This window comes from Sylvia atricapilla, chromosome 9 (genome assembly GCF_009819655.1).
Source record: "Sylvia atricapilla isolate bSylAtr1 chromosome 9, bSylAtr1.pri, whole genome shotgun sequence".
NCBI classification, from domain to species: domain Eukaryota; kingdom Metazoa; phylum Chordata; class Aves; order Passeriformes; family Sylviidae; genus Sylvia; species Sylvia atricapilla.
Window position 1 is genome coordinate 9,294,250 of NC_089148.1, and position 278,906 is coordinate 9,573,155.

The 278,906-nt window shown below is 50.8% G+C and overlaps 5 protein-coding genes, 3 long non-coding RNA genes and 1 pseudogene across 14 annotated transcripts in view; 8 read left to right on the top strand and 1 right to left on the bottom strand.

Moving 5' to 3' along the window:
* The first annotated feature begins 480 nt into the window (after positions 1-480).
* On the top strand, positions 481-108,171 carry XPR1 (xenotropic and polytropic retrovirus receptor 1). Its single transcript, XM_066324741.1, is given in 16 exon segments — positions 481-777; positions 7,639-7,690; positions 70,610-70,711; positions 76,594-76,817; positions 80,491-80,640; positions 81,104-81,187; positions 81,671-81,752; positions 84,618-84,805; positions 85,036-85,189; positions 85,192-85,214; positions 89,332-89,497; positions 91,186-91,377; positions 103,265-103,431; positions 103,696-103,835; positions 105,130-105,351; positions 107,832-108,171. Coding segments are annotated over 16 exon segments (2,076 nt in total). The 5' UTR covers positions 481-708; the 3' UTR covers positions 107,893-108,171.
* Positions 108,172-113,245: 5,074 nt separating this feature from the next.
* On the top strand, positions 113,246-115,698 carry LOC136365179 (uncharacterized; annotated as a pseudogene).
* KIAA1614 (KIAA1614 ortholog) lies at positions 115,087-122,740 on the top strand. Its single transcript, XM_066324742.1, has 10 exons — positions 115,087-115,119; positions 115,771-116,388; positions 116,948-117,011; positions 118,160-118,309; positions 118,906-120,134; positions 120,214-120,328; positions 121,087-121,291; positions 121,648-121,760; positions 121,898-122,082; positions 122,352-122,740. The coding sequence occupies exons 2-10, from the start codon at positions 115,776-115,778 to the stop codon at positions 122,543-122,545; spliced, it is 2,868 nt and encodes a 955-aa protein (XP_066180839.1). The 5' UTR covers positions 115,087-115,119; positions 115,771-115,775; the 3' UTR covers positions 122,546-122,740.
* A 720-nt stretch (positions 122,741-123,460) lies between these two features.
* STX6 (syntaxin 6) lies at positions 123,461-137,381 on the bottom strand. Of its 2 annotated transcripts, none has more exons than XM_066324743.1 (8): positions 137,290-137,381; positions 134,639-134,808; positions 133,983-134,077; positions 132,242-132,304; positions 130,069-130,191; positions 128,752-128,858; positions 127,148-127,242; positions 123,461-125,627 (listed from the first exon to the last, which is right to left on the bottom strand). In XM_066324743.1, the coding sequence occupies exons 1-8, from the start codon at positions 137,322-137,324 to the stop codon at positions 125,551-125,553; spliced, it is 765 nt and encodes a 254-aa protein (XP_066180840.1). In that variant the 5' UTR covers positions 137,325-137,381; the 3' UTR covers positions 123,461-125,550. The 2 variants fall into 2 exon arrangements, with proteins under 2 accessions (XP_066180840.1, XP_066180841.1); XM_066324744.1 differs by having other exon boundaries at positions 133,983-134,066; positions 134,628-134,808.
* On the top strand, positions 126,648-128,639 carry LOC136364733 (uncharacterized). Its single transcript, XR_010744205.1, has 3 exons — positions 126,648-126,734; positions 127,121-127,514; positions 127,751-128,639. It is a non-coding gene; the product is annotated as an uncharacterized lncRNA (long non-coding RNA).
* Positions 128,855-133,442, top strand: LOC136364731 (uncharacterized). 2 transcript variants are annotated; one of them, XR_010744204.1, is made up of 4 exons: positions 128,855-129,176; positions 130,722-130,889; positions 131,779-132,033; positions 132,262-133,442. It is a non-coding gene; the product is annotated as an uncharacterized lncRNA (long non-coding RNA). The 2 variants fall into 2 exon arrangements; XR_010744203.1 differs by having other exon boundaries at positions 130,719-130,889; positions 132,262-133,441.
* Positions 137,382-146,068: 8,687 nt separating the features above from the next.
* IER5 (immediate early response 5) lies at positions 146,069-147,498 on the top strand. The gene has a single exon (XM_066324745.1). The coding sequence runs from the start codon at positions 146,180-146,182 to the stop codon at positions 146,888-146,890; it is 711 nt and encodes a 236-aa protein (XP_066180842.1). The 5' UTR covers positions 146,069-146,179; the 3' UTR covers positions 146,891-147,498.
* A 1,670-nt stretch (positions 147,499-149,168) lies between these two features.
* On the top strand, positions 149,169-149,898 carry LOC136365209 (uncharacterized). Its single transcript, XR_010744296.1, has 2 exons — positions 149,169-149,281; positions 149,735-149,898. It is a non-coding gene; the product is annotated as an uncharacterized lncRNA (long non-coding RNA).
* Positions 149,899-199,917: 50,019 nt separating this feature from the next.
* The window catches only part of CACNA1E (calcium voltage-gated channel subunit alpha1 E), a 107,429-nt gene continuing 28,440 nt past the window's right edge, over positions 199,918-278,906 (top strand). For 4 of the 5 annotated variants that reach the window (XM_066324746.1, XM_066324750.1, XM_066324749.1 and 1 more), the window contains exons 1-24: positions 225,181-225,281; positions 225,735-225,874; positions 236,018-236,121; positions 236,886-237,038; positions 237,139-237,320; positions 250,167-250,270; positions 262,202-262,317; positions 263,292-263,345; positions 263,693-263,818; positions 264,084-264,293; positions 265,592-265,704; positions 265,948-266,060; positions 266,202-266,333; positions 266,654-266,726; positions 268,094-268,211; positions 268,492-268,559; positions 270,156-270,253; positions 273,769-273,825; positions 274,731-275,309; positions 275,419-275,693; positions 276,288-276,447; positions 276,965-277,094; positions 277,616-277,675; positions 277,925-278,031. In XM_066324746.1, the coding sequence (XP_066180843.1) occupies positions 225,189-225,281; positions 225,735-225,874; positions 236,018-236,121; positions 236,886-237,038; positions 237,139-237,320; positions 250,167-250,270; positions 262,202-262,317; positions 263,292-263,345; positions 263,693-263,818; positions 264,084-264,293; positions 265,592-265,704; positions 265,948-266,060; positions 266,202-266,333; positions 266,654-266,726; positions 268,094-268,211; positions 268,492-268,559; positions 270,156-270,253; positions 273,769-273,825; positions 274,731-275,309; positions 275,419-275,693; positions 276,288-276,447; positions 276,965-277,094; positions 277,616-277,675; positions 277,925-278,031 (3,365 nt within the window). In that variant the 5' untranslated portion in view covers positions 225,181-225,188. Of the gene's footprint in view, positions 200,328-216,551; positions 216,819-225,175; positions 225,282-225,734; positions 225,875-236,017; positions 236,122-236,885; positions 237,039-237,138; positions 237,321-250,166; positions 250,271-262,201; positions 262,318-263,291; positions 263,346-263,692; positions 263,819-264,083; positions 264,294-265,591; positions 265,705-265,947; positions 266,061-266,201; positions 266,334-266,653; positions 266,727-268,093; positions 268,212-268,491; positions 268,560-270,155; positions 270,254-273,768; positions 273,826-274,730; positions 275,310-275,418; positions 275,694-276,287; positions 276,448-276,964; positions 277,095-277,615; positions 277,676-277,924; positions 278,032-278,906 lie in introns of those variants that run through there. The other variant, XM_066324751.1, reaches the window with a different exon arrangement.

Consider the following 278,906-nt stretch of genomic DNA (forward strand, 5'->3'; position numbering starts at 1 on the left):
TCCCATCCCCATCCCCATCCCCATCCCCATCCCCATCCCCATCCCCATCCCCATCCCCATCCCCATCCCCATTCCCATCCCCTGTCCCGGCCATCCCGGGGGTCTCGGGTGACGCTCTCGGGCCCCAAACCTGACCCCAAACCCGCGCGAGCCGCGGCGCCCCCCGGCGGCCAGCGCGGGAACGGCGCCTCCCCGCGGGGCGGTACTGGGCGGTACCGGGGCGGTGTCGGGGCGGTGTCGGGGCGGTACTGGGCGGTACCAGGGCGGTACCGGGGCGGTACCAGGGCGGTCCCGGGGCGGTTCCGGGCAGAGGCCCCGCCCCGTGTCGGCGGCGCGGCGGTGCCGAGGGCGGGCGGGCCCGGGGCGGTGCCGGGCGTAGGCCCCGCCCCGCGGCGGTGGGCGGGCGGCGGTGCCGGGGACGCGCGGTGCCGGTGCCGGTTGGCTGCGGGCGGTGACGGCGGGAGGCGGTGGCGAACATGGCGGCGGCGGCGGCCGGGGAGGCGGCGGCAGCGGCGGGGCGGCGCTGAGGAGGCCCGAGGCGGGCCGAGGAGTGGCGGGGCGGGCGGGCGGGCGGGGGCCCATGTGCGGTGGCGGCGGACCCCCCCCGCCCCCCACTACCGACGCCCGTTCGCAGCCAGGCGCCGCCGAGGCGGCTCTGCGGGCGCGGAGCGAGCGCGGCCCCGGCCCGCCGGCGGCGGCGGCGGCAGGATGAAGTTCGCCGAGCACCTCGCGGCGCACATCACCCCCGAGTGGAGGAAGCAGTACATCCAGTATGAGGTACGGCCCCGGGCAGGGCTGCGGGCGCCGGCCCCCGCGCCTCCCGCCGCCCGCCGTGCCGCGGGGCGGTGCTGATGGAGAGGCGGCGTGTGCGTGTGTGTGTGTCCGCCGCGGCGGGGAGGATGCGGCGCTGGGCACCGCTCGGCTGTCCGGTTCGTTAATTAATGAGTTAATTACCGCCCGTAACCTCTTGCCGGGGGGACAGAGGTCGGGGCACACGCGCGGTGCGGCGCTCGGCACCGGGAACCTCCGGCCCGGCTTCGGCACCGGCGCCGGTTCGCCGTGACTTTGAGAGGCTGCCGGCCTGCCAAGGGCGATCCCGCCGGGCTGGGCAGCTCCCGGCGCCCTCCCTGCCCTGCCGGGGACCACCGGAACCGCTGTGGGCTCCCCCGAGCCCCCGAAACAAGGCACCGAACCCCCATCAACTCCCCCGAGCCCCCGAAACAAGGCACCGAACCCCCATCAACTCCCGCTTCATGATGATTTTTGACTAAGGCTCTGCGTCTCGCTTTCACACTCGAGTCGGGGCTATTACGAGCACTGTTTGCACCAAGTTCTGCGGCATTAATCGTGAATTATCTGCAGAATACAGCGTTTTTCGGGCTTTATCGCACCAGCCTGCTAAAGGTCACGCTGATTGCTTCGTTTCAGATTTATCACACCGGTTCTGGGCTTGGGTTGAACAGGACGGAGCTGGAGGTGGTTGTTTGTAGTAAAACCATTTCCTATTTCAGCATCAGCAGTAAAAGTGGCAGGTGCCAGTGGTGACTTTTCCCACAAGTAATAATTAAATCTAGACAACGGGAAGCTGATTACAGGGCAGCAGTGATCAGCAAAACTTCTTGACTGATTGACTCAGTTAAAACCACGCAACGTTTGTAATTGTTTGAGGGCCTGTATTTTCTCCCTAGGACTATAATAGCAATTTATTTATACTATCCCTATTAATCTGTCTGCATTTGCGAGGAAAACCACATTCATCTTGGCTTGCTTTGTTGTAATGTCGGGCTTGAAAAGTTTATATCTGCCCTTTTCACTCTTCCTTTGTTTTCCTTTACCTGACTGCAGAGGAACGGATGTTTAAATAAAAGCTGCAGTTGGATTTGGCTTTACAACAATATTGTGATCTCCTTGAATTATGTGGAGAGCTAGATGGCCAAATAATGCCATCAGTCTTTGAGGAGGAGGAAAACCATTGTCTTGATAAAATAAAGGGCCAGCTTCGTTCTGCATCATGTCTCTGATGGGTTTTCCCCGTGAGAGTTGTCCTCTGTTCCTGGAAACAGAAAACTTGGATGTCTTCCTTAAGAGCAGCTTTGGAGGTGGGTCGGAGGGGAGGGCAAGGGGGAAATAAAAGGGTGAAAGATGTGGCTGCATGCTGAGCAAACAGCTGTGCAGAGAGGGGAAGGAGACCCAGTGAACTAAGGCACCTTGATTAATGTGTGAAGAGCTCTGCTGCTCCTCGGCCACTGTTTTCATTACGGGAGGTTAATTTTCAGCTGTTTTAACTAGGGCACTATTATTATGTCATTCTCCCTTTCTCCATCGCCGTTTAAAACGTAGATTTCAGTAAAAACTTCCTTCAAGTTGTTACCCTTTCTAATCACAAGTAATCACCTCCTTGGATAGACGGCTTAATGTGGAGCGAAGGAAAACACAAACCTCACCCTCCCTTTCAGTAATAACTTTCAAACTCTTTGTTTGCCTTGTTGCAGCTGGCTGGATGTGAGTCAGCCTCCTGCTCATGCATATTACAGTGATGGAATAGGCTGGCATTTATTATTCAGTAACTGGTGGTCGTGTGGGTGCGGTGCACAAAAGCCCAGCACTGCCTCCGTTTACTTGTTGATTATACCTGAGGCAAAAAGCACCCAAGCACTCCTTTGTCCAGAAAAATTCCCGGGTGTTGATTATCCAATGTGAGGTTAAACTTTGCCTGTGTTACTTGTGTGCCCTGCTGCTTACAGGAGATGTCACAGTAACATTTTAAAACATTGTGTGTGTGTATTTAATAGTGTTACAATGTTTCTTCACTTCACAGTTTATGTCTTTTCCTTCTTAATTAAAGCAGTGACCACCCTTTCAAAGTGAGAAATCTTGGTGGGTAGGTTTTTTAACTCTGAAAATATTCTTCCTGTTTCCAGAGTGTCACGTTCAAGATCACGGAATTCTGGAATGGTTTGGGTTGGAAGGGACCTTAAAGATCATCTTGTCCCACCCCCTGCCATGGGCAGGGACACCTTCCACTAGACCAGGGTGCTCCAAGCCCTGTCCAACCTTGGCCTGGGACACTCCCAGGGATGGGGCAGCCACAGCTTCTCTGGGCACCCTGTGCCAGGGCCTCTCCACCCTCAGGGAAGATTTTTTTACCTAATATCTGTTCTAACCCTGCTCTCTTTCAGTTTGAAGCCATTCCCCATGAAAGGACTAAAAGATGATGGAGAAATTGCTTTCTCTAGGTCGTTCTGTGTCTCAACTTTCTGCTTTGGTATTCGTAGTTATTGCCATTGGAGGGCAGGTGATTCCTGGAGTGTGGCAGCACCCAGGTAAAAGCACCCTGAGAGATCCTTGGATGGGATTTGGAGTGAGTGTGCCTGGGAGAGCTTTGCCAGTCAGACCAGGTATAGTTTGTTGGTGATAAGGTCAGAAAGAGAAATGGGCTTTCAGTTGGTGTTTAACAATTGGCAGTCCTCAAAGCTTCTTACCGTTAATGTGCTCTTTCCCTCCAAAAATAATCAATTTGAATATTCTAAGTGTGCTTGAAGGAAGTGTGGAAGTTGCTTGGGCTTAGGGTTGGTAGTCAGGGTGAGAGTTTTAGGGAGAGAAAAATCTATTAGTTTTCTGTAAACAGGCAAAAGTAAGATATATTTTGATAGGTATGACTTAGATTCTTACTTTCTTTCAGCAAAAGCTCTGTGGTGACCATTGCTGTACGTCTGCTTTTTGAGAAGGAGCCTTTGGTTTACAGAAAAGAGGGAAAATGGCAGTGAAGGCTGTTCTGTTTCCTTCAGCTTTTCCCAAGGACATCTACCATGACTGAGCCAGCAATAATGTGAAGCTTTACACAAACCTTGACTGACTTGGTTTGGCTTTGCATTCCAAATTTCCCCTTCTAAAGTATCCATGAAATGATGTGGATGTGCCTCACCCTGGCAGCAGCAGTGAAAAGGTTTGCTCACCTTGTTTTCGGGGATTGGGCAGTGTATTTTCCTCTGTAAAGTGAGTCACATTATCGTAGCCTGTTAAACTATAGCTGTGATATACACTGCTTCAGTGCATGTTTTGCCTGAAAAAGTTTTGGGCCATGAATTTACCCTTTAGTTCCTTTGGAAAAAAATACGAAAACAGGAAAAGCACGAAAGTAAACACAATGCCAACTTTTTTGTGTCAGACAACTGAATTCTCCTTTCCACATAGTGCTGAACAAATTCAGGTGACTCTTGCATGAATTTCAGTTGATGCTTTTTTTTTTTTTTTTTTTTTTTTTTTTGGCTGAGAGTGTGCTCTGCTGCATATAATGCTCATTTTTGATGCAGCGAAATATTGGGGTTGTTAGTCCTCTGTTTATCCACAAACTCTCCTGGGTTCTTTTGCTCTCGTGTCCCTCTCTGGATTGCTTTCAGGAGGAGAGCATTGCTGTGCCTGCTCAGAGTTCTAAGTGTAATGTGTGTCTGCACGTCCAGCTGATGGAACTGTACAACTCACTTGTACAGTTGCCAGATGGCTGTTTGGTTGCAGTTAATCTGGCCTGAATTTATTTGTCTGCAGAAGTCTGATGGTATTTTTATAGAAAAAGTACACAATACCTTTGATATCACAGTAACTGGGGAGGGAGGAGGAGCAGAACAGTTATTACAGGTGCAGAGTTCATGGGAGAGATGGGTAAAGGTGTGAGCAGGTGACCTCCCTTCTCTTTGAGAGAGAACCTAGGTTTTAAGTCCTTTTGCTGTGGCAGAAGGGGGCCAGGTTGCTGAGTTTTTAGGCATCATTTCTCCCAGGCACCACCTGCAGCAGGAAGTAGCTTGGGGCGAGAGGAAACTGGTAGCTGAGGTTGCCTGCTTGCCTTCAGAGTCTCTCTTGCAGAAACAGGCTTTCAGTTTTTGGGAGGTGGCCAATTCTGCTCGTCAAACCCAGCTTCATGATAGGCAGTTCACACCCAGGCTTGCCACCTCCTGACACAAATCTGTTGTGCTATTTCACTATTTGTCCTTCGGGCTGTTAGCGGACGAGCTTAGAGGAGCTTAAGTGGTTTGAAATACTCCTTTAAAACAGTGAGGGGTTTTTTTTGAGAGTTTCAGGGTTTTTGTTCTTGATTTTGTTGGCTGTTAAGGTCTGGTGGTTGCATTTTCAAATGTTTTCTTTTTTGCCTTTTTTTTTTCTCTCATATGTATTTAAGTTTGCTGATGATGCTGGCAGAGTCTAAAGCAAGGAAATAACCAGTTTTGTTTAGTTTGAGGGCAAAAAGAGTAATTCTTAAGTGTTTCACATTGACAGTGATGGATCACTTTTGTAAACGATAGTTCTAAAATTCTGTAATCTAGAGGACTAAATAGTTTAGGTGTAAAGGAGCCCTGAGTCTTTCACTTTCAGGTTATTGGTTTACTTATATAGGTCAGGAAAGGAATAACAAAATCTGCTGCCCTGCAGCTGCTACATTGTACTATGTCAGTCTGCATGGAGAGAGGTCTGTGGGACGACTGACACCTTCAGCTTTCAAGATTGTTTAGTGCAGGACTGTCAATGTTGTCCTTTTTAATTTGTTTCTTAAAAAATGACTGATAAAGCCAGAGAGAGGAATTACACTGAGTTTACCCCTGGGTGGGTTAAGAGATAAGTTTTTACTACAGTGACTTTCAATGTGCTGTCTCTTCTGGTTTATCCTGTGTCAGGCGATCGTAAATCATGGAAAAAGTTACAGGTAGGTGAGGATGACAACAGGGATGGAAAAGGAGAAAGACTTTTTGACTGCTTGGTGTGCAGAGGCAGATCATGTGCTGCTGACCAGTGAGTCATGGGGGTAAGGGGCTGAAGTGGCCAGTGCTCCTGAGGAATTTCAGAAAAGCACCAAGAGTAGAGGAGAACTGGGCTGCTGGAACGGGGATCATCCAGCAGTGGCTCAGTTGGGAAAACAATTATGCAAGTGACCTTTGTTGGGACCTCTGTGGACTCGGGAGCCAGACCTTTGAGAGATGCCAGAGCTGCCGGTGTAAGCAGCCACCTTGGCTATCTTGTGATAAACAGACTTGTCCTTTAGACCTTGTGTTTACCCAACAGGATCGTAACCACCGCGTTACAACAGCGCTTTCAGCTGCTGAGCTGCAGGGTTTCACCTCGAGGGTGTTGGGGGATTTGTCATTTAGGCTGGGAGGTTTTGTCCTGGGGCATTAGGACACACGCCTCTGCTATCTTTCAGGTTTATAGAAGTATGGGATATGTTGAGAATCAGACAGAATAGATAGGACCTGAGAAGACCTGAATTACTTTTTTGTCTTAGATTTCTGTGGGCTTTAAAGTGAGGGAATAAGATCAGTTTTTTTGTGGTGGTGGTGGTGGAGGAGGGTACTTCCCGTTCAGCATGGGCATTGAGATGTGAGGTGTGTATAAGCAAATCACTTTGTAGTAGGAATAAGTCCTTCCCTTTGGCTTCTAGTTCTAAAATTATGGCTCAGGTTACTCATAAAATCCTGGAATATTTTGAGTTGGAAGAGATATTTAAGATCATCTCGTTCCAACTCCCTGCCATGGGCAGGGACACTTTCCACAAAACCAGGTTGTTCCAAGCTCTGTCCAGCCTGGGCTTGGACACTTCCAGGGATGGGGCAACCACAGCTTCTCTGGGCAACCTATGCCACGACCTTTCCACCCTCACAGTAAAAATTTTTTTCCCTAATATTTTATTCAAACCTGCCCTCTGTCAGTTTGCATCCATCCTCTTTTGTCCTGTCATTCCTGGCCCTTGTCCCAAGTCCTTCCCCAGCTCTCTTGGAGCCCCTTTAGGCCCAGGAAGGGGCTCTAAGGTCTTTCCAGAGCCTTCTCTTCTCCAGGTGAACAGCCCCAGCTCTCTCAGCCTGTCTCCATAGCAAAGGTGCTCCAACCCTCTGATCATCATTGTGACCCTGCCCTGAACTCAGTTCCTTCAGTCATTGATCTGAATTCAGGTTATGTGGATGTGAGTAAGCACATCTTTAATCTGTGCCTGGAGTAATACCAGCCCCGTAACAACTCCCTGGAAAAGAGACCTTCCTGAAAGGAGCTGTAAGGCAGACAATGGTGCCTACAGGCTCTGAAACCTGATTCATTAATTAATTCTGGCTGGTGTTAATGTTGCCCTTCAGTTCCCACCTCTAGAGAAGGCTGTCACCCTTGGTTTCCTAATCTCCTGCATCGTGTTGTCTTCAGCTTTTAGCATGTATGTGTGGTTTTGTGCTCCTAATGTAACAGTGATGGGAAGTCCCCGAGGCTGCTTTTCCTCCATTTGCCTTGACAAACTCCTCTGTGTCACGCAACACTTCAGGTTTTGTTGTTATTTCTTCATTTTTTTAATGTAAAACCTTTAGCGTCCTACCAACTGGGAAACATTTTTCCGAAGGAAGATGTTGAAGTGTACAGTTGGAATAAATTTTATAGATTAGTAAGAGAACAGGCTTTAGACAAAGCAGTCAGTAAACATGAACCTGTTTCACTTGTGAACAGAAATACGTGTGATAGCCTTGACATCACGTACCATAGATTTCTGTGCCAGTCTGCAGGATAAAAGGGCTTTAATTGCTTTTGTTTTCAAACAGGCATATCAAAACAGTGTAATTTTTTTTTCTCTTTTAATACTAACTGTGTTCCTTGTTCTCTGCCTCTCCCTTGCAGGCTTTGAAAGAGATGCTATATGCAGCTGTGGACCAGGCCCCTTCTATAGAAGGTAAGCAAATTGTAACCCACAGTTGTGTTTTTCTTGGCACTGGGTTCTGGACACGTAGTCCTGCTACTTTTCCATCCTCAGACCTCCTAAATTGGTGAACTTAATATCCTGATGGGCAAATGCCTGGCCTTTCACAGCCTGCATGCTATTTTTGATTGTTAGAACTCTTTGTCCTCTTTCATTGGGACAATAAATGTCTTTGTATAATTTGAGACAGCAACAGCTGGATTCCTCTGGCTTATAAGGTCATTCAGTGGTGGAAGTATTTTCTTCATTGCTTGAGAATAGAGCTTTGTTTTCCTGTGAGAGCCAGCCACTCTGGGAGATAGCTGTGCTGGAGAGACACTGGGTCCTGGTTTGTTACTGGTGATTTGAGCTGGAAGAGTCTCATCCTTTTGTTCTGTGTCCTCCCTGAACGCTGTGCTGCCTCTCCCATGTGGACATGAGTATATCTTCTTGTTTGCATGTGTTTATTGCCTCTGACTGCTCTAAATTATTCTAGCAAGGTGTTTGGTATTAAGCTCACTGCATTTTAAATAGTTTGTTTAATTAAGTGATGATCTGTGCAAAATTTCTTAATGGAGCGTTTTACTTTCTGTATCTTTCTTGCTTTTGTTGTCTTTAAAGTAGAGTGAAGAGTGTTTTAAACACTGAAGAGTGTTTGCCTCCTGACTTTCTTGCCCTTCATGTGGATTTCCAACTGCTTTTTCCTTACCTGTATTATTTTCACTTTGATTGCAGAGTTAATTTTACTAATTTCTGAACACGGCTCTGGGCTTCTTGTATATTTTTAGAGCAGGTGAACAAGTGCTGGTGTAATCGTCTAACATCAGTAATGCTGGTCACTCTTCATGTTAGCTCATTAATTACTTCCCTTTTGTTGATTAGAACTGGGAAATGAGGTGTGGCGTAGTTAATATAATGTGATTTTTAAAAAAAAAATTAACTCAACTCCACCTGCTCTTCGCTTAGAATTTTAAAACCAGAGCTGCAATAATTAATAGTTTAGGAGAGTCTGTATGGGATGGGGCAGTCTGTCCTTAAAATCTTCAGAACTGCATTCCAAGCTGAAAACTTTGTGGAAGCAGTGCTCAGGCAGGTGTAATTTTTAGATTTAACCTGACACTTAGTAGCTCACTCAACTCATCCAGCTTATTTTGTTGAGAGAATCGCACGTTTCTCTAAAGTACAGGTCCTAGAACTAGGTATCTAAAGGTTATGGTCCTAGAATCCAAAATCTGTGGGTTATGTTTGGAAAACTCAACATACACCGGCAAAGAGGAAGGTCTTGCTTTATTATTTTAAGGTAGCAAAATTGCATAAAACCCACCCACAAACCTTTTTCCCCAACAGCATAAGAGTAAGAGGAACTGAAGTTTTCTGTGTAGACCAGGCTGACTATAGTGACTTTTAAAGACAACTTACTGATGTTTTTGAAAACCCAGCAATATTTTTATGGAAGACTGAAGCAATTACAAGACTTTTTTTTTTCTTTTCTTTTTTCTTTTTTCCCTCTCTCTTCTGTCCATTGGTTTATTATTGACAGTGTGAGCGAATGGTATGTGTGTGTGCTAATGGAACTTTGTAGTCTGATGTTGGAATGTGACTTCCTGGGCTTGGCTAGGGTTGTGTAGGATTTCAAGGTGGGCCTGAGTTGCTTGTTGTCAAGTGCTATAATTCACCATTTTGATTTCTTTATTTTCAGCGCTTGTGTTACAGTGGTGTTCTGTAGTGTGCTGAGATGCTTGTGTGTAAACACATTTGGCAAAGCAAGAGGAGGTAAAGAATAAAATTATACTGTGTTTATGCTCTTTTAAACACTGGTAGAATTTTAACTTGTGCTTTTGCCTCCTTTGATGCTTTAAAAACCCCAACAAAAGGAAAGCAATGACTTAAGACAGTTTCCACCAGTAGAACAATGTTCTGTTCACTTTTGAAGGGGTTGAGTCTTTTTCCTCTGTACTGTAGAGAATATAATCCCAGCTGTTTTGAACCACTCCTATTTAAATCTGTCTGCCTGACTCGCCCTTAAGTCGAGAGCAGTTACACTAATTCCTTCACCTTTTGTGCTGGAAATGAATCTCAAGCCTTTTTTCCATCCCTGTTGCTTTACATCCATCTGTTTTTCAAGCCCTTCTGCCTTTGTTCACAGAAACTTTAGGCCAGGTTTAGTGTAGGTTTAGACTGCACACAAGCCATGCCCAGAACACTGCTCTAATCTTTACCAGAGGAGATATGGAGCAAGTTCCTTGCATTTTGGGAGGAAATGCAGTAGCTGTTGTCAGGGGCTGGCTGTTGGCCTGCATGTTTCCAGTTTAATATGGATTTTGCAATGGATACTTCTGCGTTATTTTAAGCTTAGCACAGAGACTGTAGGGCTGTGCTGCTGAAACCCAGCCTCCCAGTATGAGCCTGATGTAATCTCACTTTAGACTGGTCTAACTAAAATCCATTTGCTAATTCATCTCGGTGATCACAGACACGCTGCAGAGCTCCAGGGTTGGCTTTGATTTACCTTGTATGAATTGTAAGCTAATCTTTGGATAATATATTGGATTGTGAAGACAAGGGAGTTTTGTACAGCAGAGCTGAGGCTGTTCCTGGTTCTTATTCTGCTCGGCTGGATGTGTGATCTGGCATTTGTGAATGAATTTCTTAGATTTCTGCTGCAGGCTGCTTACTATGTCAGTCAGTAAAATTTGTGTAGAGACAGAAATCCTTCCTATTGCTTAGTAGAATGCTGGAAGCACTTTGGAAATTCTTTAGAACAAAGAAAAAAATGTGCTATCCAAGCAAGGCATGTTGTAAATAATAGGCAAGGCAGGTAATAGGTGAGACATCCATCACAAACAGCTTTCTTTGGGTTTGTATTTAGGCATTTTCTGTTTGTGGGTGGGTAAAAAAGCCTAACTTCAGAATGACTCTTTAAGTTCTGCAAGGGATAGTTGCTTGTGCTACTTGTGGACAAAGTGCTGCTGGGAAGAGGATCTTGGCTCTAAATTGTGCAGTTTATTCTGTGTGAATATGAATGTATGGTGATACTTCTCGCTGTGCTACATTGAATCACATCTTTGTCTATCTGCTTTTTCTTATTTTTGGGTAAAAAAACAGACTGTGATTTTTAACAAAAAACCTTATAGAGGTGGATAAACAAAACCTCTCAAGGCTGTGTGGTAGGAGGACGTTGTTGACAGCTGTCCCCTCACACAATTGCAAGGTGCTGTGGCTCCCTGTGTTTCATGAGACTTATTCCAGACCGTAGCATGTCTTTTTTGGCGGTTCCTAGCTGTACACATAGAATTTCTTTAATTTCTTCAAAGATACATTTTTTTTTTTCATCCATCTGTCTCCTTTGTAATGACAGTTTTTATATGCCCGTGTTATTCCTCCAGATGCTCCTCATCTTTTTACAAGGCAATCCCCAGATGGAAGGTGCACCATCCTTCCACCTGAGCAACATCTGTACTAAATTAGTGTTCAGTCTGTTAATTCAATCCTGTGCACATCACTGGAAGAGGCGTCAAGTGATGCTGGATTCCCAGCTGTAGGGTGAGACTTGCTTGGCTTTCTGAAGAGTTCTTTGGAGCGTGTTTGCTTCCTTAGCTGTTTGTTGTGTTCTGCTTGCTGTTACCCCAGCAAGGGGGATGAGTGGATGGTGCTCCCAGGATATCATTCACAGCTCCTGAGTCCCTGTGGCACAGCAGGAAGGCTTGAAAGCCAGACCAGGCACCCTTTTTTGACCTTAAGATACCCTTAGCAAGAATCTGTGATGATTTAGAGGCGAAACCCGAGCATGGCTCTGTTTTCCTCTGAGGCAGAATGTGCAGTGCTGCAAAAGCATGAAATTCTGACCTCACTGGGAGTGTGCTTTTTTTTTTTTTCTTTTTTTTTTTTTTCTCTTGTCCTCCCTCTGCTTCCTGTTCCATTTGTCACCTAAGTAAAACAGGTTACTGGACCACTCTTGCTCGGAGTGCTCCTGATTATTCCACTTGGTGAGCAGATGTGTCGGCATCTCCCCAAGCTCCTCCTCAGCTGCAACGGACATGAAAAGTGAGGCTGTAAATTATTCATCCTCGTTATCTGCTCGAATGGGCAGAGGCCACTCTAAATATTACTTCCTAGAATATTTGCCTTTCAGGTATTTAAATTTATCCTCCCTTTAATGCTTGCGTAAACAAATATTGTTGTTGTAATATCAGATGGTACAGGAGCGTCCTGTTGTATCCTCTTACTGTGGAAATGACTTAATCCCAATCCTGAATTCCAGAGGCATCTTTCAAACAAGGATCACAATGGTTCTGTGGGGGTGGAATGGTGTATTGGGGTAGAGCTGGGGAGTACAGGTGCTCCAGGGTAGAATTCAAACCCCAAAGTAAGAGGTGGTGTTAAGGCAAGGTGAACTGGTAGGGGAAAAGCTTTAGTGGTGATAGACATCCTCTGCTGGTGCCTGTAATCTTTATGGTCACCTGCTTACTCGTGGTGGATTAGGAAAGCAAGAGGTGCAAGTTTAGGACATTCTGAGAGTGCCAGCACTGGCAGTGTGTCCCATGTTATCCCACCCTTGTTTCTGCTTTCATTTGTAAAGCCCTTGCCCTGTTAACTGACAGCTACAGATCTTTAGTTTGGATTTATTTGTGTTATTGAATAAACAATACAGTATTCTTTAGGAGGATAAATAATCTTTGTGAATAAGTAGGGTATGGGACATGACATTCTTTTTCTTTCCAGAGGAAGTTATGAGCCTGACAGTTTTTGTTATATGCAGACATGCTTTGTAGGGTTGATCAAAGGCTTATGATTTGTCTGTATATATGCAGATATCTTCTTTTTATTTCAAAATAAACATTTATTTCCAATTGCACAAGCTTACTTTGTAGCGGCTTGAGGTTTTGTTTACATGGGAATGCTTAAGGCTTAAAAGAGTCTTCAACAGAAGTGCTACACATCAGAAGCAGCCACAAAGAGATTAATGCTTTGTCTTTATTTCAGCATGTTGTCACACACCCATGGGGACAGGGGGTTTGGTGTCCTACACCCCAGATGCAGGGCCTTGATTCTGTCTAGGCTGTAATACAGTCTGGAGGCTTCTGTATTTATAATTAGTATGTAAACTAACCAAAAAAAAAAAAAAAAATCCCATGACAATCCTCTTCTCAGTTGGAGACCTGATGCCAGGTATTGGATTAGCTGTAGAAAAATAGGTTATTGGGCTTGTGGAAAACGTTAGCTCCCAGAGTGTGCACACGATGGACAGGAGGAGAACTTGGCAGCATACCAGCATTTAGAGAAGGAGGTGATGTCTGGTTTCTCTTCCCCTGGAGCAATAAAATTTGAAAGGTAAACAGTGCATATGGTTGGAGTAGGGTCCAGAGAGAACAGCTGGATGCTCGCTAAAATATTTGGAGCACAGATGCCTGTGTGAAAACGTGGAGTGCTGTGTGTTCGTGTAGAAGTCATTCTGCTGTCAGCAGCAGTGCAGTGCTCACAGAGACTGCTTTGTACCAAGCCCTGCCACTTTCTGTGCCTTCAGAGCAGCGCACGGCCGCCCACGCTGCTGGTGCAGTGACTTCCTCTGAGGTGATGAGCACCAAGAGGCTGGGCTGTGCTTCACCAGTAACCAGTGTGACGTGGATGTGGAGTAAAGGTCAGGTTGGGCACTGAGCTGGAGCCACAGAACGGAATCAGAGAGTGGTTTGGGTTGGAAGGAACCTTTGTAGGTCATCTAGTCCAAGTCCTTCTGCCATGGGCAGGGACACCTTCCACTGTCCCAGGCTGCTCCAAGCTGTGTCCAACCTGGCCTTGAACACTTCCAGGGGTAGGGCAGCCACAGCTTCTCTGGGCAACCTGTGCCAGGGCCTCTCTGTGAAAAAACCATCTTCCTTTTGTGAAATCTGAACTGTCTTTGAGATTAAAACCATTACCCCCTGTCCTAAGACAAGAGGCTCTGCTAGAAAATCTGTCCCCAGGCTAATGACCTGATTGAGTGATAAAAAGTGACTTGTTGGTTGTGGAGGCCATCAGGCAAAACAAGGTTTGATGTCACTACTGTCCCATAGACCACAGGTTCTCAGGCTGTGGTCTGAGAGTGCTTTCAGGGCCTGTGTGCTCAGGGGCCTGTGCTGCCTGCAGACACTGTGAACTCTTTTACTTCTTATAAACCACTAGTTTCAGAAAGTCTCCTGGAGCCTCCCTGGGGCTCTTGGGCGGCTGTGGGACCATGCAGGGTAACCAGGAAGGTCATGGGGGGTAGGTGGTTTAGCAGGTTGATCACCATTTCTTTATGAAGGAAGCTTGTGGTTGCAGTCAGTGGAAATGCTGGACTTGCTCACCCTTTCCATTTGTCCCATGGCCAGCTCATGGCTGTTTCTCTGCTTCATCTGTGTGGACAAGCCTGGAAACTTGTGTTGCTGCTGAGCAAGCCTTCTGCCTTTTCCTCTGCTTTGTGGTTCTATGTTCTGTGCAACTCCAGCAGCAGCTCAGACTGCTCTGACACATTCATGTTACGCGAGGAACTCGAGTCCTAAATGTATCAAAGAACAGGCTCAAGGCTTAGGAACAGGCAGTTAATTGAATCATAGAAGATTCTAAGTCAGAAAGGATCCACAAGGATCGTGGAGTCCCAGCTCTTATCCCTGCACAGGACCATCCCCAAGAGTCACACCGCGTGCTTAAGAGCACTGTCCAAATGCTGCTTCAGCTCTGGCAGCTTTAGTGCTGTGACCACTGCCCTGGGCAGCCTGTTCCAGTGCCCAACCGCCCTTGGGATGAACAACTTTTTTCCTAATGTCCAACCTAAACCTCCCTGACCCAGCTGCAGGACATTCCCCCCCTGCCCCATCACTGGGCACCAGAGGGCAGAGATCAGTGCCTGCCCTTCTCCTTCCCCTCCTGAGGAACTTGTGGACTGTGCTGAGTCTCCTTTTCTCCAGGCTGAACAAACCCTCAGCCTCTCATATGGTTTTACCTCTAGACCCTTCATTAGACCTTCATTCATCTAGACCCCCCCAGGCCATTTTGCTCTGTAATTTTATCCTGTACCCTTCCTTTCTTTCCTTCAGCATCTTTTGGTATTGAGTGCTAAGAGGTGTTAAACCCAGGGTGATCCCGGAGCTGGGTGTAGTGCAGGAGGTAATGGTGGAAGCTGGGCCTGGCAGTCCAGACTGACCCACAGGAAAGGGCTGGACTGATGCCTTGGGAGGGCTGACCTGGAACTGAGACTGGACAGAGCTAGAGAATAAAGTAGGTATTTATTGAAAGGCCTCCAGGATCCACCTTGGGCAGGGCTACACCCAAGGTGGACTAAGAATGGTCACAAGGTGGATGGCCAGTCACAAGGTCTCACATTTTTATAAGTTTTGTTCCATTTGCATATTGGGGTTTAGTTGTCCACTTACAGCTTCAGGTTGTGAGGTCCCATCCTTCTTGTTCCTCCCTTCAGCCCACTGTTGTTTGTTCTGTTGGGCCTGAAAGTTGTTATTGGTCTTCAACAGGCAAAGGATTTGTTTTCTCTCCCTGCTCTGTGAAGAGAGCTGACTAACAGTATGAGGCTCAGAACTGCAGCCCTGGGCAGCACAGAATCAGAAAGATATGGAAACTAAAACTTTAAGCATCAGGACCTAGAGGCAGGTTTCTCTGGCAGGACTGCAAACCTTCTGCTGCAGAACGGGTGTAGGTGATTCCTGAATAATGTGTGTAGGGTAACAGCAACATCACAAATGCTCAGCTGTGCCTTTTTCTTTTTTTTTTTTTTTTCCTTTTTCCTTCCTGCATTTGCTTTCCCATACATTAAGATGCATGCCAGTCTGTGGTTAGAGGAATTAACAGTGCTTGCAATTTAGCTGGAAATTGCCTGGTTTCGTGTTAATGGTCAGAACTCAAGGGTTGGAAAGTAGATTTGCAAAGCTGGATGATAGACAGCAGTGAGATATCAGGCAGCACAGTGGCTGTACACATGAAGAGCACTACACATGTTTATGCAGGAGGCCAGTATTTATTGCTTTGTTTCAAAAAAGGCCTTCACTAGACATCTTAACAGCAAGATTTAGTGCATGTGTGAGGCAGCCTCTGGCTTTCTAGTCATTCCTTTGGTGCTGTGTTTGATATAGGTGACTTGAGTTATTAGACAATTAAGATTTTTGGATGAGACTGCAGCTACTCAGTGAATAATGCAACATGAATTAAGTTTGATTGGTTTCTCCCTCTTTAAAAATGCATGCTGTGGGCAAGGGAATGGGCAGAGTATCCCTGGAAGGAGATTTCATTCTTCTTCATCATAGCTGCTTGTAAGATGCCTCAGAAAAAATGGCCAGCATGCCAGTGGCTGTGGAGTGGTGACATCTCTGTGTGGTGTGGTGGAGGACCAAAGGCTGTCCCTCTTCCTGGAGTGGTCCTTTGTGTTCTCTTAATCTGCTGTAAGGCCACACCACGCAGAGACTATTGCACAGTTGGTCTCTCAACATGAGAAGGTCTCTTTGCTTAACGGATTTTACAATTAGCATCCATGTGGCAAAAAGTCAGCCCAGTCCTGGTGACGTGTCTTTCCTGATTTCTGAAGAAAATGAAAGCTAGTTGCGTATTTCACCTGTGGCGGGTTTTTTAAACACTGTATCTGTAGCCTTACAGTTTGAGGTCCAGCAGATAATGAGTTCATTTTAAAATGTAACTGTGCTTTTTGTAAACACATAATCTTTAACTTTAGGTACAGCTTAAAACTGCAAAACTACAGCATCTTGGTTTTACAAAGCCACTGTTAAAAAAATACTTCAAAAATTTCTATATTATTCTATTTATTACACAGCCATGTAGTTAAGATATTTTAGATTGTTTTATGCTGCCTTTGTTGAGTGAGAACCTTTTTTCTCTGAATTAGTACAGCCTAAGTGTGAAAGCCTGATCCTATAATTCAGTTCTTTTGGGAACTGAGAAGGGGAAACCATGGAGAGGTATAAAGCATATTTTACTAACCTCTGGTATGACAAGAGTACATAGAATTCCTTAGTTGTAAGGCAGCAGCACCATGAGTCAGAGTTTTCTTATGTTTAACTAAAAATCATAAAGAAAACTGCATGAAAATACATAAATTTACTTTCTAAAGTGGTTTTCCTCTGTCCAGGGTGGTGACTGGGATCACAGAGGGCACAGGCATCACTGGGATGGTGCAAAGCCTTTTTGGGCACTGACTCTTCTGGGATTGTGCAGTCAGCAGCTTGACTTCCCCTCTGCGAGGGGGAAGCCTTGTTTATCTCCTAGGAGATGGAAAACCAATTTCTGCTTCTTGATGAGAAGCTGGCAGACTATTTGACTAAACAAGAGAGGCAAGGAAGCATGGTCGAGAAAAGGGGAATATAAATACCAATATAAATGCAATTTATTTTGCATGTGCTATATAGCCCCAGGCACACGTTTTAGAGGGGGAGTGAGAATTTTTTGCATGCTGAAATGCCAGCTCTAAATAGAAAAAGAGGCAAATTTGACATCCAGACTGTGTTTATAACCTTGGTTTTATTTTTTACTGTAATTGCTTTTGCATGCTTTTATAAATGCTCCTAATGTCTTTGTGGGGCAAAGTGCAGAGGAGCTGCAAAGATCAGCGTGGGTGAGCTGATAACTTGGGATCTGTCTTGTCCCACAGCTGCAGACTTGTTCTGACATGTGGCCAAGGCTGCTATTCTGGAGCCTCCTTGCTGGGATCCCATCCCTGCACAGCTCTGCCGAGGCAGGGAGTTCAGTGCCAGCCTCTCTGCTTGTCAGTCCTGTCATGGGCCAGCTACAGGGGAAAAATGGGCAGTGCAAAAAAAAAAACCCAACCAAACTCTCTTTTTAATTTTCATTCTCTCCTGTTCCAGCTTGATTGATCACTTGATTGGGTTTGTTATGAATTTCTTTGCTTTGAATGCCGTGTGTCAGGGCATCAGCAGCATGTATGGTGTGGTTGCTGAGTGAACCCAGGTCCTTTTTGGGCTCAGCTGTAGGAGTGAGTCACAGCAAGGCAGTAAAATGGGGTAATAGTGAGCAGAATTGGCTGATGGACCTGTAAAGTGAATTCTGTAAATAGCTTAATGGAATGGGGCTTGTACTTCAGTGTTTTGGTGTGACTTTGTCTTCCTTAATCAGCAATCAGAAAGCAAGGAGAGAAATAATCTGAGAGCCTGATATGGCATTCCATGTTATTCCATGGTCCTTGAACTCTGCAGCAGTCCAAGGCAAAGGTTTGCTTTCTCCCCTGCCCAGCCACAGGTGAACACATTTCATTAGAAGCCTTGGCTGGGGCTGCAGCTTGGCTTGCTTCTGTCTGCCCCTTGGTGAGCAAAGGTGCAGGAAAACAACTTTTGGAACAAAACAACTTCCATGTGCTTCTGAAGCCTTCAGGAGATTGCATCTCACTCTCATTTAGAGACAAGAAGGCTTCCCAGGGAGGACAAAGGAAAGGAAAAATCAAAATACCTTTCATTTGTCTGTGATCAAACTGGATTAAATCGTGCTCACAGGTGATATTTTTGTACACAGAGATTGCATTTTGGATGCTGGAAGTGATGATTTTGACAGCCATTTATGGTGTGGATTCAATTAATATGACATCAGTAAGACTTGTTTATTAAATCTTCGTGTTTCAAAGGTTAAGCCAGTAAAATACAGATTGTGAATGAAATTTTGAGCAGTTGGAGGCAGAGAGGATAGAGACAGGATGCTGAGCTTGAAGGGCTTGCCACACCTGATCAGCCCCCATCTGCTGTCCTGATCATGCTGAAAAGTGACTGCTGGTTCTGGTCAGCACTTCAGATCCTGCAAAAATACTCCATGCATCAGGTGTGAGTTTTAGCAATGTATCAGCAACAGGGAGCCTGCCACAGCTTTATTGCTGTTCTCTTCAGCAGATGTCCTTTTTGTGGTGAGGCCTCGGAAAAGGAGGGAGCGAGGAGTGTGGTGAGGGGAGAAGTGGAGGGTTGGTCTGTGTGCAGGAGCTGATCAGGGCTGGAATCCTGCTGCCTGGCTCACATTTCCCTGGGTGTGAGGGCACTGTTCTCCCCCAGCTGGTGCCTTTGGCTCTGGTGTTATCTGCACCCATGTCTTCTTGGAGGGGAAGATCAGTTTGCTACCAGTGGTGTTAAATAGGACTTTGAACTCAAGCCTCAAAGGCTTCAAAATTTCTGACAAAAGAGCTTTCAACTTTTCCCCTCCCGTTTTAGAGATCCAAATACGGCTCAGCTGGAATTGGTCTGTACCAGTTTCCCTTTCAGTTTGTTCTGCTTTCAGGCAGCTCCTCCGGGTTCAGTTCCAGGTGTTGTTCTCAGCAGGCTGAGCAGGGTAGATGTGGTGGCAGCACTCGAGGTGGAGCACATGTTCTTCCAGCTCAGGAGGAACCCAGCCCTGGAAGGGGCCTGATCTGGGCTTGGACTTGCCTAAGCACAAATCTGTAATGAATTAATCATCAGGCAGAGAATTCACTTCCCTGGGGACATGGGGAGGGAGGCTGGTACAGCCCAGCTGTCAGTCAGGGATTGCTGATGCAGGAACTCTTCACCAGCTGAGAAGGTTCCCCCTACTGTTGGTAATATAATATGATATAAAATATAACATATTAAGGCTCAGTTGCCAAATCCTTTAGTGTGGTATTTCAGTAGTACCATGAGTCCTTCATGTCGAGCCTATGGTCTTTTTTACCCAACCTACAGGGATATGTTAACTGGCTGCTTTAAAACCAAAGGCAGCAAACCTTAATTGTAGCAACTCTGCTGTCTTCTACATGTGAGGCAATTTTATTGAATCCTTTCTGTGTGGTCAGCAGGGCGTGCCAGAGGGTTTTGCCATCTCCATCCATTTTGGGAGTGATTTCATGGTTACTGAGGTATATGGGTCATAATGGGGTGAGTTTGTGAAGAGATGTTTCTGCTCTGTCACCCTCTTACCACCTTGGCCATGGTTCTCATTTTGTTCTGGTTTATTTTTCCCCTCTTGTTTCGCATTCAGTGGTAGCATGTGGCTCATGGTGGCTGGTCTCATGTGTGATAATTATTTTCCAGGATGTTGGGAAGCTTTATCAAGTAAGGAAGGGGAATTACAGCATTGTGTGCTGTTCTGTACATAATTAGCCCAACATCTCTCTGAGCTTTTCACTTACATGCGCTGTTTCTGTCTTTAGAGTGGTTTAAAAAGGCTTGTGTCATTATTCTTTTCCTGCCTTCTGCATTTCCCCAGCATAACTCCCAGCTATGCTGATCCTTTGGGGAGCTGCCGTTATGGCTCTTGGCCAAACTCTCCATTTTTCTGATACCTTTGCTGGACAAGCACCATGTGCAGTAGCAGATAAATGAGTGATTCCCTCCTGTAGCAAGAGGAAGTGGTACAAGGACTTCAAGATAATGGTTGTTACTGTGGGCTTTCAATTTATTATTTTTCTTAATAGTGAGTAGTGCATTGCAAATTTTAGCTTCAAGTTTGCCTTAACTTTTTGGCACCCAAAGGGCTTCATTTTTGTTAAGTCTTACACTGAACTGTGTTGGAAGTGCAAAATTAACATATTGCAGGGGGATTTATTCTGCGCACTGCAGGAAGATGAGATTTCTGTGGAAGTTTTTATTTGCACTCTTGTCTCTGAATATTTTGCAGTTACTTCAGCCATGGTCATTTTGGAGCTTGAAAACGGTGTTCTTGTGAGAGCATAGTCTAGAGAATGAAGTATTCACTTTCTGTTGCTGTGATGTTGCTGTTTCATCACTTTATACTAATTGCAGGAGATCCACTTGAAATAATCTAATTGAAAAAAAAAAAGGGGGGGGAAAAGATGTTTAGACATAGTGCTGAATGCACAACTTCCTTAAGTTCTTTTGCAAATGTCTATCAGACCTTGCAGTCCTCATGTGACTCTCTTGTTGTGGGATTTTTAAATAGAGGAAGTGAAACCAAACCTCTCAGAATAATGTCTGAGGTCAGTACAGGTTTTTGTCTTCTGTCTTTTAGGAGTTCCTTGTGGCATTATTTTAATTAATTATTTTTTGTCAGATGAAAATAGTCAGCTGTAACAGAATGGAGAAAACTGCCACTTGTGAGTTCTCTTCCCATTCTTCTCTTTACTTTTTCCAGTCCATAGGCTAGGCTAAGGCAATACATCTTGGACTGCTTGGTAACTGGTGTTTTGTCATTCCCCTTTTTTCAGTTTTAAGTTTATTTACAGAAAGTAGCAAAAATAAGGAAGTACTTCACGTGCAATACTTAATTGTGTGAGTGTTATGTATGGTCAGAATTGACAACTTCTCTTTTTAAGGTTTGGGTTGGGTCATGCCATCATTCAAGCTTTAATCTTTCAAGACTGACATTGTTGATATTTTTTAATACTGAGTCCTACTTCTGGATTTTTAGTTTGAACTCCAGTTCTGCTGTGTTGGAAGCGAGCGCAGCTGCTTCCCACTTGGATTGCACAGCCCTAATTCTTTCTGCTTTGCATGATGTTGCCATGAGCTTCCTTGGAAAGTTGGTTTATCTAGCTCTTCAGTTTCCCCTGTTGAAGGGTGGCAAGAGGTTATTTGAACTGAAAACAAAGGCTCAGATAGCTATTTGAAATCTAAACAGAGCGAGGAGTGTGCCATCTGAGAGCCGCTTCTCTCTGTTTTAGCCGGTGCTAGTCTTGCACACCAGACTTGGGGGAATTTTTTGTTGGTGGGGATGAAGGTTCCCAGTTGGGTTGCAAAGCCTGTGGCTGTTTCTGAAGAGAGGAAAAGAGGAGGCAGAGCCCACCCACCTCCGCCCAACGACCTTAAATTCATCTCCTGGGCTTTCCTTCAGTGCGTGGGAGGAAAAACTGTCTGCTGGGATCCTAACAGAGAAATGGCCCGTTTAATAACCGTTCTGTACATCTATTTATTTATTTACAAATAATCTTGGTGTGTAATTAAGGAAGGCAGCTCTGTTCCGTGCTGCCTGGTGCTCACTTCCAGGCTGGGAGCTGCACGGGATGAGTGACTGCAGGCGCTGACGGCTCCGCGCATCCGTCTGTTCCAAACAAGCAGCTCTGCAGCTGATCAAAGCAGGAGGATTGGGCTGCTCCCGTGGAATTAAACTGCTGAGGATGGGATAAACAGCAGCTCTGAAGCAGGCCTACCTGGACTGACAGGCTTTGTTGTCAACATGATAATGGGAATAATTTGGTTTGGGGTTTTTTTTTTTTTTTGGTCTTGTTTTGTTTTTAGTAGAGGCGGTGTTCTTTCTAGTGGAATATTTGCTCTTCGAAGCCCAAACAACTGGGTTGCTCCTGATGGAAAGTTGCATTGCACACAGTTCCATATGCAGTGCGAAGTTTATCTTCATCAGGCTGCAAGAAGTGCAGGGCATCCTTTGTGGGTGTGGGTTTTCCAAACACTTTTCTTATAAAGAGGGTTTTTGGTTTGCACACATGTGTTAATAGTCAGGATTAAAACCTGCATGGATACTCTTGTGTCTGTCTTATAAAGCAGCATAATTATCTCAGACATGGAGAAGAATAGGAAAGTAGCAATATGTCACGGATTACACTTGCCTTTTGGGCTCTAGATGAGAAGTCAGGTTGTCTTTTCCACTCACACATTTCTGCTTTTTTAATTCACCAGATATTCTCAGCTAAATGGCATTTATTTAGGTAGCCCTATTCAAAGGCAGTCCTTTTGTTTTCTCTTTAATACTGCTTTTTATTCATCTAGAGTGCACCTCTATGCATAGTAAGTACTTGATATGAGCCCATATAATCATCTTAATGTAAAAAGAAATAGCTTTCAGAACAAATGAATTCCTTCACGTTCCGCATTTAAGCATTTAAAATTATTTCCAAAATCCTAGTTCTAGTGGGTTGAGTTGAAATTTATGCAAGTCTTACAGTTTCGGGGACCCATTAAGTAATAAGATAAATAAATGAACAGCACAAACTTTTATCTAGTGTTTTTGGAATTCTGTGGAAATGCAATTGTCTCTGTCTAGAAAGAACCAGTGGAAGAACTAAACCAGCTGCTATGAGCTGTGGCCTCCTCTTTTGTGCACAGTGAGGTTCTTGTCTCTTCTCTTTCATTGTTGTTTTATTTCAGGTTAGAAACCAGTAAGAAGTCAGAGTTCCCTGTTAAATCAAGAGTAGAAATACGTCAACGTGTCTACTACAATCTGTTTCCACTTACTGCTCCTGTCAAATTGGTTACATTCACAAAGTACAAGTAGCATTTGTGATACAGGATCATTTTTAAAGGCAGATTTTGTGTAATAGCTTTTCCTTGTCATTTTATTTTTATTACAGCTTTCTTCTTACTGCATAGTGAGGAATTTTACGTCTGGAATAGGATTTGGTGTCTGATTCTTTGACAAGCTCATTTTGAGTCTGGCTGTGTCTTATTTTTATCGATTATGGTGTTTCTTTTATGTTTTTCGGGAACCTAATTTAGTAGCTGAAGACAATTGTGTATTCTGTAAAATATCAGTGCAAGAGTTTGAACTTGGTTTATGTGCTACAGCTGGGGAGTGGAGGAGGAAGAGGAGGCAGCAGAAAACTCTGGTTTGCTTTCTGGGCAAGGAGTGAATTCCTGCAGAAGGCATGGTGCTGAGCAAGGGGGAAAACCAAGATGATGGTCCTGAGCTCTTTCACTCCTTGTGCTCATTAAATCTTGTAAAACTTGTTGGGACTGTGACTCACTTTCTTACATAGGAGAGAGTAAGGTAACATGAGTAAGCTCAGAGGCTTTACTGCTCTCCACTACATTGTTGATATAGGACATTTTTTCCTTGTTATTGTTAAAACAGGCTTGCCAGACTACCTTAAATGTATCTCCACTTGCTTATCTCCTCTGGAGAACTCTCAGTTCTGGGGGCAAGGTCTGTCCTGCCTTGCCTCTGAAGTTAAATCAGCTGGTTTGGTGTATGGGCTGGCTGTTTCTTGTAATATTTTCTGTGAAATTTCGTGGAAGTGTTGTTGGAAGTGTGGGTATGACTCTGTAGGATTATTGAGGCAGGCTTTGATGTGAGCCTTGTTTGACGTCATCATCCTTATCCCATTGCCTATAAATGAAGGCCACTGGAAGAGTACACAAACATTCTGCTAGGGACCATGAACAGCGCAGACCAAGGCTGCAGAAAATGGCTTGTGATGTTTGTCATGGTTGAGAAGCACGAAGAGTTTTGGTGGTGGGTCCTAAGCAACTTGGAGCTTGTTCCTAAATTATTTTTGCTTCAAAGTCACCTTCTGTGGTATTTGTTCAGTTAAGCCACTGGGTGTTTTCTGGGAACTGGGAACACTCTCCTGAGCTTTCCCCTTTGTGTCTCTTTCCTTAAAATTATCCTTTCAGTGTAGTGACTGGACTAATTTGGTTTTGTGGGCATCTTCTGCCAGTCATTCCTGTTCCAGCTGTGAACAGCACCTCTTCAATAACAGCCAGGTTGCACCTCATCCCATGATCCACTGCTGTGGCTGGTTCTGGTGTCAAAATTTACTTACAATGAACTTCATTTTAATTTTCCCTAGCAGCTGGTGCTGGCAGAGAGCAAGGATCTGATGCTCTGGTTAGAGAGAGCAGGAGGGAGTTTGCCCTCTGCTGCTTTATGCCCCTCACCAGAGGTGTGAGACCCCTGTGGGTTTTGCTTCTCCTGCTCTGCCATGGGCCTGATGGAATTTCAGACCTCATACTGTGCATTAGTATTTTAATTTTTTATATTTAACTTGTGTAACATTCCACTTTATGTCTTTCAAGCATTTCCTGTTGGGAGAATGGTGGTGCTCGTTTGGTTTGGAATCAGTGTTTAGCTTAATCAGCAGTGTGGCATTAAGAACTTTATCAGAGTAGAAGCCTGAGGATTTAAAAAAAACATCTGTGACTTCTCTGTGTTCTTGCTGTTTGTGTATGGAAGTGTGTTGGAACGTTCCCTGGTGATGCTGGTACTTCATTTGAATAACTTGGAAGTGTGGTTTCTTATAATGAGTAAATTTATCCTGTGGAAGGAACTTTAATTATCTGGATCTTTTTTTTTGCACTACTTCCTCACACCTAGTTGGAAATTCATGAAACCTGGTTGAGTTTCCAGGACCCTTAAGGACTTGCAGTGTTAAAATCATTCATTAACTGTTCCAATTATGTGACTTGTATGGCATGCCTGTGGGCTTCAGGGCAAGTAGATATAATGACAAATACATGATACCTGCCCTAAATTGCAGCAACACGGAGTCATTAAAGTTGGAAAAGACCTCTGAGATTCCTGAGTCCAACTGTGAATCATGTTCACAACTAAACCATGTCCCCAGGTGCCACATCCACAAATTTTTGAACACTTCCAATGATGATGATTCCAGCACTGCCTTGGGCAGTTCCAAAGCCTGACCAACCTTTTTCGTAATATCCAATCTAAACCTCCTCTGGCTGAACCTTTTTCTCCTGTCCCCTCACTTCTTACATGGGAGAAGAGATTGACTGAGAACAGCAATGAAGGCTTCTCCTTAAATGCATCTGGACATGTGATGTGATTTGTTAAAAACGTTAAGAAAAAAATAAAGAAGAACAAAATATATAGTGATAGGTCAGATGGTGATACATGGGCAGTGTACATGGACAGGATATTTTTATTTGTCAGATACTTACTTGAAGGGCTAAAAGACTTGGCACAGGATTTCTCCCAAGAGTCAGTGGGGCATTTGGTTTGTTGGTGTTCTGTTGTTAAAATCAATAGTGACAGTTTTTAAGAAATTCTTTTTTTACACCTACAAAGGCAAAAATCTTTTCCCAGTCAAGCAAACAGATCTATATTTTCCTGTGATTGATGTAGGCTGATATGGGTGGCATTTGAAATTCAAACTGCTGCTGGCAGCTTCTGACATCTCTGTTGCAGGTGGCTTCTCTGAGGTGGCCATGTAGATAAGGCTGCCATGTAGGCCTCTTCCAACATTTAATGTCAGAAAGGTGAGCTAAAACGAGTGAATTTTATTAACAGAGGTAAATTAGAGCAGTGATAGAAGGAGGTGGCAATTTGTTCGAGTGTTTTTTAAAGAGCAGTCAACCTGAGTCTTTGCATTCAGGAGGGATAACACAACAGTAGCTGGAAACAAGAACAAAAGTTGAAGTTTTCCGAGGTAGAAGAGAAGCAGTTCATCTGACAAAAGCCATGATGTCAGGAGCAGAGAAAAACCAGCTTGTTGAGAGAAGTTCTGTCTGCTGGTTTGTCTTGCTAATCCTGCAGGAGTTTGGCTGCTTGTGGATTTTCACTGAGCAGTGGAATAAATTCTCTTAGACTTGGCTGGTAATTGGCTTCACCTGGGCTTTGTCACTGACTGCTGAAAAAAGACACGCTGGCTGGCACCACAGGGTTTGTTTAGATTTGCCCAAATGGAGTGCTAGTGTCTGTTATGAATTAATTGTAGTATCAAGCGTGTCTCTTGAAAGTGCTTGTTGGAAGGTTGCCTTTTGTGTCTGAGGAGGGAGAAGGTATCTTGTTGATGCAGCTGTAAAGTGAAAATAAACCTAAAATTGAACCTAAAAGTGATTTTTCTGTTGCTGTGTCTGGAAGTGACCATTTGGAGCCTGGAATGCTCTGCAGGGAGTAATTCAATGGGCCCGTTGGGATTAGTAGGAAATTAGAACTGTACAAGCAGATCCGATCTGAGAACGAAACACTGAACCACCACCACCTCGTGGCTTATATTCCTGTTGCTTCCTTTCCTCCTGCCGCCCTGGGATGAGGAAGTCCCCAGTGCCATTTCTCACAAAGGCAGAGTGTTCCTTTGGAAAAACGCCGCTGTTGGGGGCTGTAGGGTTCTGGAGCCATGTGTTGTGGTGGCTCAGTGACCACGGGATACTTGAACAATACAGAGAGCTGTGTGGAGAACAGCACACATCCTCCAGCTGTAAGCAAGAACTGGTTTCCTTGCATTTCCTTTAGAGCAACAATCAGGCTTGTTAGGATGATTAATTAATGCAGTTTTCAGCCATTAATCTTTCCAAAGACCAATATATGTAGCCCGCAGTAAAATCCATTAACATGCCGTGACCCTGTGCTAATTGTTAAACTCCTGCTCTGTGAACAGCTCAGTGCTGAGGTAGATGCATGTGGATGGCAGTGGGGTAAGAAGGGCTCCCCTATCCATGAAAATATTTAATTATTGACAAAACTTGTAATAATGCTGGCTCTCTTGCTCTTTGGTTGTTGACTGACTTAAGTAGAGTATGTCATTAATGCTATTAAAGTTATTAAGTAGGAGGGAGGAAGAGATGATATGGAAAGGGGAAAAATCGGTGTATCATCATCCAGTCTAACCTTGGCCTCATGTCAGATTGGTCCATATGAAAACTCATTTAAAACTTGTTTATTTTAACTATTTGACATACAGTTCACTGGGTTTGGAAAATAAAGATGAGGGGAAAATAGCACAGTCAATGTTTCAGATGAACCATGGGTTTCATGTGACTGTGATATGAGTGACTCCAGTACAGTGGAAATTAGTGCCCAGCTGGAGTTGCTGACTGAAGGCAGTGTTTGAAAACCTAGGCAAAATGTCACTGAGAGCTACAGACAAACTTTGCAGAACCTCTTTTCCACCACTCTTTTCCAGGAGTAACATGAATACCTACTTAAAGTAAAAATATAATGTGCCTAAAAGGATAGACAGTGCTTGAACTTAATGGAGAATAATACTGAAGGTTAAGATGACTGCAGTGACCAAAATACTGATGTAAGGCAATGTTAGTCTCCAAAATGATGGATAAGATTGCATGCATTTTGGTTAGAGAAGTGTGTGATTATCTTCATGTTCCTAATCGTATCAAAAGTGGTTGTTTACATCTTGTAAATTGATGTTTTTAGTTTAAATCTGCAGGGTATTCTTGATGCTGTTCAGTTGATTGTAGAAACTAATCAGGGGAGAAAGACTTCTGGCAACATTTGCTCTCAGTCTCAGCATGTTTTCTTGTGAGTCAATTGAGAGCATGACACTGACCTTCTCTTATAAAAAAATCCATGTGAACTCAAGATTCAGTTAAAAAAAGACCAAAACAACCAACATCCAAGCAAAAAACCCCCACCAAACACAAACCCTCACTGTTATAAAATATCAGGTTTAGACAAAAGGGTTTGTAGATTAACTTTTTAAAATCCTTTACTGTGGGAAGGCTTTGTTTTATAGGAGATGCTATTTAGGGTGTGGATTCTCTTTGGGGTAATGGCAAAGCTCTGAGTTAACTTCAAGACTCAATAACTCTCTCCTCCAAGTGCTGCTGGTGCTGTCAGTACTGTAAATGCTCGGAGATCCATGAAGACAGAAATCTGCTCTTGCCATGGCAGCAAGCCTGATGCTGCTTTACAATCCTCTGTTTGAAACTCTCTTGATGTTCCTGGGATGCTTTTGGTGTCTCAACTTCCAGGAAACTTCTTGAAACTTCCTTATAGAGCTCCAGCTTCAATGGATATTAAATACCAGTTGTCCAATGCAAGCCATCTGTTATCTGTTTCAGCAGCCTTCAGATAGCAGCATTCAAAGAAAGAAAAATGCTTCCCTCAGTCCTGTGGTTTTTTGCTTTACTCTCTTCAAACAAGTTAATTTTGTGATGTTCATCCATTTGCCCAAGTTTCTTATCTCTGCAATCCAGGCTTGACGATTCACTTGCAGACCTGGTGTTTTGGGATGTGGAGGGGATAGGTTTGAGGGTTAGAAGTACTGTTATCTCAATATCGGTTACTTTTGCATTTCTTCTGTTACTCTTCGTTGCTACTATAAAACTGCTTAAAATTATGCATTTTAACAGACTGAATTGTGAGAAATTGAGTTCTGTGCTGTCACAAATGCTGGCATTCTTATGCTACTTGAATCTAGCTGAAGAGTAGGGCTGTGGATTTTTGACATAAACTATAATAAGCAAGTGAAATGGTTCAGTTCTTTGGACCTCTGCAACTGCAGCTGAGCTCATTTGGTCCCAGTTTCACCCTGTGCTGGTGTTTCTCCACCCCTAGAATGTGTGCACACAGAAGAGAGTACTCCTAGCAGAACAAATTCCTATTTATACCCCCAGAAGATGCTACTCAGTTGTAGGAGGGAACTTGCATGTTCATGACATATATTTAATAATATAAATATCATTAATTCCAGGGTTCCCTTTCCACAGATCACTGGTTTCCCACGGCTTTTAGGCAATATGATTATAAACTGGGTCTGGTGGAAAGGAAGGACCTGATCTTTCCAGGGTTCCACCAGCTTCATATGGGTGAGTGTGGGCCCAGCAAATGGTGAGGTTTTTCTCTTATGGCCATTCTTGCAGCCAAAGTGAACTCACATTACCATTGAGAAGAGGATGTCAGGTCTTCTAAGATGCTTCCAGATTGACATGAAACAATTGAGGTTTCTGTTAGTGTTTTGGGCAGGTTTTTTTTTGGCAAAAGCCCTCCCAGGTACTTCTGCTGTACATTTGTTAACATTTGAACTCCTTGCTTGTCATGTAACATGAGAGGAAGGAGGAAAGTGGAGTGAATGGCAGCCTGAAAGGTCTTGTGTGGCATTAAAAAAAAAATGTTTGGCTTCCATAAAAATGTTATTTGATGAATGCGTAGACTCCTTCCCAGCCCAGAAAAATGTGGGATTTTTTTTGTCTACTCTGCACAATTACAACTGAAGGGACTTTATCATGCTTCAAAAACATGACTTGTATTGGCAACAGAGCCCAGGAGTCTCTAACTTTGTGAAAGTTTGGACCATGTGAGAATTCTCTGTGATAAAACAGTAAAACTGTTAATTTTCTACTAGTAATTGGGTCATCTTTCACTGAAAGATGAGTTTAAAATAACCAAAAACCTTGGTCAAAGAGAAATGTTTGGTAATAGGTCTGGTGCAGGCAGATCCACAGACTTTTCATCACATGAGAGTTTGGGATTTATTATTTAGTGCAGTTTCAAACACAAGGAACTTTAAATCTAAATTTGATTCCCACATAGAAATTAGACATCTTTAGAAGCTGGAATGTATTCTCACAACAACTTTCATCTTATTTTAGATGAACATCTCCTGAGGTCACTCCTCTTTCTGTTTTGAGGCTCACACTGCCACAACATCATAATTAAATGGGATGCTTTTTCTAACTTTAACATGTATTGTTTGATGGGTTTTTCTGAGACATCAGAAACTGGAATAGCTTAAATTAGAATGGTGAGAGAAAAACAGATTGCTATTCATTGCAAAACAGAAGGAATCGAGCCAGTATTTATTTTGCATTTATAGCTGGTGATTTATTTCAGGTCAATGGCAGTGAGCAATCAGCTGTTTTATCTATCTGTAGTGAAGTTAAGGAAAGCTGCTGACATGATCTCCAGTTAATCTCTGTGCTCATCTGAGATTTAAGAGCTGCTGAAATAATGAAAACATATCCTCTCTGTTATAACATTTGAAGTGACGGGGTTTTAGCATCCATACAATATTGCACAAGGTAGTGGAGTCTCATAACTCTTTTTAAACAAAACCTCTCTGCTTGGTTGATCATTTGGATTGGGTGGGTAATGCAAGATAACTTGAAATGCATTTCTGTCAGAAAGGATTATCTGAAAATTGGTCTTTCCTAGCCTACAGTGTCTGAGTAATTCTGGTGTTTGAGGTGTCTTCTCTAGTGATCAGCAAAGCACATTGTTCAGTGCCTTCTAGAAAATGAAACAATTGTGCCAAATCCTGTTAAAATACAAGAAGTGTCTTTGCCTTAGCTATCCTCCTTGAAGAGAAAATTGCTATTCTAGGTAGGAAATACTGATGTTAACTGGAGCAAAAGAAAAGGAAGAGGGGAAAACCTGTGCTGTGGTATGAAGATCTACCCTAAATTTCACCTCCTTTGCCGTTTTTGAGATTATTTGATAGCACTAAATACCACATGTAGCTGAAAAGAAATAGACAAGGATTTCTCTCAACTCTTTGCGTTCCTGTGTTCAGACATCATGAAAAGCTTTGGATTGTTTTGCTGGAGGTTCAGCACTTCACATTTCTCAGGTGCTAAGAGGTAAGGAGCCAAAATCTGTTTCGGAGCCTTGGTGTCTTATTTTAGTATACTGGCTTGGTCACCACCCCTGCTATCTGATAGCCTTAATCCATCATGGAAACCTCCCTGACTCGTGGCTTTCAGCTATGCTGTCTTGTCATGCATGATTATTTGCACTTGCCTGTGCCTTTGGATGTGGTGCCTTATGCTGCCTTTACTGAACTCGAGATACTCTGGGTGTCTTATTTGCCAAACCTGGCTAGGCTGATGATTCTGAATTGTTGATGTACTTGAGCTTCAGCTGTTGCTGTCTCTGTAGGGTTTGGGTGGCCTTCATGTCACACAATGGAATGTATGTGTTTGAATCTGGACCATATACTCATTGTTCTCCAGCTTCTAAATATTGATAGATTACTGCATAAGTCTTAAAAAAAAAAAAAAAAATCTATATATCTATATCTATATTCTTGTTTTGGGAGTGAGCTGTTTCCAGAGCTCTGGAACTGAGGTGGTTTGTTTTTTTTTTTTTTTTCTTTTCCCCCTCCCATTTTTCTCAAGTGGTGATTTTGGTGTCTGAGACCAGAACAAGCTCACACCCAAGTTTTTTCTTTACAAGTGCCTTTAAGGCAGAAACATGTCTGAACAGGGTTCCAGGGAGTTTCCTTTTGTCCTGTCTAGCTACTTCCTTGTCTTAATTGAGGAAGGTGCTGATAAAACTTTGGGTTAAGGGGTGAGAGAGGGATCAGTGGAAGGCAGATGTGCTGAAACTGGGCTGAGATGGTCACACATTGTGGGCCTAAACCCTGTCTCATTGAGACCATTGACCAGCTGATTTTTTCAGTATCCACACACCGCCTTTTCTTCAGATGTGTCTGCTTTCCTGTTACCTATCCCTGACTTGCTAATTGCTGCACTGATTGATTTCTAACAGCACAGAGCTGCTGAAGCAGCTTCATTAGCAAGGAAATGGGTTGTGGAAATTGAGACTTGCTGAAGGGTTAAGCACTGGTGCATGGTCACCACCTGTAGATTCCTACATTTCCCTAAGGAGATGTCACTGGTGTGTTGTAACTTAGTGACAATCCCTGGGTTAGGTTTGGCTTTGTCAAAAAGAGACCTCGTTTGGAAAAATCTGCCCAGTGGGGCCTTTTTTCCAGGAAGATCCCGTTTTAATGTTTTACATACTAGATGATTCTGTAACATATTTTTGCAAGCATTTCTTTCTCAGGTCTAACACAAGTAACATAATAAACGACTTTAATCTTAATGAAGTGGAGCTTGGATTATTCTATGAAGCTGACTTTCCTGTAGTAGTTAGGAGGTCTCTGAAATAGAGAATCAAGACATTTTGTGGGAGGTCTGTTAAGGGTCATCTGAAGTTTTCCATCTCCCTCATTTATTCCCTCTTCAGGATTTTCTTCATTCTTTATTTTTCTTGTCTCCACCTTGCAAACGCGGTCACAGATTAAAAGTAACCTGTGTTTTACAAGGGGAGTTCTTTCTTTAGAGAGCTGACACAGATGAGTGAGCCTCACCCGGATTTGTCTCCTACTTTTATGTGCTTTCCTGATGGGTCACTGGAGCCTGACCTCACTTGTGCTGGCCACTCGTGCTTTTAAAAACACTAAACAGAGGAACCCGAGGCAGCAGTGCATTCTTCTCCAGGGAACTGGTGTGACTTGGAGGATGAAATAGGATTTGGGTACAAGGTTGTGGCTTTCTTTTAAAACCACATCTCGGCATAAAATAGTGCTAGCAATCAGGATTTAAAAACAATTCACTCAGGAGAAGAGTAAAGAACAAATAACTTGTGGATACTTTGCTTAAGCAGATTAGTCATTTTGTAGACATTTCCTGTCTTTTCAAGCACTGTAGTCATTCCCCCCTTTTGGACTCTTTAATTCTGCCATGACTCCTTTATGCAGTAACTCCCCAAGCCAGACCTGTATCTGATGCCAGTTGTGAATCTGCCTCAGATGATGGTGAGAAAACATTCCCACTTACTTAGGTGTGGATTTTCAAGGTAATGGCCCTGACCTGTACAGTGAAAGGTCAGTGAATGCAACATGCACTAAAGCAACAAAGTGAGGTTCAGATGATGGGCATCCATGATGAAAACTCAGATTTATTTTATTAAATTGTGGGGTTTTGTATATTACAACACAATGTAGAACACTATTAGTGTGACAGTGCAGCATATTAAGAAAACTTAAAGCTTTTTCCCCCAATTTTGCTGATGTTTCTGACACAGCATCTCTGAACTGATGCCATGAGACCAGATGCTGTCAGAAAGTTGCTGATGTGTTGCTCTTGGCTTAGTGAAGTTTTTATTCTTACTGCCTGAAGACATCTGGTTGGTGCTGCAAAACTCTATATGGTATTTTGTAATTGTTGTCCCTTAGAAGGTGGTGAGCTTCTAGACTTGTGTCAAGATACACACACTTCTGTTTTTTTCTTAAGATGCTCTAGGAACCAGGTTACCATAAATAATAATAAATGCAGTATTCCAACCAAGAACTGTTTGTTAGTTAGTGTTTAACTGTCTTGTCTTGATATTATTATTATGTTAGAGGATTTTTCTTAGATACCTGTGAAACAAAGGTGAAAAAGGAAGTAATTCTCCTTTTGCTTACGATGATGTAATGTGAGGTGAGCTACCTTAGGGAATCTGTGTGCATCTTTCTGAGAAGCAGCTGGTAAAATTCCAGGCTGAGTGAATAAGAGAGCAGAGATCACTGCTGGTGTATTTATTGCAAAGTTGTTTCCCTGGGCTGGTGTGGTCTTTAACTTCTGAACATCTCCGGCCCTGTAATGTTGTCTTGTCTCTGGTGCCAGCTTCAAAACTGTAACTGCCCAGTTTGTCCACCTAAGCCTCCCACCTAGTAATTTGGCTTCTCCTAATTGATGGAACAGAGTAAAAGTTCTCTATATTTGACTCCTATTTACTTTAATTATAGTAAATTTTGTCAGAAATAAAACATCACTGTGTTTTATATGTTACCAGGAGCTTCATGCTCTCCCGTGGATGGAAGTTGTTCTCCCTATCAACTGTGAAGCTAAATAGAAACTGCACCTGTGTTAATGCTGGAACCAGGAATCAAGGTGTTGCCTTGAGACTTGGCAGCACAATGTGTTTTTCAGCCACAAAAACCTGCATGCAGCAAGTGTGAAAGCTGTTGGTGAGGTTTGGTTATGAACCACAATCACCTGGAGCCTGGATCTGTGTACTTTAACCAAGCAGCTCTTCGAGTTTACCTGCTCTGTGTTTATCTTCTTTGTGTCTTGAGCCCTTGGTGTTTACGACACAGGAATTTCTTTAGGGCATCCTTAACCATCAGGTGTTGCAGAGGCACTGTGGACATGAGTAAAAATGTCAGTGGAAATGTAAAAAATACATTGGTAGAGGATGGGAGTTGCTGCCTTAATTTCTGTTGTTTAAAGTTTCTTTACTCATAGCTACAGTGAGTTAGTTGCTCTAATTGTACTTCCTGTGGTAGATTCAGTAATGAATGCCATTTGCAGCCTTGTTTTGGGGTGTTTTTTATCATCTTGGTGCCTCTGCTCTCCAGAAGTGCTGGCACAGCCAGCCAGGGAGGCACTGCTGCTCCAGAATACCATTACCCTGAGTTACTCTCTCATGTAGTAACTGGAGGGATGATATTCCCAAATTCCGCATGCAAAAACAGGAGCGTGTAGCAGGTATAAGCATGCCTTTTATGATCCACTAAATGTGAAGAGCTCCAGGCAGGTTGTTTGTCTTGCAGCCCTCAGCTTCGACACAGCTATTACTTAGACTGGCTTTGGCTAGTTGTGTAATTTTGTAATGCTGTTGTGGCTGCCTGGCTCACCTCCATAACCAAAATGAAGGTAAATTACAGCATTCAGCACAGAAATGGATCAGAAGTTAACAATGCTTGTGTTTATAATGCAGTTAGAAATTGATATTTGAGATGTCCTGGTAATGGTGTGTCTTATTGTTCTAGCTTGTTGGTGCCTATCCTCACACCTGAGTCAGTCGTGGTACTGCACTTCACTTTTCTTCTAGCACTTCATTTGCTAGAAGAAAAGTGAGGCAGGAGGCTTTGAAAATTGAAGATATTTAGTCATTGGGCCTTAGGAAGAAATTCTTGCCTGTAAGGGTGGTGAGGACCTGGCACAGATTTCCTAGAGAAGCTGTGGCTGCCCCATCCCTGGAAATGTCCAAGGCCAAGTTGGAGAGGGCTTGCAAGAGCACCCTGGTCTAGTGGAAAGTGTCCTTGCCTATGGAAAAATATGATCTTTAAGGTCCCTTCCAATCCAAACCATTCTTGGGTTGTGGCTGTAGTGGGAATGCTGTTAGTTGTTTTGCACATCATTACAGTGGTCATGGGTACAGCTCCTTGGGGACACAGCAGTTTTTAAACATTTTTATCGTTTTTGTCCTCCAGGGTGAGTTAGGAATAGTTATGTCCTTAAGCACATCTTGACTCTCCATGGCTGTGGGAATGGTATCCCTAAAAGCTTTTAGATCTTTATTTCAGAAACAAGAGAATATAGTTGCTAAAAGGAGTTCCCTAAGTTTGAGTTTAGTAAATCTGTGAGACTGGAGGGATGGGGATGGAACATCCAAGAAGTTTGTCTGTAATGAATTTTGATTTTGCTGCAGATTTTGCTGCCCATCAGCGCTGTCCTTAGTGGACAGATGAAGGGCATAGCTTTTAGGCATGGATGGAAAAGCCACCTCTCACTTCTTGTTCTGTTTCCCCATGACTGTTGAATCGAGTGCTACTCAGCCTTGAGTCACTGGGCCTTATTCATGGTGGAATTTACCGAGGCCAAGAGAGCTGTTTCTGGTATTTACATCATCTCAGAGTCTGGGGGCTGCATGAAGCCATGTGGTGGTGTGAGGGCTGGAGGGATGTAGGTGTAGGGAGATCCTTCAGAGCGTGCAGTGTTTCAAAACTCTGTTTTCATTGTTCCAGTATAACAGCAGGCTCAGTTCCATTTGCAGATTGTGCCTGACACCCAGCTTTGGTGTGTGGGCAGTGAGGAGGTGACTTGGAGGATCTTTAAGTGATTTTGTCATGGCTGAGATACCAGTATCATGACATGGAAAGACTTTTTACTCTTAAAACTGGGGAGGAAAGGTTATAGGGATATTCAGGAATGACGTTAGACTGTGACTTTTGGAGGCAGACCTTCACCAGGCATTTCTTCATAAATACCTTTTAGTAAAGTGTAAGGTGGAGTGACTCAGATGTAGCTCACATTGCCAAGCTCCTGAGGGCTTTCCACAGGGCATGGAAGAGGGTCCTCAAAATTTCCTAGACTTTTTTCGTTTGAAATCACCTTTGGGAATATCATGATGGACTTCCATCATTTAATTATGTTGCCAGAAACCCAGGATGGAGTGATGTTGCAGGTGGGATCTAACACAGATACTATGTGATTTATCCTGAGAAAAAGTGTCTGTTTTCCCACTCGCTTTAGGACTTCCTTAATTTAGATAAGAGCTTCTTCCAGTTTCTCTTACCTCTGCTCTGGCTGATGTAATTCAAGGCAGAAATGAGTATCCACACTCATGTCCAGAACTTCAGGCTTTGCTTGCATAAGATGGATCAGATCTTCTGTGTATCATCAGTGCACGTGGGCAGTAAAACAAATGGTGAGTTCAGCATTTGTGGGAAGCATCCTACACATTTGGCTGCAACTCCTGGACAAATGAATCTTCACTCTGCTTGGATGGGTTTTCTGGGGTGGAGGGGAGCATGGTCTGGGAAACATGACCATGTTTCTATGTCTGTTGTGGGGAGTTCCTGAAACATCCTGCTGGTGATTGATGGCCTTTGGAACAACTTCTTTTCAGGCAGCCTGAACTCGACACAAGGAATCTTTAGTTAAAACTCTCCTCTTGACCTGGAAAAAATGAAGTTCTCAGAAAAATGTGTTACACGTAATTGTAAATATATCCATGGCCAGGATATCCCATCACTGTTGATATGGCTGTTACCCAAAGCTCATGTAGAAGCAGATGTGAAGTCAATACCTACATGATGGTATGTGCAAACAAAGCTTATTTCTGGATCACATTCTTTTAGCTCCAGAGTACCGGAAGGGGCTGGGAATGGGGAATTCCCAACGGAGTGAGTAACTTTCACCAGGAAAAGAAACAGAGGAAATACCTAAAGAAATAGTCTTCCCAACGCTAGCAAAGCATCACCATTAGACATCATTTCAGGGTGATTGTATTTTCCAAATATTATCAAAAAACAAACAAACAAACAAAAAACACCAGTCAAAATGGGAGAGATTTTGTGGAAGCCACCTTCAGGAACAGGGAAACGCCTTTCTAAGAACTATTGGAAGACAGTGAAAGAACATATCCTTCTGTTTGGCTGTGTTCCTAGAAAATGCAGGCTTTGTTGTTGAAGGCATAGCAGGAATGACCTTAGCAGTAGGTTTAAATATGTTTAAAGATTTAACCCATTGCATACTTTGGAAGAAAGGGTGTGCTCATGTCTGTATGGATATGGTCTATGTCCTTGGTGTATAAACGCTTTGATACTGTCAGAGGGCAGAAGGGTAGCCAAGGATAAACCCAAATAACAGGAAAACTTGGATTTGTCAGAAAACAGTCCCTTTCTTTCAGTAAAACTGTAAGATACCTGGCATGGGAATTTGAGACCCTTAGACTTGCATTTTTCTGTGTTTTGTGCTCGCTGGGAGCTGGCTGAAAGGCTCAGAATAGCAGGAGCAGGAGGGATTTAAAAGAAATAAAATTGATTTAATATCGTTGTTGCTTTCTTGTCACTTCATAGTTTTAATGTTTATTCAGTTCAGAAGATAGGATCTCTGACTGCCTTTTTTTGAATCTTTTTCCCAGCTGGCAGGTAAGAAGCCACATCATGTTTGATGACTGCTCAGGGCCACAGAGATTCCTATTTGTTTTATTACTGGTTGTAGAAGAGAGTTACTGCATCTAACTGCTCCAGCAACCAAAAGCAATTAATGCTGTAAAGCGAAGAGACTTCAACTCTGACTTGTGATGTTGTAAAATTTTGCAGCTGATAACCCAAGAGAGGGAATGAGGGAAGTAAGTTCTGTTGTGTTACAGACTGGCATGTGAATTCTGTGTCATTGAGAGGGGAAGGACATCTGGGGACAAGCTAGGAGAAGAGATGGCTCTGGGAAGACCTCAGAGCCCCTTCCAGTGCCTAAAGGCGTCCAGGAGAGCTGGAGAGGGACTTTGGAAAATGGCCTGGAATGTCAGGACAAGGAGAATGGCTTCAAACTGCACATGTCAGGGTTAGATTGGATATTGGGAAGAAATTCTTCCCTGTGATGGTGCTGAGGCCCTGGCACAGATGCCCTGGTAGGAAGTTGAAACCCTTTAGGGTCCCTTCCAACCCAAACCATTCTAGGATTCTTTGGTTCTGTGATTCTCGTAATTCCAAGAACTGGTGATTGGAATCTCATGAAACTAATGGTACTGGCCGTAATTTTATTAAAGGAATTAGGTGTGAGTAGTTTTGTCCTTTGCAGCCACAAATGCCTTTCAGAGAGTCTTTCCACGTGAATACTTGTAGGAAAATGATCTGCCAGGACAGCAGTCTTGTAAGGATTGACATAGGAGCAAAAATCTCCTTACCATTGAGAAGTGTGCTAAGTGTTTGGATTTCCTGTTTTGCAGCAAAGAATTGACTTGGTATCTTGGCTTTCTCCCTTCAGTTTTGTTTTTGCAGGCAAAATGTGAAAGCATTCACTGCACTTTTCTTGTTATCAATCCTTAAGAAAGAGGGAGGTAGGGAATCTTTTCATGACAGCTGGATTCCAGGCACAGGTAGATAGTGAGGATGACGTTTGTGTGGGCTGAAATTGGAGTTTATTTTTCTTTTTGATGTGTCTTTTGTTATAGATCTCCTCTCATCTCCCTGGAAACTGTGGAATTGGAACAGCAGTCACAGAAGTAACAGAGGAGCAGGTTTTAGGAAAGGGGGAAGCTTATTAGGGCCTGGGAGAGTTACCTGGCTGTATAGCTAGTAAGCACCTGAAAAGGAATAAACTTTCCTTACACTAACCATGCATTAAATGTAGCAGTTGCTGCTGCATTATTTTTCATCTTTGAGCTTATTGTGGGGTTTTAAATTTTTTTTTTTCTATTCATTGAGCTTTACAGTGAGCTGATTGCAGACTTCTGCATTGCCTCCCACCCCTGAGTCTACCTCTGTCCTTGAATTCTCCTTGCTTTCTGAATGCACCAGCAACACTTTATGGAAAGATCCAGGCTTTTTGCACTTGAGACAGGGAGATGTGTTCCGTGGAGTCACTTAATGTTTGCTGTGCCAGTTACTTGAATACACGTTTTCTTTAATGCTTCTGAATGTTGTTCATTTTATATGCCAGACTAAAGAAAAGACAGGAATTCCACTTGGAAGTGTAATGGTAGACTTGGGAGGATGCTAGGGTTTTGTAATGCCTAAGTGCTTTGTATTGATGCCTAAGTGCTTTGTGCTGAATGTTCAAGGTGTACGTATGGGGAGTCTGTGAATAATTAACAAAATCTGTGTGTTTCATTTTCTTTTGATTGACTGAACAGGAGGACTCAAAGTGGGTTCAGCATTCTGTCTTCTTGCTCTGTGTTGATTTATCTCTTTGATTATTAATCTTACTGAGCTGAATTTTATGCAAGTCGTCTCTCGCATCCCCGTGAAGGAACAAAATGTTGCTATAATAGTTACCCAACTGTGGAAATTAGGATCAAGAAACTATGGCAACTTTCTTGCATATTATTTTCACAGTTTTGGCTGATGTTTTATCGAGGACAGCACACTCAAATGATTGATTGAGACCCCCAGAGACTCCTAACATGACAAGAATGGCTACCAAATAAGTCCTTCTTGGTTTTATCTACAGCTGGTCTGATTTCTTTCTTTGTCAGCATTTTGTGTTGAATGTCTGTGTGTAAATGCCCCGTGGTGGGTGGATGTGTGTGTAAATGCACCTGAACCCTGTGTAGGAGCTGGCCTTGATGCACAACCCTTTACTTTGTACCTGAGAGAGGCACAGCTGGTTGAGGGGTTGGAAAGTGAAAATGTGAAAGCAAAGCTGCTGGAAAAAGATGTGGGGTTTTTTTTAAATCAGTTGTGTGTAGTTCTGGTGTTGCTCTTCTTCCCCACCGCAAGAGGTTTGGACAAAGCTGGGAAAGGTGCAAAGGAGGGAGGTAAAGATGATTGAAGAACGGCTCCGGTGTGATTGTGTTCATTAGCACTATTCAGCCTTGAATAAGAGAACTGAGAGAGGCCTGTGTGATTAAAAAGATGAGAGGTTTGCTCTTTTTTCTGAAACAAGAGCCGAGGGGACATCAAATAGAAGGAGCAGCTGTGGATGCAGAGCAAAGGGAGTAACTAATTCTGTTGCAGGTGTAGAGGATGTTAGGAGGAGTCTGTGAGATCAAAAAAGGATTCAACAAATTCTGTTGGACACAAATATATTTAAGCTCTAAAAGCAAACTCTGGAAGGCCCTTGACCATAAATAGCTACTTTTGGAGAGGTTATTTAGAGGAAGCTTCATTTACATTTTCTTTGTCATCACATCTTTCTCGAGTCAAAGCAAAATAGTTGTAAGAAGTCTTTATTAATTATTCTGAGATTACTTGCAACAGTCTTTAAGCCTTTAGTCTGATGTTTTGGTTACTTCATTAGTGCTCCTGTTGCGGTCTTAGAGCATGTAGGAACTGTAAAATTTGCTTACTAGACTGTCCTGGCAATGCAAACCTCCAAAGGTGTCCCCTTTTGGGCATTTTAATTTATGTGCCGTCTTCCTTTCACATCTCAAAAGGGGGTTTAACTACATCTGTTTGTATAAAACAGGAAAAAAAATTGTGTAGGCAGATGTCTGTTAGAGGTACTGGAAGTTATTAATGAAAAGGGTGGGACTGTTACACCCTCTGTGCTTGCTTTAAATTAAAGAGGGACATGGTGGGGCAGATGTCAGTCCCCGTGTCTGGGAATGCTACATTAATTTTCCTCTGTCTTTTGGCAAAGCAGCCAAATGCTATAAAGGCATGGGCTCTATCTGCAAGCATGGTGAGGTGTACTCTGGGATGGTTTCTGGCTTGCACTTAGTGTGTTTTCTGCATTCAGAAAAAAGAAATGGCATCTTTAAAAAAGTGTGTTAAATACTGTAAAAACTCTCTGTCATTTGACATGGCAAGGTTTCCTGCCTATGGACATGGAAAATTTGGCAGTCATTGTGAGCCATTTCCTCAAATAAATCCCAGTATTTTAGGAGTTGTTTAATAAGTCCTGTTGGAAGTTCGTTCTTTCTGGAGAATGGTGAATGATCACATCACTATACAACATCTGGTCATGAGACATTGTCCATCATTTGATGTAGCACTGTTATTCCCATGGGCTTTCCAGCTCCTTCCCATCCCCAAAGCAGGTCTCAGCAGCCACTTTTTCCTGTTGGTGAGATGCTGAACATCCAGGGGCTGCTGATAGTCTTTGTCTGCTCTGATTACGGACATCTGATGATACAAAAGCTCTCCCTTAATGCGTTAGGCATGATGTAGGTGAGATGGGATGCCTGGCTTTACATATTCAAGTTTATCTTGATGATTGCTTTAATGCTCTAAGCCTGGGTGCTGCTGGCTTGTCTGATCAGCCCCTTGTTCAGAGGCTGGCTGCAATCAGGGGAGTGATGCTGGCTTTGGGGAGAGCCTGTTTCGATGCTGACCGATAGAAATGAGGTAGTTCTAATTCAGCAGGGCTGGCCCAGGGAGATTAATGCATGCTCACATCCCCTGGCCAGCCCTTGGCAGCTGTTGGGAGCTGTGTTCCATGAGGATGGTCCCCAGGGCTGCGCTGCACCTGCGTGTCCATGGGGACTGCGATGTTGTCTTACTGTTTAAAAGCTCATTAAAGTTGCATCTCCCCATTCCTAGCTCCCTCCTTGCCCCCCTCTGGCTAGCTGTCCAGGCTTTTGTGAGCAAACTAGAATTGATCAGAGCAATTAGCTAAGCCCAGGGGACATTTTGAAGCGTTAATGTCTATGTTTTTTTTCCTCGCTGTTAGATAGCTCTTTGCTACTGTCGATGATTTGTGCTTTCTGCCTTTCATGCATTTGCTCTTCCTCCCTTCTAGAGTTCTCGGTGGACTGGTATTTAGGTAACATGGTACCCTCAAGATGTGTGTTTAGCCTTAAATTTCCAACTCAGTATTAAACTGGTGATATTTGCAGCAGCTGTTAAAATTCTGCTTGTGTTTTTTTTTCCCCCTGAATTGTATGCTCTTACACAAAAGATGCAGAGCAAGTGACATTTAATTCATCTAAAAGATGAATGGCGCAAATAAAGACTTTGTATACTCAGAAATAAGCCAAGATCCAAGCTGCTGTAGGCTTTTAGAGGAGCTGGGTTGTTGGAGCTGTTTCTTGGTTGTAACTTCCTTACCTTGAAACAAATCCAGTAAAAAAGAAAAATGTGTAAATATTTGGTTAAGGGGTGATGGGGAACTACTGTCTGAACCTTAAAGCTGTGACTCTTCTGTGTGTCCTAACAAGCACATAGCTTGCTGCTTCTTGGAAAACATTTTTTTCATAGACAAACAGCATATAGTGTCCTTTTCTGACTGATTTCCTCCCTTTTTTTGGCCCAAGTTCAGCATTAGCTTCAGTTCTGAAGAAGTGGAAACTCAACAGAAAGTTGTGGCTTGCCAATTGAGAATCTCAACTGATGTGGTGGTTTTGTAGTATTGACTCTGTGTGGCAGTCCTAATCAAAATAAACACAGCCCACCCTGGGAACTGGATGCTTGCCCTGGAAAATAGGATTGAAGAAATCAAAGCTTTAGTATTTTAGTCTTTAGGATGTAATTGCAAACACTTAAACAGCAATGTTGTTATGTATTCAAACAGTTTCCTCTCCGTAGTATCACAAGTAAGCCCATCTTTTTAGACTAATCTGAATTTTTACTTTAAGATTATTAGTTATTAAAGCTCTTATCCATTTCTGAGGCTGGTAGAAGTCCCCATGTGCTGGATATTTAAGAATGTGGGAACATCTTGTACGAATACCCCTTTAAAACTATTTTTGTTTGTTTTAGAATAATGCCAGGCTAGGTTGGTGTATTTCCCAGTTCACACCATTATGGCGCTCTGTTAGTTTGCTGAATTATTATTGTAGTGTGAGTTTATGGACACTGAGAGTTTAATAGTTTCTACCTTGAAGACTAAACCCAGTTTTACATTTTATTTTTTTATAACAGAATGTGAAATAAGGTGTTTCTGCTCACTCTCAGTATAGAATTATTTCTGGAACGACTTCTGTACGCAGTCATTTGATACTCTTTTTTTTTTTTTTTTTTTGAGTTGCATCTTTTTGATGTGAGAGCAGGTATTTTAACTGGTGAACTTGTCTCATCACTTAGCTGATGCCTTAGGTAGGTGGCTTGTATAACTTAAACTTTCAAGGCTCTCCCAGTCTTGTACTGTCTTCTCAGCAATTAGGGAGAATTCTTGGGTGCCAGCACTCATTTGGAGATTGGCAGGTTGGCCAGAGGAGCTGTGACTGCCCCTGGATCCCTGGAAGTGTCCATGGCCAGACTGGATGGGGCTTGGAGCAGCCTGGGATAGTGGAAGGTGTCCCTGCCCATGGCGGGGGTTGGAACAAAAGGTCTTCAGGGTCTTGTTGGAAAAATCCTTTTTCTGACCCAGAGCCGGGGCTCCTCAGAGGCGTTTTAAAGACTTTTATTCCATTTTCAGTCTCATGAGAAGGGTGAGGTAGTGCAGATGTTACAGTTCACGCCATCACGATCAGAAGCCAAACTGTTTCCTAATAACAACACATTACAAGTGGTTTTTGGCCTATCAGCTTTTGCCACACAATGCTGCTAATGCTTCTAAACCAATAATCTATTGAAATACTGCAAGTGGGTCTTGCTACAATACATCTTTCATAGTTCTATTTCTCCAAAACACCTAGTCTATTTGCAAGGTCATAATTGGAAACTTGTTTCTAGTTCCATTTCTCTCTCAGTAATATCTGTCCTATCCCGTGGCCTTTCTACACCAGCATATTTTATCTCAGACTTTGCATACAGATGCACAAGACTATGTGAGCTCTCTGTCAGGCTTTGAGAATTCTCTACAAATCCATTTCCCACAACTTCCCCTCTTTCTTAAAATGCAAAAAACTTCTTTGATGGCCTTATTCATAATTTGCTGCACACAGTGAAGTACACAAGGCACCATCACTAATATTGCCACTATAACAATCAATACATATAAAGAAATCCATTTCCCACATCGTCCCTCCCAACCCAAACCACTCTGTGATTCTATGATTAAAAGAGGAGCAATGCCTACTAAAACCATTGCAGGTTGGGGCCAAAGGCCAAACCAATGGCAGGTGAGGAGGTGGTGGAGACCTTTACATTCCTAGGAGAACCCTAACCCTTATCTCACTTCTTGTATCTAAGTGGGGATTTTTTTTCCCTCTTTTTGCCCTTCCTCCTCCCTCCATATGAATTTTGATTCTTTCTTCTATTTTGACTCCTAACTAGGGTTGTCCTGAGGTTCAAACACACGCACTGAATTTGGTGTGTGTTTAGGGTGCAGTCTTTGATATGAACATAATTTCCTGTCTTGTCAACAGCATTAGGACTATAAAAAGTACTCTGGAAACCTCAGAAGCATCCTCCATAAATATATTTAATTAAACCCATAGTTTCCAGTATGCCTCAAACACATATATTGTTTCAACTCATGACATAGTGATAATAAGATGACAGCTTTAAAATGTGCTGCTTTGGCTAAGCCCTCTCCTTCCCATCTTCTTTGTGGTTTTTAGAGGCTATTGATGTTACAGCCTTCATATGGCACATGAATTCTTTGGCAGAGTTTCCTCTGCTTACTGTCCAGACCTTTACTGCTGCTCTTCTCACACATTAAAATGTTGGGGGGTTTATATTCCGTTTTTGTAGCCTTGTTGTGCCTTGTTAACCACGAGGGATAAATAGTTCTTGCTTTAGGAATCTCAAGAAACGCATTTCTGCTGCCTGGTCATGTTTCTTTTTTCCTCCTTCAGCAATTTCTGGAGATGTCTTCACCATGAGAGAGGCCCTCAACTCAACTCTGCTTCTTTCCTTCTCCCTCACCTTTCTGTAAAGGGGATGCATTTTTTTTTCCTTAAAAAGTAAACACCTGAGGGGTTGAAGATGTGAAAATTAACTCCAGAAATGCCCTGGTTTTCTGAGTAGAAATGTGGAGCATTTTTTCTGTGGCAGGGTGCAGATGAAGGTCACACAGTGGCCAGGAGATGAACGTGCCCGTCTTGTGTTACATATTTAATTGTCAGTTTACTCTTTGATTGTGATTTTGTAGATGCTGGATGATTTGGGTGCACTTCCTTCTGCCCCCAAATGCCTCCAGCCCTCAGGATTTGGTGCCCTGTTGCTGTCTGCAGTGTGGAAATGCCACCAGCAGAGCAGTTCATCATGAGGGGGGAACAAATGCATTGAAATGCCCAACATATGGATGGCTTTGGGAATGGGAAATGCTAAGGAACTTGCAGAAGACTAATGAGATTTTCACCAATAAATGTGAAAGTTGATTTATAGGTTTTTTATCAGGCATGTTGCTACTCAGACTTAATTTTTCCAAAAGTAAAAGCGAGGCCAGAGACTAGGTTTCCTGCTTTTCCTGGCTTTCACCAATGACTCTGTAGCTTGGAAAAAAGAGTCTTCATTGCCTTCAGTGGTAGTGTGGAGGTGGCAGCAAGTCCAGGGCCATTGCTCGTGCCACCCATCCTGCTGGAACAGTGCTGACACTCAGCTTCAAAGCACAGCCTTGGAATCCTGCCAGGTAGGTGGCTTTGCCTACTTTCAAAATGTGGATTCACCTGCTGCTCTCAGTTGTAGATGGAAGTGGAAGGGTTTTTTTGAGACACCCCTCACCTTTGGGTAGCCTCAAGCTAAAGGGACAGAGAGGGATACTCCTCATAATCTCCTCTGACCGTGGGACTTGATCCAGCATTTCAATCCATAAATCAGATTATTCCTAGTCACCCTCATTTTCTAATGGAAAAAGAACTTGGAGAAGAAGTTTCAGATGGAGATGGGCATGATGTGCTGAGCTGGATCAGAGCTCTCTCTGCAGCCGTGGGTTTATATTTATCCAAACATTCACTCTGAACTGTGTGTTGTAGCCCTGGGCAGAGACAGGGCTCTAATTTTGGGGTTTGAGAGATGGACTTAGCCAGGACTGCCACACGTACTGTCTTAAGAAGCACTATTAATGCTGGCCTAAGGATAACAATGTATTTCATTATCATTTCTCTAGGTAATTATTTTAAAATATGTAGGGGGAATTTATTTCCACGAATGAAAGCAATTAGATTGTGACTCTGCACTGCCTTGCAGGGAGGCTGGTGAAGCCTGTCCAGTTCCATGCACACTCATCTCAACACTGTGTGTGTTATTTCAGTGTCCTGGCAAAGCTTTTCTGTTCTGGAGATCCGTGGGCAGTGAGAATTCAGCCTTGCCAGGAGCAGGGAAAAGTTCTTTGCTCTGGCTAACACTGGTTTTTTTCTTTACAGTGTAGATAAACATTCTTCATCATTAGACTGATTATCACTTAAAACCTTCATCAGAAAGATGAAGAAATCAGCTTAGATTTCTGAGCTACAAGTTTTGATCCTAAATGAACGGATTTTTCCATCCCCTGCAGTATTCCTGTATTTGGGTAAAGCACTTTTCAAGTCAAGGAAAGGCAATTTAACTTTGAAAAGAACAACTGTTCATGACTACAGCAGTACTCTAGATCCTTTTCTGGATAAGCAGAATGGCATTTGGAAGGTGGTTTCCTGCTTTTCTTCCTGCGGGTTCTGCAGGATATAGAGAATCTGCCGTGGCGGTGAGATTGGGGAAAAAGAGAAGTGTATGGTTTTCCTTTTTGCTTTAAGTATCTTTGAGACTTAAAGAGCCTCTGAGAGCCTCTCCAGTGATACCTTTTCTTCTTACTCTGGAGGTCTTTGATCCAAGATCATGCTCAAAGCAAGTCAAGCTCGATGAGGTAGGTGAGGGCCTCATCTAACAGAGCCTTGATTATCTCAGATGGTGGAGATGCCACCACCTCTCTGGACTCTCGCTCAGTTCTTGACCATCATCATGGTGAAAACATCTTCTCTAGATGTGTTTCCTAAGTTGCACTGTCCATTGCCCTCATGTCCTTGTGCTGTGCACCTCCAGGAGGAGTCTGGCTCCAACTTCTCTGTATCCTCTGATTACCGCGCTGCAGTGAGGCTTTGTCAGTGATGCATCTCCGTGTTGAATCAATCTGGTTTTCTTAGGTTGTCTGTATTGGATGTTTTTGTAAGAGATGCATATGATCTAGAGGTCTTTGGGCCTTTCAGCTGCTTTCTTGCTTTTTGAGATGAAAGGAAACTTTCACTGGAAAAGTACCAATTTGTGAGAGACTGCTGGGACTTCCCTCTAGTGTTCCATATTACAAATCTCAACAGCTTTCCTTTGCAGACATAAGTTACCTTGTCTTGTTTCATTTCTAAATTAGTCCACCTCAGGAGGAACTCACTGACCTCCCAAACAGGTGGTTTGTATCCAAAAGTTGAGTGTTGCCACTGCATTCAATCTGTGCAGTTAGAAATAAAGCTGTGCTCTAAGAGCACATTCTTTGTGTTTTCAGGCAGATTTTAAACAGACTTACAATTTTTCTTTTAGACTTGTATGGTTTTGAATGTATATTAATGAGTTTTTCAGAAGCAGAGTCACAGTAAGTGGAAGTGTTGAATGCCCGAAATATCTTCTCTATTTTCTCCTGGCAGATGCAGCATGCTTATTTATTTATTAGTTTATATATTTGGGAACAGGGCAGCACTTCTGCCATTCAGAGCTCAGCCTTGCAAAAACTTGGGCTGAAATAACACAGGCAGATGCTGGACTGGAAGGAGTAGGACTGGGGCAAAGACCTGGGGCACAGAGGCAGGAAGGTCGAAAAGGTGGTTTTAACAGTTTCTTTATAATGGTTCTATTCCCAGAATTAACCAGAGCTCCTTGTCAGTTCTGTTGTTAATTATATTTGCCTAGATTTTTTATAAAGCAAGTTTATTTGCAAACAAGGTGTGGGAATTCTAGTATTTGCTCGTGGCATGTTTAAGAGCTGGGAGCACTTAATCTTTTTTATTATTTTTTTTCTTTTTAATTGTTAAGCTAGATCTTCATTTCTTCAAGCACCTCACCTTAAATAATATTGTTTTAAGAAAACAAAAACAACCCCCCAGGGGCAAATCTTGTTAAATTTCATAACTGAATCAATTGGATGCCATTTCTTCATAATTTTTTCCATTTGTAGCACTGCTATGGAAAAGACCTGCTCTAGCATAAATTCCTTCCTAAACAAGCTTTTCTGTCCCTGTGTCTATTTTTCTCAATTGCTTAATATTCAAGAAACTGCTGTTGCTTCCTAGGGGGTCCTGGTTTTGCTTCAGACTGCCTTGCAGCATGCTTTGTTCTTGTTGCAAAAGCATCATAATTGGTTAATCCTGCCCTTACACTCCTGTAGTCTAATGTGTTGTTTTTTTTACTGTTTAATGTGCTAAGTAATGTCAACTCAGCCTTGAACCTATTAAAAGATTGTGCTGCTTTGTTTTTAACCTTTTCTCCCCTCACTGTAATGTCAGTGTATGCTCAGTATCCACGGTGCTGTTTCACAGCCCTGTTACCTCTCATCTCTGCTCTTCCTCTGAGGATTGGTCTAAAGCATTTTTAGAGTTTTTAATTAAAAAAAAAAAAAAAGTTTTATGTCTGTGTGTGTATCTGTCTGTCTTTAGGGATTTATCTTAAGTTTTCTTGATTGGGATACCAAGAGGATATTGAAGGGTATTGAGAAGATTATTTGGCTTATTTTGAAATAAAACCATTTAACTGAAGAAATGCCTGTTTCCTCTGGGGCCCTTGCTCTTGCATCTGTAATTTAGAAGTACAAGTGTCAAAGATAGAGACAACTGGCTTAAGTACTTATCTAGGAACATGGATAACAAGACTGTTGTAGAGTTTTTCTGACGTTTTCTGGCAGGAAAAATTCTGCACATACTTGCTGCAGATACACCAGGCTTTTTAGTCATAGCTGTAGACTTAGATTAGTTCAGCCATCCAAATTGACAAACTGCAGTACCATCAGTCTGCTTTCTTCCCAGGTTTGAGAATGCATGGGATAAACACTCCTTAGAGCAGAGGAGGCTGTCACTTCCATTTTCGAGGTGTTCAGGTATCCTGTGATAGGCAGCAAAACCTGATCAGGATGTCACAGGGGATTTTCACCTTTCCAGCCCTTTTTCAATCCCCATTTTTTTTTTCTCCTGTTGCTGCTTTGTTTCCGGCTCGTGGTGGAAACGAACAGCTTCTCTTCCAGCTTTCTGCAGGCAGCTTGAAATCTGAAATTCAAAGTGAAAAGGGGTCTCTGGAGTTAGTACAGAATGTTGCTTCTTTTCTCATGCCTGTAGGTTTAAATTTCTGCCATGAAGTGTTTTGCAGAATAAACAAGTAGTACTGGCCTCATCTGTTGTCGTTGGTTTTGTAAAGCTTTGTTGGAACGACTCTTTGAAGAATGAACAATTCTGCAATTAGTAGGATTTTGCTTGGTGTTAAAGGTTGAAAATCTTGCTGGCAAGGAAACTGGGCCTGTGCCAGAACATGCTTTTAAATATCTGCATTCTGATCCCGTTTCCAAAGGCAATAGTAAGAAAGCCCAACCCCTTTACTTGGCTGCTGAGGAGAAAACGCCGTGCTGGAAGGAATCCATCTTATCAGCTTGTGCCCTTTTCCTTTGAAGAGGAGCTCTTTGTCTTTTGCCTTTCTGAGAGCCTCCCACGAGCAGAGCAAGGTTGCTTGGCTATTGTGTGTCCCTCCCCGAGCTGCCTTATTAGTGCTGGGCTGAGGTGGCCTTTCCACAGGGGGTGACATGTCACCTGTAGCTCCCTCCTGGCACAGGAGAGCGTTCCCTGCTCCCATCCCCTGCTGTTCAGTGTCCAGAGCTTCCTCATCCGCTGCGATGGGGCATCTTTGCCATCGTCACCAGCATAGGAACCATCTCCCTGAATTTCTTTTGTCAGCCCTGACTCTCACTGCTGGAACCCTGGGCACTGAGAATTTTAGGCTTTCTGTACTGACTGACCCCCAAGAGAACACTGCATTTGACATGACGCCTTGGCAAAGGCTTCCAAAATTGAATGACAGCACTGGGATTATGGGTGTGGAGTTTAAATAGAAGTGAGTGGTATCACATGGTGGAAAACTTAGAGTTTAAGGTTTAAGAATATAGTTATAAGACAAGATGGAGGTTTTAGGGCAGAGACTACTCCTTCTTTTTCACCTTGTTCTTCAAGGGTCTAGGTGGCATTTTGTAGTTGGGATAGAAAAGTCCACATTGCAGACCACGGGTGGTTGGTTATTGGGTTAAAAGTGTAAATAATTCAGATGTTATTTCATAATTGGTCAGTTTATCCTTAAAAGGCCTGGTTAAGAAAGAGATAGAGGCCATTTTTTATTTTGTTAGCTAGAACTTTCAGCTTGTGAGACTGTAACATAGATAAGAATTAATAAACATCTGAGTCAGAACAAGAAACACCGTCTTGAGCATTTAATCCCAACTCTGATGGAAAAGATGAAAAACATCTCAGCAGTGATCTTATGTGTGATCACCAGGTTGGGACCGTTGTGACAAGAAGGACCTTGAGGGGCTGGAATGTATCAAGAGAAGGGAACGGAGCTAGTGAAGGGTCTGGAGCACAAGACTGATGAGAAGGGGCTCAGCCTGGAGAAAATGAGGCTAGGAGGAGATCCTTTTGCTCTCTACAACCACCTGAAGGTTGTAGACAGATGGGAGAAGGCCTCTTCTCCCAGGTTATAAGTGACAGGATGAGAGCAAACTACTTCAAGTTGATGTTGTGTTTGGATGTTAGAGGAAAAACCACTGGAAGGGTTGTCAAGTATTGGAAGAGACTGCCCAGAGAAGTGAAGAATCACCAAGCCCAGAGGGATTTAAAAGGTACATAGATGTGGCATTTGGGGACATGGTTTAGTAGTGGCCTTGGCGTTGCTGGGTTGGTGACTGGGCTCAATGATTTTGCAGGGCTTTTCCAACCTAAACAATTCTGTGTTTCCATGATAAAGAGCCCTGTGAGTTCTCAGCTTCCCCCAGTAGATGTTGATGGTGCACGTGAGCGTGTCCAGCCATCTCTAGTTCCTCAGAAACAGATGGGCATAAAATGGCATCATGGGACTGGGATTTTATTAGCTATCATTGTTCGTGTGCTTTGGAAAATTAATTTAATTTGAGATAACTAATGAAAAAGTCGTAGGGGAGCCTTTCCTGCGGCGGCTTTGCTGCGACTGTGTCTCTGCCATTTGCTGGGCAGGTTGCTCTTAATATATCCATTAATGTGACTCCTCTTGGATGGAGTGAGCTGCTGGCTGCTGTCTGCTGTGTCTGCTGCTGTCACTTCCCGACGTGGAGCACGAACCTGTGAGCCATTATGCAACTAATAACCAAAAAGGCCTCTTTGAGTGCTTTTTCCTGGTGTGCAGCTACTGTTTCTGCAGGCTTTGGAGGGTGGAAGGGAGGGATGAGCCAGGTGGATCGTGCTTGCAGGAGGTATTTTTCCCCGCTCTGTGGACAATGTTGGAATATGTAGTCTGCGCATGTTTATTTTCAGGCACACAGAAGCAGTCCTTGCCTTGTTTTTAAAACTGACTCTTGAGTTGCTATGTATTACAATATTGATGTCTTTCAAAGAAAGCTGCCAGAGAAAACTGATCAAAGCAGAGCAAAGACAAAACACAAGCTCAGAGCATTCCAGTTTACTGACCTCATTACCTTGTCTCCAGCACTTTAAATTAAGCTGTTTAGATGACAAAATTACATCTTCCTGAAATTGAGAATCGGCTTTGACAGCGCACTGAAATTGTAGTGTCTGCTACCTCTGGTCCTTACTGCATAATTCATAACATCTTCTTTACCTAAGCCTTAATTAAACCTCCAGATAAGTTGGGCTTTAGTGCTATTTACACATTCTGACCAGAAGAGCCTTACTTTCGTGCCAATGTCACCACTTCCCACGGATTTTTGAGCAGGGAGCAAACGGATCAGCCTGTGTCCTTTCATGTCTCTATTTGCCATATGATTTTTTTTCGTTGTTACCAAGGCAACCCTTCTACCCACCCCCCCAACAGGCGAGCACTCAATACAATGTAAGTTATTGTCTGGAGCAATTATTAGGCTATTATTAAAGCCCTATTGAGATATGTCAGTATCCCGTAGGAATTTTAAACAAGTGGGAGCAGAGACAATAGCGAGCACTGGAGGATTGCGAACGCGTCGTGCTGCCGGCAGCGTGGGGAGCGTGCCTTGTAGCCCTCCTAACAACGTCTCCTAAAAACTATGAGCAGTCTCCCCAAACTGACAGAAGTCAGGATGTGCCAATGTGGATTAAGATGGAAAGGGGAAAGAGGGGAAAGTGTTCTAGCAGGGCTCTGGGGCTGCGTGCCGCTCCTCGTGCGGCTGCCGTGCGCGCCGAGCGTCTTCGCGTGAGTTCAGTACAGCCCACGGGGACGTGGCACTGAGTGCATTGCTGTGATGGAGATGATAGTAAAATATCCCCATCCCACACGGGTGGGAGAGTGTTCTTTGTTGGAAAGTCTTCTGCATTCATGATCCCTGCTTGTGTGCCCTGATTTTAAAAGGGAATTATTCATCATCAGTGACAGGATGTGTGAGAGCTGGGCAGCGAGTGGGTAAAATAAGCGAAGAAAGTGGCTCTTGACATGATATGTTTACTAATTTATAGACTACAGCATGGTGTTTCTTTTCCAAAGTAAGGCTTTTCCAGTTTCCCAGCAGTGGGAATTCAGGAGATCCAGGAGCAGACCTTGCCTTGCAGTCTCCTCTTGCCATACATTCCCTGCCGCTGCCACTGGGGTTGTATTCATGCAGCCATAACAGCCCAGCCTTTTCCATCCTACCCCAATATCCTGGGACTGCATTTTCTGTCCCCTTTGTCTTGCTGATGCAGTCCTTCTGTTGAGCAACAGCAGAACTGACAGGGTTTTATAGCACTGTATCGATTTCTTCCAGGAATTTCCTTCCAAGAAGCCGCAGTGTTGTCATGGGTCAAAGATGTCACCAGACTGATTTGGCATTTCATTTGTGACAGTTGTCAGAAGAGGCTGTGGCTTGCCCAGAACATCTTTGTCTTGGGCTGTGCAAATGTTAAGAGCAATTGTGAGTGCAGATGGAGAACCCATTAATGAGCTGCATATGCAAAGCAAGAAAAAAAAAAAAAAAAAAAGCCAGGAGAGTTTGCAAGAACCTTTTTTCCCTGGCTGTTGGAAAGTGAGACTCTTTCTGGTTATTTAAAAGCTCATTTCTCTGGGAGGCTTACTTTTAACTCTTGTAAATAAAAGATCCACCTCCACATCTCCTCCTTCCCACTGCTTGGAAAAGGTCTCCCAAGGTCTCTCCATTCTCCACTTAGCACAGAACTGGAGAGGGTTTGCCTCATCCCTCTGCACAGCAGTGTGTCACAATAAATACTTGGGGATGTGTTTGTCTCTTGTTTGGTGTTCCTCTCAGACACAGCACTGTAAGGCTGTTATGCTCCGTCTGATGTAGAACACGTTTCTTTGTTCTCATTTATGGTTTTTCTGCATTTAGTTCTCACATAGGTTTTGTGTCCATGGATAGCAGCAGTGAGGGGTTCCCAGCGAGCAGAGAGATCCGAGTGCATCAGAATCCATCTGCTGCTGGCATCTGGCAGCTGCCTGTCAGGTGAAGCCAGCAGTGGGTTCCGTTTTCCAGTTCCTCCATTGTTTCAGTGCCTGCTCTGCTCTGCTGGCTGTTTCTCTGACCTCTGGTGAAATGAGGGATGGGAGTTGTGTGAGCTCTGTGGTGTCCCAGAGGTTTGTGGGCAGCAGCACAAACGGATGCAAACACTCCCACCACAGCTGCTCAGAGCTTTTGGTGTTTCAGTGGCGTTGGAGGCAGCTCACCCCAGCTCATTAATGCCTCACTGAGGCACGAGTTGCTTCACTGAGACTTTGTTAAAGCCTTGTTAAAAGAAGTCAGGTTTCATTGCTAATGGCACTGGAATATCTATCAGCATATGTCTTTTGACAGCATTACCATTTCAGGCTCTGAAAATGATGTAACTATTTTACTATAATAAAATAATTACAATTTTCAGAGAGGAATCTAGGGCAGTAGGCTATGGTTCATAAAAACACTTGCTTCAGCAAACATTTTACCACTCAAAATAAAAAGCAATTATTTAAAATTATAAAATCTTTTTTGCACAATGTTGCAAACCTTATTTTAAGTACTGGCAGCGTTCCTGAATGTGTCTGAGTACACCATCACCCCTGTGGAACAGAGTTTAATTCTTGTCAGATTTGCCTACTCGAAACTTTGTTGTGAATATTTTAAACATAGACTGTTGCTGTTGAGTCTTTGCTGCTAGTTGTAGAGGTGGCATGTATTTATACTACATTTCCAGGGAAAGAGTTTATTTTTTATCTTTCAGTGCTAATGAAGCTGCTCATGGGGAGAGATACATAGGTTGTGGGTATCCAAAGAACAACTTACAGGTAATTTCTTAAGTAGTATTAACATGCTAATAAAGCATGCTAGGTGGATGTGCTGGTGGGTCTTCAGGTGCAAACAGCAGAAGCAAATGCAAAATGATAAAATTCTTTGCCGTTAGCTGCAAAAATACTCTTGCATAAAGTGTCACTTGCTATAAATTCCCTAAATTTGCTCTTTTAAAATAAGCACAAATGATACCCATTAGTTCAGCAGCAGCAACTCGCTCAGCTTGGTCTTTTCAAGCTCGCTTTTAAGAAGCAAGACTGATTTAATGTTCAGTGACTCTTGTGTGTGGAGGCTGTCCTGTGTGCTCATTGTGCCCTGTGCCTTGTGGGTGCCCTTGTGTCCCTCCAAGCAATCCCCTGTAACTGATAGCTGTGTTGTTCTGGGGCTGCTCCAGGTATCCATACATCCCTGAGAAAGGGAAACCTGCTCTTTTCCCCGATAAATGATTGCAGTTCCCTTCAAACGTGTTTGCATTTTATTCTGTACCAGGTTTTCCTCGCCGCCTTTGGTGCCTTGTGTTCATGTGTTCTCTTGTTCCTTGTGCTGTACAAACCTTGTAGGTTGGGTATATTGACAGCAAATGGACCTTTCAGATGTCAGGGTGATTACAGCAAATGCTCAGCTCAGTCCTGATTACAGATTTCAAATGTGATTTAGACTCTCTCTCTCTGCATGAAGAATGTGTTTCATCCCAGAGAGAGTTTTTTTCAGACTTGCTTCTGCTGTGTCCAGTGTTACGTGTGTGTGACAGCCTCCCAGTGCTGGTCAGGTGAACGCTGAAGTTGAAAACTCTTTCCCCAGAATGAACTGTGTGTTCACTCTGCCCGAGTCTGTCCCTTACAGAAAATACTCTGTCTTGGCCTCTGGTGCAGGCTATTTCCTTTTTGCCAGCAGTTCCCCTTGGAATAGTCTCTAAATTCAGGATGACTTCTTTCCCTCACGCTTTTGTCTCAGAGTTTAATGCAGACACACCATCGGATACTTGGTTAAGTTTACATCCTAGTCCCAGGACACTCCTTCGGTGTTAAATGCAGTTATCCTTCATCCAGCTGAATTTGAGATGACAACAACAGTGTCATTTCTCACCTCTGGAGAGCAAAGATACGACAAAACTTTTGGTGGAGCATCTATCAGTATGGTTTGGGGCTTTTTTTTTTTTTTTTTTTTTTTTTTTTTTTTTTTTTTTTTGGACAAAGAGTTGTTGGAATCCTTCTGGCAACCCCATCTTGTATTTCTGCTGAATTCTGACTGTTTTGTCATCTGCATGCTACCTGCCATGTGGCACATTTCATGTACTTGTTTGGCAAAGGAGAGGAAAATACATCCATGTTCTGCTTTAAAAATAGTGCCGCCGTCTGTAAGACCACTTGTGTTGTGTGGGGGGATTGCCATGCTAACACTGTCTCTGGAGGCAGATTGATAGCTACAGAATTGCAGTTTTGGGCTGTTTGTGTGTGAATCAAGTGATAAAACAGCCAGGAAACCTGAAAATTAATTCATATGTTCTGTGTAAGTTTGCTGGGCGGGAGGGGACTACTTTTTGGTTAAAAATTGTCATTATTTCAGAGGAAAGGCAAAAAGCTTTATGAGAAGCTAAGTTGACTACAGTGGGTTGAAAGAGGTGGCTGAGACCTTTTTTGGCAGGGATAGAGGTTGTGTTTCTAATCTAGGGTAATGGAGACCAAACCAGAAGCAAATAACTCTTGTTGGCAGGAGGACCAAGAGCAGCATCAGCAGCTTCCCTCCAGAGAGCCACAGAGGGCAGGCACACAAGTAGCATTACTATCATGTGTACATTTGTCTGTCTGTGGGAAACTAGGGTGGTTTAGTGTTGGCAAACACGAGGGTTTTTCACTTTGGGACATTTCTTTGAGGTTAGCTGTGAGCTTTGTCCTTCAGGAAGATCTATGTGCATGGATGTGGGCATTTTGCTTGTGTCTCTGGCCTGTATTTCCACTTCATTCATTCCATCCTGCCCCTCCTAACCCATCCCTGTGTTCTTTCATGACTGTAATGAATTAATGATTTTATGTAAATGTGGTGTTTGATGGACTGAGGAGGTGTGCCTTGGGACTTGTTTAAGCTATCACATAGGAAATGCATCATCTGCTTCATGCTTTCTGCAATTGCACTCTGTTTGATTTTTTCCTTTATTGCTTTTTCTCATCCTCTAGTTCTTTTCCCTTCAAAACACTTCTTTAAGCATGTTTAGACCTTTTGCCTGGATTTAAGGATTTAAGTCTATTTTTCCATCCCGGTGCCCCACCCCCTTATTTTCCCCCCTAACTGTGAAGGGAGAAAAAGCAACCATCCCTGCATTACATACCTGATTGCTATTCAGTTCCCAGGGGAGAGGCACTGAGAGCTAAATGCAAGGGCTGGAGGTCTGGGCTCCCTGGTTAGATTCACTGAATGTCACTAATTAGGGCAGAGTAACCACTTACATATTTATTCATGTTTCAGAGCAGTTGGTGAATCAATTGAGTGAATGAACTGGGGCAGCTTCAGTTCTTCTTATATAGAATTTGCTGAAGGACCAACCCTGAAATCTATTGAGGTTGGTTCTTTGTGCCTTGCTGGTATAGACCGATATGGGTCTAACAAAACTTCATTTCTGTGTGACTTTCAGATGGTGCTTTTTCTGCTCTCCTGTTCTCTGCTGTTGAAAAGGACCTGATTACAGCCTCTGAAATACTTGCCAAAAATAAATAAAAAAAATATTCTGGTGAGATGAAAATAACATTACCTTTGTTAAGGCCATCCTCACCATTCTTGATGGACTAATTTGCCTAAAGCCTAAATTAAAATTCTTGCAGGACTTGAAATCAGGACAGCAACCACTTGTGCTGGTGCACGAACAAACCAGCACAGAATAAACCTCGCAGCTCATGGTGGATTTTTTTTAGACGGTGCAGATGGATTTCCCCCGTAAACACCTTGAAGTGTTGCCTTTCACCAAAATCCTGTCTGAATTTAGCTCCTAATTGATAATAGCTCATTTACGTGGTGGGAGCAGGCTGGTGACAGCCTCCTGGTCCCCCCCTCGCTGGGAGATTTGCATTCCATCTGCTCTTGCTGTTGATTAGCAGCATGCCGGCTACATGAGCAGTGCTTCTGGTCATCTGTTGTGATAAAATTCTTCTGTGAGGACACAACCACGGAGGCCAGAGCATGGTTAGGGCAGCAAGGATAACCATTCTGGGGGTTGCTGCTCTTGGGGAGCAGGCATTGCTGGCTCCAGGTCTCGCTTTCCAAGCTTTGGTGGACTGTTATGGATGCTTTAATGAAGGGATGGGACCATTGTCAGGCTAATAATGATTTATTACTCAGATCAAGCTGACCTGTTACTCAGGTCGGCCTTGGAGGCTGTGAGATTTTAGGAGGGTCAGAAGTCAGCCATAGCTCAAAAGTAGTCACAAGATTCTTCATTGCAAGGCAATATATAGCGTTCTGATCTAATGGAAAGTTGCCAGAGTTTATTTTGTTTTTCTAGCCTATCACCTCTACTTAATTCTGCTGCACTGTGTATACTTTCATCTAGTGGCTTTCTATCTCATGCACACACATATACTCCTATGATGACATCTAAACTCTTACCTTACTCTATGAGATTACATTACTACACTATAAAACCCTTCACCATCTTACCTAATACAGTTTCTTACTTATTTAAGGCATATTCTTACTTATTACTATAGGAACACAAGTTTATAATTTTTCTCTTTAATGTCTGTGTACTTTCATCATTACATCAACCCAAGCGTCTCCCAAGGCTGCAAATCAAACCCTTCAGCATCTGTGGAAGTTTCTATCTTTCCATTTCCTGCAGAGGACAAAACTCCAAGCTCCTCCCTGCCTCCTGCAGCTGCAGTTTGGAGTGCTTGTCTCTCCCATTCTAGTTGTATCACCCATGCTTCAAATCAGCATTCAATTTTACAGGCTTTGCCAAGAAGAAGGTTTCAAGTCAACCACAGCTTCAAACTGGCCCCTGTCTTGTTAACTGCTGTCTGGCAAAGTTGCTGTGTACAGCACACAGGCTGAAGATATCTCTAGATGATTTATTCAAGTTTGTTTTAAGGTCCTGTTGTTCTGTCTGTTTGCACAGCTGATACTGCAACTGGGACTTCAATTTAGGCTTTTTGCCACTGTCACGAAGAGGGGTAAAATAGAATTAAATGTGGTGGCACTGTAGCACGTCCTTTGAAATGTAAATAAGAAGTGACTTAGGAAGTTGGGCCATTGAGTTTTTTACCCTCATCATACTTTGGGTTTGTGTTTGGATGCAAAACCTTTCTGTTGGCAGTTACTTCGGCAGTTTGTGTATTCCCTTCCCACCAGGTTTTGTTCGGGAAGTAATAGAAATTACTGAATAGTTCTTCTTGCCTTTTTATTTAGCAAGTGCCAGCAGCACTGTGCAATGTGCCTGGGGGAAATGTGAGGGGGGAGATATCACATGCCTCTCAATCTTTCTTCTCATTTGGGATGTAAAAATCCTTTTCAGAAGGATTCATTCCAGTTCCAGTCTGGCAGGGATGCTCCAAGAGGAGAGAGATAGCCAGCCCTTGTGGTTTCTGGCTAGGGACTTGTGCTGTCTAAAATGAAAGAGATTAACTTGGAAAACAGACAAACAAACAAGTGCAGCCCCGGTCTCGGCTGCATTTTAATCTTCAACTAAAATTACCCCTGGAACACAGTGGCTCTGTTGAGGAGTTGAAGTGGGCATAGACTTTCAAATCAATCCCTTTAGAAGACTGTCTTCTCTCCCCTTGAAGGAAGGACATGGGAGCTGGAGCTTATTCCTTCCATGTTAAATCAAAGCAAAGTGGCATCTGAGGAATGCTGCTTTTGCTTGAATTGGTTTTAAACAAACCCTTTAAGTGCAGGGCTGAGAAGAAGGGAAGGCAAGGGATCCTACCTGAGCGTGCGTTTGGAAGAAAACAACTCCAAACTTGTGGGGACCTGCACTGGAGAGCTTCTGCTTATCTTGAATTTACCACAGTGTCTCCGGGCATGCTTCAAACCATGTGTTTTAATTAATACAGCAGGGTAGGGCTCAGCTGGGTGGCTGTGCACTGCGTGAGCAAGGAGGAATATAACCTTGGGTAGGCTTTGTAGTGTTGTGGAGAGGATCCTACAACATCTGTTGCTGTAATAATGGAAGAATTAAAGCAGAAGAATTACTGCCCTGAGTGGAGAAGCAGCTACCTTAATGATAATTTGCTGGTGTTTTAGCTAGAATTATATGATTTAAAAAGAAAAGAGATGGGTTTGAATTGTGCAAAATGTTTAGGAGGATGCTGTTGTAAACATTTACGAGAACTAACAATCTGTTCTGTTCCTGAACGTGGTCTGACTGCAAGGCCCTCTGGTAAAATCTTGCACAGAGCCACTCTCGAGCTCTGTGTCATTGCTCTGAGATGCCTCCAAAATGTATTTTCTTCATCTGATAACTGCTTGCTTATTATCTTCTTGCCAACTGTTTGCCTTTACTAGCTACTAAAATAAAAAAAAGGAAAAAGGAATTGGAGTAGTGTTGCCTCCCTGGGGGAAATTAAACCATTGAGAGAGCAGGTTTGAAGTAGGTTTGTCTTTGTACCATGTGCTCGCTGTACTCCATATAGGGAGCCTGTTGTTGTTACTGCATCATTTGTTTTGTCTTTCTGGTTGTTCTTAATATTAATTGAAGTCTTTCCCAAGACATTTCTGTTAATCTTCCTTTTGTCATTTCCCTCCTCCTCCTGCCCTCAATATCTCCAATGAACATGCTCTCCTGTGTCTGAAAAGAGCTCTAAAAGTAGCATTGTTGTTGCTTTTGTAATGGTGATGGTCCATTTATTCACCTGTTTGGTCTGGTTTTTTTCCCATCAGTGCTAGTGTTTCTAATTGTTTGCTTAGCATCTGAATTTTATATGTGCTGTAATTGTTATAAGGATGCAAACAGTTTCCTGGTGTGATGGGTTTATGTCTCTTATCAGCGCCAATTATGCAAAATGTTTTCAATTAGCTGTAATTCTCTTCCCTGCCTCCCCTGGAACACACGGAGCTGAGCAGGGTCTCTCCAGGGACACCCGTGTGCTTTCCTGGAGCAGCCTTTCCCCTTCCATCACATCCTGTCCCGGCAGCTTTAGCATCAGGGAGCACACTCTGCTACTCCTTTTGTTTTTCAAAAGTTAAGATACTCTTAACTACACCATTTCCCTGAAAGTTTTCGGTGTCTTAAAGGAGGAGATATTCATTCCATCTTTAGAATCCCACAATTTTGCCGTCAGCAATAGAAACACCCTGAACTGTGAAAGCTTTTCCTCGAGCTTATCCCTTGCCATAGCAGGTAGTAAAGTGCTTTTTACAGTTCTGATACCCCTACCAGAGCGGGATGCTTTGGTAGATGGACTGATGGCTAAATGTGAAAGGGCAGTTTCTGAGGTGTCTTTGCGCAGGACAGTTGCAGAGAACTGATCAAAATGTTTCTGTAAGCCTTGAGGTGGTTCTGGCTCCAAGGTCACCACCTCTGTGTCTGGTGTAAGGTGTCCCTGCCCATGGCAAAGGGGTTGGAAGGAGATGGTCTTTAAGGTTCTTCCCAGCCCAAACCATGCCATGATGATAATGTACAGTGACAGAGGATAGCAAGGAGAAAGCAGAGGAGTTTCCTGACAGAAAGAGTTGTTGTATGGAGGCTTTATTGTAAAAGAATTGTGGATGTGGATGGTGTTTGCTTGGGTGAGGCAGAGAAGTGGTCCATGCCTTCTGCCTAGTATGGAAAAGATTCCTGTGTTCAAAACAGAACTAACTCTGCCTTGCCAATGAATCACTGAATTGTCTGTAGCAGGATGAAGTAACTGTGTTTAAATAGCTTCATCTCTCAAAAGAAATATTTTGAAGCCCTCTAAACACTTCCTCTCTAACTGGAGTAGACTTTTCTTCCTATTCTGCCTCTAAGTGACCTTGCTGCTTGTTTTAGGCCTTATCTTGGCCCCATGTTCATTACACCCTGCCTGACAGAATCCAGCAGGGAACTGAGGTGGCTGAGACTCACCTTTTTCAGCACATTGTGGCGTGTTTGCTGGGTGCAAGGGACTCAAAGAAGTGCTTGAGTCCAGAGGAGACTCAAGCAATTTGTAAAACCGAATTTGATGCCTCTGCTTCTGTGTTACTCGTCAATCAGGAAGGGCGGGTCCAGTTTCTGCAGCTCTCCCCAAGAAAAGCGAGCTGGGCTTGGTCCTGCAGCATGCACACAGGGCTTGGACAGGGCATAGCTGTAATGCTGAAATGACTTTAATGCTGAAATATGGCATTTCTTAAAGCTCTCAGAGTGTGTCTCCTGTAGTGGCCACCTGCAAGTCTTGATGAAGAGCAAAGCTGCTTAGAATTCCTAGTCTCAGTTTGTTTGAGTGTGGCAAGGGTGCAGTGGCTGGTGGTGCAGCACAGGTGATCTGCTTGTCAGGCTGCATTTGCAGGGATGGCTTTATCACTGGGAAAATGCTGATGGGATCTTGGCCTCTTGTTTCGGCATAAATTAGCACTTTTCGCGTTGCATTGCTCGTGCACAACCTGATTTTTGGCAGCAATTTAAAAAGAAGGATCAAATGTGCATATACTGTGCAGAGTGTATTTGGTGGAAGGAGAGATGGAAAAAGAAAGTAGGGGAGAAATCACTGAAAGAACAAGACTAAAACTGTGATTTCAAGATTATTCTGCCCTGCATTTGTCTTGTTCATCAGATGTGTGGGTGACAGTTCAAGTCTGTCATCAGATCCAGCAGAAGACATTCCTGAAGGATATCTGTGGAGGGGACAGTGGCCATCCTGTCCAGGGGTACTTTGATCAAGGCATTGCCCATTTCAAAGGTCCAGCTTGCATAACAAAATGTTGCTGCAATCACTTGTGTAACGCCACGTCACAGCAAATTCTCAGTTTACTTCATTTTCCAACCTATTTCTTCTTTTGAGCCTTTTACATTTTTACACCATGACAAGTATTTGATGGAGGTCTGGTCTCTGCTCATTGCTGGGGGGGTTGGCCTGGGTGGCCTTTAAAGGTGGCCCCCAACTCAAATCATTCTGTGCTTCTGTCATTTTTATTTCTATGCAAAAAAGCTTAAAGCAGACTGAAATCTCTCAAAAATGTTTGGACATCAGTTGTGCTGGTGTACTCAGAACCAGGCAGTTTGCATCCAAGATTGGGATGGCTTCTCCCCATGTCGTGAGAGAGTTGGAGAAGGCAGGGCTGGAGGCACAAGTGGTGCTGGAATATTGGCAGGAGGGGCGGTGCTGCTGAGAGAGGGAGACCAAAGCTTGGATGAGTTCAATCTGTTTGAATTCAATAATCCAGACATTTCCTCTGTTCCTATCGAGGATATGGGCATGCGAATCCAACTCCAGTGAGTTGTGTTGGCTTCTCCAAGGTCTCCTTGTCAGCTGAGCTGTGGGATAGTGCCTTGAGTCATCTCCCGTCACAGGAGTCCAAGCAGGTGATGTGATATTCCAGCTAAATCAGTCTAGCAGGTTGCTGCTGCCAGAGGAGGAATCTCCCTCTCCCCACCTCCTCTCTGCGTGCAAGGAGTTCTTTCAAAGGGCTAAACCACATTTTATTGATCAGTTTGGTTTTTAATGCCTTTCAATTTTAATGCTGGCTAGTTCTTTGAATACCAGATTAGCTTCCTGAACTGGTTCGCTGTGGTCTTGGATAAGCAGCAGCACCAGAGCAAGGAAAAGGGCATTGTGTGTGTGTATGGAAGACAGGGCATAAAGGACAGCCAGAACTACTGCTAAAATTCCCTGTAACTCCTTCTCCATGTGGTTTTCATAGGAAAAACTTCATAGGTACAAGACTTAAAAGTGCACTGTATCAACGTTCCTTTAACTGACTGTAATCTCAGTTTTGTTTTAATTCTTCTCTTCTTTTTGGTTATGTCAGATGCTCTGACAGGTTTTGTGCAGTTTTAATGAGAACATAATTGTTGCTGCTCGGTAAAATTCTGGGAGTTAAACTATGAAAGCAGGAGGCTCAATAAAAGCAACATAAACAGTCATTTTATTATGAAGCTTTATTTCCTGACAGAACATTTTTGGCTTGATTAAAATATTCACAACATCAAACAAATCTTTCTTCGTAAATAAGAATGCACATTAAAGAAGATTGGAAAGCTTCCTTCTATTTTTCTTTCCATGCCACCTTCATTCAGGAAATGGGCAGAGAAAGAATATTTGTGGGTCTTAGGGTGATGGATCTCTGTTGTATACAGCACTATTTGAGTTCACTTTGATTTCCTCCGGCTCTGCTGCATTTCCAGTCCCCATTGTCTCCATGGGGTTCCAAGGTCTCCTCCCCAGTGTTCCATCCCTGCTTTGGGGGCTGGCCCAGGCCTCTGCAACCTGGGGTGATTTTGCCTTTCCTGGAGCCTTCATTTTCATTTGTTTAATTGTTGCTTGGCTGAAAGGTTGGGAGACTTGTCCTGGTCATCAGCAGAGGGTTTGCTGAATGCACTGAGTTTTGCCAGGCTGAAGGGAGAGAGAGGTGGGGAAGGTGGCTATATAGAAAAACTTAAAATTGAACCCTCAGCACCTGATTTTATATCAACAATTCTGGTCTTCCATGCTGCTGTGTGCTTTTCTTTTATACTTATCTTCTTGATTTAAGGAACAAACTGGGCAACTTAGGGAAGTATCCTTATTTCCATCCATGTGTTTTAGCAGAAGGGAGGTTTTTCAGACAGGTTTGTAGCTGCATAAAACACAGCTGTGCTTATTGAGGTCCATTCAGTGGATCTTAAAAGCATCAACAAGTACTGCTAAGTATTTCATTTGGTGGCCCCTGTCATTCATGAAAAGGGATAAATACCACCCTGGATGCAACACTGCTCAGATTAAAGGCTGATTAAGAGGAATGAATGGCAGTGCTGAAATATTGTCTCATGCAGCATCAGCCAGAGGTGCAGGGGCCAGCTCAGATCTTACCTTTAAGAGGCTGGAATATCTCTGCTTTCCCTTAACCTCTGGTGTGTAAACTGTGGTTTGGGGTTTTTGTGCAGCCATAATTGCTGCTGTCTTGTCTTGTTTAAGGAAAACCAGGACTGGTGGCAGCAGGTGAGCAGCTGAAGGAAGGTACAGGTGTGTTACGTAAGCCGGGAATATCCCGCTGTGATCCTGGTAATCCCACAAAGCTGCAGGATCTCTGTTTGCATCGCTGGCTACTTGTCACAACCCAGCAGACGTGGCCTGGACAGGTTCTAGTGTGTACCAGCTGAGTAACTCAACCCTGGTGCTCTCCATTCTTTGTCTTGGAGTAAAGGTCAATGTGAAATTTGACTCTCAGTTCCTGTTGACTGTCTTTCCTTCACCCTGGGGTGTGTGGCAGTATTTCTGGTCTAGCTTATTGGGAGACTCCTGCAAAAACACACATAGATCTTCACTTTCTTTCTTGAAAAGAGAGGAATTTTAGGATGCTTGTTAGCCAGGGAAAGCAGGTATTGAGTGCTGTCCCTGTATGATGTCTCCTGGCATCCAGGTCTGTCATCCTATATTATCGATTTTTTATGGTAGGTTTTGAAATACTGCTGGGCATTTGTGCTGCTTTTCTTTAATTATTTTTTTCCTGTCACAAGTTTCTGCCTAGCTGCCCTACAAATCCGAGCTACCACAGTTTTATAATTCTGCTGGGAGTAGTGAATCTCTTAATGGTACAGAAGTGAAGCCTTGGTGACTCTCCTGGAATAGGTGACAAAGACTAGCACCGCCTTCCTTGCTTTGCAGAAGGGCTGATTATGAGTGCTGGGTGTTTGTTTCAAGAAGAGCACCTGTAGAACAGCTGTGCCCTGTTAACTGCAGCACCTGACACTTGGGAGCTGTCTTCTCACATGTGGCTGCTTGGTCATCTGATTTTTCTGCCCCTGAAGTTCATGCTAGGACGCTGTCATTGCTTTAGAATCTGTGTTTACAGAGTCACAAATATAAATCATTTATAGCAGACACTTGGTTGGATGTCTAGCTTGTAGGCATGTTGTGGAGGTTGCTTTTTCTTTCCAGCTAAACAAATCATCTGTAAGAATCAGGCTGGTCTCCTTGTAAGATTTCGGTGATACAGTCTAAAAACTAAGGAATCAGGATTTTTTATCAATCCAAAAATTGTCCTTTCTAAAGGTATTTTAAAATAGATTTTGTTCGCTCTGGGTCAATTGGTAAAAACAACAAAATGGTGAAACAGAACCTGGGAGAGCTTGTGTTGGTGGTGACCAGGAGCTGTTCTTGTCCCCTCCTTCCCCTGCCCACACATAAACCCTGCATGTGCAAACAATGCCAGCCTCATTTGCTACCTGAGTGGTCATTTTTTACTGCTAAGTTTGAGGCAATAATTTAATAACCAGATCTGATTTGGGCTAAAGGATTTGTAAAGTGGAGATAGGGCCAGCTCATCTGTGATGGCTCAGAAAAGCAGGTATAGTCTGCTTTGAATTTTCTTGACACTGTTTTTAATATCAACAGCTCATGAAGCTTCTTCCCTGATGATTTTACAGTATTTTAATTCGAGGTCCACTTTTGGTGGATGGAATAAATCCCAGAAGAGATGCACACCATCACATGTGCAATTTGCAGCTCAGATGTTAGGGTGGAACAACATGAGTGCAAATGTTCCTTTATTTGCAAGCAGAGTTGGCTTCCTTCTTCCTGCAGCAAGAATAAGTCCTAGGAAGAAATTTCTGTGGCTGTACTTAAAGCATGTAAAAGTCTGTACAAGCAAACTTTTATTTGCCCCCAGATGGGACATAAAAGTTCACGGTGAGTAATTAATTTACTGAAAGTTTCACTGAATGATCCAGTTTGAAGCTGACCCAAGTGTGGCTGTCTGTTGTGAGAAAGGGAGTTGCCCTGTGGAAAAACCTTTCCTTTGGAAAAATACCCCAATAAACACCAGGATGACGCATCAGGAGTGTAGAGATAATAATCTCTGTCCTTGCATTAAGGGACTTTACAGTCTGCTTTTTTTACTTGCAGAAATTCACTGTGCTGTGTAAAAAGGCTGGAGAAATGAGAATCTTGGTGCTGCAGATCTGTCAAGGGTATGGGAGAGTTGTGATGGTTGAGTAGACAGACAAAGCTGATGGGATTTTGGAGACAGATACATGTTTTCATTACAGTGACCCAGTTTTTAATGTTTTGAGTAGCAATAAAAGTAGCTTTTTCTTCTTTTTATTCCCCAGTGTGCCACTGGGCCCAGAAGTATAAGCAGTTACTCTCTTTATAGAAAAAAGAAAGCTATCCTTTAAATCTTGTTAATTTTTCATAACACAGTTCTGTTGTTGTAGTCCTAATTGAGCGCTGGGTAGAGGGTGTGGAAAACTTCAAAAAAATCAATGTATTCAAAGTGGTGCTGATGTTAAACTTGGGATCACGTGTTCAGCATTGTTTGACATGTTTAATGCCAATGCTGAGCTTGATTTTTATTTTTATTTCGCTGACTAGATTTTAGATTCCCCCCTCATAAATCAAATTGCCTCCTCTGTAGCTAAAGTGTTGAAATAACATTACTCAGATAAAGCTGTTTTGTGGCAAACAGAAGGTGATTCAGAGAACTACACCTGTGCTGATCTCATAGCAAAGCTAATTAATCTTTTTTAATTGAACACCCTTTAAAATTCAGCATGATAAAGAGTAGAGGACTTTTTAAAAATAATTACTTTTAAAGGGCACTGCTCTAACAAAGAAAACTTTTACTGAAGTGTTCTTGCAAAGGAGTGAGTGAGCAGAGCTGCCTGGGATGCTGATCATTTGTTTAGATATTACAGCTGCAAAAAAAAAAAAGGAGAAATTAAATGGACAGTTGAGAGGAGCACTGAGAAATGAATGCTTGGGACAGTTTAGGAATGTCATTTGGATGTTAATTTTTCAGCTTCAGGTTCTATTTGAGGTGTGCCAACCTCTGAGCTCTCTGCAAATCTGAAAACCTGGCAGGGGGGAGTACATCTGGATTGCTGCTGGTTTGGGCTTTGCAAGTAAAAGCAGAAGATCTGCAGGCTTCCTGTGTTAGTTTTTTTTTTTTTTTTTTTTTAATTCAGGACAGAGAATACATAGGAGGATGAGGTCTGGAAGGTGCAGTATTGATCAGACCGTCTGCTTGGCAGCCTCGTTCATGGGTAAATGGAGCTGGGGCTAAATGGAGTGCTAAGGCTATAGAAAGAAGGAACAAAAGGAAGGTTAGGCCAGCCCTCCTTGGCAGCAATAGCTGGATGCCTTTTAGAAACAGCCCCTGTTGTCATGGAGCTCCCGAACCCAAGGCCGGGGTCTGGCACTGTGATTTTCTCATGGCGAAACAGCCTTGTCTTGTCCCAGCCTTGGGGGGGAAATAAATAAATATAGGCAGTAGCCTTGGCAGCACTTGTCCATTATTGCAGCTCAATGACTGAACCACAGTGGGACCAGGAGCAGAGGGAAACCTTTTCTTCACGGAGATTTTTTTTTTTTTTTTTTTTTAAAGTCTGGCATCTACCCTGGTCTGCAAAATATCTTTTATACAGCAGCATTTGACATTTGGAGAAGGATTTTGAATAGTTTATGTAGAACTTGCTTTCCTCTGAGTCAGCAATGTTTTGAGGTTGAGACAGAGACCTGAATTCCTAATCTCAAGGGTTTTGGAAGGGCTTCCAGTAGGAGATGATGTGTGTTCAAACCTGTTTTTCTCTTCTAAACTTTAGATTATGCTCCAACTGTTCAATACACTTATTTGTCATTTCTTGAACTGGTCAATAATTTACAAAACAAGATATTAATTTTGTCATTTGGCATTGATTATGTTAGTTTAACTCTATGTTGCCTTACTGAGATTTTTGGTATCTTAGAAGGTGCTATTTTGCTTACACAGAAATATTCATGCTTGACTTTAAGGACAAAAAGTATATTCCATGCTGAAAGAAAATTCAAATTTTTTTTTTTAATCCTTTGGTAATTCCAGTGCCTGAAGTTAAAAAACTTGCTTAGTCTTGCTGTTATTTTGTGAATGTACTGAAACATAAAAACAAGAGATGGTAGAAGAGGTTTGGTGCTTCCACAGGAGGAAAGCTGTGAGTCTGTGTGCTTTTATATTTCTTTATGACTTATTTTTAAGTGCAAGAAATGATGGTTTCCCCATGTCAGAAAGCACCTTTAGATAAACTTTTCTGCTAGACATGGGTAGACTCTTTGTTCCGGAGAATTTGCCTTTCGGGTTCATCCTTAAGAGTCAGCTCTGGTTTGGTACCTCCTCATTACCATTATTTGCAAAGCTTCAGGCATCTAGTGAATAAAATCTCTGCATTTTGAATAAGTTCTGCTGTTTCATCCCCCTCCCTTGTTGGTGCTTTGCTGTTGGGTCAAGGATTTGGAAGTCTTGGAGGCAAGTTCAGATCAGCCTGACTGGGAGGGCCCCAGGCTGGGATGTTGCAACTGCTGTGACTCTGCTGTCAGGAGTCACCAGCCCTGAAGCAGAGTTATTTTCTGTCCCTGGGGTGCTCAGGCTGCCCACGAGGAGGGAGCTCTGTGTGAGAGCTCTCTGTGGAGTGGCATTGCTCATCCTTGGTCCAGAGCCCTGGAGCAGAGCTGGAGTGGCACCTTGGGGCTGCTGCGGGTTCTCCTTCAGCAAAGAGGAGCCCTAGCCCCATCATTCCAGGGTTTGTTTGCTCCAGGGAGAGAGTCTCATCCTCGGGAGTAGCCACAGAGCTGCAAGTATAATGATTGGATAAGAAAGGAACCCCGGGAGCCAAAGCTTGGAGTTTGGAACAGGCTTTGGAGCCCTTGGGAATTCTTCTCTTCCAGCCCTTGGGCGGTGCAGTTGTAAACACCAGGCATCTGTGCAGAACTGGTCATTTTCTCTCTGTTTACTCTTTAAAGCACCATCAAACTCCAAAAGAAGCCAGACTTCTCCCAAAACTCCTCTGCAGTTTTTGTGTTGTGTTCTTTACTCTTTCACTACCATCCCTTAAAAATGATACTGATGATTGTGTAGGTGTGTGCTGCTTAATATCAGAGCCAAAACAAAACAAAAAACCAGAAAAATCCAAATGTTGAAATTTTGTGTTTAAATATTGTCTTGAGGTTGGTTTTCCCTAGAAATTAGTGCTAAAAGAAAGAGATTTCTTGGTTATGACAGTCCAATATGTGCGTCTGATAGCAAACAAAACTTCCATATAGTCACTCTCTTTTCAATTTAATAACGTCTATTTCAACATCTGTTTGAATCTGGCAGAATCAGCATCCCTGGAAGTGTTCAAATACCATGTGGATGTGTCACTTGGAGACATGGTTTAGTGGTGGGCTTGACAATGATTGGATTCACTCATCTTAATTCTACCTGAAGCAATTTTGTGGTTCTATGCTCCATTTCTCAATGTTGTTGAGACCATAATAAAGTCTTAATTTTCCTGTTTGTGTTACCAATAACCCTTGCAATCTGTGAGAGTGCATGAAGATTCAGGGGCTGTAACTATGGGAGGGTATGGGAGTCTACTTTGCTTCAGCATTAGGAACATTTGGTTTTTGACAGTACTGAAATTGGTAATTATAGCCTGTCTTGAATTCTTTTTTTTTTTTTTTTTACTCATTAAACTAATTTCTTAATTACTAGAAAACGCATTCTGTCTTTGAGATTCTGCACTGTATTTTTTATAACAACAGGGTGACCAAATCGCTGCTTTAATTTCAAGTTTTGATTTTAATTATGGAATTGTATGTAGTTCTTGCAAAAGAATTAAAACTGTTCCAGAGCCGTGGGGTGAAGGAGAGTCGTGGATCTGATCACAATCACCATAATTTAGGCCTTCTCCTTTCAACCTTGCTTATGAGAAAAGTGTTTATTTTCCAGGAGGGAAGCTTCCACACAGCTTTCTGTATGGATTTTAGTTTGCTGTGATGCTGTGTTTGTATTTGAAGGATTAACCTGATGAGAAGGTGGGAATGGTGGCTGAAGCCACTGCATCCTCCCATAAGTTCAGCTGAAGGCTTACATTTAAAAACTTGGTGCTTTCCTTCTGAATACAAACATTTGCTAAGCTGGAGTGAACATTCCTGGTCAGCTTTGGTCTTGGAAGTGAAAATGGAGTTGTGAGATCTGAAATAGCACTTGAAGCAAGTGAAAAAAATGATGGGAGCTTTGGTCAGGGTGGTGTTCCTGCTGGTAATTGTGCTTTGTGTCCCTCCTGTCTCTTTGTGGTGCAATTCCTTTTACAAGAAAATATGTGTTCCCTTGAGCCATTTGGACTTGGTTGTTCTTTTTCATCTACATCACGAAGATTTACTCTGAAGAACTATTTCCATGGCAGTCACTTGTAAAATTGTTCCTATGTTCTTCTGTTACAACCTCTTTGTTTTTCTGTTTTGTTTTGCAGACACAGATGAGGACACGGTGAAAAGATGTTTTGCCACGTTCGAAGAGAAATTCTTCCAAACCTGTGAGAAAGAACTTGCCAAAATCAACATTTTCTATTCAGGTAAGGTGCTTATTTTGTGTGCATTTGTGGAAAATTCAACAACAGAATAAGGGCCTGAAGGTCCCAAACTTTCAGGATAACCACAGCGGTGATGCAGGTCTACCATCACGTAATTAGAGGGCGGGTTTGTTTGGAAAACTGCTCTGGTTTAATCACAGACCTGGAGCTAAACCCTGGCATTTGGCTGGAGGGAGAATAAATGGCAGGTGATTTTCATTTCTTTGAACTTTCAAGGTATCCTGCTGAACTTTATGGGGATGATCTTAAAAGTAAAGGGCAGAGTCTTTCAGCTTATCCATGTTGACAGTCTCCTGGCCATGTTTTAGGTGTGCTGAGCCTCCTAGCTGGTGTTTCCAGAGCTGCAGCAGGAATAGCTCTTGTGGGCTTGCCTGTGTGTGGTATCTTGATCCTCTTGATGGGTCCAACAAGATTTTAAGCACTGAACTCTTACTGAAACCCCTGCAGCTTTCTGGACTGCAAGAGCCAGCAGCAATTGCCATGGGCTGTGTATTTTGAGTAAAAATGTTGTCGTGGTAAGAGTGGGGATTTCTGGGTGTCATATGTCAAGTGCTGGTCTTTGTTGTTTCCTCTGAGAAAGTTGCCTTCTCATCCTGTGTTTTGAAAACAACTCTAGAACTGGTTAACTGGAAGTTCACTCTGCAAAATTGCTACAAAAGGCTTGGTGTGCTCTGGCTCCTCCTGTCATTGCACTTCAGATTATTTCCAGCCTCTTTTGGTGAGGTTTAAAATGGGGTTTCAACTAGAAAAGCATTTAAATGTAGATACAGCAATGCATTGGCTTCTGTACTTCTCTTAACATGTTGATTTATTAATTTAGTGCTACAAACAGGATTTGCAGCACAATATGGTAGCCTTTTCTAGTTCTGATTTTAATCTGGTAACAAAGGCACAGTCGAACTGTACAAAATATTTTCATAACCATTGGGTGATGACTTTATTGCTGGCTCTTTTACTGCCAGCCAGAATCTGGGCTGTGGACTTGAGAATAGCTGAAAGCATGATGGATGCAGTGGCTGAGCACTGCAGCCTCCCTCTGTTCAGCTTCCATCTAGGGAAGTAAATCTCCTTTGGGCTGGCTGTGCCTGCTCTCCCAGCTCCCTGGAGCAGAGTGAGTGTCAGGACAACTGGCAGTTTTTCAGGTAAAATTGATATTTTCTATTAGGTCAGCTGGGTTTTACACTTTATAGGCATTGTTCTGCATGCAGTTCATATGTACCTAACTCAGAGCACTGCTCTGTGTTGCTTTTCTGGGAGATCCTATGTTTCTGTCCCAGATCTGAGATTTTTATGCTCAGAAACCTCCTTTGTGAGGCATATCAGATCCTGTGCACTGTGAGCTAGACTCTGTGCAGGAAGTTCTGTCAATTTAGATGCACAATGCAGATTATAATTTTCCCTAATGAGGACCCACTGCCACACGTGCACCTACAAGTACACACCCATTCCAGCATTGTTTAAAATGGCATTAATAACATAGGGTAAGGTTGTTTTTTTCCCCACGTAGCTGTCATTTCAGAAAGTTCAGAGAGAGAATACATATAATTTGAAAATCTCCTGTGATAAGATTAAAATTAGTCTTTTATTTGCAGAAAAGTGACGTGACTTTCATAGAATGGAAACCTGTTATTAGGGTTATTAGCACTGAGCTACAGCAAGAAATGTTCCATCAGTGGTTCCTGCCCTTGATGGTGTCAGAAATTTGTCATGTTGGACCCTATTGTAACTCCAGGCATGTGTTGGCTTGGATTATGGCCTGGCACATCTTATTTATTACAGGTTTATTACACAGCCTATTACACTCTTGTCTTGACTACAGTAAATATTGTTCATTTTCAAGAACATCAAGTTTTCTGTTGGTCTCTGCTTCATTTCCTCATCATCTTTCCCTAGACTGAGTGAGCATCACCCAGGATTGACAGAGCACAACCAACCTCATCCTCTAGGGATGGCCTGAACCCCAATTCCTCCATGGAGCTCTCAGAGCTGGAGTGACTGCTGCAAAAGACTTTCTTTGCCCTCCCCTGTGTGCTCCCTTCAAACATTGCCTTAATATTAAAATTAATAAAACCAAATCCCAGAGTACTACTGTTGTTAATTCCCATTATACCAGCTCAGTGGAAAGGAAAACTGCCCTTAACTAAATCAGACTTGATAAACAATTTGCAATTTTTTTTACTGTGCTCAAGAAGATCTATCCCCAGTCAAAAGAAAAAAGAACTGCAGTGAAATTTTCAGATGGTTCCAGCAGAGGAATGCCTATTCAAGTTAAAGTTTTATCTGTGGCCAGTTTTGGTTTTTGTTTGGGATTTTCTAGATGACAGGTTTGTTATGTTTTAAATCACCATCATCAGGATTTGGCTAAACAGTAGCCAGCAACATTTCCGTGGTTAATTTAGGACTGGTTTTGTTATTTGTACGAAACCCCGGCTTTAAATTGGGAAGCAAAATATTGAACATAATATGCACAAGTAGGGAAGGGAAGGAAGGCTAAAAGGAGCTGCCTAAAATGTGTAGCTGGCAGGAGGTTCAGGCTGTTGGTCACCTTCTGTCTGGTGAAACAGGCTTTGATCATATCCATGCAAACTGGAATTTGGGGGAAAATTTTCCTGTTTTTTTGGTGCAATAGTCTTTTTTCCATCATCCTTATGCGTGAACCTTCGTTTCAACTTGGAAAATGAAGCCAAAAACCAACTTGGAACTGTGTAGTTGAGTTGATAACTCTTTAGGTTCTTTTAGTCAGGATCTAATAGCATTTTTGGGCAAAGCTGCTGCTTTATGACAAGCATTTTTGTTGAAGTCTACTGCTGTTGGTTTTGGATTCCTCATTAGTCTTTGCCATGAAATTGCACTTGAGCTGAGGGCTCTGTGGGCAGCAGGTCATGCAAAATGCTGCAACACAAGAGTGGGTCCAGTTTGTAAGCTTTTTTTTTTTTAAACTCTCTTGAGTGACATATTTTTTAAAGTCACTTTTCAGAATGTTAAATTAGCGGTGGATAATGCTAAAGTAGTGATAGTGGTATATGACTTTCCAATGGCTTTGGAGTATGCTGCAAACTGAAAAATTAATTTCTATTCTGCTTTGCTGTTGCCCAGGGCAATTCCCTAGGAGGTTTTCAGAACAGCAGCACACATTTGATTTTGTTTTGCTTCTGCATTGAGTCTCGATGGTAAAAAAAAAAAAAAATCATACTTTAATAAGATGAAATGATTTGTGCATGGGATAACTGGAGAGTGCAGGAGAGAGAAGGTGGTGACAGGATGGCTGTTTCTCAGGAATGGCATTTTTTATGGATAGCTGCAGTCATAAATTTCAAGGCATTGTGTTTTCTTTGAATATCGTGTTATTAGGCTGATGGATTTTAGGATTTTTCTGGACATAGGGACAATAGAACAGCGCTTTCAGCTGAAAATATAACTTTAAACTCTTTCATATCTACCGATTTGATTTAAAAGAAATCTCAGTGTATTACAGATGGTTTAATAGATGTTTCCAATATAGAGAGTGGACTTGTGAGCTTTATTTATATGAAGGCTTTTGATTTGAACAGGTATCTGTTTCTTCTTCCCGAGGGAGTTCCCAGAGTGGGGAGGGGTAATTGTTTTTGCAGTCTGATCTTGTTGTGGTAAATATTATGTGGTTGTAGGCTGTGGGCAGGCAATTCTCACTGTGGGCTGCATTGCCTCTGTTTGGTGGAGTCTTTGCAGCTGTGGAAGTTGTCAGAGAGGAGCTGCCTTTTCCTGCACTTTAAATCTTTACTGTGTTTTAAATATTTCCTGCATTTTAAATCTTCTTCCTTTATTCAAGTTTACAAGCGAGAAATGTTGAGTTTCAGGCTCCTCTGAACTTGATTTTCTATACTGATCCCCATTTTCTGTTTGGAAAGGCATTCTCCTTCTGGCAAATACCTTATGCACTGTGAAATTATTTATAGAGTAGCTTTGCTCTTAAAATTAAGCAGAACTGAGTAAAAAGGAAAATGAGGAGTAAATCTTACACCTGAATGGAGAGCAGTTGAGAATTATCATTGAGTTGTTATGTAAGGTACTAATGAAGAGAATTGTATTGCCATTCAGGAGGCTGTTGGGGCAGAGGTTTGCAGAGTCGAGGGACGTTGTGGCTCTGTGGTTTGTGGTGCAGAGCTGGGTGTCCTGCTGGGTGGAGGTGGCTCCAGCACTGTGGACCTGGTCAGCATCTTCCTGGCCAACACCAACACCCATGGTCTGTGACCCTGCTTATCAACAGAGATGCCAAAGCTGTGACTGAAGCTTAGCAGGGGGAAAAAAAAGCCTGGAAGGTGCCAGTTGTACAGGACAAAGTGAAAAATAACAGTCTTAACTATGCTGGTTTTAGCTTTAAAAGATTGTTATTTAGCCAAAAATATTATTTTCTGAGAGTACATAAAGCAGCATGTTTAAAGGAACACCTTCATGATTGAGGTGTGAGCAAGAGAGACAGACTTGTTCTGAAAGCACATCAGAATGACGTTTAAGTGCAGGCTGGTGGCCTCTTTAACCAGTAAATAACGAGGCAGTGCTTCTAAAGTGAGGAAAAGAGGGATAAATTATTACAGGGGATCGTGTACAGCAGCCAGCAGTGTTGTAACTCCTGATCAAAGCAGAGCTGTGTTTGTCTGTCGCTGGGAGCTTGGCAGAGGGGCCGTGCTGCTCTCTGAGCAGCAAAATTCAGTGTCACATTTGAAGTGTGGGGTTTGTCTTCTTTGATTTCTCTACTGTCACATGAAAAGATAGTAAACACGGAGTCAGTAGTGGGTTCACAGATCTGAAAAACGCTTTGCTTACTCACTGTCATGTTTCATAATATTGTCTAACAGGATTTTTCCTCTAATGCTTCTGGTGCTCTTGATTTATTTGGGGAAGAGGAGCAGCTTTTCTGTTGTGCTCAGAGTAGCTGTTTGGTCAGTGCTTTGGTACTTGGATAAGACCCTATCCGCCTGCTGGCTTCATCCACTGTGGGGACACCTGCCACACTGTCCTGGTGCTGCTTTGCAGTCCCCAGGTACAGGCTGGGCCTCTTCCATCCCTAACAGGTGTTTGTGTGGTGCTGGACTGAGCATCCTCTAGCAATCAAAGCTGAGATGGAAGTTGAGAGGTCTCAGTTCCTGGCTAATGCTGCTTTAGTCTGTGCTGAAGGGACAGCCCCTTGATTTTGACCATATTAATGTATTTTTTTTTCTTCTTGAGAACTTGCGTGTTTTACATAGGTTTAATGAGGAAAGCTTCCTCCTCTACTCTGCCCTTGTGAGATCACATCTGGAGTTCTGCATCCGGGGCTCCCAGCACAAGGACATGGACCCATTAGAGTGGGTCCAGAGGAGTGGAGCACCTCTGCTAGAGCCAGGCTGAGAGAACTGGAGCCCAGAAGGCTCCAGGGAGACCTTACAGCCCCTTCCTGTGCCCAAAGGGTCCGAGAGAGCTGGAGAGTGACTTCGGGCAAGGGCTTGGAGTGACAGGACAAGGGGGAATGGCTTCACAGTGCCAGAGGACAGGTTTGGATTAGACATTAAGAAGAAATCCTCCCCTGTGAGGGTACTGAGACCCTGGCAACAGGTTTGCCCAGAGAAGCTGTGGCTGCCCAGTCCCTAGAAGTGTTCAAAGCCAGGCTGGACAAGGAACGAGTGGGAGGTGTCCCTGGGTTGAAACGAGATGGTCTTTAACCCAAACCAGCCTGTGATTCCATCCTGTGAAAAGAGAAATCAGCAGAGCTGTTGAGTTTATTGCGCTGCGGGGAAAAGGCCGTGCAGTACGGCACATTTTACTGAGAAACAGCTGCAGCACTTTGAGGGCTGGATGGGCCACGTGTGACCCTCCAGGTGACTGTTTTCCCCTCTCCCTGCCCACAGAGAAGCTGGCGGAGGCGCAGCGCCGGTTCACCACGCTCCGCACCGAGCTGCAATCCACCTTGGACGCGCAGAAGGAGGCCAGCGGGGCGTCCACGCTGCCGCGGCGCCGAAAGCCCGTCTTCCACCTGTCCCACGAGGAGCGTGTCCAGCACAGGAACATCAGAGACCTGAAACTGGCCTTCAGCGAGCTCTACCTCAGCCTCATCTTACTGCAGAACTACCAGGTACGGCCTGCGGGGAGCGGAGCTCCGGCACTGCCCCCGTCTCCGTGCCTCGCGCGTCCTCGAGTCGCCTCACGCGGGTTTTCCTCTATTGCTTCCTTCTCGCTTTAAAAGATGGGTTATCTAGCCAAAAATGCTGTTTGCTGAGAGTACAGAAAGCAGCCTGTTTAAAGGAGCACCTTCATAGTTGAGGTGTGAGGAAGAGACACGTCGAAACGACGCTTTAACAAAGAAAAGGCAGGTAGCAGTGTACAGCTGGTTGCTCTTCATTGAGCTGGAATTGCTAAGCTGACCTGCGGAAGGACTTTCCCTTCTTATTTTTCTGGGCTGCCTGACCCCAGCACCTTTGTCCAGGCAGGACCTCTTCCTTCTGTAGCGTGTTGTTCTATGCAGGGCAGGTTGGAGAAGAGGCTCTTTTATCTAATATTTGTCCTGAAATTTGAAATCCCAATGTATTGTTTCCTCTTGGTGTTACCATGGTAGTGGCTGTGACCTTGCTGTATCAAAATTTCTTGTGAAAACATCAATTTTAAAACAATATATATATATTTTGATTTCTGCAGGATACAGGCTCATTTGCCTTGAGGTATGAAAACAAATGAATCTTTGGCTGTACTTGGATTTTTGGCCTGGTAAATATTGCAGACGCTGATCTCGTTCCAAAAATCTTGAAATTAAAATCTGAAACTGTTAATACATTTTTGGCTGGGCTATCTCTTCTGGAGTTAAATGCTCTGAAATGTTTATAAGTGTTTTACTGTGAGGGATTTTAGCTTGTTAAATAAGAATTCTGGAATTTAAATTTACTATATCTGTACTTAGATCTTTGACAGATCTTTACTGCAGAATTTTACTAAGCAAAATTCACAGTCAGAATAAATTGGATACCACTGTGCTGTATGGGCAGAATTTATTCTCCCAGAAGTTTGGGTATTTGTACCTCTCCTACAGTGATGGTATCTTTGAGCATGTGTCTGGAAACTCTGAGTTTCTTAATAAATCTCTTTAACTATTAGTTGTAGTTCCTACTTCAAATTCCTGGGAAAGGTGGAGTATCTGTATCCTTTTAGGAAAGGGGTGAAGCAGTATCACCTGCTGTGATTTCTTCACTTACATTTATTTTCCTTTTTAACAGAAGACAGCTATACTTTTAATTACAAAAAATCAATTCTGAGGCTTGATGAAGTATTTAAATAGGGGCTGGCTTCTCATTCCTTTGGGAAATCTTTTCCTCAGTGAAGAAAGGCAGGTTGCACACTGATCTTTTTGCTACCGTGAGTCCAGACCCACTTTAAGTCTACTAAGTATTGATCTAAACCCCATCTGGTTTTGATAGCTTTCACACTTTGCAGAGCTGCTTTCTACAGCATAACTCCAGAGAGAGAATGAGAAAAAAAATCCTTCAAATTGATATTGAAGTTGAGGACAAGAAATACAAACAGAAAAACAGACATAAAACTAAATCCCAGAGTACTACAGTTGTTAATCACTCTTGAGCTTAGAAGATAACAATGAGGATTATTCAAGCTCTCACAGTTTTGGAGAGAAGAAAAAACAATAGCCTGGTGGGAGGATGATGTACCTGAGCCCTTCATGTAGGACATAAAGTGAAATCAACAGCAGCATTGTAAATATCAAACTGGCTTTGATGAAATGCTGATGCCTCGAGTTGGGTTACTAAGGAAGGAAAATCCACCTGAAGCAAATTCCTGAGTCTCTTAGGACTGAACAAATGCATTCATTCCTGAGGTACACAAACCAAATGTCAAATGAAACTATAAGCAGTCTCCAGGGCAGCTCTTACATGTTTAACTTATCAATGATTAAACTTCTGATAAAGCTAATTTATTGTTACCAGCAGTGTGTTATTCTGGAGCTTGTATGTATGTAAAAAAAAAATCTATTTATTAGAAATGCTGTGTTTTAGGACAAACAAATGCTGAGAAATAAGCCTATGATATTTACTTATTTATTCTGTATAAAGTTTCGTGCATTTATTAGGGTGAATAATAGAGGCTGAACCAGTTTTATTAAATTACCTTACTGGTGCATTTCCTAATAGATGCAAGCAAAGATTTTTGAGTCCACTGTTTGTTTCTACTTGGTGTTGCATTATATTGTTGCCTAAGTTGCACTGTTTGTTGTTTGTGGAGGTTTTATGTTTTCGGTGGGGGTTTTGTTGTGGTGTTTATTTGTTTGCTTTTTTCACAAAACGCAGCAGAAATGAAGGTCAGGCTTGGAGAAGGCCCCTTGCCAAAGACAAGCAGCCAGAATAGCAAAATACCAGACTGCATAAATGATGTTTGTTCTGTTCCACAGTCCCATCCCTGTGTATTCCTTGTCAGAAACATCACTGTGACCAGCAGTGCTTTTATCATGCACTTTGAGGCTGCAGAATTTTTGCAGCCAGAGGATGAAATGCCACTGGAGAGTTTTAGGGTGTCTGGTATAAACATATCCCAACCAGCCAGGGCACCCCAGATTTAGGCTGGGTTTGTACCCGTGGCAGATGAAGGGATGTTATTTCAGGCCACAGAAAGATCCCTGACCAAAATCATCTTTTTTTTGTAGTTTTTCATGTGAAATTTCTGCTCTCCTTGGGTTGGAAAGCTGGCTTTTCCAATAGAAAGTAATTAAAGTCTCTTGTCTGCAATAAGGCAGGTCATTAATTCTTTGGCTTCCTGCTCCTGTCTCTCCAGCCTCATTTCCCACCTAGATGGGAGGGCCTGGCATTAAATCACTCTAAGCATAATTACATTGGAAATAGTTCCAGTGAGTAGTTGGTGCCTCTCCCCAGGGCATTGGATTTTGCTGTTTTCTCTGGGTTTTTTTCCAAGCTGCTCTCTGAGCATTTTTCAGAAGTGGGTCTTGCCATGGTCTCTCTGTATTTCTGCTGTTGCTTGAATGAAACGTTGAGTTTTTCAAGCTGCACTTCCTGCGCAGTGCAATGCAGGATTGCAAATACATCATGCCAATGCAGGATTGCAAATACATCATGCCACTGCAACTGCTGCTGTGTGAGGAGCTTTGCCTGTCTTAGGTACCATGCAAGGCTGTTGAATCAGGGGTCAGCTATAACCTGGAAATCAGCACCTGATTCTTGTTTTAAGCATTGTGTGCTTGTCTCCACAGACTAGAGAGTTACATCTCCACGTCTGCAAGCCTAAGCTGGTTTTGCAGTCATTGTGCAACATACTCTGTGAAAAAACATGCTGCTGTGGGGATGCACTTGTCTGGATTTAATCTGCAGCACTGACAACTTTCATACGAAGATTTCCCTTCTGCAATGAATTTAACTGGAGAACTTGCTTTGAAACCAGTGTAAAGTTTGAAGTCAGTAGCTCACATTTTTTAGGAGGGAAAACTCCTTAAGGATTATTTGTCTTCGAGGTAGCATCAGGTCACTTCTTGCATAAATGGGGAAGGTGGAAGTGATCTGGCTTTTCAGGAAATACAAAGGCTTATGCCCTTGAGTCCCACATTTTTTATTTTACTTGCTAGGTTTACATATTCCTTATAAGAAAGTAAGAACTCAGAAACTTCCTGCCAAAAAACCGCAATAATTTTGATTCTTATTCGCCATTCCTTTCTCGCTAGCACTGGAGAGAGAACCATTTCTATTTTTTGACAGGTGGCTGGGGTTTAAAAGCCAGTATGTTTTTTCCCTTGTCTGCAGAACCTGAACTTCACTGGCTTCCGCAAGATCCTGAAGAAGCATGACAAGAACCTGGAGACAACGCGAGGGGCAGAGTGGAGGGTGGCCGAGGTGGAGGTGGCTCCCTTCTACACCTGCAAGAAGATCAACCAGCTAATCTCTGAAACAGAGGTGAGGAGGCTGGCCTGGGCACTGCTTCTCTTCTAGCTAGCAAAAAAAATGGGATTTTGGTCGCTGCTGGTTTCTGGAAGTGTTCAAGCACAGATTGGGTGGAGCTCTGAGCAAACCTGTTCTAGGGGAAAGTGCCTCTGCTCATGGCAAGGGTTTTGAACGAGATCTTTAGGCCCCTTCCAACCCCAGACTATTCTGTGACATTGTAATCTCCATAGTGTTTTCCCTCTCTATAGCTTGTATTTACCACCAAGATGGCAAATAATTGATTTTGAAAACTTGAGGCAGCCTTAACTTCTGCCATGCAGGAACTTGGTGCAGCACGGGGAGCTTTCCATGTCTTTGTATTAAAAGAGTACTGGGCCAGGGCTCACCTGTAAGATGGAAACCAACCTTTAGTTTGGTTTTACCACGTACTCACCACTCAGATGACCTTCAGTGGTGTGTGTATCTGTCTCCTCAGGAAGTGGTGACCAACGAGTTGGAAGATGGAGACAGACAGAAGGCAATGAAACGTTTGCGTGTTCCACCCTTAGGAGCAGCTCAGGTGAGACTTGAGGGTTGTGGAGCAAAGCTGCTGCTCCTCCAACTTGTCAAGGTGCCAAATCAGATTCAACATCTGAAGGAAACAGTGGAAATAATTGATGGGAGCATGCATGGGCCAGCGCCAGATAATCTGCTTTAGTTCCGGATGGTTTGAAAATGGGTTACTACTCCTAATGCTTGCAGACAAGGTAATGAAGGGAGGAGATAAATGGTAAAAGGAAATTTGTGCCAATAAAAGCATATGCTTAGTGTTTGCGTGGTCTGGAGTATTTTTCAGGGGGCACTGAGATGCTGAACCTCTGTTTCAGCATGGCAAGAATATTACACAGCATTTTCAGTTTCCAAAAACCCTCAGTTCAAGAGCAAGAGTGCAACCAGGGATCAGGAGCTTGTGTTTCTGATTTTAAGTTTGCTCTGCAAACTAATCTGACCGTACTGATAACCTGTTTGCCTCACCTTGATTCTGCCATGGCTTTGTTCACAGCCTGTACCAGCCTGGACTACATTCAGGGTTGGATTGTTCTGCGGGTTGTTCATTGCACTCAACGTCACTGTCATACTTTCAGGTAGGTGTCCTGCCATGCCTTGGTTTGCCTCCTCACTTAGGGAGGGCCTGGACCTGGATATTCTGGGTTAAATCAGAGCCACATCACATTGATGTGAACTACTAGTTCTGCTCAGCAGTAGGTTGTGATTTTTCTTATGTTGTAGATGTGAATTTTGAACACACACACACAAAAAAATCTTTTTCTTCTGGTTTCCTCCTTATTTTTAGAGGGATGTTTTGAGGGTGCAACATCTACGTGTAAAAACAGATTTTTGTTATCATTCTGGGAACACACAACCCGTGCCCACCTTGAGACAGGTGCTTGTAGAACTTGAGCTTTGCATCGTATTGGCTCCCTAAAGAAATGTCCACCAGACACAGAGCCTTGTGACCAGATGCCACTTGGGATGAAAGTCAGGAATTCGTGTGGAAATTCCTAGTATTTCAATGGCTGGAATCTGCTAATAGAATTAATTGACTTTTTCTTATTGGGAGATGTTGGCAAGATCGTTTAAAAGCTACAATTAATGGTGCATCTCTCAGGCCCTGGCTTTATTCTGCTTTGTGCCTTCTGACTTTGCCCCCTGATTAGAGTAAGAGCCACGTTAGTGCTGCAGATCCAGACACAGAGCTTAATCACAAGCAGCTTTACTAATTGTGTGTGTGATTTCTGGAGTGTTGTAACTTGCTTAAGCAGTACAAAGGAAAAGGCTTAACAAATCAACTTACGAGCTCTTGCATTAGGGAAAGCCCATGTCTGTGTTTTTATGACTTAAAAGAACTTTTAATCGGATGTTTCTGTAATTGGATCCAGCCATCTCTTGGGATAAAATGCCTCTGTTTGAGGAGCTGTTTGCAGTTCTTGCCGTGGTAGAGGCACGAAGTTGACCCATCTGCATGAAGGGGCTGTTTAATGTGGAGAAACTGTTCTTTATTCATCATTTCTGTTACTTAAACGTTTGATCTCTGTGTGAGATGCAAATATGATTGAAGCCAGTCGTGTTTGCTTTCCCTCTCGGTGCTAAGAATGAAAAAGTGAGAAGGAATTCATAAAAATGATTATATCTCTAAAGCAGGTGTTACTAACCCGGAGTGGGTAATAGGTGTATTGTATCAGCAGGCATGATCTGATAGCTGAACACTGCTGCAGATACTGGGCAAAACCCTGGATTCCAAGTGCAAAGTGGGTGTTTATAATTGGCTCGTACTTTGCTAACCTCTCATCTGCTGTTGCCAAATTGTTTCTGTGATTTGATCAGCTAAGATAGGATTTTAGTGTTCTGTGTGGAGAATTTGTGAAACAGCATCAGAACACAGCTTCTGTCAGTAACCCAGTGCTGTACTGCCTGATCTGGAAACCACAGCAGCAGCATTTTACCCAGGTGGGTTCATCATCACCTGGGCTCTGTTAAAGGCTGCAAAGCTACAAGTGGATCCCAGCAGGGTGTCACCCTAAAGAGGACAAATTCTGAGGCTTCACTAGTTCTCTCTGGGCTTCCTTAGGTGCCAAGCTAGTGTGTAAGTGAGGTTGGAATTTCACAGAAGTGTGCATTTGCTTTATTAACCAGAAACCTGCAAGGTTTCATGCAGCATCTCAAGCCCTTACTGTGGTCCTGCTCTTGTTTGAGAGTTAATCTAGCATTAGACTTGTCACCAGGGATAATTTCACTTCTCAGTCAGTACTTTTGGAGCAACTCTTCCTTGTTTGGAGTTTTGACCAGGTGACCCATTGTTGTTCCTTCCAACCTTACCCATTTTGTAATTTCCCTTGGTTTTCAGGTAAAAATTTGAAAATCTTTTTATACAGTTCCACATTTGAGACTCATTTCTTTCAGCCTTTTTAGGGGATGTGTCATTTCTGTCCAAAAGTTGACTCTGTTTTGCCTGAAGCCAAGAGCCCTAAGTTTTAAATTTAAAGCAGCAGTTCTGGAGTTATTTTTTGCACAGCTTTTTCTCCATAAGTTATGTAGTATAAAGTGTAGATGCTGAACACATGAAATCCCCTATGGATTTGCTTTCTCTGAGTAAAAGTTTTAAAAGCTCGGGGCTGTAATTTAGGCAGGTCTGTGGGAATAAATTCTCAGCCTCAGTTCTGTAAAGTGCATGTTCTTTCTTTTACCCCTCTTAGAAAGCATGCAGGTGAGAAACATTCAATGAAACCAAAACTGAGGATTGAATAACTGTATTTTATTCATGCTTTTTTGTCAAACCTGTGCCTAGTGACCAGGGGAGACAGTCCTTTGCAAAGAGGTTTATGCTGGAGAAAGCTGCTGCTGTATAAGGCTGTTAGTTGTTTGAAATGAGGCACATTTGTTTCCAAACCCCTGAAAACTGAACAAAGGAAGCAACAGGCTTTTCACCCTGCTGCCCTGTGCTGGGATTTCTGTTTGGGTGGGGCTGGGTGTTGTAATGCTGCCCATGAATATGTATTGCATTACCATTGTACTGAGTTGGGTGATTAGGCGGGTTTAGCATTGTTTTAAATGCTGTAAATGGTTCCTCTTGGTTTTGTGGGGAGCTGAAGTGTTTGTGTATCTGTCTGTTGGGATTTCATCTCTATTAAACCGGAATATTTAAGTGCCTCTGGTCAGATTTATGCTGGTGCTGTTCCCTTGTGCCTGTAGTGTGAGGCAGGGACGCTGCTAATGATTCGATTACAGCAGCTGGAAAGGGAATTTTCCCCAGAATGCTCCTAAATCCTCTGGCAGGACAGACAAAACGTCCTCCACTTGCTGGAATATGCAGTTGTGTACACGTGTATCCTGTTTTCTTAGGGTACAGCCAAACATCTGAGAACCAGGATAAAGCCTTGCTTTGTGACACGACCTCTGTTACCCCTAAAAGCCTTCCTTTTTTTATATATATATTTTTTCGTCTTTGCCAGGTGTGGCTTTTATAGATGGACCAAATGTGTGGCCACTGGTGAGAATCTATCGAGGTGGCTTTCTCCTGATAGAATTCCTCTTTCTCCTGGGTATCAACACGTATGGCTGGAGACAGGCTGGAGTCAACCACGTCCTCATCTTCGAACTCAATCCTCGCAGCAACTTGTCCCATCAACATCTCTTTGAGGTGAACAGGAGGGATTTTAGAGTGGCTGAGCCATGCTGAGGATCAGCAGGATAAATCCTGCGCTGTTTCCTGGCAAGGGCTCCTAATACAATTAGAAGAGGAAGTTGCTGAAGTCTGATTAGATTACAGGATTGAGCACTGCTCTCCCTTTTCTTTAATGAGAACACATTGCAGGTTTCGGGGCTGTGTTTTCATTAGGTGTCTGTGTGTTTTGGTTTGTTTTCCTGCAGATTGCTGGTTTCCTGGGCGTTTTGTGGTGCCTGAGCCTGCTGGCATGTATATATGGTAAATTCACCTACATCCCCATGCAGGTGAACCCACTCATCTTGTATGGCTTCATGTTGCTTTTTCTCATCAACCCTACCAAAACCTTATACTACAAGTCCCGTTTTGGCTGCTCAAACTATTGGTAAGTGTCAAAGCTGGTTGAAATATTTTTATTTTTTTTTAAATGCTGTGGCTGAGCAGTAGCTGTGAAGTGTATACAGGTGTCAGTAACCCTCAGGAAAGAGGGATGCTGGGGGATGCTTGGACCACTGTCATTTATAGAGCAGACCTGATCAGGTGTTGGCAGCAGATAGTTTTTGAGGAAGCATATTCTGCTTCCTGTACCAATTGACTTGTTAACCTTCCTAAAGCCAGCTTCTTACAAACTTTTGCATGGATGTCTTTGCTTGTTTATTCCTTAACCTACTGAAACAGAATTGATTGAAGGTCCAGTGCTTTAAGGCAAGGCTGCATGGATGCTCCTTAGCCCAAACTGGGATAGTGCCAACGTTGAGAGGGTTCATGTATGGAGATAGAACCTTTGGAAAAGTTTCTGTCTATGAAATTATGTTCATGGGTGGGGTTTTTTCTGTTTGTGCTCTTAAACAAACGCTTTGTTTGAGACCGAGCTCTTTATTTTCCTGTTAAGATAAGTCTGGTAAATTCAATATAAATATGTGTGCTGCTTCAGTGTCCCAGTTACAGGTAGGAGCTCTGAAAGAACAGTTTTTAGACTTGCTGGGTGACTCATGAGTTTCTTCCCAGCTGGCTGTTTCATACGCTCTTCCCCACCCTGTGCACCCTTTTAAATTGGCTTTAATCAAGCTGGTTCCCCTGATACCTTATTCTTGCTGGCACTGCTCTGAGAGCTTTGGGCAGAAGAGGGTTTGGCTGGCTGGTTTTCTTCACAGAATCATTTTAATGCCAGCTAAAACAATTAACTTTATCTGGAACACGGCAAAGATGAGACACAGCATCCTGCTTTGAGGATGTGCGTGCAGGTGTACACGCAGTGAATTAACCTCTGTGTGCTCACCTCTGTTATTTGATTTGCTGCCTTGCTGCTATCCCAGCTTCTTCCTCTGTGCCTTCCAGCACTCAGCCATCCCTCACAGAGGTACCTTTAGTCCCAAACCTCATTAGTCTGCCTGCTGTCCCCTGGTGCGAGGGGAAGCACTGGATGTGCTTTAACCACGTGAGCAACATCTCTGCTAATTTACCTTAATATCTTGCCAGGGTGAGATTCTCAGTCTCCACAGAGCTGTTAGGCTCTCAGCAGCTCCTGCCCTGTCCCAGTGATCTCCAGACTATGCTGCAGTCTGAGATAGAGTTGTAGAATCATGGAATGGCCCTTAAAGATCATTGAGTTCCAACCCCTCTGCCATACAGCCAGGGACATTTTCCACCATCCCAGGTTGCTCCGAGCCCCATCCAACCTGGCCTTACACACTTCTAGGGATTGGGCAGCCACAGCTTCTCTGGGCAACCTGTGCCAGGGCCTCACCATCCTCACAGGGAAGAATTTCTTCCCAATATCTAATCTAAACCTATGCTGTATCAGTTTTAAGCTGTTCCCCCTTGCACTATCACTAAATGCCCTTGTAAACAGTCTCTCTCCATCAAACCTGAACCATGGAATATCTCAAACTGGAAAAGATCCATAAGGTTCATTGAGTACCTTGAGTGTGTAGAGACCATCCCAAGGTCTCCTAGGGGAAAAAAGCTTCATCAAAATGCAAGATCACCTTAATGGTGGGAAATGACATGGTACTTGTGTGCCTTATGTGGAAGGAGGAAGGGGAAAGAAGAGGCCAGACCTCATAAAGAGCAGCTTTTATTGTGTGTACTTGATCAGTTGAGTGTTTTATTTCTCCATGCAGCTGCCAGCAGCTCTCTGGGTGAAAGGAGGTTTAAGTACTGCAAGTCTTAGAACTGTGCTGCTCACACAAAATTTTGTTTGGTGAGCATTTTTCTTCACATGTTCATATGTTTCATTCCCAGCCAAAACAAAATCTGACATATCGGGTGTAAGAGAGCATTACTGGCACTTTCAATTCTTCTGGAACCAAATCAGGGACATGCTTGAGTGTGTTGCAGCATTTCCTCCTGGATCTAGGAGGCTTCTTGCCTCCACCTGTGATCAGCATCAACTGCTTGGTGAGGGTGGGCTCTTTTGTGCTAATCCCTGAGGGATGGTGACTGACATCAGAATTGATCTTCCTCCGAGTGAAAAAAGCTATTTAGCCTGTAGTAAAATCTAATTCCCCTGCCAGGTTCCTCTTTCTTGCCTGTGTGCTTAGGTGAGCATTCTTTGTGCCTTTGCTGCCAGATGAGAAGCCCCTGAGTGTCCTTGTGTGGGCTGGGGAGAGGAGGAATTGGATCTGAGCGTAGGGAATGGCCCTGTGCCCACACTCTCTGCAGGAGCTGAATGGCCACACCAGTGCAGGGAGCCTGTCTGTGAGAGGTGAAAAGCTAGGAAGTGTTCAGCTCAGCTCAGATATCTGGCATCTCAGCATGAATTAAATGTGCAGGCATCAGCACCAGGAAGTCTGTGCTCAGGCTGTGCAATTGTTGATAGAGAATTGCTACTGGTTATTGAACCTGAGGTGCAGCTTCAAGGCTTCTGGTGTTTTATGGCTTTGTCCTTATCTGGAGGATGTTACAGACACTTCTCAGCTGGGAACAGGGGCTGCAGCTCCAGCTGTGCCTGGGCAGCAGGCAGGAGCCACAGTGCCTGGCACACGGCATTGGGACGGTTCAGATGGCAGCTCAGGTTCTGCAGGAGGGTTGACTCAGATGCCAGTGCCAGACATGTCATGGATCTATCTGTTGACTCCTCCTCAGCTGTAACCTGTAGGTGGAAAACTTCTACTCTCTTTAAAATTTTATGCTGTCACCTGGCAGTGCTGAAGTACCTCTCCCTAAACGAAATAGCAAGAATGTTATTGTTTCTTCTTCTTTTTTTTTTTTTTTTTTTTTTTTTAAAGGGAAAACAGTCTGTAAAGCTATTTTCACATTTCATTTGCTTAGCTAGTCTTTTTTCATGGGCAAAACAATGGTTTACGATGAAACAGATAAAGATAGGATCAGGGAGTGTTGGGAAAAGGGAGGAAAGAGCTTTTGCAAAGGAAGGCTTAGTGTGGTCTTTGACCTCTGCAGAAGCTGTTCTGTAGCTGGGCACCTTTGAAGACAGTCCTCCCTAAAGGTTGGCCTTCTTTAACCCTTGGGAATAGGTGACATCCAACATGAGCACAGAGCTTTCTGGGTCAAGTTCCCTATCTGCTTCATGCCACTAACTCTTAATCCCCTATTTAGCTTTGAAATTTTAGGAGCAGAGCCTTAAATCTGCATTACAGGCTGATGGGAATGTGTCAGTCCTTTCCTGGCTTTCTGGAGTTGTGCACCCTTCAGGTTAATAAGGAGAGCAGTATAAAAGATCAATGTTAGCCTGTGCTTTCATTAATTTAAAGGTTCATAAATCCTGGAATGACCGGATGGCGCTGGTGCCATCCCTGTGAGGAATTTGCCATTAGTAACTATAACTAACCGGGTAGGGAGAGGGGTAATCAAAGGTAATGGAGCAGAAAACTGTCTGCTTTGGAAGGAGCAAAACTGCTGCTCAGGCTTAGAGGGAGGGTGGACTGGGATTGAGGGGGAGTCCAACTGACAGTCAATAGGATTTCCTCTGCCCTTTCTTTAACCATTTCCCTGCTGGAGGCATTGGCAAACCCAGTAACGATCCTCACTGTCACAACTTCTAACACCCAAGAAACAACTCATGAGTTAAGTAAAGCAAGGCATGACCAGACTAATGGCTGTGCTGAGGGTCTAAATCCAGCTGACATTTAAGTGTGAGGGGGAAGGTAAGTGAGGAAGATGTCAATAGGCACGATGTAAGTGCCTGAAAGAAAGTGCTGATCAAAGTGAGAGAAATGGAGCTATGTAGAGCTCTTAAATGGAGACTGGGAGTTTCTGGAAAGGAGCTTGGTTGGAGGAGGCTTGGCTGCTCTGCCAGTAAAAAACAAAAGGCTGGGGGGGGCATGGGAATAGGTGCATACAGGAGGAGGAAAGCAGGAATGTCTGTACTGAAAGTGAGGAAACAGTTATCCTTTTTTGTCAGCAGGAGCAAAAGGCCAGCAATAAATCTTCAAGCGTTTCTGTTATTTCCATATTTGTTCAGTTCTGTGATGCGCTGCCACTGCCTATGGATGCCTTTGACACAGCCATGAATTATTCCTGCTTTGTTTTTTTCCTGACAGTTTCGAGTATTCACTGCTCCCTTCCACAAGGTGGGCTTCGCTGATTTCTGGCTGGCTGATCAGCTCAACAGCCTGGTCGTGATACTTATGGATTTGGAGTACATGATCTGCTTCTACAGCTTTGAGGTTCAGTGGGAGGACAATGCTGGACTTCTGGCAGATACAGGTAGAGTAATGAGCCCTGGGAATGTGGTCAGAATGACCTGAGAAACACTGAGCCAGGCAACTTCCTAATTGTCTGTTTTAAAGACAGTTATTAATAGTATAGGAAACTAAAATAATTGGCATTTCTTGTAAGCATGGCATTAGAGAGATTCTGCCCTTTCTTACTTCCATCCAGAGAAATGGAATTTCACATCAGTGCTCATTTCCTAATCCAGTCATTTGGCCTGATGTGTATATCCATCAAAGAATTTAGACACCGTGCTCCTGATTGGAAAGGGAAAACAATTTTCCTGGCATTGTTTTATTTCATAGTAATTTAACCGTGTATTTGCCTTTAGCCTCTTCCTGTTGCTCATCATGAGAATCCTGAGCTTGTTAAGCACAGCTGTCTGTGCTGTAGCCTGGTTCTTACGGGCTCCATCGCAGTACCCTGAAGCAACAGAGGATGGAGAAGCTCCTTAGTGCCACCTCTTCTTCCATTTGAGTTGATGCTGCTCTGCCAGGGTTGTCCATGCTCTGTCTTCTCTTCTTTTCTAGCCAGAAGGAGCACAGAGCTGGAATGTGAATTTTGTCTCTGGCCTTCCCTGTGGCAAAACAGTACCTGTCTCCTCATGGATGGGGCTGCTAACTTTCCATTTTAAGCAGTGACTGCTGGCAAATCGTATTGTCTGATGGTTTTGACACTTGCTGAGAGAATTTGCTGTATGCTTCAATAAGCATCAGTGTTCACTTTGTTCTTCCAATCTGTCTGATCTTTCCCTTCATTTTAAAAGACGGCATTGCGAGCAGCTAAATATTTACTTATTAAAAATAAAATTAAAATACATAAAGCGACTGTGTGCATAACAATTTGTCCTCTTCCAATCTGAGCAGTGGAATGATAGCACGGTGTTTTGGGATAAATATCAGCTAATAATGTGTCTCCCTTAGTGTGAATAAGAAAAAAATGAACGTTAGGCAGCAGGGTGTTTGGTTTAGATGTGCTGAGTGAGACAGCAGAAGAATATGGAGTTCCTGGGGAGTTCCAGGAGAACCTGAGGGTTTCCTGGTCATTGCCTTAATAAAAAGAAGGCTTTCAGACATGGAAGAGGGGACACAAGGGCATTGTGGTGTGGTTGCTTCTCATCCCAGTTTTTGAAGCCAGACTATGCCTTGGCTTTGCTTCTTAAAAATCAAAGTGAAAAACGCCAAACCCAGTCTCATACTGAAATATGTTTTCTCCTGTTACAATGCACAAGGAAAACAGGTCAAGGACATTTTGGGCAAAGTAGCCTTTTAGAGCTGTCCTGCAGAGTTTCTAAGTGCTCTCCCATTTATGCACAAAAATCCAGTGTCGAAGGCTTTTTGTAATTCCATCCTTAATTTGATTATTCACTGCACCACCAACAGCACTGAGCGGATTTAAAAATAGATGATTTCTAATCATGCCTGTTAGTTATACTGGCAGGGGTGAGGGAGTTAGGTGGTGATGTGTCTGGACGTGTAACTGTGTTGTGCCACCCAAACACCTCCAAGATGGAATATTGAGCTTCAGGATACTTTGGCCTCCTTGCTGTTGGTGTGCCTCAGTACCGGCTGTCGATGGGGAATTGCTGCCATAAAGCAATACTGCAGGCAAGAAGACAACAGCAGTTCTTAAACTTACTAACTCTTTGCCTTAACAGCTTCAACTCTCGTTTTTTCTTGCAGATAATCAGATTTGTAACAGCTACTCCTACGGAGTGAGAGCGGTTGTCCAGTGCATCCCTGCTTGGTTGCGATTCATCCAGTGCCTGCGCCGTTACCGCGATAACAAACGGGCCTTTCATCTGGTTAACGCTGGAAAATATTCCACCACCTTCTTCGTGGTGACATTTGCAGCCCTCTACAGCACTCACAAAGGTACTGGTGATTTTGGGGGAATCCTTTGCAGCTCCTGGGTTTGCTTTTTTTGCATGAGAGAAGCTCAGAATGTGGCATCCCGTTGAAGTGTGAGCTTCTTGTGTTTTGGTACCTGTGAAGCATCTCTGGGGAAAGGCAGGGACCTGCCCAGCTTGTAAAGAGTGTTTTAAGATCTTACTTTAGGTGTTTTTCACATCCCTGGTCTGCTTAGAATTGCACTTAGGGAGCGGGGGAGGGAAATTTTAGGTTTCTCTTTTGAAAGCTGAAATACCTGTCAGGTTTTGCTGTGAAGGGAGGTGAATGGGAGGGAGATATATGGGGAAAGAGATAGCACAGCAAATACTTCTCCCTTAACATTCATGAATATTTAACCTGGATCATCTAAATAATCGATTCATCATTCCTAAATGTGAAGGCATGTGCACAGTGCCAGGAAAAAATGCTCTCTCTGATTTTCCTCTGTGATTCTATCCATATTTTCTCTACAGCTGGTAAGGAGTTGTTTCCAATCCATTTAACTGCAGATTGAGCTCTGATCCCTGAAGTTCCTCATCTCCCTGGAAACGACAATTACTCGATTCTACTCTTTTTCTGAAGGAAAAAGCTTTTAGTTTCTGCACTTCAGGCAGTCGCCCTGCCTTTCATTGTTCTGAAGCCCTAAAAGCTGTATTCTCTCATTTGAGAATATCTCCCTCCTATATATCCAGAAATTAGCAACCACACACAGTCGTGAGCAATTACTTAACATGGAATATTCCTGTGGTGAGGCAGGGAGAAGTGTTGAAGGCATGATTCTAGTTAACATGCTGGGTTTTTGGGAGGGGTGGCAGGGCTGTTAGAAACCTTCCCTTGGCCAAGAAATGTCTGTTCTGACGTAGCTGGGCCCGGAGTCACACTGATGATGTTTGTCAGGCCTTGCATTTTAATGGCAGGGAGGGGCAGTAAGTGGCCCAGGCTGGCTGAAGGCTGGGAGTTGGGCTCTGTATCCACAGAGGGCTGGTGTGGGAGCATCCCCTGTGCATCTCCTCCCCGCTGCCATGTCCCTGGAGCTCGTTCCTGTGTGAGCTTGTTTGCTCAGTGACATTCTGCAGCCCTGCAGTCCAGTTAGTCACCACTGCCAGAGCCTGGGACGAGGCACGGATGGATTGCCTGGCTCCAGAGTCACTGCTTGCATCTTCTGTAGCCAGAGCTGCTCCGGGGAGGCTGAGTAATGCTGCCTTCCTCGGGGGGACACATTGCCAGAGCCTTCAGCTGGGCTAGGGTTGGAAGCAAGAGGAAAACCAGCCTCTGTCAAAATGTCCTGTTGAAGAGTTTGACCTCTTTCCACTGCCCTTGAAGTTTTTCACCCACACCAGCATCGCTACCCCGGTTCTGGTCACTGCCACACATAACTGGTGTCCCCTTTCCCAGTCTGGCAGGGAGTGGGCTGTAATGAGGTGTTTATGAGCCTTGTTCCAGTTGCTGTGAGGCTTCCTGACTCCCAGCTTTCCTCTGCCCAGTTTTGTCAATGGCACGTAGTTGTTGGTGTACAGAAAAAAATTAATTTGGAAGCTTTGTGACCTTTGAAATTACACATTATCACAGATTTGTAAATGTCACCATGCTGGGCTTTTCAGAGGGCTGCCTCAAGCCCTGGACATATCCCCTCAGGCCTGGAGGCCTGTTCCTATCCTGCCATAAAGGCACTTTCTAGTGTGCTGTACCTGTTAAGAAGCCAATTTTATCAAAATGCTTTACATAGATTACTAGTTTGTTTGGAACTTGGAATCAGATGGTCTGTCATCAAGTTGTTATGATGCTGCTGGTGAAAACAGACGTGCTGCTCGCCCACACCTTCTCTGTGTCTGCCCAAGCACAGCAAACACCCCTCTCTTACCTCCTAAACATCTGTTGGGGGGAGGAGCTATGTGATCTAAAAGAAAGGGCTGCCCAAAACAGGTGTCAAATTGGTGAAGATCCTTGCTCCTCAGACCTGCTCTAAATTTCAGTAACAAACCTATTAATTGCTGTGGTATCAAGAGTTTTATTTAAACAGTCTTCCGTGCCTGCGCTTGCAAGCCTATGGCTTACACCTCTGGAATGACAGCTTTTGGCTGCCAGGAGAACAGGGTAATCCCTGGCTTTTCCTTGGGAGGTCAGGTAATGGACACCAGTGCCTGTTCTCCACTTGTGAGGCCTGGGGACATCAGAGCCCTCTGAGAAGTCTCATCTTCCTCCCTTCATTTGAACACTGGGTAATTTGTAGCTGCTCTGTGGGTTTTAGCTTCTGCCTGCCAGCAGTGTGGACCGTGGTTGGGAGGGTTTGCTGGTGTGGAAAGCAGCTAATTCATACACAGTGCACTGACAGCACTCTGTGTTTTCCCCTGCTTGCTGCTGGAAAACAACTCAAATGAAACAAATGTACAAATGCCACCTTATTATGTTTAAGTGATGTTTCTGTTCTAGTCTTGCATGGTATTCCCTACTCCAAACCTCCTCTAGTGAAGGATCCCCCGCCTTGTAGCACCATGTACTGTGGGCTTTTGACAAGTATCTGTTTCCCCAAAATATCCCTGTTTAATAATTCATATTGTTCAGGCAGTGCAGAATTCTGATTCTTTTTTTCCCTTGGAGAAGCCATTTCTTTGCTTTCGTTGCCTTGGTTTTTCATGCAGGGTGCAATTTTCTCTGCCAGTTGCAGTTTGGATGTCAGACTGCTAAGATAGCGAAGTGAATTCTGTTTGGTTTTTGCTCCGAAACTTGCAATGCTGTTGGTCTGGGACCAGACCAGCTTTACAGGGGTAACTCCAGGCTGTCATTTTGATATTCAGGTATCACTGGTATTAGTAAGGCAAACAAGAGAGGAGCTACCCTAGAACATAATACTGGAGCAAGCAGTGGCGGCATAGACAAGTGCAGACTCCAGCACAGCTCACAAGCACAGCCACGTTTCAGGGACGACAGCAACAACACGAGGACAACTGTTGCTGACTTCCCAGAGGAGGAATTCTCAGTATTTCTGTCTGTCCCAAAGGAATGGGAAGCAAAGGCCATGTTCTGTAAATAAAGTGCTGTGGGGTGTGTTTGCTCAGGCAAATGAGGCATGGCTGTAACTCGAAGCTACCTGGCAACCGGGGTGCCACTGGTGCCTGCCCCCTCTGTCCCTTCTTTCCCATCCTTGCTTTGCACTAAGGAGCTCAGTGCTGGCATTGAGTTCCCTGCCAGTGCTGAGTAGCTTTCTCCAGAGCCAGCCAACAGAGTATTACATTGCCTTATTTAATCCCTAGGGAAACCTACGTGCTGCTGGGGAAGCAGATGATTAAGGCTCAGCCTGCGGCGGAATATTCACCCTGAGCGCGGCGTTGTTTTGACCTGCAACTGCTTTCTGCTGTGTTTTCACTCTGCCAAAAGCAGATGTGCTTCGTTTGACAAGTGCACCAGCAAAGCAGCTCCCACTTCAGCCCAGCTTATCACAGCATTTGTAGAATCAGTGGTTTGGCTTGGAAGGGATCTTAAAGATCATGGGGTTCCAGCTCCCTGCTGTGGGTAGGGATATTTTACACTGTCCCACGTTGCTCCAAGCCCCAGTGTCCAACCTGGCCTTGAACATTTCCAAGGATGTGTTTCACAGCTTCTCTGGACAGCCTGTTCCAGGGCCTCACTACCCTCAGAGGGAAAAATTTCTTCATAAGATCTAATCTAACCCTGCCCTCTGTTAGTTTATAGCTGTTCCCATTTGTCCTGTCACTCCAGACCCTTGTCCAAAGTCCCTCTGCAGCTCTCTTTGAGCCCTTTTAGGCACTGGAAGGGGCTCTAAGGTTTCCCCAGAACCACCAGGTCACCTCTCGAGGCTGAACACACCCAAAGCTCTCTCAGTCTGTCCCCATAGCAGAGGTGCTTCATCCCTATGAGCATCTTTATGGCCTCCTCTGGACTCAGTCCAGCAGGTTCATGTCCTCCTTACACTGAGGGGATCCCAGAGAGGGAAATCCACGGGCATCCCTTCTTGTATAAATGGCGCTTGCATTAAGGAAGGCACACTGACATATCTGGGATAGCCAGCTTTGGTTTCACTCTTCACTCAGACCTGACTCAGGCTGTGTAGGATAGAGTTGTTATATTTAGGTGTTTAGCTCTTCTAAGAAACAGTTGTGTTGTACTACTCAAGGAGTACTGGTTTCTTATGTAGCTTTAGTTGTGATTTATGCTCCAACTTTACTCCTTTTAAAATGAGACATCGTGGTTTTGCTGCTGACAGTTTTCTCTCACCTTGATGCAGCTTGCTCACATGGTGTCATTGGAAATACCAAAATATAGATTTGGCTTCTGTGCTTGAAGAAGCAGAGCTTCTGAGCTTGAGTGCCTCTCTGTCATAATTTTCTTGTTTTGTGGGATTTGTGGGTTCAGTGTGACCATTTTTTGTTTACCGTGCTTTTGGCTGTGTGGAATTTTATCCTTTAAGTGAAAGGCAGGATGGTTTATGGACACTGTCAGTTTGATTCACACACTTTATTCAATGAAATCTTTGTGGTCTGAGAAGTATCCTGCTAATTTATTAACCTCTGAATTATTCCAAAGATAATCCACGTGGCCTGGAAACTTAAGTAAGCATCTTCTCTTCCATCCTGCTCCCAGGGTTTTTCCAGGTACTCCAAATGAGCCTGCTGACCAGGTACCACTGGCTTGGGGTGCCCTGGAGAGCCCCAGGTCGATCTAAGAAAATGGAATTGCCCTGCACTCTCTCATTAAACAGCCCAGGAAATTGGCAGTAATTAAAAATACGGAAGTTAACTAAATAGGGCTGTCTCTGAAGAGCAGTGCTTGTGTCTGTGCTCTCCCCAGCACTCCAGAAACAGGTTTCTCTGCAGTAATGTCCAAGTTATGTTTTTCAAAGGCAGCCCTAAGAGAAAAGGGCCAAGGAGAAGAGATGTGGAGTGTCAAGGCGAGAGCCATCCTGCAGTTAATAGCTTTTGCAGGAAGGTGTTGGACCATCCCTTATTAATAGAGAGGTTCAACCAGGTCTGACCACAGGAAGATGAATGGGAAATGAGCTGCTTTTGGGAAATGCAGTGGAAGATTCCCAGGTCTCCTACCTGCTGCCCACTCCTCATTAATCACAGCCATTCCCAGTGGTGATGAGGATGGAACAGATCACTGCTTCTCCCACGCTCTGAACCCAGGCAGGGCCCTGAGGAGGGCTCTGACTTCCAGGGGAGGGATGGAGATGCACAGCAGGATGGGCCACAGGCTGGGGGGACAACCAGCTGTGTTGCAGGGGGCTGCAGGAGGTACCTGGCTGCACCTGAGCTCTGTGAGTGCTGCGCTGTGTCACTCAGCCCTTGTCATTCCCGTGTTGGAAGCTGCAGGTTGCAGCCCCCGTGGTGTGAGGCTGCTGGTAGGTGGGACAATAAAGCACTGTGATCCTACATGCTTACAGCAGGAAACAGGTGATGGGAGAGCTGGGACTAAAATGACATCAGTGCAACAGTGTACAGCCCCCCAGCTGAGATAGATAATTTCATTTTTAGAGGGTAGAGCAGGGCAAATAAGTGAACATGTAGAGTTTTTGTAAGCACAAAACCTTAAAAAAACACAAAAGAATGAAGCAAGTAGCATTTGTGAGATCCTGTTCCCTCAGTTCCCTGTTGGTACAAGACCTCCCATCTCTCCGCCTCTTCCTCAGCGCTGAAAGAGCTGTCAGCATTTGATTTAGGTGTCACAAGAGCCTTATAGAGGGCTTGGATTGACCTCTTGAAGTAAAACAAACTTTGTAATGGGATTAACTGGCTTCTTTCTTAATACTTGCCGTTTTCACACGCCTTCCCTTAGCACAGCACACTGGCAACTCCACCAGGATGATTATTCGGAGCCAAAACATGCACCGTCTGTCACATTGCTGTGAGCTAGGATGAATTTTTGTCTGCAACCCTGTCATCCCGTGCCCAGGAGGCCTCCAGTAATGAGTTGTGTTCATTAGGCAGTCTTTCTGATCCTTTCCATCAGAGCGGCGGCAGTGTCATTAGTGAGGAATCGGGAGGCATCGCCCAGGGCAAACATTTCTTATGCTGGCCCCTGACCTCCTCACGGCTTTGACGTGGGGCTCTGTGGCACCCTGCTTCCCCCTGGCTGGCTCAGCCGCTTGCTGACACCCATCCCAGTGATGGTGCTTCAGGGTGGAGCCGGGAGGAGCCGGGAATATCCCGGGAATGCTGCGGCAGGAGCAGCCTGGCCAAGGCGGAGGTGCCGGTAAGTGAGCGGGGAAGGGAGAGCAGGGGAATGGGAATTCAGAGGGATTTCAGCGGCTCCCTCATTTCACACGAACGAGGCATCAAATCCCACTGGGTAGGTCTGCAGATGTCAAATGGGACATGGGTGGTGACCTCAGCACCCCACGGCTCCGTGGTTTGCTTTCTCAGCTGAGAGGAGATGGGGATTAATAGCTGCGATTTGGGAAGTGGACCAAGAGGGCCGTGGTGTCGCTCGTTATGCCTTTGTGTTAAAGGTGGCTGGGGAAATGGGAATGCTAATGAATGAGGTGTAAGTAAAAAGGGTGACCTACTGATTCTTAATTTCACAGGCACTTAAGGGGGGAAGCCTGACCTTTTTTTTTAATGGAACATTTTAAGAAAAGCAAGTGGCTGCATTAAAAGCAATCTTCCTGTCAGATACACACAGGTCTGGAGTCTCTGGTGGTGCAGAGAAATGTAGGAGAGGAGATGCAATCACCTAACGATTTTTCTCCTTTGCTTTGAAAAGAAGTAAATTTTGAAAGAATCTGCTGTTGGATGTCAAAGCACTATAGAGGTAGCAGATGGCATTGTGTCCCTTTCCCCAAACGGTCCATCAAAGGCCCTGATTACCATGTTATTAATGTCTGATCATGAATCCAGATATTCTTACTAGTGAGACTTCTGGCAAATGCTTGGATTGGAAACCCCATCCTTCTCAAGGTAGCAATTAAACTTTCCCTAAGAACACCTCTCAAAAGCTACAGAAGGCACCAGAAAAGAATGAGCTCAAATCTCAACCACGACTGATTTCTGCTTCCTCCCGCTTGCACTTAAATCACACTTGTCAGTTTGTGAGGTACAAGCCAGGAGCTTGCTGCTGTGTCTTGAAATTAGACACAAACCAACAGAAACCTGCAGAGGGTTTTTAATCCAAACATGATTTTGGGATTCCCTGCTCTACAAATGTAGACTCTTGGCTAGAAGAAGATATGAGATGTTGCCTCTTGACAGTTCTTTGCTGCTGCTTTGCTTAAATTGTGCCCGGAGGCGATTGCAGAGGTTTGCACAATCCAAGGGAAGGTTCTTAGGGAAGAGTTGGTGTTTGGCAGCGCATGATGGCGAGTCCTGTGTGTGCTCCTGTGGGTTATTTTTGCCTTTTAACTGCATTAAATCCCCTGTCATGTCCTGGCTCTGCCATTGATCAGGGCTAAACAGCAGGACATGCTGGCTGGGCAGAAAGGCAGCGCTACCCACTCATTAAGATATCTAATTACTGAGGGGAGAGGTAATGCTGTGCTTCGAGCACTGAGGTGTTAGACAAATGCTTGGGGATGTCACTCTGATGGCAGTTCTTACGTAGGTAACTCACTTCTGGCTGTCACCCTGCTCTGTGGTGTGCTGGGATGGAGTTAATGAGCACACACCATCCCTAGGCCTGCTCAGAGCTGCGCTTGCCTTGCACGCTAAATGCATTTGTGCTTTGCTCCTGCTTAAATCTGTGACTGAGAGTTGGTTGGCAGAGTAGTCAGTGTTGTGTAGCAGGGCTTACCTGGCTGTGTTCCCTGATAACCTCCTGCTTCCTCCAGCTTTTATCAGAGCGCTGCCCATCAGCACAACACACGGTGGGTGACACACTAGGAATGCTTATCGAGGGCCATTGTGCTCTTATCCAGCCCTTCAATAATACATGGCATTGATTTTTGCTGTGTTGAATACTATATGGTGTTTACATTCCCCAGAATAATTCAGCAGGGTAAACAGATAGTATTCTTTGGAGGTAAAGTCAATATTAACTGCGTTCAGGAGAGCATTCGCTCTCTCTCTTTGATGGAAAACAACCTTTTCTCTTGCCTGGGCTTCGAAGGGGCTGTAATTTCTGCAGAGCAGTGTTCCCTCAGAATGCCAGTCAGATACTGTGGCCCCTGGGGCTGGTTTGGGGATCCAGGATATTGCCTATCAGCAGTTTTTGCAGGCAGTAAATTCTGCTGCTGCAAGTGCCTTTGGCTGTTTTCTGGGACTATGGCTATTCACAGCTTCAGTTCAAAGGTGGAAGCCATCCATTATTTATCTAGTTGACCTTCTGGAGCAATTTGAGGTGTATTTGTGCAGAGGATCTGCTGGAATCGCGTGTTTGGGTAAGCTGAGGATGCTAATGGAAATTCTGTGGTGAAGGCTGCAAACAGCTCCCTGTTTCCCACAGGCTTTGTGGCAAGTGGAGGCAGCCAGGCACTGTGGACTCAATGTGCAGGACATAACTGCACACCTTCAAGCTGCAGACATGGCAATGAGAGCACTGAAATCAGCCCATCCTCAGGGTCAGAGCTGCACCTGCAGCTTCAGAGGTGCTGTTTTGTCCTGCACATGCTACTTTGAAAAACAGCAGCTCAGGAAGTTGCTCTGTGGTGGTGCCCTTTGGAGTATGGAGTAGGAAGGTGCTCTGTGCCTCTTTTGGGGGGATGTCACTGGTGCCATGGGGGATATTGAAAACTTCCTCTTTTTTCCTTCTTGGAGAGGTTGAGATCTGCAGGGTGTCCAAAGTGCTTTTCTCATCCAGAGACTCTCTCCCTCTCTCGTGGTTTTTTGGTGTTTTCTAGCACCTCATTAAACAAAGAAAAAAAACACAGGATGAAACAGTTCCTGCTTAAATAGACCCTGACATCATCATAAATATGCAGAGCTCTGTATTGCTCCTGGAAAACCGGCAGGCCAGGAGTTGATGGAGCCTCTGGGCAGAATATGAATGCCTTGATTTTTCTCTCCCCCTGAGCAGCAGTGAAGAGGGCTGTGAGGACCAGCCAGCAGAGACCCAGCTATAATTGCTTGCCTGGAGCAGTAACATATTTCTGCACACCAGCTGAATACCAATGAGGACAAAAGGAAGGAAGGTATCAAACAGAACTGCAGGCAGGAGGAAAAGGAGGATAAGTGATTAAAGGAAGGACTCGGAGGCCAAGACTGAAGACAATAGGCTAGTTCTGATTAGGGCATTTTACCACGGAGGGATTTGGGTTTTTAATGAATTTTTTCAGGAGCTGAATGCATTGCAGAGCTGGTTGGTGAGAAAGGGAGCAGGAGCAAGGGGCCAGCAGTGAGACCTCAGGTACCACTGAAAAGGCTGCTGCAAAGACAGGCAGGGAGAGGGGAACTGAGCCCAGGATAACTTAGGTGAAAGCAAGCACATCCTTTTGAGATTGGTGAGATTAGATTTCTCACTTGGGCCTTTTCCTCCCCAGTTCTCCTTTCTGTAATTGCTCTCAAGAAGCTGTGCCACGTGCTCTGGGATGACCCTGCTTGAGCAGAGAGGTTGGACCAGGTGACCCACTGTCCCTTCCAACCTCAGTCATTCTGGGATTTAGGTTTAAGCAGCAAGAACCTTTGAAATCCCCTTCCTCTGTAATTACCAATTTATCATAGAGTTTTATTTGCCCCTTGTGAGTTTGGAGATGATAATCAGGGGGCAGACCAGCCCCTCCATGACCACAGAACTCCAAAAGAGCTGCCCAGCAATGCTTTCCCTGCTCTTCTGCCTGGTCCATGAAGGTGTGGAATAAGACTCAGTTTATTTGAATTCTGTCCTTAAGGGAAAAAAAAAAAAAAAAAAAAAAGCCAGATCCAAAGCACCATGATGCAACTTTGAAGCCTAAGGTGAGAGGAAGCACTGCAGCCTCACAGGGTGTTTTGGAACATTTTAGGTGCTTTGAAAGCACATACAACCCATGAAATGCCTCTGAATTATCCTTTAGGGTCTGGTAATGGGAACTAAACATGGAGATCTACTGAGCTAAAAATAATGCTGGAAAGAACAGGCTTAGTGTCTCATGAGTCACCGAATGTCAGCATCTGCCTTTTCTTCCTGGAAAAATGTTGTGGAGATTTTGGGGGAGGTGGGGTGGGTGGAATGAAACCTGGCAGCACAGCCCTCATTGCTAAGCTCCAAAATCCTCACCTGTGTCCCTTTTTGTGGGCAGCTGCACGTTAAAAATAGCCCGGGAGAGGCTGTTTCCAGGCAGCAGCAGCAGCGTTTGAGGTACCTGGGCACCTCAAAGCGAGCCTGCAGAACCTGAGCGCTGCTCCTGGCTGACGTCACAGCTCTGCAGGGACCAGGATTGGGATGCTACACCCGTGTCTTGGCCAAGCAGAGGATGTGCGATGTGCTCAAAGCCTTCCAGCCTTGCCCCAAAGCAAAGAAGCTGCTCAGAGCTGGGAGCTGCAGCAATTCTGTGCCCTTTTCCTGCAACGGTGTAAAAACAGGCTTTGCTGCATAAGTGGCGTTTGGAGGTTTGCCTTAGAGGGCTGTTTTCAGAGGGGAAGGAGCGTGTGGGTTTGACCTATATCCTGCACATCATGTCCAGGAAGGCTGAAAGGCGCAAATGAGAGGAATGTACTCTCATTTTCACCTCCATTAATTTTATCGGATTGCTGCGTTTCATTTAGATCGTAATTGCTGGAAAGACAGAGGGAAGGAGAGGGGCAAATTGCCCTGGCTGATCAGCTGCAGGGATTCTGGTTTTTTTAAAGCCACATATATAGGAAAAGGTGCTGTCATGTAGTGTGGCGTTGGGCTTGGGCTAAAAACATCTTTTTTGTACTGGAAATGTTACTTGCTTTGTTAGAAAGAATCGGCGAATGAGCAATTGCTGAGGCTGCACAGAAAGGAGAGATTCCTGCTAGCAGCCAGGTGCAAAGTGTCTCAGCCTTCCAAAGCATCATAATGAGTTTTATTTGCATGAACTTTTGGAGCCAGCTTTTCAAAAGCAAACAGAATTAACCAGCTCTGTTTGGTTTTCCCCAGCCAGCTAATGTAGGCAATTGTAGCCGAATTGAGAGCAATGTAACCTTTCCAGGGGGCAGTGGGAAACAACTTAGTCGGAAAAACCTACCCCTAGCTGAGCAGGTGGTGGGCCCACAGTCTCCTGTTTGCAAAGAGGAGCTTTATATGGGTATTTAAAACTCCATACAGAGCCTGCTTTAGGATTTGTACATTTTAATGTACTGCTGCCTTTTCACTTGCTGCCACGAGCTCTGAAATGGCTGGTGGTAATTCCTGTACTGCCCATGCTCTTCAGGATTTTAGTGCACTAATTCACAGTCGCTGATGTTAATACAAACTCAAATATTTCCTTGCCAAACCCTCCCAACTGAGCTGTGCCTCAGCGCTGTATCCTTTGTGCAAGTCCGTGTCCTTTGCGAAACGTGGCCCGCAGCTTCCACCTGCTGTTCAGAGCCAGAACGGCAGCTCTGCCCTAAATCCAAGAAAAGGAAAACCATGGAATAATATCCCGAGCTGGAACCCACAAGAATCCACGAGTCCAGCTGCTGGCCCTGCACAGGACCATCCCCAAGAACCCCACCACGGGCCTCAGGGTGTTCCCCAAACGCTCTCTGAACTCTGGCAGGTTTGGGGCTGTGACCACTTCCCTGGGAGCCTGTTCCAAATATTGATGTAAAGTTCAATCCCAAGTGCTGAAAGTTGAACGAGGTGGAAGTGGAATTCGAATAACAATATAAAGTAGGTCCTGCTAAGGCTTTTGGTTTGGCTCAGATTAGTATTTGATGTATTTTCCCAGAATTTGGATAGAAGAGGTGATTTCCACTGCTCGGATGAGGCAGTTTGTAGCTGTTTTAAGAAGGGATGTGCTCTCAGTTCTACAGAAGTGTGTTGTTCTTCTCTTTTCCAGCTAAAAACCACAGTGACACCCAAGTGTTCTTCTACCTGTGGATTATCTTCTGTTTCATCAGCTCTTGCTATACCCTCATTTGGGACCTGAAGATGGACTGGGGTCTCTTTGACAAAAATGCTGGTGAAAATACCTTTCTCCGAGAAGGAATTGTCTACCCACAGAAAGTGCGTATGCAGCCTGCTCTTACCTTAGGGACAGGCTTGTAACATTTTAACCAAACTTGCTGAGTTTAGAGCATGTTGCAGTTGGCCATTCCAATGCTACTGGTTGGGATTTTCCAACAGTAGAGCTGATTTGTTTCCAAGAGATCATTCCTGTTCGTTTCTCTTGAGTTTGAGCCGCAGATTCTGTAGCTTCTTGAAGACCTGATGAGGTCTTTTGGGTGCAGGAGTTGTTTGTTGAGCTGTTTTGTTCTTGTTGCTCCTCAGGCATACTACTATTGTGCCATTGTAGAAGACGTCATCCTGCGTTTTGCGTGGACCATCCAGATCTCCCTCACTTCCATGCAAATCTCCCGCTACACTGCGGACATCATTTCTACTGTATTTGCCCCACTTGAGGTGTTCCGGTAAGGCTGCTGGGCTGAGCAGCTCATTTCTCTGGGATTTATGTTCACTTTTTTGTTCTGGAACATCAGCATGTCGGGGGGGAAGTGCCTGGATGCTTGGACGTGGCGTATACTGGATTTTATTTCAAGGAGACCAGGATTAACAGGAATATTTAATCCAAACAGGGTGAAGAAAGGGGTAGGGGGTTCTGCCACAGTGTGGAGCTGAGTCCTTCACACTGAGTTTGCAGTTCCTTCTGAACCGTGACATAATCTTGAGGGGTTAGTTTTTACCAAATTTCTCCTTGAAATTTCCAGTTGAAACTTCACTTGGTCCTTGAGTTTCCAATTTTCAAACCTCTGCTTCTTTTCCAAACACTAATTTGTATTCTCCGTCTTTGATTAGGATCCTGCAAGGTTCCAGGAGCTTTAAACACCTTTACTGTAGCTAGAAACCCACTCCCACAGCCTCCTGGGAAGAACTTGAAGCTGACCCTCATTGTGTAGATGCTGCTGGAGGTGGCCTTTGGCTTGTAATGCTTGGTGCCTCTGTGCTGTCCCTATTGTCAGCATTAGGATAGGGAATAAGCCTGACAGGGGAAAGATGTTGCAGCAGGTGTTGCTGTCAGTAGCTGGATGTGGGGGTTTTATCTTCTTTTTTTCTGTTAGAGCTGGGATTAAATGCTCAGGAGATGCAGTTTGCATTTGGACTCAGTTTATTAATTCTCATCTATAGCACAGCCTCATGGGTTGTGAGTTCCAGCTAACAAGGCAGAAAACGGCTCCATCTCTAACTCTTTCCAAGGTCTTTAAAGCACAAACTGTCCAATAATGAGATGACACCTAGCTTATTTTTACTTTTAACCCAATAACCAAACAGCCATGGTCCACAATGCGGATTTTCCTGCCCAATTACAAAACACCACCCAGACCCATCAAGAAGAAGGTGAAAAAGAAAGGACTTAGCCAACACCCTAAATATCCTCCATCTTGCTTTATGTGTATTACTATATTCTTAAACCTTAAAATCTGAGTTTTCCACCATGTGATATTACGCAGCTCTATTCAAACTGCACACCATGATCCCAGTGCTATCACTCAATTTTGGAAGCCTTTCCCATGGCCTCAGGTCAAATGCAGTGTTTTCTTGGGGGCCAGTGCCTGTCAGCACAGAAAGTCTGAAATTCTCAGTGCCCAGGGTTCCAACACCTGGATGTCTCTCCAGGTGCACATCCCATTGCTTCACCAAACGCAGGGAATACCTGGAAAAGGGACAGCTGGGTTGATAACTCCCTGCTTTTCCTCCCCATCGCAGGCGGTTTGTGTGGAACTTCTTCCGTCTGGAGAACGAGCACCTGAACAACTGCGGCGAGTTCCGCGCCGTCAGGGACATCTCGGTGGCGCCGCTCAACGCCGACGACCTGACGCTGCTGGACCAGATGATGGACCAGGAGGACGGCGTCCGCAACCGCCGCAAGAACAAGCAGTGGAAGCGCAGCCTGAGCGTGTCCCTGCGCAGGCCTCGCCTGGCCTCACAGTACGTGTGCCCCGGAGATGTCCCTCGTGCCTCCTGTGGGTGCTCATGGTCTGGGAGTCCTGCACTGGGAATCCCAGACGTCCTCCACTTCCCGGAGTGGGAATTGTGCAAGGGTTTCAGCCCAGGAAAGGGAGGGCAGGGCCAGTTAGAAAACGAGAGTGCCTCTCTCTGCCAGGGGGTTGAGCCATCCTCGATGCCTGTTGGGGTTCTGGTGAACCCTCAGGAAAGGGAGTTCCTGATACAGGTTTGCACGTGGCCAGAGTCTCATAAACCAGGTGTAAAGGGATCAGTCTCTGAGGGTCCAGCCTTTGCAGAGAAGTGCAGGGGGAAATGGGCCACTGAACAACAGAACCAATATGATACCAACAGAAGCTGTTTATTATTTATATTACATGCCAGATACAGATTCTAGGTCTACTGTCCACATGGGCACACATCTCTGGGTTGGCTGAGCTGCTTCTTCATGAGGCAGGCACACGTCCTTCAGGACATCCAATTGGTCAAGTCTTCACGCTGTGCTTCCCCTGTCTAGGGTTTGCATTTTTTGCAGACATTTTCTCAGGCTCTCTTCTTGATCCTGTAGTTTTTTCAATAACCTTGATGAATTCCTGAGAGCTCTAACAACAAAACTGCAGGTGGCTTGATAACATTACTCACAACCACTTTTGCTGGTGCATAAAAATGGCCTGTTATACAGATACATTGTTACAGAGAAGTGGCTAAAATTAATTAGTGCAGTGGCTAAAATTAATTAGCGAGACTGCTCTTCAGAGGTGTTTTGTAAAGCAAAAGGTTTAATAAAGAAAAATATCAAAATAACAAACGTTACAGAAAACAAATGAAAAGCCACTCACGGGTGTCTGAGAAAGCCTCTGACACCCTGCTAAAAACACTCCAAAAAGCCTCTTACTTCCTTTGTGCTTCTTCCTAAATACTGAATGTTTTAGGAGGGGCAACCTGGCCTGCTGCCAATGAAATTAATGACAGGCTTTGAGTTCCACTCTCGGAACCCAGTCCATGCTCTTGTGCTGGCACCGAGCTAATTACTGTGAGGAAAACACAGAACTTTGTAGTTGAACTTCCTAAAATGTCTAAAGGTAAACTGAAACTCCTTCCCTATTTGGGAACAGCTGCTGGGGGTGTGGAGTGCATTATCACAAGTTCCCTTCTTACAAGGCTCCCCTCCTGCAGAATTAGCCTGCCAGAGATTATAAATCCAAACTGGAGGAGAGGTTCTCCTCAACCAGATTTATGCAAAAGAGGGAGAAGGACTCCTTATACCTCTTAGTGGCAGAAGGGGCAATGGTTTTAAACTGACAGAGGGCAGGGTTAGATGAGATATTAAGAAGAAATTCTTCCCTGTGAGGGTGGTGAGGCCCTGGCACAGGGTGCCCAGAGAAGCTGTGGATGCCCCATCCCTGGAAGTGTTTAAGGCCAGGCTGGATTTGGCCCTAAGCAATGTGGTCTAGTGAGTGGCATCCCTGCCTCTGGCAGGAGGGTTGGAACCAGATGATCTTTAAGGTCCCTTTCAACCCAAACCATTCTATGATCTTGTATGATTCCAGTTATTCTTTGGTTCATGTTCATCGGTAAGATCTCAGACTCCTTCCTCTCTCAAATCCAAACCCATACATTTCTTTCTTCCCAGCCATCATTCTTGCACCCCAAACGTTTCCCTAGCCTGTACCCCAGCCCCTGAACCTGTCCACTGTGTTTGCCCTGCAGTGTCCTGTGTCCCTGCTGCACAGCTGTGGAGCCCTGCCCTTTGGCCAGGGAACAAGGCCAGGCTCCTCAGGGATGCTGAGGCACAGCGGGTCAGGAGTGTTGTGCAATCCCTGCAGCACTGCATGGGAGGGGTGGGAGGAGGAGGAGGGTGTGCTCTGGCCTCAGGGCTGTGCTTGGCTCTTATCCCTGCACCGATGGGACCAAGACCAACAACCTTGGGGTGGCTGCTAGGGAATGAAAACTGTTATGCAAAGGGAATGTGGGCCAAAGGCTGCTGGAATTCCCTCCAGCCCTGCCCATTTACCCCTCAGACGTGCAGTGAGTGGAGATGTGCCAGGCATATCCCTGAAGAACTTCCTGCTCCTTGCTGCAGCCCAGCAAAGGGAGATGGAGCAGGAAACACTCCTCTGGATCCTGCAAGGGTTTGGTGGAGGGCTGGGAGGGTGCTCCACAGCCTGGCAGGTGACACTGACCATAGGCAGAGTGTGCCCAGCATGGTGTGGAGTGGGCAGTGCCACAGGAGGAGGATGCTGAGGGACATCTGGGGCATCTTTACAAGGCTCTGCTATTCCCAGGGAGAGTGGGAGGGTGTGAAACAATTCCAGTAGATTGTTTATTCCTCCTCTGCATTAGAAAGGCTTTTTTTCCCCCCCCCTTTTTCCATTCCCCCGAGTTCACTGTGTGTTTGCTGTTGGCATGTCATTCCAGGAATTCCTTCTCCCCAGTGAGCATTTTGTGTTTTGTTTTTTTTCCAGGTCCAAGGCTTCTGACACAAAAGTATTGATAGAGGACCTAGCAAACGAAGTGAACACATGAGATGGCCACGTTCTCTTATTCCACATCCTTTGTTTTCTCGTTCTGTTTCCCTCTTCCCCAAGTAACCCGAGCTCTGGTTCCAGCTGAAAACAGGAGAAAACACTGAACACGTTTTCTGAGCTCTTCCAGACCAGATCCTATGGACTCCAACAAGCTCACTGTGTTTCGTTTCTTTTCTTCTGGGTTAATTTTAATGTTCTATTTTAAACAAACAAACAAACAAACAAATAAAAATATTTTACTTTGTTTTGCCAATAAAGAGGACAGTTCAGGAAAGAAGGATTGTTTACAGTCTCAACAAGGACATACAAACCTTATCTGGATAACAAAGCATCATAGGGACTCCCTCATGGGACAGTGCTGAGAGCACACTCAGTTTCTGCTTGGCCCGGTTTTGACTGGTTGAAACCGGACTTTTTAAATCAAAATATTTTTTTTTGGTTGGGTATTTTTTTTTGTCAGTTGTTTGGTTTTTTTCCTTCATATCCAGCGCTGAGGCACTGGCTGCACTTGCAGGGAAAGTGCACTTAGAGCAGTATCTTCATTCATGAAGCTACTTTTTAATTTGATGTAACTTTTCTCATAATTTTTTGGAAATATGATGTATCTGTTGCATATAGTTTTCACATTATTTATGAAACTTAACAACCATATGAGAGTGATTTTGAGTCCTGTGCAATGAAGGTTGTAACGGTAAAACAAAGTGGGGAATGTAGATCTCCATCTCCAGGGTTGTGGGGTGATGCCCCTGCAAATACCCCTCTCGTGAGACAACTTGCACCTGTGTGTACCTTCTCTCTCTTTTATTTCTTTCCAATTTTATTTTAAACCAAAGTTTCTCTTTCTGATATTTTTTTTTAGCTGCTGCTACTGCTTCTGGGCATGTCTCTCGTGCCAGTTCAAAGCCAACTTCTCCACGTGTGAAAGTAGTGCAGATGATCCTAAGGTGATCCTGAGGAAAGGAGAGTTGGTTCCCACCAACAGCACAAAACACTGGGTGAACAAAGGCTTTGGAACTTTGTTCTCCAGATCCAGAAGTACTTTTCCAAGCCTTAGGTGTGTCATGAGGGCATCTCAGTCTGAGCAGGGAGCTTGTCAGGAGTTCTCCTGCAGCTCAGCAAAGTGAGACGAGGTGAGGATGGTGACAGCTCTCCTGGCACAGCCATCATCAGGCTGGGGCTTATGAGTGGTGCTGTGTTTCAGGGAGCATGGGAAGAACTGTGGTGTGCCCACCTGATGGGGAAGGTGAGATGGAAAAGAGCTCTTCTGTGGCTTCTGGTTTGGCAAAAAGCTTTTGTTTGGGCACTGTCCAGGTGATCTGTCCCTTGACTCATCTCATTCTGCCAGTTTAGGAAGTGGGATACTTGAGCAGGCTTGGGTAATGGACAGCTGAGCAAATGATGTTGGAAGAGAGATGCGAATTTTCTTGGTCTCCTTGGTCTCCCCTTCCCCTGGGAAGGAGCCATGGAGGCCTCAGAGTCCTGTCATCCTTCCCTTGGCACACCATGGGTTTGCAAGGGAAGGGTGAAACTCCTGAAGGAGGATCCTCACCTGGCTGGTGGCAGTCTGGGCGATGGAATTGCAGGAATCTCTCCTCAGTTGCTGTTTGGTGGTGGTTTCCCTTAATCCTGACAGTGTCTCCCACGGCTGGTATGTTGCATTTCCTCAGTTTGCCTGCTGTGCCTCTTGCCCAGAGGAACTGAAGAGGGAGACTTGGTGCTCTCCATTTAATTGGGAATAGATTAAAACCCCATTGTGGTGCTGCTCCTCTCATCTCCCTCCGTGTGGAATGAGCCAGGGCTGTGCTGTCCATCTTCCCTGGATTCCTGTCTGTACCTCCCTGAGGTCAGTTCATGCATAAAACAGAGCATTCCTGTTCACGTGGAAGTGGAGTCTGGGATATAATGCCCCTTGAAATATTTCAGGTTCCCAATTTGCATTGGTGCCATGTCCAAACCGTGTGTAGGTATTTCCAGCAGTGGGGAATGCAGCCATCCCTGCCTGGGGAGGTTAGGGGAGGGCAGCTGCACTGGGAGGGAGGCAATCCAAAATTATTTGGATTCATTCAAGTCAAGTAAACACCACTGGGTGTTACTTAAGCAAGTGGGATTTTTATACAAAGAATCTGAGCTTTACTAGTAATTATCTTCCTTTCAGAGGGAAATTAAAAATACAGAGAGAGATTGTGAGCAATTTGGTCTAGTGGAGGGTGGTCTAGGAGGGACCTATATGGTTCTTAAGGTCGCTTCCGACCCAAACCATTCCATGGTTCCGTGATTTGGAAGTGATGCCGGTCCCCCCTGGGTGCACTCTGCCTTCCTCAGCTGGGCTGGGGAGGGCAGGGCGTGGCTGGGTGACCTGTGTCCATCTGTCCATCCCTCTGCTTCCCAATCTGGCGGGGGGGGGGGGGGGGGGGGGGGGGGGGGGGGGTCAGGTTGCAAGTGATGAAATTCTTATAGTTTACCCAAATCCTTGTGGGAAGTAAGAATTCGGTGTGTCCATCTGCTCTGCTCTTTTTCTGTCTTTGCTGGCAGGAGAAGTAAGGAAAGAAAAAAGGGAGGTGGCATGCTACAATGAGCAAACATTATCTCCTAAAATAAAACATTGTCCCTCTTGGCAGTGGAGATGCTGTCTCGGGGGAAAGCAGCCTGAATTCCCAGAAGTGTGGCTTTTAAAGGCTCCTAGCTCCCAGCCTTGCATCTGCCTGTTCCCTCCCTCCCAGAGATTTCTGAGAAATCAGGCGTGCAGATTCCTCCTGAGAGCGAGCACTAAAGCCGGGATGGCTCCACGTCTACGAGAACATCTGGCCAATAAAGGGAGACCTAATGAAGCAGAACAGATGGTGAGAGAAAATAGCCCTGTCGCTCCTTGGGAGCAGCAGCAGCGAGGGGAGTGGGGACATTCCCAGGGTGACTTCATTCCCTGGGCTGGGCTTCGCTCATGGGTGCTGGAAAACACTCCCGTAGGGAGAGTGGCAGGGTGGCAGTCCAGGACAGAGCAGCATTAAAAGGAGTTGAGGGGTTTATCCACTGCTTTAAGTTGTTGGGATGCAGCTGGATGGGCAGTGGAAGCTGAGGAAGGTCTTCTAGCTCTGGCTTTCAGGTGTTGGGCTGTGCCTCGTGAGTCAGTGCAGGATGGGTTGTACAGCTCTGAGGATGGTGTGGAGCTGCTTTGGTCTGGTGGAACCCATTAGGATGGTGCAGTCTGAGGAGAGGAGGTGCCACCCTGTGGCATTTGTGACTTTTGGAGATTCCCTTTGAACTTGCTTCTCCATGCTGATTCCCTTCTGCTTTCCATCCTGCCGTTCCCCTGGGGATTTTGGGGTTGCAGGGAGTGAGGTGTTGCAGCATCCAGAGTTTATTTGCTGGCTGAGGTTCCCTGTGTGGCTTTGGGATGGTGTCACCAGAAACACCAGGTCCCTGTGCTTGGGCAGAGCAATGCCTTGTGCCATGGGTGTGTTCCTGACAGGACAACAGGGCAGGATTGGGATCTTTGGGCTGGGCAAGCAGGAGTGGGAGCTTCTCCTATGAGAACCAATGCTGTCCCAGCACATTTTAAAAGAAATGCATTTGCCCACTCCTGGCTGCAGCCTGTGTGTATCCAGTAAGCTCCTACCTCTCTCATCCAGGTGCATTCCCAAAGTCAGCTGCTGTTCATCCTGCTCCTGGCCCTCCTCAGTCTCTCATGTCTTTGCGGTTTGTCTGATTCCAATGAAAGGGGTCAGCTGGCAGCAGCCTTCAGCGTGAACATCTTGGAATGGGAGAGATCTCTGATGGAAATCTCAGCAGAGTTGGATCCTGCTGCTCCTACTTCCCTGAAAAACCCTTGTGCTGCTTGTTCTGCCTCTGTGCTGGGCACTCAACTGCAATGCCAGTGTGGCACACAGGGAGGGGGGAAGCATGTTCCTGGTTTCAGGAGATAACAGTCCCTGGGGATTTTACTTCCAGCCAGCAGTGGAGACAGCGGGAAGCCTTTGCTGTGTTTTGAAGGGTCGAGTGGATTTGGCCTTGTCCTGCAGGGATGCTGCCGTGCTCTGCTCGCTGGGCTGTGTCCCCAGCATCAGGCCACCAGCTGGGAAGTGTCCTGGGGCTGGGACATGGCTTGGCAAGCTGGAGACACAAAGCCACTTTGCTCACATGCTGCATCCCAGCTCCGTGTCCTCCCTCCTCTCCTCCGCCCTTCTGCTTTGCACTCGCAGGGGGAAGGTGATCTTCTGCCTTAAAACAGTGTTATTATTATTTTTTTTTTAATTAACATTTTTATTCCAGAAGGCAATTGGATTGTTTTGTCTCCTTGGAAAAGAGGGGCTGGGGCTCCTGGGGGAAGAGTGGGAAATCCCTACGGTACCTCTGCAGCAGTCACGGCTGGGCTCAGTGGCTGTCACCTCATCAAACCTTGCCTCCTTTACGTGACCCCGATCCCAAACTCTGCACCTTGGAGCCAGCGTCCCCTGCTGCCACTGTGGGGTGTGTCACCATCCCTGGGGGCTCGGTCCCTGCTGCAACACCCCGGGAAAAGGGGCACAGCGGGATGTCCCCGATGCTCCCGGTGGGAGCCAGAGGCTGCCCTGGCCCTGGCACAGCCGTGGCAGGACGGGCAAGAGACACTGCCCCTGCCTGGCACGGTGCCCTGCGGCCTGACAGTCCCTCAAGCTCTGTAAACCAAATTGCAAACTCTTCACTCCAGAGGAGAAATCGGGCATCCTGGTACAACTTGCCGTGACCTCTCCACCCCGCAGGTCCCTCGTGGCGAAGGATCGGCGCTTGGAAGGGGCCCGGGGTGGAAATGCCAAAGCTCCCCCCGGGTCCCGCCGCCGCCTTCCTCTCCCCCTCCCCGCTGTGTTGGTCTAAATGATCTTTCTATGAAGCCCTGTAGATGTCAAAAGTAATTATGGAGTGTGATTAGTCCTCTGTGGGTGCTTTCTTTCTTCCCCCCCCTCCTTTCTCTTTTGCTATCCCCTTCTCCACTCTTCTGTTTTGGCTCAGTGGAAAAGGTGAGGACAAAGAATTGCCGCTTGCTTGGACTCATGATGTATCTGTGACTGCGCTATTAGCTGTCTCCTCCTCCCTCCCCAAATGGATATAATTTTTGAAGTGTGGAATTCCCTTCTTGATAAGTAGGTTAAAAAAAAAATACTGCACAATGTGATACTGTTTCATAGTTTCTAGGTGGTTGTATAAAGCAAAGTTACTGTGATTGTGTTTTTTCAAAGGAAAAAGTGATTGGTTACGAAATCTGTCCTTTTTTCATTATTACAAGCTCTTTGTTTTCCAATGATCTGATGGCTGTTTTGTCCCTGGTCTGTGTGTGTGTCTTCCCAAGTGCTGCATCCACCCGTGGAGCATTGGCTCCCGCTGCTTTTGCTCTCTTGGGAGCTGTGGGATGTCGCTGCTGGCTGGAGGTGGAGGACATCCATGTCCTGGGAGGAGGGAGATGTCTGAGGAAGGGTTGGAGTGGGCAGGAGGGGCTCACACCCAACTTGCCAGGGGCTGGTGCTGGAGGAAGGCTCCTGCCCAGACTGTGCTGTGCTGGCCAAAGGCTGGTGGGTCCTTTTGGGAGCCTCTGGTTGCCTCTCTCCAGTCCAAGGTGGTGTCCTGCCAGCACAGTGGGTGACCAGAGGCTGAGCAGCCCAGCCCCGGGGTTGTCTGGGGTCTCTGCTTTTATTTTGCTCTTTAAATCTCTTCATTGCCTCTTGCAATCAATCTCCCTCCAGATGAGAGCTCGGTGCCTTGAAATCACTCTAAGCCTGTTGCTGCTCACAGCAGCCGCTTCCCGGAGGTTTAATCCCAGCCACGGCTCCCTGCTGGCATTCCCTGGCTGGTGGCAGGAGCCCTCCTGCTGCCCTTGCTTTGGCACCTCACCCCAGCTCGATGGGGACATCTCCCAGGCATGTGTCACCTCCACAGCCCAGGCAAAGGAGCCAGGATCCCTTTCAGGAATGGTGTGCAGGTAAGTGTATGGGTCACGGGGCAGGTTGGACCCCAGGGCTGGGGGGACAAGGCCAGGATGGCTCCTCTGCCCGGGGCTCTTCCACACAAAGCTCTCAGCTGGCCCTTCCTGCCTGGAAGCAGCCTGGGGAAGATGCTCCATCAGTCCTGCATGGAGTCAGCCCCGGTGTCAGCCCCGGTGGGGAAGGAAGCCCTTGGGCCCAGGTTTGGCTGTGATGGGGGCCCCAGGGCCACCGGGGTGGCCAGGGATATTTTAAGAAGATAAAAGTGATTTCTTGCTGCTCGTGCTGGCAGGGGCCGGTGCGGCCAGAGCCAGGAGGATTAAAACAATTTCATAATCCTGGTGATTTCCTTTTGATCGGGATTATGAAACCAATCACGAATATCAAAAGCCACAGCTTAAAGCAGCAGCCGGAGCGGGGCCGGGACGGCCCGGGCCCCCTCAGACCCCCGGTGGCCCTGGGGACAGCAGCCCTGGCACCTCCAGGTAAGCACTGCCCACCCGAGACCCTCGTCCTGCGTGGGGGGGGCCTCGGGTGGGTGTTTTGGTGCCTGGAGAGCAGGCACGTGGGGCATGCCGGGTTTAGGGGTACGGATTGTGGATGGATGCACCGAGCTCGGCTCCCACCGCCCTCCTGCCTGGAAACGCCACGGCCCTGCCTCGCCGTGGGTCCGAGCAGGATTTGGCCTCCGGGAAGCAGGAGAATTCAGCACAGCTGCAAAGATGCTCACAGGAAGGCGCCGAGAGCCGGCGGGTTTTGCTGCAGGAGAAACCGCCGCCCGTCCCGGCACAGCCCCCTCGGCACCGGGGGAGCGGGCCCGGCTTCGCTCCACCGCCTTCCCAACCCGCCGCCCAGACAAAGGACATTCCTGAGGGATCCTGAGGCAGATCCCTCCGGCCCGGGCTGCTGGGTTCCCCTGCTGTGGAGTTCCCTGGGTGGCGGCGCGGGGTCACCCCCCTGTCCCCAGCGTGGCCCTGCGGGGACCGGGCGGTGCGGGGCCGGCTTTGGCCGGGTGCCCCGGCGTGGGGTGCGCGGAGAGGAGGAGGAGGAGGAGGAGGAGGAGGAGGCCGGGGCGGGAGGCAGGGCCAGCCACGGCCCCACAGCCCAGCCAAGCGGCTGAGCTCGGGCTCGGCTGGAGGGGCCGGGATTTGCTGGTTTGGCCGCTTGGGTTTTTTTTTTTTTTTTTTTTTTAATTTCTTTTTTTCCCTCCCCTGCTTCCTTCCCTTCTTCCGCTTTCTTCTCCTTCTTCCCAGCCCTCTCCCGATGGTGCTTCGGGGGTAAGGACAGCCCTCGCATCCCGCCCGTGGCCCCGTCCCACTCAGCCCGGGGCAGTGAGGGGCTGCGGGCGGCGATGGGGCCCGGGGGTGTAACGGGGATGCCGCCGCAGCCCCGGGCACGGGGGAGGCTCCTCCGGGGGTACAGCGGGGACAGGATGCTCCCGGCGGGGTGCGGGAGGGCAGCGGCACCGCGGTGCCACCGGGACGGCGAGGCGGGCGCAGGGCGAGTGCCACGTGTGGCCCCGGGGGCCGGGGCGGAGCAGGGGCTGGCGTCCGTCCGGCGGCACCTTGGGCGACTTGTAGCCGGGAGGGGTTTTTGTTCCGGGGAGGTTCGGGGCCCTGGTTTAGCTCAGGAAGCGTCAGTTCCCTTCGGGTCTTCTTGCCGAGTGCCCCGGGGCACCCGCTGTGGGGAACCACCGCTCCCTCATCGCTGCCCCATTCCTCCCGCTCCCCAGCGACGCTGGCAGAGCGTCATTGCTCTGGGTGGGTGGGTGGCCTCGTGCTGTGTCACCTCCCTGTCCCCTTCCCCTCCAGGCACACGCACTGCTCGCGTTTACCCCCCAGGGCAAGGAGGGGTGATGCCCTTTGTGCAGGCGCCGCGGTGGGTGCCAGGACAGCGCCGGGGTCATGCGCTGGGGTTTCTCCCCGCAGGACTGATGGAGGGGAACCCTCCCGCTGAGGCGCGGCGCCTGCCGCGGCCCCTCAAGCAGCACAGCCAGAGCGGCGGCCGCAGCCCTGCCCCGCCGGAGCGCCCCGAGGCCGCCCGCGGCCCCCACGCCGTCCTGGAGGGCAAGGTCAAGGCGCTGAAGGAGAAGCGGGGCGGGCGGCCCGGGACCCCCGCGGCTGCCCCCGAGCGCCCCTCGCCCAAGAAGCCGCGGTGCCGGCGGGGGAAGGCGGGGGCAGAGGCGGAGCCGCGGGCTCAGCTCCGCACCTACCTGACCGACGGGCTGCTGGATGGAGGGGAGCCTGCCCTTGGCGGCTCCTCGGCACCCCGGCCCGGCACCCCGGGGCTCTGGAGGGTGCCGGCACCCAGGGGAGATGTGCCGGGAGGCCCCGAGCTCCCCCCGGACGAGGGCAGCGTGTCGTGGCGCTCTGCCTCCCTTCATGAGAGACCCTCCCGGGGTGAAGAGGCCCGAACCCCGCTGCGGGACCGGAGGCGTCCCTCCGTGTCCCCGCCCAGGGCGGAGAGCTGGGAGAGGCTCTCGCTGGCTGAGCGGGTGGAGAGGAACCGGCGGCTGCTGCAGGAGGTGCTGGGCCTTGCCCCACCCGGTGTGTATTTTGGGAAGGTGGTGGCGCTTTCGGGACAGCTGAGGGAAGTGGGAGGGAAAGCCTTTGGGATGACGGGAGTCCTCGGGGCCATCCTGCAGCCTCCCATGCTCCGGGTGCAGCCCCGTGCTGCCTCACACCCCAGGGCTGTCCCATCCCCTTCACCGGGATGTGGGAGATGCTCATGAGATGCTCTGGGTGATGCCAGTCAGTCCCTTCTGGTGTCCTGGTGAGGAATTTCACTGCTAAAAGCAAGAGCAAGAAGCTCAATCTCTGGGACACGCCAGGTTTGTGGGCATCACTGTCCCTTTGCAAGCTGCCACCAGAAAGGAGAAGTAATTCCTCCTTTGACAGCATCTGCCCTAGTGACCCCGTGGCCCCATCCCCTCAGTCCCACACCTACAGTTGTTGCCTCACGTTCAAGTCCTTCAGGATCTCCCAGAACCAAACATCTGGGAGAGCCCTGTGGAAGGTGTTGGGATGGGATATATGGAGGGTGCTATCAAGAGGATGGCGGCTGCCATCCAACCAGGCTAATGCCTTGCCCTGTCCTGCATTTCAGAGATGCCAGCGAGTGATGGGGACTGGGACTCAGGGGTTTCGCTGCAGGACGCTGAGGGCTGCAGGTAGGTCCGTTTCAGCGTGGCAGAAATGGACATTTCTCTCTTTCCCACTCCCCAGTCTTGTATTTTAAATGCACCCTTTGAAGCAGCCCCAGGGAAGGGCTGTGGGGCAGCTGGTGTGGAAGTTTGGCTGGGCTCCAGCGATGCTTCGGTGTGACAAGGGACAGGAGCTGGGTGTCCCCCTGGTGTCTGAGCACAGGATGTCCCTGCCAGGACGTCAGGGCAGGAAGGGAACTGGGGAAGAGGATGGGACAGAAATTTGCTCCAGGTGCTTAAGAGGATCGAGGCGGCAGGGGTGGGTAATCTTGTTGGACTAATGAAAAACCTCAGAGGTACGGACTAAAAATAAGGAGGTGGCATAGACAGGCGATAGGCTGGGGGCTGCACGGGGTAGGACAGTGAGTGGGGAAAGACCCCCTCCAGTATCGTGGTCACTGGCTCTGCTCTGCTCTGGCAGCTGGATCAGTGATGGAGGCTGCAAGGCAGAGCCGGGGATGCAGCACCTCCTGTGAGCAGGGCAGCCAAAGCCCGGGGGAAGCCTGGCACCCCCGGTGCTGCTGTGGGGGGCCAGCATGTGCCCACCGTGCTGCACTGAAGAGGTTAAGGCCGGGCTTCCCGAAGAGACTGCCTGAGCTGATTATTTTAATCAGGAGGATTAGGGCCATAGCCAACCGGGAAGGCAGTGCTGCAGCAGGGAGGGCTGACAGGTCCCTCACCCTGCAGTCAGAGGGGGCTGGGGGTGCGGAGAAAGACCCCCCCCTGCAGGAACGGAGGGCAGCAAGACGATCAGGCCAGGGGGGCACCCCAAACCCACCTGCCTCCCCACCGCCGCGGGATTTGGACCGGTGGGGATGGGCAGCAGCGCCTGCCCCATTTCCCTGTCCCCCTCTGGGATGCCCGTGGCACAAAGCGCTGCCTCGGCTGAGCCCGTGCCCGAGCTGTGTGGGCGCTGAGCCTGCCCCCAAAGACTCACCTGGCACCAGGGGCTGAGGGGTGCCCGCCCGGCCGTCCCCCGGCGCGGCCGCCAGCCCGCCCACGAATGGCGAGCCGAGCCCCGCTTTCCCTGGGCGCAGCAGCCTCGTCGTCACTGTTAAAGCACGTCTAATCCCTGTTATTTTTTCCTAATCCCCCTGCCCGCTGCGGGGCCGCAGGGCCTTTGTGGCGGGGCAGGAGCTGCAGCTGAGCCCGCGGCACGAGCAGGCCAAGCAGCTGCTGCAGCGCGCCCGCATGAAGGCTCGCACGAACCCGCTGCGCGCCAGCCACGACATCCTCCTCCTCCCCGCCGCCGCCCCGCGCCCCAGGTCAGTGCCTTCCTGCCCCACGGCGTCCCCAGGGTTTGGGGCACATCCGCAGCGTGTGTTGGGATGTGTTTGGAGCCGGCACATGGGTGCGGGCACGCGTGTGGAGCCGGGATCCGAGCGGCTGCGCGCACGGTGCGGCCCCGTACCGGGGATGTGCCGGCCTCTTCGCGGCACGGTGTTTGGTTAATTGTGTTTTGTGATCACACCGAAGTGTCAGTGGTGGGAGGGTGGCGTTTCCCAGCCCATGGGGAATGTTTTCCCGGGCTCGCTGCTGGAGGCTGCACCACGGCGGCGTCTCGCCCTGTGTGCACGGTCATGTGCGATGTGGCGTTCCTGGAATGATTAACCACACAACTCGGGGCGGAGAAGGGGCGATGGAGGTCGAGCCGTGGCAGCAGGGAGGTGCCGCAGCCTCTCCGGATTTCAGCTTCAGGCTGGAGGGAAGCAGGGCTGGACACAGCCAGGCGGCACCGGGCGGACTTTCCTCCTCGCCCCATTTTTTTGCACTGGGTTTTCCCCCTCCCGCCCTGCTTTTCCCAGGGTTGCCGAGCAGCCCCTGCAGCTCGCCTGCGTCCGTCTGTCTGTCCCCATGGCAGGGAGGCCAGCGGGAGGCCGAGCGTCGGCCCGCGGGACGGCGGGAGCCTGAGCGACTCGTCCAGCGGGGAGTCGAGCTGCGGGCGGCCGCGGCGGCCGCGGGGACCGTCCCCATCCCGCGTCCGCTTCGAGGACGAGTCGGCCCGGGACGCCGAGGTGCGGTACCTGGAGCGGCTGCAGCTCCGGCACCGGCGGGCGCTGGGCTCGGCGCTGCCCTCGCCGGAGCCGGCCGGCAGCAGGCAGCCGGGGGACGGCGCCGGCCAGCCCAAAGCCGGCGGCGGCGACCTCGTGGCCGGGGGCAAGTGCAGCGCCTGCGGCTCATTCCTCGGTGCTGCCGCCGGCCGGGGCGCGGACACGCAAGCTGCTCCCGACGTGGGCAAAAGCAGCCCCGCGACACAAAGAAGCGTCCCAGGGGATAGCAGAGGGCCGAGCGCTGCCCAGACGGAGCCTAAAATCAGGCCTCTGGGCCCCGGAGGGTCCCCGCTGTGGATCCTGCCCTCCCGGCAGCGCATCCACACCGAGAAGATCAAGGAGACCTACATCGGGGATGTCACCTACATTGACGAGGTGGACTCGGCCCTGGAGAGCACCGACACCTCCGACGGCTGCCGGACGGACAGCGAGGAGGCGGGACCCCGCAGCCCCCACCTGCGGGGGCACCGGGACCCCCGCACTCGCGGGCACAGAAGTCCCCGGGCGGCCCCGCAGGCGGAGGCGAGGGCCAGGAAGGGGATGTGTGTGGCCAGCGGTGGCCTCGAGGACGGGGACTCGCGCCCGGGGCCTGTTTGCCCCCCACCACCGGGAAGAACCAGCAGCCGGGAAGATGGAGAAGCCCATCGACATCTGGGGGGCAGCAAGGGAGTGGGAAACACAGCTCGCCCCCCGCAGCAGCCCAGTGAGCCCCTGGAGCCTTCTTCGCAGCTGAGGACCAGCACCCCCATTCCAGGCACCCACGCCCCTGCTCCCCCTCCTACCAAGAAGGCCTGCGCCCAGGTGCCTTGCAGGAAAGCCCTGTTCTCCAGCAGCAGCCGCCAAGCGCCCAGCCAAGGAGTCCGGGGCCCGGAGCCGGATGCTGGCGGCGCCGCCCCACCGCAGCCCGGGGGCACGGCGGGGCCGGCGGAGCGGCGGGGTCCCTGCAGCCCCAGGTGGCTCCCGGGGAGCCCCCTCCGTGCCTTGTCCACCAACAATTGCAACAACACCCACGGGCAGGACGCCCCGGGGACGGGCAGAGGTAAGAGAACCACGAGCGGGGTGCTGGGTGGGTCCCCAATGAAACAGGCCTGTGTGTGACTGTGTCACTGTGGTTCCAGGGACAGTGTCACACCCCGCTGCCAGCCCTGTCACCCCCGTGCCCCCGGAGGCTGCTCATCTTGCCGGGGAAGGAGCGCAGCCGCAGCGGCAGCCGGCCGGGAGCGCGGCACACGGGTGAGTGAGCACGGGCGGCCCACAGCATCCCAAACAAACAAAAAAAAAAGCAGTCCTGAGCGTCCCGCCCTCGGGCACTGCAGGATGCTGCTGGGTGGAGCTCCCTGGCTCCAAAAACCTCTCAGAGATCACAATACGGGCGGTTACAATGTGTCCGGGTGTTGCTGTGGGTTTGGGGGAGCTGCATGTACATCTGGTTCTGCCAAGGGTGTTAGAACAGATGTGACAGATGACCCCAGCACTCCACTCGTGGGGTTTTGCTCGTGTCGGGTTCTTCCCTTTTGGGGAAAATCAGCTGCCTTGGGGCTTTCCAAGCACGATCCTGCCAGCCCTGTGCCTGGCACTGCATGTCTCAGCCTGGCCGGAGAGTTCCGAGGTAGTGCTGGGTCCTCTGAGCCTATTTGACAGGATGTGATCCCTTGGGGCAGAGCAGGGGCCTTCTGGGAGGTGTTAAACCCCAGAAATAACAGAGAAAACAGGGAGGGAGCCCTTCGGGTCACTTAGGGTACTGACAAACTTGTGTGTGCTGGGTCACTGCTGCGGGGAGGTGGCTGCCCCCAATCTCACTGTGCACCCCGGTCTCACCGTGCACCCCGATCTCACTGTGCACCCCGGTCTCACCGTGCACCCCGATCTCACCGTGCTGCAGCTCTCCCGGCTGCCGAGGTGGGTGCAGGATGCACCCGCAGCCCAGAGGCAGCTGCACGTCCTGCTGCCGCCCCAGACACGCAGTGTGACCACCACACCTCTCCACCCAGGGAGCTGGGGCGGCCAGTGAGCCGCAAGGGCAGCAGCGCTTCGGCGTCGGGGCTGAAGAAGCTCCTGTGCAGCCTGAGCCAGAGCACCAAGCAGCGCCTGGGCCGCTTCCGCTGCTACAGCATGGAGCAGCTGCCGGCCCCTGGCGGCTCCCCGCCGGGCGGCCCCCGCGTCAAGAAGTCACCGTCCCTGCAGTCCCTGCAGCTGGTGAGCTCGGACATCGCCCCGTTTGGGAGAGGGCACAAGGGAAAGGATGCTGGGCTCAGATGAAGCAGTCCTGAGTATGGATTTGTGGCTCAGGCAGTCCTGGAGGGACGTGGGGGGATACGCCACCCCAAACCTGCTGGGTTTGAAAAGCCCGGAGCCAACTGTAAGGGGAAAGGAGGGAAAGAAGGGTGGTAGTGGAAGAGCAGATGTGCTTGTCCCTCCTCAGCAGTGAGCTGGGGATTGCTCCAGGGGGTTGGGATGTCCCGGTTTCCTCCACTCCCTCGGCACATCAGGGGGTGAAGCGCTGCGGTGCTACACAATGTTTGTCCCCATCTCAGCCAGGTGTTTCTCCCCAGGTGTCACCCTTCTGCCAGCCCCAAAAAGCTGCCTCTATTCAGAGTCTGCACCCCCAGCTGGGCAAGGCACCCCGTGCCAGTGCCTACCTCTTGCCCCAGACCACGGCTGACAGGTAGGATGGCACATACCCGCGGTGCCCAGGAAGGCTGTTCTGGGCTGCTGTGGTGGCTCCGTGCAGCCAGAGGCTGCATCACCTGGTCTCCAACAGCTTTCCCTGTCCCCACCCAGCCATCTCCCTTCTCCCCACAGGAAGGGGGGCTCAGGGCCGCAGCGCTCGCTGAGTGTGGAGGACATCGGGGCGCCGGGCCAGCTGCGCGCGGTGGGGCGTGTGGTCGAGGTCTTCCCCGATGGCACCAGCCAGCTGGAGCTGCAGCGACCCCCCCACGGCGCCTTCGGGTTCTCCGTCACCTCCGGACACGGCCGGCCCGACACAGGTATTGTGCGATCACGCCAAAGCCTCGTCCCACCCCAGGGGCAAGCTTGGGCACGGGTGGAGGGGGTTGCTCCATTGCTGCTGAGCCTGAGGTGTGATGCGAGTAGGGGGACGTTTGCCTTTGGCTGCGCACAATCCTACGTGTCCATCGGCACTTGGCTTGGGACACACAGCCCACAGCAGAGGCTGTTTATCACAGGTTTGTTTCTGTGCAGCCCCTGGGCACCCCGGGGGCAGGAAAGGCTCTCACCGGTCCCCGTCCCTCCGCAGGTGTCTACGTGCAGGAGATGGCGGATGCGGGCACAGCCAAGCTCTACGCGGGGCTCCTGGGCGTGGGGGACGAGATCCTGCAGGTCAATGGCGCGGCCGTCTCGGGGCTGGGGCTGGCCCGTATCCGTGAGCTGCTGCTCCAGGCCGACACCCTGACCCTGCGTGTGCTCCGGCACCGCCCCGCCCCACGGTAGCCCTGGCACGGCTCCTGCAAAGCCCGGCGGGAGGAGGAGGACCATGTCCCACTGATGTCCCAGGATGCTGCAGAATGGCACGGCATGGACCAAGCTGCCTCGTAGTGCCAGGACCTGCCCGGCTTCTCTGCAGTGGAGACAGGGGGCTTTCCTTGTCCCCCTGGGAGACAGTGTGGGACCAAGGGGCTCACAGAGTCTCCAGGAGCTGCCCAAGTGTGGGGGACGGGGGACAGCCTGGCCCCAACAGAGCTGGGTGGGTCTGTCCCGCTGGGCACTGGAGTGACCAGCATGGGCACACCCCATCTCCCTGACCCCAGGAGACAGAGGGCTTCCTGCCAGCACTGCCACCTTCTGCTGGAGGGCTGGTGAGGTTTTAAATTATTTCAAACTGAAACCCAAAAATACATCTCTGCACTAACAAAACTGTGCCCTTGGATCGTGGCATGGAGGGGCAGGGGTGGTGTTTGTGGCCGTGGGGCCTTTGCTAATTGTTTTCCCATGGCCCTGCTGCTCCACCTCCTGACCATGCTGTGGTGCTGGGGGGCCCTGGGCAGGTAGACAGGGGGCTCAGCCACCTGCAGAGCTCCTTGGGGATTTTGAGGGGGTTTTTTTTCCCAGCCATGGAAGGCAAGACACATTCTTGAAGGGAGTGTCTCCAGCAGTGGTGGCATGGCAGCAATGGCTGCCCTCTGCACGGTGGTGCCCCACATCTGGGCACAGCTGCCTGCAGCAACCCCATGTCTGGGCACAGCTGCCCACAATGCTGAGTTGACCCCAGAAACTGCAGATGCTGCTTACGCCTCAAATATGAGGACGGTGATGCCTGGCAAATGCTGGTGGGAGAGCTTTTCCCACTCCCTGGTGCCAGGAGACTGCGAGCTTGTCCCGGGAGCAGGAGTCAGGCAAGAAGGAGCAGAGACCTATGCTGCTGCACCTTTATTTAGTGTTAAAAGGGAGGGGCACCACCAGCGACAGAGAAGCAAATGTACACAGGGAAAGGGACAAGAGACACTCGGGTTGCTTATGATGATGTCAGCAGCTGGGCCACCCCCTGGACTACCAAAGGAGCGGTCCTGCATGGGAGTCATTCCCGAAGGATGTGCAGCCACACTGGAAACAAGGGGGATCAGAGGTGTGCAAACAGCAGGCGGCAGTGAGCCCTGCTCCCTGCCCAGACCCGCGCTCCTGGGAACCTGCTCTTGGACAGGTACAGACCCACGGAGTGGCGCTGACACTGCTACAGCCAAGCCTTGGAAAGCAGACACCGCCTATTCCCTGCAGGGATGCTCTGCAAGGATAAGGAGCCACTGGAATCTGAGTGCGGGTGGGCGCTGAGGCACCACGTGTGCGTTACTGATGAGCACCCGGGCGGGCGGGGAGGCTCCGTCCGGCCCCGCCCGGCTGCGGAAGGCACGGAGCCGCCGGCTGCATCCAGCGCCTGCGGGTGGGACAGGGGAGCCAAGCAGACCTGCGAGCGAGCCACGAAGCTCCAGCGGGAGGAGTGTTCAGTCCCGGAGGTAAAGCCGTCCGGTGGCAAGATTCTAAGGCGGGGGGGGATGATTTGCAATTTCAGCAGAAGTCTTTGCGTCAGTGCCAACTAACTTCCTCCCCCAGCCCCATCTGGGAGCCATAAGCCAGCCTGCGCTGAGTCTTTTCATGTTTGCAACTCAAAATATGGGAGCAGACTGGAGTAAGAAACTGTTTTTGCTTTCCTCAAGAGTCACCCCCTATCCCACAACCAGTGCTTGCAGCATGGCCCCTCTGCCTGTTCCTCCACAGTGACACTGTGTCCAGGTGAGCTTCGTTCACCACATTTTTGGTATTGCCCACCTGCCTACTACACATTCCCTGTAGGGAATCTGACACTGCTGAGACAACTTGAGTGACAAAAAACTGAGAGGTAACAAAAGGACTGGGAAGGAATACAGAAACATGATCTGGCTTTGAATCTCCTGCCTTTTGGTTGCTTACAATGGAGGTGTCCAAAAAATAGCACTGGGGAAAAATGAAGACATCCTATTTACAAGTTCATATACACTTAAAATACATCACCGAGCACTGTTCCTCTGATCATGTGTGCCGTGCACCCGCAGACAGAACGTGGCTCCAATGGTCATCAAAAAAATCTTTAAAAGTTTTTTTTTTCCTTAAAAAAAATAAGTTATTTTAGACCTGACAAATCACTTGCCAAAGGGAAGCAGCTGTTAAACAGAAGCAGTGACTCAGTTATACAAGGGCAAAGAAAGCTTCAGTCAATGAGCTTTAGAGGCCTGTATAATGAGGGAGGCAAGTTTAAAAGCTTCAAGACTCTCCCCCTCTGGCTCATGGCTGATTGCGAGTGCCCGGTGTGCAGCACCCCAGGTTTAAAGCTCTGGGGTGTCTGACGGGGCCTGGGTGGCCAATGGCAGGACACGAGACCCTACAGCTCTGCCCAGTGCAGAGGCTGGGAAAGCTCCCCGTCCTCTCTCGGCAGTGAATTGGTGCTACAGAGCCCGCCCACAGGAGGCGGGGAGGGGCAGGGGGAGCAGGGCCAGGGCTCCCCTCCCTTGCCGTGGCTTGGGGGGGTTTCACCCTTCCCAGTAATGCTTGGGGCTGGCACTGGCAATGCAGTTTGTAATGCTCAGTGAATTCAGTAATTCCTCCCCCTGTCCCGTCCTCCCCAGGGCTCGCTGCTCTGTCTCCACCTCCCACCGGCTCCTACCTGCACCGGGTGGAAGCGCGGGGGTCAGTCCCCCTCCAGCTCCATGGATCCAGACCCGGAGCCGGGCCCAGACCGCACCGCAGCGGGGGAGGAGGCAGCTCCAGTCCCCCACCCCTCTCCCCGGGGCCAGAGGAGATGCCGGCACAGCTGAGCCGCAGTCCTTGGAGGAGGATGGTGAGAACTGGGGGCGGGTGTTCCTGCCGGGGATCTCTGTGGGCGGACGGAAACGGGAGAGTTTCATTTCCCCGCGCGGCCGGGGCGAGGGGGCGGAGAGGGGGCGTCCCAGGAAGTTCAGTTTTTGTCATCACAGGACAAAAAAGAGGATGAGCACCACTAGCAAGATGACGAAGAGGACAACGATTGCACACCACTGCCGTCGATCTGGAAAGAAAAGGAAGCATCAGTCTTTCTGCTTTAGTGGAGAAGGAAAACTGGGGCAGCATTTTTCTTCATGAGCTGCTAGGAACCAAATTCAAGCTTAAGCCACAAAAAGCCAAAGCAACAGTTCCTGTGGGAGAAAGGCTGTGGTGCTGTATATCACAATGAGGCGTTCTCCTCTAGGATACACTGGGGTTTGGGAACAGCTGTGGGAATTCTGAGGCTTCTTCCCAACCAAGTTCAAATAGCTTTGAAAAGCTGGCTCAGAAGCAATTGGAAGGAACAAGCAGAGAGCTGCTGTGTTTGCTGTTCATTCATGGAGTAATCTGTTTGCCAGAGGAATAAGAAGGGATCCGCTGAAAGCTGCCCTGAGGAGCTCTGCCAGAGGAGATTGTGGCGGCTATCCTCAGGACAGGGCCAGGAATCAGGTTTCCCTGGACATCTTTACACCTCATTGGCTCAACACCACATCACCTCTGAGAGATGACGGTGCAGCAGTGGGGCCAGGGCTGCTGGCACTCCCCTCAACACCTAGGCACAGCAGGTACCGCAGAAAGAGCCTTCCTGCTCTCCCTGGCATAGGTGATTCCAGCAGAAATGCTCTTTCCCAGCACTCAGAAACACTCTGCAGAGATCCGTGGGCTTTCCCAGAGGAAAGGGCAGAGACACAGGGTTCACCCGTGGTTGTGCTGCTGCTGAGCTACCGGCGGCCCAAAGTGCACTGTCAGCACTCCAAGCGGTCTCTCTCTGGCTGTATTCTCACCATCTCATAAATCCCTCGGACAGCCTAATCCTGGCAGAGTAGGACTGTTTTTCCTCCTGGCAGGCTGCTGCCTTCCTGAGGCGCTGAGCACCCACGGGAGAGGGGCGCTGGAGGGGCGGGCTGGGCGCGGTGCCAGGCCCGGAGGCAGCCAGCCGTGCGGGACTTCCCGGCAGCCAGGCCGGGCTTCCTGTTTGCTCTGCCCGCGGCGCCCCGCCGGCCCCCCGGCTTCAGACACAGCCTTATAAGGACTTTTCTGTGGGTTCAGCACAGAATTCAGCTCTTTCCTCTACCAGCTGAGAGAGATGTGACCGACAACCGGCCTGCAGGCACCAGCAGCCCCAGGGCAGGTGGGATTTGGGAAGGGGATTGCCGCAGGCATTCTGGTTCGCCGGGAAGCCACACGCGGTGGTGGGCCGGTGTTTAATGGCACCTTGACAGCTTTTGTTCCAGAGGCAGTCCGGGAAACTGCAGCAGAGCCGGAGGCTGCTGAGCTTTCCCTCCCACCAGCTAGAGGGGGATTTTCCCAGCAGTAGCAGCATAAATAGAAAGGCATCTGTAAATAAAACAAAGGCAAGGGACAGGCAGCAGAGCAGTGTCTAGGCTGGAGCAGCTGCCGGGCTTGGAAGCCTTCCCCTTCTTTCAGGAGCTGAGAGCTGCTCCCTCCCCTTGGCTGGGTGGGTGGGGGCACAGTGTCCCAGCCTGAAGATCCAAGGGCTTGTCTCTCCCTTTCCAGGACTGGATCCCACTTCCCAGGACCTACCACTCGTCATGTGAGACACTTTGGCGAGCTTCTTCATGACGTTATCAAGGCGCGACTGAGTGCTGTCTAACTCGTGGGAGAAGTCATCCAGCATCCTGAGGACACACAAGCAGGGCACTGGTCAGCACGTGGCACATCCCTCGGGGATTATGCAGCACGCTCACAACACATGGATCAAAACACTGACGTGAGCAGAGCAGCACACCTTGGCAGACAAAATTAATGTGGCCTCCTCTCCTGGAAGCGCCCAGGAGGGGAAAAAAACCTGCTGAAACAGCAGCTCTGCTTTGGTGGGAAGTAACTTGGGATTCCTGCCAGGCTGATCCTCCCTCTGTGTTTGTGGCTGAACTGTACAGACATCTGCAAGGTGAGGACTGGGAGGGGCTTCCTCCTTACCAAAGCAAAGTCTCATTTATAATCCGTGATTAGCAGAGACTGGTTACATCTATGTGTCAGCTTGGACTTTTAAATCTCTTTTCTTGTTCAAGGCTTGCAGTTTAAACTAAAATCAGTCATGTATCAAGTGGGAATGAGATCTGCAGTTGCTTTTAAGGTGCTTTTCAAGCTCTGTCTGGAAGTTACCCTTTTATTTCTTCCACACAGTGACTGTAATGAATCTGAAAGCCTTCCTGAATCCATGCTTTGTCAATGCCAGTGCACATCCAGAGTCAAGGTACCAATCCAATTGTCTCCAGCCAGTGGGACTTTACAGCTTAATGCATTTAAAAGGACAGATTCCTTCATTTGGAGTGCCAGAGCTCTTGTTAAACCTTCATTCAGTGGAGAAAACCTCACTGTGGTAGTTATGAGCTAATCCAGCATGCACTGATGGCCTGTGTGATGATCTAGAAACAGACACACCACACCAATCTCCTCTGTGAGAGCAGAGGATTCTCATGCTGCACAACTTCACTCGGGAGAGAGGTTGAAAGTTCCTCCTCTCCATCAAAGATGAAATCACTTCACAAGGGACACGGGCCTCCAGACTTTTACCAGCCAAACAAGGAGGGGTTTTAGGCATAAACCCTTCAAGCTTTTCTGGAAGCATAGCTGTTAGCCTGCACAACTGGGAACTTGTTTGCAAAGTACAAGAACAGGGAAAGAAATCTAATTTATATGTAAATGGATGAATGCAAAATGACTTTGTGAGCTGCCCTTTAACCCTTTGCGTGAGTGAGGGTTATTTTTAACTTTAGTGATGAAGAGCAGCTCTGTGTTGTGTGTTTCAGGGCAGAGCTGAGAGCTCCTGGATCCAGCAATTGTCCAGGGGCAGCACAAAACCCTGCAGATTGGAGAAGTGGCCAGTATCTGCCTTGCACAGCACCTCCCTCCCTTATCTGCTGATGCCTGAGGGGGAGCATGAGAAAAGGAGAGGAGGAAAGGTAAGGTGGCCTGCCCTAGACGCAGGCTTCTAAAGGAAGGAGGTTGCAGTTGGATCCTTGCAGATTGAAGTACAAATGCTTTCCACAGGCTGGCAGCGAGAGGCTGCCTGAGGGACGAGTGAATTCCAGGCTCTAGCAGAGGCAGAGACAGGTGTGTGAGGACATCCAGCCATGTTGCAGCCAGCCCCTTGCCAGGTTTTTGCTGCCATGTCTCACACTTACACTGCTTGCTCTTCCAGCTCCCCGCCAATGCGCTGGGACATGTTCTTCAGCACTCCGATGCTGCCAGAGACCAGCTCCAACTGCTCATCCTGCTGCTCCACAATCAGCTGGGGCCAAAGAGAAGGCAAATGGGCAATTACAGATCTGTTGCCTGCAGCTGGGCTGGAGCCAGCCTACCCAGTGGACAGGCACTCACTGTGCGGCCTGGGCTCAGACCTAAGCCACCTGGAATGAGGACTGAGTTCCTAAGAAATGCTGCAGAGGAGACAGCCAGGGGAAAGCCTCCATGGCATGGCATCCCCAGGGCACAGCAGGCTGCAGCCTCCAGACAGCCCTGCAAATCCAGCCTCAGCTCATCCATGCTGCATGCACAGCTGAAGTGACTTTGGAAAGCTCCAAGGGCTGGTCATCAAAACCTTTGCAAGGTAAGCAGGCCAGGGAGGCTGTGCCTGAGAAATGTCACCTGGAATGTGCTGCAGCTAAAATGGGGTTAATGCAAACAGAAGGCTGTTGCAGCTTCTACAGCTAAAAATAGCCAGCCTAGCTCTGAATGTGCCAAAGGAATAAGTCTGCTGCTGTTTTAAGTCATTTTCAGGGCACAGTCACACTAAGGATTAGCTTTACCCTAGTTACCTATTTCTGAAGCTGTTTATCTCCCTGGAGTCAGTAGGTAAAATGCGTCTGGAAGTCGAGGTGGCATCATGGGTCAGGAACTTTAGGAGAGTTTGCCACCTCCGAGTCACTGCCTGTGTCAAGGTCTTGCAGTTCTCCAGTCTGTGCCTGGCCTGGGCACTTCTGCAGCCAAACTCCCCTGTCAGCTGGGAAGTGCAGCTGGGAATTGCCTCACCAGGGGTTCTCCCAAGCCCTCACACAGCCTTTCTCACTAATCTCACGGTGACAAAAGCAGGAAAAGGAAGCAGGAGCGTGCTCCTGCTCCCAGCCTGTTCTGATGGGAGATGCACACAAACACCACCAAACACTTTTTTAACCAGGGGAAGTTGCATAAGAGAAGCAGGTCCTTTTCTTCTTGCAGTTTTTCTGCTCTTCCAAGGATTTCAGCAATCCTGGTACTATTAAATCTTACCATGCTACATCTCCCCGATTGTGCCGGCTGCCTCCTAAACACAGCAGAAGCCCCACGCCCCCAGGGTTAAAAACTCTGCCAAGATCACCCAAAGCTGTGCTGCACAGGAAGTGCATGCACAGACACATGCCACAAGCAAAGAGGAGGACTGTCAGGCTCCTGGAGCCAGAGCAGCCCCCCTGGCACCCATTTGGCAAGCAAAGCTATGTAGTCTGTGATGCCAGCTGCCTTACCTGTTGTTGAGCTTGCTGCTCCTCGATGAAATGTGAATTTGCCAATTGCAGCTCCCGGTCCAGACGGCTGTATTTGTCAGGTCCAGAGCTCCAACTCTGACTCCCACTGTCTCCCAGGAGTGCCTGAACAGATGCAGAGAGCTCTTAGCAACACCCTTGTGTCTGCTCACAGCCCGTCCACAGGGTGAGGTGAGAAGGCAGACAAGGCAACACTCGTGTACACACACACAGAGCATCCCTTTCCTCCTGCTCTGCTGCTACTCAGCCAAAGTGCTGTCATGAACTAAACCATCACAGAGCCAAAATGCCAGCCTGGGAAGCCTCTGCAGCCTGGAATTGCAGAGATGCCTCTCCAGCAGCAGGAGAGCTGGAGTGTGGCCGACTGACAGTGTGTGCACAGCACAAAGGACTGGCAGAGGCCTGCTCAAGAGGCAGCACTGTGTGCTAGGACATGTGAGCTCGGAAGTGTTTGGGTATATTGTGTTAACAGATGTACAGCCCCAACTGAGCACTCTGCTGCTAATGACAAGGGTTTAAGAGGGTCTGGATAAAGTACTTAACCAGTTGAGCTGACAGTAAAATAATGCAATCTATAACCAGAGCAGGGCTATATGCTTATGTTCTATGATTCTGACTGCCTATCCCTCCAGCAGGCTCTTCAGCTGCCAGCACACAAAGTTACTCTTGCTACCTACCCTACACCTTGAACAGAGAAGCTCATGCAAAGCCTGCACAGATGTGGCTTTCCAGCCAAATATGTCTGGGCCCTGAAAGGGGAATAACCCAAGCTACAGATGCTGGAGAATGAACATGACCTGCAGGTGAGGAATTGCACGCTGCAGCACTAGGGAAGGGCTAGGGACTGTGCCCTCCAGTGTGGAAGCCAGGCTGACTTGTAACGAGACCATCCTGCAGCTCCTGGTTGTGGGCAGGATGGCATGACTGAGCATTTGTGAGTAACAGCAAGACAATGACCAGGCTGCTCTGTCAGGCTGAAAACGAGACGGTCTCTATGGTTCATCTGACATAAGGTTCAAGGAGGGGTGAGGAAAGCTGACAGACTGACCATGCAGGAAGCCAGCAGGACATCTGGCTTTGTCTACTCCCGAGACACTGAGCAAGCCCCTGGTTCCTCCAGTTTGTGGCAAGGGCAGCTCCTTTTTATTTAATACAGTGCACTAGCTTTGCCTGCAGCTTCAATAGAAAGGGCCTGTTTGCCAGCCTGGGCTGTGAGGGTCAGGTCACTGCTAGCCAGCCCCTAAGACACAAAGCCCAGCAGTCTGCAATGAAGGCAAGGGGCTGGGAAGGGAGAGGAAGGCAGCAAGGGGAAGTCAGTTTTCCTGACCAGATGTCGCTGTGTGAGCTGAGCCATATGGTCTCCTGCAGCTATCAGGAACCTCATGCAAAGGAAAGCGGCAAATCGCAGGGAAAGCTACAGACTTGTTTGAGCAGAGGTGTCAGGGACTTTGCTGCTGGCAGTGTTTGCCAAGCACGTCAATTAACCCTGTAACAAGCTCAGGAATGAGCTCTGTGCTTCTCAGTTTGTTGTTTTTGCTACATGTGGTAAGGCTGATACAGTACAGACAACTAACTGTATGAAGCACACTCCAACTTTTACCGGAATGTGTCTGGAAGTCAGCTCCAGTATCCCCTTACAGCCTCCCCATCAGCCAGGAAGGGGCATGAGCTGCATCTATTTCTATTCCTTAGATTGCAAGTGCAGACAACACGAGACTCCTCGAGCTCCTTCCATCTTCTTACACGACTACTATGAGAAGCAGCTGCAGGAAAGGATATTGCACCATCTTGGCTCCTAAATCCATCAGAGCGCAAGATTACATTCAGTGACATGGATTCTGAGCTGGTTCCCGCCAAGGAGGAGGAGGAGGAGGGAGATTTCCCTTTCCATGGGATGATGCAATGCTGACAGTTGTACACAACCAGCTCTGAAGACAGAGACAGATGGTGAGTGCTGACTTACTGAGTGCTGCTCTGAGAGAGGCTTGGGAGAGGCTGGCAGCAATGTGAGAACCAGCCCTCCCAGGGCAGCCAAATGGACATGGCTCAAACACAGCTTGGCTCCAGCTTCCCACACCAGAGGTTTGTGAGGGGAGGAACTCCAGACAGGATATAAATTGTAGCAGATAAGACATTGCGCCTTTCTGGTTCTCACCTGCCTGTTTTTCCTTTCAGCCAGTGCTTGCATGGAGGAGTTTGACATCTGATCCTTCATGTCCTGTTCATTCAACAAAAGAAGCAGCATGTGAACATTGGATTTAAGGGGTCAGGCAGATCCAGGGTGCTACAGAGCTGTCTATACCCAGCAAGGCTTCTACAAGGGGGGGTGAGGGAAAGGGAAATTTTCTTTGAAAACACTTTTGAAGAGTCTGGAAACATACTGTAGAAAGTTTCATTGTTATACTAATACTGGAATCAACAGCATTGGGATATTTTGGAAATATTCCTCATTTACTACTCATTTTACTCCACTACAACCACAACCGTTTTGATTTGTATAATAAAACTAATGTTCCTGTTGACAGAATGTAAGGAAGTGTTTGTCAAGGCCTTGAAGCCTATAACCTCCTGTGCTTTATTCCCATCTGGTTTTATATTCCATAGTATGAGGTAGATTTCCTGTCCTGTGGCCATCCTCTCTAACTGTGTCAATGCTCTCCCCTACCGATTAGTTTTTGCTGTGGAGTTCCTGCAGAAGGTCACTAACCACAGAAGGCTCCCCATCAAAATGTAACATAACCTAGTTTTCATAAATTAGCAAGCAGTCAATGTCATCTGGCAGAGGCTGATGCAGCAGCAGAGTTCTGATGCCACCAGAGCATTCAGGTGTGTTTTACTGTTCAGAGATGTGCAACACATCACCAAAGAGCACCAGCACATCCCACTTGGTTAACTCTGGCTGCAGCACATCACAAATTCCCCCATGAAAACTGGGAAGTCAGCTGCACAAGGCCACTTACAAATTTCATTTCCCAGTGGGAGACACTGCTCCAAAACCCATTAGCCAGCACTTTTCAGCCAGGAGAAGAGGACCAGAGAGCAGGCTTGCCTGATCCTGCCCATTAGGGAGTGGACTACACCGAGGGCAAGGCAGCAAGCATATGCCTGGGGCCAGCGTGGTTTTGGGATCAGTTCCCAGGCAGCAAGCCTTAGGAAATGCATCCAGACCGCAGGACTGCAGGTAGGGTAACAGGCTTGCTGCCAGCCACACCAGTGCATTCTGTAGAGCAGGAACATCAGTCATGAGGGGCAGCAGAAGCTATTAATAGGCAGAAAACTTCCTAACTAGCAGCTTGTTACCAGGCACTGAAGCTTTTGGAAAGATGTTTCTTCTCTATTTCTTACCACTAAGTTGTTAAAAATCCCCTTTTTGCTTCTCAAGTGTAAGCTTAAATTAAAAAAAAAACCATCTTCCTCAAGTTAAAAATAAATCCAGTGGTTGTTTGGACTATTTTGCAGGGGTGAGAAGTTGAAGTCACCATGTCAAAAACACTAGGCTTTAACCATCTGTCAGAGTTCCAAGTGGTCTCCCTGTTGCTGAAAACCAACAACAGTTGGGACAGTTGCAATTTCTCTTAGCTCTGAAGGGAGGGAGCTCCACATTGCAGCTGGGTCTTCACTCTTCCTCCTGTTACCACAGGCTCCCAGCTCAGTGCTGCCAGAGCAGTGTGAAGGTTTCAAGGGTGGGCAGCATAAAAGAAGGGAATTCCATGGGGCACTTTCACCCCCAAACCCTTCTGGGCAGCTCCAGGAGGGGAAGAGGAGGAAGCCTGAGATTCAGCAGGTAGCAGGTTTATTCTCTGCTCTCCAGTCCGCCACAGAACGGCCCCAAACTCTCCTTTTTTAACCACCTGATGCCCGCCCCAGGCCCCGACCCCAAGGGCAGGTTTCCTTACCCTGACCACCTGCCGCGTGCTGGTGATAAAGGCTTTGCGGATTCCCAGCTCCGTGGCATCCAGGTTGAATTTCCGCGGGTTTGCCTCGACAATGCCTGGGCACTGAGTCAAGGAGGCCCTGGAAGGGGCCTTGGGTACACACATGGGATACACACACCCTCAGGGTGCCAAGTGGCCACTGTGTTGTGCCTGTTCCCAAAATCAGCAAAGTCCAGCACTCTGGATAGAAAAGGAGGCACGGCAGGAATGTGCCGTGCAGAGCATGCAGACCCACAAGGTTTCTCTTTTCCATGGGGGTTTTTCTGGTTCTGTGATGCTGTGCAGTGTTTTCAGGAGCACTCAGAGGAGCACAAGGGAAAAGGAGGATTTCTGGAAGCCAGCCTAGAGAATGAACTGACTCTGCAGAAATCCAGATTCACACAACACAACAGGCTTTCTAGAACAAAGCATCTTAGAATATACCTTGTATAAAGGGAAACAAAAAGTCAAAAGGAAAATCCTCGACTTCTCATTTGCAATTTGAGAAAAGCCACTGTGAACGCAAAATTCAATCCCAAACAGTCCTGATTTTTGCAAAGATTGACAAGCACTAGGACTTGGCCATTTAGTACAATTTGGGAACTGCAACTACCTCCAAAGGGCCACAAAAAGGATATTAATGGTTTCATCCAAGTCCTCCAGGTCCCACTCGATGCTCCGCAGGTTGTTCCTGAGCTCATTAGTGGTCCAGTCGATTTCTTCTCTTGTGGCAATGGAGGGATCTTGCAAGAGCTCTGTCCACCTCTGGAAGAGCCCCTGGGCAGTATTCACGGCTTTCTGCACCTCCCTGTGCAGGAGGAGTGAAGAGAAGCCAAGAATCATCACCAGCTGCCCTGCAGCACTGACACTGGGCCAGCCCCGTGTCCAGCTGAGCAGGGATGCCACAGCTTCCTCCTAAACATCCTTCCCTCCAACAACATCGTGTTTATTTTGTAAAATAAGCATTTGCCCTGTACCTCACTGCAGCATGAAGTTACTCATGGAGGGACCTATTTGTTCAGGGGCAGCTGCTGAGTGTCACCCAGGCAAGCCAGGGCAGAGGGTCTGAACAAGGCAGCTCTTTGGCAATCGGTGTTTTTGCATTCCTCTCCCAACAGTTTTCCTCTCAAGGCCCTTAACTACCCTGTAAGATACCCCAAGGGCACACAGAATTACAGGAACTGTCCCCACACCACAGCCAGGCAGACTGTTGAGTACAGCACTGTTTATTTTAATTCAGCATTTTAAAAAGTACACAGCCCTACTACACTGGCTTAGGAAACACAAGGTTTTTTTTGCTGCTCTAAGCTCTTTTGGAGACCAGTGCATTCACAGCAGGGGAAGGCAATGCTGACAGCTCTGGTTTGGGGCAAGCAGGTTTGTAAATTTGGGTCACAGACTCTCAGGGTGGTTATCTGCATTTACAAAGGCTGCGCTCCGGAGCTGTGAACTACTCCCCAAGATTTACAGGGAGCTGAGATTAGGAAGGGACACAGATCAGACTGCGGAGGTGTCCAAGGAGGCCACCATGAGCTTGCACACAGCAGTCAGATGTGTCACCCTAGTGAAGGAAAGCAGGGGAGATCCAGGACAAGCGAAGTGTGGTGCCAGGACTGCAGCTCTCTAAGTCCCATCAGGGCCTGAAGACCTCCAGTTGCTGTCTAAGCTGCAGTTTCTCAGCACTCTGATGCGTGTCCCTCCTCTCCTCACACGCCTACGGCTCTGAGCCTGCCACGCTGAGTGCCCTAAAGTCAGCAGCCTGCACTGGGGACCTGGAAAACTTCATTCCCTCCCGTACTTGTCAGCACAAGCTTTGGTTCTGTTTGTTTTTTCTTCATCTGAACACACTTGTGGAAGTCCCCAGCAGCAAGAACACAAAGCAGAGCTGGATTTTCTCTGATGGTGAGGAGTTACAGACACCAAGAAAGCAAACGAACAGCAACTCTGGTGGCTACACCACCAGCAGCCCCTCTGACCTGCCAGGTAATAATTAACTCTGGGAGCGGCAGCACAGCCCCTTTCCCCTCCCTGCCCTTCCCCGCACGCTGCGGGAACATCTCTGAGAAGTTTGACAGGACGTTTGCTCCCCACCCATGGCGACGACTCCCACACTTTCCTCTCAGCACGAGTTCAGCCTGGGAGAGGGTCTGCTGCGCCAGTCTCCCTTCCCACACTTCTTGTTCCCACATGGCTCTCCCAAACACCCCACCAGGACCCCTCTGCTGCCGCTCAGGGCTGCCTCACTGGGACACGGGGCACAAGACAAGCCCTCAGCACAAGCTGAAGGTGGCCCAGGGCAGTGTTTAGTGACTGAGCTTCTTTCACAGAATCACTCGGGTTGGAAGGGACTTCTGTGGATCATCCAGTCCAAACCCCCTGCTGAGGCACCATCACCCAGAGCAGGGGACTCAGGGATACCTCCAGATGGGTTTGGAATGTCTCCAGAAACTCCCTGCCCTCCCTTGGGCAGCCGTTCCCAGTGCTCTGCCACCCTCACTGTAAAGAAGTTCTTCCTCACGTTGAGGTGGAACTTCTTGTGTTTTAGTTTATGGTAAATGCTCCTCGTTCTGTTGCTGCGAAGGGTCTGGACTGTTCCCCTGACATCCCTTAGAGATATTTACATGCATTGATGAGATCCTCAGTTTTGTTTGGACTAAACAGGCCCAGCTCCTCTTGTCTCTCCTCACCAGAGAGATGCTCCAGACCCCAAATCATCTTCGTGGCCTCCACTGGACTCTCTCCAGCAGCTCCGACAGAGCTCCTTTCACCCTATTAATGACAATTATCCTTTGGCCGGCTTCAGCTGCTATTTCCCTGCGTTCAGGCTCCTCTCTGCAGGCTTTCTCTCACGGCCATTGTTTGTCCCACAGCTCGGTCCCTGCTCCTCTCCACCTTTCCCCACGGTCACCCCGGCCTCCAGCCGCGAGTCCCCAGCCCTGCTCTGCCCACCGTCCCCAAGCCGCACCTGCAGCCAAGGCCGGGGGGCCCTCACACAGCCCGGGGAGGCCCGGCCGCGGCCCGGCACCTGCCCGCCTCACCCCAGCGCCTCCCGCGCCGGGCCGCCACCGCGGGACAGGCCCCGGAGCCCGCGCTCAGCCCCTCAGCAGCACGGGGGGCCTGGCCGCCATTTTCCCCCCCACACAGACCCCCGCCGGCCGCTCGCCCCTCGCTCCGCGGGCCTCCCGTGCTGCGGGGCGGCCGTGCCCGTCCCCTCCGCGCCCAGACGCGGGCCCGGCCCCTTGCGCGTCCCTCTCCCCGCGCCCCGGGGCCCGCCGAGCGCGGCGCTCACCCCTTCACCACGAAGAAGGGGTCCTCCATCGACATGGCGCTGCCGCCGCCTCACGCCACGGCCGCCGCCAGGCCACGCCTCCTCCATCAGGCCACGCCCACCAACAACGCCCTCTGGCGGCCACGCCCCGCCGCGCGCCGGGAGGGGGCGTGCTCGGGTGACGTCATGCGGCTATGGCGGCGCGGGGGTGTCGGGGCCCGGTGAGCCGCGGGGTCCGGGCGCTGGTCCGGCTCTTCCAGGGGAGCTCCGGCAGCTCTGCCCGCAGCCCGGTGTCCCTGTCACCCGGGACATCACACTGAGGGTGGGGCAGGTCGGAAAGGGAGCACGGCGGGTCACCTGGCGCCACCTCCCTTCTCATCCCAGAGCACGTGGCACAGACGGGCCTGCGATATCTCCAGTGAGGGACACTCCGCGACCGCTCTGGGCAGTCTGTGCCAGTGCGTGGTCACTCGTACAGTGACCTTCTTCCTTGTATTCAGGTGGAACGTCTTGTACATCGGTTCCTCCTGCCCCTTGCCTCCCGTGCCCTGGTGATTGGCACCACCCAGCAGAGTCTGGCTCCATCTTCTTGGCGCCCCTTCCTTTGAGCCCGTTTAGCACTCCAAATGTGGTCTCTACAGGGCTGAATAGAGATGCAGGACCCCAACGCCCTGCTCTCAGCAGCCCTATGACAGAGGTGGTTACATCTTCCCATGTAATGCCTTCCCACAACTGTCCACAGCCCTTAGCACCACTGTGCCAGCAGCAAGGCCATGCAGAAGGTGGTGTGTGTCCCATTCCTTGAGTTGTGTGGATTAAAGATATTTTTTTTTATTTTAGAGAACTGAAAGCAGCCTTCTCAGTGAAGAGAGGAAGTGAGGTAAGGCGTTCAAGCATCATCTCCTCACGCACCTGCAGTTCGCAGCAGTGTTGTTCATGTCAGACTCTTCTGTGTGGAAGAAGTTTTGTGCTTTATGCCAAACCCATGACAGTAAACTCTTGCCCTCTCACAGGATTTGCAGCCTTCAAAACCTCATGTAAACCGGCCAGATAGCCTCCTTCACCCAGATTCACGGACCGAAACACCACCCTTGGCACAGTGGGGTTCTGTCCCTGCCACAGGGTTCCCAGCAGGAGTGGCTCAGCGTGGCTGTGTTCCCAGCTGGGGTGGGAGGAAGCAGGAGGGAGCGACAGGCAGTCTGCTCGGCTCCTGCTGCCCTTCCTGCCCCGGGGAGGCACAGGCACCGCTTCCTTCCTCCTGCCTTGTGCGGGGTGAGAACAGCCCTGTGTCGCTTGGATGTTGTCCATTCCCGGGTGAGGATCCCTTCTTCCCTCATTCCCACCTCTCTTAAAATCTCTGGGCTCTGTAATAGCTGAGCACAGGCAGCCCTGGGCTTGCAGCTGCTGCCAGGAGGGAGATGTGTCCCATCCATATATACATGCAGCAGAGGGATGTTCCTGCCTTACTCCCACGTGGCTTGATTTTGCAGAGTCTTGGCCAGGAGGAATCCCCCAAGTTTTAACCAAAGAACACATCCTGGCCTGCGCTTCCCGAAGGTGGCAGTGGCCCAGCATCCTGAGCAAAGGCAGGGAATGGGCACGAAACCCCATTGGCAGAGGTGCCTCCTCAGCATGGGAACAGGATACCCGACTTTTGCACTCCCAGCAGCTTTCCTCACGCGCACCCTGGGCTGGGAAGGCTGTGGCACACGTTGAACCGGTTTCTGCAGCTCTTGGGGTGAGAAATCCACCTCCTGCTCCGGCCAGGCCCACGCCAGGGGTGGTGCAACAGGTGGCAGCTTTAGGGCTGGCATTTGCCGGCCCTTCTTGCTGAATTTGGGATGACTTTCCCACGCCAGCAGGATTTGGGGCGTCCCTTCCAAACGTGTGCTTAGCATGGGAGGTTCCCTCCAGGAACAAACAAGAGTTCCAAGGAGTCGCTGGTCCAGTTTCTCTGTCCCTGTCCCACAAAGACCTTGTGCTCCCCAAAACCTCATGATCCTCCTGTGACTTCCACCTGCGCCTGAAACCTTCGCTGAACTGGGAATGGAAAAGGGAAAATGTCCTGGAGCCTCTCGGAATTACTAGCCAGGAATTTCAGAAACTCTTCAATAAATTATATGAATACTTTATCCACTCCCTTGAAAAAGGATTTTTTTTTACAGAATCACAGAATCACTAAGTGGAAAATACCTAAGATCGTTGAGTCCATTTGCAAATAAGGGCAAAGCTTCACAGAGCTGTTGAGGGCCGAAAATAAGGAGTTTTACCAAAATCTAGGGAAGTTGTAAACTTTCAAGGTATAAAAGAAACAGCCTGGTCTTTGATGCTAGAAATTAATTTACATTATGTAGTAAATAATTTAGATTTTCACCTGAGAGCCACTCCAACCACACTGCGGTTTGTATTTTTTAGAACGAGGCAGTATTTTGCTGTTCCATATGGGAAGCTCTGATTATGGGGCTTGGAGGCAGCGAGGAGTTTTTTGGGAATTCTTCAGCATGCTCTAAGCGATTCTTGCTGGGAGAGGAGCGCTGGGTGCAGAGCACACAGCTGCAGAACTGGTCAGGAAAGATCTGATGAAACATTTCTGCACCGTGAAAAGTGCCAGCTCATCAGAATCTCAGCTGTCTGCAGGGAAGAGCTGGGCTCCCTGGAACTTTTATCAGGGAAATCTTTGTGGCATGTGTGTACATGCACGGGGGGCGTGTGTGATCCCATACTAGCTTGGTGCAAAGAATGTGCATTTGGTGTGGAAGAGGTGCCTTTTCTTCTCAGGGAAAAGCTGGATGGGTCTGAATTTGGATTTTACAAAACTGGAGGGGACTTTCCCCACCCCACCCTAAAAAGGTTTTACAGCTAAAGGGAGAAGCCATAAAGGCTTTCGGATGCTTTGGTGGTTTTCCTCCTCATTTTCGTTTTTAGTGATAGTTGAAAATTTTCAGTGGTGGTTTTAAAAGGATTACGGCAGGGATGACGAAACAAAACACTGGTCTGGAGTTACATATTCAGTGTTCTGGTGAATAAAACAGGGAAATGAAATGGAGGAAAGGCAGCATTGCTTTCTGCAGGATGAATCTCTGGGATGGCCTGCCATGGGATGCCAGGGATGCTGACATCTTACATGGATCCAAAAAGAGATCGTTAAATTGCAAAAGCAGTGAAGCAGTGAGGTGCTGGACTGCCAAGGCCCTTGTTATGGGTGAAATTAGAAGGAACTTTTCCCAGGCAGCCCTAAGACCCTAAAAACTTCCTCATTATCCCTGTGTCCATGGATGATCTCTCTGGGTCCCCACAAACCATGAGAAGGACAAGGTGGTCAAAGGAAGGGCCTTTCAAGAGGGAAGGGATCATCAGGAAAAGAGGCAGTCAGCGCCTGCTGGCAGGCACAGATGTTTCATTTCGCAGTTTGCCTTGGTGGGAGGAGGGATTTGACACAGAGAGGATCTGCTGTGCCCTTGCAGAGGATCTGTTCTGCCCTTGCTGCTCTCAGCGGTGGCTGCTACTCTGTGGTGTGATTTTCTGGCAATTCCCAAGGTCCCTGGTCCCCCCGGGGGACCTGGAAAGAAGAGGGAAGCAGAGCAGGCAGCTCGGTGTCTCGGGAGCATCCCTGTGCCACCTCCCCACCCCGCCCGAGCGGGAAGCAGTCACACCGGGGACACATCTGCAGTCTGGGACTGCGGTTGTCATTTGCCCCACGGCTACAGGGAAGGTGACATTGAGATACAGGGAGAGAGGGGGAGAAGTAATTAGGCTGAGCCTCCTTTGGGCAGGCGAAGTGCCCTGCGGACTGCTGAGCTGCGCCGGCTGCGCGCGGAGTTCCCGGGATTAATTGGAGATGTTTAGCCCCAGTCACCGAGGCTGCTGCCTGCTTTAGCTCAGACTTTGCTGGGGAGCAGATCACTCCAGTGAAAAACATGGGCCTTGCTGGGCTGCATCCCTGGGCTGTCCTGATTCTTTATGCCCTGGACACAAGGCAGCCTTTGGAAGTGGCACGGGACCCACTGCAGGCGTATCAGAGACAGGGGAAAAAAAAAAAAAAACCCAAAAACATACAGGAAGGTGGACTACAATAGAAGGGTTGTCTGATAGGAAACCCCGGACAAATAAATGCATTTTTTCCCCAGGAAACCCAAACCAGTACCATAACTCACTGAAAGATGTGGGGTCACATTTTTTCCAAGGGAAACAGCTGCCTGAAGAAGCTGATAGCTGGGAGTGGGATTTTTTTTTCCCCTCCTCTTTGTGTTTGGAGAGGCTGCTGGAGGAGTAGCAGGATATCTGATGGGCAGAGGGACAGGTCACTGTTCTCCAGGGGAGGAGAGGGAAATCCCAAGCCAGGGGCTCAGAGGGAGGGAAGGAAAATTTTAAATCATTTGTGTAGGGGGAGAAGGGGGAATCCCAGGTCACTGGTGAAAATTAATATAAAAAAGGTGTAGGAGAGAGTCTTGGCTGCCTGGGATATCACCACTATAATCTCTGCCATGGGAAGGGGAGTTTAACCCTGGAAACCCCCTTTGCTTTCTAGTACATGGCAGTGCTACAGGCTCACACCTCACTGTGGTTTTGGGGTGGGTGTCTCAGTGCTCTCAGAAGCCCAGAGAGCTGCTTCCTCTCCTTCGGGTTTAGGTCTGTATTGATTTGTTTGTATTTGTTTCGCTTGTGTTTGGCTTTCATTCATCAGCGATTAGTGTTTGGCGCTCTGGGCTGTGTTTTGGGCTGTTTCCCAGCTCTTCTGACCTTATCTCCAAGCAAGGATAAAGCAGAGCAGTTGGGAACCCTGGGGGATTAGTTACCAATATCCGATTGTGGCAGGTCCAGACTGTATCCATATGAATCATTAATTTTTCTGGGAAAAAAAAACCCCAACCCCAGACAACCTTCCTCCTCGTCCTCCTGAGCTCCACATGGGTGCCTGGCAATTTAGATGTTTATTCCCATCCAGAAATGAACTCAAGCTGTGGATAGATTCCCATTTGGAAACGTTCCTCCCTGTCCTCTGCTTGACGTCAGCAATCTCTGGGGATGAGCCTGGGTCTCCCTGGGGCTTTGGCTGTCCTGAAGTTCTGTTTTCGCTCCAGGCAGCTGTTGATGCGAAGGCTTTTGCCTCAGCACCGCTGGCGGTGAGGGCCTTTTGATTGATTTGTTCCTTTCCTCCTCTCAGGGAGGGTCTAACTCGGGAACCCTGGTCCGAATAGATGAGAGGGGCGTCAATGCACGCCGGTGGCACTGGGACAGCTGCTGATGGATGAGCACAGCGTGTGCTTTGAGGGGACCCTAATTTCACCGTCCGTCCTAGCCGGGGGGGGTTTCCACCTCTTTCCTGTATCTGGCTTCCCCCTGGGGCCTGGCCCGCACATTTGGTGACAGCGAGGGGCTGGCGGGGGACAGCGGAGGGGGACAGAGGCGGGGGACAGGCGCCGCTGTGGGAACAGGATCTCGCTAACCACATCCTCATCCCGCGGCCGCCGGATGGGTCGGGGTGGCCGTGCTGGGAGCCAGATGGCCGTGCCGTGCCGTGCCGGGATGGGATGGGGCACAGAGCCCCGGGGCTGCCGCAGCATCCCCCGCCGCTGCCGGGCCAAGATGCGACCGCACAAATCCCCGACGAGCATCCCGGCGCCGAGCTCCTCTGCTGGGCGGCGAGGGCGAATTGAAACGCCTCCAAAAAAAAGCCGGTGGTGTGCGGCGCAGCCCTCTGCAATTATTAGTCGTACCACAAGCTGCTTCCTCCCCGGAGCTGCTTTTATGTCGCATTGTTTTCCTTTCCAGGTGGGCCTCCGGGGCTGCCTCCTCGCCGCCGCGCCGGCCACAGCTCTGCTGGCGGAGAGGCCACCTTTGTCTGCCCAGCCAGCCCGGCCGCCCCCTTCCTCCTCCTCCTCCTCCTCCTCCTCCTCCTGCTGCTGCTGCTGCCGCTGCCAGAGCTATTTCGGGAAACAGCAGCTGAGCCGGAGGATTGTTAATTGTTCGTCAAACCCCTTCCAACCCCGTTGGATCACATGAGGAGATTAGAGCGGCCGGTCACACCCTTTCCCTCCTCCTCCTGCTGTATCCCCCCCTGACCCGCAGGGCAATGTCCTTTCCGCGGGCAGGCGGAAGGACAGGGGCTGGGTGCCCTCAGCTCTCCGCGATGCCAGGCTCTGGGAATGGCGGGGACCGAGCCGTGGCCATCGGGAGATCGCCGTGGTCACCGGGAGATCGCCGTGCTGGGAGCGCAGCCCCGGCGGGGTCACGGCGGGAGCCCGGGGCAGGCACAAGGAAGGCAGACAAAGCCAAGCCCAGGCGCTGACCTCAGAAGCTGCCATGTGACTCTGCCTCAAAGTTACTAAAGCATGACATCAGCCTGGGAGGGAGCGGCAGGGCTGCCACCAAAATACTGCCTGGCTTCAACCGGCTGCCTCTGCCCGTGCTGCTGCTCCTGCTCTCCTGCCTGCCTCCTCCGTGCATCCCCCCGAGCCGTGGCAAAGCATCACCCCGTCTCTGCGAAGGGCACGGGGAGCAGGCAGATGTCCAGGCAGGGCTTTGGTGCCCCAGGAATAACGTGGTGATGGCTGTGCCCTGTGCCAGGGATTGGTGTTGGTGGGTGAAACTCATGGTTCTGGCTACAAGCTCTGCTGCTGGATGTTCTGCACCTCTGCTCCTCACTGCTGGTGCTCTGTCTGAGCACCAAGAGAGATGTGGGATCACTCAGTCTCCATCCCCATCCTCCTAATCCCTGGCCAGAGCAGGGAGAGGCTGCTGGCCCCTCTGTTCCCAGGCAGGGTAGCAGCCAGAGAGAAATGGTGCCTCATGCCATCAAGGTGAGGTGGTGAGTGGCAGAACAGGTCAGTCTGCTCGGATCCAGGCATCTTCACCCCACAGAGCTCCCACGCTGCGCCTCCTCCACCCTCCTTGGGCTTTTTCCAGCTGGTGTGATGACTTTCCACTGCTGCTTTTTGACCCTGAGCTGAGATATGCCCAGCTGAGATGAATCAAATCTGACTTTCTAACCCAGGATACCTCTGCTGGAGATGCAAGTGCCCAGACAGATCCTGCCAACAGCAGTCACGGAGCTGATGATGCATTTTCCAGGGGCACAGCCAACGCTGTGCCACCGAGGGGTCAAGGGTGGTGGGCAGATGTGCTGGCTGTGGGTGAAGAGCCATGACTGCAGCCCCAGGCATGCGAGCCCAGACCTGCCCTGGCTGGTTAGGCTGACCCGAGGGCTTAGGACAGGGTGTTGCTGGCCCTCTGAGGTGCGAGGAGCAGGTTTGGCGGGTCTGCAAACCCTGGGTTCCCACCGCTGGAGCTCGCGTCCCTCCGGCCTCCCACGCCGGGTGTGGAGGGGACAGCCCCGCTCCCTGCGGCCACGAGAGGCTCTTCCTTGGTGTGGGCTAAGCTGGGACCTTTTGCCTGTGGGACTTTTTGTCTGTGGGGGAAGCTGGGCCAGGCTGTTTTGGCCGTGATCATTTCAGACGGGGCAGGTTTGGTGCAGGAAGAGAGGGGTGGGCATTTTGAGATGTCAACACCCAGGCTTGACATGCTGTTGTGTCCGACACCCAAAAAAGTGGCATTTGAGGTTTTCTCTCTGTGGGTGACCAGGAGGAAAACATACATTTGTCCCGAGCATGGGTTTGTTGTTTTGGTTTGGTTTTTTGGTTTTTTTTTTTTTTGTTTTTTCTTTTTTTGAGAAGGCTCTTGCTATGTCAACTATGCATTGGTGTGGCCTCATCTTCACCTATTTTTTGTTACCTCTCTGACCAGCTACCCTTTTGTCCTTCCAGAAAGCAAGGACATGCTGACAGGTCCTGCCAACAAAACATCACGACAGCCTGTGGTTTTCCTTTGGGGGGGTTTGTGAATTCAGCCCCTGGGGAAAAAAAAGGATGGAAACAAGTTGTTATGTGTCAGCTGGGAGTGGGAACTGATACTCTGGGGCAGCACGTTGCACTTCCTTAATTTTAGGCCCTTTCACTTCTTTTCTGTTTGCAAATGGTGGTTAGTCCTTGGTGGAAGGAGGAGGGTCTGCACTCCAAAACACTTTCTTGGAGGCTTCCCTGGTGCCTGGAGCTGTCTGGGGATGACTATGTTGTCCCCTGTGTCCCTTAGCCACTTGGCTGATCCTGCCACCAGCTTTCACAGCTCCAGCCAAGTGAGGTTTCAGTTCCCCGACAAGGTGCTCCAGTTTGCCATGGTCCCCATCGTGCTTGGAGATGCCCTGTTTGTCCTCCCCAGCAGCCCTGTTGTGGATCTTCCTCTCTGCCCTGGGCTTTCTGTGAGCTTCGCTGCCGGACCCCTGGAGCAGAATTCCGCCTGGCAGCTGGGCAAGCACGGCTTTCTGCTGCACGTCAGGGCACATTTTCCTCGAAACCCTCAAAGACACACTTCGCCCTCCAGCCAACAGCACCACCAGCTTCTTCTCTAACACGCTAAGATAGCAGAGACGGGGCTGAAATTGCAGGAAACGTTCCCAACCTGACAAAACGGAGGCTGCGCTCGATTTGATTTGCTTTGTTTAGTTTTGGGGTTTTTTAATTTTTTTTTTCCTTCTCTCCCCAAGGAACGTTTCCATCGCTTTGGGGTGCGGCGGACCGGGGGTGCCGCGGTGGGCCCCACCGCTGGCGGCGCGCTGGCGTTGCCGCTTTAAGAGCCCTCTCCGCGGGGCGAGCTTTCGAATGCGCTGTCCTGCGCCGCCATTGGCCGGCGCGCGCGCGCGGGGGCCAGCCGGCGGTTGGAGCGGCCGGCGGCGCGCCCTGATTGGCTGGGGCGGGGGCGGTATAAAAGGAGGGCGGGCGCGTGGGCTCGCTCAGTCTGCGGCGCGAAGAGGCGGCGTGCGGAGCTAGAGTGAGACGCCAATTCCGTTCGGCCCGGAGCGTATTTTTTTTTTTCTTTTAATTTTTTATTTCCCCCCCTCGCCCACCGCGTTTTCCCCATGGAGTTCAAGCTGGAGGCGCATCGCATCGTCAGCATCTCGCTAGGCAAGATCTACAGCGCGCGGGGCCAGCGCGGCGGCCTGAAGCTGCACAAGAACCTCCTGGTGTCGCTGGTGCTGCGCAGCGCCCGACAGGTCTACCTGAGCGAACCGGGCTGCCCTCCCGAGCCGCCCCCCGCGGCCGTCGGCCACCCCGAGGAGGAGCCGCCGCCCCGCACCGCCGCCTGGGCGGCCGAGGAGCCGCCGCCGCCGCCGCCGGACGAGGCGGGGAGGGACTGCCAGGGCCCCCGGCCGCGGCGCTGTTGCTGCGGCGAGAACCGCGGGGGCTGCGCCGGGGCCCCCCCGCTGCCGCACTGCCCCCGCAAGCGGAGCGCCGGCGAGCGCGGCCAGGCGGGCTCCCCGGTGAAGAAGCCCCGCCGAGAGGAAGAGGAGCCGCCGCCGCTGCCGCCACCGCCGCCGCCCTCGCCGCCGGGCGAGCAGGAGGACATGGAGACGGGCAACGTGGCCAGCCTCATCAGCATCTTCGGCTCCAGCTTCTCGGGACTGCTCAGCAAAGAGCCCAAGGGCCGGCGGCGGCCGCCTCTGGACGGCGGCGAGGCGGCGGCGGGCACGGCGCCCGCCGAAGCGGCGGCCGAGCCGGGACAGATCTGCTGCGACGAGCCGGTGCTGCGGACCCTCAACCCCTGGAGCACGGCCATCGTGGCCTTCTGATGTCCCGGCCGCAGAGACTGGCTCCCCGCCGCGGGCTGGGGGGCCCGGAGGTGACACCCACCGAGCGCCGCGGGGCTCCGGCGCCGGCCAGACCCGGCCCCTTGCGCCGCCGCACGGGACGGACCGCGGGGCAGCGGCGGCGGCGCTTCCTCGTTCCCCGCCGGCTCCCGGCGGCCGCCGCCCGCCCTGGGAGCGCCCCCGGCCCTGCCCTCCCGGAATTCCCCTTCCCGGCAGAGCCGCCGCCCTCCGCGGCGCCCGGGGGAGGCTCCTCGGCTGCCGCCGACCCCGGGGGCGCCCCTGGCGGGTGATTATTTTAAGCTTGGAAAGTATTAAGTTTATTAAATAAAGTCTCTATTTTGGAAAGGTTTAGGTCAGAACTATTACATGGTGCTTTTTAAAAGTGTTTATTGAGAGGAACGAAGTTTACAGACGCTCTGACGGAAAGTCCTTGAGCCTGTTTGTTAGGCTTGGTAACTCCCGGTCTTTGTTGTATAAAGGCTTGGGGCTCCCGTAGGGAATTTTGTACAGTGTTCTCCTTCAGTGATGTATCATGTTTTGTATAAAATGTAATTCTACGTGTACAACACGTATTAAATATTTTCAAGTGTGTGAGCCTAGTTCCTGTTTGTGCCCCGGTGGCTCGAGGGGGAGGAGGGCAGTCAGCAGCCGGGGTGTGGTTCTGCGTGTCTGTGGCTGGATCCACCCAGCCTCGCCACAGCCTTGGGGTGGGTTGGAGTCCAGCTCTTGGGGGAGCTGGGGAAGAAAGGGAACTTATGTCAGGGTGCCTGGAGTCCTTCCTAGGCTCTTCCAGGTGCTCCCACTGCTCTTCTGGCTACAGCCGGAGCTGCCGTGGCATTTGAGGTCTTGCTCTAAGAGTACCTAATGTGCAGAGTCACTATCTGGGGGTGGAAGGCGGTTGCTAAATCCCAGAGGAGCAGCTGAGTGCAGTCTGACCAGGCCTGTGGCACAGCTGGGCCGAGCACTCGCCTCCAGCGTTGCCTGCTCGGAGGTGTGGATAGGGGCTGTGGGAGTGGGTTCTACCCAGCACAACACAGCTACCGCTCTGCAAGAAGTGTTTCTGTGCCTCTTCTTTGCTGTTACTTGCAGAACAGTTCAAACGATAAATAGCAGGAGGGTTTGTTCGTTTTTTTTTCCTCTTTCATTATCAGTAGAACTATAACTGGGTTAAAGTTCCTGCTCTTAGGGGTGGGGAGAAAAGTTTGGCCTCGGCTTCACAGTGAGTGGAGTGCCCCAAGGCGTTGTAATTAGACTGAATTGTGGGGGATTTTTTTTTTCCCTCTGCTTAGTGCTGGAAGATTCACTAGAGGCTTCTCTGCTCCTAATTAGTGAACTTTTCAACTGAGGATTGCATCTCTGGCAAGTCGAAGACGTTTGTTTGCTGTGTAGCCTGGGATATCTGGCTGAACCTCAGGAGCCCGTTCTGGGTGGGAAGTGACCAGCATGGGGTGTTTAACACCTTGGATCTGTGAGAGCTGGAGGTGTTGGGTCATCCCAAAGCAGGGGGATGGGAGAGATCGGGAGAAACTGCCTGGTCTGGCATGGCTTTGCTCTCTAGTAGTAGCTCTACTACTTAGTGTACAGTTTAATAGCTCCTTATTCTTGGGTAAAAGCAAAAGTCCTACCACCTTTTTAATTTTCCAGGTAATTGCACCTAATGGTGACACAATTTCAGTCTGGTAGATGACACAAGGAAACGCGGTATAATGAGACATTTCGTTTCACTCACTGACCTTTCTGGGAGGTGATAGGAAGGCACTGTTCCTGCTCCCCTTGTACAGGTGCTCTCCAGGAGAACCCCATGCTCTCACTCCTGTCTCAAGGGAGGCAAGGTCACCTCAGGATTTTTTCGGCAGGAGGAGGGTGGCTACAGAGGACTATCCCCCCAGCTCTCCTGCTCCCTCATGAAACACTCTGCTCTCAGGGTCAGAAGCTGGGCTGGAGGATGGAAACAGCCTCCTGCTCCCGCACCAGCACGATTTCCTTCCCAAGGCCGGAGGGAGCAGGTTTCAGTCCTGCTCCTTGTCCACCAGCAACATCTCCGTGGAAGCGGATGATTTTGCCCAGCTTCCAAATCCCAAAATGGGGTGGGGGCACTCCTGATTCTGGCATTTCCAAAAGATTTCTGGACATCCAACCCCTGGAAGATCAGCTGGTCCCACTGGTTTGTGTGGCCCTGGTGTCCCTACACAGACAAGACCCAACCTCCCTCTGGCACGGAGCACCCAGCAGCAGCACTCCTATCTCCTCTGTCTTCCACAGGAGAATTGTGCAACAGCTTAATTGCTGCCGGCCTCTGCAAACAGAGCAGAGACTGCCCACAGGTGCCCACGCAGCTCCCTCGGGCTCGTGTGATCTGTGGAGCTACCTGAGGTGAGCGAGTTCTTTCTCCCTTCCCGGCTCATGGCCATGGAGCCGTGTCCCTGAAAGACCCTGCCCGGCTCCATCTGCTGCGCTGACGCACGCCTCGCCTGCTCCCCTGGCTGTGTTTTTACGTGTGGGGTTTGCTCCCTGGGATGTCTGTGTCCCTGGGGAGCCTCTGGCTGCTGTGGCTGAGGGGGGCAGAAAAAAAATTACGGAGTTGCCAGTCAGCTCTGCTGAGGGGTCTGGACCAAACTCAAGTCGAAAAAGATCCCTAATAATGGCACTGTGTTACTTTTGGAATCGATTTTTCCGCTTCGTTTTATTTTTTTATTCACCCAGTGCCCTTTTTTCTTCTTTTCCAATTCCTATAATCACTTTTGCCTTTTAAGCTGGGTCTTCTCGCCCTAATTCATCTGTTCTGTTGTGCTGCTTCAAGCCCTGGGCTTTTCCTTCTGCTCACAGAGGTACTGAGATGAGGCTGACGGATGGGACAGCTCAGCAAGGGCTAGGAATGAGCTCGAGCTGAGGCTAATGACCCAAACTCACTGCCCAGGCCAATGCCGAAGGAGGGAAGAGAAGCGCATAAATAAGCCAGATAAAAATAAAAACTTCCATCACTTGGGAGAGGGGGTGACTCCTATGGAAACTGCCTCACCGGGTCGAGGAGGAGCTGACTTAATGGGAATATGGCAGGATCCTACCCTTCCTAGAATAGTAACGAGCTGCTGGAAGCGCTCGCCCCGGCTGCTGCCCTTCCCCCAGTTCGGGTCAGGTCCCGTGGGAGAGGAGAAGTGCTGGGAAAATCCTTCAGCACAGCCGGAGGGTGGGATAGATGCTGGCAGAGGGAGCGTGGCAGCTGGGCTTGCCAGGGTGATGCTTGGGAAGCAGGGCAGGCAGCAGCCTTTCACTTTTCTCCTGCTGTAATCATCCAGGAGCAATCCCTGGCTGCAGCTCCGGGCGGGTGAGCTGCGCCTCTCCTCAGGGATACCTGCTGGGGAGAGGGAACGACTTCAAACCGTCTCTCGCCAATAAAGGGAGTGTCAACAGTGTGAATCATCCCGGCCTTTAAAGGTGTCTGGCCTGGGCCAGGTGCCAGCAGGGGCTGGGGGAAACCCTCGGGGCTGGGAGCCCATGGGCAGCCAGGGGGTGACAGGAGGAGGCTCCGCGTTTCACTTCGGCTGCTCTCGCTCCCTCCTGGCCTGATGCAACCCGGCATCCCCCGCCCATCCCTTCTCTCCTGGGGCAGGGGAAGGGGAGGAAGGCCCTGCACACTCAGTGCTGCAGCATCCTGTGTCAGCGCTCAGGAATCCGGCAGGCTGCTGAGAGGGAGGCGGGAGGCAGGCCAACAGCGGAGCTGTGACTGCTGGGGCCTCTCCCTGCCTGGGGGGCCCGGCTGTACCGGAGCATCCCTGGGGGCTGCACCTCCTGGGATCTCTCCCTGCCCGGCGGTACCGGAGCATCCCTGGGGGCTGCACCTCCTGGGATCTCTCCCTGCCCGGCGGTACCGGAGCATCCCTGGCGGCTGCATCTCCTGGGATCTGTCCCTGCCTGGGGAGCCTGGGGACACCACAGCAGCCCTGGCGGGAAGCTTTGCCAAAGGCTAAACCCCAGGAGAAGGGTTTTTTGGCGAGAAGGAGGGATGGGGGAGTGCTGTGGCGCAGTGCTGCGTGCTTAGATGATAGTTCCAAAGGCTGACGAGAGGCATTCCTGGATCTCCCGTGCTGCTGCTGCGGGGCTTGCATCTGTCTCCAATGTACTGTGCTTGCCGGCGATGCTCTGCCAATATATATTTAGGGTGGGTGGGGGGACCCCCCTCCCCTGTCCCTGGAGGGTTGGGGGATTCTTGCAGGGGAACAGGGAGAGGCTCCGTGTTTTCCTGGCCTGGGTGGTCCAGCCCAAGGGGAGGGGGAAGGCGGTGGATCTCGCTGGCAGGCCTAAGGCTCATGGAAAACTCCCGGGCTTCTTCCAAGGAGGATCCTTTGAGAGGCTGGAATGAGGCAGGGAGAGCGGTCGGCACCGTGAGGGGATGGCTGGAGTGGAGAGAAGCTGGCTGGAAGGTGCCCAGAGCTGCCTTGGCAAGGAGGAAACCCAGTGGAAGAGAGTTATTCCAGGCCAGCACGGCTCCCGGAGGCCGGGTCAGGGCCAGGCGAGCACCGGGATGAGCGACAAACACAAACAACTCCCTTCTCCGTGTCTTCTGGTTGTGATTTCTGCTCCCGACATGCAAACCCTGAGGGGCCCCCCTCTCCTCCCTCCTTCTCCCCAGCTGGGCGAGGGCTGGCCCGGCCGCCTAATGAAATGCAGAGCTGCTTGGGAGAGCAGAGGGGGAAAAAAAAAGCTCTGTTTGAGGTTTTGTGCCTCTGGTTTCCTCTGGCCCTCTCTCCCAGCGGGGTGATTTATTGGTGATGGAGCCTGGGGAGAGGGGGAGGGAATGGCTTAGAGCTGCAGGCAAATAGTCATCGTGTATTTCCCAAGCACTCACGCGAGGCGAAGGGAAAAAGGGGAGGAGAGGGAGGTAAACTGCCTGGGCAGGGGCTGAGGAGCATCATTTACTGGAGCTGAGCTCTCCCGAGTTTCTCCCAGTTGCTCTGCGGCGGTGTTTGAGCACTTTGCACACCAAAGGGCTGGCTTTGAGGTGGATGCCCTCTCTATCCCTATTCTCCCACTTTCCCTCTCTCCTCTCCTCCCTCTTGAGGCAGTGGGGTGCTGAGAGCTGCCTGCAGGCATCTGGGCTGCCTCTCACGGCCCAGCTCGTGCTTCTCCAGTGCAGCCGGGGCTGGGGACACCTCATCCTTTCCCCCTGTCCTGCAGCCACAGCCAAGGAGACCAGCCAGACCTTCCCCAGGCTGGCAGAGGAGCAGAGATAACCGCTTGTCACAGACCTGTTTTCGGGCACCTGCATGCCCCGAAAGTGACATGCTGTGACCTGCCTGGCTGCAGATGCATTTGCTGCCTGCAGCTACCCCGGCTCAGACCAGCCTTACACTTAAGCCAGGCTTTAGGGTGCAGCACTGCCAGCAGCGAGGTGTCCCTGTGCCGTGGGATGCTCCGGTGTGCTGCTGCCTTGCAGGGTGACCTCCTGCTCGGGAGAAGCAGCCAGGGCTGTCTGTTTTCGTGCTCGCTGCTCGGGTTGGGAACGAATGCGGTTTCCTAGGGGGAAGGTCTCCTCCTCCCTCGCCTCTGCTGACAGCGTCTGACCTCAGCTGTCGTCCCTGGCGGTGCAGGGGATTAATCTGAGCCTCGGGACAGGTTGAGGCATGTCCAAGGCGGAGGAGAGCTTCATGCGTACGGACACAGAGGAAGGAACAAAAAACGATTCCCAGGGAAATATTTTCCTGCTGCTTTTCCTGGCAGCGAGCGGAGCGGGAGGAAAAGACCTTGCTTTAAATTGCTTGCAGAAGAACTCCAGCCGGGGATCGGCTTTCCTTCGGCGTCCCGCACCCCGCGAAGCTCAGCCCCCACCCCGGACCCACAGGAGGGATGGCACCAAGGGTGCTCAGCTCCCCCCGAGGTGCCGCTCAGCATCCCGGGCTCTGCTCAGCCAAGGATTTCCTCCGACTCCCGCCGCCTGCCAAGGAGCTCCCCGGAGCCTTTGGAAAGCAAGGGGAAGGAACCTCCCGAGCGTGGAGCTGCGGCTGGGTCCGCTGGTGGACTCTGCCCTTTGCCTGCTCCGGCCGTCCTCCTCCTCCTCCTCCTTGTGCGCTGTTTGCTTTGGCAAGCCGCAGTCCCCACCCTGCCAGCGGAGCCCTGCGGTCCCGGGTCAGGCGGAGCGGAGGGAAGGCAGAGGCGCGGGGAATGGAGAACAGGGAGGGAAATGGAGAAGCAGACGGCTGCCTGGGCGGATGGGACACGCCGGCCCGGCTGTGGAGGGCAGGAAGGACACGGCTCGCTCGGAAAGCTGGGTGGGCTGGGAGAGGCAGGAAAGGGGAGAGAGAGCAGGGAGCATGGCCGGGCTGGTGGGATGCAGAGGTGGGAACCCCAGTGCCGCCCCAGGCTTGCTCTGTGGGAGTCCTTTAGCCCCGGGCTGGGGGATCTGGCGGGATGTGGTGCCTTGCTGCCGTCCCGGAACCAGCGGGGGATGCTGGCAGTGTGACGGCGGATCCCCCGGCGCTGTCCCTCGTGGAGCCCCGGTCCCAGCTGGAGCGTGGCTGGAGCATCACCAGGAAAAAAAAACAGGGAGGAAGTGGCTGTTTCAGCCGTGTCCCACTCAGTTTCTCAGATTTATTCCTGCTAACCTGGGCATCGAGTGCGGGTAGGTGGTTTACCAGCACACGTGGTTCTCCATTCCCAGCTGCATCCATCCACCACGGGTGTGTGTTGGTGGAAGTGCCAAGCCAGGAGCCAGGGCAGGACACAGGTTTGTCCCCCAGGCACAGTGCTGAGGGCACCAAGTATCCCTGCCTTGCCTCACTGGGTGGAAGGAGGCTGTGGGAGCAGTGCAATGCTCCATCTCCATGGCAATGGGACTGCTGGTTTTTGAGGCAGGAGGAACTGATGTGGTTTTTCTCCCAAAACTGGCCCAGGGCAGTGTTTTACAGCAGTCAGAGTGCAATATCAACAAACATCTACAGTCCTGTGGGAATGGGCGACTTGTGAGGGGCAGTGGGATACCCTCACCTCTCTGGGGGGGAGAGAGAAGCCCCTGGAGCCCAAACTTGCCCCAGGCCAGGGCTGAGTGGATGGAAAAAAGGTGTGGGGAGGGCAGAGCTGGGCACTGCCCGTTTGCAGCCTTGTGTGCTCGGGTGGGAACATTTGGCCCCGTGAGCCCTTGCCATGGTGGGGAGGCTGGGAGGAGCCGCATCCGGAGGAAGGCACAACTCCCATGGGAGGGCAGGAGGGACGGAAGGAAGGACAGGGGAGGGAACCGGGACTTCTCTTCCTGTCCTCTGGAACAGGTTTGCCAGAGTATCTGTGGATAGCCTGTCCCTGGAAGCGTCCAAGGCCAGGTTGGATGGGCCTTGAAGCAACCTGGGATAGAGGAAAGTGTCCCTGCACATGGCAGGAGGATTGGATCTTTTAAAGTCCTTTCCAGCCCCGACTGTTCTAGGATCCCCTCCTCTGTGGTGAGGCATGGCTGGCCAAGGAGAGTTGCAAAAACTCTCTCAGGTGTTTTCAAGCAGGGATTTATCCTGTGCCACACTCACCTGTCACCGACTCTGACACCCGGCGCGGGCAACACCCAGCACCTCACAGCCCGTGACGCTCCCTGTGTCCCTGCCCTGCTTTGCTCTTCATGGACAGCAAATGTCAGCAGGATGTAAACACTGGATGGAGGGAGCTGGGTATAAACCCCATTGAATATTCATGGTGTTGTTCCCTTCTTGGAGCATGGCTCTGTCCTTGGAGGATGGCACTGGTTACACGGTTGCGGTTTGTATTTCTCCCAGCCTTGTCCTTGTTGTGGTTTCCCAGGTGCAGTTTGTGCGAAAGGGCCAATGTACAGGGAGGTGGCCAGGGTGACACACACCTCACGCTTGACCTTGTCTCCCTTTGGCCCTGGCAGCGCTCCCTGCTCTGGGCTCACCGCAATTCCCTTCCTGGAAACAGCAGAGGAGTGAGCGTTTGCCTTCAGCTCAGGAGAGGGTGACGTGATGTCCCTGGTCAGTGGCCAGGTGGGGAGGGACCAGCCACGCTGGGCTCACAGCACTGCCACAGGGCTGGCTGTTGCTGCCAGAGCACCAGGAGACACTTCTCAGGGGACGCTCACGTCCAGCAGGAGGGAAAGCTGTTAAAAATAAACAGGGGTGACAAGTGGCAGGAGGAAGGAGCCACCTCTGGTGTCCCCACTCTCCTCCCTGGGGAAGGGCGAGCGGCTGTGCTGCCTGGAGAGCCGAGCACAGAGCCGGGCTCTGATCTCATCCCTGCCATGCTGGCAAGGTCAGTCCCCTCCCAGGTCACCCCAGGGCCTCGCTCTCCCGGCCACAGCCCACTCCTTCCCTCTCAGCTCCCGGGGTTTGTGCCCGTGGCAGTCTCTGGAGCCGCAGAGCTCCCTGTGCAGAGCTGCCTGTGTCTCCTCCGGCTGTGGACAGGCTCCGGAGCGCCGGGGCAGCGGCAGCTTGGCCGTGTGCTCAGCCTCGCTGTTTTCCGAGCACGGCCTGGAGGGAAGCAGCCGCTTGGCAAAAGCATCCCGAGCATCCCCCCCTGCGGCCCCCGCCCGCCCGGCTCCGCGTTAGATGGGCAGTGGAGGAGGCTGGGCTGACCTTGAGAGATGCTGTGTGGTTCTGGCCCCCCAGGCAGCCTGCAGATCGCCTGGCAGGGCTTGAGCCAGGCTTTGTCCTCGTGGAACTCAACCCCCGTGGGATTAAGGGGCTGTCCTAGCCCAGACTTCGCCGTTCTGGGGGTCTGTTGGAGGTTCAGGCATCTGGGAGCTCTTAGTCTAAAGCAGCGCTGCCCAACCCCAGCCGCAGCTGTTCGGGTGAGGGGTTGGTGTCTGTGAGGACACGCTCGGGGCCGGCCAGGCCAGGTGAAATGTGCCTCTGTCATTTCCTGGGGCCGGCGGCCAGCGACTTGTCCCTACAGGTACCTGCGCCGTGACTCACAGCTCCGGCTCGAGAGCAGCATGGAAATCAGGGTGAATTCTTCTGGCCGTGCCGGGGGCAAAAGACTCATCATCCTCGCTCCTGCTCCTCCTCTGCCCCGCCAGTTCCCACGGTGGCAGCCAATGGTGCTTATCTCCGTGGGAACAAGGGCACTGCCCATCCATCATCAGATGTGCTTCAAAGCGCCCGGCTCCGCTGGGAGGGATCGGGGGTGACAGCCTGCTGCCTCTCCAAATGCAGCGGCCAGCTTGTTGTGCAAGAGGGTGCCAAAGGCTGTGTCCCTGCTCTGGGGACAGGTTTTGTGCCAGAGTCCCCTGGGAAAGCTGGGCTCAGCAGCTGAGACGCAGCTCTGCATGGAAAGAGAGGCTTCAGTGACAAAAAAGTATCAATACCGTCACTACCCACATGAATGTCCCCTTTGGGTGTAATCCTGCTGATGCCTGCTAAGCCCTGGCTGAGATGTGGGGAAAAGCCGGGACCTAGCTCCTCTCATTTCCTTTCCTTGTGCAGCAAAGCCCTCTCGTGGAAGCTGACAGTAGCTTGCCAGGGAAAATCAGACTGCTGCAATGTGCTGCCTCTTCCCGGGAGATGCAGTCTGCTCCCTGTGACTCTGTCCCCTGGGGTGGCCCCAGCCTCACAGGAGGTGGGACAGACCCAAATGTGCCATCGCACCCTTGAAGTGCCCATCTGCATGTCAGCACTGTGTGACTGCATTTCATCCCGTGGGAATTCCCAGGTTTTTCCAGGCAGCTGCTGAACCTGCTCCCTTCCCTGTGTTAGGCAATGCTTTGCACCTGGAACCCTAAAAAAAAAACCAAAACCAAACAAACACAAACCAAAAAAGCCCTCAAACCCCATCAAAACCACCACCACCACCAAAACACCAAAAAAAAACAAAAACAAAAACAAAAACAAAAACAAACCAAATCCCCCCCCAAAACACCAAACAACAACAACAAAAAACCCAACCCACCCGAAAAGAAAAAAAGAAACACACAAAAAATCCAAATAACCTTCCCCCCATAAAAAAAAAAAAAAAAAAAAAAAAAAAACCACCCCCAAAATACCAATCCCAAAACACCACCACCAAAAAAACCCCAACAAACCAAAACTCCAAAAATGGGGTGGGGAATGGTTGTGACTTTGGCTTTCTTTACACCCTTGTAAGGACACCACAAGGCACCTCCAGCCTGTGGCACTTGGCACAGGGATGCTGGGCTGGGAGAGTGTGTGGTTGTCCCAGGGCTGGTGCTGCCTGGATCTGCTCCAGACCCCCTGCGTGTCCCCAGAGCCTTGGCAGGGATAATTCCCTGGGGCCACCAGTGGAGGGTGTTGACTTCTTCTGGGGTGGCCTGACATGAAAGAGGCTCAGAGATGAAGCCAAGCCAAGATCCAGCACCAATACCAGCAAACCTTGCTGGGGCAGATGTGCTGGCTGGGAGAGGGGAGGACACTGGGATGGGTCCCTGCTCTGCAGCAGCTTCCCTGCCTTCCTCCAGGAGGCAATGGCAACTCACAGAATTCACAGAATCACCAGGTTGGAAGAGACCTCCAAGATCATAGAGTCCAACCCAACCCTAACCTCAACTAAACCATGGCACCAAGTGCCACATCCAGGCTTTCTTTAAACACATCCAGGGATGGTGACTCCATCACCTCCCCAGGTAGAGCACTGCAATACTTTATTACCCTTTCTGTAAAAAACTCTTCCCTGATATCCAGCTTATATTTCCCTTGGTGCAGCTTAAGGCTGTGTCCTCTCATTCTGTCGGCTGCTGCCTGGAGAGAGAGACCAACCTGACCTGCGCACAGCCACCATTCAGGGAGTTGTGGAGAGTGATCAGGTCACCTCTGAGTCTCCTTTTCTCCAGGTTAAACAACCCCAGCCCCCTCAGTCGTTCCTCACAGGGCTTGTGCTCCAAGCCCCTCACCAGCTTCTGGAGGTGCAAGGCTCGCTGAGAGGGTGGACATGGACAGGAGGGTGGGTGGCTTTGTGTTACTCCTGGCAGGGCCTTGTCCTGTCTCCCATGGCTCTCCCAGGGTGACAGGTTATTTACTGCAGCGTGTCTTGGCTCACCTGGGAGCATCACAGTTGTCAGTGGCACCTGGGTGGTGGGACATTGGTCTCACCTCTCTTCACCTGGGTCCCAGCTGGTCTCACCTGGGCATCCCACCCACATCCAAAGGCTGCATTTAAGCTCAGCCCAGGGCTCTCTGGGGCAAGTTGGGCTGTTCTGTTCCTCTGGGGCTCCCCTTTGGCCCTGTCTTGCACAGGAGGTGTGGATCCGACTGAAGGAGCATCTTTCCTCCTTGCTCTCCTGCAGCGCCCAGAGGAGGGGATGTTTCCTCTTTGGGAGCCCCCTTGGTGCTGCTGATAGTAGTTGGGTGTTTTTCCACCCAAATCCTGGCTCTGTTGTGGTGGTGGGTGAGCAGTGCCTTTGTGTTTTGCAGGCACTGATACTTCCTGACCATTAAACCCCATCAAACCCCCAGGAGCTGGGATTTTTCTTTGCACTGCTTAAGTGCTTGGTTCCCTTTGTCCTGGCTGAGTTTAATTTCCTCTGTTGGGTATGCTTAAGTAATTTTCTTGCACTTTTAGTGATGCAAAAATTGTTATGCTGGCTGCACTTTTTAATTCTCAAATTGTAGAGTTGCCACCTCCTTGCCTGGGGGCTGATGGCAGGCTGTGTAAATATTTAGTGTTTCTGCTCCCCTGGCATCAGCCTCTTGGTTTTCCCAGCCCACCTTCTCTGCTGTTGTCAGCAGGAGCTTGTTCCTCGGGCTCTGGGGGCTGACTTACACCCTGCTGGAGGTGATGGGCACAAGATTTCTGCTCTATCCGGGTGGAGAGTGGGTGCAGCCCTTTGCTCATATGCGTGAGGAGCGGAGCAATCCACAGCTTTGCCGTGACTGCTCGACAGCAGGTGAGTTTTGCAGGTGGGTCGCTTGGGCAAGGTTTTAGTGGCCTGGTGAAGCCGGTTTTCTGGCGGAACGCAGAGGGGAAGCTGGGCTGGATGTGGATTTGTTTGCCTTGGAGTACCCCCCGGTGCCCACGGCGGGGATTTAGCTCGAAGCTGTGCGCTTTGGCGATTTCCCCGAGCGCCGCGGAGCCGGAATGTGCATCCTCCGTGGGCGAGCCGGCAGGTGGGGCTCCTGCCCACGGCGAGCTGCTCCAGAGGCGGCTGGAGAGCCGCGCATCCCTGGGCAGGCAGTGCTGGGGTGATGCTTCCCTCTCATAGAGCGCTTCCTTCATTGCACAGGCTCTTTGGTTTGGCCTCCTCGTTGTCTCGCAGCGGCTGAACTCGACATTTCCTCGAGGGCTTTCCTTGCTGTGCTGAGCCTGGTCACCCCCTGGTCACTCGGGGTGGAGGAATCCTCGATCTCTGCTCGACTTCAGCCCCCATCACCTGGCTCCAACCCGGCTCTGAGCTGCTCCTGGCCGTGCACCGGGGGACCATCGTTGGTTTTATCTTCTTTTCTCCCTGTTAGAGCTGGGATTAGTACACAGGAGTCGCAGTTTCGTGTTTGGTCTGAGTGTTTATTAATTCTTATCTACAACACAGTCTCCTGAGTCGTGAGCTCTAACTAACAAGGTAGAAAATGGAGGAATGGGTGGCTCTAGCTGTTTCCAAGGTTATTTAAGCACTAATCACCCAATAACAAGATGACACCTATATTATTTATACTTTTAACCCAATAATTGACCACACAAGGTCTGCAATGCAGACCTTTTTCACCCAATTAGAAAAAAGCCACCTGAAACCAAGAAGGAGGTGAAGAAGAAGGACTTAAACAATGCCTTAAATCCTCAATCTTGCCCCATATACATTACTACATACTAACTCCCTAAATTCTAAGCTTTTCACCCTGTGAAATCACACACTTCCAACTACACACCCATAATCCCAGTGCTATCACTCAATCTTGGAAGCCTGTTCCAAGGCCTCAGGTCAAATGGAGTGTTCTCTTGGAGGTCAGTGCCTGTCAGCAGAAAGCCCAAAGTTCTCAGCAGCCAGAGTTCCAACAGACCTTTTCCCCTAGGAGGGATTCTCATGGTGGAATTGTACCAAAAGTGTAGGATTTATGCAGCGAGTTGTCAAGTTGTGGTGTTGTTGCCCTTTTTCCTGGGCTGGGGTCTGAGCTCAGGTCAGGACTATGATGGAGTAGAGAATCTGCTCTGCTGGCAGCAGAGCATGGATTCCCTGTCTGTTTGGAACCTTCTTCTTTTTAAAACCAGAAGTGCTCTGCAGCCACGCACTTGTGATGGCCCAGAGGGAGGTTTAGGGCAGGAGGACCTTGTGGATCAATGCTCATGTGCTGTGCTGTCCCCTCTGCTCCTGCAGTGCCTGAGCACCCCACAGCCATGTGGGATGTCCCACCTGGCTCCTTCCCTGCTCTGAATGCCTCCCAAGGCAGCTCCTGGCATTGTGCTCCTCTCCCTCTCTGAGCTCTGGCACTCTCCCACCCCTGGCCAGATGTCCTGTGAGCATCCAAACGCAGCGTTCCCTTTAATTGCTCAGCAGCATCTTTGATCAATAAATCACCCTCTGCCATCTCCACAGTAATAAAATAAAAACCTCCTGGGTGCCGAATGAATTGCTGGAGACGGATGATTTTCTCATTGCCTGGCTCGAGCTGTAAAACATCCTCTTCCAGGCGTTGTCACTCCTGGCTCCTGGTTCTCATCCTGCTTTACATCCCCCTGGGGAGAGCTCTGCTCCAAGGGACTTGAGGAATGGCCTGGAGCATTTGGCCCAGGTGGGAGATGACTGCCAGCATTGGTAGCTGCTGTGCTCCAGGCCCCATCCTGCCTCTTTCTGGCAGGCAGAGGAGGTTTGGGACAGGTCTCCTTGCCAGATCCATTCCTCCCTGGGCCATGATACTGGAGATTCCTGCTGCCATCAGTTTCCCTGCTGGGTACTTTCTGAGGTGAGGGAAGAGGAGGTCTGGGGAGTACCTGTAGCTGTTTCTCAGTAAAATCACAATGACTCAGAGAAGGGGATGTGGGAATAACTTGATTCTGGATTTTATGTGAAGTCTAAGGGGCTCCAGCTGGAAGCAGCAGGATCCAGATTAATGAAGCTGTGTGATGCTTGCTGCAGAGAGCTGTGGGTGCTTAAAAACCAAACTAATTCTGAGCTCAGGTGGTGAAAAGCTCTGGAAAAAGAAGACTATGGAGGGCTGTGAAATAAAATTGAGCTTGTCTGTGCTCTTCCACCACATTTGCAGGCTCTGGGGGCTGGGAGGGTCACGGGAGGTGATGGCATTGCCCCACATGGGGCTGGGGACTGTCTCAATGATGCTGCAAGTAGAAGCCACTCATTCTCATGAGGTGGATTTAAGGCCTCTGGTGATGACATAGGGTGTAATTAGGCAAATTGGGGAGGTTTGTGCCTTTCTGGAGCACAGGGAAAGGGATGGAAGGCAGATGGTCACTACCCCATCCCTTTCTCCCCAGAACAATTCTCCTTGCTGGCAGCAGTTGCAGTGGATTTCAGCAGTCACTTTTCTTTGCTGCTGGGCAGAGTGAACTTCCCTCCAAAAGGGGAAAGGTGTGCTTTCCTCATCCCTGGCAGGGCTCCGGGTCTGAGGTGGGACAGGCAGCTGTTGGAGCTCCTCAGGAACACAGAGGTGGCAGCTTTGGGGTTTGCCTGATGATCCCCTTGTGTAAAAAAGGGGGGGCTGAGAAAGGATGGATCCCTGACACCCCCAAATGTGGGCCTTGAGGGAATCCAGCTCCTGTATGCCCCTGGAAATGGCCAGTTCTTTACCTAGGAGAGGCAAACCCCTTCCTTATCCCAGCCCTCTCCGAAGCCAGCATTATCTTCCCTGGGCTGGGAGGGACTCACATCTCCTGATTTCTCTCTGATCTGCCTGAAGAGCCAAGCCCTTGGTAAGGACACCTGAGTTCCTGGTGATGTCTTGGGGAGGCTGACCTGGAACAGAGACTGGACAGAGCTAGAGAATAAAGTAGATATTTATTAAAAGGCCTTTAAGGGTCCACCTTGGGTAGGACAAGAGCCTGGGCAGGGCTGCACCCAAGATGGACCCCAAATGATCACAAAATGGCTGACCCATCACGAGGTCTCACATTTTTATAAGTTTTGGTCCATTTGCATATTGGGGTTTAATTGTCCACTTACAGCTTCAGGTTGTGAGGTCCCATCCTTCCTGTTCCTCCCTTCAGCCCACTACTGTTTGTGCTTTTGGGCCTGAAAGTTGTCCTTAGTCTCCAGCAGGCAAAGGATTTGGTTTGTCTCCCTGCTCTGTGAAGAGCTGACTAACAATATGAGGCTCAGAACTGCAGCCCTGGGCAGCACAGAATCTGGAAAACATGAAAGTTCATACTTAAGGCATCACTGGGAAGCAGCCTGCTGGTGGGACATCCCTGTGGAAAGCCACCAGGGGAACACCACCCTGAGGGACATTTTATGCCATCCCCAGCCAGTGTGGATGCTCTTTGCTGTGTGTGCTGCCTGTTCTGCCTGCAGCTCCCTTGAGCCCTTGCTCTCAATTAGCTGTGTGGTGATGAATCCCGCAGGTTAATTGCATTTGTACATAAAGGAAAGAGAAAAAAAAAAAAAAAAGAACAACAAGACAAACACCAAGGAGATGATCTGTCTTTTGTTCTAAACTCATTGTGCTTTGGGATGAATTCAGGGCTGTTTTTGTTGGGTTTTGTCACTGCAGAAATGGCAGAACCACTCTGAGCTCCCACCTCTCATCCCAGTGCTGCTCACTTCTGAATCCTTGCTCTTTTCAGTCTCACCAGGGCTGGGATCTCTGCAGACACCCCTTGGCCTGATGTCCTGGTCTGTTCCTCCCATGGAGCTAGAGTTATTTCTTGGAATTCTTGTTGTACACTCCCTGCAGCTTGGGAAGAGTTTCCAGTGCAGAAGCACTGGTGTATGTTTTGTGGGATCTCCCAGGGACTCCTAAAATCATCATTTTATAATTAAATCTGCTTTAGTTGCTGTAATGGGACTGTTCTGCTGTTACTTGGACCTTTGTTAGAGATGCAGGTGGTGTCTGCTGTGACAGGATCTTCTGGCACCATGGTGTGACCCCCCCCCTCCTTCTTCGCAGCTGAGAATTTGGGATTTTTTTCCATAGCTATTTATGGATCATGGCAGGAACTGTTGTGTTTGGCACCTGAGGTGCTGGAAGCCTTCAGACTGCCTTGTGTGGGGGACAAGGAGGAGCCCACGTTGAGGGGAGGTGGATGAAAACTCTGACTGCACCAATTTAGTCTTCCTTCAGCTGACAAAACAGTTTTCCCCACTAGGAAATTGCAGCGCTTCAATGCTCAGCTGTCTCAGATGGCAAATAAAAGGTGATTATTCAGCATGGGAATTCAAAGTTGTGCTCTGGAGTGCTCCCAGGGTTGAAAACCTTGTGCTCCTGGGTGCGCTGAAGTGACCTGGAGTGTTGGACCTGAGCAAGCAATGCCCAGAGCTGCATCTCTCCCTTCAGCACCATCAGTACTGATCTGGTGCCTTGCTCCTGTTCTCTGCCTGAGTGATGCTGGGACAGCGACCTGCAGCTTCATTTGCCATCACAAACCTCAGAGCCCTCCTGGGCTTGTGCCCTGGTTTGCAAAGACAGGTGTCTGCTAAGGAAGGCAGGAGCCTCCCTTGGAATGAAGAATGTAGACCTCCTCCCTCCAAATTGTTATAATTTTGAAATTAAGGGGCTTTCAGGCAAAGATATGGGAATAGGAATAACAGTTCTTTATTAGGAAAATTAAAAAACGCAGTAGTTCAAAAAAACGAACGACTGACAGAGTCAGAATACAACCTGACACCCTGTTGGTCAGGGTGTTGGGAGCAGTCCAGTCAAGTCCCCCTGGAGTGACAGGGGATTGTGGAAGCAGTGTGTGGTTCTGTTGAAGCAATGATCCTGTAGAAGGGTGTAGTTTTCCTCAAAGGTCCAGTGATGGTGTAGATGGGTCTGGTCTTCCTCTGGGAATCCATTGCAAACAGGCTGCCCTGGTGTTCTGAATGGCAGGTTTTATCCAGGTAGGAATGGTTGGCTCCTCCCCCTGGAGCATCTCCCAATGGGATGATGGAATTGTATCAGCCCTGCAGTGAGCCTCGATGGCCCATTAACAGCAGATACCCCTGAGGGAGGATGGGTTGTGGAAGAGATAAAGAACACTGCCCCACCTGGTTTTCACAGCTGATAATAGAATACACACCCCTGGTTACATCTTGCCTTGCAAGCTAAGGCAGCCTGCACTGAAGCGCCCCAGACATGCAACAAATGTCCCTGAGGCAGTTCCTGACACAGAGATGAGGAGGGCTTTGTCTCACCTGGGCTGCTGCCCCTTTGGACTTCCCCCATAACCCAAAAGGACTTTGCAGCCTTGGCAGCTTCGTGGTCCCCCCAGAGCCTGGCTCAGGGCTTTTGCAAGCTTCTGCTTTACTCTGCATCCTTTCCCTTGGCAGCAGAGTGAGGAGGGACAGCCCAGGAGTCCCAAAGTGGGAGGAAAAGCTGGTGCCAAAGCCTTTCCCTGCTGTGCCACTTCCCCAGTCTGTGGGCAGAGGCTTTTAATGGGCACTCTGGGTGGTGATGGCTGCATCCATCTGCCTTTCAGCTGCAGCAAGATGTCCTGTCACTGCCTGTGCCTGCCAGGCATTCTGCTGTTCCGAGGTGTCCCTCTTGGCTCGTTTCTCTGGCAGCATCTCCTTGCAGGGCGTAATTAGCTGAGAGCTGGAGCAGTCGGTGTTGCAGATGAGATAAAGGGAAGGCAGCTGGGGTGGGTGCCATGTGCCACCAGGGTGGGGGGACCAGGCCCCCCAGGGCTGCCTGAGCTCTCTGCTGGACCTAGGTACAGGCTGGGCTGGCAGGAGACCTTTCCTGGGCTGGCAGGATTGCAGCCAGGGTGGGGGAGATGGCAGGAGAAGCCACAGTGTCCTCTGCAAACAAGCCACCTCAGGGCTCTGGAGCTGTCCCCTTTGCTGTGCCACTGATACCCTGGTGCCAGGCTGGGGCTGAGCTGATGGGAAGAGATGGCCTTTTTTGGGGAAAATTGCTCTTCTGGGGTTTTTGTTTTTTTCCAAAAGGAGTGGGCTGTCTGGTACCCTTGAAGGCTCATGGCAGCTGAGCCCAGCCTCATGCAGGGGGAACGGTAAGGTGCTGAGGGATCTTGGGGTGCTGGTGCACCTATCCTTCAGGAACATGAAGGCTGCACAAAGGGCATGGGCTGTGTACAGGAGATGCACCAGGACAGGCAGGTGAGGGTTGGATGGCAGCTGGAGCAGGACCAGCAGGGCTCTGGCTCCTGCTAAAGCCCCCCAAGGGTTCTGCTTCGCCATGTGATGGAGAAATGGCCTTGGGAGGGTTGGCACAGCTCCGTGGTTGCCAGCTGGAAATGATGAGTACAAAAAGCATCCCCCTTGGTGTTCACTGCAGAGAGAGGGGGACAGGAAATGGATGTTCTCACTGAGCTTCAACCGAGGGGATTAGAGAAACAACAGGAGCAGGAAAAGCCAGGAGAGGAAGTGATTCATATGTTTAATTCACCCTCCAGTTGCTATTATCCCATTTTATTAGTGCTCCATGGCAGCATTTGGAGCCCCCAGCTGAGATCAGCGTCCCACACGTGCTGAGCCTGGAGTGGGAGGTGCAGAGGGGAGGGCCAGGAGCATCCTTCATCTGCAGGAAAACCACATCATGGGCCAGGAGAACAGCTCTGCTGCCTGAGCTGGGGCTGCACTGAGCTTTCCTCCTCATTCCTCCCAGGAAATGGGCAGGGAAGAGAGAGACGATTCCCTGGGGGACACATAAACTACTTCGGATAAATCACTCTCCATCCCTGCATGTTTCTGCTGCATCTGGGGCCGTGCTTGGCTCTTCCCATCACATCTGTTGGGCCTGTGACAAAAACCTGGGTCATCTGCTGCCCTAAACCCCCCAGGTTTGTGTTTCAGAGCTGCAGCAGTTGTAGCCCCCCCCGGGCTGGCAGCAGGAGGGCAGCTGCACCCCAGCTGTGCAATGGAAGGCTTCAGAGCAAGAGGAGTGAGGGATCTGCTTTCCCTAATCCCTGTGCTGGGCACTGGAGAAAAGGCTGGAACTCAAAAGAGCACCTCAAGGCAGTGCCTTGTGCAGCCAACATTTATTGAACTGTCTGCTCTCGGTGCTGAATGAGTTTGGCACTGAGCAGAGCTGGTCAGAAATGGAAGAAATTTGCTGTGGCAGCAGGCTGGAGGTGGGTTCTGCTGGACTCAGGGAAGGCAGAGCCTCTCCTCTGAAGTGAGGGTGAAACCCTGGGGGTGTCCTCTGTGGGGCAGCTTTAATGCTCTGGAGCTGCTGGGGCTCAGAAGACAGATTTGCAGTAGGGATGCGTTTGCTTATAATGAAATGGAAGCGATCAGTCTTGTGCAAAATACAGATTTTATAGTGACAAAATACCCTGAGTTAGAAGGGACCCACAGGGATCACTGAGCCCAACTCCTGGCCCTGCACAGTCCCAAAATTCACACCATGTGCCTGGGAGTGTTGTGCAGTATCGTTTACTCAGCAAGGCAGTGCGAGGACAGGCTTTTCTCATGTAGGAAACAGTATTTTTTAATGTAGGAAACTGCCTCCCAGATCCCCTGAGTTGCTGTGGGTCCCTCTGTGAGGCTGGAACCGGCCAGCCAAACCCCCAAGGCCTGCACTGGCAGGAAAGCAAAGCTCATTACAGGCTCTGACGTCTCCCTGGGGAGAAGGGGGGGCTTTCCAGGGTGCTGGGTTTATCTCCAGTCGGTAGAATGACTAAGGATGATGTCCCTGGTGGCAGTGAGCTGTCCCCAGGCAGGGGGATGGAGTGCTCATGGACCCAGCCTGGAAAAGAGCCAGAAGCTGGTCCAGGCACCTGGAGACCAAGGAGGAACAAGTTCACCCCGACCCTGGAGGGGTTTGAGGGGAAACCACCCCCACAAAGGCTTTAATGGGATCCAGCAGACCGTGACATCCCATCCTGCCAGCTTAGCAGATGTGCTTTCCTGATTAGCATCAGCATCCTAAATTAGGGTCTAATTTACAACTTTCCTGGGCTGGGACTGAGTGCCCAAAATCCAGGGGCCAGTGCCTGGTGCCAGCCTGTGCCCTGTGCTGTAGGTGCTCCTCCAGCCAGGGCTCTTGAGCAGTTTCCCAGCAACAATTCCCTCAACTCCTGGCTGTCTTCAGCTGGAACTGCCCAAATGTGAGCTCGGGGGGGAAGGAGAAGGTGGGGAGAGGCAGTGGAGCTGAATCTGCTGAAATTCTGGGCTGAAAAGCTGAATCTTCTCCTTGCTTTCCTCAGGGCAAAGCACCAGCTCTTGTTCTGGAGCACCGTTTCCATAGGAGGAGGTGCAGGCAGCCCTGGCCACCCCTGAGGTGAAATCCCAAAGGAAACAGGGAGAAGCTTTCTGAAGCCCAGCCCAGGTGAGCTGGGATGAACCCAACAGGTCCTGCAGAAAGGGAGGTGAGTGCAGAGAGACTCAGCCTCAGCTGATGAGAACCTTTTCTTTTCCTCCTTATCCCATTGCTCAATCCAGGTCTGCCTTTCCAGATTTTAAAAATAGTGCAGTAGCTTCTGTTCCCCATCAGCTGGGTAACAGGCTGTGCTCAAAGCTGGTACATGTAGGCCTCGTTTCTGTGTTTCCCCTGCCTTCTTATAATCTTCATTTTTCATGTCCTTTCGGGACCGCAGGTTCTCCTTGGCACAGGCAACTTCATCACTCCACGTTTGTCCTAGAGGAATTCACAGCTGGGCTGCCTCAGCAAGACATTCCAGCATCCTGCTGGCCTCTGGAAAATGCCTGGGACCTGGACTGGCACACTGGCCTTTAGCTGAGGAGAGCTGTGGTGCCTTTCTTTGTGCTGCAGGTGATGTTTTTTTCTGCTGGGGTTATCAGCTTCCCTTGGGTTTAGTTGAATTATCTGGATCCAAATTTCCTGAAAGACCCCTTGAAACCTCATTTTTTTTTTTTTCCTGGCAGACACATCGGGAGAGCTGTATTAAAGCTGATAAGAGCTGGCTCAGAGCTCCCACTTTCATAAACACAGCTGCTGACAGCTGCTCCTGTCAGGCTTTAACACCCATTGTCAGCGGCTCCAGCGAGCAGAGGGATCAGAGCAAGGCAGGATGGCTTTAGGATACGTGCTGGTTTAAGGTGAGCAGCTTGGGGATTAGATGGAAGCACTGGGAGCACAGCTCTGGCTCTGCAGACAGCCCTGGGAGCTGCTGCTGCAGATCCTCCTCCTGCTCCAGCTGGCAGGATGCTCTCCCTGAGCACTGCTGCCTGCCCAGGAGAGAGGAGGCATTCAGGATTTGTCCTTATGGGGCCTGTGCCTGGTTTGCCTAAAGCTGGACTCCTGAGGCTAAACGAGGGATTTCCCTCTGGGCAGGAGTGGGAACCCCAGAACAGTTTGGGTTGTGAGGGACCCTAAAGACCATCTGGTCCCACCCCACAGCCATGGGCAGGGACACCTTCCACTAGACCAGGTTGCTCCAAACCCTCTCCAACATGGCCTGGAACCCATTCCAGGGGTGGGATGGGATAAATCATTCCACAGGATGGGGACTCTGCAGGACACCTCTCTGAAGGGAGAGTGACCCACTCTAAGGATGTGACTCTGCATCCATACAAGTCCTGACTGTCCCACCAGGAAAAACTCCCTCTCAGACTGCTCAGAGACTGGGATTGGGGGAAAAAAACTGCACCAGGAGGAGAGAGGTGCCAAAAAGCAGCTCTTCAGCACTGTAACTTTCCCTGGTATATATATCTCTGGGTGCCTCCTGCAGTGAGGCTCCCTCCCTGCCTGCTGGCAAGAGGATCCTGTTTGGCTCTGTTTAGACATTATTTGGCTAATATTGTTGTTTATCATGTGCTGGAACTGTGCCTGCAAGCCTGAGCAGCCCTGGGGATTCTGGCTGCCTCGCTGGTGTGTCTCTCCCAGTTCCCTAGGCAGGATCATCCCCCATGGAAGCAGCATTGGGGCTCCCTGGGGACACCCATCACCAGCTCTCAGCTTTGCTCAGGGGGTCTGTAGCTCTTTAGCTAAATCTGGGGCAGGCTGGCAGCGTGGCTGGACCTGCCATGGTGCCTGTGCAGTGAGCCCCTCTGCAGTGATAAGGTGATTTTGCAGCCCTCTGGCTTCAAATCCATGGGTCAGATCCCACTGGGGGAGCCACTGGCTCTTTGTAAATCCATCAATAGAAGCTTGGGGAATAAAATCCAGTTCGTTTCCGGAGAGCAAAGTGACAGATTCCTTTGGACTTGATGATCTTGTGGGTATTTTCCAACCTAAGTGATTTTATTCCATGATGTTTTGTGCTGAATTCCTCTTGATCCAAGCAAGTGAATTAGGCTGGAGCTGCCAAGCCCCAGGACATCCCAAATGAGTGGATTAGGCACAGCCTGTGAAAATTTTGCCTGGTCTGGGGTTTGGGGTGAGGATAAAACTGTGCCTGACTCCTGCTTCAACCAGGGCTGGAAAAGATTGGGGACATGAAGGCAGATTGGGCAACCTGCAACTTTTGCTGTGCTGCCCTTGACAGGGCCCTCAGAAGGTCCTGTGGCATCCTACAAAATTAGTGTGGAAAAGGCTAAACTTTTAAATGTAGGCTTTTTTTTTTTTTTTTTTTTTTTTTGAGTCTTTATAACAGATTTTGACAAACTGGCTGCCAAAGGTGCTGAAAACCCCCTTCATCTGGTGAAGGCAAATGTTTTATGAGGGAAGGGCACACAACTGAATACATCACAAATATAATAATACATAAAAGCAATGATTTAGGAGCTATTCTTGCCTCGAATAGGAGTGAAATCAGGAGAACCTGTAGTGAGTAAAATGTTTTCTGGTCCATTTCAGTGTTACTGTAAGTGGAGGAGCATTACAAGATATTTGTTTCTGGAAGCATTTGTGAACCCAGCCCTAAGCTGTGCTTGTTAAAAATATTTTTAATGATTCACTAATATTTTAGTGATGTGAAAAACAACAAAGCTGCTGGTGAGACCTGCAGCTGGTGGAGGAGCTGAAGAGGACAACAATGCTGCTGTGTTGGGTGTTTGGGAATCTGGAGCACTCTGTTGCAGTACTTGGGGTGGAAAACAGTGGCTGGAGAGGAGCAGGGGCTTTGGAAAAATCCATCAAATCCTGGCTTAAAACCTCCTGGATGAACCCTGGGGCTGGGGAGGAGCTGCCAGCAAGTGCCAAGGGACATGTTAAAAATACACACATTTTAAAGCTACTGTTGTTACTTACTCTCTTGGGATAACACCCCGTTGTGCTCTGCAGCTGAGAAGTTGTCTTGGAGTGTTGGGGAAGATGAATCAGGGAAACCTTTTAAATATGATTGCTTAGTAAAAGATTCTGAAAATATGAAACCTATAATCAAAACAGAAATGAAAGCTTACTTTGAGTTGTAGGATACCAAGTCTTAGTTACTATATAACCTGAAAACAATAGTCTAGCTAGCTGAAGGAAAATCCCTTTTGATTGAACAGTACCTTTCTGCTGGCTGAGGGACCCAAAGGTCAATGTAGCAAAACAGAAAAGTCTAAAGAGTAGTTTTTAGAGTTTAAAATATAACACAGTATGGTAATGCGGTAGTTCTTACAGGCTGTATGTAGATTCTATAGGATTTTGTGTCTTGTATTGGTTAGTCATTGTAAATTAGAATATTCATCACAAAAGGAGATATAATGTATTGTAACAAGGACCTTGCTTTTTTAACTCTTACCCCTCTTAACTCTTACCTCTCCTCTTACTCATCCTGCTCTAACCTCTTCCTCCTCACTTTTTTTCCCTGCTCTCTTCCCCCTGTCACCTTGCTCTCTCACTCCCTTCTCTCTCAGCTCTCACCCTCCTGTTCTTTCTCCCTCTCTCTTTGGGACTTCCTTTCAGCCCAGGCTGGTGGCTGAAGGCAAGGCCCTTTTACCCACGACCCCTGCAATAAAACCACATGTTCTAGAATATCTCAGGTCAGCAGAATTCCTTGTCCCAGCCATCTGTGGATTCGCCTACAGGTTCGAAAAACACAACTGAAGTTTTTTTGGGAAAAGTGCCCTACAGCCAATGTACCCAGTGTATTTGGGCTGTCTCAGGGAGTAGGTGACTGCACCTGTGTCCTGGATGGTCCCCAGAGTTTTCTGGGGTGGTGAGGATCTGCCCATCCTGCCCAAGCACAAGGAGCTTTTTGGAGGAGCTGGAAAGATGCTGTTTGGATGATGATGGAGCTGGAGGCAGCGCTGCCCTCTCAGGGACTCTGCGCTGTTGTGCCTCTTTCCAAAGCCTCCAGATCAGCTGTGGATAAGGTGCAGGGTTGTTACTTTCATCTTCTTTTCTGCCAGAGTTGGGATTAAATGCTCAAGATGGTGTTTTGTGTTCAGATTCAGATGTTTATTAATTCTTATCTATGTTACAGTCTCACAGGCTGTGAGTTTTAGCTAACAAATCAAAAATGGCTGCTATCTCTCTCTCTCTACTAGGCCTTTTAAGGATAAATTGTCCAGTTAAGAAATGACACCTAAATTATTTATACTTTTGACCCAATAACCAACCACCTGTGGTCTGCCATGTGGACTTTTCTATCCAATTACCAAACCCCACACAGACCCATGAAGAAGAAGGTGAAAAAGAAGGAGAAGTCTCTGCCCTAAATCCTCCATCTTGCTTTATATAAATTACTTTATTCTAAAACCTTAAACTCTCTAAGTTTTCCACCCCGTGATATCACACACTTCTGTTCAAACTGCACGCCCACAATCCCAGTGCTGTCACTCAATTTTGGAAGCCTCTTCCACGGCCAATGCTGTGTTTGCTTGGGGGTCAGTCAGCACAGAAAGTCAGAAATTCTCAGTGCCCAGGGTTCCAGCACAGGGTGGCCCTGGGGAGGTGCCTCAGCTGGTGCTGTGGGAGCAGGGGAGGAGGAAACTGGGCAGCACAGCAGCAGCAGCTTTGCCCTGGTGAGGTGAGGACACCCCGGGCCACTTGTTTGGGTTGGCTTTTCTTTCTCTGTGTGTGTGTGTGTGTGGACACCAGAGAGCTTTGCCAAAGAGGTTATTGCAGGCAGCTAATTGACTTTCCATCATCTCCTCGGGTCCTTTGGCGAGCGAAATGACTAAAACGCTGCCGCAAGGCTTCCCAGTAAACAATGAGCAGTTGGTTTCACATGGCTCCCTGTCAAAAATCCCAAACTGGAAAGGCAGGAAAACAAACAATCAGATCAGAAAGAAATGGGTTTTTGGCACCGGTTCCCTCTGTGTTGACTGGGCTGTGAGACAGACCCTGAGAAATGGCTCAGATTTGAGTCAAGCAGCTCAGGCACGGATGGGGAGGGTGGGGAAGGGGATAAAAATGTCTCTGTGCTGAAATGCAGGCACCTGCAGTCGCAGAGGAACAGGGGGAGAGCACAGGTCCCTGTGTGCTTCCCACATGGCAGAGACATTTGAAACACAGCAGGCTGGGTAGTGGAGCAGAACAAGTGCCAGGAAAATATCTGCTCCAGCTAAAAGATGGATTTGGGAGGTGGAGAACAGCACTTATTTCATAAATGGAATATAAACTGAGGGTCTGAGGTGAAGCAGCAGGCAGGGCAAAGGCATCTCCTTTGTGCTCAGTGACAGGCTGGAACTGCTGCCTGTTTGCTCATAATCCAAAGTTGACAAAATTTGCCCAGAGCATTCGGAGGGAAATCTGCTGATATTTTTTTTCTTGCAGTTTGCAATAGCTGATGGGTAACTGAGATTTTTTAGGAGGTTTTTAAAATTTTTTTTCAGACGAATTTAATGCTTCTTGATCATCCCATTCAGCATGCAGCTTCCTTGTGATTCAGCTGGCCAAAAGTATGGTCCTGAAAGAGAAAGATCCATGGTTTTGTCTGTCTTCCACAGCACTCTGGTATTTTTCTTTTGCAACCACATCTCATAAACTTATTACTGATTTTTTTTTTTAATTTTTAATTTTTATTTTCCAGGGAGGCTTGTCTGGTTTTGGAAAAGTTCCTACTTCAGGAAAGTTTAGTCTCACTTTACATAAACATCCTGAGATGTAGGACGAATTTTTTTTTTTTTTCTTCTTCTCTGGCATTGTTAAGGTTGATATTATTGCAAGAGAGTAAATATTATTAAAGATGTTTCAAGTTCCATGGGCTCTCCTGTTGTTAAACAGAAGTGTGTAGGTCCTGGGGAACAAACCGTAGTGTGAGCAGGTGGCATCTACTGGAAAGTGCTGTTTTCACCCCAAGGCAGAATTCCGAGTATTTACCAGCTGTGGAAGGCACACAGCACCTCTTGCCCAATTTCTCTCCCCTATGGCAATTGCAGGTTCCTCTCTCCAGGGCAGCAAGACTTGTTCCTGATGGAATTCCATGGATATCTGGGTCCCTCCAGCTCTCACCACCTGATGGGAACAGCAGACAATGTGGCAGCTGGGTTGGAGGTTTTGTTGCATACACTGGGCTTCTTTGTTTGTAAAGGTGGCCCTGGGCTTCAGCTCTTGTCTCTTTAGCTCTGTTTAAAATTCCCACAGGCTTCTCTGGTAGAAAAAATACACAGATCTGCTTGAAAGCCATGAGCATGGTACCCAAAAGAGGCACAAGGAGCTGAAGTTTCTGATTCAGACTGGTCAACGTTACAGGCACTGATGGCCCCAGAGCGGGTGAGGAGCTGGAGCCCACCCCTAATTCCTCCTGGGAAGTGGAAGGTGAGTGATGCCACCCTGCTGCAGCTTCCCTGGCAGGGAATTTGGCCCCTGATGGTCTGTGGTGTTCAGTCTGAGGTGCTGTGGCTCCTAAGCACAGCACAGACAGCTCTGGGTGTTCTCCTCCCCTGGGAGGACAGGGTGAGATGCCCTGGTACCTGCAACACCATGGGCACTGCAGAAGGTGGAAGCATCACCCCCAAAAATGCTGTTGGTCTACTCCTGCTTGGCAGAAAGCACTGGAAAGTCAGCTTGAAGTAGGCACTGAGTGCTAAAATTCTTGGGGAGGAGCAAACCTTGCACCTGGGGGTCCCTTCCTAGTCTCAAGAAGGCAGCTGCTCCCTCCAGCCCACCTCACTGGTGTTTGTCTTGCCTGCCCTCAAATACCAGCAGCTTCTCTGTTGTCTATCCCACAGCTTAAATAATCCTTGCCACTGAGGTGTTTTTCTTCTAGGCTAATCTACAATTTACAGCCTTGTCCTGTTCCCTGGGGGAATGCAGAACAATTTATTCCCACACCCTTTGCAGCAACCTTCCACATAATTGAAGACTGCTACCAAGTCTCTTCTGACTTCCAGACTAGACAAATCCAGCTCTTCCAGGCAATTTTTTCCCCCCCAACAATCTGTGTTTTGCTGGCCTCTGATTGCCCTCTAAGCTGCCCCCCTATTATGGGATGTTCGTGGCTGTACGTATGGGGAGGAGGAAAACCAGATGTGATTTGGTGCTGTGCTGTGGGTTTAAAAACTTGGAGGTCCTTGAGGTTCCTCTCCACAGTGCTGCTGTGTAAGGGGCCAGCAGAGACCACGGATCAGGTCCAAGAGGTTTGGAACAACAGCCTCAGGGGTCTGCAGGTGCTCCCACAAACCTCGGGCTTTGCAAAGTCGGGCACCCCTGGATGTAGGAACGCTCGTCTCTGCCCAGCTGGGCTTTGCAGCCAGGCATATTTTTTTGGTTCTTTTTTTGGCTCTTTCCCTTGGCCTCTCAGCCTGCAGGGCTGCGGGAAGCTCCTGCAGCTCCCCGGGAATGCCAGCAGCGGGTGGGATGTCGCCGCTGCTCCCCAGAGACGGCAGCAGCTCTGCGCTGGGATGTCGGCGCTGCTCCTGATGCTGTCGCTCCGTATTTCATTCCTGTCGAGCTCTGGGCTGGTGGGAGGAGATGCTCTGCTTTGTCTCCGTGCCGATCAGGAATGCCTCCTCTTTGGGGATGAGGAAGCTGATCTGCATTTGTGCCCAATCATCCACGGAGCCGGCAGAATTATTCACGTAACAGGTTCTGGGGGAGCATCTGCATTTGTGCCCAATCATCCACGGAGCCGGCAGAATTCTTCACATAACAGGTTCTGGGGGAGCACCTGGCTTCTTCTCCCCCTCCTGCTGCACTGGAGCCCGGAGCAGCCCCGATGGGCGGGCGGAGTGGAGCTCTGGGCAAGTGGGACAGGGAGATGATGGGCTGTGGATGGTGAGGTCCCCAGAGTTCAATCACCCCCAGCTCCCGCCGTGAGCAGGTAACCATGGAGATAGCTGAATTCCAAGGCCTCCCTGGTGCCCCAGGAACAGCACGTGGGTATTTCAATGAACACAGCCTGGCCTTGGCCATGGGGATGTGGTCTTGGAGCCTTCGAGCTGGCTCCGAACCGGGACAAGTCCCAGCTGCAGAGAGGCCACGGGGAACGGGATTTGGGAGCACCATGCTGTGTGTGAGATGGCAGCAAAGCCCCTGCTCAGGGGAGCTGGAGGGATGCCCTCCAACAGGGAATGGTCTCATCCCTCTCAGTGCCAGCTCGTGGGGGAACACGGGAGAATGAGTGGGAGAATTACTGACAGGAGCGGACCCTGTGGCAGCATTTGTACCCTTCTGTGCATGCCAGAACGGCCTTGCTTGGGCTGGATTTTGGTGTGCAGGGTCCTGGGAGTTGTTTGAGGGATTTCTACCCATCCCAACGAGAACAGGAATATGTAAATTTTCCTCTGCACCTCCTCCCCGAGGTGCCGGCAGAAGCATGCTGGGGCAGGAGCGTGAATGAATGAATGAAGGGAGTGCTGGATGAGATGTTCAGATGAAGCACTCATCTCCAGCATTTTCTTCATTCAGATTTGGGGAGGAAGCTTTTAAAGAGACAGCAGCCAGGCTGGGTGGCAGAGTGTCCCCCCTGGCAGGGGCTGGCCGGGTGAGCAGCTCTGCTGTTCTCCCAGCCCCAGAGATGCCAGTGAGGCACTGCAGGGCCACACGGGCTCCTGGCAAAGCACGGGGGACAGAAGTGGTGCCCAGGCTCAGGGGAATGGGCACCTGTGGTGCCACCTGCCCGTGCCAGGGCAGGGGCAGCTTCAGGGCAGCCTTTGTGTCCAGCCCTGGAAGCTGAAAAGTCCAAGATGCCGCTGGATGTTGCCAAGGCACGCAGGTTTCCTGAGATACTTTGCAGCGAGGCGGCAGGAAATAAAAGCCCAGGCAAAGGGTATGGGGCATCCAAACGTGGTATGGGGCACCCAAACGAGCCGCGGGCTGAGGGCTGTGCTCTCCCAGAGGAGCCAGCAGCGCCGAGATTTTGGGGGCTCCTGTGCCGAGCTGGGCCGTGCCAGGGCAGCTCCCTGCCCGGGCTCAAGGGGAATATCAGAAATCCGTGTGCTGCCTCGGAGCACCTGTGACAGCGCTCTGGGGCTCCTGGAGTGACACACACTCCAGCCTGCAGCTCCAGCCGCCCGCGGTGCTGCCTGCCAAAACCAGAGTGGAGACGCACCTCTGCAAACTGGGCTGCAAATGGGGTTAAAGAGGAAGCCTGGGATGCACAACCCCTTCCCACACCTGCCGTGGGAGCAAGTCCTGGCTGCTCAGGAACAGGGGGGGATACGCATCCCTGTCGTCCCCATCGCTGCCCTCGCTCTGGCTGGTTGTCGCGGTCACCATGCCCCGGTGTGCGCAGGGAGGAGGAGGGATCGATTGGGGAGCACTGGCACGGGCTGGTGGGGCAGTGGTGGGGTCCTTGGCCGGGTTGGTGGCTGCTGACCCCGGGGTGGCCTGGGAGGGCGGAGAGGAGGCTGTGTGCCCCGTCCTTGCCCCGGGGCTGTGCCAGGGGCTGTGTGCCCGGACAGTTTGCCGCCGTGTTTTGTCTCCTTCCCTCCTTTGTTATCCCCCGTCTGCCCCCTCTGGTTTATATGCGAGTTCCCTTCCTGCGATTGTCAGAAATTTTCTATTTCACTGTGTGGGCAGGAGACAGATTTTAACTGTCTCTATTTTCTTCCTTTTTTTTTTTTTTTTTTTTTTTTTTTTTTTTTTTTTAATTTCGTTTTATTCCCCCTCCCCCTTTCCTTCCTTCCCCCCTCCTCTCGTCTCTCCCTCCCCTCTTCCTCTCCCCTCCCTCCTTTTCCCCCCCTTCCCCACGGCTCTTTGCCTCCTTTTTGCCATCACAAATCATGTCTGTGGAATAACCCCCGGCCGGATCCATGCCTCCGTTCCCAGGTAAGCCATGCCCAGCAGGATGGTGGCCCTGGGCCAGCTCCCGCTCGCTCTCCACAAGTCCGCGGGGACATCGCGACATCCCCCAGCTCCCCGCTCGCTGCTACCTGTTGGGGACGGTCGGGAGACGCCAGCTGGGGCTGTCTCCATCCTCCTCCTCCTCCTCTCTCTGAGCGATTCCCGGTGGACACCTCCTCCCCTCCCGTCTGTCTCTGCTGCTCTCCGGGATGCGCGGGGCTCCGGGGATGCAGCGCGGGGGAAGGAGCCGGCGGCGGCCGGCGGCCACAGGTGGGTTCTCACCGGGGAGCTCGGGGGGCTCCAGCAGCGCTTCGGGACGGCACCCCAAGTTTGAAGCCCGGCTCTTGGGGTTTTTTGGATTTTTTTTTTCACCCTTCCCGAGGTTTTTGGCTCTCGCAAAGTTTGTACGAAGGGAGCCTCGGCTCTCTGCTTAGGGTGGTTTGGGGGAGCTGGGGGGTCCCGTGGGACCCGCCAGCCTCGGGAAGGATCGTGTGTAAGCGGGGACGTTCCGGGGGCTCCCCACCCTCATGCCCCACTGGGTGAAGCCGGGTTGAGGTGTCACCCACCTCTCTTCCCCTGCCTTGGTTGGCCTGGGGAGCCCCGGGTGGGATGCAGGGCTGCGCTGGGCTCCTCCGGTTCCAGCCCGCCTCCCCTGGCAGCCCAAGGCTCCCCAAATGTGCGGGGTCTCTTTCCTCCTCTCCTCTCCCTGCCCCCGGCACCCAGTGCTCTGTCTCCTGGTATCTCCCTACACCCAGTCCTCATTTCCTCAGGGTCCAGGTGCTGCTCCCCAGTGCCTGGGTGTTGCTGGTGACAGTGATGAGTGAGTGGGGTCCTAAATCAGGGTTTGTTTGCCTCGTCGTTCCAGCTCTCCCAGCTGCTCCTGCGCTGCAGAGCGCGTGTTTTGGTGCTCGTGGCTCCTTGCGCGGCTGGAGCGGGGCCAGGGATAACACTTCCCCCACGGCCCTGGACTGGCAGGCGCTCCCCGGACCCTGCACCGCGCTATGTCCCCCGGGGGTCACATCTCCCCGCAGCCCCGGGGTGATCTCAGTGCTCCCTGGGCAGGGCTGCAGGCGGGGAGGTCCCGGCTCCGGGTGCCGTGGGACGCGGTGACATTCCCGGCTGGTTCCGACCCACAGCCGGGCTGGTTTGGCAGAGGAGGCTGAGCTCATCCTGCCAGCGGCATGAGCCAGGCGCTGGCAGCCTCGGCGGCTGCTGCTGCCCACAGCTCTGGCAGGGCTGGGGCACAGCCACCAGCCGCTGGAGGATTGGAGTAGACCCAGCGCCATCCAAATGTGAGCGTTTCGGGGGTTTTCCTTCCTTCCCAAAGCATCGCAGGTCTCTGTGCAGGTGCGCTGAGCTCCCCTGCGTGGGGAACTGGGAGGTGCAGGAGGTGATGGTGGTGGTGGCATCAGGCCCTGGCACTGAGGTCCCCTCTGGTCTCTGCTGCTGCCTGGCAGAGTTTCTTTGCTCCTCAGCGGTTCTGGAATACCCGGAAAGTTTGTTCACAGTAGTTTGGGAAGCATTTGCACCCCTCGGGTACCTGGGGAGGGGGTGGTTTTTCTCCTCTGCTGCCACACAGGGCAGTGCAAACCTTTTGCCAGTGAAAGGCTGAGTAAGAGCACGGCACGTTGCACCTTGGCCCCTCTTCGGGCAGGTGACAGGTTGACGCCGAGGCAGAGCCTCCTGTGGCTCACCCACACCGCCGAGGGCGCTAACGGGGAGCTGAGCACGTGTGTGAGGTGTCTGGCAGTTGTGCCTCTGCCCCGTGCAAACAGCAGTGTCCTCCCCGGCCGTGTGAGGCTGCAGCCCCCCGTGCCCCATCCCCGGTGTGGCTGAGTCAATGCACCCACCCACTGCATCCAGCGTGTGACTCACAGGCTTTTCATGCACTGGTGTGAATCACTCACAGCCACATCGGTGACTTCGGTGACAGCTGAAAGGAGGAATCAGTCCCCCCCCGGCACTCCCCTAGCACCTCTGCTGCTGCCAGATGGGCGCTCCTTGCTCACAGTGACTCAGGAAAACTTCTGCGAGTGGCACTCTGGCGATGGCAGCCGGAGTTTCTCCTCGTTTCTGCTCGTTCCCGAGGTTGAGTGGATCCGTGGGTGCCACTGAGGGTGCTCGTGGCTGGGATTTCTGGCTGGACACTGGGCTGATGCAGTCAGGGGGTGGCTCTTGGTGCCGAGGGGGCTTTGCCTGCCAGGGATGAACCTGGCGCTGTTGTGAGCCCCTTCCCTCAGGCCAGGGCTGCCTTTTGGGCCGGTTCTCCCAGCCAAGGCTGTTCCATTTCCCACCTCTGCCTCTCTGGGCACCACTTGTGGAGTGCTGGAGACACGCTGCTCTCTGCTCAGCCCCTGGGGTGCAGCAGGGCTGCCTGAGCCCCAGCGGGAGCAGCTGGTGATGAGCAAGAGCTGTCAGGAAAAGCGCCAGATCCCCCCCATGGCTTCGGCTGCTCCTCTCGCCGCTGCTGCTGCCGGCTGGCAGATGGTGGTGGCCAGCAGCTCGGCTGGTGGCTGGGATGCTCTTTGCTGCCCTGCCAGAGCCCGGGGCTGTGTCTCCGCCGCCTCCCCCGGGCCCGGAGGTGTCTGTTTGAACTCGGCAGAGGCTCGTTAGTGAACCTCCCCGGGGACCGCTGCCTGTCACCTTCCTGCCTCTGCTGGAGACACTCCAAAGGAGCAGCCTGGGGACACTGCCTTCTCCTGCCTGCCTCCCCGGGAAGGAATTCCAGCCCTCCTGCATCCCTCCCCAACCAGGTACCGGCTCGCTGGGGGTAAGCCGAGCATCCCTGTGGCCCCCCTCAAGCTGCGTGTTTAGGTGGAGACAGTAAATAAATCCACAGAGCTGCAAGGAAGGCACAGCCAAGGAGCAGAGGGGACCAGACAGGCTTCCCAGGTGCCTTCCAGGTCCCAGCTCGCCCCTCATCCGTCTCCCGCGTCTTTTTCATGCTGCTTTGCTTTATCCCTGCCTGTTGCTCTTGCAAAAGCTTTCTTTCTGCCCTCCCCTCCCGGTGCCGGCTCCCCACCAGCAGGTCCCCTCCTTCCTTCCTGCTCCCTGCGGCTGAAATGAAGTGCTGGAGTATTTCAGGGATGTCAAAACATACCATTAGTCACGGCCATGAGGCCTCGTGCCTGGGGAGAGGCTGCTGAGCTCTCTGTCAGGCTGAGGAATGATCAGGGCAGGCAGGAGCCCGGGGGCTTGGGGGGATGAAGGCTTTGGGCTTTCTCCCTTTCCGACACCCCTGGCATCATCCTGACTTTGCTCTGAGCAGCAGGTTGTTCCCTGGCATCAGTTGTTCCACAATTTCCCTGCAAAATGAGTGGGGAAGGATTCTTTCCCCCAAAAATCGCATGTCAGGGAGACCCTCCAACTGTGCCCAGCTGTGTCACGGATTGGCTCAGAAGGGTTGTTTTTGTCCTCTTTGGCAGGCATGTGTTGGGATCCTTGCTCCCCGTTTTAGGGGCTGCCTCTCGTGGATTTAAATCCAATGATGGATTTTCCAGGCGGTTGTTTAAACGAAGCAGCACGAGCACCCAAACACCCGCTTCCTGCAGTTTGCCATCCACAGGCATCTGTGCTTCCCAGCCTGCTTCAGGGTTATTGTTCTATTTCTTTAGTGCCAAAACACTCCATTTCCCCTCACTTAACGAGCAGGGAATGGAGGATCCCGTTAAAAACACCCCAAAAAACCCACTCCTGGTGCGCACTGGCGAGGTGCTGGAGGTGTCTGAGCCTGATCTCTGCAGGAAAGGCAGCTCAAAGCACAGAGATGTGGGCAGCGCTGAGCCTTGCCCCTGACAGCACATCCCTGGAGGGAGCTCATTAGGCTGTGGCTAATACTTTGGTGGAGTTTCCTGGTGCAGCTAAGAGCATTTGCATTCCCCTCGCCTTGTCAGTCCGAGCTGCGGGCAGAAGGTGCTGAGGCTTCCCAAGCAGGGCTGGGAAATCATACCCGGTTTAAAATGAATTAAAGCAGGTCCTTCAAGGAAAAGAGCACCTCTTGTGCACGTTCCCATGTCCTGGAGGAGCCCCACAGTGGGTCGGGGTGGTGCTCCCAGTCTGATTTCGAGATGAGTTTTAATTGAAGCCTCGTGTGCTGACTGCGCCTGAGAAAATCAGGCTGTAACTAATGGGAGTCGCTCAAGATGGTGGCTAATTACTGTGATTAACTGAGCAACACTTTGGGCTACTCTTCCTCCTGCTCTGCCTCTCATCCTGGCCCCTGGGGAGCGGCTGCAGCAGCCGGGGAAGGATCACACTCCACTTATCTGGGAGATTGGGAGGTGGGGCAGTGGGGTTGTCTGTCTGGCCATCTCTGAGCCTCTGCTTTCCCTAAAAATAGGAGTTTTTCTCTCTGGAAGCAGCTGGTGAGGGGAGTATTGTTGCTGCAGGCATGGCTGGAGCTGGGACCCTTCTTGTGGTGTGATGCAGGGCGAGAAACTCCATCTTAAAACCCTACAAGTGTGAGCTGAGGCATATGGGACGTGCTGGGAAACAGGGACCAGCCCTTGAGTTTTCCCCACCCTGTTGTCCTCTGCGGGATTTTTCCCCTGTGATGGGGTCCCTCCTCCAGTTCTGCCCCACCCAAGGATGGCTTTAGATGTTTGGGTACGGCTTACTAAGCCCCCTTAAAAAAAGCCCTGTTTACAAAACCTGCCCCTGGTGCGGAGCCAGGCTGGTTCCGTGGGCTGCGCTCGCCGGCTCCGCGCGAAATGTGTCACTTGCACCCAGCGTTATTTTTAGAGCTGAGGTTTGCAGAATGCAAAGGCTGGGCAGGTTTCTCCAGGGTGCCAGATTCCTTGGGAGGCGGCGGAGGAGGAGGAGGAGGAGGAAAGAGGGGACTGGGTTGATCTCTTGCTCTGTGCTGTTGCGTGGTGGCTGCTGCCCGGCCAGAGTGGCCTGGTGAGATGGTGTTCACAAGGGCTTCTCCACATCCTCCTGGGGATTTATGGATCCTTTACGTGCCTCTCTACTTTCCCTTTCTTTTGGTCTTCCTTGCTCTGTGTTCAGTGGTGTTCCTGCCTCCCTATTCCACCTCTAGAGGCTGGTGCTGCCCTGAGGGCTGCTCTGTGTTGCTGGTCTCTCTGCCAGTGCAGCCCTTCTAGCCCTTTTCCTTGCCTGAGAGCAGCTGGACTGTGTCCAAGGTGGGTTGGGATGGACAAGGCAACAGGAATGGGATGGATGTCAGCTGGTCTGGAGCTGGATGGACGCAGTAACCCTGTGGGAAGCTGCTCCTGGTAGGAGAGCTTTGCTTTATCCACCTTCACCGTCACACCTGTATGTGGAGCTCCTCCCTCTGCTTCCAGCCTGATTCTGACCCAGACTGGAGAGCCACCAGTCTTGCACCCTGCACATCAGCCTGCTGTCCCTGCTGTCCTGTAAACCCTCTCCTGCTCCCTCCCTCTGGGTCCTGAGCTCTGGGAGAGGCTGCTTCCCCTTCGAGCCAAACTTGTCCCAGAACTGTCACCCCTGGAGCTGTCCCAGGGCCATCCCCTCCCTGGAGACCTCCTGGGGTATCAGAGGTGCCGCTGCATCTCGGAGCGCTTTTACATTGTCACAGGCGCTGAGGAATGCCCTTAAATGCCTTTTTGTGGGCTGGAGTGATGTTGAGCAAGGAGGGGAGGAAATCAGCTCCTCAGGGTGCAGCGTGGTGAATCCAGGGAATCCACGGACATCCCATGTGTTGGACCAGGTTATGGTCTGATGGCCACGGATAGGGATGTCCCCCCAGCCTTGGACGCAGCAGTTTGGCTGTAATTGAAATGCTTCTGTGGGGTGAAGCTGGTTTGCACCAGGCAAAATCAGGAGAACCAGTAAAAGCGGTGAGAAGAGGGCAGAGGCTTTAAAAGCATCCAAATTTGATGGTGTATGCAATAGGAAGGGCAGTAGGAAGCGGAAGGTTTGGAGGCTTTGGGTTTGAAAGCCATCTTTTAAATCTGGTGCTGTTTTTCGTGGATGTGATATAAAAAGCAAAACTGAAATGAAGTGTGTCTGCTGTGTTGGAGCAGGCAGTTTCCACCAGATAAAATGAGTTCTTCCTTCTCTCCCCTTCTTGGCACATATTTTTGCCCCCAGCAGATCTCCCCTGCCCTGTGCCCGGCTACCACCCCACACCCTGGGCAGGCAATACCCGTGTGTGTTACTAAAGATCTTGCAGGGAGAATTTCTCACTCTGCTGCAGGATTTTACCCTTCTCCCACTGAGTTATGGTCCAGGCTCTTGAGCTGGACCTTTGGAGCAGCATTTCCCTTTTCCCACCACTCCCTGTGTGGCCAGGGATGCTGCAGTGTGTGCCCTGCCTGTCCCCGCTGTGTGTCCCTGTGTTCCCGCTCCAAAGCCTGTTTCCAGCCACCTGCCAAAACTCCACATCTCCCTGGGCTCACTTGTGACTGTCGTGACTTTGTTTTAGTCACTTTGTCTGTGTTGCTCATGCAGGGAGCAGTTAGTGTTGCTCAGAGGGTTTATTAGCCTCCAAGCCGTCACCTGTTTCCTACTTGTTATTCCAGGTATTTAATTTGCTTCTGGAGAGCTGGAGCTTGTTTTCCCTGTGATTCCCTCTGAAGAGAGGTGGTTTTTCAGCTCCTGCCTCGGAGAGGGGATGATGGAGAGGGTTTGGGCGTGCCTGAGGCTGTGGCTGAGCCTAAGACCTGGGCTCTGACCTGGCACTGTCCCTTGCTGGGATTCTTTGGGTGACTGGAGCTCGCCCAGAGCAAAGCTGTAACTTGAATTAATGTTTTAATTATGCTGCTCTCTTCCCCAAGGGCTGTTCTCTCTGTTTTGAATTCATTAAACTCTTGCATGCGATCTCGTGTTTTCCCTGATCCCCTCATCCCGGGATGAGCTGGGGTGAGGTGATGAAAAGAAAAGCTGAAGCTGCTCTGATGGCTCAAATGTGTGTTTTACTAATAAAGGCTTATGCTGTGAATGAAGTGCCCAGCAGCAGGAGCAGAGTCAAAGCGAGGATTTAAATGCTTGAAAGAAATCAGGTTGGGTAGATCGGAGAGGGAGCAACCGATGGTGTTTTCATCTCCCTCTGTTATTCAGCAGTTCCCTTAATAATTCAGGTGGTTTTTTTTTTTCCTATATTAAACAAACCAGACTTGGCAAATGAGTGGAATGTGGCTCCTGGAGCTACAGAGTAAGTACTGAGCCTTGACAGTTCTCCTTTCCGGGCTGATATTGGATTCTTGCTATTAGAAAACACGAGTACCCTACGCCAGGGATTGATCACCCTGTCTTGCAGCACATTATTAGATATATATATATTATTATTGCTGTTTGACATTGCAGTGGGAGATGTCTCCATCTGCCCAGGCGATGCTGCTTGGCCGTGATGGGCCAACCCACCCTGGGATGTTGGGGTGGGAATAACCTCCCCAGAACTCCCCTGCCTCGAGTTCAGGGATGAAGCTGGACATGAAGCTGGACTTCATCCCTGCTGCCTGTGTGATTCTGGCGCCTGGCTGCACGTCCTGCACCCATCAAATCACCCGGGCTGCCGGTGACTGTGGCTGTGCATCATAGTGAGGAGAAGACAAATCACCTCCCTCAGGCCGTGCATGGTTCCCAGCACAATAAATAACATCTGTCTCGGAGTGCTTGATGTGTTTCCAAAGGGCCGGAGGGAGTGGGTGACTTGAAAAGGTCTCCTTGTGTGTTGGTTGCATTAAATGTCTTCGTTTGAGTTTTTACTCCCTTTTCTCCCCTTGTTTTAGGGCGGGTCTGTAGTTTTGCAGCTTCAAGGGTTGAATGCTGCAGGTTCTGGGCTTCTCCTGCTGTTTTCTTCAGCCAAGGAATGTAAACATTGCCCTGGGATATGGAACCGAGTGAGGCTTTTGGTTTGTCATCAAAAAAAAAAATCAGCTGAAAACCACTAGCCCTTGTATTAACTCTTAGCTTCTTGTGTTAACTTTTGCAGGTCTGTCTGTTTTCTGAGACTGGGGACAAGGAGGGAGGGCTGGGAGGGATTTCTGCTCCAGCCCTGTTTTGGTTGTGGAACATTTTACTCTGGTGGCCTCTCAGTGATGCTTGGTGGAGTTGAGGATGCTGTTGCTTCTATCTCATCTTCTGAATGCCAAATATCTGCATTTCTCATCTTTTCACCAAATTTACATTTTTTTTTTCCCACAGCGTGCTTCTTTTCTAGACTCTTCAGTAAATCAGCAGCTTGCTTGCTGTGTGTTTTCCTGAAGCTTCAGTGGCTGGGGCTGCTTTGGGAATTGTCAGGCACTGCTGCTCCTCTAGTTCTGAGCCAGGATTGCATCTCCATGGCACGGTGCCTTGGGCTGGGCCAGCCTTTCCCCTGGGCTGAGCTGAGTTTTCCCTGCCTGCAGACCCTGGGGTTTTCCTGAATAACCAAAGCACCACGAGGTTTGCAGGGGTCCCTGGGGCACAGTGTGGTGGGTTGGGATGGCGCTGCCCTTTGTAGCTCCTGGGGGCTGAGTTTGGGTGGTGCTGGGAGTGAAGGGCTCACTGCCCGAGACTTTCCTGGATGAAAAGCTTATGGCTGGGTCAGAGCTGACCCTGGGGATGCTGAGGAGCTCCGTGCAGGTTTGGCTGGGAGGGGATTGAGCCTCTGGTTCACTGCTATGTACCATGAGAGCAGGCACATGGCACAGGAGGTGTCTGAGCTCTCTGCATCAGCCTGGTGGGATTCAGGGGTCCCTAAATCCTGCTCAGCAGCGAGGGTGAAGTCAGGCCAGCTCGGCTGGCTTTAGGGTGACCTCTCATCCCTGCCACTCCTCATTAAGTCCCATCAGGTGACAGCCTGGTGGCTGCATGCTTCTTACTCTCCCAAGGCAGCGTGGGGCCAGCCTGTGTTTCCATGCCCTGCTTTGGAGCTGGGGGTGAAAGTGCAGGTTTTACTTCTTCAAATAATGAGCTGCTGCTGTGGTGGATGCTGAATTCAATGGCAGCAGTGACAGACCACGGTTACTGTTGTCCTTTTGTCCACAATATGTTGTTATGGAAGTGGGTTTTCCCCCCCTCCTCTTCCTTTTGACTTAATTTGGCATTTGCAGCACAGGGGTATTTCTGGGAGGCTGCTTCTACTACAGGGTTGGGTGTTTTTTTTTGGTTTTTTTTTTTTTTTTGGTGCTTTTTAAAATTTTTTTTTCTTCTCTACAGTAGATTTAGAAATTTATCGCTGCTCTGATTTAGGGCTTTTTTTAAAAATTTTTTTTTCTATTATTATTTTTTCCCTCCTGGCATATGGAAGTAGCAAGCTTGGGAAAAATGCAATCCGTTAGCCATTTCCAGCAGGCTCTGCATGCGCGGGGCTCCGTGTCTCGCAGCAGGATGAGATTTTTAGAAACATTCAGCACTAGCCTCGTGTTACAGCTCCTGGGGGATGTGGAAAGCACCCAACCCTCTTTTAGAGATGCATTTCTTGCTGTGTAGCATCCTCTGCTGAGGCTTGTTTGGGGGGTTCAGCTGTGTGGGGGGTTCTGTGCTGTGGTGCTTTGGTTTCCAAGTGGAGTGAGAAAACCTGGAGGAGAAGGGATCTTGACCCAGAGGTGTTGGCTCAGCTCCTGGCAGTTTGCTGGGGCAATGTGGGACACCCTTGGCTTTTGGGATTGAGGTGAATACCTGGGCTTGCTCCTGGATCCCCACCAGGCTATGGGTGATTGCACGTTTTGGCTGGAGATCCAAGGTGGCTGGAAAGAGCCTTAAACCACTGTGGATTATTCTTGCTTCCAAAAAGCTTCTCCAGAAAGGTACCTTGTGTGCCAGGGCTTTGTTGAGTCTTGTGCCTCCCGGCACTGCAGAGATGCTGACAGCTTGGGAAGCTCTTTGCAGGTGGCTCACACCCTCCTTGGGCACTCACTAGTGCTAAAAAAGCTTTCCTGCTGAGTTTCTGGGGCCAGGTTTTCTCTGCAAAATAAATCTGGGCGTGGTAGAACTGAGCCAAGATACAGCCTGTGTGTGCAGGGCTGTGGATCCATCTCAAGGGGTTGTGGGATGTGGGCAAAATGTGAGGGATCCACTCGGGTCTCTAGTGGGCTGGCTTGTGTGTGTGGGTAGTTTAAGCTTGAAGGTGTCAGTGCTCTGGCTCAGGGGTGTTTTTGGAGGAGATGTGGCAGTTTTATGTCTTAGTGTCCAACTGGAGCTTCCTCAATTAATTCTGGAATGGTTTGGGTTGGAAGGAACCTTGAAGATCATCTTGGTCCAGCACACCCTGCCACGGGGGGACACCTTCCATGAGACCAGGTTGCTCAAAGTGGCTTTGAACACTTCCAGGGATAACGCATTCACGAGCAGGGAAGGAGGGAAGAGCAAAGTTCTGGACACAAGGCCTGCTTTCATCCCTGTTGGCATGCTGGACTTGTTCACTCACAGGAAAAAGGACCAGGACAGAATATTTGCCTTCACCTGTTTCCCTGGTTGCCTCATTCCTGGAAGTGTTCAAGGCCAGGCTGGATGGGGCTTGAAGCAACCTGGCGTCCCTGCCCATGGCACAGGGGCTGGAAGAAGGTCGTCTTTAAGGTCCCTCCCAGTCCAAACCATTTATTTATTGAGTCTGACCATTCAATGGGCCACAGTGCAGTGATGAGCTGAGTGACACTTGCAGCCGGGGGGGATGACCTGAGCGTTGTCTGTGCAGGGTGACAGAGCACTGTGGCTGTGGGGCAGAGCCTGTGAGCAGCTTTTGGAGATGGGGAGGCCATAAACTTGGTCTTGGCAGCCACTGCTTTAGGGGAAGCCTTGGTTTTTGTGGAGATGTCTGGGCCTGGCTGCAGTGTGCTGACTTTGTGCCAGGTACTCTCCGAGATGAGGGATCCCATCTGAGTGCTCACAGGTTTTGAGCGTCCCCTGCTTTCAGATTAGGACTGTGACAAATTGCTGGCCCTGTTGTTGGGGACTGTCCAGCCAATTTCAGGCAGAGGGAAGGGTGTAAAACCCAGGAACACACGAGTGTAGTATTCCCAATTGGTCGTTCTGTGCCAGCGTGTAATGTGACGGAGTTTTAAAGCACACCAGGCAGATCCACAGACCCTGGAGGAAGGCTGGAGCCCTCACAAATGGCTCAGTTGGCAGCTGACACACAAACAAGGTTCAAAGCAAGAAAATGACCTGGTTTAAACCTGAACTGTTGGGTGGCAGTCAGGGAAGGGTGGGTGTGTCAGCATGCTCCCTTCTGGGAGGGATGGGGTTTGGGTGCTGCCGCTTTGAGCTGTGCAGGCAGGGGCTGGGGGCCCTGAAGGATGATTGCTTGGTTCTCCCCAGCTCAAACATTGCTGCTGGTGCTCCAAATCCTGCCGGCAGACTGGCTGGCATGGGGAAAATCAGTGGTGCGAAGCTATTTAGGAAGGAGTGAGTGGGCAAGAGGAGAGAGAGGAGGGGGAGTGACGCTGCCAGAAATAGCCCTGCTCACTTCTGAGCTGCCCAGGGGCTGGGAGCCAAAGGGCTCTGCTGGTGTCCAGTGTGGGGGTGGTGGTGAGCACAGGGCCGTGCTGGACAGCTGGGCAGTGCCAGCTGGCTGTGCCATGCCTTATCCTGGAGGATAAGGGGGAGAGGAGGAGAACCCCCCTGGTGTGTGCAGCCTGGGTGACACACGCCGTCAGTCTCACGCAGCCGGGTCCCAGCCATCCCAGAGATGTCTAAAAATTCCAGATGGCAGTTCCCTGGTGTAAAAAGAGCTCTGTGTGTGTGTGTGGCCTGTAGAGGAGCCTCGTCTGGAGGAGACTCTCCTTGCCAGAGAGTTGGAGAGGGATGGATGGGGGGCCACCAGTGAGCAGCCGCCGCAGTGTGAGTGCTGATGTTTGCAAATCCAGTGAAGTCCAAGCTCCAAGGGCACGTGCTGCTGCAAAAGGGCCAATTCCTCGATGGATTTAGGAACTGATGAAGCTGTGAGGCATCATTTCAGCGGGGAGATGGAGCTGGTGAGTGGAGCAGTCAGCTTGGGTGGGAGCAAAGCTCTTTCTAGCTCCGTGCCTGGACTGGCTGCTCAGCCAGGGCTGTGGAAAACGCTGGGCTGGACTGATGCACGTCTAACATGAAGACTGGTGTAAGAAATGGGATGTGCACTGCTCTTTTCCTGCTGGATCTTCCCAGGCTCCAACTGTCGGCAGCGCTGAGGTTGGGGCTAGGCTGTTATTCCTGGCTGTGCCTGCCCTCCTCTGCTCCACGGATTAGTCTCGTCCTTAATTTGAGCTCATTTGCACCATGCTTAAGTGTCCCACAAAGCGGCTCTCTGGCAGGAAGGTTGCTGTGGCACAAATTATTCCGAGAAATGTGCTTCAGAGGGGTGGAACGGCAGAGATGAAATAATGCCACAGAGAGGAGAAGGAGGGGAGGCAGCCGTGGCTCGGCGCCAGCAATTGTAGCAAGCGGATAAAAGAAGGGAAAGCAGAGCTGGATGAACTCTTGTTGAAAGAAGAAAAATTTAGAGGGGGAGAGGGAGCCCAAAAGATAAGGCAGTGGCTGTGGTCCAAAGGGAGGTGCTGGAATTGCTGGCTGTAAGGCAGCAAGGCGGACGGTGGGCGATCGGCACCGCCGTGGCTGCGGTTTGGAGCAGGAACTGGGGGCAAAGCTGTGCTGCTGGAGGGATGGTGCCTGGGGTCCAGCTGGGTGTATCTGAGAGAGCAGTGCCTCCAGATGCCGTGCTCCATGCCTGTCCTCTTGCCCAGATGGTTTCCAGAAGCACAGACCCTTCGCTTGCCACCTTAGCAAAGCATCATGGCCAGGCTGGCTGGGACCACGGCCCTCTGCAGGGTCCAGGCTTTGGCAGTCAAGGGGAAGCAGCCAGGCTTTCCTGAGGGGTTTGGTGGTGTCTTCTGAGCAGGAGAGGGGCCCCTGAGAGTTCCTGGGAGTGTGTGCCTTGAGTAGGAGGTGAGAACTGGGTGCTTGCTGAGCCGGGTTATTAGTCCTGGTGGAAGAAGCAGGATTGCTGAAATGTTCTTTTTAGCTCCACAACAACATTTATTTGTTTTGTTCCCATCTCCCAAAGTGTGGGAGAAACTGGGCTCAGGATGAGCTCTGCGGGAGTGTAGCAGCTTGGAGTGGCTGAAGATGGCAGGAGCAGGGAAGGATGAGGAAGGGGAGAGGCTGGTCCAGGCTATTGGCCCTAAGCAGCAGAGTGTCCTGGGACATGCTTTCCTATCAGAAGGGGAGCTGAAGGGTCCTCAGGGCCTGATCAGTGCATGTGTGATGCTGCCAGGGCAAGAAATTGCTTTTTATTGTCCTTTTGTCCCAACCCTGCTCGAGCTAGGATGAGGCAAATCCACTGGGTTCTCTGCGGTGCCTGAGGTGAACAGGGACTGGTTATAGAAGGCGTGGGTGAAGGAGCAAAAGGAAAACCTGCTTTTCCTCCTTTAAGGTGGAATCAGGAAGGTTTTGCTCTGTTTACCAGGGATTTAGAGCTCTGCTCTGTCCTAATGCCTGTGGCTGTAGCTGCTGCTGAGGACGCTGCAGTGGAGGATGCATTGCATGTGCTCTCCATGGAATTCTGGAATGGCGTGGATTGGAAGGGATCTTAAAGATCATCTCAGTCCAGCCCCACCTGCCATGGTGGACACCTTCCATGAGACCAGGTTGCTCAAAGTGGCTTTGAACGCTTCCAGGAGTGGGGCATTCACAGCTTCTCTGGGCAACCTGTGTCTCACCACCCTCACTGGGAGGAATTTCTTTCCCCCCACCTCAGCATGGCAGGCCAGACTTATCCTTTATCCCCTTCCCTTCTTCCCTGTGCAATTTGTGCAAGAGATTGTCTTCATTTTTGCACAAACAATGAGACCTTTTCAGCAAGTCTTTGTGCATAATGGGAGCAGAAGTCAAAGAACAATAAAGCCTGCTGTCGCTCACCTCCGTAGCATCCCTTTGTTTTCCCCTCTCAGGGGTGCTGTGACTCCTTTTGCTGGGAATCTGCCATTTCCAGGATGGAATAATTACCTGTGCAGGTCTATTAAGCACTGACACACATCGTGGTTTGTGAGTCACCTCAGCCAAGGCACTCTTGGAAATGAGAGCTCGTTTTCCCTGCCTTTGCCAGGTCAAACATTGATTCCATGGCCACGGGATGCCATCCCCCGGTGATGCTGCAATCCAGGCTGGGTGTCCTTCCTGCCCCCCCTGCTGCCCCATTCCTATGGGAATTCTGTAGATGGATCTCACTCCTCAGCTGCAGGCTAAGGCAGGTGTTTTTGGAGAGGCCAGAAGCTGGAGCATGAAGCCAGGACTGGGATGAGAGCTGGTGATGCTCGGGATGCAGCGGGTGCCACTCAGGCCAGGGAAAACCCTCTGGGAGCCCAGGGTCTCCCAGTCCTGTGAGAACTCTGGGAGAGCTAGGGCTGCCCAGCCTGGAGAAGGGAAGGCTCTGGGGAGACCTTAGAGCCCCTTCCAGTGCTAAAAGAGGCTACAAGAGAGCTGGAGAACGATTTCTAACAAGAGCATAGAGTGACAGGTGAAGTGGAAATGGCTTCACATTGACAGAGGGCAGGGTTAGATGGGATATTTGAAAAAAAATTCTTCTTCCCATGGCAGGGTAGTTTGAACTAGATTGGCTTTAAGGTTCCTTCAAAGCCAAATCATTCTGGGATCCTGGGAGGACATGTGTTCAGCCTTGACATGGGCGATCAAACTTCTCCCAGGGCAGTGCGCAGGAGAACTGAATGCTTCACGTATGGCTCCCTGTTTTTCCTTCTCTGTCTACATCAAATCCTCTTTATGTCTGTGGTTTCAAGCTGGCCTGATGTCCCTCAGCAGCGGCAATGCTCTGCTCTCAGCTCCTTCCTGCAGGCTGCCTCGTTCCAGGTGCTCTGCAGCGAGGAGCCAGGGCTGGCTGCCTTCTGTCAGCAGTGCTTCCCAGAGGCTGCTCTATTTATTTTTAAAAGCATTTTCATTCTCTGTTGCACAGCAACTTCTAACACACCCTGGCTCGTGCGGGCAGCGCCTGCTCCTCTCCATGCCTTGGCAATTCTTCAGCTGCTTTAGGGCTCGGGGAGATGGGGACTGATGTGTCACGTGGGTTCTCTTGTCCCCTTTGAAATGTGCCAGCTCAGGCTGAATTACCAGGCTTGGCAGCACTGCTTCCCATATTCCCGTTCCTTGGGTGTGGGAGCAGCTGAGGTGTGATGTGCAGAGTCAGTGCTGCTGCTGTGCACTAAAAAAACCCCGTAGATTGATGCTCTCCTTGGGGTGGTGGGGCTTCTCTCTGTGGCCACCTGCATGCACTGACCCTCGGATCACCAAATATCCAGGGAATGGTGGGCTGGGCCGTGGAGATGTCACTCTCCCTGTGCCTGTGGCTGGGCAAGGGGACAGTGTGGGGCCCATGAGCTTGGGGCTAGTTCCATACTGTGCTTTACCTGGGCTGTGTGCCCTGCGTTGGGGCATGACAGGGAGCCCAGGAGGGTTGTTCTGCCTTTCCAGGGAGCGCCTCCTCATGTGGGAGTAGAGGGAGAAGGGCATCATAGTTCCATAGGGGTGACAGCCTGTACTCTGATGCAGGAGCAGAGCTAATTCCTGGAGGGTGGCCTGGAAATTATCTTAAGGAGTCCTGGCTGTGCCCTTCTTTGGAAAGCAAACTCCTAAGGGCGCTCTCTCACTGTGCTCAGCGCTGCTGGGCTCTGGACACTGCCGGCGCCAGGATCCCTCTGCCTTTGCCATCCTGGATTATTCCCACTGCCAAGCTCAGTCCCTGCTGTTTGCAGAGCTGTTCCCACCGGAGCAATCCCTCTCCCCTGCTGGGTGGAAGAGCTTTTATGTGGAAGGGGGACGCTGAGCTGTGCCAGGCGTCATCTCTCTTTCCCCATTCCTGCCCACGGCGGATGGCACACACCCCCTCAGGTCTGTCTGTCCATCTTTGCTCTGCTCTCCTGGGGATTTGGGATGCTGCTGTGGAGCTGGAATTGGGGGTGGCAGGCTGTAGGTGTGGTGGTTGTGTGATGAGGGGTGTCTTGCCTTGAGCTGCAAAGACCTGCCTGCCCTGCAGGGAGGGGGGTTGAGATGAGACTGTCTCAAAGGCAGTGCTGGAAGAAGTTTGGGTTGTTTGGATGGGTGTTCCCAATCACTGTGCCTGGTTCTGCCCCTGTGCCAGGCCAGACAGCCCCATTTGTCACTGCCATCCCAGCAGGGATGTGTCTGCTCATGCTCTGAAAGCATCCTTGGGGCTGCAGTTTGCTGCCTGCAGCAGTCCTGGGGACAGGGTCCTGCTCCCCTGCAGTCTCCATCTCTCCCAGCTCTCTGTGCCGGAAAAGTGCTGAGTTCTTTGACGTACATTTATATAAATAGTTAGTGGTGTTGTTTAACAGTCACTCTTAAAGGAGAGATGAGATAATTTCATGTTTTGCTATTCCTAAAGCTGATCCTAGTGGCAGTGGTGCTCTGTAGGAGGGCTCCTGTGCTTGGGGCTCTGAGCCCTTGTACTCCCTGGAGGCTCGCTGGCCTTGGAGATGCCTCCTGCCTGGGATGGGGCCTGAGCAGCCCATCTGGCTCCATCTGGGCTCAGCTCACACTTTTCCTGCACAGCACTCCCTGAGGAGTGGGCTCTGCTGCTGGAGCATCCCTCCAGCTGTGATAACCCTGTTGTGGCAGTACAAAAGCTGTTTCCCAGACAAAAGGTTGTCTGATGTCTGCTGCTGAAGCTTCTCCCAGCCTGAAGCAGCTCCTGGGTGTTCCAGGCTCTGCGCTTTCCTCTATCTGATCTTTGCAGGTGTTCCAGGGGTCTTTGTTGTGTTGTTTTGGTACCACAATGGCCCAAAAAAGGTAATATACGGGTGGGTGATGAGAAAATGATGTTTTTTTCAGCCAAGCGCCTTTCTTTGATTCCACCATGTCCGTCTGCCCTCAACACACCAGCACAGGTGATGCTGCCTCTCCTGACTCTCCCATTTTGGTTCATTCGACCTGACCCTTTCATCCACACCAATTGCTGTGTGTAGGACTTAATCTGTGCAAGGAGCCTTTGCCTGTTAATGTCTTCTTTCTTTCTTCCTTCCCTTCCCACCTTGTTTGAGTCCCTCTGCTGCTGGTGTGCAAAGCTCCCAAACCTGGAATGCAGCCCTAGCTCTCGCTGTGTCCCAGGGATGATGGGAGTAGTTCTTCCCAGCAGAGCCACTTACAAATCTGCCAGTTCTGGGGCCTTTGGCAGGAGGGTTTAATCCCACAAAGTTTCGCCCCAGTATGCAATGACTCCACTAAAAATAACCCACTCACCAGCTGGTGATGCTGCACAGCCCCAGATGGGCTGGAGCACCCAGGGCTGACCCAGGCAGGGCTCACCCACCCCAGCATCCCTGCCACTGCCAGGGGAAGTGCACGTGGCAGGAGAGGAAAAGGCCACGAGGATGAATCAGCCTCTCTCGCAGCCCATCTGTCTCTGTTTGGAAGGGCCCCACGCTGAAATCCTCCCGAGCGCTCAGAGGTTCGCTGTGCTGCTTTGCCACGCTGCAGGAGCTCCCCTTCCCCCTTGGAGCAGGGGGTGCTAATTAGCAGCCCAGGGCAAGCAGGGCTCAGTGGGGAGAGGCTCCTGATTGACCTGGAAACCAAGTGGCCGCCTGAGGTGGGGAGAAGCAGGCAGCAGGGGCTGGATTAGGAGCATCCCTGTGATCCCTGTGCCTGGGGAAGGCTGGAACCAGGCCAGAATAGCCCAGCATGTGAGTTCTCAGGGAGGAGACAGCTCCAGGGGGCTGGTGAAGTGGAGAATCTTTGCCTGACTTGGGGTGTCCCCAAGGTGCTCGGGAGCTGCATCCTAGATGCTCTCGTATAGATTTATATTATATGCATATATAGATAGCATCACACACATTTTCCATAGGTGTATATATATATTTAACAGCTCTGATGCTGCTGTCAAAATCATCCTCCAGATCCCCAAGGAAGGCTGCTGGGGTGCTGAACCATGTTTGGAGGGTCCTTTCCCTTTCCCTTTCCCTTTCCCTTTCCCTTTCCCTTTCCCTTTCCCTTTCCCTTTCCCTTTCCCTTTCCCTTTCCCTTTCCCTTTCCCTTTCCCTTTCCCTTTCCCTTTCCCTTTCCCTTTCCCCCCCTTCCCCCATGGAATCCCAGCTCTGTTGCCCGTGGAACACACCACAGCCAGGGTTTTTCCATCCTGCCCTCTCCGGGAAGGCATCCCTGCTTTCCCAGGGCAGTGTTGGAGCTCAGCATTTCAGCGCTGCCTGGGGAAGATCAGCATCAAACCCTTTTGCTTTAACTCCGGGGGTTTTGGTAAAAAAGTCGTTCAGATAATGGAAGGAAAAGAGCTCACCCAGCGCCTTAAGTGCTGTTATTATGGTAATACCTCGACACTTGGCTAAAAGCCGGAGCACAAACACACGAGCAGAACAACCCCTACAAGGAGTTTCCTCTCCGGAGGTGGGAACCTGCTCCTCCCTGCAGCTCTTTCTTTGCTGCCAGAGGGGAAAGAAATGAAGCATGGTGTGAGATCTCGGGGTCTCCTGCCTGCTGGGGCTGCGCTCCTGGGCTGCGGCATGAGGCTGGCGTTTGGATAGCACGGTTTGGTCTCTTGAGGATTTGCTGTGGAGACGATCTGTGTGTGTTCCTTCTTCCATCACTTGTGCTCTGGCGCTTGAAAAGCCTTTCCTCAGTGGTTTGTGGGGTGGGCATGCTGCCTTGGTGTCTCATTTCAGGCCACGCTTATGGACGGGCTGAGGGGCCGGGGCTGCTCGCTGCTCTGCCCCTGGTTTGCTGTGGGGATTCCATGAGGAAATTGATTTATTAAGAAAAACCGATATTGATCGAATACCGATATCCAACTATGATGGACAAAGACTCTCTAACAGTTTGAAGTTAGAAAGTGTGTGTTTATTACGACGCCGGGCAGCGTGCGGGATAGCTCCCAAATACAAATACCAGAATTCACAGATGCTCACAGGGTCTTTTTATGTACAGGAGTATTGAATACCCAAAACACAAATGCATATTCATGACTCTGGTCCATCCCATTCCCCGCTTCGTATGGTAATTAGCCAAAAAGCAATTAAGCATGCGTAGTTTGTTCTTTGAAATGAGTTGGTGGTCCTTCTTATGGGGTGGGGTCTCAAAATGATGAAGTAAGATGTGTCTTCCTCCCTCTGACTTTTTAACCTTTTAGTGTTGGTGACACCTGGATCCTGTTTTCTCAAGACTATCTGATTTATGATCACATTGTATTCTTGGAGTCTATTGATTAAGTTGACAGGTCTCCTGATTTATCAGTTCCTTAAATCCGGCTTCTGTTAACAAAGGGAAGTTCACCTCAACAATATCTAGTTAGCAAAGGGAAGTCTACCTCAGCAATATCTAGTTTAACTAAAGTCCTTTATTCTTCAAAATTAATGTCTCAAAAGGAAAAGGCAAGGAAAAAGTGCAGTCTCTCTGAGATCCCCACCAGATGATGTGACCTCCAGCTGTGCCAACACAGCTGGGTGGCCCAGGTGACACAGATGATGTGTCCCCAGCTGTGCCCTGGGCTGAGCAGGGAGCACCACGCTGTTCCCAGCCACTGTGCAGGTGAAAGCACAAGTGCCGATGTTTTTGTACCTGAATATCCCCTCTCTAATTCAGTTTGGCTGTTGGCAGTGCCCTGTGGCTGTGGTTTTATCCAGATTATCTCTCCACAGCAGGAGCAAACAGCAAATTTCCTGACTTTTATTGCTTTTAGAATGAAGTTTGGGAGGTGAGAGCTTCTGGAGGCTTCATTTTAATGTGTTGGAAGCCTGCTGTGTATCACAGCGCAGCAGTTCCTTGGGTCTCCTGTATCAGATACATCCCTGTTCCTATGGCAGGGCTGTCCCATGTCCCTGCTGCATCCAGTGACACCCCAGAGATAGGGGCAGTGAGCATCAGCTGGGATCACCTGTGGGAAACCACGTGTGGGACCACAATGGGGGTCAATGCAGGTGGATACGCTGTTTTCCTTTGCTATTTTTAACTCCTACTTGTCTTTGTGGAGCTGTGAAGTCATCTTCTGCCCGGCTGTTCACAGGGAGCTGTGTGACAACCTGGGTTTATTCCCAGGAAAGGGCTGATTTGCAGCTGGAAGGGCTCAGAGGCACTGAAACCTGAAGGGACCCTACAAGAAAAATGGAGAGGAACATTTCATGAGGGCCTGGAGTGACAGGATAAAAGGGAGTGGCTTCACACTGACAGAGTGGGTTTAGCTTAAATTATTAGGAAAAAAATTCTGCCCTGTGAAGGTGCTGAGGCCCTGGCACAGGTTGCCCAGAGCAGCTGTGGCTGGCCTATCCCTGGAAAGTGTCCAAGGCCAGGTTGGAAGGGACTTGGAACAGCCTGGGATAATGGAAGGTGTCCCTGCTTTTGTCAGGGGAGTTGTAAGAAGATGAATTTAAAGGTTTTTTTCCCAACCCAGGCCGTTTTGTGACACACGCACACACAAGTTCTGTGTTATTAAGAAAATCCAGGCTCGAGGCAGGGCTGCTGGCTGGCTCCATGGTCCTGGCTCTGGCCATGCCTCTCCCCAGCACTGCCCAAGCTGTGCGTTCCCACCAACAGGCAGGGCTGGCGCTTAAACAGCAGAAGCCAAATTACACGAGCCAATGTGGTGTTTTCCCCATTAACTGAGATTTTGGGTAGAAATGAAATGTTTGTTTTCAGTGTGTGAGGAGGGGTCCCAAAGGCCAGGAGAGGGGTAGGTGCCCTGGTGGCAGATGCTCCATACCTGGCATGTGGCATCCCTTGAGCACCCTCGTTAGTGTGAGACCTCATCAGCTTTCCTTAACAAAATGTTCTGGCATCCTCCCTTCTCTCCTTGTCACTTCTCCAGAGGGAACGTGGCTTGTTCTGCTGGCAGCGTGAGCCCTGTTTGCTTGGGCGGAGGCAGAGCTAATTATTTCTATTTATTTCCTCAAAACTTTCTCAGTGTTTTGTTTGAGGGCTCTGCCTGAGCTTTTCCACTTGCCCCCCAAAGCCTGGGAGTCAACTGGAGTGGGAGATGCACTGGGAGGCATCAGCAGAGCCAGTGTCTGTGTGGATGCTGGAGCTGCCCTTGGGATTTATCCTCATTTGCTCTTGGCTAATTGTCCTCAGGCATGGCTGCAACCTGAGGTATTCACACTTGGTGTGCCTGAAATCCTCCTGTCCTTGCCAAGGAACTGTTTAGGAAATGGCTGTTTAAATGGCTGTTAAAAAAAAAAAAAAAAAAAAAAAAAAAAGGCAACATAAAAAACCCAAAACAAACAGAAGCTAGGCAAAATCTAACCAAACAAAAAACCGAAACAAAAAGCTCACAAACCACAGAAAAAAGAAAACCAAAACAACAAAAAAAACAAGGTCCCCCAAACCCAAGGAAACCCAGAGGTAAACTTTAAGATGGGAGGGTTGAAAATGAGCAGAGCAATACGAGAAGGAAAAGCAGAAGCTGGTGAAAATTAGAAATGATGAAGGTGTCCAGAACTGACTTGAAGAAGTAATTAATGCTCCTAAAAAAAGTCGCATGGGTAAGCAAAGTAGTGGAGTGAAGGATCCGTTTATAGCTCTCAGTGGGAGCAGCCAAACTCGTCTTATCAATGTGCTAATTAATTTGCTGAGGTTCTTGCTGGCAGTTGCCTTTTCCTTTCCGGAGAGCTTGCCAAGGGCTGAGTATCCCTTGGGCTGGACTGGTTTAAATTTGAGGGTGGCTTTGGGTGCCTGCTGTTTACAGGGCAGCACCCACGGACCTGAAGGAAATGGGATGTTCCCCAGGGCCCTCCATCCCTTCCCCTCGTGAGGAATGTCAGGTTTATTTTGACTGGGATGGAGGCCATGCTCCATGCTGTCCCCTCAGTTACTGTCATTTCCCCCCCACCCCCACTATTTTTAATTTATTTTTGCATCTGCTGTGGTGTTCCCCAGCCTTTATCCCAACCTCCCTCCTTACCTCCCTGTTTACTCTGGAGGTGTCTCCAAACCATGCCCTGGGAAGGGGTTAGATGGTGATGATGTGCTCAGTTTGCTGTGTGACTGGGGGATCTAAGTCCTCCTTTTCTTTGCTGGGTTGCTTTCTCCTGCATTAGGCACAGAGTTAGGAATGGAGTAATGGCCTTGGCTGCCTTCTCCTTTCTCTCTTCCCCTTTTTCACCTTCGTTGTGGGCAAACACTGGAAGGGGGATTTCTGTGACTGCCAAAGCAAAGCCTTTCCTGCATCACTAACATGCTGAACAGAGCTTTTCCAGCATGGAAATAAAGCATTTCACCGTGGCAAAGCTTTGGGTACAGTCTTGGACATGAGCATCTCCTGCCTAGTGAGCATCCCCTACTTTGCTTGGCCATGGAGCTCTGCTCTGTGTAGTGTTCCTGGCACTGTCCCCGTGCCTTTGGCTCCCATGTGCAGCTCCTGACTCAAAGCCAGGCTGGCATTTCCCCATCCAGCCTCCTGAAGTGCTGCCTGTCCCTGGGGCTGCCTGGCTGTCCCTTGAGTGTGGGGCTGGAGGGGGGATCTAGATGCTCCAGACAGGGGCGCCCCATAGAGAAAAGCCAACTGAATGGAAGGAGCATGGGGTGGTTTGATCCAGGTGTCCCAAATCTCTTTTCCCATCTCATCAAGCTGTGCTGCTCCAGGGCGGACTGGCCATGGGGTCAGGCTGGGGAACACCACAGCAGAAGCAAAAATCAATTAAATATAGGGGGAGAAAAATTAGCAGTAACTAAGGAGACAGCATGGAGCATGGCCTCCATCCTAGTCAAAATAAGCCTGACATTCCCCACGAGGGGAAGGGATGGAGGGCCCTGGGGAACATCCCTTTTCTTTCAGGCCTGTGGTGCTGCCTTGTAGTCAGAAGGCACCCACTACAGAGCTGCAGGCTCAAGAGGTTCAGGGATGCTCAAATTGGGAAGGATGAGGGAAGCAGGAGGTGCTGTCTGGCCAGTAATGGGGATCCAGTGATGTGTGTCCTGGTGTGAGAGGGTCCAGCCCAACAAACGTTGGTTTGGGACTCTTGGTTGATGCGGGAAGAAGGGAGGGAATTGTGGGGCAAACAGAGCAAGTCCCTGAGCCTCCCTCTGTCTTGTCCCCTTGCAGAGTGATGAGCCATACCACCAGCAGCGATGCTGGGATTTGGGACGTGCTCCATGGGCGCGCCGGCGAGGGGGGCTGAGCTGGACGCTGCCTCGTCCCGCTGCATCCTGGCCCTGCCCGAGGAGGAGACGTGGCGCCAGCACCGCCTGGGCCTCATGCAGAACACCCAGTCCTGCAACCTACTGGAGCCCCAGAGCCTGGCCCAGGCCCTGGTGTCCCGCGCCGCCTCCTTCGACGCCCTGTACGACTCCCGCTGCCGGGATGGGGACACGGACGCCGGCAGCGCCCTGGACCTGGGTCCGCTGGTGCCCATCAGCCCCGACGTGATCAAGCGCCGGCGGGGAGGGCTCATCGAGCAGAGGGACATCATCAAGGCACACCAGGCACACAAGATGCAGAGCACGCCCCAGGCGCGGAGGAAGGAGTGGGAGTAAGTACCTGTCTTGGGTTGCAATATTTAACTAAAAGTGTGTGTTTTGTTTGCCATCTGTTGAAACCATTTTTGGAGGTGTTTTCTTTATCTCTTGTATAACCCATTCCTCATGACTCCATGGGAAGGGGGCAGGTGCCTTCTGCTCATGGGCAGCTGTTCAGACCAGCTGGGGCAGTGTTCTTTATCTCTTCCACAACCCATCCTCCCTCAGGGGTATCTGCTGTTAATGGGCCATTGAGGCTCACTGCAGGGCTGATACAATTACATCATCCCATTGGGAGATGCTCCACCCAGGGGGAGGAGCCAACCATTCCTACCTGGATAAAAACTGAGAGTCAGAACATCAGGGCAACCTGTTTTCAATGAATTCCCAGAGGAAGACCAGACCTGTCTTGCCACCACTGGACCCTTCTACAGGATTATCTCTGCTCCAATTGGACCCCATCTGTCACGGCAGGAGGATTTATTTGGACTGCTCCCAACACCCTGACCAACAGGGTCGTATTTCTGAATCTGTCAGGGTTTCTAGGATTTCTGTTTATTTGCTTGCTTGTTTTTAAATTTTTTTTTTACTACTACATTTGTATTTTTAATATTCTTAGTAAAACTTATTATTCCTATTTCCATATCTTTTCCTGAAAGCCCCTAATTGCAAAGTTATAATAATTTGGAGGGAGAGGGTACGTGGCATGGAGAAGAAAGTTGGAAGCTCTCTGTTTTGTAAGTCCTCAAGGCAGCTTCCCTTGGCTGTATCTGGTTGTTTCGATACGTTTGGGGCTGTTGCCTTTCTGCTGTTGCTGTGGCTTGACCCAGCTGTGAGGGGTTTCTCTGTAGATGTTTGGGGACATGTTTTGTGGGACTTGGCCATGCTGAGCTAATGGCTGGATTTGATGTTAGAGGTCTTTTCCAACCTCAGCAATTCCATGATTTGTATTTAATTCTGAAAAGTGTCCAAGTCTTCCTGGACCAGAGCAAGCTGGGACATTAACAAACTTGAGAAAACAGAAGTGTTTGACAGAGCTAGAACACACCAGTTTTATTTATTATTTTCCTTTAATTAACTTACCCTCATTGTTTGCCTTGGTGCTGTGAGAAAAGCCCAGCTCCAAGTCCTGGATTAGCCTCTCTCTCCCCACACTCACTATGTGACAAGGCTGCAGCCACATGCTTCAGCCCCACATTTAAATGACAAGCTTCCCCTCCCCGTGTCTGCTCAGCAATCAGCAAGATTGCCTGGGATCAGCTGTTGCAGCACATCCTACTCCACTATCCCTGGTCTGGAGCAGTACCCTGCCTCCAGAACTTGATTTGGGGAATAATGTTTAATAAAACACCCAAAGGAGACGGGAGCCCCTGTATTAATTAGATGTGGCACGTTGCTTTGGCAAGATCTAGGCCGTGTGAAGCTGGTAAGGGTTTCTTTGGAGTGGTTTCCCTGATAAAACCACTTGTGATAAGGCTGCTCCTGCTTTTTGTTTTGGAGAGCAGCCCATCACTGAGGCTCTCCTCTCAGCTCTGTGCTCCTCCCTTTGTGCCCAGGGAACCTCCTGGCCAGCAACTCAGGCAGCTTTGCAGGGGAAATAAATTGCCATATGGGCTCGGCAGGCGCTCGGTGCCTCGTTATCTTTTGCAGCCCACTGGGGATGCCAGATGAATAAATCATGGCGGGGCAGGAAGCAGAGGGGTGGCCTCGTTAATTGTCTAATTAACGGTCTGCAGCTCCACAGCTCTGCTTGGTGGCAGGGACGTGAAGCTGGAGCCCTTCCTGCTCCTGGTGGTGGTGGGATGTGCCCCTTTGGCTGCCCTCTGTTGCTCCATCCAGCAGCTGCTCAGACGCAAACACAGTATTTCTGTCTTTACCACAGTGGGAATGCTCAGGCAGCAGTGTTGGGTGCTGCCAATCTCATGTGTTTTAATAGGATGTTTCCCCAGGATGGAAGGGTCCTGTCTTTGTGTTTCCCAGCTCCTGGGTTATTTGGTTCGTCATTTCATCCCACTTTGTGATCATTTTCTGTGCTGCTGGTGAGGACAGTGGGCTCTGGCCCTTGGGCTTTGCTGACCACATGTCCCACTGAGGACCAGAGAGCCCCACTCCCCGCCTCTGCCAGGCCCCTTCCTGGCAATTTGGTGAGCACCGAGGTGTTGGAATTCTGGAAACTTAGATTTTTAGATTTTGGTATATAGTAATGTGTGTGAAGCAATGTGGAGGATTTGAGGCATTTTCTAAGTCCTTCTTCTTCACCTTCTTCTTCCTTCTCCTTCATGGGTTTGGGTGGTTTTCTGTAACTGGGTGAAAAAGGTCTGCATTGCCGGCCTTGGGTGGTCATTATTGGGTCAGAAACATAAATGAAATTGGTGTCACCTCGTTATTGGATAATCATCACTTAAATCACCTTGGGAAGAGTTAGAGGGACTTCATTTTACCTCATTTCTCTAATTTGCTTCACACGTTACTATTTACTAAAATCTTAAAATCTGTTTTTCCAGAATTCCGACACCAAGGGGCTTGATCTGCTCCTTTCCCAGACTTCTGTGCCCTGATTACCCCACCAGCCTGCAAAAACCACATGCCAGAGGTTCCTGCTTTAACATCAGACTCAAACATCAGGAGGAGAGGGACTTTTGATAATTGCATGCAGTGGCAGGATGAGGGAGAATGACTTTAAACTGAAAGTGAGTGGGTTTAAGGTTAAGAATTCTTGACTGTGAGGGTGGGGAGGAGCTGGCAGAGGTTGCCCAGGGGAGCTGTGGCTGCCCCATCCCTGGAATTGCTCAAGGCCAGGTTGGAACAAGCCCACCTATAGCAGGGAGGTTGACACCAGATGATCTTTAAGGTCCCTTCCAATCCAAACTGCTCTATCCTTCTGGGGCAAACCATCAATGTTCTCCCCAAAAGCTTTGCTGAAGCCCAGGCAGGTGTGCAGAACCAGTAATACCCAGTACCAGAGATGTTTTCTGCGAATACATAGACACCTTGTGGGGGAGAAAAAAAGCAAATTAATTTCCTTATGTGTAATTTTATTAGTGATAATGCAATTTCCCTGTGATTTCATTTTCAGAAGGGCCCATCTCACATGCCTTGGATCACCCTGGGGGTTTCACCAGGGCTGGTTAGCACTGAGTGGGGGATTCTCCCATAGCTCCAGCGTGGTGGTGGGCATTAAATTGGACATGGGAAACATGGGAAATGTTTCTGAGTAGCTGCAGGCTGTAGCTGGGTGGTCTGCAGGGTGGTGGGCACAGCGAAAGAGGCTGCATGTGCCTCTGTTCTACTGCATGAGCTCTCTGCTCCCCTGGAGCAGCCCTGTCTGCAGATGTGGCATTCCTGGTGTGTAGCCAGATGCTGTTTAGCTGTTCTTGAGCTGGGTTGCTCTGAGGGTAGTGAAGAAAGGCTTTTTTTTCCCTGCTCATCAGTGCTGGCAGGTCTGACTGTCACTAAACCTCCACCTCTGCTGCTGTTTGCCAGTGAAGCAATTCCACAAGTAGAATAAGAATAGGAAGGGTACAGTGCTCTTTTCCCTGGTTTGGTTTTGGTTTTGTTGGTGTTTTGGGGTGTTTTTTTTGGTTTTTTTTTTTTTTTTTTTTTTTTTTTTTTTTTTTCCCAAGAGGAAACTGAGGCAGAGAACAGAAAACACAAAGTGCCTGTGGGCCAGGGGCTCTGGGGGAGGATTAACTCCAGGGTGAAAAATGAATGTACTAGCCCACCTTGTTCTTGTCTGAGGGACTCCAGCCCAGGGCAGACACGAAACCCCGTTTTTCCAGAGTCCCAGCCTGCTGCCCTGCCCTCCATCCCTGTGTTCACACCTTGGGGTCAGGGATGCAGCTATCTGGAAACATCTGCAGTGCTCCAAGGTTGAATCAGTGCTGTCTTTGCTCTGGCAGCATCCTTTGGATAATGTCGAGCTTAGGGACAGCTCAGAAGAAAAGCTCCTCATCAAAATAAGCAAACAGGGAACCTCCTGTGGCCTCTCCAGGAGGAGCAGCTGCTGCCTTAGCTGATGGTGAGGGCAGGCAGAGCCACACAGGGAGCACATCCCAGAGATGCTTCAGGCTGAATTTGAAGCACACAGGACCCAACCCTGCTTTGCATGGCCAAAACCCACATGCACATGGGGATTTGTTAAGCTTAGTTTGTTCAGTTTTGGGAAATGCAAGCTGTGCCCTCGTTTTGGGCTGGTATTTACAGCCAGAATGCATGGAAAAGTCTGATTCCAGGCAGATGTTGGGCAGGGAGCAGAGGAGGCTGGGGGGAAAGCAGCAGACTGGTGGCACAGTGTGAAGGTGAGAGGCTGTAATTCAGCCTTTGAACACCTGAGGGATGGGGTGGAGGGTCTCAGTGTCCCGTGGGAAGCGAATCACTCTGCACAGTGACCCCGAAGGATAATGGAAATAAAAGTGATATCCTGTCTTGGAGCACCCTAATCTATGTCCCTGGGGAATTTGTGAGATTTCCTTTCCTTGGGAGGCTGGGGAGCTGCCAGGAAAAGGACTCCTGGCCCAGGAGCTTTGTGGCAGCCCGTGGGGAGCCTCTGGGGCTGGAGCGTTCCTGCAGCTCTGCCTTGGGTGGGGAGCAGGGAGAGAACAGAACAGGCTGCAGACACACAGGGTGTTGCTCACAGATCTCGGTGGCTTTTTATGACTTGGCAGCCTCTGTCTGGTTATGTGCAAGCTCTGCATCCCAGATTACAAATGAAGCAGATTTTCTTTTCCCTTACATCCTTTTTTTTTTTTTTTTTTTTTTTTTTTTTTGACTGGTGCTGAGTGAGACAAAGGGCCCTTTTGGTTTGTGCTGGGCTGCCAGCTCTGTTGCTGCCTCCCAGTCCCCAGCACCATCTGGGTCTGTCCTTCTCCTTTTCAGATGTCTGTTGCCGTGACCCCCAGGGCTTTGGGAGGGCTGGGAAGTAGGGCTGGGGCAGCTCAGGCAGCTCTGAGGGCTCGGCAGGTCAAAGCCCTGAGATCTCGGTGGCAGGTGATGCTGGCAAAACCTGGGAGGATCCTTGTTATGGATCAACCCATGCTTCCAAGCCTTCTCCAACCCCCTGCAAAGCAATTAACTTCTCTGAGCCTAACGAGTGTCTCTTTGTTAAGGTGGCTCTGCCTGCTTTTGTTTGACGCTGCGCGAGGAGCGATGCCGGCAGTGAAAAGGGCTGCGGATGTGCTAAACCTGGCCATGGATGCAATGAAACATGGCTTTGGCCACTGAGCAGCAGAGAAAGATCTCTCCCAAAGGTGCCTGCCCTGAACCTCCCTGTGCCCTCCCTGCTCCCCTTTAGTGCAGATCAAGGTCTGCATCCTGGGGAGGAGTTTGTTTTCTGACCTGGCATGAACTCGAGTTCCGCTGAATATCCTGGCAACAGCGTGGAAATAGCAGCATCCTTCCCCGAGTTTCCTCAAAGCCTGGGTTTCTGGCACACCCTGCAGGAATTCCCGGAGTTAATTCCAGTGACTGCAAAGCCTCCCAAGGGCTGCCAGAGGGGTGGGCACTCGGGGACACTCTGAGCCTTCTGGCCCAGTGCAGGCTCAGAGGTGGTTCCAGGGAGCTCCTTGGAGCTGGGCATGAAGGACAAGGTGGTTCCCAGGAGATGCCTCAGCTCGGGAGCTGCTGCCTTGTGTTTTGTCACGGCATCCTGGCAGCTCCTGCTTCCCTCACTCGAATCTCAGCTGCAGGTGTTTGGGAGTTGGTTGGCATGTCTTGGAGCAGCGTCCAAACCATGGTCTGTGCTTTCCAGGAGCTGGCCTTTGGAAGGAGCTCCATCCTTAGCCTGGGGCTGGCCATGGCTCAGAAACACTGAATATTGTGAGGCAGTGAAGTGGCAGAGAACCTCAGGCAGGGTCACCTAGAGCAGTCCTCCAAGTCTCTCCCAGTAGCATGTGCAGGTGGGTTTTGAGTACCTCCAAATAGTGAGAGTTCACAACCTCTGTGGCTAGCTTGTTCCTCCCCTCACACTGAAAAAGTCTATTCCTCTGTACAGGCAGAATTTGTTTGATTAAATAAGAATTTGTTTTATTAAGAATTTATTTTATTGAACAGTTTGTGCCTGTTGCTTCTAGTCCAGTCTCTGGGTGCTACTGTTCATGAGGGCCTGCAGTGACAGGGCAAAAGGGAGTGGCTTCACACTGACAGAGGGGGTTTAGGTTAGTTATTAGGAAAAAATTCAGCCCTGTGAAGGTGCTGAGGCCCTGGCACAGGTTGCCCAGAGAACCCTCTTCCCCCAGTGTCAGGAGTTCTGTGCACTGATCAGATCCTCTCTGAGCAGCTCTCCCAGCTCCTGTCCTTTGGTCACCGTGGCTGAAGTTGCTCCAGTAACCCATGTCTCGTCTCCTGTCCTGTCCATGGCACTCTGGATGTGTCACCAGGGCTAAATGAAGGGGACAGGTCACCTCCTCGACTCACTGGCTGTGCCTAACCCACCCCAGGGGGCTGCTGGCCCACTTTTTTCCAGAGCACAGTGCTGGTGGCCAGCAGGTCCCTTGGGGCTCTCTGTCCCTGCCCAGCCCCTTCCCGTGGGTTTGTCCTTCCCCGAGTGCAGGGCTCGGTGTTCCCCGTGGAGCTGAACTCCATGCTGCTCCTCTGCTGTTTCTCCAGGCTGCTGAAGTCCCTCTGGATGGCAGCACAGCCCTCTGCTTCAGCAGTCCCTGGTTTTAAAGCATCTCCCTGCACTGGAGGAGCATGATTTAGTGCAACCTGCAGGCACCGAATCTTCTCGTATTTCCTCCTCATTTGCATCCTCATCCTTTCCCTCCCCTGGAATAATTCAGCCTCTTCCCCTCTCGCAGGCAGTCACCAGCTGTCCCTGTGTGATTCTGCTGGGAGACTGGCTGCTGGCTGGGGAGTGGTTGTGACAGGGGCGTTTTCTGGCCGCTCCACTTTGTAGGGTTAATGTTATTTACTCTCTCAATTTCTTAAGTGTAGTACCTGCCTTGCCCCTTCCACCCTCACACACTGTATTTCAGAGATGGCAGCATAACAGGTTAATTCAGGGACCTCAGGAGGTGTCTGATTTGCTCAGACAATCACTTATTTTTCATTTAACTCAACATTTTGCTTTTTAAAATACAGGGGATGTCTCACTGAATATTCTCAAAATGGCATTTGCCCGGGCACAGGCTGCTCAGAGAAGTTGTGGATGTCCCATCCCTGAAAGTGTCCAAAGCAGCCTGGATGGGGCTTGGAGCAACATGGTCTGGTGGAAGGTGTCCCTGCCCATGGCAGGGGGTTGCAATGAGATGGTTCCTTGCAGCACAAACCATCCCATGACTCTTGAAAACATCAGGGAGCTCCCTGAAGTTGCACTTTTAAAGCAGCTTTCAAATGTTCTGGGGCTTATCCCTGCCGTGGGGAAGGAGATCAGTGGGACACTGTCCTTCCCAAAACCTACCTGAAGGAGCTGGTATTGTCCCATCTTCCCTGGGCAATGCCAACCACCTTGTTTGCAGGGAAGCAAACTTGGAATGTGCCACCACGGTGGATGATGCTGTGATGAAATCTCCACGAGCTCTGCCACAAATCCCAACTCCTTCATTTGTCATCAGAGGAGCTTCTCAGGGCTTGCTTTCCCCCCCCATCCCTCCACAACTTGTGAGACAGCACCTGGCATGCTGTAACCGCCTTTTCCAGGGTGGAATTAAGCCTAAAAATCCTTCAATGAACTTTTTTCCCATTGAGGAGTCTGGGGAGCAGAACTCAGCCTTGGCTGCTGAGGGTGTTTGCTCCACGGAGGCTGCTGAGCTGCTGCCTGTCGCTGCAGCAAGGGGGACGTTTGTTCACACCTCCCAGCACTGAGCAGCTCTCGCAGAGAGGTTTTGCTCTTTGGCCTTTTCTCTTTCACAGGTTTGGGAGAGGGAAGCAGCATCTCCTTCCTGGCTGCGGGCCAGGGATGGGGCTTCTCTGGCTGCCTCGAGCATCAGCTGCTCAGTGCAAGTTCAGACCTGCTGGGAAAAAAAAAAAAAAATTCAGCAGCTCCGTCTTCTCCTGACGGCGTAGTTTTGTCAAAGCCACCCGTTTGCTAGCAGGGCTGCTCTGGGGAAAGCTGAGCCCGTGAGTGTGGCTTCATTAGGTTGCAGATGGAGTTGGTGGATTTCTGGCGCAGCTTTCTTTTTGTCACAGGTGGTATTTGCAGCCTGAAGACAGGAGGGAAACTCCTTTGTCATCCCAGGCCCTGGCAGCAGGGGTTTTGCTTTGCCTTTATCCACTTGAGCCTTGCAGGGTGGGCAGAGGATCAGAGCTGGACCATCAGACCACTGGATGGTCCTCAGGTATGGACCTGCCTCTTGGAGGGGTGAAGAAGAGGTCTAAGGGAGAAGAAAATCTCCTGCTGGTTTTGGCAGAGGGGTCATGAGGATGCTGGGGGATTTGTTTTGCTTTGGGTAGTGCAGCGGTTGAAAAAAATGCTTTTAGAAATCCATCTCCAATTCTTTGACAGGCTAGAAATAAGTTGGGTTTTTTTTGCTGTTGGCTGTCTATGGATGGCTCTGAGGATGTCTTTTCTGAGCTTGTTCCCACACACATGTAAAGTTTGGCAGCTTGGTGTCTGGCTCTTGGTGGCAAGAAGGGGAATATCCCCTCTCTGTCCCTTCCTCATCTCTTTGCTCTCCCTTTATCCATGCTGCTCAGTCCCGACAGTTTGGGCTGACCCATTCTCAAATATCCCTGGTTTTCCCCCATTGGATCTTCTCAAGTGCACCTCTCTGGAAGTGCCTTGCCTGAAGCTGGACCTGTGTGAGATGGAGGAGGATGGAGAGGTGTGATCTCACCTCCTGCCAGCTCGCTTAGTGTGATGCTCCACAGCTTTTGGCTGAGGGGAGAGGTTGTGTAGAGGCATTTGGGGGTTGGAAAGAGGGATGGAAATTCGCTTCAGTGTGATGGCAAAGCAGGGGAGGGTGGATAGCTGCTCCCCGAGAGGTGGGATTGCTGCACGCCTGCCCAGAGCAGCCAGCATGATGTGACTGCAAATGCTAATTAGAGCCCGGGCTGGCAAAGCTAAATAAAGCAGCAGGGCACTCCAGGCTATTTATTAATGGGAGATTATTCCAGGGCCCTTCAGCTGAGCCACAAAGCCTCCTGGCCTAAGGCAGAGTTAGCCAGGGGAGCTCTGCATTGCCAGGAGCACTTGGAGCGGGGTGTTTAGGTAGGAAAGGGGAGCATCCCTGCAGCCAGCACTGCAAAGCAATGCTGTCCCTTTTCTCGGTGCTTTGGGGGTGATGGGATCTCACCTGCCTCTGCCTGATGTGTCAGCAACCCCCCTGTGCTTGTTTGGGCACTGTCACACACCCAGAGAGGCGGCTTTTAGTTTTGGTTGGGCGATTTTGGGGAGTACAAAGTCCTGGGCGGCCCGTGGGGGTGGGCTAGTGCAAGCTCTGAGAGAGTGACACTGTGACAGAGTGAGACTGAACACCAAAAGTACCTCCTGTGAGTTTTGTAGGGTTGGATGCACATCCCTTACCATGTCCCCAAAAGTGCCCAGGACTGGAGGTTCCTTTGCTGTCCTTTAAGCTTCTCCCAGCCTGCCATCATTTAAAGGCCCGAGCACCCTGCTCTAGTTGGAGGTGCCCCTGCTCATGGCAGAGGAATTGGACTAGATGGTTTTTAAAGATCCCTCCCAACCCAATCCATTCTGTGATTGCACGACTTGGTTGCTAAATCCACCTTGAATTCAAGATGCAACAATGTTCTGCCTTATCAGTGGCTCTGATGCATGAGCTGCCCCGGTCCCCCAGCAGTGTAGGGCCACATCTCCCTTAAATGAGTTTAATCTTAATTTATAAGATGCATTTTAAAAGAAACTTTAGCTTTTTCAAAATAACTTTTTTTTAGCTTCTAACTGCGAAGTTTTTAAGGTGTTTGGTTTTTTATTTTAGCGTAACAAAACATCAAAGCCATGCTAAATTATTAAACTTAAAAATTTACAAATATGCATTTTAAACCCACTAAAAATATAAAAAAAATATATTAAAAAAATCCTCATGACATCAGAGACACTATTAATGTGTCTCCTCTTTGCTTGGACAGAAAGATGTCACCACAGATTGTTGTGAAGCATCTGTGTCCCGGGGAGGAAGGGAAGGGATGGATGCTCCCTAAAGAGCCATGGCTAATCAGCCTTGGCTTTTCACCCCTGAGGTAGCTGGAGGCTGGTGGGGCCTGATGGGTTGTGGTGGGATGTTGTAGGTTTGGGAAACTCTGAGTGGGACCTGCTACACTCCTGTTTGTGTGGCATTTTGCTTCAGGGTTGTGTTGTGTTCTGCTCAGCAGCTGAGAATTGGCAAGGCAGTTTAAGAAGTGGGACCAGAGATGCTCCGGGCTGGATGGTCTTAAGCAGACACTTGCAGAGAGGTTAGGAAAAGGGATCCCTAGGGTGGGAATGCAAGGTGTGCTGCAGCTGGGGTCTGAGGAAGGGGCTGCAGGGAGAAGCCTGTGGGTGAGAGCTGCTCAGGCACTGCTTCTTCTGTATCTCCATCACCTGCAAAAGCTTGTCAGGGGGAAGGTACAGCCACCAAAGCCTCCTTTCCCAGAGGACTATTCCCTTATCCCAGCAAAAGAGAGCTTTACAGGATTGTTTTCCTGTTGATTTTGAAGATGCCAAGGCTGGCTATTGGACTCTTGGGTCCTGGTGATGAAAGCAGCAGTGCCTATGAAGGTGGGGATGTTTCACAGCAGTGTGCAGATAATTCCACCTCCAGCCTCACGCCTCCAAGTTCTCCTGCCACGGCTGCTCTGTGACACCTGGAGTGGCTGCTGCAGCCCAGGGCAGGCTCAGCGAGGTGGTGGCAGTGGCTTAAATCTGGAGGCAGAATTTTCACAGCCTGTGTGTGAGATTGGCTGGCTCTCACCCCTCTGATCCCTCAGTGGATAAATCCCAGCGCTGACCCTGTGGATTCCAGCTCGGGGTTGGTGCTGGGAATGTGTCATGGCTCTTGGGAGGATGATGGTGCCCATCCCTGTCCGGGCTGGAGAATGCACATCCTGGCGAGGCTGTTGGCAAAAAGTGGGAGCAGATGGCAGAGGGGAAACACTTTCCCTGGGCTGGGTGAGAGCTGCCTCGCTGCGAGGTGGTGCAGAGGCTTTGTTGGCACAAGAAATGCCATCAGGGCTGTCCTGGCCTGTGCCACAGCTGCCAACATCTGCACAGAGGAGCATCAGGCAGAGGCTGGTGTGGTGCCCTCCTCCAGAGATGCCATCCTGTGTGAACTGTTCCAGCCTAGGGGTTCTGTCTCCCTGCTGCTGCAGAGGTGCTCGGCTCTGCAGGACTTCTCCTTTGCAAGGGGGGAGAACGTCCTCCTTCTAATACAGCAGGTAATGAAAGTGTTCCTGGAAAAAACCATGCATTCCTGCATGGTTATAAACGCGCTTCTGAGTCACAGCTACTCGGTCCCAATTTGAAATTTGGCCAGAGCACACTGTAGATGGTTTTCATTTGATCCTACTTTTTTTTAATTTTTTTTTTATCTCATCATAGCCACATTTAAAAAATAAATCAGGACGCCAAAAGCCACTTTCTAAGATGAGTGCAGTCCATCATATCTCCTGGGAATATGAGTCAAGGAAGGGGAGCCTGTCCTCCCTCTCAAGACCCTGCATTAAAGTCATAGAATGCTCTGGGTCTGAAGGCACTTTATAAAGATCATTTGCACTAACCTCCCTGCTGTACCCCTTCCACTAGACAAGGTTATTCCAAGCCCCATCCAACCTGGACTTGAACATTTCCAGGGCAGGAAGGAAATGTTCCTGCCACAGGAATGGTGCAGCTTCTCTGGCCAACTTGTGACAATATCTCCCATCCTCACAGTCAAGAATTTATTCCTAATATCCCATTTCGCCCTGCCCTCTGTCAGCTTGAAAGCATTTCCCCTTGTCCTGGCACTCCAGGCCCTCTCCAGTTCTCTTGAGTCCCTTTAAGGCACAGGAAAGGGCTCTAAACCCTCCCTGGAACCTTCTCCAGGCTGAACAACCCCAACTCTCAGCCTCTCCTCAGGGTTTTGTTCCCTGCCTGGTGCTCCCTCCAAGCTGAGGAGCAGCTCTGGCTTTTTGAGCACCCCGGGGCTTGGCAGAGGACGCTTTTGACACTCTTGCCCGGTTTTTTTTGTTGTTGGTTTTGTTTTTTGGTGCCTGTACCCAGCCACGCACACACAGGAGGTTTCGGGGTGCGCAGGGGGATGCGGGAACTGCGCGGAGGGTTTGTGTCTGATCCAAGCATCCCTCGGGAAGGGCTCAGCCGGGGGGAGCCCAGCCGGGCTCCGGAGCCGCTGTGTGAGGCTGGCGGGGCGCAGGGAGGGGACAGCTGCCACTAGATGGCAATGCCGGAGCGGCAGCGGCGGCCCCGCGGTGCGGGGGAGGCCGCGGGGAGGTGACACAGCGGCTCGGGAGCGCCCGGGAGGGGACAGCCCCGAGTCCCCGGTGATGTCCTGCCGTGCAGGGCTGGTGGCGTGGCTGGGGGAGATTGGGGGAAGCAAGGAGGGCACTTAGATCGGTGGAGCTGTGGAATCGTTTAGGTTGGAAAAGGCCTTTAAACGCATCAAGTCCAGCCATTAACCCAGCACTGCCGAGGCCACCGCTCAGCCGTGTCCCCAGGTGCCACATGTGCACGTCTTTCAAATCCCTGCAGGGATGGTGACTCCACCACTTCCCTGGGCTGCCTGTTGCAGGGCCTGACACGGCTTTTGGAGGGGGCACCTTCGCTAATATCCAGTCTGAACATCCCCTGCGGTGGCCTGAAGCCGTTTCCTCTCATCCTGTCACTTGTTGCCCAACAGAAGAGACCGACCCTCACCTTGGCACAGCCTCCTTTCGGCAGCAATGAGGTGTCCCCTGGGCCTGCTGTTCTCCAGGCTGAGTCCCCCCTCAGCTCCCTCAGCTGCTCCTTCTCAGAGCTTGCTGAGACTGGAGGAGTGTTAGCCTGTCTTCGTCAAACCGAGCGCATCCCAAGTGCCTTCCTGTCCTGGCACCCGCTGTTCCCTGTCTTCTCACATTTCCTCCATTGACAAAAACCCAAACAGCCCCACATAGCTGGCTCTGAATCCCCGTGCCATGTTGAATCATGTGGGCATCAGCCACACTTCTCCCTGACTCACAGATCCCGGCGTGCTGGGTGAGGGTCAAGATGAGAACGGCAATAAACATCCTGGGAAACAGAGCCTGCATCTCTTGGCATAGCCAGAGATTTTATTTTTTTTTATTTCCTTTTGGCGCTCAATCTTCTCTTAAGGAGCTGCTTTCTCATAAATATCCCATCCTTTAGCACCGTCTGAGCAGGAGAGAGGCTCCCGGCGGGGTCATCCTGCGCTCTGCTCTGCAGCAGCAAATGTAGAGCAGAGGCAGCTGCGGGTTCAGGGGACAGCCTGGTGCCCCAGCAGAAGCGTCCAGGTGAGGGACGCATCCCTGCCTTAAGGGGACGGAGGAGGAAGGCTGCCTTCCTCCCCCTCAGCCCCTTGCTCAGAGCCAGGCGGGGGATGCAGGAGCAGGGGCACCACGCGGAGCCGGGACACTTCGGCTGGGTGGGACCTCGCCGTGAGGGCAGCGATGGGAGAGCGCTGGGGGTAGCAGGAGCTCTGCAGGGCTGAGGATCTGCTCCTGGCAATCGGCCCAGCCTCGGCCTTAATTAACAGCGGCTAAAAGGGCGGAAAGGTGGCAAGAGCGGCGTCGCTGCCGGCGCTGCGTCGGTGGCGGTGGGGAGGAGGAGGAGAAGGAGGTGAGGTGAGCTACAAAATAATAATTGATTCGTTCAGGGCAGTGTCTTGCCTGGGCTGAATCGAAGGGACTGTAATTAGTGGGGAGCTGCTGTGGCCACCTCCTTGCCTGTTGTTAGTGGAATGAAAAGGCAGGGTCGCTCTGGCTGGCTGGTGGCCTGGGAAGTGTTTGGAGCACCTCTGCTCCACTCTGTGCTGCAGCGTGGTAGTGGGGCAGCTGGGGACTTGTTGAAAACCCTCCAGCTGGCCCACTTTGGTTAGAAAGATCATTGGAAGGAGAGAATTAAGAAGGGATGCAGCAGCTGGGTGTCACGGAGAGCTGGTGGGCTCTCGGTGCCTGGCTCAGGTTGGGGCAATGATCCCACAACCCTTTTTGCAAACACTCCTCTGTTTTCTTGCTGAGGAGAATCTGCACCTTCCTCTTTCTCACCCTGCCAGCCCAGGGGCTCCTGGCAGTGCACCCATGAGAGCCTGGGCCAAAAAACGAGCCCTGTGGCCCTTCAGCCACTGTAGTGCCTGGTCAGAGGGAGAAGCCCTGGCCCAGATGAGTTAATGATTTTTGTGAGTAACACCTTGATTTTTTTTTTTTCTTTTTAAATTTAAATGCATCCAGCAGTCCTGGCTGCCCCACAGCAGGTGTGAGGGACAGGGCAGCAGCCGCTGTGTGTTGTTGTTGGGGTGGACCAGGGAAGAGTATGACAGGGACACTGGATGTCTGGTGCTGCTGGCTGGAGCCATGGGTGGTCTGCTTGTGGGAAATGCAGGCAGCGAGTGTCGCAGGCAGCGAGTGTCACAGGCCCCGGAGAGCTCTGTGGCCTCGGGTTTCAGCAGGGTGGGAGACCCAGCGTGTGAACAGCTCACAGGGTGTGTTGTGTGCTGTGCCTGCCTGCCTGTACCCTGCCTGCTGGGTACAGAGGGCTTGGGGACACCCCTCGGGTACTCTGTGTGTGCCAGGAGGGCAGGGGAGGGTTCCCCAAACGTGGGTGGGTGGGCACAGCCCAGCCCAGGGGATCCTGGGCATCCCTGTGTGACCTTGGCGCACACACACGGCTGCAGCATCAGGAGAGTCCCCAGTCCCCTGCCCTTAGTGGGGTGCCCGGGGTGGGGAACAGGGTCAGAGACACCCCCCACCCCCATGGAAGCTCCTGCAGGGACAGATCCAGCCCGGGTTGTTTACACCTCTCGGATGAGCCGCTGTTCTTCCAGACAACACCGTGCGTCTGAAGGAGAATAGCGAGGTGTGGAGGCTCATCTGTATGCGAGTGAGCAGGAGGGCACTCCCCGGGCACCCGCTGGCATCGGGCGGCTCCGGCGGGGAGCCGGGAGCCTCGCAGTGTCCCAGAGATGGGGGGAGGAGGATGATGCATGTGGCCAGAGACAGATGCTCGGTGCAAGCTGAGGTGGGGTAGGGGAGATGCAGGGAGAGGAGCACCCCCCCCCGCCGCCCCTTGCTCCCCAATTTAGCCGCTCACCTAGGAGCACCGGTGTGCTGGAAAGCCCTCTGCGGCCAGGGCGGGGGTGTGCGCGCTTCTGGCCGGGTGGGGGCTCCCCCATTGCCTTTGTTCCCTTCAGACCCACCCCTCGCCTCTGATTTTCCTTTGCGGCAGCTCCCGTGCTTGCCAAAAGAACGCACTGGATGGAGCGAGGGAGCGAGCCGGGCGTGTTGTGCGTGTGTGTGCGCGCTCGTGTGCGCCTGTGTTGCCACTGACTTCATTAAAGCGAGCTGTCCCCGAGCTGCAGAGGCGCGGCAGCCTTCAATTTTTTGTGGCCCGGCTCCTGCGGGAAGCCGACGTCGCCCTGCGCTCTCGCTCCTGCCCTGGCAGCGAAGGGCTGGGCGTCCCTCGCCTCTCCGCAGGTGCCCGCCCGGGGCTCGGCCCCCGCCCCTGCCCGCGGCCCCGGCAGATGGGCGGCCGGGCTCCCGCAGGATGCTGAAGATGGAGTCGGGAGGAAGGAGTTGGACACTTGGCTCCAACTAGGCTGGACCACGCTGCAACCTGTTCCCCCGGCCGCGGCTGCTGCGCTGGGTGCTGTTCCGAATTGTTCCTTTGCCAGGGGGCTGCCTGCAAGGACTCGCGTCCCTGCCCTTCCCGTGCCTGCTCTCCGCTCGCCTTGCCGCGGGGTTTTGGGGCTAAAAGGGGCTGGTTTGGGCTTGCAGGCAGAGCGGTGGGGAGGACGCGGCTGGGTTTAACCCCTTGCTTAACCTCGGGGGAAGGGGCTGAGGGGCTGCGGCCTCCGCTGGGCACGGAGGAGGAGGAGGGCTCGCTGCCCGAGGGGCCGGAGGCTCGGTGCCCCCCGTGCCGTGCCGGAGGCGCTGAGCCGGTGCCGCACGTTGCCGCCTCTCCTCCACGCGGGGTCCCTTGCTCCCCCGGGGGGGATGGAGGAGAGACGGAGCTGAGCATCACCCGGAGAGGAGGAGGGGGCTGTGGTTGGGACTGCGCCCCGCAACCCCCTCCCTCTTCTCTCCCACCCCCCCTTCCCCCCCCCCCCCCCCGCCGCCTCGGTGCTGCTGCTTTGGCTCACCTGTGTGTTTTCTTCCAGGATGGCTCGCTTTGGGGAGGCAGTGGCCGGCAGGCTGGGCTCCGGAGATGGGGGCTCCGACCAGAACCGGAGCCGGCAAGGAGCTGCTGCCCCTGCGGGAGGGAGCCCGGGAGCCTTCAAGCAAACCAAAGCGCAGCGAGCCCGGACTATGGCTCTGTACAACCCCATCCCCGTCCGGCAGAACTGCTTCACCGTCAACAGATCGCTCTTCCTCTTTGGGGAAGAGAACATAGTCAGGAAATATGCCAAGAAGCTCATCGACTGGCCATATCCTTTCTGCAGCCCCCGTGGGCCCCCACCTTTGCCGCCCGGATTTGCTTCGGTGGCCGCCCAGGACACGTGTGTGTGGCACTGGCGGGCAGGTAAGGTGTGCGGAGAGGGGTGCCCCGGCCCCTGGGGATGCTCTCCTCGCCCTGTTGCTGCTTCCCCTTCTGTCCTCAGCTCCTCGCCTGCTCCTGACAGGATCTGAGCCTTTTCTCTCCCCCCGGGAGTCCCCCAGCCCCTCCTGAGGCTTGGGTTTATTAGCCCCCTCCCGTGCTGATAGGGACGGGTGCTCTGATCTCTACGTGCTTTGGGATGCTCTCTGTGTGTGCCTGGGGACGTGGCGGGTAGTGGCCTTTTCTCTGTGCCTCGATATCTTGTGGAGTTTTGTCACCCCACCCCGCCCGGAGCCACCTGGGAGCCCGTGAATCTCCAGCCCCTGCTGGCTGGTGGCTCTGTCCCTCCTGTGTGTACCCCCTTTGGTCCAGATCACGCCTGGCAGGGGCACGGCCGTCCTCGCCCTGCGGCCCCCGGCCCCCCATGGTGGCTCTGGGAACCGGCTGTGCCCTCCCTGCGGCAGAGGGAAGGATGTTGGAAACCTCTGCCTGTGCCCCACGGCCCTTTTTGGGGAGGCCGGCGTGGGGAGCCATACCAGGGACCCCTCTCCTAGGGCAGGGTGGAGGGTGCAGAGGGTGCATCTCTCCCACTCCTTCCCCTGTTCCTCCATCCTTTCATACCTCCCCACGCACCTCTCTCTGCTCCCACCCTCCCTGTGGGTGCCCCTGGGCGCCTTGGCTGCTGCCCAGCACCACAGCTCAGCCCTGCACCAAACTGGTGCCTGCTGCCCCCTGAGACCCCTCCTGGGCTTTGCCCCCGTAGAGGATCCGAGCCTGAAAACTTCAACGTGGCCACGCTTTGGCTGTAGGAGCCTCCCCGTGCCGTGTTCTGCAGCAGTGATTCCATGCAGCTCCTGCTGCTGCTGCCGCTTTCTCTCCCTGCAACTTGTTGGTTGAGTTCCTGGCTCCTCTGGTGGGCACGGGAGAGCTTTCCCTGGTGCCAGGCAGCAATGCCTCGGTTTGGTGCAACAGGTACCCCGGGGGAAAGGCTCTGGTGAGGCCCAGGGGTGCAGGACAGGTCACCCACCCTGTGAACTGTCGCAGGGGAATTGTCGCTTTGCAGCTCCCACACATCAGGTCAAGCCTCTGCCAAGCAGGACCTGCTCCTGCCTGGGGAGTTGTGACATCTCCAGGCTTGAGAGGGTGGCAAGAGCCAGCTTGGAGGGGCTGAATTCCCCGTGGCGTCCCTGACCCTGCCCCTCCTGGCAGCACCCAGGGGGTGGGTGGCTGCAGGAGCTCAGCGCGGAGCCCTGCAGGGCAGCGGCCAGGCCAGCCGCCTGCTTTTCCACAATACGCCAAATTATTCATGTGCTTTTCCAGCGAGGCGTGGGAGGGCTCTAGCCCCTCTGGCTTTTGTTGGGAGCCAGAAGGAGCTGCCACTGGCCCGGCACTCCCGGCGTGGGCTGGGGTCCCGTGCCGGCGTGATGTCTCATCTCCAGGCAGCCGCGGTCTCCTAGAGACTGGAGCTCCACCACCACGCGAGCAGAACTCCCCAGCGTTATTCTCCCCTGGAATTTGCAATGCATGAGGGAGATGGGCTCATTTTGTAATTTTTTTTTTTCCAGAAGTAAGTGACATATTCCCATGTGAGTGCTGGGAACAGGCGTGCTCCAGGCGCGGGAGCTCAGCGTTCCTGCCTATCCCCCGCCTGGCTGCCATCTCTTCCCGAGAAAAACGCATCCACCCTGGATGTTTCTCTGCACCATTGGAGTTTTGAGGGCTTAGGGACGGGCAAGGCCTTTTGGTGATGAGTTTGGTTAGGCTGGCCAGGCCAGTCGTTCCCATCCTTGTAGTTGTAGCCTGGCACAGGCAGCCGGTGTCTTTTGGTAGGGCCGGGAAAACCATGTAGCACCTCAGCTGCCTGGCCTAGAGCCCATGGCACAGCTCCTGGGCGAGGCTGTTTTGGGGAGGAGAGCACTGGATCTTGGCCATGGCCAGTAGGAGCTGCTGGCCCTGGGAGGGCAATGGGCCAGTCCTGGTGCCATGGGTCAGGGTGGGCACAGCACCGAGGAAAGCCAAAGGGGCTGGAGAGGAGCGCAGGGCGGAGTGGAGGCTCTTCTTCATCCAGCTCTGGTTGACTAGGTAATAGGGCTAAAAATATCTGGTGATTCAGGCCTGGATATCTGCTGGGTAACTGTGTAATTATAACCAGCAGCCTCTGCAGTTTGGCTTCCCAGTGTAAATAGGGATGATGCATGGAGGAGAAGGAGGAGAAATACGAGCAACGGGGATTGGGATGCAGCTCCATGGGAGGCAAGCCTTTGCCCAGCTCCTGGCTGGAAAGCCCGGTGCGTTGCCTACACTGGAGCTGCTCTTTTAAAACTGGTCCTACCCAGACCATGGGGCAGCTGCTGTTCTGGCTGTAGGAACATCTCCTTCTCTTCTCCTTGGGAAATGCAGCCTTGTCCTCCTGCCTGCTCTCCTCCTGCTGATGGCCAGGCCTTTCACCCTGATTTCATTTGTTTGGCTGCCTGGAAGGCTCCAATTCAGTTAGTACATGAGATGGGCTGCAGCTCATCTATATCTGCTCCGTTCCTCATCCGCTTAATCACATTTGACCTGGATAAGATCCCTCTCCCGCCCCAGGAAGGCCAGATGACATTGTGTGGCTCTGGCTGTGTCCCCAAGGACAGCATCTGGCTACAGGCTGTCCGCTGCACCTACCCTCAGTGTGGCAGGGAAAGAGGATGTCCATCAGGACCTTGCTGTGCCCTGTGGTGAGGGATTTCACCTGTCTCGGCCCCTCTGAAGACCAGAGGGGTCCTGGGCTGGCCTAGAGCAGCTGGAATACCCTCAGAGCCCCAGGGCACATCCCCATCCCAACAGTCAGGGGGATTTTGCTCCACGGGAAGCACACCTGTGAGTGTCTGAACTGTTTTCCTCATCATGACTCTCACTGTGACCTGGTGCTGCGTGGGCAGTGCCCCTCGGGGACCCTGGTGATGTCACTCCCCACCTGACCAAGCGTCTCCTGCCCCTTGGCTTTTCCCCAGCACAGATTCCAGCAGGTCTTGCCTTCCCAAGGGAAGAGCCTGCGCCATGTCGTGCCATCCTTGGGCAGCTCCATCCTGGCGCTCCCCAGGAACATTTCCCCCTTTCCCTCCCCACCCGCCCTCCCATCCTGTTTTCTGTGCCCTCCATTCATCAGATTTTAGAGAAGGGGTTTTTTTTGGGAGGGGCGAGTAGGTGTAATGGCAGGTCCATCTTTTTGACAGCCGGGGAGAGCGAGGCTGCCTGTCAGATGGTGAATTTAAACAGAGGCAGCTGTTGTCATGGTGATGCCAAGTTGCATCCTGTTGCTGTGGCAACCAAAGTTAAAAAACTGATGTTAAGGCAGGGAAATCACATGATGTGGTCCTTTTTTGTTTAAAAAAAAAAAAAAAAAAGGAGGAGGAGAGGAGAGAGATTTGATTTCCAGGGTGAGGTGGGGGAGAGGGAGACGCTTCTCCATGGAGCTGTTTGCACGTGGCAGGCAGGCATCCCACATCCTGCATCCCTCATCCCTACGGGAGCGGCAGCAGTGTGGGCAGCTCTGCCCCATTGGGCTCCTGGCTGTTACTGCCTTCACTTTAACCCCTGATGGAAACCAAAGCGCTGCATTTTGCAGCCATAAAAGCAGCAACAGTTGTGACTGCAGCGAGCGAGTGTGTTCTCCTGTGTCCATGCAGTGGGATTAAGGCAGGCTGGGTGCTCTAGGACACAAGCACAACCCAAGCCCACGTTCACTCTCCTGAGCCTCTGTGTAGCACGCACACAGCAGCTGGCTTGTGTTCCAATGGGGAGGATTTGTGGTCTGGATGTTGCTTCCTGTCAACCCCGATCCCAGGATAGATGAGCTGGGGGGCAGGACACAGGGAAGGAGACAGACAAGAGGGGCTACAACTCTGTGGATAGTCTTATGAGTGGAGGGAAATCCCTTGTGTCCTCAGGGACAAGCCAGGGAGGTACTGTGGGGATGGGGAATCCCAGAGTTGAATTAGGGCCACTCACAGGCTTTGCTCTACTTGGCACTTCCGTTTTTTTCTTGGAAACCAAAAACCTCACTTGCCCAGAGAGGTTGTGGACCTCCTGGAATTGTTCATGGTCTGGTGGGATGGGGCTCTGAGCAACCTGGTCTGGTGGAATGTGACCTGGCCCATGGCAGGGGGTTGGGACCAGATGACCTTTAATGTCCCTTCCAACCCAAACCATTCTGTGATTCTGTGCAAACAGCCTTGGAGAGAAGCTTGCTCTTTCCTGCTGGGGCGTGGAGCTGAGAGGAGGAGGATCGGGGCATCCTAAGGGTGGATGCTGAAGGTGAGGATCTTCCGTCCTGTCATGCCATGTCCGTGTGGGACAGGCAGCAGTGCTGGGATTGGGACCAGCAAGATGAAGTCCACAGGTGTAGGAACTGAGGAGCAGTTTTTCTCACTGAGGAGCAGGGAAAGCCCCTCAGAGCAGCAGGTCCCCAGGGAGGCATGGGGAGAGGTGGGAAATAGAGACAGGACTTTTGAGGAGATGTTGGAACCTGGATGATGAAAGCAGGGACAGAAGTTAAGTTGCTCCTGCTCTTTTGGTGGCACTTGAAGGTAGGATTCCCCAAGGCCCATGCGGCCTCCCTCCTCTGGCTCTTCTGCTCCTTTCCAGCCTGTCTGCCCCTGGAGTGGAGAGAAGGAATGAGATAGAGAGGAGCTCTCCATAGCTCCTGCCTTTGCCTGGATCCGGGGAGGGATTTATCTTGTACCCAGCCTCCTGCGGAGATTGCATCAACATGTCATCATAAACCCAGAAACCCATAAACCCATCTCCACCACAATCCCATCTCCAGGGACTGGAGCTGGGCTCACTCCCTGCCTCCTCTGGGTGGGCTGGTTTGGGCTCCTGGCTGGCAAGGATGGTGAAGAGAGAGGAAGGTCCCAGCTGGAAGATCAGGAAGATCTTCCTGACAGACCTGCCAAGGAGCTGCTGCTCCAGGCATGGGGTTACCCACAGCGGATGGGCTAACAGTGCTCTTGTGTCCAGGTGGTCTGGGGGATGCTCCCGTGGCCTGGGGTCGCTGTCCCCGCCCCAAAGGCACGGGCAGGGAGGCGTGGAGCTGCAGGTGTGGCGTGCCCAGGGATCGGCCGAGTTGCTAAGGAAACAAGTCAACGGTGCAGGGGAGAGAGCATTGGGTAAAGGAGATAAATCAATAAGAAAACCTATTTTTATCAGCTCCCTAATGATCCTCCAGGAGAAGCCAGACGGAAGAGGAGGAGGAGGAGAAGGTTGGAGGGAGATGGGCTCTCATTACTGGGCCTGGAGGGAGGCGAGGGCTACTCTGCATTTTGGGTGGCTGAGAGGTTGTGTAATTATTCATCTGATGTGGGAGAAAACAAAGCACTGATAGGGGATCGCCTGGTGGGCTCCAGTCCTGACTGGGGGGATGCTTGCTTGGCAGAAGTAAAGAGTGGGGATAAAATACCCCTCAGTTCAGCCAGATGTTCCTGCTGTCCCTTGGGAGGTCCTTTTCCTCTTGGTCCCTCAAAACCTGGCCCAGCTGGAGCTCTGGGGGCTGGTTTCCGTGGAGTTGATGTCTCACACAGCTCTGGATGTGATAACCCAGGCTCAACTCCTCGAGAAACTGGGCCAGTGGGGTTAGGGGAATCACTTCTGGCAGCAGCCTCGTGCTTGGGTCAGTGCTTTGGGGAGCGAGTGCCCTTTTGTAGGCTCAGCCCGGTGGGACGGGGCTCTGAGCACCCTGGCCTCCTGGGAGGTGTTCCTGTCCATGGCAGGTTGGAACGAAGTGATCTTTTAAGGTCCTCTCCAGCTCAAACCATGCCTTGATTCGATGGTATCTGCTCACCCCCTTGCCAGAGGTGGAGCGGGAGCGTGGTCCTGTGCAGGGCTGGGACAGATGTGCGCTACCCTGGTGCTTTGAACCAGATGTTGGCGGTCCTGAGCCCCCTCCGGGCACTTCTGAGCAGGGCTCCCACGCTGCTGCGCTCGGGTTTTTTCCCACTTGAGTGTCTCTCCCACGGGAACAGCGGCTCTGGCAGGGATGCTGGGCGGGCTGAGCCGCGCCGGGGCGGACAGACGGACCCTCCGCGCCGTTCCCACACTTCTCATCTAGGCAAATGTGCCTGGTGCCTGGGGAGCTGCTGCCCCGCCCCACGAACACGCTGTTTGTCTCTTAAGCCGGTGCTAATTGCTCACAGACTTTCAGGAAAATGATACCAAAAGATCCCAAATAGGCTGGTGGCCCCGGGCCAAGCGCCGCGGTCGGCTGGAGCGTGCGGGCAGAGGTGGGAAGCAGGGAGAGGATGTGGTCTCTGCCGGAGCCATGCAGTGAAATATTCACTTGTGTTGAGCCTCAGAGAAAAAACTTTTGGAGTCTGGTCCCCCCTCCCCAAGCACCGGGAGCTGTTTCTGCTCCGTGCCTGGCTGGCAGCGAGGTCTGAGCCAGCAGCAGGGAGCCCTGCAGCCTCTCTCTTTGGGTTTGCCTCTAAGTTAGCAGCCATTAATTTCACTGAGTGGCCTTTTAAACGCCCTGGGTGTATCTTTGCTGGCTCTTCGTCCTACCGGGTTAAATACATCCCGCTCCTTGGCTGCCTCTCCTGGCCGTCTCTCTGGGGATCTGTTTCTATGCCCATCCCTGCTCCTGCCTTGCCAGCGTGCCCAGCGTCACTGCTGCTGCTGGGGTCACTTCATGCTTTCCCCCTTCCCTGGGACACTGGGGTGTCTTCTCTTGCCTGTGGGCTCAGGGCCACTGGTGCAAAGCACTTCACTGTAGTCAGTGAAGACAAGGCTGGAAAAGACAAAATGACCCCTTTTCCCAGGGCTGATGGGATGGGCGTTGGACACCTCATTGCCTGACACGTGTCAGCCTGAGGATGTTGGGTCTGGAGAAGCCTGTTGTGGTGGGGAAAGGCTCGGCCAGCTTGGGATGGTGGGAGTGTGGATGATTCCTTCATGGGCAAATTCATCCCAGGTGGGATCACATCCCCTTTTCCACAGACACAAGCTTTGGGAAGGTGGCAGTCCCCTGCCTGGGTGCCAGGGGTGGCAGTAATAGAGCTGTTTTGGCACAGAGGGAGTGGAATCAGGGCTGCGCTGCCTGTATTGCTCCACATTTAGTTATTGAGGGCAACAGGGCTTTTATTGTGAAGAATTGGGAAAGATGGATGGATGAGAAGTTGGAAAGATATGGCCATCCTGTCATTTGGAAGTGCTTTGTTTTCAGAGCTCGGCAGTGGGCCAGGCAGGGGAGAGCTCCGTGTCCCTGCCTCGCTCCCATGAATCAAAAGGCAGGAGGAAGCCGAGTTTGGGGTGATTTCCTGGGCATCAACCTGCCCTTTCCTTCCTCAGCTCCTCAGACACCAGCATCTGCTGCTGCTTGTCCTGGCTCGGGGTGGCTCCTGGAGAAGGATTGTCTAAGACCTGGGCCTGGATGTAGGATTTAGAATTGCTCCTAAGGGTCCAACCAGATCGTGCTGACAAGGTGCTGCTGCCCCTTGGGGACTTGCTGGGGTGTGGCTGAGCTGGGATAGCTGCACAGGGAGTTTCCACCCTGCCTCAGCTGAAGCTCAGACCCAGGTGCCATCAGTGCCTTGAGCTGGGAGTGCTCAGCCAAGTGCTCTGCAGCTCCCAGTGTCACCCGGGCTCATCCTGCTGCCCACCTGTGCCCTGATCCAGGTCAGGTCCTTAGGACTTGCAAGGGATGCTCCATCCTCCTCAGGCTGTGCAGGTGCTTTCTCCCATGGGGATGCTTTAGGACGAGGGCTGTCGATATCTTGTGACACCTCCTCTTTCCGAGCCCCATCTCCTGCTGATTTGTGATGGAAAAGAGAAGGAAAACAGGGACATGCCAGCCCTGGCCAGCAGGGAGAGCCTTCCTGACAATGCCAAGGGCCATGCCAAACCTTCTTCCAGGCAAAGCCCAGACTGTTTGTCCCGCTTCAAACCTTGTGTCCGCCTTCTGGGCTCCTTACACAATCACCATCTCTCTCCCATGGGAGTTTTCATCCCAGCAAAGACTGGGGTGATGGTTGATGTCCCGTGGGCTGGGGGAGAAGGTGATGAGGCCCAGCAGATCTTCATGGAGGAAGGTCTCTCACCCTCTCATTTCCAAACAACACTGAGCTTGAGCGTCACCCTCCTGCCTGCAAGCAGCACTTGTGGATGTTCCCGTGGGGAAAACAGCAGCAGTGGCTGAGCAGGGGAAACCAAGGGCGGGCTGGACGGTTGGGGGGGTGTCACCCACCTCTTCTCTGCTCCTTAACTCCCCTCCACTCCCTTTGAGTACATGATCCTGGCGACCATCATTGCCAACTGCATCGTGCTGGCCCTGGAGCAGCACCTCCCCGAGGATGACAAGACGCCCATGTCACGGAGATTAGTGAGTACCCCGTGTCCATCCCTCTCTGCCCTGCACTGGTGGGCTGGGGGCTGAGCCAAGGGCAGCCACACAATCCTGCCAAGAAATTTCGTTTGCTTTTGGGGTGGTTAGACAGGAGGTTTCCTCCTAGGACTAGCTCCCTCCTGAGACTAGCTCCTCTGGCCTTCCTGGGGCTGCTGTAACATATCCCTTCTCTATGGAAAGGGCTCTGGAAGGTTTAAGTCCCTTAGAAAGGGGTAGGGAAGGACTGGGCAACCTGAGAGTGTGTCATAGCCACACCCTCTTTTTCTTTCTGAGGTTATTGCTGGCTGAGAAAGGGCTGGGAAAGCTCCCAAAGGAGATGATGGGTCTGAGGGAGGTGGGATGGGACGCGAGTTGGGTCAGCGTGAAATGCATGCTGCTGTGTTTGCTCAGTCTCCCCCTCTCACTGGGTCACTGATTTCACTCTGGCAGGAGAAGACAGAGCCCTACTTCATTGGGATTTTCTGCTTTGAGGCTGGGATTAAGATCGTGGCCCTGGGGTTCGTTTTCCACAAGGGCTCGTACCTGCGCAACGGCTGGAACGTCATGGACTTCATCGTGGTCCTCAGCGGGTGAGCCGGGTGCTGTGGAGCCACGGGTGGGCTTGGTTGGGCTTGGGGGCTCATCCTGGCGAGGACACGAGCTCCAGGACATGGGAAGAGCCCCTGGTTTGCTGTTGTCAGTGGTGTTGTCCTGATGAGGGAGGGGAGGGTGTCTTGCCCTGCTGGAGGTGCTGTGTTGGCTTTGCCGTGGACACTGGTGGTGGGACGAGGTTCCCTAGAGGGGCAGTAGGGCTGCCTCTGAGGCCACCATGTCCAGCTCTCCTCACCTGGTGGCCTGTCACCCACCTGAATACAAGGCAGGGTGAGGACAAGGTGGTGGCATGACCTGATAAGCAACTGGATGTAGTGTGGGAGAAATTCTGGTAAAACCCTACATGTGGAGGGGGAAAATCTCTTCTCCTCTTGCCTTCCCAAGCACTTTCCAGGCTTGCCCTGGTGCTGGAGGTTTGGGAATGAGGTCTGGGGAGGGTCACATTCCCAGGTGACACTGCTCATCGTCCCAGCATGCAGCAGTGGTGCTGAGGCTGGTGGCACACAGAGCTTCATGGGTGCTGCTGGTGTCACTGCTGGTGTCACTGCTGGTGTCACTGCTGGTGTCACCTGCCAGGGACATGGCCCAGATTTGAGTCCTGCTTGCAGCGTGCTGGGCTGTCCTGGTGACACAGAAACGAGCAGGGGCATTTGGGCTTGTGTTAGCCAACTCCGGCAGTCAGCTTGTGCCAAAGCCCCCCCAGGGTGACCCCCTGGGCCCCTCTCTGTGTGGAGGGCAGGTGGTGCTTGGATTGTGGCCATTTCTTTTTGCCTGCTGATGGAAACATCACGCTCAGAGGAGCTGGTTTGATGTGCACAAAGAGATGGTGCCCATGGGTCTGAGTGCTCCATGAGCTTTGCTGGGTGCCGAGCAGCTCCAGAGCTGGCTGGGAAACTGAGGCACAGGACCCAGGCAGAGTGCCTGGGGTCTCTACAGAGCTTCCTGCTGCACAGTCCTGACTCCTGGCTTGCACCACGTGGGATGTGACACCTGGTTGGGTGTTTGGAGGAGGAAGGGGAGTGCTGAGCCTGCTTCTACTGGAGTGTGGTGGTGTGTGCCGCCTGTCCATGAGGGAGAGGTGCAGGTTGGAACTGTGCATGAGGGAAGGCTTGAGGAGAGCATGGATGGGGACATTTTGGGTCCCTTGGGCCAGTGTGGACCTGGATGGCCTTGCTGGGGGGTGGGACCGTGTCACTTGGGAATGAAGAGTGTGCTGGTGGTGGGTGATGCTTCAGATGGGCAGCAAGCAGGCAGCCTGTGGGAGGTGCAGCCCTCACATGGGAGGCTGCTGCTCTCCCACATCTGCACAGGGACTCACGGAGAGGGTTCTGTGGCTCCTGGGCTGGGCAAAGGGGCTCAAATCCCTGGGGACAGGTGCTCACACCTCTGGGGTCTGCATGGGACACATGCTGGTTGCAACAAGAGGGGCTCTTGGCCCCACTGGGCTGAGTATGGGGGAGGCAGCCGGGGGGCTGGGAAATGCCCATCACCTGTGTCCCCTGCTGGGCATCCTTTGGGACACGGGCCGAGGGCCAGCACTGGGCTGGGAGGAGGGGCTCAGCAGGGGCCTCTCCCTGCCCTCCCCACGGCTTTGGGCTTGCTGCTGTAAGGGAGCTGGTGCTGAGTCAGCACTCAGCAATTACTCACTGGCAGAAGCCTCGCCAGCTCCTCTCGGTGCCGGGCTGAGCCAGGCCCCGTGCCAGGGAATCAGTTGTCCACGAAGGGCTGTGAGCACCGTGCTGGCCGCCCTGACAGGAGGTACCCACGTCCCCCCAGGACTGCCAGTCACGGGGTACAGCCCTCCAGTGTGCTTCCCCCCACCACTGCCCCCCTGGGACCCTGGTGTTTGCTCCAGCAGAGTGGAGCCCTGCCCAAGGAATGCCCCCTTCACCTGCTGCCTTTGCCCCAGCAGTGCCTGCTGGTGTGGCCTCACCGACCTGGTGGGGCAAATTCTATCTTATGGTGGCTGGAGGAGGCAACCCATGGATTTTCATCCTGCACTGGTTTTGGGGTCACTGGGATCAGCTGCCCCAGGTCATGAGCTCCTCTGTGCTGTTTTGCCCTGCCGTGCCACCAGAGCTGCTCTTCCTCGGTGCCATGGTTGCGCTTCCCATGCAGGGAACTCTCGCCTGTTTAATCTGCTGAATTATTGGCAAATTCCTGCAGCAAAATAATCCTTGGCTGGCAAATGACTTGCAAACAGCTTGTGGGAGAAGGTTTGCACTTGGCGGCTCGTTCTGTGCCGGTTGCGTAAGGCGGGCGTCGGGATCGCCTTCGAGGACTCAAACTTTCTGCCTGATGAATGGAATGTAAAAATGTCTGGATGGAAATTTGTGAGATTTGGTGGCCACGGGGATCTTGTTGTGGCTTATCAAAAGGCTGTGGCTGTGGTAGAAGGGGTGCTGTGGTTGGAAGTGCAGGGTAGCACTTGCCTCGGAATGTGCTGAGTGAGTTTGGATGCTGGTGTATCCCAGAAAAAATATCCATGTGAGCAGGACCCATCTCAGGATCCATCCCTGAGGGAGCCAACATCACACTCACTGGCCCTCGTCCCTCCATTTGTGACACAGGGTATCACTACTCCTTTCTGGACTTATTTTTTTGTCATGTGTGCGTTGGGAAAGGTCCTTAGTGCAGGTGGCTTCATGGTCGCAGACGCTGCGCTGGGTTTTCTGTGAGGAGTGGGATTTTCTTCACCCTCTCCCTGCTGTAAATAAGCCTAATGAGGGATTTCTCCCATGAGCAGTCTCCTGGGACCTTGTGCAGGAGTGGATGGCACTGACTATGGTTCAACTGGTGTTTGCTGCTTCTGTCAATAAATCAAATTTTTTTTTTTCATCTCAGTGGAAATCAACACCCACCTAAAACTCCCTGATGCTAAAGCTTCCACTGGGGAACTAATAGTCACATTTGTAAACCTGCTCTGTTTGTAACCTGTGGTTTCCAAATCATCATTGCTGCCTGAAAAAACAGCCTGTTCTCCCCCAGCTAAAAATAATTTTATATGAAAGTGTGCATAAAATACCTTTACTTGTTCTGAGGCAGAACCAGCAAGAGGAACATCTGCATTTCCCCTGGGGTTCGGGGATGCTCACCTTGTCTCTGCATGAACCAAAGGCAGCTGGGTGCTGAAGCTGGATGTGGGACCTGCTTGATGCAGTGTGACCTGGACCAAAAAAGGGGAAAATGGCTCAGAAATGGTCAGGAAGGGCAGAGGAAGGTTAGTGACCTCTTAATTGCTGGTTCTGAGAAAGTGAGGCTGAAAGAGCTTCAGCCAAGTGGAGCATGATCTCCCTGCTCCCTGGGTGCCATTAGGAATAGAGAGCAAGGACCCTACAGCTGCCTGCTTTGTCCTACACCCTACTTGATGGACTAGGAAGGGTTAACTCCCTGTGCAAATATCCAGGTGGGTGTGTGCTTCACACACTGAGCATCCTCAAAGCACCGTTTGCTTTTTTTTTCTTTTTTTTTTTGGTAGCAGCCATACAATAACACGTGAGAGGTGAAGGGGTGGAGGAACACTGCTCACAATGGGGAAAAAAAAATTCCAAACGGGAATCAAAAGGCCCTTGTGAAGTTGTTCTGCTCAGGAGCTGGGGAAGCAGCCACTGTAAAAGCTGGATAAATACTCTGGGGTCACTAAAAGGAAGCGCTGCCGTCAGGGTTTTTGGGAGCGTTTAATAACAGCCTCCACACCTGGGTGCCTTTTGTGAAGCCCTTGGGCACGCTGGTTTTCATTAAAGGGTTTTGTGGGGTGGAGCGTGGCCAAGGGAAAGCGGGAGTGAAGGACTGCATGCCCTTAGCAAACCCAGAGCCAGCCAGAGGGGCACCAGCCTGTGCTGGAGCACGAAAGCCTGGCTCTCCAAGTGCTGCCTCAAAATGCATCGTCCTCTCCCTGCAAAGCCAAGCAGCTATGGGCCTGGTCTCTCTCTCTCTGACCTCCCAGGGAAATCCTTGTGCCCTGGTTTCCTGCTGTGGCTGGTGGGAAGCAGGATGGAATCATTCCAAGGAAGGTGTTCCCTGCTTTGCTGCAGGGCTGCAAGGTGAGCCCAGGGATGAGGAGGGCAGGTTGGCTTTTTTGCTCATTTTGATGCTGCCTGGATTTTGAGATGACTGTCCTGGAAAGTTCCCTTGTCACGATTCCCCCTAAGCTCCCCCGTTGAAGAGGCAGGGATGTTTTGCTCTCAGGCATTTAGTGCACCTCGCACAACCCCAGTTCTGCGTGTTTGCGTGGTTTTTTCAGTCTTAAGAGTTCCAGAGATGGAAGGGGAATCCTTGAACAGGCACTGGCAGCAGCTGCACCTGGGAATATTGACGTGCTGCATGCCCTGGTGGTTAGGGATGCTGGCCCCACAGGTGTCTGACACACCACGCAGCTGTGAGAGCACACACCCGCACCCCTGGGCTGGGAACAGGCTCTTCCCACACCTGCATTTCCCTAACCCAGGGAGTATGATGCAGGCCCAGGCAAGGAAGCCTGAGGGAATAAATAAGACATTTGAAGAACAAATGCAGAATCAGAGCACAAGTGCAGCGTCCTGCCGTGGTTATCCTGCTGGATAACCTGGCCTGAGCCACTGCAAGGAGTGCTGTCCTATGGGGATAAACCAGCAAAGAGACAAGCCCAGGTCCAAAAGCCCAGAAACATTTTGATCGCACCAGACAAGACTCTTTTCTCCCCCTCCTTCCTTCTTTTCCTTTCACGAATGCTGGCAGTATACAACCTGACGCCTGCCCCCCTCTCCCACCCCTTCCTTTCCCAGCTCTTTCCTTTCAGGACAATTAGTAAAATGTTTGGTCTTTCGTTCGGATGAATAATTAATTTCCCACTTTGGTGAATGATTCATGTGCCATATGCCACGGCCCTGGGACGCGCCCGACGCCTCTCGCACAAAGGGCAGCACCACTCCCCTGGCTGGGCGAGGGGACAGGGAAAATGGGGGAAGATGGCTGGAGATGGAGGTGGGAGATCCCTGGGCAGGCAGGAGCTCGGTTCTGGCTTTGGGGGAGATGGGTATCCCGCCTTCTCCCAGTGCAGGCTGCGGCCCCGTGTGCCGCTCACGCAATTCCCGGCTCCATCCTTCCCGGCTCCTCTTCCTCGCCCCGCGTGGTTTCCTCAAACTGCAGAGTGAGTCAGTTCCCTCCCACGTGGCTGCTGGGGGCACTGCCTCCCCGGCCAGGCACCCCTGCGGGTCCCCAGGGGCTCCTGCTGCACCCCGACACCCTTGCGGAGCTCCTGCTGCAGGGGGATGGCCTCGCTGTGCTGTGGGGTAAAGCCTTCTGGGGCTTCTTGGCACTGTCGTGAATCTCGCTCTGGGAGGTGGGGTGAGGGCTATGAGCTGGCCTGAGGGAAGGGGCGATGGGTTGTTTCCTCCTCATCCTCGCTGAGAAGGTGGGATCACACGGGTGGATGCTCTGGGGTCTCTCACCCCTCGTTTGGCATGGGGTCACACAGACCCTGCTGCGGTCTGCCCTTGCCTGGTCTCTGGTTCTCTTGTGGGGCCAGCACTCCTGTCTGCCCTCAGTGGCTTTAGGTTTCCACTGGGTCCTGTGTGTGTTGCAAATGCAGTTTTATCAGCATCACCTCACCCTGCCAAATCCTGTATCCGCTGAGAGGCAGCGTGGGGATGGAGGCAGGAGGGAGATGTGGGGTTTGGCCAACCCAGAACACAGGATGTTCCCTCGTGCCCCAATTCCTGAGGGTTTCTTCAGGAAGGGGTGGCCTTGGGGGATCATCTCACCCCCAGATCAAAGGCAGATTTTGTCCTTCAGCCTCATCACAGCGCTCAGGGAGTCATTTGTGCCCACCCAGCCCTCTCCAAGCTTCTGGGAGGGGCGGGAGCAGGAGCTTTGCACAGCAGCTCAATCCACCTGGGTCACAGCCCCGAAACCTAGAAAGAGCAAGAGAAGGTGATGCAGGTTTTGACGTCGCTCTGAACTGTGCCAAGGGCAGGACTTGGCCCTGCTGTCCCTGTCCCTTGGTGTCCCCGAGGCTGTGCTCTGCTGTGGCACTCTCAGAGTGGGTGACCTGGCCCTGCTGGCCTTGCCTCGAGCCAGGTTGAGACCCAAGAACCTTGAGAAGCTCCTGCTACATGATGCTGCCTGCAGAGAGGGCAGGGATGAATTCCCCCCGTTGGTTCACCCCCAGAACAGGGCAGGAACGGGGTGAATTCATCAGGTAGCTCACTTTGTGTCAGCCGTTTGACCAGTGTATTAATTATGAAGTAGTCTCCCTCGTAGAGTCAGGTGGCAGTGCAAGCCTTCAGGGGCCTTTCCACTTAATTATAAATATTAATTTGCATGCCAGCCAGCACCCTGCCTGCCCCAGATTTTGGGCTGAGATTAGTCTGTCTCAGCCTGTGCCTCTCTCCTCCCAGCACACCCTTTGCTGGGACAGGCGGTGTGAGTTTTCAGCAGTGCTCCTGAGAGGAATGCTTGAGAGGGGCTCAGTTTGGGGTCGGGGAGGTGAATCGAGGGTCAATCTGATAATTTGGGGTTCAGCCTTTGTTTGGGGTCTCTGGTGTGAAGCTCTTTGAGCTGTGTGTGCTGTCCCTTTAGGGCTGAGGGCTGCTGCTGGTGGGATGGGATGGGGTGATGATGGGAGCCCAGCAACGCACAGCCCTGGCACAGGGGGCACGGTGGGTGCTGTAGAGTGGGACAGTGCCCAAATTCAGCGTTGATAATGCATGGGCAGGGCAATCACACATCACTGGTGCTTTATCCTGCCCGGTCCCAAAAAGCAGGGACTCCTTTGAAATGAGATTATTCTTGGGTTTTTTTTTTCCATTCTCTTGACCCACGGGGGAAGAGATCTGAAGGTGCAGGTCTTCAGCTGGAGGTGAGGGCGTGTGTTCTGCTCAGCTGCTGCTGGGGGCTGTGCCGAGCCCCAAAGCCCTCAGGTGTGGTGGCCCCAGCGGGAGCTCACCCTCCTCCCCATAGCCTCCAAATAAATAAAATAAAATAATCATCCTGGTTGCAAACACAAAGCATTGGATTATTATTTTTTCACTCTCCTGAAAGAGTGTTTTTGTCTGCTGGTGATTGCTCACTATTCAATTATACTTAGGGGAATTAGCATATATTTCCCATCCTGCCTCCTCTCTCATTTGCATCCTTCCAAAAGCTCCTCTCTGCTCTTTTCTTCACCTGAAGTCTCTCTTCCCCCTTTCCTCTGAAGTAAAACTAACCCCTTTGCCTGGGTGACCTATAAAAACGCCTTCACTTTTTTTTTTTTCCCCTTCTTTTTTTCCTCCAGTACATATGATGAAAAGCATGAGATCACTGGGATTTTTATAGCCTAAATCTGGCAGCTTTTTTCAAATAACTTGGATGGTGAGATGTAATTTTAGTTTGGGTCCTTGCCTAAAAATAAAGAATAATTATTAGCACATCAGACGTGGATATTGTAAGTGATCGAAAAGGGTTTAAATTGTTTTACAGATACTGGAGCTGCTGCCCTGTGGCAGCACAAAGGTCTGTCACAGCCCGAGTCCCATCTCAGGAGCTGAGAGAAACCTTAATGCAGAAACTGGAAGTTCTGGCTGATAGGGTTATAAAAAAAAATAATTAGTAAAAGGCACGATTAGAGGGTAAATAAAGAATTGACAGGTGGGACATGCTGAAGTCCGAAGCAGCAAGGTGTGTTCTGAGCACTGGATTTATAATTAGCAGTGATGTGGCCGTGGTGCCTGTGCCTACCAGAGAAGCCTGGAGAGGGATGTGTGTAACTTCCAGCTTGGGAAAAGCAGCCAGCAGCCAGGCTGGAAACTCGGTTCGTTTTTCCCAGCCACTTAGGGTTTAGGTTTTATTTTATTAGGTTTAAGGGTGGCGTGGGGCTGCTCAGAGCGTTCCCAGAGTCTCTGGGCTGGATGGGTTTCCTGGGAGCAGCTCCGGCGTGTCCTGGCGCCTTCTCCCTCACCGGGAGTCACGGGCTGTATCCGCAGGAGGATGCTCAGGCACCTGTGTCACAGCACAGGGTCAGCTTCTTGTCACCGCTCGGGTGACAGGTCTGAGTGCAACCTCCTCGCTCTGGTGATCTGTCCAAACCTCCTTCCCAGAGAGCTCGTGATGTCCCCAGCGAGGACAAGGAGCATGTCACCTTGGCACAGAGGAGTCCCATTCTTAGCAGCTAATTTAGAGCGCGGGGAAGGAGTGCCCTGAAATCGGCCGAGCCTTGCTTGGAGGCTCAGCGCCGCGGCTCCCTTTCGAACAAATCTGGGTTAGCCGAGGACTTTGAGCTACCGGCTCCTGCCCAGGGTACGGGAGGTGTGCTGATCCTGCCCTGCTCCATCTCCATGGCTCCAGCCCCGCGGAGAGGAGAGAGATGCCCATCCCAGTCCTGCGCTGCTGCCAGGAGCCTTCCAGGCGGGCTGGCTTCGGCGAGCCCCCGGGAGAAAGGGCTGGAGCCTGCATCCCGCCCAGGAGCATCCTGGAGGTGCTCAGGGCTGGCTGGAGTGTTCCTGCCCTTTTTGGGAGAGGTTGGTGGCACTCCAGGGGCTGGAACGTGAGGAGCAAAAGCTGAAGGAAGGTCTCAGGGTTTCCAGCATGACTCTGGCACTCCCCTGCGCTGGCATTTTGGGGAGTGCTGGGGTGCCCTGCTCTGGCTGCAGGGTGGGAAAGGGCTCTTCTCCCTCTTTCCCTGGCGCTGCCGAGTGGCCGTGCCTTATCATACTTATGGATTTTGATCCTACAACCAATTTAACAGCACGGCTCCTCTTCCCCAGCCCCTGGGTGCTCCTGACTGAATGAAGTCCCTTTTCTGCTCTCCTTGTCAGTCCCGTGGGCAGCAGGGGCTGGGCACGGGCCGGGGTACGGAGGCTGTGTGGAAAGGGCTCAGGGGAAAGGGAAAGTGCCAGCAAGGGTAAAAGATCCCTGTAAATATCAGGGATAAGCAGTGTGATACACAGTGAGTTGTGGGCAATGCATCCCAACTGCTGCTGGGGCCAGGCTGTGACCCCTTGTGCTGGGGCAGGGAGGACGAGGAGACTGGGGAAAGGAGCTGAAACAACCCGGTTTGCAGATGTGAGAGCGGTTCTGCTGCCAGGGTATCCTAGGAAACCCAGCCGCCTTTCTGGAGGGACAGGTTGGTACCTGCTGTACCTCAGGGAGAGGGTGAGAGAAAGAGTGCTAATTGCTCAGCACGCCAGAGAGCTGCTCTGGCCTGTAATTAGATGAATTAGTGGAACAATGACCCAATTTCCCTCGCTTTTTGGATTGCTGCAAACAACCCTGAGGTTGCTGCCTCCCTCTGTCCCGTTCTCCTCCCCATCCCCTCCTCTCCCAACCCCTGCTGCTCTGCTGCAACTTCGCTGCTCCTCACCCAGCATCTGGGACCAAGCCTGGGTGGGAGAGGGTTCTGCCAACATCCCTGAGATGCAGCATCCCTGTTCCCAGAGCAGGCACAGGGGCCCCGAGCCTTTCCACTGCTGGACTCAGTGTGCACCAGCTCCCTTCTGCCCCAGTTTGTTTTCCAGAGATGGGCTTGGAAAAAAAAAATTAAAAAAAAACCCAAAAAACTGCGTTTCAAAAGAAAACCTCTGGAGTCCTTCCTGTGCCTGCTGGTTTGCCTTCCAAGGTCATCAAACTTTCATTACTATAGATTTTGGAATGTGTGTGAGGTTCTCAGCTCCTTCTCAGCGGTCCCAGAGGTGGGACTCCGAGGAAGCTCCATGTGTGGAAAAAGCCAGGGCAGCTGACGGCTGGAGGTGCTGCCCCAGGAGCACGGAGGGGAGTGACCCCCATCTCCGGGGTGCTGCTCCTGGTCCACGTGCCACCTTCCTGGGAGGGAGGCCGATCCTGTGCAGCCGGGATGAGCATGGTGTCGGTGGTGCTGAGACCCCAGATGGGATCCATGGGTGATGTGGGGCTGTCCCCAGCCATCCTGAGCTGTGGGGGACACTACTGAGGTGCTGCTGGGGCTGGGGGGCCCCTGCCCGGCTTCCTCTGGTCATAGTGAACTTGGATGTGAGCACCAAATGAGGCTCAGGGAGGAGTGAATCCCTGTCCGTGCCCAAGGACCTGGTTTTCCTCCTGGCTTCCACCAACCTGGTGTAAGAACATGTCACTGAAGTGGCCAAGGGCTTTCCCTGGGATGACTCTGCTGTGTCCCTGTGTGCCCACAGCATCCTCGCCACGGCCGGGACACACTTCAACACCCACGTGGACCTGCGGACACTGCGGGCCGTGCGTGTGCTCAGGCCCCTGAAGCTCGTCTCGGGCATTCCCAGTAAGTTGGATGCTCCTGATCTTCCTCCCGGGGTGTGCACATCTGTTCCTGATGTCCCTGGGGTGAGAGGGGTCCTTGTGCCACCTTGTCCCACCTTTCCATCTAGTGGGAGATGGAAGGTGGCAGCACTTGGTGTCCCTGGGTGGCACTATCCCCTGCCCTGCCCGCTCTGTGCTTGGCAGAGCCCGCTGGCAGCTCCTCTTCCCTGGTCAGAAGGCAGTGGGTGGATCCTTTCAGGACTGGGGTTTATTCAGGCGTGATTTTTTAAATTTTTTTTTTAAGTTTTTTTTTTCCTTTTTTTTTTTTTTTTTTTTTTTTTTTCTTTTTGTTGCAAGATTTTATCTGTTGGCATGGGGATAAATAAAGAAATTAGGTTGCTGCTGGCACCAGTCCTCCTGGCCCTCCTGCCCTGGGCACTGGCAGGGCTGGATCTGTGTCTTGGGGACAGCGAGGGGGACAGAGCTGCACAAGCCATGTCCCACCAAGTCCAGGACAGGCAGGATGTTACAGTGGGGACCAGAAACAACTTCTGCTGGAGCCTCGCTCTGCAGTTTGGCTTTCCCTCCCCTGCAGTGGTGCTTTCCTCCAGGATCCTCCTGCCCACAGGGATCCTCCAGGCTGTGCTGGCGTCTTGCATCTCTCTGTTGACTGTCCATCCTCTCTGCTCCCTGTCTTCCTCCTTCCCGAGTTGGGATGGATGTGTCCCTGCAAAAAGGGGGTTTGCATTGCTGTTCTGAGCTGTGCCCTTTTCTCTCCTCTCCCAGGCTTGCAGATTGTCCTGAAATCCATCATGAAGGCCATGGTGCCTCTCCTCCAGATCGGCCTGCTGCTCTTTTTTGCCATCCTCATGTTTGCCATCATCGGCCTGGAGTTCTACAGCGGGAAGCTGCACCGAGCCTGCTACACAAACAATTCAGGTGGGGACAAGGGCTTGGCACCCTCCCCACGAGTGGAGGAAAGCTGGGATGAGCTGCCCCTCACCTGGGCCTCCTTTGGCTGTGTGCTGTGTGCTCGCAGGTGAGCTGGAGGAGCTGGACCCTCCCCATCCATGCGGGGTGCAGGGTTGCCCCCCGGGCTACGAGTGCCGGGAGTGGATCGGTCCCAATGACGGGATCACGCAGTTCGACAACATCCTCTTCGCTGTGCTGACCGTCTTCCAGTGCATCACCATGGAAGGGTGGACCACAGTCCTCTACAACGTGAGTGCTGCTGCTCTGGGGGCTCTCTGGGCAGCTGGGGGCGGGCAGCTGGAGGCTGTTGCTGCATGCTGCAACACAGAGTTGCAATCCAGAGTTTCCTTCGTGATGGAAATGGGGTTAATCCTTCCAGTGGGGCGTGCTCCATGCCTCCAAGCCAAAGGAGCTCTGTTGCAGAGAGCAAAACCTCCTGCAGTGATCCTCCTGCTTGAAGGCTGTCCCTGGGGAGGAATCCTTCCTTGTCTGCTCCTCCTGTGCTTCCCCAGGGCAGCTCTGTGGGAGTGGACATGTTTTCTGGGTGTTGCAGACCGGGCAGAGGGTGTCTGGTGGCCTGGGAAAGGCTCAGAGCTGGGCTCAGAGCCCTTCTCTGGGGCAGGGACAGCATTTCAGTGCCCGGCAGGGAGCTGGGATCTTTGTGCTGATGGAGCAGGGAGTGGCTGGGCTGAGTTCTTGTGGTTTGCAGCTGCTGAGAGCTGCTGATGCCCAAGCCCTTGGAGTGCCCAGAGAACAACTTTGAGGGCAAAGCTGGCAGAAAAGCTCCAGGCGATCCCAGAGTGCAATATTGCCGTGGGCGACTGGCCATGTAAGCATGTTTGAGTTTGTGGGCTAGAAGCAACCGTGCCTGTTCTGTTCCCAGCCTAATTTCAGCATCAATTTTGGCGTCATTGCACCGGGAATGTTTTTATACCCTGGTTCCCATAACGCCCGGAGATTTGCAGAGTGGCATTGCTCTGCGGGAGGCAAATCGGATGGCATGTGGTGGGGAAACTGCTTCAGGAGGGACTCTGTTCAGGAGGGACTTTCAGGGGGAAAGGCTGTTTTTAAACCCCAGGCCAGCGTCAGGCTGTCAGCATTGGGGCCCCCTTCCTTGCTCAGTCTGTCACAGGGTCCCTCTGGGGGTGCAGGATGGCGTGCGTGGAGAGATGGATTGTGAAACCTAGACTGGAGTGGAAAGGGGAGAGTTCACTGCAATGGCTTGACCTTTCCACGAGGATTTGGTTTTCGTGTCCCTAAAGGAGATGGCAGTGGCAGGATCTTGCTGTGTCAGTGGGGGAGTTGAGCAGGATTGGACCACCTGAGGGTTCAGACCGGGAAACTGCAGTTTTGTGTCCGATTCTGCTGTGTCAATCGGATTAGAGATTTATCCACAGCACCTATTGCCCAGGTATAATTGAATATCTCAGGGAAGATGGTTTTCCAGTGCCCTGGGCAGCTGTTCCCACTGTCATATGTGGCCTGTGCATGCCTGTGGCTGGTGCCAGCCACCTGCCCTTGGCCTTGCTCTTGTGTTAATGACTCTCCCTGCAAAATCTGCTTCCATCAGTGCTCCCCGTGTCTCTCCCTTCCCAGCCTTTGGAGCCTGCAGCAATCAGCAGCAGCACTCCCTGTGCTGGAGTCCTGCTGGTGGGGTGTGAGAGGATGGGGAACAGACGGGCAATTTATGGTCTGGTGGAGCTCAGGGGTTTGTTTGAGTGAGTGAGTCTGGTCTCCTGTTCCTTGGGGTGTCCTTGCTGGGAAGGCTGGAGCTGATCCCTTCAGTGTCTGGGATTTGCTGATTCATCACCTGGGTCTGAAAACCCAGGAGCTGGGAGCCCTGAAAACTGTGCCTACCCTACAGGAACCCCTATTTACCACCCTAGCTGCTAAACTGGAGGCTCTCTGGGACCCCCGTGGGGATCCAAATCATCTTCCCAGCACGACCAGCAAAGCTGGGCAGACGTGCTCTGTCACCCATGTCACTGTCATGCTCTGTCACCACGTTCCCAATGGCCAGGACTATAAATAAGGTGCCTGCCTTCCCTGTTCCTCCGCAAAGGACCAGCTGTTACTGACCACTTATGGAAAGGAGCAGGGACCTTCCCTGGCTTTTAACTGAATGAGAGTTTGGGGCCTTGGTGTCATTAAATACTGCTGATTCAGCCTGGGGGGTGGCCAGAGCTGGCGTTCCCAGCACTGCTGGGCTGCACCTCCTGTCCTCCCCAGGGAATTCTCAGGGGGCCTCATGGTGCAAAGGTTGTGGGTGCTCGGTCCTTTTGCTGCTTGGAGACAGAAAAATGGATTTCTGTCATTTTGTTTTTAATAAAAAGCTGAGGGACGCAGTCCCTTGGGGGGACACAGGAGGAGGGCTGGAAAACCACAGGGGCGCTCTGTGCCATCACCTTCATCACTTGGAGCAGCAAGCCAGAGCAGGCTCCTGCTGCTAAGCAGCGTGGACCTTGCCCAGCCCATGGCCCATGCTTGGGGGTTCAGCGGGGGACTCTGTTTTCCCACTGGGATAAAGTGATGGGAGGCTGTGTCCTTGTGGATTATCCCTGCAGGGGAGAGGGAGATGGCAGGAGAACCACTTTAGCAATCTCTCAAAGCAATTGCTTACTCTAGAATTCCCTTGTGTGGCTGTATCATGATTTTAAGATCTGTTTTTCCACCATTCTACCGGGTCTAGGAGTGTGGCTCCTGGAATTTGCAGGCAGCATTACAACAAGCTAATTTCCACACGGATTATTTCATCCCTGTGCTTGCTTTTTGCTTTCTTCATGTCAGCTTTGCCTTCATGAAGCAGAAATCACGCTATGGGTTGAAGTAAAAGAATTGTGGGGCGTTGTGGCTTTTTCCGCGCCTGTCCCCAGGAGCCTGGGGGGACTCTGATTTCTTTTGGAGGGGAGCTGGACTTTGAGACGGCCTCTGTGGGCCTAAGAAATATTTTGGTTTTCTTCTCCTCCTGGAGCAGCTGCCCCTTCCCTGGGCTGGCTCCAGACCAAGCCTGATTTCTGTAGGGAGCAGAGGGAAGCACAGTGCTGGCAAAGACACTCACTGTCCTACTTCTCCACCTCTGCAGCCGTGCTGGCGTGGGGCAGGGAAGCATTTTGTCATGAAGCTGTGCTGCTGGGGCTCGGGGGATGGCAGGGCTGCTGAGGGGCTCCCCAGCAGTGGGGCACAGGTGACACTGCTGGCTTTGGATGCTCAGCCCACCATCCCAGGAAGCAAACTGCTGAGGAGTTTGAAATCAATGTTCCCTGAGGGAGCTGGGAGGGCTCACCCTGGAGAAAAGGAGGCACAGGGGGGGACTTTGTCACTTCCCTACAACTCCCTGACAGGAGGTTGTGACCAGGTGGGGTTTGGTCTCTTCTCCCAGGCAACAGGGTGAGAAGAATTGCCCTCAAGTTGCATCAGGTGAGGTCCAGATCGGATATTTAGGAAAAAAACTTCTCCAAAAAGGTTGTCAAGCCCCGGCACAGGCTGCCCAGGGAAGTGCTGGGCTCACCATTGCTGTATGGATTTAAAAAATGTGCAGATGTGGCACCTGGGGACATCTTTTAAATGTCTCCATCTTTTAAATGGTTGAGTGGTGGCCTTGGCAGTGCTGGGTTAGTGGTTGGACTCGATGGCCTCAAAGGGCTTTCCCAACCCAAACGCTGCTGTGATTCCTGCTGGCACTGCTCAGACTCTGAGCCTGCTGAGTGTTTCCCTGCTTGGATCTGGCTGTCAGGTTGAGCTCCTCATCCTCTCCTGGAACAAGGGATTGGGGACCACAGTGAAAGCAGGAGGGCCAAACAGTACAGAGAGCCTTAGGAGATGCCAAGGCTGAGCGCTGAGAGCCTTCTGGGTGCTTCTGCAGCAGGAGGGGAGCATTTACTGGGGAAAGAACACCAAGCTGTTGGTGGCTTCCAAAAACACCTCTCAAATGCAGTGGTGGCAGGCAGAGCTGTGTCCATGGCCTCAGGGGAGGTGGGTCTGGGTCTTGCAGCCCCATGCAGAGCTGGGCAGCTGCAGCAGGGAGCCAGGAGGCTGCAGGGGCGTGGGTTGGGTGCCAAGCATGAGCTGTGTGTGCAGGAGTGGCTGGAAAGGATGGGGGTTTGCAGCATGTGTGACTCAACTCCCACAGGCTTCCAGCTGAGGGTCCCCCCAGTGTCTGGGATCTCCTCTAGGATTGGGGTGCAGAAGGGTTTCGGTGAATCTCACCATGGGCAGAAGTCATTTTGTGCTGATGGGTGCAGGCCTGGGTTTGCACGAGTTGGCTTGGACTGGTTTTGTCTGTGAAGCACCAAACTTGAGATCACAGAACAGTTTGGATTGGAAGGGGCCTTTTAAAAATAGTTTAGTCCAATCCCTCTGCCATGGGCAGGGACGCCTTGTTCTAGCCCAGGTTTCTCAGAGCTCCATCCAACCTGGCTTTGAACAGGGATGGGGCATCCACCCTCTCTCTGGGCAACCTTTGTCAGTGTGTAACCACCCTCCTTGGAAAAAAATTCTTCCTTTTATCTAATTTAAATCAACCCTCTTTTAGATTGAAACCACTACCCCTTTCCCTGCTAAAATGTTTGTCCTCATCTTCCTTACGAGCCCCATTAAAGTACTGAAGGTCTTCTGCTGGAGCCTGGCTTGGAGATGCAGTGACACATCCATCCTTTTTGAAACGGGGACTGTTCAGGCCAGCCTGATGTGGGGCACTGGGGAAGGGAGCTGTAATATCACTGGTCATGCTGGAGCACATGGGTCAGAAATGTGAGCAGGGCTTGGCTCTTCTGCCTCCTGCCCCAAGCCCACTTGCCCCAGTTGACCTTGGAGGGGGCTCAGAGGAGGAATTGGTTGCAGAGCAGTTGTTTTCCAATGTATGTGTGTGTGTACAAAATTGCTCACTGGCATCAATTCCTGGGATTTCACAGCTGTCCCTTGGGATGCTCAGCACTCACCTGCCCTCCTCCAAGCACCTCTGTGTGAGCAGTGAGCATGGTGCAGCTCTGGGTGGATCCCTCCTCAACCTTTTGGAAGAGTGAGGCTTTGCATAGAGCAGCCAGGAGGCAGCAAAATTAAATTACCTGATCAGAGAGGATTTTCTTCTTGTTTTGGGGGGGGGGGGGGGGGGGGGGGCATTTGCTCAGACCTGAGATGAGCTGGGAAACCTCCCTGAGCCTCAGTACTTCCAGGAGCTGCTCCAGATCCCCGTGTCAGTCACCAGGGCAAGTGCCAGCCGTGTGCCAAGGGTTGTGGGAATTCTGCTGGTGGTGCAAAGATGCCCCAAACCAGCCCTGACACCACAGTGATGGGTGGAGGAGCTCAGTACAGCAGGCAGCTGGGAGTGTGATGCATAACGGTGGCTCCCAGCAAGGAGCTGGGAAGAAGAGGAGGAGGAGGAGGAGGAAGGAGAGGTGGGAGGGATGGCCAAAAGAGGGAAACCACCTGGATTTTTCGCCCTCTGTGCCCTGGGACGGCGCCAGGCTCTCCAGCCGGAACGCTCGCCGAGGGAGCGGGAGTCGCTTCTTATGTGTTTTAAATTAAAACGCAACGCCCAGAGAATATCCTGGCTGGGAGGGATGAACATTCCATCAGCACCCGGAGCTGCCAGCAGCTCGGCAGCGAGCACAGCCCGTGATGCCTCTGCGGCTATTCCTGGCGGCTCCCGGCCGTGCGGGCACCGCGGGCACAGGGACGGGGCACCGGGGGCTGCCGAAAAGTCACCGGCATCTGTGACACCGCGGGGCAGAGCCCTTTCCTCTTCCCCTTTCCTCTTCCCTTTCCTCTTCCCCTTTCCTCCTCCTCTTTCCTCTTCCCCTTTCCTCTTCCCCTTTCCTTTTCCCCTTTCCTCCTCTCCTTTCCTCTTCCCCTTTCCTCTTCCCCTTTCCTCTTCCCTTTCCTCTTCCCCTTTCCTCCTCTCCTTTCCTCCTCTCCTTTCCTCCTCCTCTTTCCTCTTCCCCTTTCCTCCTCTCCTTTCCTCCTCCTCTTTCCTATTCCCCTTTCCTCCTCTCCTTTCCTCCTCTCATTTCCTCCTCCCCTTTCCTCTTCCCCTTTCTTCCTCTCCTTTCTTCTTCCCCTTTCCTCCGAAATGCTGCGTGTTTTAAACACGGTGGAGAGCAAATTCAGAGAGGAAGGCTTCAGGTTCCACCCCGAAGGTTCAAACCCTTCCCAACTTCAAAAATGAGCTGTTTTCCCCCCCAAATGGCTGCAGTTGGTGCCCGTGCTGCCAGCCGTGGGTGCTGGAGCCCAGCCCTGCCAGGCACGTGTGTGGCAGTCAGCCTGCTCTCCCCTCTGCCTTTTGAAATACGACTTTCTCCGCACTCAGCAAAGCCAGACCCACACCAGCTTGCCAAATGTTCCTGCCTTTTTTTTTTTTTTTTTTTTTCTTCCCTTCTTCCCCTTTTTCCCTCTGTGTGTGTGTGTGTGTGTGTATGTGATGAAATGACACAGCAAGAAACAAACTGTGTCTGCTGGATCCCAGCTTTCAGGCATGTTCTATCAAAAGCTCCCTGCCCACTCCCTCCTCCCTGCCCGTGCGGGGAAGTCTCACTCCAAGGCGGTCTGCTGGGAGCACTGGAGGAGCTCAGAGGGGCTGCTGGAGCTGCCACTGCTCCAGCACGGGTGCCCTGGCACTGCCCAGCAGCTCCAGGCCCAAGGGTGGCACGGGGAGGGTCTCAGTGCTGCCTTGCTCCTTTTTGCTAAGCCCAGGATTTGTAATCCCATGAGCAGGTTTGGTGCTGGGAATGGCACTGGGGAGGTGTTGGAGAGCTGGTTCCAAACTGGTGGATGTGCTCCTGTGCTCCAGGGCTGGGCTTTGGGGCTCTTGGGGGTCTGTGAGTGGGGTTGTGCAGGGCTCTGTTGGCCCAGAGCAGCACAGCTGAAGCTGGGGATGTTCCTTCATCTAGGAACATCACACACCAATGAAAATCATGTCGTGGGGACCCAAGCTGCCTCTCTGGGCTTGCAGCATGCCCAAAACAAAGCAAAGATCCAGGTCCCATGAGAAACAGCCCCACAGCTGGTCCTGTGGAAGCCAAGCCCTGCTGCAGCATTCAGGCTCTGGGTCCAGCTGGAGAGGCAGCAGTGCTGGCACATCAGTCTGCACTGGAAAGAACTGGGAAGCTTTGCAAATGCTCCATCAGGAAAAGTTCATCCTGCCTGCAGAGGGGTTTGGGGGGTGCTGGGGAAGGCACAGGAGGGGCCTGGGCTTGGGGAAAGGTAAAAGTTTGGGAACAGAAGTGGAGGGATCACTGTGAGGGATGACGTGGGGAGAGGCAGAGCAGGAGGCACACACCGGGACTGGGTTTGTGGTTTGTGCACTGATGCTGGGGCATCTGGCTGCAATTTCTTGGTGGATTGGAGAAGAACAGCACCAAAGTTGGTCTTGGTGCCTATTTCAAGTATTTTGAAAATGCTTGATTTTTAGTAATGCTTCTAGCAACGCATCTTTTTTTGCATTCCATTCAGGAAAGAGAAAAACGAAATGCATCATGTCCTTTTCCTGTTTCCCCCCCTCCCTCCCTGCATACATTCAGACAGAAGATTATGCTGAGCTTTGTGTGCCCCTCTGGCATTACTCCTGCCTGTCCCTGGCACCCCAGAGCTTCCCAGGGCCAGTGAAGGACAGTGTTGGAGGAAGGGAACGGGGCAGGAGGTTCCCACCCTGCCTGGAGACCCTGACACTCGGCCATGGCAGGATGTGTCCCACCCCGGGCCAGTCCTGACCTTGCAGAGGAAATGCACCCATTTCCTCATTAACCTGATTTGGGAAAGCAAAGCATTTCCATTCAGATCTTGTCCAGTGCCAGGGTCGCTGATGGATCCCAGGCAGGGAGTGAAGCATGGCCCTGCACGCAGGAGATTCAATTACTGCTATTAAAGGGAACAAGGAGATCTGTTACCGAGCTGGGGAGAGCAGCAGCGGGTGTCAGGGTCTGAAGGGAACTGCTTAGGCCAGAGAATCTGCTGGGAGGTATTTTTATAATTAATTTATAAATTTATAAATTAATAACCCCCCCTTTTGCTGGGCTGTGAGGCTGTGACTGCTGGCCTGTGTGTGTGATTCTGCAGCTGCAGTTTGCAGGGAGGAGCAGGCCAGGGGGTTTGTCAGAGGGGAGATGGGGGAACACCATCAGCCATGGCAGGGGCACCACGGCTGTCACCACCAGGCAAAGACCATTGGAAGGGGCCAAGCCAAGGATTTGGAGCTCAAATGATGGAAGCTGTGGCGGTTCTGCACCCGCTGTCCTGCTCTGCAAGCAGCCGAGCAGTGCTGGGGAAGGCAGGCACAGCTCCCTTTGAGAGATCCTTGAGATCCATGGCTTTCCCCACCATCCCCAAACCTCTGTGGGAATGAAATCCACATCCTGCTGCTCCTCGAAAGCTTTGGGTGCCCACAGGTGCCCGGTTCCCCTCCCCAAGCTGGTGAGCAGTGAGTGGCCCTCAAGGCTCCCTGCACAGACTGAATCTGCTCTCTGTTTATTTTTAGCCAGGGGAGACTGAGTTTGGGGGGGTTTATTGAGGTTTTCCCCCTCCCTTCCCCTATAGCAAAGAAATCCTGAAGGTTCCCCTGCGCCGCAGCCCGAGGGAGGGGACGTGTGGGCTGTGAGCTTGTGCTGTGCATTCAACTTGAGGATAAATTTAGATTTCTTTAGATTCCTGGCCCCCTGGGTGAGACCTGCTTTTGCAGCTTCCTGCGCCTTTTCCTGCCCTTTGGGGGGAAAAAGCAAACCCCCCAAAAAGCCAAAACCTGAAAGCCAAACAAACACCACAAGAGCTGCCTGAAGAATAACCTTGTGCTTGGGGGTTGAGAAGCAGGAGCTGGTGGAGGCTCTTTCCCTCAGGAGGGTCCTGCTCCCATGCCTCAGGGGTGTCATTTGTAGGCTCAGAGGCTTCCCTGGCAGCCAGATGGGTCGTGTCAAGATGTGAGAGTGGTGATTCTTAGTCTGGTGACCACAGAATAGTTTGGGGGGTGGTGGGGTGCATCATGAGAAGGAGGCCTCTCAAAGGGAAGGGAAGAAGCAGCAAAGATTTGGCACCAAGCAGCTCCTCCATTTCCCAAAGGAATATAAAAAGCCTGTCCCAAAAGAGCTTGGGTGAGTGATGGGACCTGCTCAGCTGTGCGGGGAGCAAGGCAGGAACCTGGAATTTGTTCATTAAAGGAGTTGGTGTAATTTAGGGATTAAAATTCCTGTGTCTACCCTGAATTCTGCAAACAACCTCCTTGTACCTTCAACAAAGGCGAAAAAAAAAACCTGTGGGAGGGCACAGTTGGACCAAGATGATGAACTACTGCCTACAAAGGGATATCAAGAACAAATGATGCCCCACAGGAATGGGAAAAGAGGCTGCTGAGTGAAGACAGCGACATCTTGGTGCCAAACAAGTTGGGAAGACTATGAGTGCCATGGCAAAGTTGTGTTGACACAGACCTCCTGGAGGAGCAGTGAATGGTTCCCCACCTCTGCAGACGGAAGCAAGGCCCAGTGAAAAGACATCTGGAGGGATTTTGGCACAGGTGGACCATTCAGCCACTGCTTTTGGGCCAACCCAAAGCGACAAAAGGCGTGACACTGGGAATGAGGGCATGGCCAACGTGGATGCCCAATGCTGAGACCACCAGCCCGGGTGCTTGGGATGGCTTCCCCCCCGAGCTCGGAGGGAGCTGGCACATGAAATGGCAGGTCTGGTAACAAGTATTTTTAACAGCTCCATCGAGTTGGGGGAGGCACCATCTGACTGGAGAATAGCGAATGCGATGCCTATATTTAAAAGCGGGGGGAGGAGGGGAGGAAAAGTAAGGCAGGCAGGAATAGGACTGCGAGGCTGACCTCGATCTCATGCCATTTCGGAACAGGTTTGGGAGGCAAGAGAGGAAAATGAGTCACGGGTTTGTCAAAGGTAGGTCACGCCGGGCTAACCTGGCATCGCAGGCCTGGAGACGCCGTGGAGCTGCTCCTTGGAGTAAAGGGTTTGCTGTGGGAAAGTGGTAATGGAGAGGGGAAGAGGGGAGGGGGGTGAGGAGTTCTGTGAGGCTGGCGGGGAAGTGAGCAGTGCTGGGATGGTGTTGAGGGGACATGGGAGATGTCACCAGCTCGTGGAGTCCTTGAGGATGCGTCATGGGCTTTCCTGCCTCCAGCATCCACTGGCTTTCCCAGAGCTGGAGGGACACAGGCTGCCAGCCTGGGCTGGGAGGCATTTGAGGGCTGAAGGAGGAGATGTGGGATGCAGTGAGAAAGGGAAAGCCAAGGGCTTGCTGAGGAGCAGCAAAGATCTCTCCTTGGAGCTCAGGTCTTTGTTAGATGGGAAGCAGCAGCCTGGAGGAGGAGAGTGAATGGGTGACATCAGGGTGACCACAAGCTGGCTGCAGGGCAGGAGGGGGGGTCATGAACCAGGAGAGAGGATGGCGGGAAGCAGGTGGGGTGGTAAAGTCTCTGTGGCATCATGCAGGGATGGAGTGTGACCCATCAAACTGCTCACTCGGGTCTCCTGTGTCCAGGAAGGATGAGCTGAGCCTGGACTGGAGCAGGGAAAGGATAAAACAGTTTTATCCTGACTGGATAAAACAGGGCAGGAGAGCCAGTTGGGCAAGAAAGAACTGGAAGAACCTTGCTTTGGCCAGCAAAGCGGAGGCTGGAGATGGCTGTGATTGCTGTCTAGAAATAGATCAGGCTGGAAACAGGAAGGGAAAGAGCTATTTCAGCCAAAGGCCAGTGCTGGCAAAAGAACGGAGTGGTACAGAAAATGACCACAAATAAATTTAGGCTGGAAATTACAGCAGCCATTGGGGCATCTGCTTGAGGAGGTTTCCAGTGGGGATAGTGAGTTTTTGGCAGTCTGAGTGGCTGAGCAAGTACCACATGATGGTCTGGAGCCACTGCATCCAGACTGGGTTTGTAGGGAGCATTGGGATGTCCCCTGAGAAATTTCATGTTGGGGCTGGGGGATGCCAGCAAACTGGCACCAGCCAGGAGGATCCGTGTGGCTGCTGGTGGCAGTGCTGTGCCTGGGGCTGCTGGTGGCAGCCTGGGTGGTTGGATCCATCCCTGAGCTCAATGTGACCAGTGCTGTGTCCTTGAGTATGTGGGTCCACAGCCACAGCTCCCCATCTCCTCCTCTGCCCCAGCAGTGCCCCTCCTGCAGCTGCTGGGTCCAAGTGGTGCTGTGACCTCCCCAATCCCTTTAAAAATCTCTCCAACCCCCTCTGTCTCCACCTCCAGGGGAGCCAGGCACTCAAATGCACAGAGGCTGGGATCACAGTCAGCCCATGCCACTGGAGTCCTGCCAAGCCCCTGCCTCAGCTTTCCCTGCTCTAAGGTCCCCGGTGTCACCAACTTTGCTGCGCTCGATAAATGGAGGGAAGAGGTGGTCTGGGCACTGATAACCCTGGGGAAACTGCCCATTTCCCTCTCTCTCCCTCCCACTGAGATGGCTAGAGAAGGGGTGGTGATGGCCCGAGTTCTGGGGGAAGATGTTTTGTTCTGTAGGAAAGGAGCACGCCTGTTTTGCATTCCCTGTGACAAGGACCTCGGGGAAAGCCTGTGTGTTTTGGGCAGGAGCCAGTTTCAAAGGCAAGCAGTCCTGACATGAGTGGCAGGTACCCGTGGCATCTTGGCAGGGAGCTGAAGCCCAGCCAAGCTTGGGCTGAGGGTTGCACGATGCCTTGAAGACTGATGCCATGGGAGATGGTGGTGCCAGAGCGGAGCACAGTGGCCTGGGTGTCTCTGCAGGGCTGTGCTGAACATTGCCTGCCTGGGATTCCCATGCATCGTTCCTCCCTCCCTGTACTTGCTTCTCCTGTGGCCCTAAAGAAAGGGGCTGGCTGTGAACTGGGGCTCTTGAAAGAGCAGGATCTTGGGAGGATGTATGTGGTTTCCCTAGTGCCAAAGGAGGAGAGCAGTGAGTCCTCCCAGATGCTTTTGGAGCCCTTTGCCACTGCTGTGTGCCAGGTGCTCCTTGTCACTGAGATGGCTGCCCACCAAATCCCCTGTCCCAGTGCTGTCATCAGTGCCTGTGCTGGTGTCACCCTTCCTGCCCTGGGCTCGGTGTCATGGGGACACCCAGCTGAAGTTCCCACTGGAGGAAGACTCTGGTGACTTTCTTCCCTCCTCGGAATCGCGCTTCTCCCATTGCAGAGCCTTGCCTCAGCTCCTGCACTGGCCGACCAGGAGATGTGGTGCCAATGACTCAGATGAAGATGAGGGCTTAATTAGCACAGGGAGAGGGGGGAAGAGGGAGAGAAAAGAGAAAGAGTCTTTCATTGCGAGAAGATTGATACCACCTCCCCCAGACAGTCACGTTCTGCCGCATCACCCTCAGCCCGGCGTCATGTGCACTGTGCCTGACACCAGAGGACAAATGGGGCCTGGGAGGTGGCTGGGAGGGACAGAGGGGCACTGCTTTATTAAAACCTCTGGTGAATTAATGTCTGGAGGTATTGAGCAGAGCTCATCAGGAGCCTCTGCAGCTGTCGGGCTGCACCCTGTGCTCAGAGCTCCTGTCTGCTCTCAGCTCCTTGGCTTTGGGGGCTGTGGTGGGAGGGTGTCTGCAAGGTGTCAGCGATGATGCCAGCAGCAAAATGCCTGTTTGGAGGTCCCCCACCATGCATGAAGGGACAAACATTGGCTGCCTCTTCTTTAGAAGACCTTCCCTGGTCTTAAGACACCCTACAAATCTGTGCTCAGTGGGCCCTGCTGCCGTGGGGCTGCTTTACCCCATGCTGGTGGAAGTGCCTGGGAGCCCTGAATCAAACTGCTGGGGAAAACATGCTCAGGGTGACCCCTCACCCTCAGCACCCCGGTTTGGGGTTGCAGGACCCTGCATCTCTAGCTCTACCCATCTCTTACAGTCTCTGCAGGGGTGGTTGGAGGGAGAGGAGGAGAGTGGTCCTGCCTGATGAGGACTGGAGCCTGGAGAGTATGGCTGGTGCAGGGTGCTGAGGGATGCCAGAGCTCTTCTGGTGGGGAAGGGTGCCCACCAAGGCTTGGCAGGCATGGCCGTGTCACCCTGAGGAGCCTGGTGTGGTCAGCCTGGAGCACTGGAGTTAACACACCCTCCCCCTTCCCTGTCACTGGTGGTGAAGGTGATGTCACACTTGTTTTTTTCTTTCCCCTCCAGACCAATGATGCCTTAGGAGCCACCTGGAACTGGCTGTACTTCATCCCCCTCATCATCATTGGATCCTTCTTTGTCCTCAACCTTGTCCTGGGAGTGCTGTCAGGGTAAGCAGTGTGGTCATTCTCTCAGAGCTGTGCCTGTCACACATTCCTGGGACCTGAGGCTGGTCCCTGTGTCCCTCCATCCCCTCCATCTCTGCCTGCCCCACAGCAAGGGACTGCTCTCTGGCTATGCTTGCTTCTTTCTCTCCCTGGGGAGCTGGGAAAGGGACAGCAGTGAGTGATATTTATCATTACTGTTTCTTCACCTCGATGAAGATCCTGTGCTTCTGGTCCCCTGAGAGAAATGGTCACTGGGATCGTCTGGCTGCTTGGGACCTGCAAGAGGGGAGAGACAGGGGGTGGGGAGGGGGTCTATGAAAACGTGTTTGTGGCGGGGTGTGCATGGGTTGGGATGGGTTTGGGGAGTGATACAGAACACCTCTGTGCTGTGAGCAGGAGGATGTGCCCTGCACTGGTGGGGTGCAGACTGGTGAGGATAGGGGTGCACGTGCATAAGCCCAGAAGATAAGCAGGGACAAAGCAACTGTCCCTGTCCTGCACTTCCCAAGGGGAAGGCAGTTTTAATCCAAGACATCGAGGTGGGTTTGGAGACAAAAACTCTTCTTGTCTCCATGACAATGAACTGTGGTTGCATCAGCACATCCTCAGCTGCTGCCAGGGGCTGGTGAACATTGTGCCCTCTCCTGCACTGGGGGAAGACGTGGGCTCTTCTGTTCTGACTGAAGCAGGTCAATTTTTTAGCTAATTATGCATCACGGCAAAATGCAAAAGTCATTGTAGCAGCGGTTTGGCCAGATGGAAAGCCCTTAGATGCAAGGGTCAATGTGGAGAATGGCCTTGGTGGTCTCTGTCCCTTTCCTGAGTGTCCTTGGAAGTTCAAGTGTGACGGTGGGGGTGATTTCAGGAGTTTCTAGAGTGGGGGGTGGGGGTCTGTTATTTGGCTGAATTTTCCCAGCTCACGTTCCGGGGTGTGACTGGGCCCAGGGGCTCTGGGGACTGCGGGAAGGGCCTCACGTTGCCTTGCAGAGAGGGAATTCAGAGAGGGATGAAGATATCAAAGCAGCGTTGGGTAGAATTTTTACTTCTTATGCCACATCCAGCTTGGGCATTTGGGCAGAGACCAGCTGGGTCTCAGGGGCAAGCAGGAGCTTTCCTACAGAAGCCTGGAGAAGGAAAGTTAGGAAGCTGGGAAAGCCCCTCATTACAGCACTGAATCGTGTCAGTGTAGTGCCTTGCGTGGACACTGAGGCTTTTGGTGCTGGGGTGATGCTGAAAGCAGCTGGGGAACACAAGCCAGACACTGGCCAGGGGACCACAGCAGGGCTGATGGAATGCCTGGCCATGCCCTGGCCCAGCTTGGTGCTTCCCTGCACCAGGACTGCCCCAGGCAGCTGTTCCTGTGTCTGCTGAATTGGATGCAGTTGTCTAAAGACTCTTCCCAGGCACCGGCTGGCATTTCCACTGTTTGTTTACTGCTAATAGGGTTTGTACTGGGGAAGGATGCAAGTGGGTGGGTGGCCTAATTGGCAATGGAGATGCTCTTGTGGCGTGGCAGACATCCAGGGTAAAGCAGGACTGCTCAGCTCCCCGCAGGGCTGAGCGAGGTGAGCCCAGGTGGCCAGCTGGGCTCTGCCACTCCATGGCAAGGCCACTGCGTGTCCCCCTGCCTGGACACAGCCACACCCTCTGTGGATGCAGAACCTTGGCTAGGTGAATCATCCAAAGCTGCTGCTGGAGCTGTGGAGGAGTAGGACCTGAGGCAGGAGAAGGTACTTGTGCACACAAATAATGTGTGTCCTTGAGTGCAGCAGGAAGGGCCTCATTCCTTGCTCTGTTTGCTGAGCTCTTCTTGTTTTTAGTGCTCACTGCAATCCTCTGCTGCTGGAAGAGAGCACTTGGCTCTGCTGGGGGATGGGAGGTGTGACCTTTCCATTGCCCAGCACCCAGCTGGATGAACAGGCAGGGCCTGGCCAAATACCCCCACTTGTCCCGTGGCTGTGCTGAACTGAGAAGAGATGGTCACACTGGGAATGAGCTCCATGGAAACACCTCCACCAAAGGAATCCTTTGCTTGGCAGTTACACCACTGCTTTTGGGAAAGCCAGGCCGTGCTCAGCTGAAATCACGGCCACTGGGAGCCTCTTTGCAGAAACCTGGCCCCACGTAGCTCGCAAACCACACCATCTGCACCAGTGGATAACAAGGTCCACTCGGGATTTCCAGCCTTCTCCTCAGGGTTCACACTCAGGAGCTGCTGCTAAACCGCCTCTGCCCTTGCCTCATCTCAGCAGTGGCTCCCTTTGGGGAAGCAGCCCAAACAGACCCAGGCTGGGTCCCGAATGCAAAGAGGCTGCAGGAGGACATTTGTGTGCTTCGCTTGCCATGAGCAGAAGTTTGCCGGAGCCCAGATTTAGCAATCTCCTGGTTGCGATGAGCATCTCTCCCAACAGTCAGTTCCCCAACTGTTAAGCTGAGGCATGACCTCTGTGATGTAAACAGCCTGGATCCATCTGCTCCTTCAGCACAAAGTATGGGGGAGAGGAAACGAAATGGTTTTCATCATAGCGAGGCTCCTCAGTTTTTCTCCCTAAATACGCACAGGCACACACGCACTGGAATTGCAGGCGACTCTATTAGGAGGAGATGGAGCTCCTCCAGGCAGGGGCTTAGAGAGCCAGTTCTGCTGTGGCTTTGGCATTTATGACTGTGTCTATTAACTTTCCCCCTCTATGGATGCAATTATGGATCAATTAATTCTGACTGAAAGCAGGAAAAGATTAAAAAAAAATTGGCCCCATTCCTCTTTGGGAGCAGGTATGGAGCCCAAGGAGATATGACTGCTCGGCTTTTAAAGCTACATGAGCTGCTGAGAAAATCCTGGCAGAAGAGAGTCAGTGGGAGCGAGTGAGGATGGAGCATCATCCACTGAAACACTGTTTTCTGTCTGAGGCCTGAGGAATTGCATGTGCTGGAGATTTTCAAAGATCTGCTCTCCCTTTTTTTTTGTGAAAATGTTGAGTTTTGGGGATTATTTTCTTGGCTGTTTCTCACATAAAACCATTTGAACATGTGTCTGTCTCCGGAGCAGCAGAGACCCGATGAGAGCCATGCTGCCCTGTCCCTGCAGCTGGTGTCATGTGCCAGTGGCAGTAGTGCCACCCCAGGAGTGACCAATGCCACTAGGATGGGTCCTAGTGACTGCAGAGGCCCTGCCTGCTTTGCCCTTCCTGGCAAGAAGATGGTTTGTGACTAGTTTGCCACTGGGAGCAAGAAGATGAAAGAGTGCAGATAAAAAACAAGCTGTGCTTGGAGGTGTAGCACTGAGGACTCATGCAGAGCTTCCTGAGGACTCATCCGGAGCTTCAGTACCAAACAGGCTGCATTTTGACTCTTTCCCACCTCCCTTTCCACAGCCTCTGCAGAAAAAAATTGGTTTGCAATCACCCTCCTTCATTCATTGCAGCATCATCCTTCTGTTGAGAGCTGGGCGACTCTAACCCCATACCCAGTCTTGTGCATCCAGCCCCTTTCCAGAGTGTCAGAGCTGTTATCATCACTGGTATTTCTGGTCTGCAGAAATAGCAGAGTGAGTGCAGAGTGGATGGAGAGGCTGCCTGACCTGGGAAGGCTGGGCCCTCAAGCCAGCCAAGGAGAAGACCTCTGGAAGCTAATGTCAGAGCAAGAAGTTGAGCACGATGGCAAGAAAAATGAAATCTATCTGCCTTGTACCAAACAAGAGAGTAATTTACATCCTCCTAATTGCCTCCACTCATCCTGGTGATGTTAAGTCTTTTCTCCCTTTAAGTCTTTTCTGCCCCCCACCCCCAGCTCTTACACTAAGCCTTTGAAAGAAACGACTAATGTTATAATTAAAGGATCAATTTGGCAAGATTTCTTTGTCTTAAGATCTTTCTTTCAGGTTGGGTTAACGCTGCGTTCCCAGTCTCCGGAGAGTTCTCTTCAGTTCCTTCAGGAGCCTTCTGTACCATCTTCAGAAATCTTTTCACTTCAGTTAATTTGAATTTTTTTCCCTATCCAATTTGGATGCATAACAAATGATGAATAAAATTAAGTTTTATAGCAATTAATAATAAGGGTGTTGAGGGAACAAGTGTACATTTTCAATGGAGAGAGGGTTTTTTCGCCAGCTCCACACAAAAACCTGGGGCCCACGTGGTTGAGCAGGATCTGGTGCTTTGAAGCCAAAAAACACAGGGAAGAGGATTAATGTCTCAGAGATTCATGAGGAGAGAAATGGGAGACACAATGCAGGAAAGCTTTGTGGGGAGACCCTACACTTATGATGAGACCATAAATTCCCAGCAAGATATCAACAAACAAGATTTTTGCTGTGAGAAAGGTCAGGCATCAGACCAGGCTGCCTGGGGAAGCAGTGGAACCACCATCCCTGCAAGGGTTCAAAAAACACGTGGATGTGACTTTTAGGGACATTCTATGGTGGTGAACACAGTGCTGTTGTGTTAATAGTTGGATTTGAGGATCTTCAGCTTTCCCGAGCTGAATGAGTCTGTGGTTCTGTGCCCAAGAAATACGGAGCTGGAAGCACAAAAGCTTCGAAGCATCACGTTGGCTTTTTCCTGGAAGGGCTGTAGGATCTCAAGGCGTGGCTCAGATGAGATGTGAGATGTCTGCACTCGTGTTGTGCTTGGGAGCTCCGTCGTTGAGATCCCTTTAGAAGGGAGGAGTGGGTGTCACGAGGAAGGGGCTGTGACACCCCCAGCATCCCAGGTCCCCCAGCTCCACTGTGGGATGCATGAGAAATGTCTGTGCTTGTCACTTTGTCCTAGGGACGCTTTGTCATCTCCGTGATATTTGAGCACAGGCCAGGCAAAGGAGTCTTGGGGACCTTCATCTCTATTCAGCAGGCAGGTGGGCATCCATATTCAACGAGTGCCTCTCTGCTGTGCTCTGCTGGGCCACCTTTCTGCCAAGGGCTCCAAGCCCCGTGCAAACAAGCTGCCTGACAAGAGGCGTGCATGGCTGCTGTGCCAGATCCTCTGCTGTTACAGGGAATAATGACTCCTCTTACAGCCAGCTGGGTGAGAAGAAGGGGGAAGAAAAAAAAAAATCCACAACAAAAAGATGACTCGTTGACTTTCCCCTTTGATTTCTCCTGGCAAATTATTTGCCAGCATGGCTCCGCTGCTTCAAAATTGCTCCTATTCCTGCCTCCTTGCAAATCTGCTCCATGGACTGCCCGTGGTCTGCGGGCTGTGGGTGAAAAGGCTCCGTTTTGATCCTCTCAACAAAGCACTCAGCAGACAGTGCTTGCTTACAGATTGTTTTCAGAGTTGTTTGTTCCAGATTATGGTAATTTCTGTCCTCCTGGTTGATGGCAGCAATCGTGTGGCCTTGGCTGCAGCAATTTGAGCCAGTGGATGGCTTTGGAGATGCCCATCTCCTCCAGAAGCAGCTCCACCCTGGCCAAGGGGGTGCTGGGCACTGCTGTTGGGTGAAGAAGGTATCAATTGGAGTACTGGAAGCTAACAGGGAAGTTAATGTGATGAAAGGTTGAAAATTGATGTGTTTTTTTTTTTTTTTTCCCCCCCGTACTACATCTCACCTGCAGTACTGACCACACACCTTTCATCGGCGGATTGCAGACACATGCAAAAGGAGACTATAAAGATGTTCTCTGCTTACAGAGGGGATAAAAACTGGAGCATAGGAGGGAAAGGGAGGAGTGACATTTTCCCAGCACTGCATGAGCCAGTGGGAGTGATTGTGAACAAAGCCCGGGGCTCTTAAAGCATTGAAGCTGCGCTGCTCATGCCAGCCCTGCCTGATAAAGAGTGAAACACAATCTCGAGCTCCCATCTCTGCTCCTTGCTGCTGGAGCTGCCAGACCCTCTGCCACCCTTCTGCAGCTTCTTTGCAGCGTGGGCTGAGCATGCTATTGCTGCCTTTGGTGCAGCATTGCAGAGTTCTCTGGGCAGCGGGACAGCGATTCAAACCTCGGTGGTGTTATCCTTGTGAATAATGAAGAATTGGAGAGTCTACAGCTAGAATGTTTGTGGCTCTCTTCTCTGCCCTTGTTGATGCTGCCCAGCACCACATTGGCATTCTTTGCTGCGGCAGCACGCTGCTCACTCATACTGAACTTGCCCCCGGGACCTGCAGGTCCCTTTCCACAGAGCTGCCCTCCAGCTGGGTAGATCCCAGCCTGTGCTGTCCTGCTGGATTTTATTCTCCCATGTCCAAGACCATACATTAGAATCCGAGAATGGCCTGGGTTGGAAAGGACCTTGTAAAGATCATCTCATTCCAACCCTCCTGACACAGACAGGGGCACTTTCCCCTAGACCAGTTTGTTCCAAGCCCCATCAGCCTTGAAGGCTTCCAGGGATGGGGCAGCCACAGCTTCTCTTCATAAGGGTCTCGTTAGCCCACTCTTCCAGCCTGTCCACGTCTTCCTGCAGGATTGTTCTCCCTTCTGAAGTGTCCACTTCCCCACTCAGTTTGGTACCAGCACACCTGGCCTTGGAGAAATCCAGGTGGACAACCACAAGTTTTCTGCAAGACAGAAGGTACCCGTCAGCATCTGCCCCTTCTTAACTGGGGCAGTGATGTAATGGGTAATCTCAGGGCTGGTATCTCCCAGCTCCTTCCCGTTTTACCATTCCCTGTCACCAACAGCTTGTCAGCTTTTCCTTCCCCAGCTCGTGTGACTGCCAGCTCTCTATAAATGTGCTCTCTTTAGCAGCGTCAGCTGTGCACTCCCACTGCAGGTTTGTCACACCGTGGTGACACAGAGCTCCTGCCGGAGTGCACGGGCATGATCAAAGCTGCTGGACAGGGAATACAAAAAATGAGGTGTTTCTGTGTGCCTTTCTTTCTGTATCCTTTCTCTTCACCACTCAGTGCTTCAGTGAAAGCTTTCTTGAGACAACACAGCTTTCTTAAGTGTCTTGGTTTGGAAAGACAGGTGTCTGCCAGGGAAAGCTGGAGCTTCCCTTGGGATGGGGAATGTAAACCCCCTCCCTCCAAGTTATTATAAATTTGCAATTAAGGGGCTTTCAGGCAAAGATTTGGGAATAGGAATAACAGGTTTTTTTACTATGAATATTAAAAATACAAATGTAGTAGTAAAAAAGCAAACAAAAAAAAAACCAACAAGCAAACAAAAAAAATTCCTAGAAACAGTGACAGAATCAGAATACAACCTGACACCCTGTTGGTCAGGGTGTTGGGAGCAGTCCAAAATGAGTCCTTCCTGGAGTGACAGATGTGGTTCGGTTGGAGTAGAGATGATCCTGTAGCAGGGTCCAGTGTGGGTCCAGTGTGGGTCCAGTGTGGGTCCAGTGTGGGTCCAGTGTGGGTCCAGTGTGGGTCCAGCCTTCCTCTGGGAATCCATTGCAAACAGGCTGCCCTGGTGTTCTGAATGGCAGGTTTTATCCAGGTAGGAATGCTTGGCTCCTCCCCCTGGGCAGAGCATCTCCCAGTGGGATGATGTAATTGTATCAGCCCTGCAGTGAGCCTCGATGGCCCATTAACAGCAGATACCCCTGAGGGAGGATGGGTTGTGGAAGAGATAAAGAACACTGCCCCAGCTGGTCTGAACAGCTGCCCATGAGCAGAAGGCACCTGCCCCCTTCCCCTGGAGTCATGAGGAATGGGTTATACAAGAGATAAAGAAAACACCTCCCCAAATGGTTTCAACAGATGGCAAACAGAACACACACTTTTAGTTAAATATTGCAACCCAAGACATTAAGGAATCATAGAATGGTTTGGGTTGGAAGGGACCTTTAAAAGCCACCTGGTCTGACCCCCTGCAATAAGCAGGTACATCTTCAACTAGACCACAGGTTGTTCAGAGCTCTGTCCAGCCTGGCCTTGAATCTTCTCTGACTCTGTTCAAGTGAAGTTAAAGTTTAAGTTCAAGTGAACTTAAATCAAGCAATCACCTTCACGGGAAAAGCTTGTGGTCTCTTTCAAAGCTGGCCTCTGAAGGGACCTTCCCCCTGCAGAGGTTTTTCTACCTTTTGGACACCCTGCTCCTGCCTGTGCCATGGGTTCAGTGCAGTAATCCCAGTCTGCACTGCCAGCTCTGCCTGTCACCGTGTGTTTAGGTTGAGGCTCCAGGTTACAGACTGCACAGTCAGTCCAACACTCTCACTTCAGTTCCTTTACACCTCTTGGGTAAATACCATCTGATCCCCCTGGTTTGCAACTGTCTCAGCTGCATTTACCACACCGTCTGTTGTCAGTTCTGTCCCATAACCTTCTCTGACATCCTCCTGGAGCCTCAGAGGCAATTTTTCCTCAGATTGTGGTGCTCAAACCTGAAGGGGAGCCATGAGTCGAGACCTGAGGAGAGCAGTAGTGTTAAATGATGTCTTACAGATGGTCTCTCTTGTTATGCATTATATTTAGTTTTTTCATAGCAGAGTGGTGCTGCTGGCTTATCCTCAGTGTGTAATCCAGTATTTCTCTCCTTTCCATCTTATCCCTTCCTCTGCCTGAAGTTGTTTTAAGGCTGATTTGATAATTGTTTGCTGGAAGCATCTTTAATAGAAGCAAGAGATGATAAATTGATGGGTCTGAAGATAGATGGTTTGTTGATTCAAAGCATGGAGGCCACAACATTGATGTGACCAGCACTATTTACCTGCTTGAACTCAAAGATAGTCTAGAAAGTAGAAAAATGGATTGGAGTAGCTATGATACTCTTTTCTCTTAACTTGTTTTTGGTTCTTTGTTTTCTTGTAGTTGGTTGTTGGGGTTTTTTTCCTGTTTTCTCGGGTTTTGGGGTTTTTTTGGTTTTTTTTTTTTTTTTTGAAGGGACCCATTTTCAAGATGGATGCTTCCACAGGTGGTTCTCCCGTTAAAACCAGACCTGGGCTTTCCAGTCCTTAGAGCACTTAGAGCAGATAATGTTGGACTAAAACCATTTTCTGGTGTGATAGTCACTGTGGGGAGGAACGTGGCTGAGCCTGGTGGTGTCACCAAGGGTCTCCTACCAGCAGCAGAGGTGCTCTCAGGCCACATGAGGGAAATGCCAAGGCTGTGGAGGAGAATTTGCAGGCAGAGGAAGAGTGAAGCATCTGTGTTCCCATTGCCCCAGTGGGCTGAGAACAGGGTGTGTGTGGGAATGGTGCCCATGGGAGCAGGAGGGCAGATGGCTCACTGATCCCCAAAACCCACCAGGGCCTTCAGCATTGCTGCTAGAGCTCTCTGAGTGTCTTTGGCTCCACGAGGCAGGGCAAAGAGGGGCTGCAAGGACCCAAGGTTGGCATCAGGGATCTTGGCTGTGAGGGGTGGATGTTTTTGAGCTGGAGCCATTGGTATTTGGGGCCAGAAGACTCGGGTGGACAAGCAGAGGTGTTGCTGGTGTCGACTGTGCAATCTGCTGGGACCCCATGGTGCAGCACCACGCTGGGCTTTTTGCAGGGCAGAACTGGGCCGTCGCTGGTGGTGTAACCCCAAGAGAGCAGGAGCAGAGCCCTTCAGTGGGAGGCAGGCACCCACTCCCTGGGCAATGCCAGGCTGCCCTGCCTGTGACTTGGAGCCTTCCCAAGCAGCTGTCAGTCACCATGGCTGGCCCTGTTCTCACTCACACACAGTATTATCTCTGCCTGCTGCTGCAAATTGGCTCTGAGCAATCCTTGATCTGTCAGCAGCGCCTACCCACTCTCAGATGTCACCAGCCCCCGCTGCTGCCCTGCTCGGCAACGTGTCTCTCTGAAATGTAATAATTCATTAACTTGAGATTAACTTTTTTTGTCCACCACCCCCCCCCCCCGCCCCCCTTATGCCACCCCTTCCTCCTTTTAATGGACAAAGGCAATTAAGCTCCATTAGGGATCAAGTGAGTGGGAAGTGACTCCCTTGGAGACGCTGCCGCAGCCGCACAGACCTTGTCCCTGAGTGCGTGTGGCACCAGCCTGCTGTAAATTAGTGCTCCATGAGCAAAAGGGCTGGCTGGGGAGAAAGTGGTGCTTGGTGAGCATCTTTTCCAATGCCCCCACTCCCTTCTGCAGGAAAAGATGGCTTGAGGCTCAGCTGGTCCTCCTGGGTGGCTTCCACATGTGTAGGCACATGATGATGGTTTTCTCTTGGCTTGCAGCAAAAGGAGCTGGACAGAGGGATGGGCAAGCAGGAAGTGGCAGAGAGTGGCCAGGTTCCCAGCTGATACAAATCAGGAGGAGCTTCCCAAGTTCTCTGACAGTTGCACACAAGCTGAGAGGGTTGGGGTTGTTCAGCCTGGAGAGGAGAAGGCTTTGGGGAGACCTTAGACCCCCTTCCAGTCCCTAAAGAGGCTTCAAGAGAGCTGGAGAGGGACTTTGGACAAGGTCATGTAGTAACAAGACAAGGGGGAATGGCTGCCCACTGACAGAGAGCAGGGTTGGATCAGATATTAGGGAGAAATTCTTCCCTGTGAGGGTGGCAGGACCCTGGCACAGGTTGCCCAGAGAAGCTGTGGCTTCCCTATCCTTGGAAGTGTTCAAGCCCAGATTGGATGGGACTCTCAGCAACCTGGGGTAGTGGAGGGTGTCCCTGCCCATGGCAAGGAACGAGATGGTCTTTAAGGTCCCTTCCAACCCAAATTGTTCTAGGATTTGATATCTATGGGGTCTGGGAAAAGTGCTGCCAAGGCTGCCACAGAGTTACGGCCCGTGGTGCAGAGCTGGGAGGACCAGAGGACAACCCCAGAGGAGGACAGGCAATTTCCCCTCCAACTCTGACTCCAAACAGCATCTTCTCATTCCTTGGTATCCCAGATTTGCAAACAAAGGGTGGCGAGGGCTGACAGGACAGCCAGAATTCTCCTGCCTTTCCTGCAGCGTAGAGCAAGGAGGTGTTTTGGCATGGCATGCCCAAAACTGAGTGCATTTCACTGTTGGCTGGGGAGGTTCTTCCTTCTTCCCCATCTCCTCCCACCCTCCTTCCCTTCACATAGGCTGCTTTTCTCTTCCTTGCCTTTTGTTCCCTCCCCACTGCTTCCCTGCCCCAGGAAGAAAGTCTCATTTCAGTCTAAAAGCCAGTGCTGGAGGGGGAGTCATTTGACACTTAATGCCAGAGCGGCAGGAAACTTCACCTTCCTGGGGTGGAATTAAAAGCGCTTGAATTGTCTGGGGATCTTAAACAAGAGATGTAGGGAACATTCCGGGCTTTCCACACAAACACACTCACACACATATGCAGAAGCCCACACAGCATCAGGGTGTAATAGCTCAGCTGGGGTAACGCACTTGAACACTCTCTGCAGCAGACAGACCAGCTCTTTCCGTTCTTTGGAATAGTTGTTTTTTGTTTTGTTTTGTTTTCTGAGGCCTGAGATTGCTGCTGGTCTCTGGGGAGAGAGATGTTCCTCTCTCAGAGAGAACAGTGCCATTTGCTGTTTACAATCACTCTTCCCTTGGAGCATCCTGGGACTGGGAAGGGGCTGAGAGCATGGGCTGGAGTTCTGCAGATGCTGGGACTTGGGGATGGGGCAGGGAGTCTCTGTGCTGGTCATCACACCTGGACAGTTCCTGTGAGACCCTGAGATCCAGAGGAGAACAGGCACGTCTCAAGTTCTGGGAAAATAGTCCAAGGGGAGGCTGGAAAGGAAAAGGATTCAGAGGAGGAGGTGAAGGCAATGGACAGGACCTTCCCTCCTCCATCCCCTCACTGCCTCCTCACAGGGCCCAGTCTTTATTCCCTGAAGGCACACACACAAGCTGAGCTGGCTCTGGGGTTGGGTGGCATCCTTCCTGAGTGGCAGCAGCTCCCAGCTGGAGCATGCAGGACTGAGCAATCACGCAGGGTGTTTGCTCACATCCATCCATCCTTGCTTTTCTCCTCCCTGATCATTCCCCCATCCTCTGGCCATGCTTTGGCTAGTGATGGTGGTACACATCCCCAGCAATCCCCACCTCTGTCCCTGCTTTCTGTGCCGTGGTTCCCCTGCCCCCTGGGCATCCTGCTGCCTGCTTTCAGCCCTGCCTCGTACCCTTCCTTCCCCAGGGAGTTTGCCAAAGAGCGGGAGCGCGTGGAGAACCGCCGAGCCTTCATGAAGCTGCGGCGCCAGCAGCAGATTGAGCGGGAGCTCAACGGCTACCGGGCGTGGATAGACAAAGCGGGTAAAGAATGGGGACAGGGCACAGCTGGGGGGACAACAGGCGCCACAGACTGCTGGTTGTGTGGGGTGGTGGGGATAGGAAAGAATGCCTGAGCCCCAGAGTGTCCAAAGTGCTCACATGGTGATGGTGAGAGCACGGGTGAGCTTGGTGTGACGGTCCCACCAGGCTGCAAGCAAGAACATCACCTAGCTCTGCTGAGTCCTCATGTTCTGTGGCATGAAACTGTCACATCCTGTGCACAAAGCACGTTATATCTCCAGGGAGGCTGTGAGCAACACGGCTGTCAGCTGTGCTCTTGCCATGTTTTCCTCTCCCCTGGCATTTGCTGGAGTCCCCTGCGGTGGTGGGCAGTGGGAAAGAAGAACAGTGAAAAGGGAGAGGGGTTTTCCAGTTAAGTCTCCTTCTGGAGCCATCTGGAGGGGATAAACTTACTGGTTCCTACCTCAGGACTCCTGGACCTGGGCTGGGGGTGGTGGAAGTTCCAGGTTTCCTCCTGACACCAGGGATGACAGCCCGTGGGTGTTGGTTCCCAAACTGCCACAGCTCATGTCCTTGCTTGCTCCTCATAGGAATCAGGTCAGTGCATTCAGCTCTGGAAGGGAAGATTTACACTTTCATTCAGCATTCAGACTTGTAAAAGATGAGTGTCTTGAAATGAGTCCTGAGCACCAGACCTCAGCTTTAACCCTGGGCTGGGTTGCTTGAGCCCCAGACCCGTGTACAATTTTCAGCTTCTTTCATGAGCTTAATGACAGTGGAGGGAGAAGGGCTGATCACAAGTAATCCTTGTTTCTGATGGAATGTTTGGTAGCTGCCACTTGTCACCCTCCAGAATTTGCTTTTGGGCCCTTAACCAATACTTGGTGAGAGTTGGCAATCCAGAGCCAGCCTCTGGACTGGGGGAAGTTCTTAGGTACAAGGCAGTGACCTGTGACAGTGCCTTGTCCCCTGATGCTGAACTGTGTTTTGCGTAGAGGAAGTCATGCTGGCTGAAGAGAACAAAAATTCGGGGACCTCAGCCTTAGAAGGTAAGACCAGCAATGCCCTTAAAATCTGCCTGCCCTTCCTTCTGCCTGCCTAGAGCTGGAGGCTCAGACCCTCCAGCAGTGATGAGAGGTCTGGGGAGGCCCCAGTGGGGTCTGCAGCCCAAGAGAGCGGGGTGGGGAGGTGGATTGGCACCATAACTCCTGAGAGAGTGTGGAGGCTGGGAGGTGTCTGATCCCACACCAGGGATAGCTCTGGACTAGGATCACCTGAGTCCCTCAATCCTGTTGCCAGACCTGAGTACTGACCACCAGGTTCTGATCCAGCAAGCTGGCTACTGGCAGAGCTTGGGCCACTGGGGCTCCAAGACCTGTCCCTCTTGCCTTCCCAGTGCTCAGGCGAGCCACCATCAAGCGGAACCGGACGGATGCCATGTCGGGTGACGAGCACTGTGTTGACATCTCCTCTGTGGGCGAGCGGAGGCTGGCGCAGAGAAGACCTCTCCATCCAACCTTGGGTCAGTGAAGTCTGCAGCTTGCTTCCCCCAGACCTCTGCCAGCTGATTGGGTCCCCAGAGTGTCTCAGACCAGTAATCTCTGCTGGTTTAGCAGCAAACTTCCTGCTGCCCCCTGTGCCACATAAAAATTCTTAATGAGTGTGGGATGAGTTCTTGGGGACGAGTTGTGCCCCATGAGAGCAGCGTCTGTGAGCCATCTGTCCTGTCCCATGTTGCAGGAGAGGCTGGAGCATCCAACTCCTTGTTCCTCTTATTTTTCCTTCAGGAAACCCCTCGAGTCACTCTGGCCTCAAGGGCGCCAGGGTGGACGGTGCCTCCTACCTACGGCACAAGGAGCGGCTCCTCCGCATCTCCGTTCGCCACATGGTCAAATCCCAGGTCTTCTACTGGATTGTCCTGAGCCTGGTGGCTCTCAACACTGCCTGCGTGGCCATCGTCCATCACAACCAGCCAGCCTGGCTCACCCACTTCCTCTGTGAGTGCCTGGCCTTGGTGTAGGTGGGGGAGCTCTGCCTTCTTATCTCCAGTGGCCGGAGGTTGCAGCACACCCTCAGTGATTGCCTTGAGGCACATGTGGATGAGGCCCACCACAGTTGTGGTGGTGTGGAGTTGGGTGGGGAATAACCTCAGCTCCATTCGCTGTTGATAACAAACGACCACGTACGGATATTTAATTCTGCTTTGCCCTTGGCCCCATGGCCACTGAGAGCTGTCTCAGCCTTGTGAGCAAACACGGAGGAGTGTGCTGGCTCCCTGTCCTTGAGGTGTGATGTGTTTGTTGTAAAAGAGAAATGCTGACAGTCTCAGTGGATTTTATCCCAAAAATTGTGAACAGTGGTGATGGAAGGCTCTCTGGAGAACCACCTTTGAATGTGCACAAGCCATTGCCAGAAAGGTGTGAATTTGCAGGGATGGGACTGATCAAGGCAGAACACCCTGGTTAAAATCTTCGTGCAGAGCTTCGTTAGGGAATCCCAGGCTTGGAGGCTCCCAGTTAAGGAGCCTCCCTGTGCCCAGCATGGACAAGGCCAGGTCTCAGAAGCACTGCAGCCATGTCCTCTGCAGCATGGGCTACTGCAGAGCAGAGTGGTCAGCCCCACACGTGTCACTCCTGAGCTGCTGCAGTGGGGACAGTGCTGCTTTCTCAGACGTGCTGTTCTTCCTCACCTTGAAAACGTCCCTGTTGAGCCCCAGCTCTATCCAAATCTGCAGCAGTAGGCTCAGGCCTGCCGGGCTCCCAGCACGCTGCAGTGTGGTATGGCAGCTGGTCATGGTGAGAAGCATCTTCTGGGAAAGGTGAAGAGCCAGGCTCCTGCCTGTTAAATGTTCATGAAATAGCTGGAAAGGCTTTTCACTGGCTCTTGGCTGTTTGGCTCTGTTTCCCTGGCCAAATTCCAGCCATGCAATGATTTTAATCCAGGTTGATAATACTCCCCTTACAGTGTCGTGTGAGTGATGCCTTTGTAGGCTCCTCGGCCACTGTGGTTTAATGCCAGAGAGCTGCTCTGCTCTGTGCTGGCCATGTCTGGCCCTGTCGATCCTCTGGGACACTGGGGCATCTTCCCTCAGTGATTGACTCATGGGCTTGATGGTCTGTTACATACGGTTTAGCTCCTCACAGATAAAATTCCCTCATCCCAAACCCAGAGAGTTTGGGGAATGCGGCGTGGTCCTTGACTTGTCCCTTCTCTGTGGTGTGCTGGATGCTCAGCTGGTGGTGCCTGCAGCATGCTCCACACAGCTCTGTGCCTCAAGCACGTTTTTGTCTTCCAGACTATGCAGAGTTCCTGTTTCTTGGGCTCTTCCTTCTGGAGATGTCCTTAAAGATGTATGGGATGGGGCCACGCCTTTACTTCCATTCTTCCTTCAACTGCTTCGACTGTGGGGTGAGTGGCCCCAGGGATGCTGTGGGTGTGGGGAGAGATGCTTGGCAGGGGTCTGCAATGCAAGGCACCAAGAGGGAGATCAGGATGGGCCTCACAGGGGGCAGGGAGCACGTTGTGCCAGGACAACCTGAGACACCAGGTCCTGGACTGGGCTGTGGGTGCCTCGCCTTCAGGGATGTTAAGATTCCCTGCAGCAGCCCATCCTGAGCCTGTGTTTGACTTGTGGATGTGTCTGCTTCTCAGGTCACAGTGGGAAGCATCTTTGAAGTGGTTTGGGCTATATTCAGACCGGGAACTTCTTTTGGGATCAGTGTCCTACGAGCTCTTCGTCTCCTGCGGATATTTAAGATAACCAAGTGCGTACCCACCGTCAGTGTGTGCCGTCCATACTCCCTCTCAGACTGTGGCTGCAGCCCAGATCCAGTCACTCCTGCTCTCCTGCTGATGTCAGGAGTCAGCATCAATGCCAGTGCTCCAGCAATATCTCTGTTTTCTAGGTACTGGGCATCCCTGAGGAATTTGGTGGTATCGCTGATGAGCTCCATGAAATCTATTATCAGTCTGCTCTTTCTCCTCTTCCTCTTCATTGTAGTCTTTGCCCTGCTGGGAATGCAGCTGTTTGGAGGCAGGTATGTCATTTCAAGGCTGAGGAACAGGGGTTTCTTGGTGTTAAAGCCAAGTGATGACACCCGCTTTAGGGGCCCAGCAAGAGTGTAGCCTTCCCCCTCAGTCTCCTCCCACACGAAAATCCCTGTTCAAGGGCTGCCTTTGGGCTGTGTGGGTCCTTCTAGCCAGGAGACCTCCTGGTTTCTAGCACCAAATGCTCAGGAGACCTTTTCTGGAGTTGGGAAAGGTCCTCTTAAACACAGGAGAACCCATAGCACAGCAGTCAGGGGTTTGGTGACCTCGGTATTTTATCCTGTTCATGTTTACCTGCTTCCCTTTCCAGGTTTAACTTCATGGATGGGACTCCATCAGCCAACTTTGACACCTTCCCTGCAGCCATCATGACGGTGTTCCAGGTAGGAGCTGGGCTGCCAGGGGACTTGGGACAAGTCAAGCAAAGGGCCTTGGGATGACCTGCTCACTCCCCTGGGGCTGGGAGGGGTTCTGTGCACCAAACAAGTTCCCCTCTATCAGCTGTTTCTTCTTCCCTCTCCTGCACAACAAAGTGGACAGAAAGAGGTGGAAACTCTTCCAGCTCTGTTGGAGAAGATGAAGAGTTTCAAAACTCTTCTGAGGAGGCTTTAAATCCTCATCAGTTGTGGGAAATGGATTTGTAGAGAATTCTCAAAGCCTGACAGAAGGCTCATATAGTCTTGTGCATCTGTGTGCAAACTCTGAGATAAAAAATGCTGACTTAGAAAGGCCATGGAATGGGACAGACGTTGAGAACTAGAAAAGAGCTAGAAATAAGCTTCAAATTATGATCTTGCAAATCTAGACTATCTAGAACTAGGTATTTTGGAGAATTTTGAAAGATGTATTGTAGTAGGAGACCCGCATGGGGTTTTTTAGATTATTAGCTTAGATGCATTAGTAGCATTATGTGGTAAAAGCTGATAGGCCAAAAATTGCTTATAATATTTGTAATTATGAAATAGTTTGGCTTCTGATTATGATGGCATGAACTGCAACATCTGTACTGTCTCACCCTTCTCAATGAGACTGAAAACAGAATAAAATCTTTTAAAATGCCTCTCAGGAGCCCCGTCTCTGGGTCAGAAAAAGGGGTTTTCTGGCAATCAGTGTCCAGTGGGATCTCCCTCAGGTGCTGCAGCTGCAGGGCTGGGTTATCCACGGCACGGGGGCTCTGTACGCAGCTCCTGTGTGCTGGTGGCATAGATGTCCAAGTGATGGGGAGGTGTTGCACTGCACCCCCCACACTCGAGCAAGATGTTTCCATTTAAGGAAAAGGGTTTCAGTTCTACTTCAGGATTTTAAGGGAGAGGCACCAGAACCTTTTGCCCTTCTCCCACCGGCATTGGTTCAGTGCCAAGACAAAGGCACCTGTTGGTCTCTGTGCTGTTCCTCAGAAATGTAGCTATTTTCTATTGGGCAGTTTGCCAAAAGCCCTCCTAAAACATTAAGTCCTTAAGAGGGAGCACAGGGCTTTTGCAGGGTGTCTTAGCAGGTGCAAAAGGGCTTCCTGGCACTGTGCTCGGTTTTTGCTTTTTGCTTTGTATAGTTTGTTATTTTCTACCTTAGTTAAAACCTTTTTCTTTTTCAAAACACATCTAATCAAGCCGTCTTGTAATTATTAATAAGCCATTTTTTGAAAAGTTGCTGGACAGCCCTCAGAGTGTGTTGGACTCTCAGCGGAGCTAAAAACATCTGGCTTGGTGATAATTCCATCAGGTGACAGAGCTGCTGCCTTGTGTCCCCGCAGATCCTGACGGGTGAGGACTGGAACGAGGTGATGTACAACGGCATCCGCTCCCAGGGAGGCGTGCGCTCAGGGATGTGGTCCTCCATCTACTTCATTGTCCTCACCTTGTTTGGAAACTGTATCCACCGGGCTGCCGTGCTTTTAGCGCTGACAAACCCCATCTCCTCTTCCCCCATCCCGCTTCCTGCTCCTTCTTCCCCCCCCGCAGCTGAGACACACCACACCGGTGTGGCAGCGCTGGGCGCCCCAAAGGAGCTGTGGGGAAACACTGAGGGCTGTTTCTGTGGGGTGGGTGAGGAGTTTGTGCCTTTGGCTGAGCCATCCAGGCTGCCCTCCCTTGGGAGCTGCAGATACACATGTCCTTAACACACGGCTTGTGCATCCTTAGCTGCTCTCAGATACTCTGCTGAACGTCTTCTTGGCCATTGCCGTGGACAACCTGGCCAACGCTCAGGAGCTCACCAAGGTACGTTCCTGCTGCTCCTTTTCCTTTCCCTGCGGAGTGAGTGGGGGCAAAACCATCTAGGCTTTGATTTAGGAAAATGCTTAAACCTGCTGGTCTTTCCAGGAACACCCACGCCTCAAGTATGGCTTTAACTCTTTCTCCATTTAAACTCCCCAGTTCTGTTTGCCATCAGGCAGATGGAGATAACCCTCATCTGTTGAGTGGCACCTGACTGGAGACTCTTATCTGCCCGAGCACTCTGGAGATGTGGACTGGGAAGCATTTTCCAGTGGTGTGACTATTTATTCCCTGTCTGCTTCCAGGGCAGCAGATGTGGTTTAGGATGCAATTTGGGCTGGTGCTTAGCTGCTTTTAAAAGCATGCTGGGGAATATTTGGGGAACGCTGAATTGTCAGGGCACCATCTGGACAACGGTGAGTAGAAGAAAGCTGCAAGGGTCGTTGCCACTCTTTGGAGCTGACCGGTGATCCTGTGGTGCCCAGATTTTTGTGGAGCCCGTGCTGTTACTCACGTCCGTGGAGATTACTGGGAGGCTTCTACAGTGGTGTAAAACTGACCCGAGACGGGGCATGGTGCTGGTTTGTCTGAGGGGTGTGTGCAGGGCTCCTCCCAAGGTGTAGAGGGTGCAGGTGGCACTTCCAGAGGCTGGTGTGAGGGATGGGAGAGCCCCACGGGTACCAGCAGCATCAATTTAGAGAGCGCTGAGTTTTTGAAAAGGCTGAATGCTCGCTAATGACTCCTAATGACATTCTTTGCTCTGGAGACACAGCCATACTCATTAAAGCAATCCAGTCTCTGCCGGGATCATTCACGGATGCCTTACCTCCCACTCCGTTTGGGGGATGTCTGTCTGGCCCCTGTGGCTGTGAAGAAGGGAGGGCTGAGCTGGTCTGCCCTGTCTGGGGTTGTCCCACCACGCTCAGCCCAGCTCTTGCCTCGAGTGGGCTGGGTTCACTTGTTTAAGCAGCACTGATGCTTTGGGGGAGATCTGGTGTAGTGGGGGAAATCAAGTGTCTCTGGAAGCGATGCTTTAAGATTTTAGCCTTTATATTTTTCAAATCCTGTACTGCATTACTGCATAACTCTGAACTCCACATAAAGTGTTAGTTAATTGTCTTCACATTTTGGTCAGACAAAACAATCCCTCTAGGCCTGAAACTCAAGGACACCTCGTGTCTCAGGCCCTGAAAAGTATAAACAAAAGTGAATTATGGGGGAGCAAACTGGGGGAATGTGACTTCATTACTTGAAGCTGTAATTGGAGGATTAACCCCTGATATGTAGATGGACCAAATTTATAATTGTCTGAAAAAACACCTGACCATTGTCCATCTTGGGTATAGCCCCTCTTGGAGGCTTTTGACTTCCCAAGGTGTATCTATTGAAGGCTTTAATAAATACCTACTTTGTCCTCTTAACCTTGTCTAGCCTCTGTTCTAGGTAACCACGCCAAGGCATCAGAAGTACAAGTCCCCTTCAATCCCTCAAGCTTTGGCATCAAGGGTTGCCCTGCACATCCCTCACTGCCCCCCATGGCTGAGCTTTCCCTCGGAACCCCAACATCCCACTGAGCAATGCCCCTCTTTTTTTCCCCAGGATGAGCAGGAGGAAGAGGAGGCCTTCAACCAGAAGCACGCCCTTCAGAAAGCCAAAGAAGTCAGCCCCATGTCTGCCCCAAACATGCCTGCTATCGAGTGAGTGACTCCCCAACACCACCCCAGGGACCCCCCGAGCCCAGCCAGGCTTGGAAGGGCACAGAGCTGCAGCAGAGCCTGACAAGGCTGGTTGGGGGGGCTGCCAACAAGGAAAATGAGTCCCCACATGGGGTGACTCTCTCTCTGGGCATCTTCCTGAGGATGGATGGAGGTCTAGGAGTGTGCTCCCCATGAGCAGCAGTGCTTTTTGAGAGGTGACAGCATGGACAACAGCTCTCCCGGGAGGTCCTGAAATTGCCAACCTCTGCACCAAGCTGAAGCCTCAGTGCTTGGGCATGGCAAAAAATATGCTAAAAGAGGCTTTCTGCCCCAAATATAGAGCTCAAGCACTCAGTGGCTGATGGTAGGAGGCTGGGGAGGAGGAAGGTATCTCAAGTTATTCTTGAGGAGGGGTGATATTTGTTCCTGTGGAGTGTTTCTTCATGGCAGAGCTGCAGGAGAGCAGCCAGGGCTGGGGGAGAAGGGAGCAGTGGTGTCACAAATCTCCCTCGGGCTCCTTCCTTGGGAACGAATGCAGTTAGGAAAGATGGAGCGGGTTTGTGAAACCATGTTTGATTGTACAAAAAATTTGATTTGGGTGAGAAAAAAAAAAAGACCCAAACCGCATAAACCATCAGCATGGTGTTAAGAAGCCTTGTCTCTGCATTTCAGCAGCAGAAAATTCTGGGTTTTTTTTCCTTCCTAGCTGCCTTTTTTCTCTTTATTTTGCGGTGTCATATGGTCTAAATCACATAAAACTTTCAAAGTCAACACTGGAACGAGGCGTTTTGATTTGTTTCCCAAAACAGTACATTTCAGTACAGCTGAAGGGATTATTTTTTTTCCTCTTCTTCTTTTTCTTCCTTTTTTTTTTTTTTTTTTTTTTTTTTTTTATAGAATCCCTTCCCAGGGAATTTTAGGTTTCGTTATGCTTTGAAACCCAGCCAAGCTTGTACACAGCAGAATCTCTTGCAGATTTGCTGAGAGAAACTGCTGTCTTCAGGAGAGTGCTGATCTGGAGAGGGTCAGAGGCAGCCTTGGGAATGGCCCCCTCCTTGCTTTGGCAGTAGTGGGATGCTGTGGTCCCTCACCCTGCATGATTTTAGGGGCAGCAGGAATGGGCTGTGCTTGTAAGGCCCGCCTGATCCCCCAGCAGCCACAGATTTTACCCTGGACTGGGGCTGATGGGACGTTCATGATAAATCCATGTCTGCCCAAGTGCTAGGGGGGTTTAGGGGAGAGGTGGTGGAGTCCGTATGTTGGCTGTGTTTCTGGATACCAGTGGGAATGTGTTGGATAAAGTGAGGGAATAGAGAGCTTTAGGCTGCAGAAGAGGCTGAGGAATGGGCAGATAGGAGAGAGGAAGAGGGGGAGATGGAATGTATTAGGGCAGTAAAGGATTTGCTTACACTGCACATCCCTGATAGAGCTCTCTAGTCATCATCAAATGGAGCTGGTTAGGCAAACAGATCTTTTCAACCTTTCCTTGTTGTTCTGGTGGCATTGAACGGGAAAGTCTTGATATTCATGGAGCTTTTTTCCAGCTCCTCCCACTCACCAGGTTGGATTGGGGTCAGGGCCGGGCAGTATGATGCTACAGTTTGGGCTCGATGACACAGTCAGCCACAGGTTTGGTATGCCTTTGGGGGTGCTGAGCTTGCAGAGGGACAGTGGGGACAACGCAGTGGTGGCCAGGGCAGAGCAGAGCTGGCACAGAAGGGACACTGAGAGCTCAGAGCAGGGCTCTGCCTTTGGCTGTGCATGGACACGGGTGGCTCCATTTCCACGTGGATACCTGGCACATGCAGCTCAGCGTGGGTGTCCCTGCCTGTGTGGGGAGGGATGGATGGATGGATGGATGGATGGATGGATGGATGGATGGATGGATGGATGGATGGATGGATAGGTGGGTGCTCCCACGTGGCCAGGGATGGTGTGGGTGGCCATGGTGCCCGTGGGAGCTCTGTGTTTGTACCCGGGTGCAGACGGCTCGGGGCCGCTCGGCACAGGGGCTGCCAGGTGGGTGCATGCGGGCGCTGGATGTGTCTGGAGGCTTGGCCGCTTGTTGTGGGAATGCTGTGGGTGCCTGCAGCTCCAGCCCTGCCTGGAGAGTGGCATTGAGCCCTTCCCATGCACAGGGATCCATGGAGACCATCAGAATCAGAATCACTGTCAGAATCATTAGGTTGGAAAAGATCTCCAGGATCAAGTCCAACCCAACCCTAACACTTCAACTAGATCACGGCACCAAGTGCCACATCTAGTCCTTTCTTAAACACACCCAGACATGGTGAATTCACCACCTCCCCAGGTAGACCATTGCAGTACTTTATTACCCTTTCTGTAAAAAACTTTTCCCTGATATCCAGCCTCTATTTCCCTTTGTGCAGCTTGAGACTGTGTCCTCTCATTCTGTCAGTTGCTGCCTGGAGAGAGAGACCAACCCCCTACTGACTACAACCTTTCAAGAAGCTGTAGAGAGTGATAAGGTCACCTCTGAGTCTTCTCCAGGCTAAACAACCCCAGATTCCTCAGTCATTCTTCACAGGGCTTGTGCTCCAAGCCATTCACCAACCTTGTTGCCCTCCTCCATCATCACTGGCATGACTGGAGCATCTCTCTCGTGAGCTTGGCCTAGGAAGGTTGAAGTTGTTAAGCCTGGAGACCTTAGAACACCTTGGGAGGGACTTTTGTCAAGGTGTTTTTTGACAAGGGATAGGACGAGGGGGAATGGCTTAAAACTGTTAAGAGGTGGTCACAACAGAGAGCCTGTCAGAGCTCAAGATGCATTTGGACAGTGCTCTCAGGCACATGGTGGCTGTCCTGTGCAGGGCCAGGAGATGGATTCAATGATCCTTGCAGGTCCCTTCAAACTCAGGATGTTCTGTGTTTGTATGATTGCATATTCTCAGGGCCGTGTTCTCGGAGCTGTTCTCAGAGCGAATCTTTTCTATGCTGACCCAAAGGTTGAAGCCTGGAATCTCCCCAGCTGCTAACGTGTGTGAGCCCTGTTAACTTGCTCTGTGTGGGGGCTGCTCAGGTGACAGGAGCTGCTCAGGTGACAGGAGCTCTGTGGCATCTCAACCTGGCCTTGTGCCTTGTGTATGCTGAGGAACTTCACGTTCCCCCCTGTGCTCCCAGGGCAGCATCAGCTCCCGGGTGATGGCTCTGTGCAGCTCAGGGCTGGCCTGACGCTTTCCACCTGCCACGTGTTTCTCGGGAGAAGTGAATTTGGAGCAGCCCGAGACAGCTGTTAACTATCCGAGGATGTCTGGGAGCTTCTGAAGGGCTGGAGCCTGCGCCTCTCTCCCGGTGCACGGCGTGGGGAAGGCTCCCATGGATGGAACAGAGCGTCAGCGTGGGCAGCCCGTGACCAGCGTGCCCGTGGGGGCTGTCTGTGGATGTGCAGGGCCAGGATGAGGCCGCTGCGCTGCCCAGGGAGGGGGGACAGCTCTTTGCGCTGCCCACACGAGTGGAAGGAGGGGGGATTGAACCCGTTTGTTTTTCCTCCGCAGAAGAGACAGGCGGAGGAGACACCACATGTCGATGTGGGAGCCACGCAGCAGCCACCTGTATGTGGGCGGCGGGGGCGCGTGTCCGTCTGTGCCTCCTGTGCTGTCTGTGCGTCCGCGGGGCCGGGGCACACCCCGCTCCCCTCTCCGGCCCCGCCGGCAGGGATGGGAGCGGGAATTCACTCTGTGTGTGTGTGTGTGTGTGTGTGTGTGTGCTGTATCCGTGTGCCCCGGTGCTCCCCTCGGCTGTGTGCCGATCCCCCCGTGTGCGGAGCCCTGCGGCCGCCGCCTGTCGCTCGCTGCCCGTGGGTGTGCCGTGCGGTGTCAGCAGTGCCCGTGCCCCTGTGTGCTCCCGGGTGTTTCCCTGTGCCGCGGGGGTGTCGGGAAGGGCACGTCTGTCTTTCTCCAGGGTGTTGTTTTACCGCCCTGCAAAGGTTTGGTGACATAGCCCAGAAGCCCGGTGCAGCTGCTTCCCCTCAGACAGTCAAAATCGCTGCTCCTCAAGCCTCAGGGCAAGCTTTTTACCCGGCATGTGCTGGGAGAGAGACGAAGAGAGGTCCCTGGATACAGCAAGAGGGCTTGGCCCGTATTTAAGGTCTCCCAGGCAGTCACACGAGAGGAAGGTGGTCCCTGCCTTTCTGAGACAGGGCAAGCCAGGATGCTGGCTGCTCCCAGAAGCTGGATATGCGGCCTGAAAGCTTCAGGGCAGCAGCGAGGCTGCTGGGGCTGGTCATCCGTCAGCCCGATGCTTTCTGAAGGGACACAAGCACACTCTGAGCCCCATTTCCAGCCCCTCGCCAGCACCAGGGGGACACCGACAAAGCCTTAGCACACACAGCCTGTAGCCCTGGCGGTGGCACTTCTTTCTCCCTGGGACTCCCAGATTAAATCCGGGGCGGGTGCTTCACCGGGGGATGGTGTGGGCAGCGGGGATGGATGGTGACCCCTGGCTGTCCCCTCTGCAGGCGGGAGCGTCGCCGGCGGCACCACATGTCGGTGTGGGAGCAGCGCACCAGCCAGCTGCGCCGGCACATGCAGATGTCCAGCCAGGAGGGCATCAACAAAGATGAGCCGCCCCTCATCAATCCCCACGCCAGCATCTTCCGCAGGAAGAGGCCCGGGGAGGGTGTCAGCCTGGAGAAATGCGCTGAGGAGCAGGGCAAGGCTGAGGGAGCCGAGCAGCCGGTCCCAGGGGCCAACCCTGGCGGTGGTGAAGACAGGACATCGCCCCGGGCCAAGCGGGACATGTGGCAGCAGAAATCTTGCCATGGGAACTGTGAGCCGGGAGAACAGGACGGGGCAGGAGGCAGCGTCGAGGATAGGGCCAGGATGAGGCAGAGCCAGCGGCGCAGCCGGCACCGCAGAGCCCGCCTGGAGGGCAAGGACACGGCTGGCGTCCTGGGGAGCCGCTCGGCCAGCCAGGAGATGGGGCTGGAGGAGGCCAGCACCGCCGAGGGGACACAGGACGGGGACCGGCGTGGGGACGTGGCTGCGACAGAGGCGCTGATTCCGGGAGATCCAGAAGCGAGCGGGGACTCCATCAGGTTGGTACCTGCAGAGGACATCTTGCCGTCCCCACAGCTCCTCGTATTCTCTTCTTCTCCTATCCCCGTACCTTCTCACGCCTCTTTTTCTCCCCTGTCCCTGCTGCAGGACAAACGGGGTCCCTGCAGGCGACGCCGATCTGATGGGGAGCGCCAAGAAGGGGAGCCCTCCACACGCTGCACCCGAGATCTCCCAGGGGAGGACAGGCAACCTGACGGAGCAGGACTGCAGCAGCCCGGACACCAGCGAGCAGGCGCTGCTGGAGCCCAGCCGCACCGTGAGCCGCAGCGAGCCCGACCTCTCCTCCATCACCCCCACCACCGAGAAGGCCACCGAGAGCACGGCCATCATGATCGATGTGCACGACTCCGCTGTGGTACAGAGTGAGGACCCGTCTCTCTTTCCTGAGCCCCTCGCCCAGCCCTCGGGGACTCTGCGGGGATGGGAAGCCGCTTGCGTGGCTTTTCCGACCCGCGTCTGTCAGCTGGGGGGGGGATCTCCTTGCTGCTCCTTGCAGTACCTCCCTCCAGCACCCCAGTTTTGCAGGAGAGCCCAAATGGTGATGCGCCAGCATCCCGTGTCCCTTTCTCGCCTCTTTCCATCCACCCCTTTATCGGATCCATCATTTCCCCTTCCTCTCTGCCTGGGCAAAACTCCTGTATTCCCTGTTTTTCCTGGAACATCTGTAGCCTCCGGCAGCTCACTGTCACTCAAACCCCTTAGCGGCATCCTCGCTGTCAAGGTGAGCTGCTTTAAACGGTGTTATTAATTACCCAGCAAGGTGAAAAGTGGCCTTGTTAAACCTATTTCATCTGCTCCATCCCAGCAGCTCGTGTGTTTTCTTCCTGCCTAGTCCCTCTCCCTGTGACAGCACAGGGATTCAGAGCAGGGAATGAGGGGGGGTTGCCTAGGTGGCAGGGACACCCCAGGGTGTTGTCTGGGTGCAAGGCCGGGCAAAGGCTCTCGCTTTCCTGCAGTTAGCAACAAGACAGACGGCGAAGCCAGCCCCTTAAAGGAGGCCGAGACCAAAGAGGATGAGGAAGAAATGGAGAAGAAGAAGAGGAAGAAGGAAAAGAGCGAGACAGGCAAAGCGATGGTGCCGCACAGCTCCATGTTCATCTTCAGCACGACCAACCCGTGAGATGTTTTCCATGCTGGGGCTGGGGAGGGCTGCAAGGGGAAGGACCCCAGACATCACCAAAAACAGGGAATCCCTGTGAGAAGGGAGCTGAGGGTCTCCCAAACAGGCCACGAAGTTCCCCAAGCCCCCACATCGCTCTGTCTCAGTGGTAGATGCACTCATGGCTCTGTCTCCCAACTGCTGATTGCTAAAGCTGGGATTTTTATTCATTGTTTGTTACGTTTACCTGCAGTTTTCTGCTGCTCTGTAGCTCTTCCCCAGGTCCAGTGGCCTGGAAGAGTAAGCACCCCAATTTCTTAGGGACTTTCCCTGCCAGGCTGTGGGGCTGAGACAGCTGAGAACAGGGATTGACAAGCCCAAACGCCCCTTGGGCTCCCCTCTTCTGCTCCTCAGGCTTTGCTGCCTGTCTCCCCACCCTGGAAGGTGGCAATACGGGGTGGGTGGGTTTTGTACGTGGGCTGCGGCTGTGTCCTGCCAGGGCTCACAGGTAGGGTGTGGGCTCTGTCCCCACAGGGTGAGGAGGGCCTGCCACTACATCGTGAACCTGCGCTACTTCGAGATGTGCATCCTGCTGGTGATCGCCGCCAGCAGCATCGCCCTGGCCGCCGAGGATCCCGTCCTCACCAACTCCGACCGCAACAAAGTGATTGCAACCCCCTCCTGCTCCCCCCTCTGGGCCAGGCAGAGCTCCTGTAGGGTTTTAGCTCTGTAGAGTCAGGGCAGCCAGGTGGTGGCACTTGAACTGTGCCATGGAATTTGGCTTCTTCCCCACCAACCTTCCGTTGTGAACCGCGGGAGTCACTTGCAGTTTCCCCCACATGTGGGATTTAGAGCCTGGGGAGACACCAGGATGCCTGGTCAGCTGTAAAGTGTCTTGACCTGAGGAGATGCTGGTACAGGCAGTGGTATGGGGCACATGATCCTGGCTAGCAGTGTCATTTCCAAGCCGTTTGCATATGGGGAATGATTCCCTCCTGCCTGCACAGGCTGGGTTTGGGGCTGCCCTGAACTCTTAGGGGGATGAGTGTGTGGGGCTCATCCTTTGGGACAAGCAAACCAGCCCTGTGTTTGCCCCTGAGCCAGGCAAGCTGCTGTAGCTGGGTGTCTGGGTGGGCACGGTTTGCTCAGCAGCAGCTGCAGAGCACCTGTGGCCTCTCTCTGCAGGTGCTGAGGTATTTCGACTACGTCTTCACTGGTGTCTTCACCTTTGAGATGGTGATCAAGGTAAGAGCAGCATCCCTGGGAACCAGTTAAATTTAGATGGTGGAGATCCTAAAGTCTGGTTCTTAGCAGTGGTGGTGCAGAGTGCTCAGCACCTCCTTTATCAGCCTCAAGGCTTCCACAGAATACAAAGTCCTACACCCAGGACACTCAGATGTGTCTGCAGTGTCCCCGTCCCCCGGCTTGTCCCTTCCACTTGATGTCTGAGCTGCTCATTCCCTGCCTGCTTTTCTCTCTGTATCTCCCCTCCAGATGATTGATCAGGGCTTGATCCTGCAGGACGGCTCCTACTTCCGAGACCTCTGGAACATCCTGGATTTCATCGTGGTGGTGGGAGCGCTGGTGGCTTTTGCCTTGGCGTAAGTGGTTGTTGTCCTTGTCAGCTCCCTGCCTTCCCTCAGCTGGGGTGGGAGAAGGATGCACACAAGGATGTGTGTTACGGCTACTAGACTCTGATTTCTTTTTGTGTTTTGTTTCTCTGCACCCTCCTGCTCTGCTTCTGGGATGGCTCCTGGCAGTGGTGTGTGGCTGCTCCAGAGATGTGTTTCTCCTTGTTTGTCAGAAGCTGGTGAGAAAGCAGGCAGGGAGTAAGGCAAGGCAAGCTGGAGATGCTAGGAAGACGTTGGTGGCAAAACTGGATTTGAAACAGAGCAGAAGGGGCTGTTAGAGAGGGGGGAAATGGCCTAAAGGTGCCAGAGCGGGAGTTACACACCTGCTATGCATCTCGGAGTGCACAGAGACAGCAACAGCAGCAACCTGCCAGGTGGAGCTGCCCTTTGAATGTGTTTGTGCTGGAAATGGTACCCCTTACTTTTCCTCTGGTCTGAGGGGGACATTGCTCTGGAGCCTGGCAGGAATGGGGATAAGGCCAGTGAGGTGTGTGCCAGTATCCTCTGTGGCATCGTGGAGAGGGCTGTGTGCTTGCCCTGCGGCCTCCCCACTGAGCATTGCTTTGAGACTGGGCTCTGGTACTGAGCTTGTGGCACATGTGGGTGCTGGGATGTCCCTGGTGCCCATGTCATGGAGGGCAGGAGCATACAGGGATGAGTTTCCTGCTGCTCTGATGTCCCCTGTGCTGCTGGCTGGGGCAGGAGGTGCAGTTAGGGAGGGATGTGTGGTGCCAAAGTGATGCTTGCAGGGAAGGGACATCCCCTGGTCCCCAGGGCTGTGCTGCCCCACTGGTACCCAGGGAGGGAGAGGAGGAGAGGCTCAGGCTCCTTTGTCATGCTGTTGT

Coding starts and splice junctions, on each gene's coding strand:
- KIAA1614 (XM_066324742.1), top strand. CDS start 115,776: ATGGAGGGGAACCCTCCCGCTGAGGCGCGGCGCCTGCCGCGGCCCCTC. Junction 120,329..121,086: donor GCCGGGAGCGCGGCACACGG/GTGAGTGAGCAC, acceptor CTCTCCACCCAG/GGAGCTGGGGCGGCCAGTGA. Junction 122,083..122,351: donor ACACGGCCGGCCCGACACAG/GTATTGTGCGAT, acceptor GTCCCTCCGCAG/GTGTCTACGTGCAGGAGATG.
- STX6 (XM_066324743.1), bottom strand. CDS start 137,324: ATGTCGATGGAGGACCCCTTCTTCGTGGTGAAGGG. Junction 134,078..134,638: donor GGACTTGGATGAAACCATTA/ATATCCTTTTTG, acceptor CTCAGTGCCCAG/GCATTGTCGAGGCAAACCCG. Junction 127,243..128,751: donor GAGCTGGAAGAGCAAGCAGT/GTAAGTGTGAGA, acceptor GTGTGTCCTCAG/GATGCTGGATGACTTCTCCC.
- IER5 (XM_066324745.1), top strand. CDS start 146,180: ATGGAGTTCAAGCTGGAGGCGCATCGCATCGTCAGCATCTCGCTAGGC.